Here is a 218,972-nt window from a genome sequence, read left to right as displayed (position 1 = left end):
TATAGTGTGGGGACCAGAGAGTGAGAGACGAGGATGTGTTGTTGTCTATGGCCGCAATGCCCAATGCACCTATATAAGGGCGCGTAACACGTCACCAGCCCTTCTCTGCCTTCACCAGTATTCAAATTCACTTTAAAGTATTCTTTGTTTAATCTCTGTATTTTCGTGTGTAATAAACCAAAAATTGTAAGTAACTTAAATTATTATATTTATTTATTCCTTCTATAATTAAGGTATTTACCAATTGAAATGCAATTCTTGGCCTTCAGTTTACGTTGGCAGAACATCAAGACTTTTTTATATTCGTGTTAAAGAACATATGAGGTGTCTTCACAATAATAATTTCTCTGAATTCGCAAATCACTTTAAATCACGACTAATAAAAATACAGGGGTTAAAATCTTACATACAAATAATAAAGGGTTAAAAGTGAATAGTTTTGAAATATTTCACATTCGGAAAGCTTTAAAAATAATGTTAATTTGATCAATAATCAAACAACCTTTCAATATAGTCCGTTAAACGATGTTTCACTGTAATGTTCACCCTAAACCTATTAAGCTCCCCCCTGCTTCCATCCCCTCTACCTTTTTTCAACTATTTCTCAAACAACATAGAATATTTTTATTTAATTTAATCAGTGCATGTTTGTCCTAATCAGGGCATGTGATTATTAAAATGCATGTCGTGTTGGTTTTATATTTTTGTGCAACAACTATGGAGAAGGTGTACAGTGGGTTTTGCATGTTGGTTTAATTGGTGTCCTGACAAAGAGACGGGTATGTCTCGAAACCGGTGGACATGTAAAAGTCGGTAAGTGGTTATATACAAATATTTTATAACATTAAGTAAAATATTTGACCACAAAGTAAATGCTTTAAATATTAATAATATTTTTTATATCTTTGAAAACTCGGTAAACTTACTGACCCGCTCATTGGTGGAAAATTAAGAAAATCGTATATGTGTAAGCAAAGGCGAAATGATAAATCTTACACATTGTAGAAAGTAGGCAATGAATCCGTCAATGTTATGTAATAAGCCCTGTAAAATCAAAAATGTTTGAGTCTGTTCAAATGCTTGCAGACTGGCTGGATTTCCTCCCTAGAGAGTCATTCACATTTAAATTTATTTCAACAGAGAGGGAAAAACATTTCTGAGAAGGAAATATGGAAGTCTAGGCATTTACAGGGCTTATGACCTGTCATTGGCTGGTTTAAGTGGCCACTTTACACACTGTGTAACATTCACCATTCTGCCCATGTTTGAACATCCACATTTCCTCAACTCTTCCACCTGTCGACTTTTGTGAAGTAAAAGAGCTGAAACCTTTATCACGTGGGTGAGATTCATCCGGCTGAACCAAATCACCTACTAGGCAACGCCTAAAAACAATTTTCCAATTTAGATACTTCTTCTTTTACCAAGTAGTTAATTCAACAATATTTGAGTATGTCCAAATGCTTGCAGACTGGCTGGATTTCCTCCCTAAGGAGTCATTTAGATTTAAATTTATTTCAACAGAGAGGGAAAAACATTTCTGAGAAGGGAATATAAAAGTCTAGGCATATACAGTCAAGTAGGTGATTTGGTTCAGCCGGATGAATCTCACCCACGTAATAAAGGTTTCAGCTCTTTTACTTCACAAAAGTCAACAGATGGAAAAGTGGAGGGAATATGGATGTTCAAACATGGGCAGAATGGTGAATGTAAAGTGGCCACTTAAACCAGCCAATGACAGGTCATAAGCCCTGTAAATGCCTAGACATCCATATTCCCTTCTCAGAAATGTTTTTCCCTCTCTGTTGAAATAAATTTAAAGCCATGTAAATGCCTAGAAATCCATATCCTTGCCTCTGCCTAGAATTGTAAATAATTATAACACGTTTTTTGCAGAAATAGATATATATTTCCTCACTTTAAACAAATTTAAAGAAAATGCTAAAACCCTAATTGAAAATCAAAATTATAATTTAATCTAACTGTACCTACCGAATATTTTATTTTTTTGTACACTTTAATATTATAATTATTTTCTCTCCGGCGAAAGGATTTTTAAATCCGAGTATACAAAAAAACTTTTTCCTTTATTTTTTTTATTATTTCATTATAATCGTCATATTTAATTTATTTCCTACGTGTGGGATGATGCGGAGTGCCTATTTCAATGTACGCGTTTTTTTTCTTCTTTTTTTGACATTGTATTTAGTTATGTATAGAAAACTATAAATGACCAATAATTTTGGTTTATTTGTAAATATTTTTTTTTGTTGTAATGGCTGTTGTTTTCTTTTAATTTTTTTTTTTAATATCCCCTTGTCTTGAACGTTCTCCATCTCTGTTGTAATGCACTAATTTTGCTGGTGCGTCACGCATCTGCAATTTACCACTCTGTAACAGCTTTAATCAAATTTGCGTCCGCAATAAATTTTCAAACTTTAAGTATGCGTGCCGAGGGGTCGTGGTTTGGGGATATAATAGGTTAAACGAAACAGTTCTTAATTAATTTATTATTTATGATTGAATGAAACTTATTTATTAATACGTAGCTACCCACTTGGAAAGAAAGATCTATTATGGGTGGCGTCCATCTACTCCCAACTGAAACTCTTTTCAAAATAGATGGTACAGAAATTCCATTCATGACTTCAGTCAAAAACTTAGGTATTATCATTCATAAGCATTTAGAGTGGCACGATCAGGTTAACGAAGTTAGTCGTAAACTTTATAGCAGTTTGCACTCACTCAAAAGATTACAGAATTTCTTGCCAATTAATGTTAAGCAAACATTAGTCCAGAGCTTACTTCTTCCACTCCTTGACTACGCGGATGTATGTTATCCAGATACTAACTCTGAATTGCTTGATAAGTTAGAACGATTGCAGAATATTTGTATTCGTTATATCTTTAATCTTCGCAAATTTGACCACATAACCGAGTATCGCACGCAACTACACTGGCTCAGTATCAGGCATAGAAGAAACATTCACATTCTATCACTTCTTCACAATATTTTAAATAATCCCACTTCGCCTGTTTATCTGAGAGAGCTCATCCAACCTCTTTCACAACACGGACTATCTCTTCGTTCTAGTAACGAGAGAACCCTTTTAATACCCTGTCATCGCTCTAATTTTCTTGCCTCCTCTTTCACAGTAGTAGCCGCTCGATTGTGGAATAATCTACCCACTAATGTTAGAGACGCCCCTCCATCATTTACATTTAAGTGAAGATTGAAATGTCACTATCTAAATATTTAAATTGTTCCTTTATCCTTCTTCTTTCCTTCCCATCCCCTTTCCTCTCTTCATAGTATAGTGTTTTTTTTGTTATATATATTTATTTTTGTTAATCTTTGTTTTTAATTTTTGTATAAAATTGTAAGATTCAATATGTCCATGTATTTATAATTTTCTCAAACTGAACGGTTTGGGTAGGTAGGAAGAAATTGCCTTAAGGCAATATGCTCGCCTTTATATGTATATATATTGTATATGTATATAAAGTGTCAAATAAATAAATAAACTGAAGGAATGTCTCAATCAGATATACAAAAAATATCTTTAAATGCTCTTCTTGATGCTTGGCAATTGCGATGGAAATCATCCCCTTAAGTTATCACAAATAACTATCGACGTGCTAATAAGCGACGTGATAACAATTTCTCACCATGGTTCTTTATCGTATTCGCAATCAAAATGCAACATCCGTGAACACCTAATATTAAATATCAAAATATTTACGTTTCGCGACGTATAATCCTGCTGCGCAATCAAATATTTGAATTTCACCGGTGTAAAAATATTCCAAAACTGCTATTTTTATTTATTAATTGAATATTTTTTGTGTTATTTTTTGCATTTAGCTGGCGGTTGGCAAGCCAAATGTCAAGACAAGCAGTCGCGATAGTAATTATAATTGAAATTTCACTCTTTTTCAAAAAACTATTTTGGAAATACAATATATTGTATATTTTTTTATAGTAAACGCCGAATTTTCGCCAGTGCACTGTATTTATTTACGAGGAAAACAAAAAACAAACCGACGCGAGCGTTGACTTAGAGATTACACACGCGTTTACTTTGCGATACCTGAACATGTTTATTATTCAACAATGTTTGATTATGTCCAAATGCTTGCAGACTGGCTGGATTTCCTCCCTAGGGAGTTGTTCATGCTCTTTCACTTCACAAAAGTCAACAGATGGAAGAGTTGAGGAAATGTGGATGTTCAAACATGGGCAGAATGGTGAATGTTACACAGTGTGTAAAGTGGCCACTTAAACCAGCCAATGACAGGTCATAAGCCCTGTAAATGCCTAGACTTCCAAATTTCTTCTCGAAAACTTTTTCCCTCTCTGTTGAAATTAATTTAAATATGAACAACTCCCTAGGGAGGAAATCCAGCCAGTCTGCAAGCATTTGGACATAATCAAACATTGTTGAATTACTACCTGGTAAAAGAAGAATTATAAAAATTGGAAAAACTGTTTCCAGGCGTTGCCTAGTAGGTGATTTGGTTCAGCCGGATGAATCTCACCCACGTGATAAAGGTTTCAGCTCTTTCACTTCACAAAAGTCAACAGATAGAAGAGTTGAGGAAATGTGGATGTTCAAACATGGGCAGAATGGTGAATGTTACACAGTGTGTAAAGTGGCCACTTAAACCAGCCAATGACAGGTCATAAGCCCTGTAAATGCCTAGATTTCCAAATTTCTTCTCGAAAACTTTTTCCCTCTCTGTTGAAATAAATTTAAAAATGTTTTTTATTGTTCATTGTGATCGCTTAAATGCTTAGCATGTTTTTAAGCATGTCAGTTTTTTTAGTATTTTACTCGTCACTAATTCATAGATCGTTATATATATATAATTGTAAAAAAAATGTCAATTCGCTATTGTTAAAAATTAAAATGTAAATACGTTAATAAGTAGATATTTTTGTATGATTGCCTTGAATGAGTTTATCCCAAAACTCATTTAAAATATTACATAAAATCATATATGTATAGCTATTATTTTTATTTGCGGAGATATTTTTTTGCACCAAAACAGGCCTCGTTGCCCAATTGCAGTGGTAAAATACAGCACAGTACACCCAGGCTTGAGAAAAATCACATTTGAGTTTTGTTTTCTCACCGGGAATCGCACCCGGAACCTTCCGTGTGTGAGTCAAGTGTTTTAACCACCACACCACGAAGGCCGCCAATATGTTTCGTAAACAAAAAATGAACACAATTATAAAATCACCCTTATTTAATACAACCTCAACAAAGACTTTCGCGAAAAGTTTGAGAATTACACTTTAAATCTTCGCAGATTGCACAATAAGTGTCCCACGGCATGCGAATTATGAACAAAAACACAGCGTAAATTTTAAAAAAGCGACTGGCGTACTTTTTTGCTCAAATCTGTATTCTAAAAAAAACATTATTTTCAAGCTCTGAATGGGCTCGCGAAGGAGAGAAGAGATGGTCCGCGCGGTTAAGTACAAATTTTCAGGTTTTTATGCTTTCAGTAATTCTGAAATTCAGTATTCAGGTTTTACTTTGCGGTTTGTAAAAGTACGAGGAAGAAAGAAATATTTGTTAATAGACTGTACGATGAGGTTGCTGAGAGTTGTCGGAGCTCCTACCACAGCTAGAGATTGACAAAAGACACGAGAATGCTGTTTAATAGCGTATATACTCCCTCGCATAGTAAAGAGACTCCCGGACGAAATAAAGAATAGTGATATAAATAAAAATAAAGTAAAATTGGTTTTATTTTTTTTTTCTTAAATTCTCAGCTTAGTGTGTAAAAAAAAATGGGGGAACCAAACAATTTAAAACAGTGTCAAAAAAGGTATTTGTTTATTATTTTTTTATATATTTCGGTATTAAAAAGACTTGATTTACTTGTATTTAATTTTAATTTTAGTATTAAATTTTTTAACTTTTTATTTTATTTATATATTTAAGATTTTTTATATTTTTATGTAAACATTATTATATTGTGTTACCAAAATGTTTAAAGAGAGAAATCCCTGCAAAAAAACAGCTTTTGCAGTTTGGCGGGAATTAAAAAAAAATGTTTAGAAGAATGTGAAAAAAAATTCAATAAAAAAAAAATGCGTATTTATTACTACTAATACTACTCATACTACCATCACGCCATTTCCCCAGAAGAAGGCAGAGAGAATGGACAGCCACACACGTCTGTCCTGGCATACATTTCAAGCTTCTTTCACATTCATACATGGCCTTCGGTTCTGCCTGCTTTTGACATGAATAATAAATAAATCAAACAATTATTTTTTAAGTTCCATAATGTTCCCGTCAACGTAAATTCATCTAAAAAAATTAACCAACATGTTTTGGCGACCCTATTCTAGATTAATCCAAGCAGCCTGAGTGTTGAATTAATCAAAAGTCTTCTATTTACGATAAGCGAAGTTAGAAAACTAAAACAATTATGTAGAACTAATGTTGTAGACTTCAAAGTGGAAAGCGAAAAGTGCCATCCTTTAGCTCTCTTTAGTTGCGAAGGAATCCTTAAGCATACATAATATATATTGAGGATCCTGCGAGAATGTTGCCAGTACTAATAACATAACGAAAGACTTAGAAACAATACGATTTTCGAAAATTCCTTGCACATAATTAAAGACAAGCGTAGGGCAGTGCAAATGGTGATTTTATTTACAGGTAAGCTACAAAAAAATATCATATATTTGTACCAACACAGAAGGTACATAATATAATGAAAGTAATATATACTATAAATTGATATTTTTCTGTGGTTCTGTGCGATACAACAACTCTTATCCATGAAATCAACTCAAACGACGTAACTCCGTGATTATTTTTTTAAATTTTATTTTATTAGGGAAATCAACAGTTCTACATACATATTTTTAATAAACAAACAGATATAGTGTATAAACTCAAAACTAATAACAGATTTCCACATAGTATACAAAGTTAGTAAAGAAAATATATTACATATCAAATAAATACATACAATTTATACATATAAAAATGTTATTTTCATGTACTCAATAATCAAAGATTTTTAAAATATTAATTTTAAGAACATTAAGCTACTGTAAATTGGGTGGGATAAGGACAAAGATGCTTGAAGAGAGGATAAGGAGGGGAGAGGAGATGTACATATTTATTATTATAATGTCTACTAAGTTACATAATACATTTTTAGTGTAAATTTTAAATCTGACAGAGTGATGTTTGTGTAATCTATATTTTAAAATTTTGTATTGTACATTGAAAAAGTCCTACGAAAAAAAGCATTTTTAGCATACGGTGTTTAATGATATTATATAGATATATTATCAATTTTTATGGTACATAACTCATTAAAAAATAGCACTACGAATTCAGTCGATATTAGGTATTCAATTAAAATGTCAACTGGCCAAATTGTTCTAGAAATTAATAGTGCCAAAAACGGCAACATGTCCTGCAATATGACGCATGAAAGTAATTATGGTCTTATGTCAAAAGTACCATCTCAAAGAAAAATAGCCCTAAAGAAAAGATGATTGAAATACTGTTTCCCAAATCGAGAATCTTCAAATGATTTGTGTAATCTGCAAGTTTAATCTAGGAGAAAAAACCCGCACTGGGGTTGAGACATTCAAAATATAGTATACTTATTTGTATGAAAAAATAAGCTGGAATAATCAGCTAGTTTCTTGGCTCACCGGAGGCGCTGGGCGCACTTTATTTATTTATTTATTTTTGCATCACAACAGGCCAGGAGGCCCAATTATAGTGGTGAATTACATCACAGAACACCCAGGCTTGAGAAAAATCACATTTATTTTTTGTGTTCTCACCGGGAATCGAACCCGGAACCTTCCGTGTGTGAGTCAAGCGTCATGACCACTACACCAAGAAGGCCGCCAATTATATTCATATTTATATTAGGATAGAAATAAAAACGGTGGAATTGATTTAAAATAAATAGTAATTATTTATTTGTTTTTCTGCAAATAAAGTTACAGTAAAACATTATTATGGTTAGTCAAATATAATGGTAAGCTGCGCATAATCGCTTCTATAGACGGTTCGCCCCTGGCGTAGGGTCATATAGGAAACGTCGAACGAAACATCATCATTTCCTTTCCGCACTATAGTCCTTAAAATGTAATATGATTAGAATGGCAGTTGTCAGAAAAAGTGACGACATAACTTTGTAGTAACGACAAAGGAGTTTTTTATATTGACACACGAAAAATCATTTGTATCTGGCGTATTAATTATTTTTTTTATTACAATGCTTCAAACATAAATCAACAATTATTAAAACTAAAAAAAACTAAAATAAACCTTAAAATTAACGACGTTCTTACAAGATTACATCATTTTGCAAAAACGTTAGAGATGGGACAAATTGATCGTAGTTATGCAAAAAGCAGCCAGTTCACAATTTCGAAAAAATGAGATATTGGTGTTATCGGGTGCAGTAAGATCAATTCTATGTTCTGCTAAAAACAGCCAGACCGTTTTCTTACAAAAAACTGTAAAAATCACCTTCTGAAAATAGTGCTGATCACAAAAACGGAATTTCTCAATTTGCAGAAAACACCCACAGGACTAAAAAAATCTTACGGTAATTAAAATCCATTTACACTGTTCAAATACATAATAAGATTCTTGTTTGTAATACCAAAAAAACTAATGTTTTCATTGTTAATCATTTGTCAAAGTCAAAAACATTTTAACTGTTTTGTAGATTTGATAATTCTCTTCTCACAAAGGTGCTATTATTTCAGTTTCACTTTTCTATGGCTGGCTGCTTTCTGCATAACTACGTTCAATTGATCAATAAAAATCGAATAAAAAATAAATATTCGTTTAATGTTGTTCATGAAAAAAGTATAAATGCCTCATTTTTTGGTGAACAATTATGTTAAACACACTAAAAGGTTTGTTTTATCGTTTTTTGTACAAATTTTCAGAAACAGAGTTTCATGATTGCATGAAATAACTGATAAAATCGATTTGATCAATGATCAGTAATCTCCCATCACTAATGAAATTAGTTTGACAGCTGTCATTCTATCAAGCTATATTTTAAGGACTATAATTTATTTATTTTTACAGGGTGTTCATTATACCCTGTCACATTCGAAACCACGATGATCAGTATGAGCAAGAAGACATATTGACACATTAAAATATTTTTTTGGAACTAATAAAATTAAAAAAAATTAAATATCAAAAAAAGCAAATGGTTGCTTACTTCTGCAGAGAAGAAACGAGGGGGGGGGGAGCCAGATACCCCGTCAACCGCGCTCCCCTCACTTCTCCCCTGCAGAACTAAGCAACCGTTTGTTTTTTTAATATTTAAAAAAAGAAATTCTTTCATCTAAATATTTTTTTAATATGCCAATGTGTCTTTTTGTCCATACTGATCATCGTGGTTTCGGATGTGACAGGGTTTAAAGAACACCCTACATACGGCATTTCTGCCATTTACATTCACAGTTTGGAGTGCTTGAAAATAAAAATATAAAAAAATCGAGTGTGAAATATTATTATACTCGTAGTATACCTCAAAGTAAAAACGCGTAACCTAGAGAGGAGCCCAAACGTAGGAAAACTATTCTATGACTATTGGGTATTAAGTTAGCTACAATTCGCAGCAAAGCAATGGGCCGTACTCAGGTCGAGAATTGCCAAATGGATGAAAATTTGCATAGTAAATACTTTTAAATATGTATCTGTGTATTTATTATTGCAGAGTTATTCCAATTTATTTTTATATAATTCGCCTATATTTATTTACTAAAAATACATGGGTGTATTTTTTTTCATTTTATTCACAAAATGCTTATGTTACATTTATTGAAACAAAAATCTCAACTCCATGGAACCAAAATCCTGTGTTGAATTTTTAAAAAAAAATTATTTACAATTTTAAAAAACCCGTTGGGGTTACATTAATGTTGTCTAGTCATTTTATGTCTCGTCTAGTCTAGTTAGTTCAGTCATCATGTGCTTTTTCAGATGGATTTTAAATTTGTCTCCAGTAAAAGTTTTCAAGTAGTAAGGTAGGTCGTTGTAGTGTTTAAGTCCATTATGTAGTATTTTTGACTGTCCTGTGTTTGTCTTTGCTTTTTCAATATGATAGTGTTGTTGTTGTCTGGTGTTATATTTATGTATGTCAGCATTTTTTACTAATATTATGTCGTCGTCTTGTATGTTTCCCAGTGTTATTTTGTGCAAAATTTTTAAGGTCTCATTTTTAGTCAAGTAGTTTATGTCAAACTGGTGTGTTTGTTTGTTTGTCCGTCACATCTCCGAAACGGCAAGTCGTAGCGGCCTGAAATTTGGACACGTCATTTTTGATGCAATTTCAAGGTTAAGGTTACTATTTTCTAATCAGAATTAACCCATAAATGGGGCAATTCGCTTGCTGAATACGGCTTCTGAGGATAATATGGATCTATTTTTCTGTACATGTCGGCAGTTTCGCAGCTATCTGCTTTCTATTCACTAATATCTTACTTATATTTACAGTCTTCATTACGTGATGAGTAAAAAATTCCGTATAGTAATGCTGACTACAATTGTCAAATGAAAAAATTAATGTCTTATCCCTTTTCGCGTTTTACTATCCGCTACTATCCGTGGCCTTGTTATAGATTTTGTCAGATATACAGATCTGATGGCTTCCAAAAATAATTTCAAACCATTTAAAACGTTTAGTAATAATTTCAGTTCAGGGAATCGTCTCAGGTCTTGACATGGTTGAAATAAAATATTTATTTAAAAATGTGTTTTTACGCTAGAATATTTCATAGTGCCTAGACTAGCACCTGAAACGAAAGACTGATCATCTAACCTTCATGTAACAAAAATGATAAAGATACGCTGCGATTGGTGTACTAATGCAGTGCCCTTTGCAGCAATAGATGCGGAAAGGGAATCGTGATGATGATTTAATATTATGTATCTCTTTTTTACCGTCTTTCAGCATAAAGATGCCAAGGCTAACAGATTAACAGACAGAAAAGCTATTCTTGTTCAGCAACAAGCCATTTCCCTTGGATGTGAGCACCGCCATGGAGACTTATGTCCTCAGATGCGGTGTGCGGTATGTGGTGAGCAAGCCGCTATGGGGTGTTATGTAAAGATGTTCTTGTTTTGTATAATGTTAATGTCATATATTGTTCGTCTTAACTCAATACAGGACTGAGTCTAATGAAGTTGGGACTCATCGCAATAAACGTAAATTAAATTAAATTGTGAGAAAATAAAAAATAAAATAAAAATTTGTATATCAATTTTTACTATTTTTATTTTGTACTTTCTTTGTCAATAAACGTAATTTAATTTCGGCACTACTGAAACGCATAAACAAGACTCAAAGTCCTTCATAGAACGAAACGATCTCTCATTTTTCAATTAAGGACCCTTATTTTTCGCTCGAGAAGTTCGCGAAGACCCCAGCGTACAATACACTGAGTAATTTGGTACCCGCGAGACCCTTGCGACGAAATCTTGCTGTTTCCACGACTCGGAGTTTAAACTTAAGCGGTTTTGTGTAAGGACAGAGTTATAACCGTAATTCAGTTTAAATGCGAGTGTAATGTGGTTCCATTAGTGCGGTTTTGTCTTAAGCGAATTTTAATTTGGTCGAAAACAGTAGGGGCCCAAAGCTCGAGCCCTGAGGCACATTTTTGAGTTATAAACATAAAATTTAAATTCATTATTTACTTACATCGTTGAGAACGTGTCACTGCCTGTTTCAAGTGAACGCTTTATACGTTGAGTAACATTTACAACTATTTTACCGGTGGGCAAAAATTAACTAACGTTTAAACCTCCATAAACTTTTTTGCTACTGAAAATTCTTGGTAGGGAAGTTCATTTGAATTTATTATGGAAACAAAAGATGAGTGATACTTGACTGGACAAATTCGGAATAACCAATGATCGGTTTTGTTACTTTTGCAACATCTTCGAGACTGTTATCTTTATTTTTGCGTACTGCCAGAGTTTTTGGTAGTACACAAGTACGGAGAATTCTTTATAACTCGTCGGTGCGAAGTAGACTCGAGAGTGGCTCGATGATTTGGGGACCGTGTCAGTTGAAGTACTCTCTTATGGTGGAGAGGGTTCAGAAGAAATTTCTTCGGTTTCTCTACACGAGGGAGTGCGGATGAGTTCCTCCAGGGTATGCTTCGTTACAGCAGTTTGACAACCAGAAGGAATGTGTATTTAACTACGCACTTCTTTCGATTGTTGCGCGGTATTATTGACAACCCTGAAATTATGCGGAGCATTAGCTTTTATGTCATAGACAGCGTCAGCATAGACTGTTTCACATTCCAATATACAAGACCAACCTGACAATGGTTATGCCTGTTGGAAGGGCTATCTCTATGTCGAACAATATTACTTTGGACATTGAAATTTTTCACGTCTCTGAAGGAGTTTTTCGTTACGAGATTCTCTTCCTTTTTTAACATATTTTTCTCTGGATATTAAGTATACTTATGTGTTATTTTTATATATACCTAATTTTTAAAATTATTTCTAAATGTATAAATAAAGATATTCCATAGAGATAGAGAATTCAAAATTATACAATAGTAATCAAATATATTTACCAACAATATTTTGAGTTTGTCCAAATTTTTGTAGACAAGAACTGGATTCAACTCCCAGGGGAGCTGTTTATATTAACACACTATAATAGATATGAAGAACATTTAAGAGAAGGTAATATAGAAGTCTAGGCATCTACAGGGCTTATGACCTGTCAATGGCTGGTTTAAGTGGCCACTTTACACACTGTGTAACATTCACCATTTTGCCTATATTTGAACATCTTTATTCCTTCAATTCTTTCATCTGTTGATGTTTGTGAAGTTGAAGTGACATCGTTCAAAGTAGTTAATTTTTAGATACATTTTTTTTACTCATTTTCAAGAAACCTTACTGCACAATTTAATAATCTAATTTTCCATAGCATTGAACTTCATCGTTGTTTTGAGAACACTGAATATTTCCTATATATGTTTTGACAGTATCTCTGTTTAAACGTCTGAAGAAACATCTCCTTTCTCTTTCTTAATATATCATCGTTTCTTTTTATTCGTTTTCGTCCATTGAGTAAATAGTATAAATTTGAGGTAATTTATATACAAATACAGTTATTTCTATTTTCGTATATCTTTAGCTTTTTTAAAAAAAAATCTATTGAATACGTCTCGTAACTTAATTTAGAAAAGTAAAACTTTTTTTATTGGTTGTTTGAAAGAAATTGCCGTTTGGCATCAAGCCCGCTAATTTGTATGTATAATTTACGTTATGTTCAAAAAGTTGAAGAAAAAAGACAAAAAATGAAATATTTTACGTCATCATCAAAATCACTCAAAAACAAAATACATAACATTTAAAATTAATAATAAACTATTCCTTAACTACTCACAGCTGTTATTACAATAACCAAATTCCAAATATTAAATGTAATTGTAAATTGTTGGACAGAGTAGATTCATTACAATATTTGAGTTTGTCCAAATGTTCATAGACAAAAGACTGGATTTCACCCCCTCGGGGGTCATTAAGATTAACAAATTACAACAGGAAAAATTGTTTTCAGGCGTTGCCCAGTATGTGAAATAATTCAGTCAGATGAATCTCTTCACAACAATAAAGGTTTCAGCTCTCTAACTTCACTAAAATCAACAGATGGAAGAATTTAAGAAATATGGATGTTCAAACATAGGCAAAATGGTGAATGTTACACAGTGTGTAAAGTGGCCACTTTAAACAGACAATGACAGGTAATAAGCCCTGTAAATGACTTGACTTCCATATTCTCTTACTTAAGGTATTCTCCATCCCTGTTGTAATTTGTTAGAGTAGATTCAATTAAATATTCAGGTGTTTAAATAGATGGAATAATGAAATCGAAAATGTTAAAAATAAATTGAAAAAACAAATTAAGTTTTGTAAAACTATAAAAAATATAATCAGACTTGTAAAAATATATTACGCAATAAGTGAGTCAGTTTTGGAATTTGGAATAATTGGATGGGGATGTGCAAATGACACATTGATTGAACAAATAATCATTCCACAAAAAACATTAATAAAAAAAACTTACTTCTACTCGGTTAATGTGTACAATCTGCTTATTTATTTATTTAACACTTTATAAATATATACAATATATATACATTTAAGGGCGGGCATATTGCCTTAAGGCAATTTCTTCCTACCTACCCAAACCGTTCAGTTTGAGAAAATTACAAATACAGTTATTCTACAGTTAGTTAGTTAGTTCTACAGTGAGTCCAGAGTTCAGGTGTGTGTAAGTGTGAAGTGTGAGAATCATTAAGTAGCAAGTGGGATCGTATCGCAGCCAGAAAGAATGAGTTTTAATTTATTTTTAAATAAATTAAGGGGCGTGTTAAATATATCAATTGATGAGAAAAAAAGCATTATAGTTAGAGCAAGAACGCGTGTTGTGCATAGTAAGCGCTACAGACTGGCAGATGGAACAAATACTTATTTCTTGTCACGCGAAAGGGGACGTTAAGATTAATTTTGTAAAGTAGATAAAAAGAGTCTACTTTATTATTTAATAATTTATATTAATAGCATAATTCAGATATAGTAGGGGAAAGGTGTACAAAATGACAAAGATTTTTTTGTAAAATGATAAAAAAATAATTGGTTACATATTTAGTAAAAAATCTCTTTGGTTCAAAATATATACTATTTTTTAACATCTTAGCACTGTTGTTGTAGGAAAAATACAAATCTATCAAATAAAAATACAAAAATAAAAACATACTGCAAAAAACCGTTTTGCCCTACCGGGTGTACAAAATGACATACGATATATGCTTTGGATAGGATGATTATTCAACACTTTTTAAAAACAGAATTGATAAGTTTTTTTTATGAATATTAAAGAATTAAAATATTAAATGCACATTTCACAAACAAAAATCTTGTTTTTTTTATTTAGACCAGCACATTCTGCATGAACCCAGTTTCCACACTTTATGCATTTTAACCATGATTCACCTGGCTTTGATCTCGTATGTTACACATTACAATAAATGCATGAGCAGTCATCTTCATCGTCTGTAAGAAGAAGGTCTTCAGTGTCTAAATCAATAATCAATTTTTTTACATATACCTTGTTTACACTTTTCCAGTTTTTGGAACCTTTGACTTTAGCCTCTGATATATTTGGAGTTGTATTCAAATGTCATGTTTTACGCACATAATTGCGAAGCATTATTATTCTTCTAAAGAAAAAAAGTATTAAGTGGGAAAAAATACATAGTATGTCATTTTTCTCCACCGGTACATATGTCGTTTTGCCCCACTACGTGAGTTTTTAAAAGAATTAAAAAATATCACATTGAACTTAGAAAATTTTAACAAAATTATAGTTTTTCATGAAGATTAACAATGACACAACATATCCTTTCAGTTTGTGTTGTAGAATAATACAAATAAAATAATAATAATACCTTCGGTGTCTGCGCAGCAAAAATATTGTTTTATTTCACAAAGTAAAATGCAACACGTCCTCCGCGGGCGGTCACCATAAGCGTCCTAAATATTGATGAGTATTTATGTGTCGTACCTTACTCATTCTTGTGTAGGTTCAAACATGACCAAGAGTTTGGTTTCTGAGATATTTTATTTTATTTTATTTGGGAAATCAACAGTTCTACATACATATTTTTAGTAAACAAACAGATATAGTGTATAAACTCAGAACTAATAACAGATTTCCACATAGTATACAAAGTTAGTAAAGAAAATATATTACATATCAAATAAATACATACAATTTATACATATAAAAATGTTATTTTCATGTACTCAATAATCAAAGATTTTTTCAATATTAATTTTAAGAACATTAAGTTACTGTCAATTGGGCGGGATAAGGACAAAAATGCTTGAAGAGAGGATAAGGAGGGGAGGGGAGATGTACATATTTATTATTATAATTTCTACTAAGTTACATAATACATTTTATATGATTACTATGCCATTTTACCCGCCTATGTCATTTTGTACACCCTTCCCCTACGTCTATTTTTAAGGGTATAAATCCATTTTGTTTAGCAGATTGGCTGTAAGCGCAAAGTGTTTTTTTGTTTTTGTAATCTAGGTATTTAAAAAAAATTCTTTGAACATTTTCAATCCATTTTATTCATTTTGTATGCTTTCTTATACTTATATTTCTCCTAATAACTGTTGTGATCGGCTGAGGCCGTATATATTATAAATAAATAATATTGAATCTACAACAGCGTCACAGTCGAATATAAATATTTTATATCCGATGGAGACCGGCAAATTCCCTACCAGAAATAGATCAACTCATTGTTGATTTCAGTGATTAATTTGGCTTCCTTCTAATTAATTATTAAATTTATTTCCTCATTAATATTTGATCAAGATGTCCAAAAGTGTATAAAATATTCAATCGGTTTACGAAAATCCAAAAGCATTATGTCTCGAGAAGTACCGAGAGATTTAAACCGTTTTTCCCGAGAAGGCCAATTAAATTTAATACAATAATATCAAAATAACAACATGAAGTAATGTTAAAATTAAATTGAATCAAGTTCGTTTTTAATCACCTAATTTTTTAAATAAAATAATGTATTTAAGTCTCAGAGTAATAACGCGCCAAGCTATAGAGGAGTCCAAACGTAGAAAAACCATTCTATGACTATTGGGTATTAAGTAAACTACAGTTCGCAGCAAAACGGCCGTACTCAGTTTGAGAATTCATTTTGTCCGTCACATCTCCGAAACGGCGAGTCCTAGCGGCCTGAAATTTGGACACGTCATTTTAGATGCAATTTCAAGGTTAACATTGCTATTTTCGAGTAAAATTTGAATCGACCTCTACTCGATAAAAACTCAAACTTTATATGGATGCCTTGTGCGGCCCGACATATTGCCTGTAATCAACTGTCATTATCAACAGTAAACATACTTTAATTCGTAAATGTATCCCCTTAATTGAGAAAAAAATAGTATCTGAAGTAAATGCGTTGATATCTGAAATGTTTTTAAGCAACATAATACATGTGACGGGACAATAAATGCCAAAAATCAATGTAAATCATGGGAAAATATTTTAAATCAATTACCTGTGAAAGCTGACTCCTTTAACAACAAACATACTGACTCCTGCAAACAAACATACTGCAATTCACCATAGTCGATTTTTATTTGTTATAACGTAAATATCCAAGTTATTTACAAACAAAGCCAAGCACAGCGACAAAAGCATCCGATAGAACCGTTATGTGTATGTTGTCAAACAAAACAAAATGGCCGCCAATTTGTTGCTAACCAACATCACTTGCGTTCTATGAAACAGTGATGGGGCTTCTTTATAGGTTGACGCATTATTACTCTGAGATTGAAATAGATATTTATGCAGTGAAATACAATATTAATGAATGGTATTTGAACATTATTTTTATGTCACTCTCTCGTAAATGTCTCAAAACTGAACCTGTTTTGTTGTTTTTTTTTTTGAAAAACCATCAGAATAAAAAAAAATATTAGGTATTTTTGCGTTTTTTAAAAATATCATATTTTTGTACCGGACTTTCGAAGACGGCAGATAAAACGGGACACTATATTGGGTTTTTGGATGGTCCTAGCTCCAACAAGAAACAATTTATCAAAAAAGCAAAACAATAGAGACAAGCCAATGGTAAATATCTATAGTGTGTTAAAAAAATACTGCTCTAGCACTGTAATCTAGAGAGAAAATACGTAAATACGTTTGTATGAAGAAAAATGAGATCGCGTTTCCTCTTAACAAATAATTAAAAACGAAAAACGTATCTAACCGAATACCGCACGCAACTACACTGGCTCAGTATCAAGCATAGAATCTCACTTCGCCTGTTAATCTGAGAGAGCTCTTCCAACTTCTCTCACAACATGGACTATATCTTCGCTCTAGTAACGAGAGAACCCGTTTAATACCACTTCACTGCTCAATTTTTTTTGCCTCCTCTTTCACAGTAGTAGTTGCTCGATTGTGGAATAATAAACCCAGTAATGTTAGAGACGCTTCTTTATAAACATTTAAATCAAGTTTGAAATATCACAATCTCAATGTTTGAATTGTTCCTTTCTCCTTCTTCTTTCCTTCCCATCACCTCTTCTCTCCCCTCTTCATAGAATAGTGAAAATATTTTTGTAAATTTTTGTTTTAAATTTTTGTATAAAATGATTCTGCATAACTTAAAATATGTCTTTGTACTTGTAATTTTCTCAAACTGAACGGTTTGGGTATATTGGAAGAAATTGGCAAAATGAATAAATAATATCTCTAAGCATCAGAGATTTTAGTCTAAGCACAAAATTGAGAGCAAATAAAGCCTACGTAATGCCAGAATTCCTGGATGGTGGAGAGTTGGAACCTTAAAATCCCAACGATAAAGAAAATTCAGGCTTTCAAATGATGATTATTCAAGCTCCAATGAAACGGTTTTAAGCGTCATAAATCATGAATAAAAATAGGGAGTTACTGACCACTGTCAAAAAAAGAAAAGCATCATACTTTGTTTATATATTTCGCAATGATAAGTATGCCCATCTACATGTTTTTTTGTGGAAGATAGGATCGTTAGGCGGGGTATGTGACATAAAAGAGCATAATGGCTCAGAAATCTTAGATGGTGGTTTGGTGTGCCAGATGCGGCAGCGCTGATTAAACTGGCTTAGGATTCAAACGAGTTTATGATGATGGTCGCGTTAGGAGCGGCAGTGGAAAAAGAAGATGAAAAACGTTTCAAACAAGTAAGTGTTTCAGCGAAACCGATGGCAGTTTTCCAAATAATTTCCGTGATTACAAACATGTGATATTTCGAAAAATTCGCTGAATATTTAGGCAGAAAACGAGAGTATGTCCTTCTCTCCTTAACCTTTTTAATAATTTATTACAAGCATACTAAATTTAATCCGCACGGATAAAGAATCCAAGAGAGAAATTCAACCAAATCCCTGGACGACTTCTTTTGAATTCATGGCTATTTTTGGGTAAAAATCCTGAAAAAAGAAATTTAGTATCGAACCAAAATAACATAACAAAAAATATATTTTAAAGACGTTTTATTGAGACAACATATCAGGCCAGGAACCCTTGGAGCAATGGCTTGATATTACGAAGGAACAATACTTTCCAATAGTAAGAGTATTCGTCTCTTAGACATAGGAAGTTTCACTGATGTGAAGAATGTCTATTTTAAAAGTGATACCTGATTGCCCTTACTATGAGTATAGCTGTTGTTTGTCCTCACAGACATCCCATCTAATTACCTAATGTAGGAGACCCTCGCACTATGCGTTGAATCCATCTATCACGTCTTTCGGAGATGGCCTAAAGCAGGCGTCTTCCTCTTTTGATTCTACGAAAAACGTCATCAATAGTGATACGGCCTCTGAATAGAAAATTTCCAGAATTCTTTTTTATGACGACGTCTCGAAAGCCCATAGTCTCTTCGGATAGGCAACATATCTCGCAACCGTACATTAAAACACTCCATACAAAAAGGCTTGACAAGGAGCTAGCGTAGATTTAGGTATAAATATTTGAAAATTTCAAAATTGGTATAAAAGAAACAAAAGGTACAAAGCCAACAATATCTGGTTGTAGTTCAATAGTTGTATAACGGACACCGAATTCAAACGCGGTTCAAAATTTAAACCCAGTTCTACATCAACTTGATCTCTATTTTTAACGCAGTTTTCAAAGTTAATTCTAGAAATTTGAAAAATTCTTACCTGTAAGTCATTTGAATTTGATCATCATTCTTGTACCAAACCAATTGAGCTGGCGGATTTCCACCTCTGCTGCTACAGACGAGTTCCACAGTTTGTCCCCTTCGTACCATTTCTCCACTTGTATATCCTTCGATATACGGTGCTCCGGGAGGATCTATAACAATAAATCAAACATCAACATATGGAAAGTGGTAAAATTTTACGTTTTTAAAGGCATACCGCAGGGGCATCAATTAGAACCTCCTCAATTAACAGTGAAACAAATATATACATTTATTGTACGTCAGTGGCAATCATATTAATAAAATAAATAGCTTAGGCGGGACTTTTTTTATTACACCCGTTATTTTCATTGGAAACCATTAAATCAATAGAAAAAGTATTACAAAGAAAAAAAAACACTGAATATTAAAAGATCTGCAATTATCCACCTTTTTACCATCTTTTCACAAGCATTATTATTAATAGACGTCTTTATGTCAGGGTCTAACACATTTGGGACACAATACCGTGAAATGCTTTTAAAAAAAGGCAGTTCTTCATCAAGGTACCCTTATTTTTATTCTTATTCTTTTAGGCGGGCGTCAGTGCTACAAAAGCTGCTGACGTCACTGCAACTGTGAAAATCTATTGTGACTAGTCTCCGGTTACTGCAAAGAATTGAGTGGCGTTAAATTATTATGTTTTGTAAAAACAAATATTAGTTTTAAAAAAAATATGCATGATTGATACATATATACTCGTATAATCCAAATATACCTACTGAAAAATATCAGTTTGTATGTTTTAATGATCGAGAACTAGAGCGAGATCTCATGCAGTGTTTTAAACACCCAGAAACCGTATAAATGCAAGTCAGAATTCACCCATAAATAGGGCAATTCGCTTGGAGAAACACGGCTTCTGCGAATAATATGGATCTATTTTTCTGTACATATCGGCAGTTTAGCAGCTATCAGCTTTCTGTTTGTTAACTGCTAGCTTATATTTACAGTCTGCATTATGTGATGGGTTAAACAGCCCGTATGGTAATGCAGACTACAATTGAACGTAGTTATGCAGAAATGAACCGTTTGGAGAAGATTTGGCGAGATCGAGGTAAATCAATAAACACAAAAAAGCGGTTGATGAAAGCCCTGGTATTCTTCGTTTTCCTATATGGGACTAAAACATGGACAATGCGTCCCTACGAGAGAAAGAGGATCGATGCATTCAAGATGTGGTGTTGGAAAAGGCTGCTGCGAGTGCCTTGGACAGCCAGAAGGACGAATGCATCGATACTGGAAGAGCTACATATTACAACTCGTCTATCAGTGGTGTGTTTGAGAAGGAAACTGTCTTTCTTTGGACATATTGCTAGACGTGAGTAAGACAATCTAGAAAAGGCAATAATATCTGGCCGAGTTTGGAGGTTGGAGAAGTTGGGGTAGAATACCATATAGATGGACTGACCAAATAAAGGTGCTACGGGGCTAAAATTTGATGAGTCAGTTCATCGGGCTGAGGACAGACTGGAGTGAAACAGACTTATCAGAAGTGTTCATGGTGATCACGATCCTCAGCATTGAGGGACCGACTTGGAAGAAGAAGATGCAGAAAGCAGCCAGCTATAGAAAAGCGAAACTGAGATAAAAGCACCTTTATGAAACGAGTGAATAATCAAATCTACACGACGGTTGGAATGTTTTTGATTTTGACAAATGATGAACAATGAATTCATTAGTTTGTTTACATTACAAACAAGAATCTAAGTATGAATCTAAGTAGGTTTTTTTGCAAATTGAGAAATGCCGTTTTTGTTGACACTTTTTTCAGAAGGTGATTATTACAGTTTTTTTTGTATGAAAGCGGTCTGGCTGTTTTTAGCAGAACATAGTATTGACCTTACTGCACCCGAAACACCAATATCTCTTTTTTTTCTTCGAAATAGTGGACTGGCTGCTTTCTGCATAACTACGTTCAGTTGTCAAAATACGTTCAGTTGTCAAAATAAATTGAGATCTAAAGACACAAGTCTTTATATTCAATTCAATTTCAATTCAATTTATTTATTTTAAATATAACATATACATTACAAAAATATATTCAATACGTACATATTATAAAAATAAAAAAAAATACACGAAAGAGACTCATGCCAAAGTAGTCGAAGAATCCTCCTCCGAAAAACCCCTTCGGATACATGGAACAGATCCATATCCAGAGCGATGTTGTTCAGCATAGCGGTAGCCCTTCCAACAGGCATAACCATAGGCAGATTGGTCCTGAATATCGGAATATGAAACAATCTATGCTGACGCTGTCTTAGGTAATTATCAGGAACATACAAACCAATGCTCATCATAATTTCAGAATTATCGATCATACCGCGCATATAAGCAGTGTCAGGAAAGCGGCGGGCGCTCTCATTGTAAAAATACTGCATGTGATTTCGTACTAACTAGCGATGTGTTTTCCACGAGTTTCTTCGCATTGGCAACTTTGAATTTAAGATAAATTTTACAGTGTTTACTCGCGTCGGCAACTTTTTGCGTGCTAATAAAAACCACCTTTGACAAAATGATGAGTCGCCCGCTTCCAACAAACAAAGAGATATTTATTTTGTTCGCAGGCGCTGTTTATCGCAAAATTCCAACCGGGTTTACAATACTCGAGTGTACTTTAGAAAATGGCCGTTTCGGGTATCGAGGCAAAAACCCGCTTTGAATATTTAACAATTAATCAATTTGTATTCAAAATTCAAACACTATTTCATCAACAATATTTTAAGTTAGTCCAAATTTTTGTAGACAAGGACTGGATTCAACTCCCTGGGGAGCTGATAACATTAACATATTACAACGGAGATGAAGAACATTTCAGAGAAGGTAATTTTATTTTATTAACATCAACGGCAAATCTGCCTTTTACAAAAATTTATAATACTAACATATTTGAGTTAATATATATATTTATTTATTTAAATCTTAAAGTAGGGCACACATATCATACATATTGTTATGTGTGTTCTAATAATAACATTGCAAATATATTTAATTTATAAATTGTTTATCACATATGTCTTAACCATTATTTTAAATTTTGATATCTTTTTTTCTTCATAAATATTTTTTTCCATTTCGTAATACTTTTTAATTGCTTTAAATAAAGTTGAGTTTTGTGACTTTGCCTTTTTCCTAAATGGAAGTCTAATTTTGTTCTTTTCTCTAGTATTGTGATCGTGTTCATGCTGGTTCTTTTATTAGAGTTTATAATTTTATGAACAAATATCATTGTATTGTAAAATATTCTTTGTTTATATGTTAATAATTTCATTTCATTTACCATCGACTTTACCCTCGTATATCTGTTTTTTTTCAAAATGATTCTAAAGGCTTTATTTTGTAATACAGTTAGTTTATCTATGTTTTCTTTGTTTGATAAAAATAAAATGCTACTACAGTAGTTAACGTGTGGTTCAATAATTACTTTGTGAATAGTTTTGCAGGAGTCCTTATCAATAAATCTTCTGATCCTTCCCAAAATTGATATTTTTTTGCAATCTTATTTATTACCATCTTAGCGTTTTGGTGAAATGTAAGTTTTGAATATATTTATATATTTTTTTAACATAAATTTCCTTATGACCAAGACTAATGTAGAAGTCTAGGCATCTACAGGGCTTATGGCTATTGGTGGCTATTGGTTTAAGTGGCTATATTGTTGATAAGTTCACCTGGTCCACGAAGAAGTATAGAAATTGAAAAAATAAAATTTTTAGGCGTTGCCTAGTATGTGGGTGAAATAATTCAATTACACGATTCTCACCCGCATAAATAAAGGTTTCAGCTCTTTAACTTCACAAAAATCAACAGATGAAAGAATCGAAGGAATATAGATGTTCAAATATGGGCAGAATGGTGGATGTTACACGGTGTGTAAAGTGGCCACTTAAACCAGCCAATGACAGGTCTTAAGCCTAGACTTATATAATATTACCTTCTCTAAAATGTTTTTCATCTCTGTTGCAAACAGTATTTTATCAACAGTGTTTTGGGTGTGTCCAAAAGCTTGCAGACTGGCTGGATTTTCTCCCTAGGGAGACGTCATATTTTAATTTGTTGCAACAGAGAGGAAAAACATTTTTGAGAAGGGATAATTAATATCTCGGAAATTTTTACGAATATTACCGCATTTTTTCTTTAATCTTCAAACATACCGTAAGAAAAAAAATGTGTCACATATTAGATAATTTTAAATGAAATATTTTGCCCATCAGGATCTTTGAAAATGACGAAATATCGAGTACCCGGGGACAAATTACATCAGAGATATAGAACATTTTAGAGGAGGAAATATGGAAGTCTAGGCATTTACAGGGCTTATGACATGTCATTGGCTGGTCTAAGTAGCCACTTTATACAAAAACATAGGCAGAATGGTGAATGTTACCAGTGTATAAAGTATCAAGGAAAAACGACTTCTTATTTAGAGCATGTCGTTATTATAATACTGTTTTCTCCGGTCGCGCAGACATTTTTCATCTCTCCTATATGAAATATAGAAGATTCCTTATAGACAGTACACCTGTTTAGTTATACGATGTCAGTAATTATGTATGTATTTGTATGTTCATTATTATATTTTGTACCTTTTCCTTTTTTTTTATATAACTTTTTTCTTTTCTTTAAATTTATATTTACATTTTTTAAAAATTATTATTATTATTTATAAATCATACAACTTAAAGTATTTTACAGGAATAATACGTTGAATTACATTCCCAGGAGTTACAACAACTCAATTCGGGACATAAATAATATTAGCATTTAGAAAATAACACATATTGAGAACAACAAAGAAACAAAGCAAGTTTAGCACCTTTATAACTAAATATACAACAACAATATATACGCCTAAAACCTTTTCTTACACAAGCAGAATAAATATATATAAAAAAACGCTTTTAAGAATAAAAAAAGGAGTGAATCTACTAAGGGAGATAAGGTCATTAACATCAGATGCCATGCAGATGATGCTGCCATAGTGATGATGAGAACATATCCATCTCAGTTAGTAAATGTCATAATGTCGTATAGTACAATATAACTGTATATAAATATATGTATTTTAATTTATTTGCAACTTCTAAGTGCCTAACATTTCTAAATTGTTAAATTGTTTTTATTTTGATACCGATAATGTACTTAATCAATAGCTTAGACCACTGTGGAAAATTAATATTGACTGTTTTCACAATTGTCGTTTATATATATTCTTATTTTCTGTATACAATATATGTAAAAACTGTTGATTTTTTCCAAATAAAAATAAATAAAATGAAAATTAATAAATAAAGTAGCCACTTAATACACTTTGTTAAAAAAAATATAAAGTAAATAAACAAAAAAAAATAGCGTAAAAAGTTGTACATATTACACACTGTTTTCATACAATAATCACCCGTACATATTGTTTAAAAAATAAATCATAAAATACAACAATTAAAAAGTTAGAAAACTGTTTTTTGATTTTTTTTATTTTATAAAAAAAAGACGAATATCTGAAATCATAGGTATTGATAAAAAAATACAAATTTTATTTAGACCGAGTTAATGAGAAAAAATGTTATTTTTTAAATTAAAAATAACCGTCCAAAAAAACATCTAATACATATTCACAAAAATATACAAAAAGAAAAAAAAAGTAAATAGATAGAAAAATAAAATGAAACACATATTTTTTATTTTATTTTTTTTAAAAAGGAAATATTTGCGGTCTTATCATTTATCCAAATATTTTAATTTGAGGCCATTTTTAACGATTTTAAATAACTCACTATCAGAAAATGGGAATCAAGTTGGGCTAGAGTGGGGTTCGAACTAAGGACTTCTGATCCGTGAGGCCGCAACACTAGCCACGGGACCACAACCCTATTCGAGTATCGGGGGTTGGTCCCGTGATTTTACTCGAATATAATATTTTGATATATTTTATAAATAGTCGGCCTCGTGGTGTAATCATCAGCGCGATTGCCTACTATGCAAAAGGTTTCGGGTTCGATTCCCGACATGGTTGATATTAAATATTTATTTAAAGGATGATTTCACACTAGAATATTTTAAAGTCGCTGGACTGGTACCTGAAGCGTAAGACTGATCAGCTTACCTTCATGTAAAAAAAAAATAATCAAGATACGCTGCGATTGGTGTAACAATGCAGTGCCCTATGCACCATTCGGTGCGGAAAGGGAATGATGATGATGTAAGTACATAACTATAGGACGTGTCTACGATATGCCAATGTCACTTTTTTCATTTTACGTATTTCACTCCGGGGTAAAAAATAAGTATCCTATTTTACTACTCTTTTATTCGGCTATTCCTATGCAAAAAGTTGCGTCAATCGATCGCTCTGTTGAGACGTGAATGAAATACAAACAAACACACTTTCGCATTAAAAATATTAGCATGAATTATTTTTCCATCAGTTTTTTCCTGTTGAAAGGGGTGCGCATACGTACAAACCTACGAACGTCACGTTTTTTGCCTCTCCGCCTTCCCCTATCTCGAAACCCGAGAAGTAAAGGGTAGATTTTATCGCAGCCTTTTCCGCCTTCCCTAAATATGTCCGCACTATTAACAAAGTTATCAGAAAATTAGTTTTGTATGATAAGGTAAACCGCAGTCCACAAATTGACATCGACTTTGCTAATCTTAAGGCTTCGTTACGTGCGCCTGCCGTTTTCTTACCAAAAAAAATATTCCTGGAAAACTTCAGCGGTAGTTTGTGAAAAAGACAAATTTACTGCAAATATAATATCTTCTGACACACAATCCAGAAGTGTGAAGCGACTTTTGGGTATGTCATCATAGCACTAGCTACATCCGATTGTGCGTAAGGCACTAGAACAAACCATCTTCAAATATAATAAGAATAATAATCTTCTCTCAACTTAAATGAACTAATCATCTTGAAGTAATTATTTATAAACTGAGATATTTAATTTATTGATTAAGTATTTACGCCCAGCTAAATACTATTAAAATAGTATATTATGCACTTGTACAGTCATCGCTTTCCTAATAAGGGAATAATTGGATGGGGGAGCTTACAACAACCATATTAAACCTTTAGAAACTGTTAAATATATTGTTTTCAATGTTTAAAATGTATATTTAAGAACAATACAAATATTCTGCAATCGTTCTAACTTATCAAGCAATTCAGAGTTAGCATCTGGATAACATACATCCGCGTAGTCAAGGAGTGTGGAAGAAGTAAGCTCTGGACTAATGTTTGCTTAACATTTTATTTGTATGAATAAATAAATAAAAAAATATTAAGCGATATTTTTTGCGATGTAAATTATTTTGTCATATTATAAATGTAAACAATTTCTTTCCTTTTAAATCCCGAAATGTCACACACAGAATTGTATTCTTCATCTGCCGACACATATAGTAATTTATTTTTAGGTGTCGATAAAAAAGATGAAATAAGAGCCAATAGTCGAGCAATTAAAAGATTTCTCAAGATTGGGGCTTCGGATGTCTGTCGCTGACAGTTGGCCTAATTTGACAGGGTAAGTTTTTACCGCGTTCAAAGCCTCCCCCGATCCTAGAATTTTCTTTGGCGTTTCGAAGCCAGTCGATTTCTCCCTAAAATTTAAGCAGAATTATAAGCGGGGTCAAAATCGAAGATTAGAAAAATTAGGGCGGCCATATTTATTTGTTTATTTATTCATATTTTTCTCTTACAAACTATAATTAATAAAACAAATATTGTGACCTCACTGGGGTTACCCTTGCCGAGGACACTTAACATATTACATTTTTGAATTTTTTTTACATTTGAGAATAAACAAAGAAGACTAACTTAATAAACAGAGATAATTGGTCTTGGATATTTGCAGCGAACTGTAAATGATTTTAATTCCATCACTACCCTCAAAGTGCTATTTACTGCCTTGGTTAGAAGTAATTTAGAATTCAATTCAACAATTTGGTCACATTATTACAATGTTCATATTTTAAAGTTAGAAAGAGTGCAACGTAAATTCCTTAGATTCATCAATTACAAACTTAATATACCCACTGAAAATATTGATTACGATAATTTATTATGTACACTAAATATGTCAATTCTTTGTAAAAGAAGAATCATAAATGATTTATTAAATTTATATGAAATAGCAAACGGCGTATTGGACGTCCTGGAATTAACTAGTGTTATCAGCTTAAAAGTACCAGTTCGAAATACTCGGCAGCTTTATTTTTTTAATCTCCTGGCAGTCACAATTATTGTTACAATTCACCAATACCTAGACTACACCGGCCAGCGGACAGCGGCTAGGTAACGAGTATGGTTAAGTATTCAAAAGGTTATAAATTAATTTGTATAAATTTTTTTAATTTTGTTCTTTATTTACTATTTTGTTTTCTCATGTATCTCTATAATAATGTATAAACTTATATGTATGTGTGTATGTTTTCATATGTAAATTTATTAAATATTTTTCTATGTACCCTATACCTATGTTGGTACATTTCCTGATTTTTACTTATTATTGTATCTTTTAGCTTTTCTTATGTTATCTTTAATTTTAACTAAATGTACATACTTATGTTTCACTGCTGCACTTGAATGTAATTTCTAATATAGGTAAAAGCCCGTAGGGCGTGTAAATTAATAAATAAAAAATAAATAAATAATAATTAACAAAATATTCAGACAGTTTTAAACACTACGTATTTATGTACATCTATATTATTTATATTACAAAACGCACAATCAAAATAACAAAAACCTAACATAAGCTATACACTTGTGGAGCAGTTGATTCAATATTAGTTTGGGCCACGTTTGGGCGAATAAAACAATCCATTCTACTTCTACCTAGCTCTACTATCCATTTTTATAGCCTTTTTAAACATTTTCTCGTTACTAATTGTTTTAATAAATAGTGGAAGTAAATTATAGATTTTATTGAATAATACTCAAAATCCCTTTGTCCGAAAGTGGTATAAGTTTGTATTTGTTTAAGTTTTCTTAGTGTTGAGAATCTAGTGATTATATTATTTGTATGTTATGTATTGTAGAGGTTATGTCTTTCATTTGAGTAAGAGTAGTTTTTGAATCTATAAGTGAGTTTGTTTAAGTAATCTATTGTTTTAGCGTATAGTTGTTTTGATGTAAGTCCATCAGAGATTTAGGAGTTGTTTTGGACTATAAACTGACATACAATGAGCATATAGATAATACACTAAATAAATCACTGAAATTACTTGGCTTCATTAACAGAATATCCTCTGATTTTACTAATGTCCGTACAATCAAAACTCTTTATTAGAATACTAGTCTGGTCTCCATTCTATGTGAATCGCATAAATCACATTGAATCAGTCCAACATCGCTCATTTCGAAAAGTAGCGTGGATGCTTGGACTAGAGAGAGGTTATTATTCTTATGCTGATATGGAGACAATGTTTAATATTTCTAGTCTACGAAAACGTAGAATTAATATTAATTCCATATATAAGTTCAGCATACTTAATGGTATAATCGATGTTCCACCATTACTAGGACAAGTGAAATTCCATATTCCGACTCCTAGGTTGAGAAACAATGAACTACTGTTCATCGATTAGCATAGAACAAACTATGGCTTTAATTCTCCAATGACCAGTCTTTGTCGTATTGTTAACTCGAGACAAGATCTGGACTTTTTGGTATAAGTTTACAGCGATTTAAACGAGCACTAAATAAACAGTCCAGATCTTGTCTCGATGTCCGTTATCTTTGTCAATGCTTCTTTTAATTTTTTAAATGTTTTTGACTATTCTTTAATTGTAATATTTACACCCTATAAACTGTATACATGGACAATTTTCGTTAATAAATAAATATATAATAAACACTTGTGAAGAGAGTGAATAATAAAATCTACACAACAGTTCGAATGTTTTTTACTTTGACAAATAATAAATAACGGATAGATTCGTTTTTTATAAAACAAAAAAAACAATTGTGTATTTTACCAGTTTTTATGATGTTTGAAATTTGGCCCCAGTAAAACTCTAATGTGTCATTACATATTTATTTATTTATGTAACAATCACAGTCTAAATTACTTTACGGGCTGTTTAACCAATCACGTAATTCAGACTGTAAATATGAGTTAATTAATAGAAAGCGATAGCTGCTAAACTGCCGATTGGTCCAGAAAAATATATCCATATTATCTGCAGAAGCCGTATTAAGCAAGCGAATTGCCCTATTAATGGGTCAATTCTGCCTTGCATTTATTTTATTTTTTTATTTATTTTGTTTATTCAGAAAAACAACAGCAATACAAAAAAATATACACAACATTATAAAAAAAACATAAAATAAAGCCAAATTAGTTTTTCACATAAATACAATTATGAAAATCCAGTTCAGTTAGGTATTAATTCATAAAAGTGCATGTGTGCGAGTTTTTTTTGTGTGAGGGTGCGTGTGTAAAAAAGTGGAGTGTGGTTTTGGTAGGTATGTGAATATGTGTGTGAGGGTAAGTTTATGGACAGGGTGAGTATGTGTTTGATTTGAGTAAATAGAAACAACTTAAATTTATAATGTAAATTTTATTTTTTTATATAGAAACATAATTTTTTTAATAAATTAGTTTTTTGATTTTGGTTTTAAAAGTAAGTTTACTCCAGTTAAATATGTCTATGTTATTGAAAAATACATTATAATTACGCTCAAGCGAATAAGAGGAGAGTTCTGTGCATAGTTGGTGCGAACTGTAGGTACATGGAAAAGAGATAGATTCGTGTGACGGGTGCGGTAGCCAGGTAACATGCGCGGTCCGTTCATAGAACGCATGGAACCATTGGTTCCCCTACATTTTGGCAAATAATGTTTATAAAATAGCATATTTAATAAATTAATTATCAGTCATAATACCTTACATTTGAATTACTATTAACAATTAAAAAGCAACGTAACCTCCCGTACATCCATTTACCAGCGCTGTCATGCGCGTACTGATTCGCGAGTACTTGCTACCTGCTGGCTGGGTATCGATTTAAAGAACGATCGCGCTGGAAGCAAATTCGAAATTCCGTTCCAGCGCCGTGCTGAACGCGCAGTCTGGGCGCAGGCGCAGTCTTCATTTCTCACTAGGCAATGGAAGCAGTCGAAACAAACCAGTAAATTATTTTCCATGTAGTTTACATATGACGCGAACACAACGCCGCGCCGCGCCGCGCAGCACAGAGTTGCGATTTTGGTATTTTGGCGCTGGACAAGATAGTTTAATTATTATTTTGTGGTAGAGTAGAAATACAAGGTAAAATATAGAATTTAATTCAAACATAACATTAATATAATGTTGATTTGTTATAAGAAAAAAGTGTATAATCTACTACATGTTGATTTTTCGGGTTCAAATAATGACCAATTCTTTTTCGTTGAAAATTCATGTTTTTTAATAAGATAATGTTTGTTTTGGTTTCACTGCATTTTAGTCAAATAAAATATAACGCCACAAAATACTTCGCAGTTTTTTATCATAGTACATGGTATATAAAGTGAAGTTGGTTCATTTGTTATTACAATTTATTACTAGATATGTAAAATTATTGTTTTTATTTCTAATCATATGTATAATGTATTGAGTTTGTCTTCAATTTCTGAAGGGCAGTGTATATTATAATGTACTAATTACTTATATATTTATTTATTTGTTTATTTTACATAAACGGCATAAATTGCCTTTAACATCATATATTGAACATAAATATGAAAAAAAAAAATACATATATAAAAACATAACAAAAAAATATAAAATTACATAACTATAACAATAGTAACAAGTAGGTAAATACACATAAGCAACCAAAAATATTAACGAAATAAATACATAAATATGAAAAAACAAAAAAAAGAAAAACATTTTTAAATATAAAGAAAAGTTTAAGAATAATATTGCGAGAGAAAAAAAGAAATCAGACTCGTTTTATAACTATCAAGTCCAGAACCAAATATATCAGCCTTGTCCTCATACTGATTGCCATATCTATGGAGCCTAGGAATAGGCGAGTGCATGTGATAGTTGGTTCTAGAACTTGCAGAACAAAAAGGAGATCTGTGGCGGGTATGTCGACCAGGTACACGGAAACACACCAACTCCAGCAAATCTGGACAGTCAATTAATGAATTGATCACCTTAAAAAGTAATATTAGGTCAGTTAGGATTCTTCTATCAGAAAGTCACATTAATTGCTTCCCTAATTAAAAACCCCACCGCACGCCCCTGCCAGGTACATTAAGGGCCAACTCAGAAACCAGAACAGGACTATCAAGACGTCCATTGAGAATATCATGTAAAATCCCCATATCTAATACCAAGCGACGATCCTCATTTATACGGCTTCTAGGTGTGTAAAACAGTGCATGAGATCTCGCTCTAGTATAATTATTGGGAACATATAAACTGATCTCTTTCAGTATTTTTGGATTATATATACTTCCGGCGATCAGCTTATAGAAATGTTTCCTAAGAAAAAATTGACGACGAGATTCGATTGCACTAAACATAACATGTAATTTAATATTAAATATTTATATTAGGGACTTGATTTTTGCGGAACGATATCAACGCGGATAAATATTAGCAATTTACGTGAAACCTACTAGGCAGTCGACATAACCCGACGTTTAGTAGGCAACAAACACCAACCATAATTGCAAAGAATCACTCAATCAATTTGTTGTAATAACTTTTAAAATAATTTCATTATGTGCTAAAGGAATTTTGGTGATTTTTCAAAGTCTGGCCGGCAACATAATAAAAATAAAAAAAACAACACGTTCTTCAAATAATCGAATAAATCGACTATTGTAGCGGGTTGTAATCATTACTATTTTCATTTCCTTCAGACTCATTGCCGCGGGGGGTATTTGAAAGAGATGGATATATACGCTATTGAAAATAATAGACCAATATTCCACTTGAACGAACTCGCGAGACATCTCTTTGCAGGAAATGTTCTAGAATCAAAGTCATTTAAATTGTTTCACAAGTTTTTTTTTCAAAGATCTGCCTTGATACTAGGTTTTAAATTAAAAAACAGAACAATATTTTGAGTTTGTCCAAATTTTTGTAGACAAGGACTGGATTCAACTCCCTGGGGAGCTGTTTATATTAACATATTACAACAGAGATGAAGAACATTTAAGAAAAGGTAATATAGAAGTCTAGGCATCTACAGGGCTTATGACCTGTCAATGGCTGGTTTAAGTGGCCACTTTACACACTGTGTAACATTCACCATTCTGCTTATATTTGAACATCTATATTCCTTCAATTCTTTCATCTGTTGATGTTTGTGAAGTTAAAGAGCTGAAACCTTTATTTATGCGGGTGAGATTCATCTAATTGAATTATTTCACCTTCATACTAGGCAACGCCTGAAAATGTTATTTTTTCAATTTCTATACTTCTTCATGGACCAGGTAATTTATCAACAATATTTTGAGTTTGTCCAAATTTTTGTAGACAAGGACTGGATTCAACTCCCTGGGAAGCTGTTTATATTAACATTCTACAACAGAGATGAAGAACATTTAAGAAAAGGTAATATAGAAGTCTAGGCACCTACAGGGCTTATGACCTGTCAATGGCTGGTTTAAGTGGCCACTTTACACACTTTTACACAAAATATAAATAATATGTTTACCAATTATATAAAGTACTACGTTGATTGATTATAATAATATTTATTTATTTATTTATTCACACTTTTTATCAAAATACAATTCCATATTCACTTTGCCCAGCTAACAAGGGTACACACCCCGTTCCAAGCTAGGCAATTACATTTTTTTATATTATAATAGTTAACAAATTAATATAAAGCACAGACAGACAAAATATAAACTTATTCGGATACACATTTTGATTCATATACATACAGACATACACATATATACACACATGTATATATAAATATACACATATATACACATGTACATACACAATAATCTGAATGTTCTTCAATTTCTGGCACTGGATCACAAAATGAACTATAAAATGAGACAATGTTTTCCACGACGCGCGACGATTCCAACCACTATTTATCCGATTTTATGTCAAGTCCAAAATGTTGTTTTGTTTTTGTTCTAAAGCTGAATCTTCTAATTTTGAATATCTTTTATCTTGATGTTAGGTAGGTACCATAAGGATGGGTCAAAGGAAGGATGGGAACGAAAGGTAATCGGCCAGGAATAGTATCGATAAATGCTGTTATTTACTTAACACCTGCTCTACAAAATTTTTATTAATAAATTTGACTCCCCAGAACTAATTCATCTGCTTGCTTATCGTGTCTCCTCCAGACCAACGAGACTGTCTAATATTTTCCATTTTCGTAATATTAAAACTAACCATCGGAAACAATCTACCATCCCTCGTATATGTGGAGCATTTAACAAGAATTTTAATACTCTTGATATATTTAACACTCCATATAATAGATACAAAAGAGAACTAATAGGTTTGATTCAGAATAACAGAGAATATACGTTTGTCTCTTTTCTTGCTCGACATCATTAAATCAAATGCAATTTTCCACTCCTACTTTCCTTCAATCATCCTTCACCACTCCTTATCAATTTCCTTATTTTCCTTCCCACTATCTCCTTGTTTTGTCCATATTTCTTTTATTTTAATAAATAGCATATTTATTCTTTATATAGTTTAAACTTTAAGCCATCATCGCTTTATTACAGTATAATTTAGTCAATACATATGATTGGATGGCAGGCCCTACTATGTTTACATTTTTTTATAAATAAAATAAAAATTAGTGATCTTCGTTAGTAAAAAAAAAAACAATACAAATAATAATAAACATGCTGATGAAATTCCAACCATACCGCTCCGAAATCAATTGCCCTTATCAGGGATTCTCAAGATTTATGGTTATGCATTTACCGGAGGTCCTTTTAAGGTATCCGATATCCCCGTTCGCAGCCAGGTATACGTAATAAACAAGATACATTTATCATTCATTGAAAAATACCACAGAAATTTTGTGAATTAAAATGCTTGAATATCTTTTTAAAAACCAAAATTTATGTTATTTTTTCTTGAATAACTTCCCGTTTAATTCATCATCTTGAATCATTAGAAAGAAATTTAACTGAACATCTTGGTAGAATAAAACTTATTTTTTTAAAACATTGGATGGTTGAAAAGGCTTCTGAATTCCAAATAAAAGTTTTGTTTTATTCAAAGTTTATTGTGGATTGTGCTTATGCAGTTATAAGAATGGAAAAAAATGACTTAGCAGTTTTAAATGCTGTTTTACTTGTGTTTTAGTTTATAGGAAAAAAATAGATACTTTTTCTAAGAAACACAAAATTGTTTTTATCTAATAGGAATTATGGAATTATAGAATGGGGAGAAGCTTACAAGACAAATTTACGTCAACTTTTGACTGCCCGAAAAACAATCGCTAAAATTATATTAAAAAAGCCTAGAACTTACCCGTCAAATCAAATGTTAAAGAACTAAACAAAAAAACAAAACCCGTCAAAGAACTAGACAAACTTTCAATTGATAACATATTTAAAAAAGCATCAATCATACAATCTTTCCTCCACTTATTTACGAAAATCTCGAAAGCCTAGATTTCCAAATATTTTACCTTTACACAGATGCAACACAAGTGCGGCTTTTAATCATTATTCATATGTTGAGAAAAAAAACTTTAATAATCTTCCGGAAATCTTAAAATCAATAGCAAACTTTTAAACATTTGAATATAAATTAAAAAACATGAGACCCGCCTTATTCTGAACTCCATACAGTGGAAAATTGTATATATTTTAGAATATAATCGCTAGCTTTAAGGAATCTGTTCAATATAGTAAAAATTAAATAAAGCATAAATATGTATCAATATAAATAAAAAAAATAATGTAAAACGAACTCCCTCTCTAAACACGAGTTTTTCACTTTATTAGAGGGGTAGAAACGTTTTAATTAAATATTTATGTACAAAGCATTTAAAACTTTAAAATTAATTTGTCAAAAAATCTTTTTCAATAAAAAAATTTAAGCTGAAAAATCGTATGATTATCTTATTTTTTATCAAACTATAGCCTTAACTTATCTAAAATTGGGATAATCTTTTTTTTATTTAACTTTTGTACATAATGTTATTTGTACATTGGCGGGCTTATTGCCAAATGGCAATTTCTTCCAACCAACCAATAAAATAAACGTTTTATTTTTATAATTCAAGTCACAGAACATATTCAATAGAGAAAAAAAGATTAAAAAGTAAAAAATATATAAAAATAGAAATAAACGTATTTGTTTATAAATTACCTTAAATGGGAAAAAGGAAAAAAGAGGAAAGAAGAAAAAGGAAAGGAGGAGAGATTAAGGAAGAGAAAGGAGTTGTTTTTTCAGACGCGATTTAAACAGAGATAATGTAGTAACATCTTTGATGTTGGGTGGGAGATGATTCCACAGTCGAGCCGCATGGACACTATATGAGTTAGAGAAGAAATAGGAATTGTGGATGGGTATTAAGAGAGTGCCTTAAGAATTAGAACGAAGAGGTAAACCATGAACTGATAAGCGTTGAAATTTTTCACGCAGGTATATAGGAGCGTTAGGACTATGAAGTACATTGAACAGAAGTGAGAGGGATTGAACAGAAGTAATCTTACAACGGATTTTATCATATTTTGGTTTTTTGTATCCCAACAGTCTAATCAAACTTGGTAAAAATAACAGGACAGCAGAGTTGTCAAGAAGAATCGGGCTTTGGCCAGTTTTTGGCAAACTTAAGTACGTTTTAAATGATAAACATGTCCCAAAATGCTTTAAAAAAGTCTTTTTAAGTCTACGAATCGTATATATTGCCAGTGACAATATACGGACTAGAACCCATATCTGTAACACAAAAAGTAACCAGAAACTGATTTGCACGTAATGATCCATGGAAACACAGATCCTCGGTGTATGCCTGTGGGACGGAATGAGATATGAAGAAATTAGACGCCGAACCGGAGTCGTAGGTATTATAGAACGTACAGCAAAATAGAAATGGCTGATACTGATTTTAAAATTGAGGGTAGGTATGATAAACGAAAGATGTGAGATTTCAGTTGAGATCTGAACTGACTGGGGCTGTCGATGATTCGCAAGTGTGAAGGCAATTGGTTCCAGGCAGAGGGTCCGGCATCCGTCCGGATCTTATCGGTTGACATCCACGCACCCTTGTCCTTTAGACGCTTCTCAGGAGGATAGTTTTCTCCAAACTATCGGATTTTCCCCTAGAAATATGTCCAAAGAACTGCAGGATTCTTTTCTTGCACATGAATGTAAGATTTTCTCTTATTTCTAGTTCCTTGAGTAGAGATATATGTGTACGTCTGGCTGTCCATGGAATCCGCAGCATTCGCTTCAAACACCACATATCGAAAGCTTCAATTTTTTTTTCAGATTCTCTGTGTCCAACACTCCACACCGTACATGAACACTGAGAAAACCAAGGCCTTCATCAGTCTGTTTTTGGTGTTAATGGTTATACTGCGATTCTTCAACATCTTCACCAGCCGACTCATAGCACTTTTGGCAATACCAACACGTTGCCGTATTTTGCCTTCACACCTACCACCGTTTACGTAAGTTAGAATAAAAGTTTACTATTTAAATTGTAAAGCGCCTTTGAGGTGATTTTTCCAGCTAAATATTATTATTATTTAAGGAAACACCTCACCTCGATTTTTGAACAAAATAAAATAAAGAAATCTCAATTTTGGTATCCGCAAGACAATGCAATAAGCTTTTAACTGATTTTTGTTTTGTTAGTCTATGAGATATAATATTGTACCGCACAGCTTTTCGCTGGCCAAAAGGTTCATATTGGCTTAGTAGAGCACGCTTGAAGTAAAACTCTAACATAGCCTTAAGTTACTTATATGTTGCAGCATGTGCTTACTGGAAGATACGGCCTAACTATAAGGATACGTTATAATGCTAAGATTCCATGAGTGCCAAACTGTGGTACGCGAAATGATCCTAACGCTCCAATATACCTTCGTGAAAAATTTAATCAACGCTTTTCAGCTCACGGTTTCCCTCTTTGTTCTAATTCTCAAAGCACCCTCTCAGTAGTGATCTAAAATTCCTCTTTCTTCCCATGCGGCTTGACTGTGGAATCGTCACCTATCCACCATCAAAGATGTTACTACAATCTCTCTGTTTAAATCACGCCTGAAGAAACATCTCCTTTCTCTTCCTTAATCACTCCCCATTTTCCCATTATTCCTTTTTCCCATTGCGTGATTGTATTGATTTAAGGCAATTTATACACCAACGCAGCTATTTATATTTTTGTATATCTTCAATTTTTAAAATTTTTATTTTTTATTGCGTTTGTTTTGTAACTCGAATTACATAAATAAAACTTTAATCATTACATTATGTATAAAAAATTTTGTTGAAACAATAAAAATAAAAAAATAATGTGAGAACAAAAAAATGTAACAGCTACATAATTTACATATTGTCCAGGGAGCCCAATGTCTCTGAGTTTGAACTGAACTAATATTTTGTGGCGTCTTTTCCCATCAGAGGAAAAAAGTGTTGCTAACCTTTGGTGTTGAAATTGTCAAACGTAGTACTTATCTAATAACAATCCTTTCACTGTGTTTTGATTGAATTGATGTAGTTAATAACTTTCAAACAAGCGGAGCTACATGCATGATTATGGAAGGGGAAATTTTTAAATAATGGTATTCTAGCGTTTTTAAATTTATAAAATTCCTGTAATGGACATACGAGTGGGCTATTGTGATACAGGTTAGTAGAGTTTTTGCTACCATTCATGTTTGCAATATGGTCATGAAGATGAATGACAATATCCAACAAAAGTCTTCCATATAATTTGCCAAACTTACAGAGAAAGGGGCAAAAAATTTAAGGTTTTAAAAGAGTAAGAAAATGAAAAAAATCGAATCTTTCGAAATGTGGTGTTGGAGGCGAATGGTGCGGATTCCGTGGACGGCCAGACGTACGAATGCATCTATACTCCAGGAACTGGACATAGGAGAAATACTAACATCCATGTGCGAGGAAAAAATTCTGCAGTTCCAGAGGGAACTCTGATAGTTTGGAGAAAACTATTCTTCTGGGAAATGTCGAAGGGACAAGGTTGCGTGGACGTCAACCGACAAGATGGAGCGGCACAGTCACTGAGTTATCAGAATCATCACTGACGAATGCCTATAGAAGAGCACAAGACCGTTCCAGATGGAGGGAGACTGTCCACAGACGAGCCATGCCTGGAGTCAGGCGTAATCACCATCCTCAGATATGAAGCACGGATTGAAAGAGAGAAATTTAATTTATAAATTATTTAACACATGTTTCTTAATAATTCATTTGAGTTGGCGATAACGTTTGAGAACCTTCGCATTTTTAAAATACTGGGGCAAGTAATCTAGAATCGATTGTAGCTTTAGTCCCAAAGTCACGAACTGTTTGCCTACGTGATTCTGGTTGGAGCAATTTCGAGTAAACATGACAGAGTTACCCCACTGCACATTTTTACCGCCGGTATGGCAAACAGCGCCGTCTTACCCTATTTTGGCGGACTGTTCATGTTACCCAGTATCGAATATCTTTTTTTATCGATTTTTTTGCACACCGTTTCATGAGCCCGATCTATTATCACATCAGCAATCTCCCTTTCGCACGCAGTGGTCCATAGCACACTAAATTTGACACAAAATTGATCCAGTTACGCTACGAGTATATTACAGGGGCGAATCGTCAAAGTAAGCGATTATGCACAGCTTACCATTATATTTGACTACAAATTATAATAATTTATAGTAACCATGTTTATGGGAAAATATATTTTATTTTATTTTATTTTATTTTGGGAAGCCAACAGATTACAATATTTATTAATTACAGTGTAGGTTAAATTATATATTAAGATCCAATTACAGGCCTTCTCGTAAGCTAAAAGATAAATATTACTAATAAGAAGTTAAGAATAGATATTAAATTTAGATATGTATGTACATTTTACAGTGCGGATAACATAATAATAAGTATACATACATATGCAGCGAGTATAACATTTGCGATAATTATTGAGCCTTATAAGAAGAACAACTTAATTGAAGAAAATAATAATTATAAAAATAAAATAAAAAACTCAAAAACTAAAATAAAATAAAGTGTTTATAATAATTAACCAAATATCAAACTCACATACACATGTACATGTACATATCCATACACAATGTAACTGCACAGGTAGGTATTTCGGTTAAATAAGATATTATATAAGAGAATATTAAAAAACATATTTTAAAAAAAATAAAAAATATAAAAAATTAGTGAAACATAAATTGATTTTCAATTACTTTTCTAAAATTGTTGCATGTTATATTATTAATATCAATATGGTAATTGTAATTGTTATTTATTATAAATCACCGTTTATATCTTTCTACAAAAAATATATGTATACATATCTATGAAGTGCGCCCAGTCCATTCTCACTGAACGATAAAACTAGCCGATTACCTCAGCTTATTCTTCCATACAAAAAAGTACACTGTATTTTTCGTCTTTAACCCAAGTCGGCTTTTTTAGTGCTAAAACAAACTCGCAGATTACAAATATTTTTAGAAGAATTTCTATTTGGAAACTAGTATTTCGATCATTTTTTCCGAAGGACTATTTTTCTTTGATGGGATACCGTTGACATATTATGTATCACATAGGACGGGTGGCGTTCGCAGTGGCCGTTTTAGGCATTATTCATTTTAAAAGAAATCGGCCAGTGCTCGAGTCTTGATAGTACTGTCAATGACAGATCATAATGAAAATATCTGTTGAATGTCATTGTGGTATGTGTTAATAAATTTTTTGTACAAGTTAAGTATTGTATTAAAATAGTGTAGATTAAAGCTAAGTATATCGCGTGGTTAGTAATAATTGTTGTTTGAGTTGATTTTCACAGAACCACAGAAAAAGTAGTACATTACTTACATGTTATGTTGGTACTTATATGTAGTACAAATTAATGAACATTTTTAATAGATTACCTATAAAATAAATCACGGCTCGCCACTGGTATATTATGTTTATTTTTTGTAAATTAAGAAAATTAAACTCACATAGAACGCTTAGTTGAACTGTAGTTCGCATTGGAAGGTCTCTTGGAAGGGCTTCGTGTTTAGCTTCACATGTAAAATCTGCATAGTCGTCTTCCGAAGATGGTTTCATTTGAATTCTGAAACAAACAAAAAAAGTGTTTTTTTAAAAATCACCAAATTATGAATAACAACAACACTTTCTGAAATAAGAACTATTAATGATTTCACTGTACTGTATAAAATTGTAAATTCTCTTTTTGACGTACCAAAAATACTTGAATTGATTACTTTTAGAGTACCTGCTGTCAACACTGGGAGTACTTTATTGTTTCATTGCTCCAGTACTTCTTCCAACCAACAAAACAATTCATTGCTACCGAGACTGCATATTGCGTAGGTTAGGTAACACTTATGGAACGGCTGCAGACATTCTGTCCAATTCTTTACCATCTTATAAGTCCACAATATCAAGTTTATTTGTCGCTGCTCGTCAAACTATTATTGACAATTCAATTCCATAAATTTAAAAAATACTTACTTGTTTATTTTTATTACCTTATACTTGTTTTTTATTTTTTACTATTATATCAAATTGCATTGTAGTATTGGCAAATAAGCATTTCATAGATACATATTTTTATTTCTTCCCTTTTCGCGATAATATATGCTTACTTGTTTATTAATTTAACTTAAATTTGTCTTTCTTGCTTACCGTAACACTTTATTTACTGTGTTTGCTTTACAGAATTTATTTCATAAGGTTATATCTTTGCATATTTTGTTTATATGCTTACTGTTTTTTCTTGCATACCTTTGTTATTATTGTTTTTTTTTACTTTGTAAAACTTTTTATAATTTCCTTTCTAACTAATTTCACGTACTTTTTCTGTACATTCTGTTTATTATTTAGTATGTTAGCATGTATTTTATTTTTATTTTTTGTAAATACCTTTTGGGCGTGAATGAACAAAATAAATAAATATTTCCATACATTTTTTATTTTTTAAATGAACAAATACTCGTAACCTTCATCGAAGTCATTATTAATTCTTCTAGTTGACACTTTTTTTCTTAAAAGCCTATTAAAAATATGAGAGAGAAATAAGTAAGTTTTGAAGTCGAATTGAATTCTATCATAACTGTCACTTTAATAAAACGAACGCCTAGATGTGGAAATAATGTCGCTAGGTTCTCTCCTATTAACAAATAAGAGTATCTAGGCGTCAGACACAGATTATATGCTTCAGAAAGTTATTGCTCTAAAAAAATAATTTAGTTATTATATTTTTTCCATCTTTCCGAGTGTATGTATCGAGACGTTATAGGAGCCGGCTTTGTAGTCGATCGTTACAGATCGGTAGATACATACAGACGATCGTTAAGTGTACCGTCTAGGTGATTTCCAAAAGTCATGCAAAATTCATGTTCAAGCGAGCATTTTTTGCTTAAATTGGGATTTATTGGAGTTTATAATCGCTTTGAAGTGAGCGTTTTTTATAACAGAAGCCTATTTAAAATAAAAATGAGAACTATTTTAAATGTTAATGATGTAAGGAACGCGGACTAATTGTTTGCGGTCTTTCCATTGGCTTGTTTCGATCATATGATGTCGATATGACAAGTAGGTAGAACATACCGAGGTAAGATACAGATAGTACAGAAGCTAAGTATACCGTCTCGATAAATACAGATGAAGATAGCGTTCATAATCAAGGCACTGATCTAACAGGCGTCAAATCCTGGAGCAGTAATAAGCCACGGCCTCACCAAATAAAATCTAATGCTGGAAGAAATTATGTAAAAAATGGACCTATCGAAAATGTGTCACCATTTATTGTGAACAACAGAGTTTGCGTTGAAAATAATAATTAAAATGTATATTATTCATATTAAAAAACTTAGAAGTTTGTCGAGCAATTTATTTATTTAATTATTTATGTATTTTTAAACGGCATTTCTGCCATTTACGTGTATGTGGTATAAATAGTGTTAAAAAATAAAAAAAAAAAATAATCGAGTATGAAATATTAATATACTCGTGCTGTACACATTATAAACTACTTGAAATACATGTATATTTTAAAGAAATTATACAATAACAAAATACATTAATTAATCAAATTATAACTATTCCAACCCAATCTCCTGAAGATGATTTGCTCTTTTTGATAAAAATATGTTGGTCACTTTATTTTTTAAGTTCGGCAGAGATAAACTAAATATATCAAAATATGATGCATATTCATTCATTCCCGGTATTCTGTAATCTAACAATAGGTGAGTTATATTGAGCTACCGTTCGAGAATTTTGACAGTAAAATATTGTAGATGTTCTGCTTAATCTAGGTGGTACATAGAATGAAATCAACTTCAGTAGATCAGGGGTATCAAGTATTGGTTTTATTATTTTATATAAAGTTGTAAGATAGGTCGATGTTCTTCGTTCTTGCAATTTGTTATAATTTAATTGATTACTAGAAAAACCCAACTTAAAATTAATACTTCTAAGAAACATATTCTGAATTCTCTCAATAGAATCTGAGAAAGTGATTTGATAAGGTGGCCATATTGGAGAATTATAATCAAGTTGGCTTCTAACTAGAGATGTGTAAAGATATTGTAAATTCTACATATCATCGAATTATTCAATATCCCTGATTATACGTTTATTCAATTTACAACTTTACCCTATTTTTCTCTTTTTTCCAGACCATTTCATACCGCGGTGTTTTTATGTGACAATACATTTTTCTGAGAATAAAGGCGTGGAAAAAGTGATGTAATGTATCGAAGAAGGGACAGAGTAAAAGAAATGGAATATTTTCCTCGCGCCCGAAAAAACAGAGCAGGATTTAAAGTAAAATATTTATTTATTTTATTTTCTACGCTAACATAATACATTCTATTGAGACAGAATAAAATATATTTCATTTATAAATTGTTTAACTCGTATATTTTGTACATAATGTTATTTGTACAATGGCGGGCTTATTGCCAAATGGCAATTTCTTCCAACCAACAAATAAAATAAAAGTTTTATTTTTATAATTCAAGTAACAGAACATATTCAATAGAAAAAAAACAGATTAAAAAGCTAAAAGTATATAAAAATATAAATAAACGTATTTGTTTATAAGTTACCTTAAATCAAAACTATTACTCAACGGGAAAAAGGAAAAAAGAGGAAAGAGGAAAAAGGAAAGATTAAGGAAGAGAAAGGAGATGTTTTTTCCGACGTGATTTAAACAGAGATAATGTAGTAACATCTTTGATGGTGGGTGGGAGATGATTCCACAGTCGAGCCGCATGGACACTTTATGAGTTAGAGAATAAAGAGGAATTTTGGATGGGTATTAAGAGAGTGAATTGAGAATTAGAACGAAGAGGTAAACCATGAACTGATAAGCGTTGAAAATTTTCACACTGGTATATTGGAGCGTTAGGACTATGAAGTACATTGAACAGAAGTGAGAGGGAGTGGTAGTCTCTCCGCTGTCTAATTTTGAGCCATTTCAGTTGCCTACGATAATCAGAAATGTGGTCATATTTCCTAAGACCATATACGATCATATACATACGTAAGTGTTTTTTATTTATTTAAAATTGACTTTACATCATTTGCGTATCAATTTTTTTTAAACATTTGTTTATTCATAACATCTTAAGAACTAATATAAACTTTTATTAACATTGCTATTTTTTATAAAAATTTCTTAACCTATTTTTTCAACATTATTTTGAGTTTGTCCAAACTTTTGTAGACAAGGACTGGATTAAACTCATCTTATGGTCATCAGCATATCAGCTCTTTAACTTCGCAATCATTGCAATTGAAGGAATATAGATGTCCAAATATAGGCAGAATGGTGAATGTTACACAGTGTGTAAAGTGGCCACTTAAACCAGCCATTGACAGGTCATAAGGTCGTAGATGCCTAGACTTCTATATTACCTTCTCTTGAATGTTCTTCATCTCTGTTGTAAAATGTTAATATAAACAGCAAATATTTCTTTAAAAAAAATAAATAATAATAATAAATTATTTTATCTAATCCCAAAAGGAATACTCCCACACTTCCAGAAGTCGAACTAGAGGATGGGTCATGGGGTCTACCACAAACTCTGAATTCGGGCAAAGAAATTTCAGGTTTCTGGGCCCCAAAATATTCAATATGTTGCCCAAACATTACAAAACCATGACCCGGATTAAAATAAATAAATTTGTAAAAAATTGGTTACTGAGTTTATGTCGAGAAAAATCAGAAAATTTACTCAAAAACAGTCTTACATAATAAATGGTATAAATTAATATTGTATATGTTTTTTTATTATTTTTTTTATTTCATTTTTTGAGATTTTTACAATATACGTAAGAGGTAAAACAGAGTATTCAAAACATAAAGCAAAATAACATAGTAATGAAATACATATTAGTAGTAAAGATAATAAACAAAAAAATCCCACAAAGGCGTGGCCTGTTCGTGGGTATACAAGAAAATGTTAAAAATGTTGTTTAAGTGGCCACTTTACACACTGTGTAACATTCACTATTCTGCCCCTGTTTCAACATCCACATTTCCTCAACTCATCCATCTGTTGACTTTTGTGAAGTAAAGGAGCTGAAACCTTTATTATGTGGGTGAGATTCATCCGGCTGAACCAAATCACCTACTAGGCAACGCCTGAAAACAATTTTCCAATTTTTTACTTCTTCTTTTACCAGGTAGTTAATTCAACAATATTTGAGTATGTCCAAATGCTTGCAGACTGGCCGGACTTTCTCCCTAGGGAGTTCTTCATATTTGAATTTGTTGCAACAGAGAGGGAAAACATTTTTAAGTTCATTTATTTATTTATACATCAACGGTTCAAAGAACCTACTATAAAAAATAATAATTTACAGAAATAATCACAGCAGTGCACAATAAACATGTAGTTCATAGTATGAAATAATAGAAAAATTAAAACTAAAAAATTAAGTGAAGATATAATACAAAAAACAAAAAGTAAAAAAGAAACATTACTACTACTACTACTACTACCATCACGCCATTTCCCCGTAGGGGTAGGCAGAGAGAATGGACCGCCACACACGTCTATCCTGGCATACACTCCTAGCCTCTTCCACATTCATACATCTTGTCATACATGCCCTTCGGTTCTGTGTGCTTTTGACATGACCAGACTTAAGATTTTGGTTTATCTGATCATGCCACGTCTTCCTTGGTCGTCCTCGTCTAACGTTGCCGTTCATTTTTGCCATATATACTTGTTTTACCATTCTCTTGTCGTCCATTCGTTCTACGTGACCAAACCATCTCAGAGACCCTTTCTTAATCTTATCAATTATACTTGTCTCAGATTTACACTCTCGCCTGATTCCATCATTCGTAACCCTGTCATACATTGATTTCCCACACATTCGTCTAAGAGATCGCATTTCAACCGCGTTCACTCGGCTTTCATCCTTCCTCTGCCAGTTCCATGTTTCACTTCCATACATAAGTGTTGGGACTAAAACTCCGTTGTGCACTGCCAGTTTAGCTTCGATTGTTTATTATTTTTATATTTTTATTAGAAATTACTGTGCTTAGTGCTCCGTTCATTTTGTTGCCCGCATTCACTCTTCTTTCAACATCTTTTTCTACTCTTCCATCTCTTGAAAACATGCTTCCCAGATACACAAATTCTTCTACTTGCTCGAGACAAAAAAGAAACATAACATCTCTAAATAAAATATAACAATAACCATGAGAAAATCTTATGTTCTAAATATAAATAAAACACAGTAAAGTTAAGAATAAGTAGATAATAATAATTAAAAAAATAATACAACATTAGTATTAAAAAAATAAAAGTTTTTTGAACAATAAAATTTAAAAAAAAACTTAAATAAAATTAATTAAAAAATACCTTTATTTAGTGAAATCATTATCATCAGTTGGTTGGAAGAAGTTGCCATTTGGCAATAAATCCACCAATGTACAATATAAATTATGTCTAACATGTTAAATAAAGAAATAAAAATCACGTATTCCCGGAAACAAAGTTAAATTAATATTATATTTAAAAATAAATCCATTATTTTTCTAATAAATAACGAGTGAGAATTTGTTTTAATTCACGAACAGAATTTGTATTGAAAATATCGAATATTTGGGTATAGGTGAGTGCATTTTAAAGTTGGTCCGTGAATTGTTGCAAAAAAGCAAAGAGTTGGGAATATAAGACAACAAATGGTGAATGCTACACAGTGTGTAAAGTAGCCACTTAAACCAGCCAATGATAGGTCATAAGCCCTGTAAATGCCTAGATTCCCATATTCCTAACTCAAAAATGTTTTCCCTCTGTTGCAACAGATTTAAATGTTATTTTTCAATTCCTTTTAATTCCTCAAATTGATCACTCAAACGAACCAATGACAAATCGCAAATTTCGAAAACGCCAAGACTACCATATTCCCCTCCCAAGGAGCTTTTCCATCTTTTTTGAAACATAATATAGAAATTTATTATCTATCTACAATATTTCGCATATGCGGATAATAGGGGATTTGAAAGGGGAAAAAGGGGCCTGATTTACTGAGGGTTGCGACGCAATTCAAATATTCACGCTTGTATTTTTTTGCGCGCACCCCGTTTATTGCATTAGTGAAATATGCATTTCGTCGTGGCCGGACGGGCGGAGAATACAGTTTCGTGTGTGAAATCAAACCAGTACCCTGATCGAGGGTTTTCGACCCGATGGCTGCACTCAGGTAAAAACCCTGGAAAATGTAATCGGGTGGAAAAAGTCAGCGTTGGTGCTTTTGCCTACCATGCTAGAGGTCCTAAGTTCCATTCCTAGGAGAAAACGGGCGTGAAAGATTCTTAATCGAATCATTAAGGGCAAGAAATCGTGTGGAATTTAGGGATTTTTATATAATTTTGGTATCTGAGTGACTTAATTATCTCAAATATATTGTCTACTGAATGAACTTTAAAATATTTATTTAGACTTTCCGTATTGAATGTTGAGGGTTTCTTTAAAATTACTTTAATAATTAATCTTTGTACTATTTTAATAGGGTTTAATATATTGGCATATGCACCACCCCATTCAAGAATACCATATTGTAACAAATATTGTACAATCGAGTAATACGCTATTTTTTAATTATTGATCTTTAAAACCTTCCTTAATCTAATAAATATGATAATACATTTTCTAACTCGTTTAACTAGTTCACTAATATGGTCTTTCCATTTGAAGTTTTGGTCTATGTATACACCAAGATATTTAATTTTATCTGTTGTATCAAGTACTGAACATAGATCGCAGTCAGTTTTGTTGTAATTACTTGTGTGAATAATTATTTTTACTATTAAATCTAAATTTGTTTTGTTAATAAAAAATGTAATGATATTTTTTTCAAATATCTTACCGTGGTTTCCATATAAAAACCTAAAATTAGCTTATTTGTGAATTGCAATGTTCAAAAATATTTTAATTTATTTTTATTTTTATATTAATGGTTCAAGGAACCTTTTACAATAAAAAGTTTTACAGAAATAATCACAGCAGTGAACAATTCATTATGTGATATAAAATATGATGTATAACTATATGATTCAACTGAATAATCAAAACTAAACAAATTAATTAAAGTAAAATATTTGAATCGGGTTGTGGTCCTGTGGCTAGTGTCTTGGACTCATGGACCAAAGGTCCGTGGTTCGAATCCTACTCTACCCCAACTTGATTCCCATATTCTAATAGTGAATTATTTAAAACTCGTTGAAAATGGCCCTCAAAATTAAATATTTGGGTAAATCATAAGAACGCAAATATTTCTTTTTTTAAAAAATTTTTTTTTTTTTAAAAACCTTCAAAAAGGTAAAAAAGAAACATAAAATATCCAAGGTAACAAATAAAATATAACAATTAAAGTGAGAAAATCTAATGCCCTAAATATAAATATAACAAAGTAATTTTTTAGATAAATATATAAAAAGCTCAAAAAATCTTTAATTTATTAAGTACAAAAAAAGTTAGGAGCGTAAATGTTTTTTTTATCCATCACTAGGGTTGCGTTCGCCGAGAATGCGTATACAAAAAAAACGGATGGATGTAATTTTTTTGTTTCTAAAAAAAAGTTTGTTTTTGAATGTTTACAGACAGCATTCGTTTTTTTATGGATCCCAATCAGATTATTTCATTGAATTGCTTATTATTTCTACCCATTTACTGGATTTTTGGTTATACTAAAATAATATCAACTGATATTCTATACATTTTTGCAAATTGCATTCCTGACTCAAGTGCATCCCTGAGCAGAGTTTGACATTTGCTAAAAGAATTCTTTAAATAAAGAAATTTTCAAATGAAAATAATTTATTATTTTATGTTTTGTAATTCAAACATAAACAATTACTTAGGTAGGTACCTACTTAAATTCAATATTTGAATATTTGCATATTACTTTTAGATTTGGAATTCAATCATAAACAAGTACCTACTTACAAATGAAGAGTTACATCTTTTTTACATTTATCCGAACGGTTTTTACAAAAGATTTTCCAGTTAATTTTCGTAAGTATACGAAATTATGTTTAATCTTAAGAGGAAACGCGGTCTGACTTTTCTTCATACAAACGTATTCACGTATTTTCTCTCTGAATTATGGCACTAGAGAAATGTTTTTTTTGCAATAACAACAACTACAACAAACTATCACGCCGCTTACCCGTAAGGGTAGGCAGAGAGGATAGAACGCCCCATCACTCTATCTTTGCATTTAGATCTCGCTTCCTCTACATTCATAGATCTTCTCATGCACGCGCGCCGATTATTTACTACTTTTACCATGTCCTTTTTCAAGTATTTGTTGGATTTGGTCATGTCATATCTATCACGGTCTTCCTCTATTTCTGCATCCACGAACATTCGCATTGTATATATTTTTAGCCGTTCTTTCGTTGTCCATTCGCTCCACATGTCCAAACCAGCGCAGAACTCTTTTTTATACATTATAGAAATTTACAATTGGCGTGTCCCTATATTGTTTCGTTTTTAAAAAAATGCGCACACCTATTTATCAAAATTCTCTGTCCTCACAATTTATCTCAACCGAAACACAAAAATTATATTCTATACGTACATATGTAATGAGGACTAAATACAATTAGTGATATCAAACTTTCGATTGCGTTCATTTAATCTATTTAGCAAGAACTCAAATCTAGCAATAGCAAAGCATTGCTGGGTTTAGCTCGTACTTTATAAATAATACGTTTTTTGGATCAATATGAAAGCTTAAACAATCTTAATAACACCTTTATTTTATTAGTTGGAATTAGGCAATAAATCCACAAATGTATAATTTATATATAAAGAAATAAACAAAAATACGTATCCAAGAAAACGAAGTTAAATTTAATATTATATTTTTAAATAAATTAATTCTTTTTCTAAAAAATAACGAGTGAGATTACATTTGAATGTATTCACAAAGTTAGTATTGAAAATATCAAATATTTTTTCGAACTTATTTCCATACCTATGTATTCTGGATATAGGTGAATGCATTTCGAAGTTGGTACGAGAATTGTTACAATAAAATAGTTAGATATATATATATAACTGTAGCTGTTGGAATCAAAATAAATACTACTTTTTACGATTTTGTTTATAATAAAAGTAGAGAAAAAGTTTGCTTTTAGAGAATTGGGGTGTTTTTTACTCGGGGCTTATCGAGTAAAATGACGACGCTGCTTTGTTGCTAGGAATTTAGTAAGATAGGTGTATCAAAGTAAAATTTATTGATACGGTGTATAAGTGATGGCGAAATTCGATAAGAAATGCGAGGAAGATATGAGAATTTGATTTAAGAGCGTTCTCTTCCTGCTTATTTTCTCAAGGAAGATACGGATGTATGTTTACAGGAATATGTTCAACCCAATATTAACCGAGGTCGAAATGCCGAGCTTTCAAAACAGGGGTGCAGACTGCTCAGGCAGGTAGCTCCTGACCAAAAACACTGGCAGTTAAGATATGTTCGAGTATTTTTTCATAAATATATATGTAGAGTTCATAGTCCATAATCGAAGACACACACGTACTAAAACGTTTAACCTAAAATAGTGTAATGGCCGAAGAAAGCAATTTCATAATTTTCTATAGAATCCAATACAGCAACTCTAACAGTATTGCACATGTAATCAAGAGGCACCGTTTATTTATTTGATTTATTTAACACTTTATATACATATGAGGGCGGGCATATTGCCTTAAGGCAATTTCTCCCTACCTACCCAAACCGTTCAGTTTGAGAAAATTACAAGATTAACAAAAAAATATACATAAAAATTAACACTATACTATGAAGATAGGCGAAGAGATAAGAAAGAAAAGAAAAAGGATAAAGGAACAACTTAAATATTTATATAGTGACATTTCAATCTTGACATAAATGTATATGAAGAAAGGGCGTCTCTAACATTAGTGGGTAGATCATTCCACAATCGAGCAGCTACTTCTGTGAAAGAGGAGGCAAGAAAATTAGAGCGATTAAAAGGGTTCTCTTGTTACTAGAACGAAGAGATAGTCTGTGGTGTGATAAAGAGTGGAAGAGCTCTCTGAGATAAAAAGGCGAAGTGGGATTATTTAAAATATTGTGAAGAAGTGATAGAATGTGAATGTTTCTTCTATGCCTGATACTGAGCCAGTGTGTTGCGTGCGATATTCGGTTATGTGGTCGAATTTGCGAGAGTCAAAGATAAAACGTATACAAACATACTGCAATCGTTCTTACTTATCAATTTATTCAGAGTTGGCATCTGGATAACATACATCCGCATAGTCAAGGAGTGGAAAAAGTAAGCTCTGGACTTATGTTTGCTTTACATTAATTGGCAAAAATTCTGTAATCTTTTAAGTGAGTGCAAACTGCTATAAAGTTTACGACTAACTTCGTTAACCTGATCGTGCCATCGTTTTGCAGTACATTCACATCTTTTGGCAAAACTGAGCGGAAAATCGGCAAAATCGGGGGCTGTTTTCTTAAGCGTAGCCTCCCGAGCCTTTTCGTCAGCCTTTTCGTTGCCAAGGATTCCGCAGTGTCCTTGTATCCAGCCGATGTACACGTCCTGGTGTCTGCATCGTAGATTCTGGATATCCGTTCTTATTTCCATTACAATAGGGTTGACCGAATTTCGGTCAGTTATTGCATGGACTCCAGATTTGCAATCTGTCAGGATCGTTATTTTCTTCCATCTGTTTGGTGGCTTCTTCAAAACATAGACCAGGGCTTCTCTGATCGCAAAAAGTTCCGCCTGAAACACGGAGCAAAAATTGCCGAGTTTCAACTTTCTCGACGGCAGCTCTCTGATGCCATCGTAAGGTACAAAAGCTGCACCCACTTTGCCGTCCAAGAGACTGCCGTCCGTGTAGATCCTCAGCTCTTCCCGCACCGTCCCAGGCAGAACCTGATCATCGTAGCCGTGATCTATCGGATAGCGCTCCGCCGGATGAGGAAGTGAGAAATAGTCTCCCACTCCCTGGTAAAATCTGTCCAGCGGCAAGTCTTGCAAGGTGAGGCTCCTCTTCACCTCATATGCTTCTGCAAGCTCCCTGATCCTCAGATCGAGTGGCATGAATCCACTCAAAACCTGTGCTGATACCAAGGAGATTGTTCTGTATCCCTTGCATGACCTGATGGCTATTTGTCGTTGGATGGAGTTCAATTTCTTCCGGTTGACTTTCCTGTTGACCGCGTCCACCCACACGCTTGAAGCGTACGTAATCAGAGGCTCTACAGCACCTACGTATATTTGCTGCATAACCTCCGGCGACGCACCCCATGTGGGTTTGGCGGCTCTCACGAGTTTGTTTGTAATACCTGCGGCTTTTTTACAAACACCGTCAACGTGTTTGGACCAATTCAGGTTGCGATCTATGGTAAGACCCAAAACCTTGAAGTGGTCCACATAGTCCAACTGAACTCCGTTCATATGAATGGCTGGCTGGCGGCGGTCCTTTCTTCTTTCAAAGACAACAGCTGGAGGCGCGATGCAGAGGCCTGGGTGAAGATCTATGCGACATCCCATCGGTGATAGGTAATAAAGAACTCACACGAGAGGTAGTATCATACATGATAAATATAGCGCAGGAAATTGGTAAAATAAACCAAAGTAGGGAACAAAATGCCGAACACTCCTCTAGTGGAACGGAAGGCCCGTTGACTACTGCCAACAGGCCGGCTTCTCCTGAAGAGTTTTAAGTGGTTTCTTCTCCACGTGAGCAAATGCTGAGAAGTTCCTGATTAGCCCACATTAATATATCCCTCCTGATCCCAATAGTTTAGATAAATATTAAGATATTTAATTGCAGAAAAATCCACTTTTTGAAATATAAACCTTGTATATTACAAGCAAGGTAAATAATAAAGCAACTCCCATATAAAAAAAATAAATAAAAAAAAGTACACTCACATCGTCTCTACTATGAAAAAATGAACTACAAAGGAATGTGGTATATAAAAAGACGACCTGACGCAACGCCAGTCAGTCAGCCCAACAAGTTCAGTTCAGTCATTCAGCCCAGCTCAACGACGTCACACAGTTCCAGTATATAGTTCAAGTGCAGTCTCTTCAACCCATCATCGCCGCTACGCTCGCGCTGCGTAACCAACTGCTGAATTTTTATTCGACATGTAATAAATACGCATTAAACAGCAGGAAACTGTGGTAGGAACTCCTACCTTCAACAATATCTTTCCTTCTTATATTACAAAAAAAAAACGTATCCCTAACTCTATGAGGCTAGAGCCCTGTGTTGAGTTGGGATACAACAAATTTGAAAGTGGAAGCATGTATATTATTAAATAATAGCAAATTAAAAAAAAAATATATTACATAAACATTTATGACAGTAAGCTGAGGAATTTGTTTTGTATATCAGAATATAATTTTAATTTCATGAAAGTCCTTTCTCATTCTGTTCATGTAGGTATCTTTTAAGGTCTTTTTTTATATATTAAAAAAAAATGCATATATAATATTTTGTTGTGACTTGACAATGGATGTGAAATAATGTACTATTGTGTTTAAAATAAATAATACACTGACACTCCGGAACAAACCTGTGGGCAAGTGGAGTGGCCACATCCATAAATAAAAAGGAAATGTTATTGTATAAACATTTTTTGTAAACTATAAATGGATTAAATAAATAAAGAAATATATTTCAATAAACATATGGACAACAAGCTAAAAAGTAAATAAATCTATACAATTTCTCCCAGCAGTCTCTTGCAATGGTCTCCCTTAGACAAAATCTAAACTTGTACACTCTTTCGGAAAATGCCTTTCGTTTTAGAGAACTTTATATGTTCATCAAGAACATTGAACACTCTCACCAGTGAACTTAACCTGAGCTCCCTTAAGCGGTCCTCGTATGATTTATTTCTTAGAGAAACTACCGTTTTAGTGGCTCTTCTCTGGACTTTCTCCAACAACTCTATGTTTTTTTTAAATAGGGACTTCGAGTAGACGAACATATGTTTTATAAATTTTGAGGAACAAATCTTGGGTGATGTGAGCGAATGTTTTCCTCATTAAGTATAAGAGGAAATTGGTGCGTTTGACAATTTCGATACTATGCCATTTAAGATGACAAGTAATCACAATCTTTTTGTGCCGTTACTGCTTGCACTTGATTTCCATCCACGGTATATATTATTTTTTGATTTTTAGGGCCAATTTGTAGGACGGTGTATTTCTCAGGGTTAAGCGTTAAGAGTAATTCTTTTGTTCATTGAAAAATCTGATTAAGGTCATCTTGGATTTGCTGGTAGCTTATTAAAATGAGGATGTTCAGCGGTTTTTTAAAATTATTTTTGTTTGTAACAGTCTATTTGTAAGTGTAACAGTGTGACATTGATTTGGGTACCTGGACACTCCAACATCGACGGTAACGAGGCAGCTGATGAACTGGCAAGGCTGAGAGCTGAGACAGCCCCAATAGGCCCTGAACCCTACTGTGGGTTGCCTAACTGTGCTCATCATAAAGAGAGGTCATGGGTCAGGAAGCAGAGCGTAATATTCTGGCAAATAGTACCTGGATGTGAAGTAACTGATAAAAGGGTCCACGTAAAGTTTTGTTTTTGACCTAATCAAGCTCAGCCGAAATCAAGTTAGGATTATCACTAGAGCCCGCCCAGGGCACTGCAGATTGAACAAACACCTTTCTAGAATGAACATCTCCGAAACTTCTAGATGTAGATTCTGTAATGCAGATAAGAAAACACCTATACACATTACACGTGAACGTGATGCTGTACATCATTAAAGTAGCTTCATCCTCGGGGGACCACTAGTTAAACCTGAGGATGTTAAAAAGCTCGCCCTTAACCTAATAGCCCGATACTTTGCGGATCTGGATTTTGAGGGGGAGATTTAGCAAAATGTAAACTCTCGCCTTCCACACAGTAGCCAGGCTCTTTATAAACCCGGGCTTGGAGGGAGGAAACTATTCACGGAGACTCGTCACAATAGATATTCAAAGGTCGCAGTGACGTCACGAGCTTGCAAAACACTAACCCCCACCATAAAGAATAAGAATATCAGTCTATTACAGTCTAGGTACTGGACATCAGACATATTTTTTTTAAAGTGTGTTTGACGCATTTTTGGTCATGCGGTTACAAAATATATAACAAAATGTAAAAAGAAAAATTAAAAGTTAGAAAGTGCTTTCCTAAGGGAAGGCCCACTGACGTGAAATATGTCGACATCCGAGGCGATGCGATTGTAAGTGGCAAGATTGCTCTTCCAACCGGCATAACCATTGGCAGGTTGGTTCTGCATAGTGGTAGGTAAAACAATCGATGCTGTCTTTGTCGAAGATAGTTATCAGGTACGAACAGACCTACATCCATCAGAATTTCTGAGTTATGTATGCGACCACCAATCACCTGGAAAAAGTGAACACCTAAATGAACGTCCCTCCTCCTCCATAATGACTGATAGCCTAGCATCCCCAGTAAAAAGTCGGTTGGGAAGAGCCAATGATAATCTAGATTACGCTGATGTTTCCACGACTGATTTGAGATGTGAGCAACTCGATAAAATTGAACGACTTCATGCATAAGGTACATTTTTGGTCTTAGGAAATATGACCACATTTCTGATTATCGTAGGCAACTGAAATGGCTAAAAATTAGACAGCGGAGAGACTATCATTCCCTCTCACTTCTGTTCAATGTACTTCATAGTCCTAACGCCTCAACTCAAGGCACTCTCATAATACCCATCCACATTTCCTCTTTCTTCTCTAACTCATATAGTGTCCATGCGGCTCGACTGTGGAATCATCTCCCATCCAACATCAAAGATGTTACTACATTATTTCTGTTTAAATCACGTCTGAAGAAACATCTCCTTTCTCTTCCTTAATCTCTCCTTCTTTCCTTTTTCCTCCTTTTTTCCCTTTTCCCATTGAGTAATAGTTTTGATTTAAGGTAATTTATAAACAGTTATGTTTATTTCTATTTTTATATATTTTAAACTTTTTAATCTTTTTTTTCTATTGAATATGTTCTGTAACTTGAATTATAAAAATAAAACTTTCATTTTATTGGTTGATTGGAAGAAATTGCCATTTGGCAATAAGCCCACCAATGTACAAATAACATTATGTACAAAAAGTTAAATAAAAAAATAATATCCACACTCTTTTAGGTACTGATAGCGCAGAAATTTTTTCTGCACTCTCTCCACTATCAAAAATTATCGAGTCTAATGTGGCGACCAAATAATGTGCGATTTCGACTTGTATATTTTTGACCAGGCGTTTACGGGGTTAGAAGAGGTAATACACGACGCGCGTGGAAATGGAAAATATTTTATTTATAAGGTATTCGAAAGAGCAAGATATCCCACTCGTCGAGGGAGACTGTATTTGGTGTGAGTCGGGAAAATGCAGAGAGCGACTGAAAATATTCAAATTGTTCGACGATCGTACGCCGTGCTTTACTTTTCTGGCAGACGAAGATACTATATATACAATATACACATATTGTTTGTAAACTTATTGCTTTTTCAAATTTTAAAGATTACTTGAAAAACCGCCATTCTTTACTTTTTCTCTGCTGCACTCTGCACGTTTTTATATTAATTTTTCCTCAGTGGTTTCTGGTTTTTAAATGCGTTTCGTCTTGTTAGGACTTTATCAAACTTTGATAATGTTAATTTGAATTTATTTAGTTTTTTATAATTATTTTAGTTTATTTTTCTTATTATATTTACGACGATAATTAGGTCAATGAGATTTATTACATTTTATTTTCTTATTATATTAATAATATGTTTAATAACTAATTTAAGACATGTTTCATTATACTTTTTGTAAAATGTTTCCCTCGGCACGGGACACCCCAGTGAGGGAACATTAAAAAAATTAACACAAAATTTTAAAAGTATAATAAAATAAAAAAATATAAAGTTTTGTCACAAAAATGTTTTCTTTTTATGTACCGTTCCAAATAAGTTTTTAAAAATAATTCTCGAGAGTATTTTATCTTGATCATGTATTAAAAGTTTTATTAATAATAATATTATATATATATATTTAAAATGTTGTAGAAGATACAAAACATAATAATGAGCATTAAATGAATAGATACAGGGTTCTTATTTTAAATATCAGAAAAACTCATCGACTTGAACTCATGACGTCACGAGCAACTTAAAATTTAGGTATTTTTTTAATTAAATCAATTTATTTTGTCATTAAAAAATATTCATTAATTTATTTTGTCTTATCGCTACGGATTTATTCAACCGGCAAATATAATTAAGTAATGAAAAGATTCGCCACTGGCCAAATCACCCTAAAATTTTTGGCAGAATATTTTAAAAATCCTACAATTTATCGGCCTTTTTCATGTGCCTGTTGCCATTTTTTGTGCTAGGGAAGTTATAAACATTTCAAACAAAACACTGCAGATATCTGATTTAGTGTGGAAAATTGTAAAGCGTATCAAATGGAGATGTCAAAACTAGAGCTAGTTGAAATAAAATTTACTGTATTTTAAAAATATAATTCGAGCGGTATTGCCATACTTTTGTAGAAAAAAACTGTAAAATTTTAGCAAAAGTGTAACATGAAATTGAATTGCTGTTTTGAATAATAAAAAGTCATTTTTCGAAAAGGAAAAACTACAAAAAATCAATAAAAACATTTTTAAAATAAAAAGGCTTCTCCAAATCATCTTCCTTTTTTAAAGGTAAGAAAACTTTAATTTTTAACTCGTCGTGGAATTGAAATAATTCAATCAGATAAAAAATTTACACTGCAATAAAAGATTCAGCTTTGTAACTTTACTAAAATCAACAGATGAAAGAATTTAAGAAATATTATAATTGAAGGTATCTTTTTGGTCTAAGGAAATATGACCACATTTCTGATTATCGTAGATTCAATATGAACTAGCTGACAGGCGTCTCACGCTTAGATCAGCTACGTCTACGGCGAGAGGAAAAGTTATTATACCTATACGCAAACAGCGCACTAAATTTAATGAACACGCATTTGCGGTCGCAGGCCCTATGGCATGGAATGCTCTCCCAGCAAAGGTGCGAGGCTGTGAAAGTGAAGTGATGTTTCGGAAAAAAAATAAAACCCACTTGTTCTCTTAATCATTTGAATAAATCCGTAGCATGTGACAGCAAAATAAATTGTTTTAATTAAATTACAAGTTTAAAAGCTTCAATTAAATTCATTTAACAATAGAATTACTATGTAAAGCGCCCTTGAGGTATTTTACTACAAAAATGGCGCTATATAAGTTATCCATAATGATAATAATATAGTAGGCAACTGAATTGGTTCAAAATTAGACAGAGGAGAGACTATCACTCCTTCTCGCTTCTGTTTACTATGCTTCATAGTCCTAACGCTCCTAAACTATGTGAAGAATTTCAACGCTTATAAGTTCATGGTTTACCTCTTCGTTCTAATTCTCTTAATACCCATCCACAATTCCTCTTTCTTCTCTAACTCATATAGTGTCCATGCGGCTCGACTGTAGAATCATCTCCCATCCACTATCAAAGATGTTACTACATTATCTCTGTTTAAATTACGTCTAAAGAAACATCTCCTTTCTCTTTCTTAATGTCTCCTCCTTTTATCTTTCATCTTTATTCCTTTATACTCATAGAGTACTGATATTGTAATTTACATACAAATACAATTATTTATATTTTCGTCCATCTTCAGGTATTTTATTAAGTTTTCTATTAAATATGTTTTGCAAACTTGAATTATAAAAAGGAAAATTTTATTTTATTGGTTGGTTGGAAGAGACTGCTATTTGGCAATAAGCTTGCCAATATTCAAACAACATTATGTACAAAAAATTAAAAAAGAAATATGGATGTTCGGACAAGGCTTGTTGCAATGTAACACGGTATTTAAAATGGCTACTTAAACCAGCCAATGACAGGTATAATTTGCTGATCTCGCAGAGAAAGAGTCAATGAAAGCAGTAGAGTTTAAATTCGATAAAAAACCTGGTTTGCAAAACTTGTTTAGTGACAAAAAATATATATTTATTTTATCAGTGAAACTGATAGGAAGATTCGGGGTCTTTAAAACGGTTTTTTGATATGTGGATGGTGTGCTTTGACTGAACAATATTGTATCTCACCCACATCGATAAAGGTTTCTGCTCTTTAACCTAAAAAAAATAAATATTTGCGTGCTTTTGATTTACCCAAATATTTCAATTTTCTTTGTAAATATCATTTGAGTCGTAAAAAACTAACAACTAGAAATTTGGAATCAAGTTGTGGTAGAGTAGGGTGCAAACCTTGGACCTCTGATCCTTCAGTCCGCGACACTAGCCACACGACCACAGCTCGGTCAAATGTTTTCCATCTCCGTTGTAAAATGTGAATTTTTCTGTTGTTTTAAATATAAATAATACCAAAATAAACTTACTTGGATTTTACCGTGTACCGCTTCCCTTTGACATTCCCATCTGGAGATTCGATTTCGATAACTTCGTCCTGTCTTCGATCTGGAAAAAAGAGAAAATAACATTAATGAAATAAACAATAATCAATCTAAATCCATAATATTATAAATGCGGAAGTGTGTTTGTTTTTTTTTATTTTTATTATTTTTAAAAGGTAAGTAAATAGTTGAATAAAAAATGAAGAATAAAAATATATGAACGCTTAAGTTTGATTTGCTGTTTTTAATAAGTTGTTGACTATTTTATTTTTTTTATATAAATCAAAAATAAAGTATTTTACAAGTATAATACGTTGAATTACATTCCCAGGAGTTACGACAACTCAATTCGGGACATAAATAATATTAGCATTTAGAAAATAACACATATTGAGAACAACAAAGAAACAAAGCAAGTTTAGCACCTTTATAACTAAATATACAACAACAATATATACGCCTAAAACCTGTTCTTACACAAGCAGAATAAATATATATATTAATTTATTTATTTATTATTTATTAATTTATACGCCTAACGGGCGTTTACATATATTAGAAATTACATTTAAGTGCAGCAGTGAAACATAAGTATGTAAAATTAAAGATAACATAAGAAAAACTAAAAGATACAATAATAAGTAAAAATAAGGAAATGTACCGACAGAGGTATATGGTATATATATATAAAAAAACGCTTTTAAGAATAAAAAAAGTAGTGAATATACTAAAGGAGATAAGGTCATTAACATCACGTGCCATGCAGATGATGCTGCCATAGTGATGATGAGAACATATCCATCTCTATTTTTAAAAATGTATTTAGGTTTTTTTCCTCACGTTTTTTAACAGGTATTAAATTAAACAGTTTTGGTACTACACTCCCCATTGTTCTATCTCCATAGTAGTTCTTCTGTCGTGGCATCGTCAGTTTTTGTGCCGATACTTGTCGGGTCACGATCTGGTGGGTTACTTTGCATTTAAAACTGCAATCGAGGAAATGATCCGTCATTATTTTATATTGAGACTGTTTGTTAATCGGCAAAACGTTAACATAGTCAAATAATATTTTATAGTTGTCTTTTGCCGCAATCTTTATTTTTGCAAGTACGATAGTTTTTAAAATGTGTACTCTGTCGGTATAAGATTTGAAACTTAGTCCCCATATTAAATTATTGGGTCGACTAGCCCCATATAAACTAGTCTCAGCACTGGGTATGGTACGAGTATGTATGGTTTTAAGTGGTACATGTTAAACAGGCAAACTCTTAGCTTATTGAAAATTTTTTTTACCCGTTATTCCTAAATAAACCTAATTATTAATGACTTTTTTACAAGGTTACGTCATTTTGCCAAAATGTCAGATATGGGACAAATTGATAGAATAAAAAATAATTCTTTTGATGTTATTCATGAAAATGTATAAAAGTCTTATCTTTTGGTGAATAGTTGTCTTAAACACACTATAATAGACTTGTTCTTGCGTTTTCATATCAATTTTCGGAAACATAGTTTCACGATTGCATGAAAAAACTGATAAAATTGATTTGATCGGTACATGATCAGTGATCAGTATTTTCCCATCACTATTGACATTAGATTTACAGCTGTCATTTTAATCAAGCTACAGTTTAAGGACTATAAATACTATTATTTTGATACAGGATCTATTTTTATGCATTTACAATCTTGTGGATTTTTATGCAAGGTAATAAAGAAGTCTATGCATCTACAGGGCTTATGACCTGTCATCGACAGGTTCAAGGGGCCACTTTATACACAGTGTAACATTCACCAATCCACCCATATTTTAACATGTATATTCCTTCAATTTCTTCATCTGTTGATGTTTGTGAAGTTAAAGAGCTGAAACCTTTATTTATGCGGGTGAGATTCATCTAATTCAATTATTTTACCTGCATACCAGGCAACGCCTGAAAATATTATTTTTTCAATTTCTATACTTCATCATAGACCAGGTGGATTTATCAACAATATTTTGCACAATCAACTATTCCTGTCATAATTTTGTGAAGCAGTAGATGGTCCGCACACACTCTGCGGTATTGTAGAGAAGTGATTCCATGGTAGGTGGAGGCAGCGAGAGTTGATACATAAGAAAGACCGGTTTTGTATTTTAGGTACTTTATAAATTTGTTCTGAATGTTTTTTATTCTTGTTATATATATGGCATACTAGTGATTTCATATCTGAGATGCGTATTCCAAATGACTTCTAACAAATGTATAATGTAATGAAATTAGGGCCTTTGGATTATCAAAGTATTTACTAATTCAAACTTTGATAAATAACTAATTTAAGGTAATATTTTTTATTGAATCGGCATTCACTTCGTAACACTTCATTATAAATTATTATGAAAATAAAACATTGTTATCAGTGTCACACAATTTTATTCTTTTACAAGAACACAACTATAGTTTCGGGAGAGCACTCCTCCCATCGACGGGTGATATAAAACTAATATAATATATTCGGCGGCCTCCGTGGTGTAGTGGTCAAGACGCTCGACTCACGCACGGAAGGTTCCGGGTTCGATTCCCGGTGAGAACACAAAAATTAAAAATGTGATTTTTCTCAAGCCTGTGTGCTCTGTGATGTGATGTAATTCACCACTGTAATTAGAAAAAAAAATGTTAAAAAAATGTTTAAAAAATGTTATAATAAACACAGAATATTGTTCACAGTATGATAGAATCTAAACAAAAAATAAACAGATTAATCAGTGAAATTTAGAGCAGGGGGGTTTTTTAAGGCTTAGACTTACTTATTGCAACTTCCACTTATGTGCTAAATTTTAAGAAATAAATTCGACTTAATGTTCTGTCCATGTTTTCATATCTGTACTTAAGATAACCATCCATTCATATGCCAACACCTTAGATAAAGAAAAAAAAAACCCCTGCTCTAAGTTTCACCGATTAATCTGTTTATTTTTTGTTTAGATTCTATGACATTGTGAACAATATTCTGTGTTTATTGTATTAATTTTATATCACCCGTCGATGGGAGGAGTGCTCTCCCGAAACTAAAGTTGTGTTCTTGTAAAATAATAAAATTGTGTAACACCGATAACAAAGTTTTATTTTCATAATAATTTAATTTAAGGTATGTTTTATTATACTCACCCCAGTAAGAGAACATTAATCTGTTTAAAAAAAATATACAAAATTTTATAAGTATATATAAATAAATTAAAAAATATGTAATGTCTGTTCTATTTTAAGACCAAATAGCAAAATAATTACAAATGAGAATAAATAATTGAAAAACAACAAATTTTATGAAATTTAAAAGTAGTTTTAATTTCATTTTCATCCACAAAGAAATGCAATTACAAACAATTCTAAAATTATGCAAATTATAAGGAGGGTGTTTCCCAACTGAAGTAATTTATCCGTTACTAGTTCTGACTCCCACGGGATAGTTTTTGGACTGGTTGTCCCCTCAATAAATATGTCAAATCTTTCGCCTTTGCTTGTAAACATACTTCCGTTGGATGCGTACGTTTCTTTTCTTCTTTTTAAACTTCGTATTTTTTGTTCATTTTGAACGTAGATGCCGATATAGTCGATTCTCAATCTAGAAAATGACGAAGAGAGGCTAAAATCGATTTTAATCTGAAAAAAAAAAATTCTTCAAGCATCCGAATTTGTTTGTTTAAAATACTTGTAGCATATCAATGTACCTAGGTAATCTATCATAATTGATCAAATTAATTTATTATCGTTAAAAAAATAATATCATGCGTGTACATAAAGGGACATAGTGTAAAATTGGATCACAGTCTATGTAAATATGTTTTATAGTGGTGAAGATTTAGATTGGTTTGTTCATTTATTATTTAAAATTAGGGTTGTATAAATATTTATTAATTTCCAATTGTTCGAGTATATTAAATTTACGCGCCTTGTTTTCAACATGTAATGGAATTGGCATGGAATTAAGAATAGTCCAGAAGGCGTTTAGAATTATATTTTAATACAGCGGACTGTGTCCAATAATTCCCCCACTTAGACACACTTTCGCCGCGCGCATACTTGAAGTCACCAAGTAATATTGCCAGATCGCGAAGAATATAACCATAACACAAATGTAAGGAAAAAAAAAACAATTTGTTAATTTTTCTATAATTTTATTGTGCACTCGGAAACATTGATTGACACAACAGAGTAAATAAGTAAAGGGTCATTTAATGAGAGTAATTGAATTAATGAACTTTGAACTTAAAATATAAAACAAATTTTATTTTACATAAAACGGATATTTTTATATCATGTTAAATAATATTTTATGTTTTAAAGATAATGTCAGCTAAATGTCCACCACGGCGTTGTTTAATCCGAGGTTAAATGTTCATTATTTCTCTTATTATATGAGGAAAGTGGGGTAAACATTTTTACTACTCTGGCAACACCAACGAAATTTCCATTTTGTTTTTTCGACAATCTGACCGATGGAAGAATAATTCAATTTTTAAGTAATGCATTTGTGACAAACACATTCATTTGATAATTACACATGAAATGTGATTGCATCATGTTTCTTCAAGATACTAGCAGTATTTTTACACTTAAAAAGGACACAACACGGCATGGTTAATTTCGAATCAGGAGTTGCGTACTTAGCGACGTCTACAAAGAAACTAATGTGTCAAAACGTAAACCTACTCATTTATGAGTGGTTGAGTCGCCTTCTGTTTGATGTGCGTATGCGGTTTCTGGACTATTCTTAATTCTATGGGTAATATATTTATTAATTTGACAATTAAGGGTATATGAAACAAATTTAGAAAACGGAAAATTAGTTATTGATGCCAAAACAAACTTTACATAAAAAAGTACCTACCTAAATAAAAGCGTAATTCAAAACCGTCTCTAAATCTTGCAAAAACAGATTTCAATTATACTACTTGACACCGCAAACTTAGCATTCTCCATTGAGTTGGTGAAGCATAATTACAAATCTCACAATGAGGAATTCCACTGTTTTTTAATATTTTTTTTCTATTAGCGTACTATTTAACTAAGCAAAAATATATACATTTTTGTGCGTTATTTACTAAGATATGATTTTTTAAAGTTACATTTATCAAATACCGCGCCAAATGACTGTAATCAGTGTGTCACTTTTCAGTAGTGACGTCATGAAACGGTTGGCGTTCTTACTTTTACTGACCGCGGTAAGTTGTATTTCTCCAGCCAATAACAAAACTGACGAGAATCTATGGAATATTGCCTATGCCTATGTACATATTGCCTATATCTATAAAAAATCGGTAGATCTGGCAACGCTGTTGAAATGTCAAAACTTTTCAATCACAAATTATGCTTTTAAGGAATTTTACAATAACAAAATACATTAATCAATCAAATTATAACTATTCCAACCCAATCTCTTGAAGTTGATTTGCTCTTTTTGATAAAAATATGTTGGATACTTTATTTTTTAAGTTAGGCAGAGATAAACTAAATATATCAAAATATGATGCATATTCATTCCCGGCATTCTGCAATCTAACAATAGGTGAGTTATATTGAGCTACCGTTCGAGAATTTTGACAGTAAAATATTGTAGATGTTCTGCTTAATCTAGGTGGTACATAGAATGAAATCAATTTCAGTAGATCAGGGGTATCAAACATTGGTTTTATTATTTTATATAAAGTCGTAAGATCGGTCGATGTCCTTCGTTCTTGCAATAAATTTAGTTGATTTAAGAGAGTCTATAATTTTGTTATAATTTAATTGATTAGTAGAAAAACCCATCTTAAAATTAATACATCTAAGAAACTTATTCTGAATTCTCTCAATAGAATCTGAGAAAGTGATTTGATAAGGTGAACATTTTGGAGAATTATAATCTATTGGATATACATACTTCCAAAAATCAGCTTGTAAATTTTTTTCCCAAGAATAATTTGAATGTATTTCTCGAAGTAAGAGCACAATTTATTGCTGTTTTTTCGGATTTATAGGCTTCTGATAAGAATATTTAAGAAAAAAATTAAAAATTATGCACTTTCAAATAACTTTGGGAATTCAATGTTTTTTGGTCTAACGACCCAGCCCGCGTTCTAATTATTCCTCCTCGGACTATACTATTGAAAGTAATAAATCTATACAGGGTGTTCTTTAAACCCAGTCACATCCGAAACCACGATGATCAGTATGGGCAAGAAGACATATTAGCATATTTTAAAAAATATTTAGAACGAATAAAATTTATAAAAATAACATATTTAAAAAAACAAATGGTTGCTTACTTCTGCAGGGGAGAAGTGAGGGGAGCGCGGCGCAGTGTCAGACTCCCCCCTCCCCCCTCCTCGTTTCACCTCTGCAGAAATAAGCAACCATTTGCTTTTTTTTATGTTTTATTTTTAAAAAATTTATTCGTTCTAAAAAAATATTTTAATGTGCCAATATGTCTTCTTGCTCATACTGATCAACGTGGTTTCTGACGTGACAGGGTTTAAAGAACACCCTGTATATAGTCAATATTAGTTCTACGTTTTTGTAGACTAGAAATATTATCTTCTTTAAACCTGCAGGATCACGCCGTCCTGGAAGGCCGTCAATGACGATCTTTAGACTTTATTCGGCGGAATTAAGAGGCGCTGGACTGACATGGGAAGAAACGAGAGTGCTGGCTGGCGATAGGGTCTTCTGGAGGCAACTGGTGATGTCCACATGCTCCACTTAGGAGCGGATGTGCAAAAAGGAAGAAAAAAAAAAAGACATTGACTCTATATCAGCACCTATCTCCAGTCCAGGCATCCACGTTACTTTTCGAAGCGAGCGATGTTGGACTGATTCCAAGTGATTAATTAACATTATTCAAAATGTTTGACTACAAAATTGATGCTTTAAACACAAAGAATATTTACCAATTTATCTGGCCAAACGTCAGACTTGCTAAAATTTAAATTTATCTCATTCCAGCAGTTCGAAAAGTTGTAACTGATTTCATCCAAAACTACTTTCTCATCATTCGTTGACACTACAAGTTTCACCTTGGGATAATAGACTTTTATATAAATAGCGAGAAAATTATTCTTCTCTAATTTTCTCATTCGCGTGTCCAGATCGATGCAGAGTACGCCTGATTTATTAACTTTAAGATAGAAGCCGTTCGTCTGATCGGGAATCCACAAGTCATCTTTGGCGTACTGTTTCACGACGAAATTTGAGTTCTCGCACACGTGGGTGCGCGTCCGGTCTAAGATACCGAAAGAGTTATTGCAAAATCCGGTGTAAAATATGTAATGTCGTAAGCCGATCCAGTTATACTCGGGATCGTGAAAAGTATTTGTAAACTTAATATCAGTCATGGACGAATGAAATACTAAACTTAAAATAAACATGAATGCTAACACTTTGCGAGAATTCATAGTATCTACATTGTTGGAGAAATACAAAAACGCAATTGAATGCAATGACAAATTTATTTGATAGCTGTCAACTTTGAAGCGCTGCAGCGTGCTATTTTGTTTTTGATTAAATTAAAATTACAACGAATTTTGTTTTAGTTCTTACGCAACGCACCTCCTATTGAACGTGTTTTTTTTAATATTTTTTTTTATGTTAGTTGCATTTTTCTTTTACCTTGCTTTTAATGTATAAGGTTAATATATACTCCAAAGCGATAGTTATTTATTTGTTTACTTAAAAAATTGTGTATTTTTTTTATATTTTTATTTATATTAAATTTACTTTAATGAAAAACTTTATTTCGTTATTTTATGTAAGGGTCGGTAAGATGTTTCGGCTGTGACCTGTTTCAAGAGGAAACCACAGAAAACTCGTCAGAAGAAGGCGGACCGTTGTAATTCGTCAACAGATCTTCCGATCCACTTGAATAGTGTTCGGCATTTGGTGTCCTTATTGAACGTGGTTATGCAGAAAGCAGCTAGTCCACAATTTTGAAAAATGAGATATTGGTCAACAATATTTTGAGTTTGTCCAATTTTTTGTAGGCAAGGATTTAACTCCCTGGAGAGCTGTTAATATTTACATATTATTTACAGTAGAGAACTTATGAAGCTAGGCATTTTCATGGCATTATAAATACTATTTATCTGAACATATTACAACAGAGATGAAGAAAATTCAAGAGAAGGTAATATAGAAGTCCAGGCATCTACAGGGCTTATGACCTGTCATTGGCTGGTTTAAGTGGCCACTTTACACACTGTGTAACATTCACCATTCTGCCTATATTTGAACATCTATATTCCTTCAATTCCTTCAACTGTTGATGTTTGTGAGGTTAAAGAGCTGAAACCTTTATTTATGCGGGTGAGATTCATCAAATTGAATTATTTCACCTACATACTAGGCAACGCCTGAAAAAGCCTTGTGTAAAAAAATTTGGACAAACTCAAAATATTGTTGATAAATTACCTGGTCCATGAAGAAGTATAAAAATTGAAAAAAAAAATATTTTCAGGCGTTGCCTAGTATGTAGGTGAAATAATTCAATTTGATGAATCTCACCCGCATAAATAAAGGTTTCAGCTCTTTAACCTCACAAACATCAACAGATGAAGGAATATAGATGTTCAAATATAGGCAGAATGGTAAATGTTACACAGTGTGTAAAGTGGCCACTTAAACCAGCCATTGACAGGTCATAAGCCCTGTAGATGCCTGGACTTCTATATTACCTTCTCTTAAATGTTCTTCATCTCTGTTGTAATATGTTAATATAAACAGCTCCCCAGGGAGTTTAGTCCAGTCCTTGTCTACAAAAATTTGGACAAACTCAAAATATTGTTGATAAATTACCTGGTCCATGAAGAAGTATAGAAATTGAAAAAATAACATTTTCAGGCGTTGCCTAGTATGTAGGTGGAAAAATTCAATTTGATGAATCTCACCCGCATAAATAAAGGTTTCAGCTCTTTAACCTCACAAACATCAACAGATGAAGGAATTGAAGGAATAAAGATGTTCAAATATAGGCAGAATGGTAAATGTTACACAGTGTGTAAAGTGGCCACTTAAACCAGCCATTGACAGGTCATAAGCCCTGTAGATGCCTGGACTTCTATATTACCTTCTCTGAAATGTTCTTCATCTCTGTTGTAATATGTGAATATAAACAGCTCCCCAAGGAGTTTAATCCAGTCCTTGTCTACAAAAATTCGGACAAACTCAAAATATTGTTGACTATTTATCTGATTTACATAGCGCTATTTTCGATCCCCTGAAGATGCGTCTTTTTTGTGAAATGTGTTTCGTCATCTACATTGCAGAACGTCCCTCAAAATCCACATTCCCTACTGAAAAACGTTCATCAATTCTGCTGTGATATCTGTTTATATATATTTTTTAAAAATGAACTAAGCAGCGCGCACGCAATTTTTGTTTTTTGTACAAAAAATACAGAAGACAAATTCGATAAAATTATCAATTAAATTTATGCTTGCCACAAAAATAACACCAGTAAAAAAATGCACTTTGGTGATATATTTTTCTATTTCTTGTCATTTTTGTTCTTCTTCTTTTTACCAGGTAATTCAACAATGTTTGAGTATGTCCAAATGCTTGCAGACTGGCCTGGTAAAAAGAAGAAGTATACAAACTGGAAAATTGTTTTCGGGCGTTGCCTAGTAGGTGATTTGGTTCACCAGGATGAATCTCACCCGCGTGATAAAGGTTTTAGCTCTTTTACTTCACAAAAGTCAACAGATGGAAGAGTTAAGGAAATGCGGATGTTGAAACATGGGCAGAATTGTGAATGTTACACAATACGTATATTGTTTAGAAATGTAAATAATTGGGATATGTTTTAATAATAATTAGGTATAAGTTTATATCAGGACATTCATTGTTCGCACTATTTTAAGACTAAATATTTTTTTTTGAACAAACTAAGCAATTAAATATAACTGAACTCTTTCAACTAGAATCATTAAAATTTATCCATAAATTAGCCACTAATGTAATTGTAGACGAAGAACTAAAACTTGTAAAAAAATATAGTCAACATGGACATAATACGAGAATATCAGACAAATACCACATACAACTTTCTAAAACAAGACAAGGACAATCAAGACTAATGAACCAGGGACTGAAATTATACAATAAACTACCAGACAAAACTAAACAAAAGACTCAGACCAATTTTTTAAAATATGTAAAAAATATTATTTTGAACAACAGATTTTAAATGAAAAATGTATATATTATTTTATGTAAAATGAATGTAATAATCCGTAAGGGATTATAAATAAATTTTCAAATAAAAAAAAAATAAAAAAAATAATGTAAATGTTTCTTTTATGCCCGATGTATTAAAAATAAATACAACATTCATATTATTACCATTTTATTATAATGTTACTGTGTTCGGTCTCAAAATGAGTTAGTATATAACTCCTAGGAGAGCAAATTCTTCTGAATGAATAACTTTATTAATAATAATCAAAACAGAAAAGCTATAATGATCAACTCAATTAAGACACAAGCAATCAAGAGGGCCACTCCTAACAGCATCAAACTATCAACAGCATCATCGGAGTGCCAGGAAATAGATCTAGGAGTTGTTGGTCCAAGCGTTGTTGACATGGTGACAGTTTTTTTGTCAGTTTTACTCCAGTTTTCTATAGCTCGTACACCAATACGTCCACCTTCGTGGAAATGCATCTCATCAATATAAGCCAGAAAATTATCAGATCCTGAAAATTCTATCCAAATCTGAAAAAAATACAAATAATTTAATAAAAATCAAAGTTTAAGCTTAGGAAAAATTCAATTTATTCCACGTCGAAGCCGACGAAGAATGCGGTTCTGATTTTGACGGAGAGACTATCACACCTTCTCCCTTCTGTTCACTGTACGAATTATGCAAGTAGATCAATTGGAGCTCCTACGCAATTAGAGGATGACAGAAGAAAATGATATTGCGCGTCGAATACATTTATTTTATATTTATCATGATATTTATTGCATTTAGCTGGCGGTTGGCAAGCTAAATGTCAAGAAAAGCAGTCGCCATAGTAATTGAAATTAAATTTTCACTTTTTTTATGTTAGATACTCTCTACAATTTTGCAAATGCAATAAATTATATAATTTTTTATAGTAAACGACTATTTTTCGCCAATGAACTGTATTTTTTACGAGGAAAACAAAAAACGAACCGACTCGACAGTCGACTTAGAAATTGCACACGCGTTGACTTATAACCGATAAATTTATAAAGCACCTAAAATACAAAACCGGTATTTCTTATGTATCAACTCTCGCTGTCTCCACCTACCTTGGAATCACTTCTCTGCAATACCGCAGAGTGTGTGCGGACCAACTACTGCTTCACAAAATTATAACAGGAATAGTTGACTGTGCAGAACTACTTAGTTTAATAATAATACATGTTCCAGCCAGGATTTGTAGACGGTACCACCTGTTTCATGTACCAATAAGTAAAACGTCGTATATTAAAAATATTTTTTTTGTAGGGCTTTTTCAGTGTACAATACAAAATTTAAACACAGACTACACAAACACCACTCTTGTCAGATTTAAAATTTACATTAAAAATGCATTATGTAACTTAGTAGACATCTGGAAATCTGTTATTAGTTCTGAGTTGATACACTGTATCTGTTTGTTTACTATTCCAAAAAAAAAAAAACAATATTTTAAAAAAATTAGAAAATAAAAAGAAATAAAAAAAAATATAATAAAATAAAATGAAAAATTTAACAAAAAAAAGTTAACTAAAGTAAAATAAAATAAAATAACTAAAGCATGTTCATTTTTGTTCATTGTGATCGCTCAAGTACTGGCATGTTTTAAGCACGTCGATGGTTATTTTTGATTGAGCTACTGGGCGGGCTCCAGTGATAACCTTACTCGATTTCGGCTGATCATCATTAGGCCGAAGGCGAAACTTTGCGAGTACCCATTGATCAGTTCCTTCGCGTGGCGTTGACCAGGTGCTGGCATAATACGTTGAATAAATAAATAATTACTATTTACCCATAGAATTAAGAATAGTCCAGAAAGAGCGTAGAATCATATTTGAATACATCGGACTGTGTCCAATTATTCCCCCACTAAGCCTCACTTTCACCGCGCGCATTCGTGATGCCGCCGCGTAATGTTGCACGATGGGAAAAAATATAATTATAACACAAATGTAAGGTTAAAAAAAAGGAATCTTTTAATATCATTAAAATTGTATTGTGCACGCGGAAATATTGATTGATACAACAGAGTAGATAAGTAAAGGGTCATTTAATAAGAGTAATTGAATCAATGAACTTTGAACTTAAAATATGAAACAAATTTTATTTTACATAAAACGGATATTTTTAAATCATGCGAAATAATATTTGAGGTTTTAAAAATAATGTCAGTCAAATGTCCACGATAGCGTTGTTTAATCCGAGATCCAATTTTCACTAGTTCTCTCATTAGATGAGCAAAGTAGGGTAAAAAAATTTACTACCCTGGCAACACCAACGAAATGTTTATTTTGTTTCTTCGACAATCTGACAGACGGAAAAACAATTCAATTTTTCAGTAATGCATTTGTTACACACACGTGCATTTGCTAATTACACATGAAATGTGATTGCATCCTGTCAGTATTTCTACACTTTAAAAGGACACAACACGGCATAGTTGAATACTATCAGGAGTTGCGTACTGAGCGACGTCTACAAAGAATTTAGGTCAAAACGTAAACCTACTAATTTATGAATAGTTGAGTCGCCTTCTGTTTGATGTGCGTATGCGGTTTCTTGACTATTCTTAATTCTAGGTATTTACCCTTTTATTTATTTGGTAACCAGTAAACGTTAGATCGTATTCCATCCAGCAAGTCACACGGGTAAACGTTTGTTCCACGATAATTTGTCGTTCACTTCCAAGGACTTTTATCTGCATCGAAGGATGCACTACTTTCATTCGAATCGTGAAATAGTTTTGGACATAGTTCACTCTATTATTGAGGTCGAAGCAAATGGATCCGTTCTTATTGACCTTCATGAAGAAGCGATTACTGTCATCGGGTATCGTTACGGTACTGGACTCTTCGATTTTGACGACTTCATAATCGACTCCACAGCCGCGAGACGCGAAAAAACCCAAATTGCCATTGCAAAATTCCTCATAAAATTTGTCAAGTACTAGCGAATGAGAAGCAGCGAACTGGATGAAATATATGAAAATGAAATTTATAAACAAAGCGGACCCCATTTTCACGTCACAATGAAATTAAAAACAAACAGCGTCGCCACGGAAACCTGTTTTTTAAATATTTTTTATGGGAGTTGAGTATTAATTAATTAATTTATTTACATATACGCCCAATGGGCATTCTTAAGGACATATTTATTTATTTATTTATTCACACTCTTTATCAAAATAAAATTCCATATTCACTTTGCCCAGCTAACAAGGGTACATACCCCGTTCCAAGCTAGGCAATTATATATAATAATAGTTAACAAATTAATATAGAGCACAGACAAACAAAATATAAACTTATTCGGATACACATTTTGATTCATATACATACAGACATACACATATATACACACATGTAAATATAAATATACACATATATACACATGTACATACACACACACGTACATACACCCATGCGCATACACATACATACATTTATAAAAACATAGACAATTTATTTATGCGAAACTTCATGGTTGTCATCTATAAATATATATTTTTTTAATTATTCCTTATTTTTTATATTTTATTTTTGACATCCAGTACGGTTCTCCAATCCGTGGCATGCATCCAATTTTCTGACTCCCTACGACCAATGTCATGAAAGAGCGAGGTCAACACCTTCCATAACTTGACAACACTCCCGTCTTTCCACGATTCTGGCAAAAGGTTATGGACCTTTTTGCCGACGTTATAGTGTTGTCTCGATGCCAGAACAGTGTTGACCCCTTCACTTAGTATCAGATCCCTTTTAGAGTATCTTGTATTATGGTTGTGGTTGACGCTTGGGTAAATGTCTCTTTATGTGTGTAACCACTACCGTTCTCAATATATACTGTTGAATAATATTCAGTACTCTGAATTCTTTGAAGAGCATATTTATACATAGAAAATGATTATTAAAAAAAGTAGAAAGACTCAATGGTATATAGTAGACTTTGTGGGAGTGGAAGCGGGAGAGAGGTGTTTCTAATCCAATTTGATTCAGTGATCGTTTGAAAGAAGACAACTTGTTATCAAAGAAATCAAGACTGGTATGTTTGTTGGCAGACCTGAGAATTCTGGGCATAGGGGAATGAAAACCATAGTTAGTTCTATGGTTATAGGTATGAAAAAGTAAGTTTTGTCTGAGGTTTCTAGTTCGGATATTTTAAGGTGTTTATAATTGAATTTGATTCAGTGATCGTTTGAAAGAAGACAACTTGTTATCAAAGAAATCAACACTGGTATGTTTGTTGGCAGGCCTAAGAATTCTGGGTATAATCTGGCAATAAAAACCATAGTTAGTTCTATGGTTACAGGTACGAAAAATTAAGTTTTATCTGAGGTTTCTAGATCGGATATTTTAAGGTGTTTATAATTGAATTTGATTCAGTGATCGTTTGAAAGAAGATAACTTGTTATCAAAGAAATCAACACTGGTATGTTTGTTGGCAGGCCTAAGAATTCTGGGTATAATCTGGCAATAAAAACCATAGTTAGTTCTATGGTTATCGGTATGAAAGAGTAAGTTTTGTCTGAGGTTTCTAGTTCGGATATTTTAAGGTGTTTATAATTGAATTTGATTCAGTGATCGTTTGAAAGAAGACAACTTGTTATCAAAGAAATCAACACTGGTATGTTTGTTGGCAGGCCTAAGAATTCTGGGTATAATCTGGCAATAAAAACCATAGTTAGTTCTATGGTTATCGGTATGAAAGAGTAAGTTTTGTCTGAGGTTTCTAGTTGGGACAACACAGCGTGGTTAAATTCGAATCAGAAGTTGCGTCCTGGGCGACGTCTACAAAGAATTAAATGGGTCAAAACGTAAACCTACTCATTCATGAGTATTTGAGTCGCCTTCTGTTTGATGTGCGTATGCGGTTTCTGGACTATTCTTAGTTCTATGGGAATTGGTTTATTTGAGATATGAATTTTATGATTATTTTCAATTGTGTGATTTACAAATAGAGAATCTTGTTTTTTGTTTTTAAAGGGTCTTATGAGTTCTGAATATCTGGTTAAGAAAGAGCGTGCAGTTTGTAAATTTCATTGTTAATTTAAATATTTAGCTTATCTTTTAAGTTTTTTTTAAAATAGCTTGGTTAATATTATTTATTTTGAAGGCTACGATTATTCCATATTGTTTGAAAACACTGGAAATCTTTGAGGAAATTGGACCTGAAAATTCAATGCAAGCAAACTTGTCTATTAATTGATTTTTGATATGAGGATATATTAAGTTAATACTCTTTTTGTATGTTTTTTCGTTTATTATTTTATTAATGGACTTTTATACAAACCCATTATTTTTAGCTATTATTTTTAGTGTATTTAATTCTCTAAAATAAAACTAAAGCGAAAATGCCCTAACAAGGCGAAACAATCGTCACGAATTTTTAGTTTTTATATTTGTAAAAATAAAATGAAGTGTTCAGTAGACTCAAATCAGGGATTGATTACTTGTATTATAAGTTTAAATGAACAATTAGAATGTATTGCAACAGAGAGGGAAAACATTATTGAAAAGGGAATATGGAATTCTAGGCATTTATCCATGTTTAAACATCCACATTTCCTCAATGGACTGTTCGTTTGAATCTCACCCGCATTAAAAAGGTTTCAGCTCTTTTACTTCACAAAAGTCAACAGATGGAAGAGTTGAGGAAAATTGGATGTTATAACATGGGCAGAATGGTGAATGTTACACGGTGTGTAAAGTGGCCACTTAAACCAGCCAATGACAGATCATAAGCCCTGAAAATGCCTAGACTTCCATATTCCCTTCTCAATAATGTTTTTACTCTCTGTTGCATTAAATTTAATTATGAATAACTCCCTAGGAAGGAAATCCAGCCGGTCTGCAAGCACTTGGACATACTCAAACATTGTCGAAACAATTAAAAATTCAAAAAATATAGCACATTAAAAAAATAAATCATTAATACACAGGCATGCAGGCAAATATACCTATTAATACAATACATATATACTTAAATACCATCAATATAATATCGATAGTCCATATCTCTCAGAGCGTATTTCAACCAATTGTCCCGTAAAGTCAACACGACAAGTTAATTTTTTTTATAATTCATTGCCCAAAAAAATTATGTTCAAAACTCGTTTATTTATCGTAGCTGCTCCAAATTTAATTTACTTTGTCCCCATTTGGGTATTTTTAATACAAAATTTTGTGACTTCAAAAAAAAAACTTTTTGAAACACTGTTAAATAAAACATTTGTCAGTGTGTAATAAGTTTATGTTCCTTTAATTATGTTTATTTTATTATAATATCAAAATTTAGAATTGGTCAACTATATTACAAAAATCCCTTTCCTCCACTTCTCCAATCTATTTCCTCATCCCTTAACCTTCTTAAAAGCTCTTTTTTTATTTCTCTCTTTTTTTTTCTCATGTCTTATATAATACATTATTTTTCTCTTTACTGTGTAACATGTTCTCTCATTATATTTGTGAAAAACTTTAACTGGATGTATGTACTATTTTTTATATTTTGTATTCTTATATAACAACTGTTGTTTTTCCTTAATAAATAAAAATAAAATAAAATAAATATTTTATTATAAAAATACGCAACCCGGTCACTGGTAAAAAATTTATAAATAAAAGTGGAATAAAACAATATACGTATTTTTATTATTATAATTATAAAAATACAGTTAATGTTATCTATGGAAGGAAGCTTTTCTTTAATTCATTCATAATTTTTTTGTTATTTATTTCGTATTTTCGTTATTTACTATGATATATTATTTATACGAGCAACTTCTAACTCTTTTTCATTTTAATTCTCTGATAAAACGCCGCGTTGTTTTCTATATAAAATTTCTGTATAAAATATTAAACTACAAAGTAGATACTAACCTTCTAAATAAAATACAAATAAATGCAGGATTGAGAACACTCAGACATCGGGAAATATTTAAACTGCCTTTGTTTTCAAATAATGCTACATACCACACACCTATGGCCCGCATGTGTTGGGAATATAATATATACTTTGTCAGATTACAAATTTATTTTGCTATCTAGAACAGTCATAATGTAAGAGTTTCATTGAAATTGTAAAATAGAACATTGTTATGGAAAAATAGCATTTATGTTGTGAGAAAGAAGACGAAAAAATGTTTAAATTTAATGTAATTTATCATTGTGTATTATTAATCTAATAATATAGAATTTCATAAAAATATCATTTTTACATATGGCTTATATATACATATACAATTATGGATACTGCGCGTATGTATCTATGTGAAAAATAAATAAAAATAAATAAATAAATACTGCCGAAACAATAAAATTGACATTTTTCATGATTCTCTCTCAGCTTTTGCGAATAATCTCTTAGGAATAAATCTTATTCAATAAGTACACACGTATAACTTATTTTTTATTGCATTGTATCCTGTATAAACAAAAATATTTAAAAATATGTATTACAACTTAACGTATAAATCTATTTTGTGTAATTCTATAATTGAAGATATATATGCATGTTAGATTATTTCGACGAATGCTTTTAAATTGTATGTTTTCTAGTATGTATCTTTGTTGAATTACCTAATAAAATAAAATAAAATACAAGGTTTATAAATAGATACAATGTTGACATCAACATAGGAACGCGATCAAGATCAGCTCAAAAATGACACAAAAAATTAGAAGACACACCGCAATCAGCATCATTTTATCCAGTAAGAGGTCTGTGTGCCAGGGAATAGTGACAGGCGATGTTAAAGGCGATTCTATTTCTTTTGGCGTCTTTCGTGTTTTTCCTTTTTTCTTGGAGATTTTTGTATAGACTCCTATATAGTCTAAGTGCATCATTGCGTTCTCGGAAGCGGCGAATGATATCTCTATCTAAAATAAAAATTGAGTAAAGCAAATGACATAATGGAGTACAGTAGTCAAACGTATTAGAAAATGTAAATACATATTTATTAACACTTATACTGGCGGCCTCCGTGGTGTAGTGGTCAAGACGCTCGACTCACTCACGGAAGGTTCCGGGTTCGATTCCCGGTGAGAACACAAAAATTCAATGTGATTTTTCTCAAGCCTGGGTGTTTTGTGATGTAATTCACCACTGTAATTGGGCCTCCTGACCGGTTGTGGTGCAAAAATAAAATAAATCAATAATTAAAATATGTTTATAAATTATTTGTATGAACCACTTTAATTTAAAGTTATACTTCGACCGGTTTCGAGGTTTTTACTTCTTCGTCAGGAATTAAAATAACTTTTAATTTAAATATAAAGTTTATATTTGAAGCACAAACTTTGTGGCTATTCATTATAATAAAATAAATAAAACAATTTTGTTTTTAACCACTAATTTTTATTTTCCACCGACCGGTCGCAAAGAAAACAAGCTTCTTCGTCAAGTTTTACGTAACTAATGAATTGATTCCTTTTTTATTTTTATCATGTTCACTAAATACTACACGTGGACCCAATAAATCAAGTGTTTTTTTTCTTACACGGGTGGTAATTTGATATCATTATTTTCGAAGCAAGACATTAGAGGACTAAAAGAAATATTGTTCATTTGGTTATTAAATATTGTTTTCTTATTATGAATCGCTTTTTTAATTTCTAATTCTGTTTACCAATTTATTTTTCGAAATATCCTTCTTATTGATTCTCATAGTGACTCCAAACCAGCAAGTTGGCATCCTAAATATCCTGGATCCAATGATGGTCTGATTTCTGTTAGTTGTTGCTTGCATGGATATCGTAGGAGAAATAACTTTAACGTGCAAGATCAGATGATTGGAATTTTTGTCCTCGAGTTTTCCAAAGTGATCCTCCAAATCAATGCAGAACTTTCCAGACTCGTTGATCTCCACAAAGAACCCATTGGAATTGTCAGGAACCGCTGGATCACTCGAGTTTTCAAACATTGAAACGTTGTAGGTAACTGTACACCTTTTGCTATGTTTGAACGTCCGGTTGCAAAATGAATCATACCACATATAATTCAACTCATCTGCCATGCTTACAGTAAGCTTAAAACTAAGAGTAAATAAAAATGATATTATTCTGACGCAATTCATTTTTTGGTCTGAATTGACAGAAGAAATTACATTTTGACAAGTCGATTGGTAGCTGTCAATAATGGCTGGCTTTTTGTGTCAAATTAAAATTTTGAAAATCGAATCATTTGTGCAAATGTTTGCAGTTTGATCAAATAGGTACTTACTTAAATGTTTGAACGATTTAATATCATCTTCTTCTTTATATATATAATTCCTCTGTACGTGTGATGTCACCGTACACCTCCTAAACGGCTTAACCGATTTACGTGCGGTTTTCAGAGAAATATAGATCTTTGCGCTGTGCGTGTTCGTAGATATTAAAATCTTCAATCGAATATGTGAAAAAAAAGTTAGGAGCATAAATGTTTTATTCATCGATATACCAGGGTTGCATTCGAGGAGAATGGATTGCAAAAATATAGAAAGATGTTGTTTATAAAAATTTGAATGTTTACAAACAGCATTTGTTTTTTGTGGATCTCAGTCAGATTTTCCTTAAACTCCTTATAATTTCTACCCATTTCATTATTTTAATTGGATTTTAAATAACATTTTTGAGAATATCATTTTCTTTGTTCCTAATGGAAATCTCCGACAGCATTAGCACAGACTGTTTTACCTTCAGAATTAACCTGCATCTGGTTATGCCGATTGGAAGAGCAGTCAGGCAGCTGAACATGATCAGTTTGGAGATCGACATTTTTGCACCAGTGAAACTATTTTTAAGAGACCAATACTCTTGCTATTGGAGAGTATTATGCCTTCATGATATCGAGTCATTGCTCAAGCGTTCCTAATCTGATATATTGTTCGAATTTACGCCTTTAATATATAGTTTTAATAATAATGTTATTTTGGTCTACCAAAGACAAATTTGAATTTTGAAGTTGACAAGAATTTTGATTATAAAAATGGCCACTAACCAAAGAAAGGTGGCACAGCTTTTTCCCGTTAATTTGATTGTCCTTGAAATGCATAAAATAAAATAATTACATACCTAATTTGAGTTCTTCTTTTCCCCTATACCAGACTAGCTTGGCAGCTGGTTTGGCGCTTTGTGCCTTGCACTCCAGGGTCAGCTCTTGATTTTCTTGGATTTCGATCTTGGAGTTGGAGGAGTATCCAACGATGTCCACAGACGTGGGAGCAGCTGAAAAGACAGAAAAAAATCGTTAGTAAAAAGTTGACATTCATTGAGGTTATTTCTCTAAAGACCGTGCTAAAAAAATCCATCTGGAGACGTGCTTTAGCGTCGTGTTACATTAAGCAAAAGATGACATGTTTTTTTAAAAACAAGTATTTTAAAACACAAATTTAACACAAAGATACACAAAAAAAAACAAAAAACAAACAAACAAAACAAACAAATAATCCATCACGCCGTTTCTACTTAGGGGTAGCCAGAGAGGATAGAACGTCATATGACTCTATCTTTGCATACATACCTCACTTCCTCTGCATTCATTTATGTTTTTCATTAATGTTTTTCTTGTTCCTTCTCTTTTTTATACTTTCATAATTAACCTTACATATAATTGCTTTATAATATGGGAACTTCACTGGTCCATTAGAATTAAATCTAATTGTGTAAAATATTATACTTTGTAACTGTACTGTATGTTTCCTGAATAAAAGAAAATAAAAAAAATAAAAAATAAAATAAATAAATATATGTTCTCATGCACGCACGCCGATTATTCTTACTCTTGACATGTTCATCTTCAAGTATTAAATGGATTTGACTATGCCATGTCTTTCTCGGTCTTCCTCGTTATCTGCATCCATCAACATTAGCATCGTAGATCCTTTTAGCCGTTCTTTTGCTGTCCATTCGCTCTACATGTCCAAACCAACGCAGCACCCCTTTCTTGATTCTGTCAATAATGCATGTCTCAGCCTTACACAGTTCGCGGATCGCGACATTTGTGCATATTTCATAGATCGTTTTACCACGTATTCGTCTGAGGGATTGCATTTCGACAGCATCTAACCTACTTTCATCATAATTTTTCCGATTCCATACTTCGCTTCCATACATTAGAGTTGGCACTAGAGCTCCATCGTGAACTGCTTGTTTAGCCTACTGCGATAAACATTTGTTTGCCAAAGTAGATTTCAGTGCATCGTACAAAGATACAGTATAATATATAGTCTTTTTTTTATTTACTTGAAAACATATAATACATAATTTCATGTTATATTTCCAAAGAGTTAATGTTAAAACTCATTTAGGGACATGCAGATAATAAGTTTAATTAAAAGACGTATTTATATAATTATTTCCAAAAGCAGAGTTAACATTATGATCCATTACAAATCAACAACTTTTTGGAAAATCAATAATTATTACAAACAAATCTTCTATATTCTTAGCTATTAAGAGTATGAAAGTATGTATTATATATAACAAAGGGTAAAAAAGTTGAGGTTTTAAGAATGACAGAATACTCCAACGTTATTTATTTATTTTTATTTATTTTATTTTGTTTGGGATTTTTACAGCTATTACATAAACAAAATAATTAGAAAAATCTTAACAATACTAAAGCCAATTAAATAAATCCACTGTAAATATAATGCCACATAATATATAAGAAAAGAAGTTTAGTAATTGTCGTTGTGTGACGTTTGTATTCATATGTATGTGAATGTGTGTATGCGTGAATGAATGAGGGAGAGGATACGTGTGGGAATGAATGAGGGAGAGGGTGCGTGTGTGTGGGTGCGTAAGTATAAAAAAAATATTTGCTTAAAACTTGTAAATTGTATTATAAATGGTACAATAAAGAGCTTAGTAAAAAGTTAGAAACCTTTTTGTTAAAATTCAAATGACGAAATGATATAAATTGTTTTTTTTTTTTTTAAGTATGTTAAATTTCAAAACCGTGTTCTGAAAAAAAAAGCATTTTATTTTTTAAATTTAACTGATACACATCGAATGAATAATGTGCGACGAGTCCTATACAATACAGTAGGTAACCACAAAATGCAGTAAATACGAAATAATGACAACAATCAAATAAGGTTTGACAATACGCGAACGTTGATTCAAAACGAACACACAAATGCATATTATATGCACCTACATAATATATAAATAAGAATAACATATAATTTTAATAGAAATGATTCAGATTATAAAAATCAGGTGTCACAAACAGTTGGCCCGCAGTACGGGGATACATAATTATATTAAAAGATCTTCTCACTATAAAACTTATATTTGTTCAGGGATAGAGAGCAACGGAGAGGAGGATGCGGACAAAGACAGTTTATTACCGCCTTAAGGAAATTTAAGTATAAAACATTGTATACAATTGCACATCAAATTAAAAGAGTACAGAAAGTAAACGTCGATTTTATAGCCTAAAAATATTTTACATTTAGCTAAAACCAGCTCAGTGATGAAAGACAGAGACAGCGCTCCACAAAACAATTAAGAACCATGATGTGTATTCCCTTTACAAAATGACGTAGGTGTTCTACTATCACTAGCATGTTTTATTTTTTTTTTTATTGAAAAAAAGAAATATTCGCGTTCTTAAGATTTACCCAAATATTTAATTTTGAGGGCCATTTTCAACGAGTTGTAAATAACTCACTATTAAAAAATGGAATCAAGTTGGGGTAGAGTGGGATTCGAACCACGGACCTTTGGTCCGTGAGTCCGCGACACTAGCCACGGGACCACAACCCGATTATATTAACGTTTCCCATTACGTAAAAGGAAAAAAACAATTATTGTGTGCATAATGGAGAGTGGCGTCTTACAATAGTTTGTTTATTTAATTATTAATATTTTTAGCACAACACATAAATTGCAAAAAAAAAATAATGGTGTTTTAAGTCAGTGCCGCACAAAAAATAATTAAAAATATAACTTTTCACTTATTTGCAATGTGTTGATTTTATCATCTTACCTAGCTATCAAATATGATTAATCATCTTAGATTCACAGTAAAAAAAAAACATTTTTCGTAATATGTAAGATACATTTTTTTTAAAAATCATATAATATTTCATTGTTTTCTACAATAAAAATCTCCATGGTACACAGTGGTTTGTTCAGTGGAAACTTAAATATTTTCAATTGAAAATACATATTTCTACAGCTATAAGTTAGAAAAGAAGTATATTATCGGCTATTTTTGCTGTGAAAATTTCATTAAAAAAAGTATCAAATGATGTTTTTAATGACCTTTTTTGTAAGCTAATCTGCTTCTTAGTTTGGTCAAGCTAACTGCATTATTTCACATAATATGTATGTGGCAATCTTATCGATAATGACATTATAGCTAGCCAACAATACGACAGGGAAAAAAATCATTAGAAATACATTAATTCAAAAATACATGAATGATGAATGTTTATACACATACAAATACTCCTTACTAATAAAAGTACTATCTAAAAGTCACCTTTCAAAGTCAAACTTCATTGATAGAAGCCAAACTGTTGATTTTGTAAAGTCTTATATAAAGTTGACTGGAAAAACTACAAAATGTTGACTTTATTAGAAATTTGAGCCAGAAAATATCCAGCCAGAACATATCTGAGCCAGAATATATAATTTCTTAAATATGTTGTATTCCTGACTGTACTTTTTATTTTCTTGGTTAATTTCATTGGAGAAAAATATTCCTTTGTAAATATAATGATGTTGTGCTGTAGTTGTTTTTAATTTTGGAATTAAGATGTTACCACTTGTTCTAGGTCGCGTGCTTACGTTTTGTGACGTAGAAATATTTTATTTTGTCTTTATGGATTTGAAGCAAACAATTCTTTTCAAATAACGATTTTGAAATAACGAAAAATAACGAAATTCGAATAACGAAAAAAGTGAATAGTGGAGCTAGGTAGAAGTAAAATGGATTGTCTCATTCGCCCAAAAAGTATTGAATCAACTGCTCCACAAGTGTATGGCTTATGTTAGGTTTTTGTACTTTCATTGTGTGTTTTATAATATAACTAACTCCAAGTGGGTTCACATTATTTTATTATTAATTATAGTTTATAAGAGAATTATAGTTTAAAATATGAATAAATAAATCAAAATTAAATAAAATATCTATAGCACTAAAATTTTAAAATAATTGAACGGTGGGAAAAGTAGACGGTTTTTTTTAAAACACTTTAATTTTTTTTTTTTAATTATTTGTCGACCAGTAAAATATTTGTATTAAAAGCACCCCCCCATCCGATTATTCCATACTGTAATATAGATTGGGCTAATGCAAAGTAAATTGATTCTTGAGGCCCTGTGTTTAATTCTTTGTGGGATGGACATGACACACTGATTTCAAAGGTGGTAAATTTTTTTATTTATGCATATTTTTTCTCTAAAAAACTATAATTAATAATAAAAATAGTGTGACCTCACTGGGGTTACCCGTGCCGAAGACAATTAACAATATACTTTTTTTTTTTAATATTTTTACATTTGAGAATAAACAAGGAAGACTAACTTAATAAACAGAGATAATTAACAAAATGTTCAGACAGTTTTAAACACTACGTATTTATGTTTATAATTAATTTATGGACTTCTATATTATTTATGTTACAAAACGCACAATAAAAGATCAAAAACCTAACATAAGCTATACACTTGTGGAGCAGTTGATTCAATATTGGTTTGGGCGAATGCGACAATCCATTTTAATTCTACCTAGCTCCACTATCAATTTTTTTATAGCCTTTTTGAATATTTTCTCGTTACTAATTGTTTTAATGGATAGTGGAAGTAGGTTAAAGATTTTAATTGAATAATACTTCAAATCCCTTTGTTCGAAAGTGGTATAAGTTTGTATTTGTTTAAGTTGTCTTTGTGTTGAGAATCTAGTGATTGTATTATTTGTATGTGATGTATTGTAAGGATCATGTATTTCATTTGAGTAAGAGTAGTTTTTGAATCTGTAAGTGAGTATTGTTTTAACGTATAATTGTTTTGGTGTCGTAAGTTATGATTTGTGGAATATTTCTTCAGTAGATGCTGTATCGGGACTTTGAGTATTGTTTTAATAATGGATTTTTGGGCAACAAATACACTATTTAAAACATTGTCACTCGCACAGCCCCTTCCGATTTTACCGTTTGATCTGCAGTGTTTCATTGTTCCTGCACTGGCACTAAAGCGTGAGATTGATCGCCTTTCGTCCATGTAACAGATGATCGTAATACTCTCTTCTGGTTCACAAATGCAGTGCCCTATGCGGAAAGAGGAATGATGATGGCGTGATAAATTGCCTACCCCAATATTAGCTCCCCTAGATATATTAGTCTCTCAGTTTACTGAAATGCAAATATTAATATCGGAATATTTCAACCACGGGTGAACAAAATCCCCTAATCTTTAGCATACGATTTCCTTTCGGATTATATGAACTCAATCGGTGCGGCGTCCTGGCAAAATGGGATGAAGAGGATTATAAAGGATTTCACCTAAGCCGTATTCTAACTTACGCCCAATATAGCGGTGGTTGGTAAATTAAACGAGCGAATCAGTTAATAGATACTTGATAGATGTTTTAACAAAGATTCAGAACAGAATACGGAGATAGATCATATATAGGTGTTGGGACATGGCAGAATGGTGAATATTCCAGCTGCTTTATTTAATTATAATCAATTGTCTTCGGCAAATATTTTAAGACTTTCTGATAGAAGAATCCTAACTGACCTAATATTACTTTTTAAAGTGATCAATTCATTAATTGACTGTCCTGATTTGCTGGAGTTGGTGTCTTTCCGTGTTCCTGGTCGACATACCCGCCACAGATCTCTTTTTTATTCTGCAAGTTCTAGGACCAACTATCACATGCACTCGCCTATTCCTAGGCGCCATATATATGGCAATCAGTATGAGGACAAGGCTGATATATTTGGTTCTGGACTTGATAGTTATAAAACGAGTCTAATTTCTTTTTTCCTCTCGCAATATTATTCTTAAACTTTTCTTTATATTTAAAAATGTTTTTCCTATTTTTGTTTTTTCATATTTATGTATTTATTTCGTTAATATTTTTGGTTGCTTATGTGTATTTACCTACTTGTTACTATTGTTATAGTTATGCAATTTTATAGTTTTTTGTTATGTTTTTATATTTGTTTTTTTATTTTCATATTTATGTTCAATATATGTTAAAGGCAATTTATGCCGTTTATGATAAATAAATAAATACGAGAGCTGCATTTATTATTTTTTTATTGTGGAGAACGTCACCATCAAGCCGTAAAGTTGACAGGGGCGAACACGGTTTTGGCCCGCAACGCGTAATCTGATGCAACGTCAGCTCGGACAAGTAATTAAACGTCGTGCAGCGAAAGAATATGTACATTTCATCTTGGAATTTCGTGTCACCCGTCCACCAGCTCCTCGCCAGTATTCGCTATTGTAAATTCCTTCAGTACAAAATTGTAAGGATGTTACTCGTGTGTAAATGCCTAGACTTCCATATTTCCTTATTTAAGGTATTCTCTATCCCTGTTGTAATTTGTTAATCTTAATGACTCCCGAGGGGGTAAAATCCAGTCTTTTGTCTACAAATATTTGGACAAACTCAAATATTCTAATGAAACCAACTGGTCCAAGAAGAAGTTTAAAAATTGGAAAATTGTTTTTAGGCGTTGCCTAGTATGAAAAATAATTCAGTCAGATGAATTTCTTCATAACAATAAAGGTTTCAGTTCTTTAATTTCACTAAAATCAACAAATGGAAGAATTGAAGAAATATTGATGTTTAAACATAGGCAAAATGGTGAATGTAACACAGTGTATAAAGTGGCCACTTAAACCAGCCAATGACAGTTCATAAGCCCTGTAAATGCCTAGACTTCCATATTCCCTTATTTAAGGTATTCTCCATCCCTGTTGTAATTTGTTAAAATCTCTTTTGTTTAGTTTCTTTATTATTTGAATCGGGCTGTGGTCCCGTGGCTAGTGTTGCCAACTCGCGGATCAGACATCCCAGGTTCGAACCCCACTATACCCTTACTTGATTTCCATTTTCTAATAGTGAGTTTTTTACAACTCGTTGAAAATGGTCACCAATATTGAAATATTTGGGTAAATTATGAGAACGCTAGTATTTATCTTTTTTTAAATAATTAATCAACCAAGAATTTTTAATTGATACTTTTATTAGTCATTCACCAAGACGCTTTATAAAGAAAAACGAAAAATATAAATATTTTCAAATTAACATAGGTACTAACGAATTCAATAAATTTCAATCCACTTTAATTGGACAAACTCAAAACATTGTTAGTATAATGAGAATAGGATTATTCCATCCTTATTCTACCACTGTGCCTAGGCGTAACTTTATACCAGGTTTGTAAGTAGGGCCCGCGGTTTTCAAGACTACATACGACTAACAGTAAAATTCAATTTTGTCGAAATGTATTTTTTTTAATAGAAAATTACTATGAATTATGACAATTTGGCTTACAATTTTTCCTAAATTACGCAAGTATAACTTCTCTCGATTCCACGCTATCGTGGAACTCGGAAGGAATAAGTTCTGATTTTAATAATAGTCCTTAATAAGCGCGGCTAAAAGTATTCCTCGATTCCACAAAAACTCGGCTGCATAGCGTAATTTTAATTTCCACAAAGTTCTACTTCTTATGAATATCATTACGGCCGCTCCCCGGTTCCGGCTACACCCCATCTTCGGCATATACACCCTATATAAAAATATATACAGGATGATAAAAATTTAAACCATATAATGTGTAAACAGTGAGCTTTACTTTGCAAATGTAATTGTAAAATCGGTATCGATGTATATTTATTTTTTTGATAAATTGTTTTTAATAGGAGCTAGGACTATCCAAACACCAAAAAACTGCCCAGTTTTATCTGCCGTCTTCGGACGTACAGTAAACAAATATTCATTTATTCATTTAATTCATTTTATTCATTTATTTTATTTCATTCATTTCATTCATTCCATTCATTCCGTTCATTCCGTTCATTCCGTTCATTCCGTTCATTCCGTTCATTCCGTTCATTCCGTTAATTCCGTTCATTCCGTTCATTCCGTTCATTCCGTTCATTCCGTTCATTCCGTTCATTCCGTTAATTCCGTTAATTCCGTTCATTCCGTTTATTCCGTTAAGTCCGTTCATTCCGTTAATTCCGTTCATTCCGTTCATTCCGTTCATTCCGTTCATTCCGTTCATTCCGTTCATTCCGTTCATTCCGTTCATTCCGTTCATTCCGTTCATTCCGTTCATTCCGTTCATTCCGTTCATTCCGTTCATTCCGTTCATTCCGTTCATTCCGTTCATTTCGTTCATTCCGTTCATTCCGTTCATTCCGTTCATTCCGTTCATTCCGTTCATTCCGTTCATTTCGTTCATTTTGTTAATTTTGTTTATTTTATTTATTAACGGACTTAGTCCATTTAAAAAATGGCAAACACAAATCTTTTTAATACATACAGGAACAAATTAAATAAAATACAAATAAAGAAAATTAAAGCAAGAACAAAAAAATATATATTAAATCGGGTTGTGGTCCCGTGGCTAGTGTCTCGGACTCACGGACCAAAGGTCCGTCGTTCGAATCCCACTTTACCCCAACTTGATTCCATTTTCTAATAGTGAGTTGTTTACAACTCGTTGAGAATGGCCCCCAAAATTAAATATTTAGGTAAATCAGAACGCAAATATTTCTTTCGAAAAAAAAAAAAAAAATTATTATCTCAAGACAAGATTTGGTCAATCTAAGTGATTGTTAAAATCTAGAAAGACGTACACCAAAAAAGTCCAGATCTTGTCTCGAGTTTACAATGCGACACTATCGAGACATTGGTGCATGCCAGACATAGTTTGTGCTGTGCTGATCGAACAGCACATTATTATTTCGCGACCGGCGGATCGGAACATTGAATACCACTTGGTCTAGTAACGATGGTACATCAATTAAGCCATTTAGTAAATTAAAAACAAATAACGAGTCAATGTTATTTCCAGGTTGTTGTAGGCTTGAGATTTTTAACATTGACTCCATTTCTCCGTAAGTGTATAATATGATAAAGAATCTTGAAAAAACTAAAAAGGTACTGACGCGACAAGAGTCTCATAATTCTATTATGATACTCTTGTCCGAGCTGACGTTGCAGCGGATTACGCGTTGCGGATCAAAGCGGGGTTCAGCTCTGCCAACCACGCGGCTTTTGGTGTTGCTCTTCACAATACCAATGCAGTGCCCTATGCACCATTAGGTACGGAGAAGGAATGATAAAAATGATAAACAATCCGATGTGCAGTTGAGGGACTATGAAATATTCTAATGTAAAAACACCCTTTTAAAATCAATTTTTCAAACGAACCATGGCTGGAATCGAACCCGAGACCTCTTGCATGGTAAGAAAACGTGCCGACATTACACTCAAGGCCGACTATAATATACCAGCGTATCATATTCATTAGTAATAATACCAAGGGATATGATTAATAAGTAAATAAATCTAATTAAATTAATGAAGAAGCTTGTTGGTACCAAAAATAAGTGGTTAATGTACGCAAGAAGAGCGATTTGCTTATGAATGTGGATAAATCGAAAGTGATGGTTTTTGAAAGGGATGAAAATATAACTAAATGTGAGATCAGTGTGAACGGAGATATTCTGAATCAGGTAGAAGAATTTGTGTACCTGGGAAGTATGTTTACTAGGAACGGAAAGACCGAGAAAGATATTCAAAGGAGGGTGAGTGCCGGTAACAGGGTGAACGGTGCACTGAAATCTACTTTGGCAAACAAATGTTTATCGCAGGAGGTTAAACTAGCAGTTCACAACGGAGTTCTAGTGCCAACTCTAATGTATGGGAGCGAAGTATGGAATTGGAAAAATGATGATGAAAATAGGTCGAATGCTGTCGAAATGCGATCCCTCAGGCGAATGTGTGGTAAAACGATGTATGATATGTACACAAATGTCAAGATCCGTGATGTGTGTAAGGCCGAGGCATGCATTATCGACAGAATCAAGGGGTGCTGCGTTGGTTTGGACATGTAGAGCGAATGGACAGCGAAAGAACGGCTGAAAGGATCTACGACGCGAATGTTGATGGATGCAGAAAACGAGGAAGATCGAGAAAGACATGACACGATCAAGTCCATCAAATACTTGAAGATGGACATGTCAAAAATAGGAATAATCAGCGTGCGTGCATGAGAAGATGTAAGAATGTTGAGGAAGCGAGGTCTGTATGCCAAGATAGAGTGATATGGCGTTCTATCCTCTCTGCCTACCCCTACGGAGAAACGGCGTGGTGGTTTGTTTGTTTAAAATCAAAGTTGTTTTATATTTTGTGAACTTCTGGAAACCTGTAGATAAAGTCAGGACACAGCAATATATATCGACGCGATCAGCGGGAGTGATAGATTACATTGGTCCGACCACTCACTCAAAGCTAGCTCAAAGAAGCTTTACCTTCCTGGGTCTTCAATTTTTTAATCAACTTCCGGCGGCCATAAAGAACTCCACAAATGCCAAAGTATTCAAGAAAAATGTTTGCAATTGGTTGTTGCACATCGGGGCGAGGTTGTCAATGTTTTTTAAGTTCGAGATTAGCGAAAATTGACTAATCTGCTTTCCTCTCATACTTTTATTTGCTTATTATATACTTTGATATTTATATGTTTTTTTATTCAATTTTGTATTATTTTGTATTATTAAATTAAGTAACCACTGTCATTTGGAACATTATTTATTATTTTAATTTCACAATATAGTTTAGAGTGAGTTTATAAAAACCATATCTCAATTATCATTTCAATGATGTTTTTGTATTATTTTCTATTGATTTCAATGATGCTATTGTTTCGTATATTTGATTTTGTATAATTTATTTAAAATATTTATATCTGATTATTTGTTTACGTTTTCTATGGAAATTTATTATTTATACTTTGTTTTTCTGGATTGTTATTCTACTTTAAAAAATAAAAGGACAATAATATTTGGACCCCTGTATTTAGTAGCCTTACGTGTTTTTTACAAGGCTTAGGTACTCTGAAAAAATCGTAATTGTTTATCTTGGAAATGGGATGTTCGATCACTGATTTTGGTTTATTAACCTTTATGCGTCCAATCACCATTGTTGCAAAGTCCAAGAACAATGGCGCGTTATAACTACTTTTAACGACAGTGTGGATATCTGTTAAGGATATTCCATCTTTCCTGCATTCCGCTTCAAGATTATGGCGTTGTAAACTTAAAAATAGGCACTGAAATATCAGATGATCGTCGCATGGACAATAGCCAGCATCCCTTAATTTAAACCTATTTAGGTAACTTCTCATAGCTCCGTGTCCGGTAAAGGTTTGGGTCGTTTCGAAAGTACTTGGTGATGACGACGGAAGTTTGCTGCATCAGCCAGCGTTAGGCTTAGTAATTTTACCTGTAGAAGAAGCGCGGTAATGATCCTCCCAACGCTGCTGCGTATTTTGTTTGATACAGCGTTTAGCAAAGCTAAGGTGAAATTTCGAGAAAAAAGTTGCCGTTCTACAAGTTGCGGCTCTTGCTCGTTCATCTGCTCTCTCATTTCCAACAATACCAGCATGTTCTCTCATCCAGGATATTTGAATAATCATCCCTTTAATTATTAGATACATGATTTTGCTATGAATATCTACAATTAATGGATTTACCGACCGAGTATCAGTTATAACTGGAACGCCCGAACGACAACCTGATAATATTTTTGCAATAACCCACCTCTCTGAGTCTCTGGTGGTTTTTTTCATAACTATTCAAGAGTTTCTCGTATTGCGTGTAGTTCAACCTGAAAAACTGAGCAGATTTTTATTATATTGCATCACTCGCATAATTGCGTTATAATTTAATTAATTTAATTACGTATTTTAATTGTTTATTTTTATGGCTTAACACGGGCACTGCCTAAAGCCTCAATAAATTAATAAATATGTAAACAAGTGTAATTATAAATGAGCAAATAAAATAAAATTTATTTTATTATTTTTTTGTATTTATAAAATACAAAATACAGGTAAACGTCTGCGCCGGTTCGATTTACGCCGATTTACAATTACGCCGGTTGGTGCCTGCGTGGGATTCCTCGGTTTGGCCGACACCAGGCGACAGTAGGCGCCGCGATTCTATTAGCACACACACGTTAACACGTTGTTTTATTCTATTGCCGTGTACCCGCGCAGCCTATTGTGTGTGTAAAATTGTTTCCGAGTTAGCCTTAAGAAAAATAAAAAGGTATGAATATGTATTTTTTATTACTATTAAAATAAAAATAAAACTAAAATATTTGTGGTTTTCGCTATGATTCTGCAAGAAAAGAAGCAACAATCAAAGTAAATTAAATTAGATGCTTTTTAAAAAAAAAGTGTGATAATTTAATTTAGTAACAACGAACTGGTGAGATAGTATTTATAAAAAAAAATATTCATTATTAATATCCAAAGATTTCTATTTATTTTGTAAATGAATTTAAACTATATTTATTAAATACAATCATAATTTATTTTGAATTTACGAGTATATAGGATATGCATTTCATAAACATGTTAGATTGTAACTTATAATATTAGAAATCAAACACTGATTTGAGTCTACTGAATACTTTATTTTATTTTACAAATATAAAAAATTTAAAAACATAAAATTTCGTGACAATTGTTTCGCCTTGTTAGGGCATTTGACATTCGTTTGAAAATGCCCGTACAAGGCGAAACAATTGTCACGAAATTTTTTGTTTATATATTTTTTATTTATAATTTAAGTAGACTCAAATCAGTGTTTGATTTCTAATATAATAAGTTTAAATATGAAGTTCTACAAAATAAACACTAAATCAATCAATATATGTTAGATTTTTCTTAAAAATTTTATACGGGACCTAACTTTATATCTTCTATTACATCTGTGTTCATTTTACGCTATTTTTATTTTACGCCGGTGTCTCTCGGAACTAAACCCTGGCGTAAAACGACGTTTACCTGTATTTTTATTTACTTTTTAAACAGAGGTTTGATACCAGTTAAGAAGAGATCTCACTTTTCGGAAATTCGTAGTTACCAACTTGTTCCAGAAGCCCGTCGAACTACAACGATAGCATGTTTGCTCTCGTATTTTAACAAACAATAATAAAAAAAACACGCTTACATTGTTGGAAATATAAACTCCCCTTTCGACGATAAAAATTACCTGTTTCCGCCCATATTTAAAAATAAAATTTATCCAGAACAAAACACCTTGTATGTTTTTCAGCGCTGTGAATACAATAAGCAGTCAGTACCAACCAAAGAAAAAGTGTTCAGCAATTAGTTCAAACTCTACGAGAAAATAAACAGTTCCTTTTTACATAAACGTAGTACATTATTAGTCAAATAACTCCGACTGTGGTGCTGCAGGGTATAATATAATTTATAAATTCAAAGGGTAATAAGCATTTTTCATTTCGCAAAAAAATATTTTTACGAAATGGAGGTCGTAGAAAAATAAGAGATCGTATTTTATATTTTAAATTCAGAGCTCGATTTTTGTGAACTTCGCGATCTTGAAGCCGTATTGTACGGTCAAATAGCTGATTTTGCCTACCTACGTAAACAGGGGCGAATCGTCCAAATAAGCGATTATGCACAGTTAAACCATTGCAGGAAAATGCATACAATTTGAGTTTAAATCCGATTCGAAAAAATCTGAAAGCTTGAGAGTAAAAAATATCACTTATTCAAAAAGGACGCGAAATAGATGATATAATTTAGAATTTCATCATTTTTTGCTCTTTATTTCTCGTCGTCAAATCAAATGCAATTTTCCACTCCGACTTTCCTTCATTCATCCTTTAATTATTTTATTTTATCTATTTATAAACGGACATTGTCCATGTATACAATTTATAGGGTTTAAATAATACAATAAAAGAATAGTTCAAAATATTTTTCAAAAAAAAGAAAAGAAGCATTGACAAACATAAGGGACATCGAGACAAGATCTGGACTATTTATTTAGTGCTCGTTTAAATCGTTGTAAACTTAAACCAAAAAAGTCGAGATCTTGTCTTGAGTTAACAATACGACAAAGGCGGGTCATTGGAGAATTTAGGCCATAGTTTGTTCTATGCTGATCGATGAACAGTACTTCATTGTTTCTCAACCTACGAGTCGGAATATTGAATTTTACTTGTCCCAGAAATGATGGAACATCGATTATACCATTTAGTATGCCGAACATATATATGGAGTCAATATTAGTTCTACGTTTTTGTAGACTAGAAATATTGAACATTGACTCTATATCAGCATAAGAATAATTACCTCTCTTTAGTCCAAGCATCCACGATACTTTTCGAAGCAAGCAATTCCTCACCACTTCTCATCAATTTCATTATTTTCCTTGGTACTATCTCCTTGTTTTGTCAATTTTTCTTTTATTTTAATACATACGAGTATTTAGGGTTCATAGTCCATAATCGAAGACACACACGTGCTCAAAAGTTTCACCTGAAATAGTATGATGACCGAAGAAGGCAATGTCATCATTTTCTATAGAATCTAATATAACATTATAATGCAACTCGAACAGTTTGCACATGAAATCGGGGACATCGTTCTGCAGTACATTCACATCGTCCCTACCATGAAGAAATGAACTACAAAGGAACGTCGCCTATAAAGAGAGATTGGAGATCGTCGCCTATTAAGGAGGACGCAACGCCAGTCAGTCAGCCCAAAAAGTTCAGTTCCCTTCAGTCCAGCTCGACGAAGTCACCCAGTTCCAACATGTAGTTCCAGTGCAGTCTCTTCAACCCATCATCGCCGCTACGCTCGCGCTACGCAACCAAGTGCTGTATCTTATTCGCCATTTATTTTTATTTTTTTAATTTTCTTTTATTCAGGAAACATACAGTACAGTTACAATGTTTAATATTTTACACAATTAGACTTAATTCTAATGGACCAGTGAAGTTTCCATATAAAAAAGCAATTATATGTAAGGTTAATTATGAAAGTATAAAAAAGAGAAGGAAAAAGAAAACATAAATGAAAGTGGTTTAAAAATTAAAATTTTAGTGAAAAAAAGATATTTTAAGGTTTGTAGTTTGTAGTGAGTATTTACAAATGGAAATAATATTAAAAATGAAGAAAATTTGTAAGAGTAATTAAAAATTAAGAATGGAAAAAAAGAATGAAAAACATGCTCAGATGTAAAAATAAAATTAAAATGTAATAACATTTTTTTTTAAAAAGAAAAAACATAAATATACACATATTTATTTTAAGGGATTCAAAGAAACGATGAGAAGAATCTTTAAGTGAAATATAAGACAGTAAATTTAGGTCAATTTAAAAAACATCTTCAAAATTAATGACACATTATAGTAAGAGCAGCAATATATTGATTTTATTAACATATATAATATAAGTAATTAAAAGTAGTTTAAAAACATGCCAATGCAGCAGAGAAAAAAAAAAGGAAGGAATAACAAGTATAGCAAGTAATCTTTAAAATTTGAAAAAGCAATATAAGGAGAAGATTTTAAACCAAGAGAAGTCGATAAAATTTCATTAAAGCGATTTTAGTAGAAATACAAAATTTCAAAAGAGAAATTTGATTTATAATAATAATATTAATGTATGTAATTTCAGTGATATAAGAGAAAAAGGGACCAACGGGAGTTTTATTCAAAAGTTTTCAATACACTATTTTTAAATAATTGTAATCCTGTATGATAAACATCTATATGGTTAAAAAAGCTGTTAAAAGTGGAACACGATCTGTGTAATAAATACGCATATTACAGCAACATCGTGTCTCCTTTGTCAATATCTAAAGCTAGGGTTTCCTAGGACAGCGGTGCCCGTATTTTAACGGCCGTAGTGAACAGTGATGCGGTGGATAACCGTCGTAACGGTGACTAGAGTGTGGTTTCCTAGGAAAACGGTGTTATTAACACCATTTAACACCGTTTCCCTAGGAAACCACTCTCTAGTCGACGTTACGACGGCTGTCTACCGCATCACCGTTCACTACGGCCGTTAAAATACGGGCACCGCTGTCCTAGGAAACCCTAGCTTAACTGGGGTAGGAACTCAAACTCTCAACTACCTAAATCCTGCACATAATATATTTATTCTTTACATAGTTTAAACCGTCGTCACTTTAATTTAGTATAATTAAGTGAGTACATGTTATTAGATGGTAGGCCCCTACTATTTTTATAGTTTTTATTAATAATCATGTAATCTGCACATCTGTTTGTATTCTTAATAAATAAAATAAAATAAAAATAATTTATGAATTGAACATTATTGCCTATGGTTCAATTGACTGTCCTGAATTACTATTTAAACTCTCTATTATTGATCCTCCTAAAGTTCTTAGAAATAATTTTTTCTTCATATTCTTCTCTTTTCAACTAATTATAGGCAAAATTCATATTTATGGCGAACTTTCAACAATTTTAATGTAATAACAAAATCATTAAACATAGATTTATTTGAGAATTATCATAATAACGCGTGGCGTTTGCTTTCGAAATAATTTATAGTGTTTTTTTATTCTATGGAATTAAGGTTTAGATAACTGTTTATTTTCATATTTGAGAAGATATTTTAACTTGCTGTGGCTCTTCTCGTGAAAACTTGTAATTTACTTATTTGTTTTTTTATACCTGATAAATGTAGCTGTCAGTGGGTTTGCGAAGAAAGCATTAAATAAAATATTGTACTAATAATAATTGATTCAACAATGTGTACAGTATGTCCAAATGCTTGCAGGCTGGCTGGATTTTCTGCCATTGGCTGGTTTAAGTGGCCACTTTACACACAGCGTAACATACACTGTGGTACATACCCAAAACATTGTTGAATTAACTACCTGGTAAAAGAAGAAGTATAAAAAAATTGGAATTTTTTTTCAGGCGTTGCTTAGTAGGTTAATTGGTTCAGCCGGATGAATCTCACCAATATCTCTCAAATATATATATATATATATAAATACGAATATCAGAAAAATATCATATTCAACTTTCTAAAACAAGACAAGGTAGTCGAGACTAATAAACCAGTTACTGAAATTATATAATAAACTACCAGACAAAACTAAACAAAAGACTCACACAAACTTTTCAAAAGATGTAAAAAATATTATTTTGAACAACAGAGTATGAATAAAAAATTAATATATTATTTTTGTAAAATTATTGTCATAGTCCGTAACGGTTAAAAATAAATTTTTACATAAAAAAAAACAAGTTAGGGAAGAGTGGGGTTTGAACCTCGGACCTCTGATCCGTGAGTCCGCAACACTAGCCACGGGACCACAACCCGATTCAAATACCGTTATGCCGTCAACATATTATGTATCACATAGGGCATGTGGCGTTTGAAGTGGCCATTTTTTACATTATTATTTTTAAAGGAATCGACTTTATTATTTTTTTATTTCACTTTATTTTCCTAGCGTTAAGGCGGTGAAAAAACTTTTGTTAGTAACTCGAGAATACGCCCCCTTAAGTCGTGACAAAACGGACTTAATCCAAAAGATTTGGAGATTTAAATAATTTAAATGCTAATAGAATTGTTTTAGTATTAATGCTTTAAAGGCGCAAACTCGTTATGGATGTATAATTACAAATCTTGAACATTTCAAGAAAGAAGAAATATTTTTATTTTCACTGTTCCTCTATCTATATCGAGCAACTATCACACCACTTTACTTCAGGTAAGCGTCCACATATCGTCCGACGCTCTATCTTCGATTTTGGAAGTAGCTACATCGGTATGTACAGAGACGTCTAGTACCCCACGGTACACGTATCTACTCATTAAGTGTCAAAAATTTGGTTCCACCGAACAAATTTTTCTTTAATTACAATTCGTTTAATTATTAATCGTTATGAAGTGGCCATTTTTTTTAAAGCTTGTTTAAAATACGAAACAGAAATAAGTCAATTTTGTTTATTTGTTATTGTTTATATTTTTCAACTTTTTGACTATATACATATTTATTTATTTAACACTTTATCTTTATATATATATATAAATATAATTCCTCTGTACGTGTGATGTCACCGTACTCCTAAACGGCTTAACCGATTTACGTGCGGTTTTCAGAGAAATATAGATATTTGCGCTGTGCGTGTTCGTAGAAATTAAAATCTTCAATCGAATTTGTAAAAAAGGAGTTAGGAACAATGTTTTATTCATCGATATACCAGAGTTGCATTCGAGGAAAATGCATTTGCAAAAAAATGAAAAGATGTTGTTTTTTTGTGATCAAAAAAGTTTGTTTTTGAATATTTACAAACAACATTTGATTTTTGTGGATCTCAATCAGATTATTTCCTTAAATTCCTTATAATTTCTACTTATTTATTTATTTTTATTGGATTTTTGGTAATACTAAAATAATATTAAATTCAATACATTTTTAAATATCATTTTCCTACATAAGTACACCCTTATGATGGTGAGAAGACCGGAGTTTGACGTTTGCAAAAAGAATGCCATATTTGAAAAAAATATTTATTTTATTTTTTGGAATTCAACCATAAACAAGTACCTCGGTACCTACTTAAATTCAATATTATTTGAATATTAACAATTTTTAGTTTTGAAATTTAATCACAAACAAGTACCTAGGTACCTACTTATCAATGAAATGTATTTTTCCAAGGTAATAAATAGCAGGAAAGCCAACGTTCGGACAGGACAACGTCTGTCGGGTCCGCTAGTATATATAATATATATAAAATTTATATACATATAAGGGCGGGCGGGCATATTGCCTTAAGGCAATTTCTTCCTACCTACCCAAACCGTTCAGTCTGAGAAAATTACAAGTACATGGACAAATTGAATCTTATGATTTTATGCAAAAAAAATTAAGAGAGGAGAGGGGATTGGAAGGAAAGAAGAAGGATAAAGAAACAACTTAAATATTTAGATAGTGACATTTCAATTTTGACTTAAATGTAAAATAAGAAGGTCCCTAACATTAGTGGGTAGATTTTTCCACAATCAAGAAGCTACTACTGTAAAAGAGGAGGCAAGAAAATTAGAGCGAAAAAAGGGTATTTATTTATTTATTTATTCACACTCTTTATCAAAATACAATTCCATATTCACTTTGCCCAGCTAACAAGGGTACATACCCCGTTCCAAGCTAGGCAATTACATTTTTATATATTATAATAGTTAACAAATTAATATAGAGCACAGACAAACAAAATATAAACTTATTCGGATACACATTTTGATTCATATACATACAGACATACACACATATACACACATGTATATATAAATATACACATATATACACATGTACATACACACACACGTACATACACCCATGCGCATACACATACATACATTCATAAAAACATAGACAATTTATTTATGCGAAACTTCATGGTTGTCATCTATAAATATATTTTTTTTAAATTATTCCTTAATTTTTATATTTTATTTTTGACATCCAGTAAGGTTCTCCAATCCGTGGCATGCATCAACTTTTCTGACTCCCTACGACCAATGTCATGAAAGATCGAGGTCAACACCTTCCGTAACTTGACAACACTCCCGTCTTTCCACGATTCTGGCAAAAGGTTATGGACCTTTTTGCCTACGTTATAGTGTTGTCTCGATGCCAGAACAGTGTTGACCCCTTCACTTAGTATCAGATCCCTATTAGAGTATCTTGTATTATGGTTGTGGTTGACGCTCGGGTAAATGTCTCTCTTTATGTGTGTAACCACTACCGTTCTCAATATATACTGTTGAATAATATTCAGTACTCTGAATTCTTTGAAGAGCAAGTCACTTGGATAGCGAAATGTTTTTTTTAAGATGAAAATATTAAAAGGGTTCTCTCGTTACAAGAACGAAGAGATAGTCCGTGTTGTGGTAGAATACGTTTTTATTAAAAAAGTCAGACCGCATATCCTTTTAAACATTCAAACGGTCGGACTATTGGTACTTTCCTTTCGACAGAAAACATTGAAGAGGGTTTTTGAGGAAAAAAATCATGATCCGCTTATTTACTGGGCGCAATGAAACGTTTCCGAGACAACGAAGATTGCTTCCTCCGTTTACGTCTGGTGGCTTGGTGGTAGTGTCGAGTGTCACTTCCTACGATTGTATTCAGGTCGAGTCCCGTCATGGGTGAAAAACGTCACTATGACTCAGGGCTGCCACAATATTTCAACGTATAATTTATTTTTTTTAATCTGAAAATACTATACAAGTAAACGGATGTATTTTATCATCATCATTCCCTTTCTGCACCTAATGGCGTATCACTGCATTTGTACGCCGTGCGTTTTAACCGAGCATAGAGGAAAAACGGCCGCAATACGAGAAGAGACGCGAAAAAGTCATTTTGCAGCATGACAACGTTCGGCTACATGTTGCGAGGCCAGTCAAAACATACTTGGAAACGCTCAAAGGGGAAGTTCTACTCCACCCGACATATTCACCGGACATTGCTCCTTCCGATTTCCACTTGTTCCGATCGACGACTTATTATCTGGCTAAGCAACAATTTTATTCTTTCAATAGATATGGCTTTTGATACATTTGCTCGGATTGCGAAAGGATTTTTATTCCTTTTTTGAAAAAGAGCAATCTGTTAACCTGTTTTCATCAGACAAACGTAGAACGAAGATGGACCTTACATGCATTTTCAAAATGAATTTTCTGAATGGTATAAGTGATGTCCGATCTCTTTTGCAGTAAATTTCTTTTCATGTTCCCAACCGTGTCACCAGAAGTCAAAATCTAATATTTATCAAATCTCCAAAGAGCAATATTTGTTTTTATGCCCCAATGTCTAGAATGTGTAGATTAGTCAATTCGTCATATAATTTAGAATTCTTTGAGATAGATCTGCCGGCTTTTCGTTGATCTCTTTACAACTAAAACAAAATGCCCACAAATACTTCAGCGTCCGAGCGTGGGTCATTCCTTTTTTTAATAATTTATAAGTTTATAGTAGCATATAAATATGGTATGACATATGACCATGAAAAGAAAAATAAGATTAACATTTAATGCTATTACAAAAACAGAATTTACATGCAGCATATGTTTTTTTATTTTTTAATTCCTTGATTATTGAAAAATATTTACGAGTACATGAAAATAACATTTTTATACGTATTAACTTATATGTATTTATTTAATATGTAATATATTTTCTTTACTAACTTTGTATACTTTCACAACACGGACTATCTCTTCGTTCTAGTAACGAGAGAACCCTTTCAATACCCTGTCATTGCTCTAATTTTATTGCCTTTTCTTTCACAGTAGAAGTCGCTCGATTGTGGAACAATCTACCCACTTATGTGAGAGACCCCTTCTTTATTTACATTTTAGTCAAGATTGAAATGTCACTATCTAAATATTTAAATTGTTCCTTTATACTTCTTCTTTCCTTTCCAACCCCTCTCCTCTCGTCATATTATAGTGTTATTTTTTTTAAAATATATTTTAATTTTGTTAATCTTTGTTATTTTTTTTTTTGTGTTGCGGCAACCCTGATTACGTTTTTCAAAATGGCGGTGACCTGTCATATATTAGTCATCAAATTATTTCAACCTGAGGCTTATAACAATAGCCAACTTGAATCCATTTTACCTGCCTTAAAAAAATAATAAAAATACGCTCGTCCGTCCGTAATAAATCACAAGACAATTGGGCTCATTGCAGGCGAAGTGAACCAAACGAAAAAGTGGGCAAACTTTCGTATACAAAGTTTTAACCATTATATAAATAAAGAACTAGAAAAAAGAGGTTTTCAGATTTTATTATTTATTTATTTATTAATATACACGGCACGCAGTGCCTTTTACCGTATAATGATTACTACACTGGTTACGTTTTCCACAAAGGGTCGAATACAAACTCTGTTGGCTATGTATAAGTCACTGCACAACTCTGCTCCTGAATATCTAAGGGAACTCTGCATTCCAGATGAACTAGCTGACAGGCGTCTCACGCTTAGATCAGCTACGTCTACGGCGAGAGGAAAAGTTATTATACCTCTACGCAAACAGCGCACCGAATTTAGTGAACGCGCATTTGCGGTCGCAGGCCCTATGGCATGGAATGCTCTCCCAGCAGAGGTGCGAGGCTGTGAAAGTGAAGTGATGTTTCGGAAAAAACTTAAAACCTACTTGTTCACTAAATCATTTGAATAAATCCGTAGCATGTGACAACAAAATAAATTGTTTTAATTAAATTACAAATTTAAAGGCTTCAATTAAATTAATTTTACAATAGAATCACTATGTAAAGCGCTCTTGAGGTATTTTATTATGAAAATGGCGCTATATAAATTATCCATAATAATAATAATAATAAAGATACATATTAAAAATAATATAAACATTTTAATATAATGTGAAAAACTTAAAGTTAAATATAAAAGTATTATTTTACATAAATAAAGCAGTTTTGTATAAAGAACATATTTAGATATAAAAAAACAATTGAAAAATGTGTGCAGATAAAATTTTAAAAGGAAAAGAATTTATATTTATTTTTCTTTAAAAGGTACAAAATATAAGTATATTAAATACAATAAAATTCTTTGGTGTCAAAAAAAAAAAAAAATAATAATGACGGTAAAAGTAATTTAAATAATACGTTTACACGTAAATATGGTACACAAAAGTACCCATACTAAAGTAAACATAGAAAGCACTATAATCTAAAAAATGTATATTACCGTTTATCATCTTTGAAATTATTAAATAGAGTTGATGTATATAAGCTATACTTTAAGTGAAAAATATCAGCAACGTCGGAATAGTTATTGCCGAGAACATGGGAGTCGATTCAGAATAGCATTATACGAGTATACGGTTCGCGAATTGTTGCAACTAAACTGAGGTACTTGACGAGTCATTCGTCCAGGTACCTTGAAGTCAATGAGTGCTAATAGATTTGGGGAGTCCCATGTAAAGTTGACAATCTTAAATAAATTCAGAAAATCTATAATTTTTCTTCTCTCAGTAAGTTTCAACAAGTTCAAAGTATTTAATAAAAAATCATAGTAAATTCATATCTGATTCCAAGTTTAAAGTTAATGTATCTAAAAAACTTATTTTGAACTCTTTCTAGAGTATATTAATGATAACTATGATACGGAGTCCATATAGTTGAGTTGTATTCCAACTGGCTCCTAACCAAAGCTGTGTACATCAATTTCAAAATTATTTAAGACCTGCAATTCTTGGTAACAAAAGTCTACGATGTATGCAAGAAAAGCGATTTGCTTATGAATGTTGATAAATCGAAAGTGATGATTTTTGAAAGGGATGAAAATATAACTGAATGTGAGATCAGTGTGAACGGAGATATTCTGAATCGGGTAAGAGAATTTGTGTACCTGGGGCTCAATCACAAATGACTATCGACGTGCTAAAAAACGTGCTAAGTATTTGAGCGATCACAACGAACAATTATGAACACGCTGAAGTTATCGCAGTCGCGTTGCAAAACGCCAAACGCCTTCAACAATTGTTTAGTTTAATAGCTTTCTCAATTTGATTCAAAACAAATAAATAGCATGATAAATTGTGAACAAAAAAATAAAACAAAATTACTTTACTTTCAGTTGAGGAATATTCTCCATATTTACACCGGTAAAATTCAAATATGTGATTGCTTATGCGTTGCGAAACGTAAATATTTTGAATTTTGACATTTAATATTAGGTGTTGCCAAGCATCAAGTTGAAGTATGACAATATTAAAAAAATATAATAATTCCGATCGATAACTTTCACGGATGTTTCATTGTGACCGCGCATACGATAAACAACCACGGTGAAAAATTATTATCACGCCGCTAATTAGCACGTCGATAGTCATTTGTGATCGTGCTGCTGGTAAGTATGTTTACTAGGGATGGAAAGGAGGGGCGAGTGCCGGGAACAGGGTGAACGGTGCACTGAAATCTACTTTGGCAAACAAATGTTTATCGCAGGAGGCAAAACTAGCAGTTCACAGTGGAGTTCTAGTGCCAACTCTAATGTATGGGAGTGAAGTATTGAATTGGAAAAATAATTATAAAAGTAGGTAAAATGCTGTCGAAATGCGATTCCTCAGGCGAATGTGTGGTAAAACGATGTACGATAGGTGCACAAATGTCGAGATCCGTAAACTGCGTATGGGAACTGGACCCGGATGTACTATTTTAAAAAAATATATATTTAGACCCCTGTATTTAGTAGCCTTACGTGTCATGTACAAGGCTAAGGTACTCAGAAAAAAAAAAAGTTTTTGTTTGTCTTGGAAATGGGATGTTCGATCACTGATTTTGGTTTATTACCTTTATGAGTCCAATCACCATTGTTGCAAAGTTCAAGAACAATGGCGCGTGATAACTACTTTTTACTACAGTGTGGATATCTGTTAAGGATATTCCATCTTTCCTGCATTCTGCTTCTAGATTATGGCGTTGCAAACTGAAAAATGGGCACTGAAATAACAGATGTTCTATACTCTGTGAAGAAATATCATCGCATGGACATTAGTCATCATTCCTTAATTTAAAGAATGTACTTATCTATCTTTAACAATCCCTGCCAAACCATAAGGGCTTTTTTGTTAGCCTGTCAATTGTCTTGAAAAAACTTTTTAAAATAAATCATGATCTTAATAGTGTATCACTGTGGCTAAAAATTAATAAATTAAAATTAAATGTTAACAAAACTAAATATATGAATATAGGAAACAAAAGAATAGAAATTACACCATCAATTGTAATAGAAAATGAAAAACTTAATGAAGTCACTGAAATTAAATATTTAGGTGTAATGTTGGATTCAAAACTTACATTTCACCAAAACGCTAAGATGGTAATAAATAAGATTGCAAAAAAAATATCAATTTTGGGAAGGATCAGAAGATTTATTGATAAGGACTCCTGCAAAACTATTTACAAAGCAATTATTGAACCACACGTTAACTACTGTAGTAGCATTTTATTTTTATCAAACAAAAAAAACATAGATAAACTAACTGTATTACAAAATAAAGCCTTTAGAATCATTTTGAAAAAAAACAGATATACGAGGGTAAAGTCGATGGTAAATGAAATGAAATTATTAACATATAAACAAAGAATATTTTACAATACAATGATATTTGTTCATAAAATTATAAACTCTAATAAAAAAACAGAATTTTGGAAAAAAAATGATCGGAACCAGCATGAACACAATCACAATACTAGAGAAAAGAACAAAATTAGACTTCCATTTAGGAAAAAGGCAAAGTCACAAAATTCAATTTTATTGAAAGCAATTAAAAAGTATTACGAAATGGAAAAAAATATTTATGAAGAAAAAAACATATCAAAATTTAAAATAATGGTCAAGACATATGTGATAAACAATTTATAAATTAAATATATTTACAATGTTATTATTAGAACACACATAACAATATGTATGATATGTGTGCCCTATTTTAAGATTTAAATAAAAAATAAAAAGCTGAGGTCGAGCGCGATTCGAGCCACGGGTTTTTCATGGACCTACCACGGTAGCACCCGGGTTATTCCTTCGTCTCTATTGCGATCTGCCCATTAGTTAATAAACTATGAACCGCGTGGCGGAAATAAGGTCACGCGCCTTATGAAGTCGATGGCAAAAAATGTGTGTCAATATTTCAAAATTTTCTTCCCTCCTCAGCAGTAATTTCGTTCGATAATCTGCTTTGTATTCCAGAAGCCTGTCGAATCTCGGAGGTCCATAAAAGGGCCGATTTAATACGAGCGGTTCGGGCGCGGAGACCCTTCCGGGGCCGCTCCGAGTTTACTAAGGGTTAATAATTGGAACACTCGATGAAAATTGTATTAAAAGAAATTCAAGAATATTCCTTTCTTGGGTTCTAGTTGTATTCGACGTTTGTGTGAGCCCAAAAGGACTATTAAAAATAATGAAACCATATTTTTTATTGACGGTATTTTTAGATAATTATATGAATTTCCTCTTTATTTAAACATATTTAATATAAAAAATAAGGAATAATTTAAAAACTATATATTTATAGATGACAACCATGAAGTTTGGCGTAAATAAATTGTTTATGTTTTTATGAATGTATGTATGTGTATGCGCATGGGTGTATGTACGTGTGTGTGTATGAACATGTGTATGCTGTGTGTATATGTATCAAAATGTGTATCCGATTTTTTATTTTTTTTTAAAAAAGAAATATTTGCGTTCTTATGATTTACCCAAATATTTAATTTTCAGGCCCATTTTTAACGAGTTGTAAATAACTTACTATTAGAAAATGGGAATCAAGTTGGGGTAGAGTGGGATTCGAACCACAGACCTTTGGTCCGTGAGTCCGAGACACTAGCCACAGGACCACAACCCAAATAAGTTTATATTTTGTTTGTCTGTGCTCTATATTAATTTGTTAACTATTTTAATATTTCAAAATGTAATTGCCTAGCTTGGAAAGGGGTATGTACCCTTGTTAGCTGGGCAAAGTGAACATGGAATTGTATTTTGATAAAGAGTGTAAATAAATAAATAAATATTTACATTACTCATCATCATAAATTATCGATCGCACCCAGTGGATGCATTTGGAATAAATTGAAGATTTAAAAATATTTTTTGTAACATTTACAGCATTTATAGTTATACAACTATGGATAGCTTCAGCCAGACGACAGAATTTGATTCTGGATACGGCACTACCCGATGTAAGGAGTACCGCTTTACCCACCGTTAAACTACTGGGAGTCATCCTTAATTCTGACCTTTCTCTAGACTCTTAACGCTCAAATTAGTAAAACGATAAGTTCATGCTTCTACCAGCTCAGACAAATTAAAAGCATACGCAAAAATTTGCCAGTTGATGCCGCCCGACAATTAATGTAATGGTATCGAATGGAGTCGATTATTGTAATGGTATCTACGCAGGTCTACCAATGAATAAAATGACTCGCCTATAGTCTATATTGACTGCCGCAACGAGACTAATTTTTGGAATCTCTAAGTTCAGTCGTATCACTTCACTACTTCGGGAATTACCCAGGCTACGTTTTCCACAGAGGGTGGAATACAAACTCTGTTGGCTTACGTATAAGCACTGCACAACTCTGCATTCCAGATAAACAAGCTGACAGACGTCTCACGCTTAGATCAGATACATCTACGTCGAAAGGAAACGTTATTATACATCTACGCAAACGGCGCACTAAATTCGGCAAACGCGCATTTGCGGTCGCAGGCCCTACGTCGTGGAAAGCTCTCCCAGCAGAGGTCCGAAACTGTGAGAGTGAAGTGATGTTTCGGAAGAAACTGAAAACCCACTTGTTCTCTAAATCATTTGAATGAATCCTTAGCATGTGGTGACAAAGTAAATTATTTTTCTTAAATGAAAAACATATTACAACGTAGATGAAGAACATTAAAGAGAAGGTAATATAGAAGTCTAGGCATCTACAGGGCTTACGATCTGTCAATGGCTGGTTTAAGTGGCCACTTTACACACTGCGTAACATTCACCATTCTGCCCATATTTAAACATCTATATTCCTTCAATTATTTCATCTGTCGATGTTTATGAAGTTAAAGAGCTGAAACCTTTATTTATGCGGGAGAGATTCATCTAATTGAATTATTTTACCTACATCCTAGGCAACGCCTGAAAATTGTATAAATCCACCTGGTCCATGAAGAAGTATAGAAATTGAAAAAATACAATTTGCCATAGTACCAAAATGACAGTCAGCAGTAACTGTCAATACTGAGCACTGGCCGATTCCAAACAAACACAACAAACAAACCATCACGCCGTTTCCCCGTAAGGGTAGGCAGAGAGGATAGAACGCCACAACACTCTATCTTTGCATACAGATCTCGCTTCCTCTACATTCATACATCTTCTCATGCACGCGCGCCGATTATTCCGACATTGGACATGCCCATCTTTAAGTATTTGTTGGATTTGGTCATGCCATGTCTTTCTCGGTCTTCCTCTATTTCTGCATCCATCGACATTCGCATTGTAAATATTCTTAGCCGCTCTCTCGCTGTCCATTCGTTCTACGTGTCCAAACCAGCGCAGAGCTCCTTTCTTGATTTTGTCGATGATGCTTGTCTCAGCCTTACATAATGTACGGATCTCAACATTTGTGCATCTATCGTACATAGTTTTACCACACATTCGCCTGAGAGATCGCATTTCGACAGCATTCAGCCTACTTTCATCCCTGTTTTTCCAAGTCCATACTTCGCTCCCATACATCAGGGATGGGATTTTATGTAAAATGAATAATGCTAAAAACGTTTACATCAAACGCCACATGTCGTATGTGGTACATAATATGTCAACGGTATCCTATCAAAGAAAAAAAGGCTTTCGGAAATAATATTCGAATAGTTTCCAAATAGAGAATCATAAAATAATATTTTTAATCAGTAGGTTGTTTTAGTACGGAAAAACGCCACTAGATTTAAAGACGTAAAATAAAGTGTAATTTTTGTATGGAGAAATAAGCTGAGGTAATCAGCTTGTTTCATCGTTCACTGAGAACGAGCTGGCCGCTGGACGCACTTCAAAGATATTTTTTTTGTAGGAAGATAAAAACGGTGGTGGTGATTTATCATAAATGACAGTTATTTTATTTATTGTCGCATAAACATATTTAATTTCGAAAGTCAAATATAATGGTAAGCTGTGCATAATCACTTATTTTGACGATTCGCCTCTGGTGTAGGCATATATGTTTATGTGTGTATGTATAAATGTATGTGTATGTATTTTTTTTATTATTGTATTATTAATATCAAATAAAAATACAATATTACAAATTAATACAATTTTTTTACATTAATCACATACATATATTTACATTAACGTTTCCTATTACGTAAAAGAAATAAACAATTCTTGTGTACATAATGGAGAGTGACGTCTTACAATAGTTTATTTCATTTAAATGAATAATATTTTTAGTATAACAAAAATAAATTACAAAAAAAATATAAACGATGTTTTTAATCAGTGTTACATAAATAAGAATTATAGGTGTAACTTTTCACTTCTTTCTTTAATATATTGTATTCCTGACTGTACTTTTTATTATCTTTGTTCATTTCATTAAAGAAAAATATTCCTCTGTAAGTATAATGATGTTGTGCAGTAGTTGTTTTTAATTTAGGAATTAATAATTAATTAGGAATTAGGAATTAATTTAATTATTTGAATGTATATATGTACGTTGTATGTGTATATGTACGTTGTATGTGTATTTCTATTTTCATTTTTGTTTCTTTTTGCATTATTTTATATTTACTTATTCTTTCTTCTCGCTTCTTCTTTTCTTTTTCTATTTTCCCATTCAACTTCCTTTGACTTCTAGCGAAATGATGGTTTTATTTTTTGTATTTTTGTTCCTATGTAAAACCCATAATTTTATATTTTTTAATATTTTTTTTTTACTTATTTTTATTTAAGAAGGTAAACATGCACAGAAAAATATAAAAGGAAAAATAATGGAACCCACTAAACCGCGAAACCGGCTTGTCAGCAGGTTTCATATTTTTCCTTTACAAAGAAAAACGTTGGAGAACTTACATAAATTAAAAACGTAATATAAACATTATGAAGAACTAAAAGCATACGTATTTTTTACACAAAATTTATTTGCAAAAATTTAAATAGATGCCTGGTAATATAAAATAATAATCAATATAAAGCCTTGTTAAACATTAGAAATTTAAATATTTTTTTCTTAAAATATTATTTATTTATTGTTTATTAATTGTGTTGCTGTATTGGTTAAAAAAAAAACTTCTTAATAAATAAAACGGCATGATGAATTGGCGATATATCCTCATACGGTAGCGTCGTGTAATATATAAAATCTCGTATCTATTTTTGACTTAGAAATAAGGAAATGTGTGACCTCGCACCGCCTATCTGAAGCACTTGGGGCAACAATGCCTGGCAACAAATATTATCCGTTGTTAGATAATCGGTTTCATTGTGTGGCGTGGGAGATCTATTGTCGGGTGCTCCACGCAAGCTTTACACCGCGTCGCGCCAGAACGAAGATACCACAACTCAAAAAAAAAAAAAAAACGAATTCTTATTCGAATATTAATTCTTAGAGCATTATCTTTGTGGTCAAATGTTTGTAGACTAGAAGACTGGATCAGCCCCTTAGCAAACAGTCAACAATGATATAATAACATTAAAAAGATACGGTTTAAAGACAGACAAGCGAACTGTCTAAATAAAAATAATCCATTTTAAATTGTGGTATAACAAAAGGGTGTGTTTGTGTGTATTTGTATGAGAGTAAATGTAAAGGTGGGTTTGCGTGTATTTGTGTAGCAGTAGTGAGCATCATAAAATAGCAAGTTTGAGCGTATCGCAGCCAGAAAAAATGAGTCTTCATTTATTTTTAAATAAATTAAGGGGCATGTTAAATATATAAATAGATGAAAAAAAGCATCATAATTTGAGCAAGAACGATAGACGAAAGAGTGTTGTGCATTAGGGTGGGCCGATAATTTTTTTTCAAAATTTTTAAATGAAAGGGTTCTAAAAAGTTGACTTTTAGATTACTCGGAATGAAAAAAATATCAAAAAAAATATTCGATACTACTTTTGACCGTCAACCAGAGCTAGAAAATTTCGAAAAAGTCAATTTTTTGCGCTAAGCCGGCTGTCGTTTTGTATTTAATTAAGAAAATCAGTTCAATTAAATTTTTTAATGTGCATTCAACTTTATTTGAAAAGCTTCTAAAGGCGTGAGTTGCACTTTGTTTTGTAATAAATGGTTGGCATTGTTTAAATGAGCCATTGTTTTCGTCAGTATTAGCCAGGCGCTCAACGGAATCAGTTCCGCGGAGTGTAAACTTTTTTAATTTCGGTAGTTTTAAAACACGTTCGAATATATAATGATATTAAGTTATATCTTTACTAACAAAAAAATATTTTTTTACCGGACACGGGGCTATGAGAAGTTACCTGTATAAGTTAAAATTAAGGAAAGATGACTATTGTCCATGCGATGATATTTCTTCACAGAGTATCAAACATCTGTTATTTCAGTGCCCATTTTTCAGTTAACAACGCCATTATCTTGAAACAGAATGCAGAAAAGATGGGATATTTTTAACAGATATCCACACTATCGTTAAAAGTAGTTATTTATTTATTTATTTGACGGATTTATGCAGTCCATTCTAACAATAGTAAATACAATGACTTTTAATAAATACAGACACTAATAATATATCGGGTTGTCGTCCTGTGGCTAGTGTCTCGTACTGATGGACCAAAGGTTGGTGGTTCGAATCCCATTCTACCCCAACTCGAGTCCATTTTCTAATAGTGCGTTATTTACAACTCGTTGAAAATGGCCCTCAAAATTAAAATATTTGGATAAATCATGAGAACGCAAATATTTCTCTTTGAAAAAAAAAAGTACAATTAAATAAAATTAAAGCTAGGACAAAAAAATAAAATTACTACCTGAGGACAAGATCCAGTCTATCTAAGTAATTTTTTAAATCAATAAAGACTTACACCAAAAAGGTCCAGATCCTGTCTCGAGTTTTAAATACGACACAATCGGGACACAATTGGTGCAAGCAAGCCATAGTTTGCGCTGTGTTGATCGAGAAACAGCACATTATTATTTCGCAACCGGCGGATCGGAACATTGAATGCCACTTGTTCCAGTAACGATGGTACATGGATGGTACGTGGATGGATTTTTAACATTGACGTAAGCGTAGTCTCCCCTCTCGAGGCCAATCATCCATGCTACTTTTCTTAGCAAACGATGTTGCACCGATTCGATTTGAGTCATCACGCGCTATTGTTCTTGGACTTTGCAACAATGGTGATTGGATTCATAAAGGTAATAAACCAAAATCAGTGATCGAACATCCCATTTCCAAGATACACCAAAACGATTTTTTTCCGAGTATCTCAGCCACGTAAGGCTACTAAATACAGGGGTCAAAAAATTTAAAATTTAAAAAAAAAACCCAGCCTTTCTGCATAGAGTTGGATTTGCTTAAAACATAGTAGAATAAAAGTATTTTATTTTGGATACTTAAAGAAATTTTAATATGCACTTCTACAAATTTACTGCAAACACAATAAATAACTTATATTATTTGGATTTAGTACAAGACTTTTCTAGTCTCCTTAACAAGCAGTTCTATTCCCAGGAGATAGCGTATTCCCGAAGAGTCTCTCTTTGTAGTCGTCGTTATTCTATCAATTTTCGACAAAAAAGACCTTCAGATGCCTCCCCACGTCCCACCCTTAAATCCCCCACACCGTGTATACAACAAATAATAAAACAAGGTTACTTATTTAATGTTATAGTTTATTTGAACGCGTAACGATTTTCTATTTCGATAGCCTATAAAATTACAAAAAAACGGAAATAATTTTTAATCTTCACCTTCTCTTTAGAGGAATAATGCGTAACCTATAGAGAAACCCTATCACTATGTTTCATAAAACGCAAGCGATGTTGGTTAGCAACAAATTGGTGGTTATTTTGTTTTCTTTGACAACATACACATAACGGTTCTGTCGGATGCTTTTGTCGCTGTGCTTGGCATTGTTTGTAAATAACTTGATATTTACGTTATAACAAATAACTCGACTATGGTGAATTACAGTATGTTTGGTTGCAGCAGTAGGAGCGTCAAAGGTGTTAAAGGAGTCCACAGAAAATTAGTTTCAAATATTTTCATTTTATTTAAATTAATTGGAATAACTATGCAATAATAAATACACAGGTACATATTTAAAAGTATTGACAATGCAAATTAATATCCATTTGGCAATTCTCGACCTTAGTACGGCCCATTATTTTTCTGCGAAGTGTAGCTAACTTAATACACAATAGACACAGAATGGTTTTTCTTCGTTTGGGCTCCTCTATAGCTTGGCGCATTATTACTCTGAAATCTTCTCCCTGTGCCTTGTCGGGTCATACATACTTAAAATATACACAATTCAATTTATACATATACGAAACTTCACGATTGCTATTTGGTTTTATAAAATTATTCTTTATTATTATATTTTATTTTTAACATCCATCTCCAATCCGCGGCATGCATCAACCTCTCAATGACCAATGTCATGAAGATCGAGGTCAACAGGTTGAATCGGGTTGTAATCCCGTGGCTAGTGTCTCGGACTCACGGCTCAAAGGTCCGTGGTTCGAATCCCACTTTGCCCCAACTTAATTCCCATTTTCTAAAAGCGAATTATTTACAACTCGTTGAAAATGACCTTCAAAATAAAATATTTGGGTAAAACATAAGAACGCAAATAATTATTTTCTAAAAAAAAACACCTTCCTCAACTACACAACACTTCTGCTCTTCCGCAATTCTGGCAAAAATTATGGACCTTCTTGCCAACGCAATAGTTTTGGCTCGATGCCAGAACAGTGTTGACCCCTTCACTTAGTATCGGATCCCTATTGGAGTATCTTGTATTATGGTTGTTGTAAAAGTTGTTTAGAAAGTTGTAAAAAAAACTTTAAAAACTAGTTATAACTTACTTAATTAATTTAATTTAATATACCTAGGTACTTATTTATGGTTGATTTCCAAAACATAAAATAATACATTTTCAAATATAGAATTCTTTTAACAACTGTCAAACTTGGCTCTTCTCATCAACAAGGGTGCACTTTCTTTTCTTTTCGATTTTCAAAAATGTATAGAATGTCCGTTAATATTATTTAAGTTTTACCAAAAATCCAATAAAAAATAAATAAATGGGAAGAAATTATAAAAAATGTAAGACAACAATCTCATTGGGATACATAAAAATCTAATGATGATTGTAAACATTAAAAAACAAACCTTTGAAACACAAAAAAACAACATCGTTCCATTATTTTTTTAATGCTTTTTGGTCGAATGCAACCTGGGTAGGTCGCTGAAAAAAATATACGTGCTTCTAACTTTTTTTTCACAGATTCGATTAAAAATTTTCATTTTGCGAACACGCACAGCGCAAATATCTACATTTCGCTGAAAACCGCACGTTAATCTGTTAGGCCGCTCAGAAGTTCGGTGACATCACACGTACATGACAATTATGTATGTAAAGACAAACATAAGTTGCGTTCGTTTTTTTCCACGAATTCGTATCCAGTCTTACCGTTTCTAGGTTATCGAATTCTGGGTATCGTAAATTCGTTTTCCAATATATACGTACAAAAAGCTTTCGATAATTTTCAATAGGGGTGTAATGATCGAGAAAAGCGCGGGAATCGTTTAATTATTCCGAAGAATTCGATTTTTAAATTCTTCTCCCTGTTCGATTAATTACAGCACATAAATTGTACTTACAATTAGAGCGTTTGCGAACACGCCCGCCATCTTATATTGAATTCTTTTATTTTACTTATCCAATTTAAATTCAAGGAAGAGCCAATATTTGCGCTTTAAATATGTATTTCTTGATATTAAAAATGTGGGAGGCGCTCACGGTGCTTTCTCCCATTCATACAGAAATCCTTTTTAAGCAATATAAAAGTACGAACAGAGATTTGTAATCAATTCCTGGAAGGATTTAATAAAATAAGAAAGGATATATGAGAATATCCGATGAAAGGTGAATGGGAAAGTATAATGCTTCAGGATATTGGATATAAAAAAATGGTGTCTTACAAGCGGTTTTAAATATAAGCTCGGGGATTTTTCAAAATAATTTATTTGTTCAAAGGCTATAAACCTAAGCAGGTCCTTTATACCCATGTTTAAATATTGTTTTTAAATTTTTGTATATCTAAGTATTTATTTTGTATATTTTATATTGTAAAAGGTACTTGTGCAGTATAATAAATAAATAAATAAACAATACATATGATAATCACAAATTGTTATTTTTGATATTGTTCATCAATTTTATGTCAAAACAGCTTTCACAAAAAAAGAAAAAAAATAATTTATAATATATATTTTTTCAATTGGCTAGCTTAATTGAATTCTATTGTGTTATAAAAGTTATAACAAAAAATATTACTAACAGGTTATTACAAATTATTTTACTTAACTAAAATAATAAAAATAAAAATAGTATTTGATTTTATAAATTGCGTTACAGTTTTTCTAAAATTATTTAATGTATCGTTAAATTTATTTATTTATTATTTACATAAAATATTACATTTTTATTATTTTTTAAAGTCATGTATAATTTTTTTTTTGTTTACAGGACTCAACAATCCAATTATAATGGCTTTTCGATATTTTTAACGAGGATATTAGGATTAAGGATTTTTCCTTTACGTGAAAACATATGATAACACTACATAGTTGTATAATAATAATTACTACTAACTAAAATATAAGGAGCGAAAAAAAAATACATGTAATTTATGTTTTCAAATAATATTTAGAAAAATGCAAAAAAAAGCAAAAATAAGTATATGACATCGCAATTATAATATATAAAAAAATACAAAACCGGAATACCAAAATTTAAAACAGAAGTGTGTACATAATAAATATGCACAAAGCCTTTTATAAAAAAAAACGTTATTTCTTTACATATCTATATGTATATCTATATCTTTATCCATATCCATATCTATTCCCGTACATGCACACGTACAAAACCATACATACATATATACATATACACGTACACATACATATACCTAAAGATATCAATCTCAGCATTACTTTCTACATTATTATACAATCTTAACATACGTGATAATGCATTAAAGTGCGCCATATTATTATTGAAGGTTGGAAGAAAAAATGTTGTGTACGCTCTCAATCGCCGACTGGGGACATTCAGGAGTACATTCTCTAAACGAAATGTAGAATCAATATTACAATTAATCATTTTATGAGGATATATCAAGTCTAAAATCTGTTTCCTAAATTCCAACATTCTCATTATCATTTGAAATAACTAGCATATGATTCATCTCACTGAAAAGTTTCATTCGAATCAATTTTCAGCGGAGTTTTCACGAGGACCTCTCCCGAAATCTGAAAAATGCGAACAATCGCCGTACTCGGGTTTTCAGTTTTCCAATCTGAAAGTTTCAGTCTTGGATTCGGGGATCCTTTGATACGAGGCGGCCAATTCTGAATCGAGGACAAATGGCGATGGAGGGAAGGAAGGGAGGCTGCGAGGGGGCAACAAGGGAGGCTAAAGTTCCAAGTAATTGTTGGATTCTATTCTGTCTAGAACTTAAATAAACTGCAGTTCGGAGCGGTTGAATACGAGTTTTGCTATGAGCTTTGTAGATCATATTAAACGTTCGTGTATACTTATTGTTTTTAAATTATCTTTACACATATAATTCCTCTGTACGTGTGATGTCACCGTAGTCCTCCTAAACGGCTTAACCGATTTACGTGAAGTTTTCAGCGAAATATAGATCTTTGCGCTGTGCGTGTTCGTAGATATTAAAATCTTCAATCTATTATGTAAACAATAAGTTAAGAGCATAAATGTTTAATTCATCGATCTACCAGGGTTACGTTCGAGGAGAATGCATTTGCAAAAAAATGGAAAAATTTTGTTTTATTGGGTATGAAAAATTTATTTTTTTGTTTACAAACAGCATTTGTTTTTTGTGGATTTCAATCGAATTATTTCCTTAAATTCCTTATGATTTCTACCCATTTATTTATTTTTTCTGGATTTTTGGTAATACTTTTTGGTAATATTTTTGATAATCCTCTCAAACATAACCATAATACACGCTTCACGTCTAATGATGGCTTGGTAGTACCAAAAGTATGTAATAAATATGGAAATAGAACTCTCAAATATTTAGTACCTAGATTTTTTAATTTATTACCAAAAGAACTTAAATTTAACTCACATTGTAACAAGAGCAAAATAAGAGAGTGGCTAAGAGATCAAGAGTTTATATATGAATAGTAGCTTAGGTGTAAATATTTTATTTTTTCATATATTTTCTTGTATTTGAAAAATAAATTTAAATATTATTATTTGTTTAAACATGTTTATTCTGATCTTTCCGGCTGTTAATTTTTATATGTTATTCATTATTTTTATAAATGTAAATAATATTATTAAGTCAGTATAAATATAATTTTCACCAACAAGCTACAAAAAGTGGCTTGGTGGGATTTTAGTTTTAGTAAAAATATAACAAGTGAAATTTTTTTAAATTGTAAAAATGTATAATTATGCTATTAAATAAAAAAATAAAAAAAACTTCAATAATATTAACTGACATTTAATACATTTTTGAAAGTTGCATTCATAAATAAAGTGCTCCCTTATTGGCGAGAAGAGCCGAGTTTGACATTGGCCAAAATAATTATATATTTGAAAATGAATTATTTTTTGTTTTGGATTTCAACCATAAACAAGTACCTAGGTACCTACTTAAATTCAATATTTGTATATTGACAATTTTAAGTTTTGAAATTTAATCGCAAACAAGTACCTACTTATCAATACAAAGTATTTTTCCAAGCTAATAGCAGGTAAGCCAACGTTCGGGCAGGACAACGTCTCTCGGGTCCGCTAGTATATAAATGTGAAAGGCAATGTTTGTATGTGTGTTCTCGATGTACTAAATAACTATCGGACTCATTTACGTGCGGTTTTTTCCAAAATGATGAACTTTGCGCTGGACATGTTTATGGCTCTTAAAATCTTCAATTCAATGTGTAGAAAAAAGTTAGGAGCGAAAATGTTATATTCATTGACCTACAAAGGTTGCATTCAACGAGAATGTATTAAAAAAAAAAGATGTTATTTTTTCATATAAAGAAAAATTTTGTATTATACAAACAACATTTATTTTTTATGGATCCTAATCCGTTTCTTTCCTTGAATTCCTTCCAATAATTTCTACCCATCAACTTGTTTTTACTGCTTCTACTACTACTACTGCCATTAAGGCGGCCATTCGGCGGCCTCCGTGGTGTAGTGGTCAAGACGCTTGAATCACGCACGGAAGGTTCCGGGTTCGATTCCCGGTGAGAACACAAAAATTATAATGTGATTTTTCTCAAGCCTGGGTGCTCTGTGATGTAATTCACCACTGTAATTAGGCCTCCTGGCATGTTGTGGTGCAAAAAAAATAAAATGTAAAAAGGCATTTCTCCGTAGGGGTAAGCAGAGAAAATGGACCGCCACACACGTCTATCCTGGCATATATTCCTAGCTTCTTCCACATTCATACATCTTTCTGCTTTTGACATGACCAGACTTAAAATTTCGGTTTATCTGATCATGCAACGTCTTCCTTGGTTGTTCTCGTCTCACGTTACCGCTGATTTCCGCCATACATACTTGTTTTACCATTCTTTTGTCGTCCATTGGTTCTACGTGACCAAACCATCTCAGATAGTCTTTCTTAATCTGATCTATTATACTTTACTCAAATTTACACTCTCGCCTGATTTCATCATTCCTAACCCTGTCATACTGAATTTTTGGTAATGCTAAAATAATATTACTACTACTGCTACCATCACGCCATTTCCCCGTAGGGGTAGGCAGAGAGAATGGACCGCCACACACGTCTATCCTGGGATACATTCCTAGCCTCTTTCACATTCGTACATCTTGTCATACATACCCTTCGGTTCTGTCTGCTTTCGACATGACAGATTTAAGATGTTGGTTTACCTGATCATGCCACGCCTTCCTTGGTCGTCCTCGTCTCACGTTGTCGTTCATTTTCGCCATATATACTTGTTTTACCATTCTTTCGTCGTCCATTCGTTCTACGTGACCAAACCATCTTAAAGACCCTTAATTAATCTTATCAATTATATTTGACTCAGGTTTACACTCTTGCCTGATTTCATCATTCGTAACCCTGTCATACATCAATTTTCCACACACTCGTTTAAAAGATCGCATTTCAACCGCGTTCACTCGGCTTTCATCCTTCCTCTGCCAGTTCCATGTTTCACTTCCATACACAAGTGTAAGGACTAAAACTCCGTTGTGCACTGCCAGTTTAGCTTCGAATGACATATTTTTATTAGAAATTACTGTACTTAGTGCTCCGTTTATTTTGTTGCCCGTATTCACTCTTCTTTCAACATCTTTTTCTACTCTTCCATCTCTTTGAAACATGCTTCTCAGTTACACAAATTCTTCTACTTGCTGCTAAAATAATATTAACTGACATTTAACACATTTACTTTAATACACAGTTGGAGTACAAATTATCATCATCATAAATAAGCTCGACATAATACATGCTAAATTCATCAAATTCGTAAATGCAATATATTAAAAGACATCGAAATGATAATTCTCAACATAATATGCATCTTATTATATATCTAATGTTTAGTTTCGTTCTAGTAGACAAACTAGACATGAAGGATTTATTGTGGTCAGATAACCGTTTCTCTTTGCTACGAATCCATAATATATCGCATAACCATCCCTAGGTCTGCGTAGGCTATGTTTCTAAATATACAGCGCTTCCGTTATGATTTATAAAGCCTCGAAATTCGCGAACGAAGCTCTATTAAATTGAACCGTCAGACAGACGAATTCTATTCCACATGCAGAACTATACTGTACAAGAATCATACAGAACTGTACTATACACCCTCTCAATTTTGTTCACTCTAATTCAAAGTACATCTTCTGTGGCGTTCCTATCGGAGGTTATCGACTGTATGGATGGGTGCGCGTGAATTGATTTGAGGTTAAATGAGAAAGATGGATTACAAATGAAGCTATTTACTGAGTAGATACACACGAGTTACATCCTTACAATTTTCAGTAGCGAACACTTGGCGAGGAGCTGGTGGACGGGCGACACGAAACGCCAAGATGAAATGTGAAAGTTCTTCCGGTGCACGACGTTCAACAATTGTCCGAGCTAAAGATGCATCGGATTACGCGTTGCGGGCCAAAGCGGTGTTCGGCTCTGCCAACCTCACGGCTGTTGGTGATACCCTCCACACGACCATCATTTGAAACTCCCTTTGATCCTGGGCCATTCTGATAAGTATTTCTGCATCTTGTATTCCTGAGCCATGATGCTCTTTTGCGTCCCACGGCCGTCTACCCTCTGTCTTTCCTTCCACTACGAGGTGTAGTCTAGTTAAGTTTAGTAAATCCTTTCATAGGATTCATTGAATTATTTATAAACGTCAACAAATTACTACTATTAGAGGTAGAGGTAGGCCAACATTTTTTAAAGATGACAACTTTGGACGATTTTCGTCTTCTCCAAGCGGATATATCAAATATATGTGGATGGGAAAGACGAAACAATCTTAGGTTTGATGTTTCCAAGTGTTCGGTTACGTCTTTCACTAGAGCCCTAAAAACTCCCTACATTTCATGATCACATAGAGACAATTAGTGGTAAATCATTAAAAATGTTAGGATTCGGTCTGCATACTGCCAGGGTTTTCGAAAATACTGAGAACTTTTTACAACTCCTTGGTGCGAAGTAGACTCGAGAGTGGCTCGATGATTTGGGGGCCACATGAACTGAAGTATGATAGAGAAAATTCAAATTAAGTTTCTGAGATATCTCTTTTTTGGCGATATTCAAAGTTTTCTACCTTTTTCCATTATATTCAGAACCTCTTCATTAGACTCTCGATCAGCTCATACAATACGCAGCATTCTCCTTTACAATCACATTTCGTACGCCTCAGTTTTTCTTTTAGATGCATTCATAGTCCTAACGATACACTTTATCATCGTGACAAATTTCTTGGCTGATCAGATCACGGTTAACCTAATTCTTTCTCTTAATGCACTCTCAATCCCATCCACAATACGCCCTAACTTACAAACTTATAAACTGACAATGCGATTCCCGGTAAGATTAAAAAAATTAATGATTTAACTCAAGCCTGGGAATTTTGTGCAGCAATTTACCACTGAAATTTAACCTCCTTGTTTGTTGTGCTAAAAAATGTTCAATGACCATAAAAAGAATAACAATCTTACCTTTAATTTTCTGAATTACTAAACAGGAAAATAATAGATCCCTTGAAACTTACCTGAAACAAAAAAAAAAAACAAAATTAGGATACAAAAGACAAAAAACGTAAAAGAGCATAACAAAATAAAACATTTACATGCATATAATGTACTTTATTTTAATTGATTGACTAAAAGAACTGATTAATTGCAGTACTAGCTTTTTTCCGAGGATTTGCTCACGTGGTATAAGGGAGAAATTATTTTATTAAGACACAAACCGATCATGACCCCAGACAGCCCCCTTTACGACCATCAGATGGCTCCTACGGAACTGGCAACGAAAAGGAGTTTCCTCAAAGTCACAACTGACTTTGAGACCTCTGTAGGAAAACGCAGAGAGGATCTGTGGAGAGAGGAACTCGGTGATAGGCTCTGGATAAAGCCATCCGAAAGCACAAACACCGCCCACAGTTTGGACTTACGTGGAAAGTTTTCAATGGACTAAGGGCAGGGGTGTCTTGGCGCAAATACAATCAACAGACGTGGGGTTTTCTGGAGGGAGATTGTGGAGACGTGTAAGATGATCCTCATCTGCAGCAGTATCCACAAAGGCAGTTAACTTGTGATGATAATGATTTGAGGATGGCCACTGACAAGACGATATTTGTCGTTGCACACTGGAGTGGCAAGGTGTGAAGTCCGGACCCGATAAGTAAGTAAGTTTATTATTATTAATATTTAAAGCATTAAATTTGTGGTCAAATATTTTACTAAATGTTATTAAATATTTGTATATAACCACTTACTGACTTTTCTATGTCTACCGGTTTCGAGACGTACCCGTCTCTTCGTCAGGACGCCAATTAAACCGACATGCAAATCAACAAAGCGCACATTATGATAAAACTGTAATTACTTTTTAATATTATTATAAAATACATAATTTACTGCCTCAGAACGGGGAAGCTATCCCTAGTTAGAAAGTTTAGATGAACCAACAGCAAAAATAAAAAAAAAATATATGTTTACTTTTACTACTTAATTAATTTGCTGTGTAAATAATTATTTGTAAATTGCTGTAATAAATATGTAAAAAATAAATAAATAAATAAATAAAAATAAATAAATAAACATGCAAAACCCACTATACACCTACACCATAGTTGTTGCACAAAAATATACAACAAACTTTTGATTTTTTGGGATAGATCTTTCGGCTTTTCGTAGATCTCTTCGCGACTAAACAGTGTGGGATGAAGTTGGATTGGCATGGTTTAGCTCAAAGTTTTTGGTACTTCGTTTTTTTAAATATATTGTATACTATTATTGTTTTGCCCTTGTTTGTCTTTGCTAAATAGTTTTATGTTCTTTTTGTTCAGTTTCTTGCATTTATGTTTCTTCATGTAACTGTTATAATTGGCTTAGACCGTATATATAATAAATAATAAAAAAATATCCGACCCTCGAGTATCACATAGAAAATATCTCTGTTGAGAGATGTGTTGATTTTAATATGCAATACATGGCACTGGAGTTGTTTTATGAATTTCATATTTATAATCTAGTATAGCTCTGTACGTATTGTTTTGCCCGTGCCAAGCTATCCTCCCGTAAAGCCTATCCATTGAACCGGTGCCAACAACGAAAAAGAACGCCATGGAAATGCGCGCTCCAGCGGTAGAATTTGCAAGTTCTAATGTGATTAATACATGGTACTGAATACTAAAACCCCGTGGGTACAGAAGCCCATTTCAATTTCATTTATGGCAATACTTCAATTTTGATAATTTTGAAAAAAGTTTCAACAGAAATGAAGAACTATTTTGTTTGATTCATAAGTAGTAAAAATTATTAATTTATTTATACGAATACATATATTATATAAAATAATAACGCACGTCCTTTTATTTATTTATTTTATTTGGGAAATCAACAGTTCTACATACATATTTATAGTAAACAAACAGATATAGTGTATAAACTCAGAACTAATAACAGATTTCCACGAAGTATACAAAGTTAGTTAAGAAAATATATTACATATCAAATAAATACATATAAGTTTATGCAGAAATAAATGTTATTTTCATGTAGGTACTCGTAAATATTTTTCAATAATCAAAGAAATGTTTTAATATTTATTTTAAGAACATTAAGTTACTGTAAATTGGGCGGGATTAGGACAGGAATGCTTGAAGAGGGGATAAGGAGGGGAAGGAAGTTGTACATATTTATTATTATAATGTCTACTTAGTTACATAATGCATTTTTAGTGTAAATTTTAAATCTGACAGAGTGATGTTTGTGTAATCTTTATTTTTAAATTTTGTTTTGTACACTGAAAAAGTCCTATGAAAAAAAAACACTTTTAACATAACTTTAATTATTTAATAATTATGTTAGTCTGCCTTAGCACGGATTTTCTCCTCCTAGGCATAATTTTATTATATTAATAAAATAAAAACATCAAATATCAGGAAAACCTCTACTAATTTATTTGACCAATTAGTACTTTTAACAACTTACAGGTCTGAAGATGTCCGAAAGCGCCAAATGGTCAAAAAAAAATGTAAAAATGTACCGGGATATTTTCAATAAAATGTAAATAACGCAGTATTTGACAATGGGCACAAAAAAACCCACAAAGGCATGGCCCGTGTGTAGGTTTTTTTTACATTTTTTTACATACGATAAATATCCAAAAAAAAGTGCTTTTATCAGAGACTATTTTTTTGTCAATTAAAATTACAGTTAAAGTATATTCTTACTGGATCTTGAAAATAAAATATAAAAATAAAAAATAATGAAAAAATGCAAAAGGCAATTATGAAGTTTCGCATACATTAATTAAATATGTATCTGTATGCGCATGGGTATGTGTGTATGTGTATGTATGTATGTGTGTATGTGTGTATATATATATATATATATACATATATGTATGTATGTGTGTATGTATCAATATGTGCACACTTTTAATTTGTAAATAATTGTGTTGTATTAAAATGTAATTACCTAGCTTGGAATGGGGAATGTACCCTTGTTAGCTGGGCAAAGTGTACAAAAAATGTATGTTATATTATAGTATGTACAAATAAATAAATATGCTATTCATTAAAAAAAGAAGCTATTTAAATCTGCTTTTTTGGTCGAAAATTTCAACAAAAATTTTAATCGAAACAAACAGTCACATCCACCCTGTCAGGAATCAAACCCAGGACCCCAAGTATGGTAGGCGAACACACAAACCACTACACAACACGCACGAGGATTTTTACCTGAGACCAGCCATCAACTGTATTCTTCTAAAATTCTTGTCAGACACCTATTCTCCAAACTTCACACTTAGCAAACAATGTTTGTCCAAATATTTGCAGTCAAGGGCGGGATTTAATCCCCTAGGGCACGTCTCTACGCCCCCCGAGTGGGGCGCGCCCCACTCGGGGGGCGTAGAGTGACTCGCAGGGGGCGCGACGGCTCCAAAAAGGACGTATTAAAAATTATGCCATTTATCCTCTCGTCAGCAACGAAACACTGCGTGTTCTTTTGCCATTTTCAACTACTTATCTTTGTGAACGTGGATTTTCAACTCTGTTGGGAATAAAGACAAAGCGTAGAAAAAGACTATACGTTGAAAATGATCTACAATATCTGATTACAAAAAACCGTTTTTTTTTGTGATTTTTTTGTATTTTACCGAATTCTGTGAAACACAAGACAATAGTTATTTTAGATATTTAACAAAAAGAAAGCATTCCCTTCCATTTACCGAGGTATATTATGCATAGTAAATAACGAAAACTTTCAAACTACAGTGCGCCTGTTACTTTAAAATCATGAAAAAAGTATATGAATCCATTAAAATCGTTTCAGAATGTATTAATTTGTGACGCGAATGTACCAAGATTCAATTATCTGGAATCATAGAATTAAGAATAGTCCAGAAGGAGCGTAGAATCATATTTGAATACATCGGACTATGTCCAATAATTACCCCACCATGCCTCACTTTTGCCACGCGCATTCGTGATGCCGACGCGTAATATTGCACGACGGGAAAAAATATTATTATTACACAAATGTAAGGTAAAAAAAGCAATCTGTTAATTTCTATAAAATTTTATTGTGCACGCGGAAATATTGATTTACACAACAGAGAAGATAAGTAAAGGGTCATTTATTTAAAAAAAATAATTATTTAAACGCCTTTTAGGCTTTTACATGTTTTGCATATATATATACAAATAAATACAGACATGTTTTTTACAAAGAAGAAGCAAAAAATATATAAATGATTTTTAGAAGAAAAAGAAAAATATCAAAAATATCATCTTTACATATTAGTATAAAAGTGGAAAAAACAGAAGTGCATTTTTAAATATGAAGACAGAAATGGATTTTACACAAAGAAAGGAGCAAAAATAAAAATGAATTAAGAAGAGAAAGAAAAATTGAAATTAAATAAAAAAATAAAAAGAAATCATTACATATTAGTAGAAAATATATGAGGATACATAATAATACATAATAATTTAATAAGAGTAATTGAATTAATGAAATTTAAACTTAAGAGAAGAGAATGGACCGCCACACACGTCTATCCTGGCATACATTCCTAGCTTCTTCCACATTCATACATCTTGTCATTCATGCCCTTCGGTTCTGTCTGCTTTTGACATGACCAGACTAAAGATTTTGGTTTATCTGATCACGCCTCGTCTTCCTTGGTGGTTACCGTTTATTTTCGCTATATATACTTGTTTTAAGATTCTTTCGTCGTCCATTCGTTCTACGTGTAATTGGTATATGCCAGAATTATTATATTTATGGGCTTTGCCTTAGAAATTTTATTTATTTTATTATAATGAATAACAACAAAGTTAGTGCTTCAAATATAAAATTAATTTATACATGGGTTAAAAAGATTAAATAAATAAATGCGCAAATCTTCAGTTTCCATTTAAAATCCATGATCTTTATGGCTAGAATATTTTTTACCTCGGACGTTTTGCAAAACAAACATGTCTTTTGCAAAGGGTAGTTTTTCTCATTTTTGTGGAAACCACTCGACGCTTGGAGCGTTGCAAATTTCACAGGTGGAATATAAAAAAGGATCATGAAAAAAGAAAGACGAAAACAGAACTGCACTCATTTTGGATATTAACTACGAAAAGATGTACTGGATACAGGGCCAGCCATAACAACGAGAAACGTAAAAATAAAATCCTTTTTACGCCAGTATTATATTACGCGAGAACGCTGGGAAAGTAATTTAATTCATGCATGTCTTTTAACGTATGTTTTAACAATTACAAACTGCTATCAACACACATACAGACAAATACATATATTTCGTTCTTAAATAAGCTTAAATTACATTTACTTTACAAACTAATATTTACACTTACTTTAATTATGTCAATATATTTATTTATTTTACAATGAGGAATTCCACTGTTTTCTAATTTTTTTTTTTCTATTAGCGTACTATTTAACTAAACAAAATATATACATATTTTTTTGTGCGTTATTTACAAAGATATGATTTTTTAAAGTTACATTTATCAAATACCGCACCAAATGACTGTAATCAGTGTGTCACTTTTCAGTAGTGACGTCTTGAAACGATTGGCGTTCTTACTTTTACAGACCGCGGTAAGTTGTATTTCTCCAGCCAATAACAAAACTGACAAGAATCTATGGAATATTGCTTTGATTACTTCATTTATTTGTTCGTGATTTGCTCATTTCTATGTTATGGTTGTTTTTACGAACGTTTCGATTTAGAAAAACCTAGAAACTTGACATAATCTCTGGTTGAAATGTCAACAAAGTATTATTTGCCGGATTTCAGGTCGTAGATCGTAATCGAATTATTCGCCGCCGGCAACGCTGTTGAAATGTCAAAACTTTTCAATCACAAATTATACTATTTTTTTTCTATGGTCAAAACGTTTTTTACAAGGTGCGGGGGTTTTAAAGAGGAAACCGGAAATGATACACGTAGATATAAGGAGTGACGTCATTATTTACGATTTTAAAATGAGTACTATTTTTAACATTTTTTATTTATTTTTGCGTGCGATTTTGAGATATTTCACCCTACTTCAAAATTTTTAAATATTCACGTGTACACAAAAACATTTTTAAATTCTAATTCCTGGTTGGGCTGGAATTCCTTATTATCATCGATCTATCAATCTTAAACTCCGCAAGCAACTTGCCAAGACATATATATGGAGCATATTGATGTACGGATGTGAGACATGGTGCCTTACCAAAAGAGATAAAAAAAGACTAGAGGCCTTCGAGATGTGGTGCTACAGAAAAATATTAGGAATTTGCTGGAGAGACCACATCACTAATGACGAGGTTCTCAACAGAATCGAAGAAGGTAGGCACCTAATCAAAACCATCTCAGAGAGGCGAGCCCGATGGATCGGCAACATTATGTGCCATGGGGGTCTCCTGCACGACATCATAGAGGGAATAGCTGAGGGGACAAATTATAGAGGGCGCCCCCGACGGGAATATTTGGAGCAAGTGTGCGAAGATTTAAACTGCGCCTCATGTGTCGAGCTGAAGAGGGCTGCAGAAAATAGAGACCAATGGAGGACGAGATGCAGAACTTTGCTGCAACTAATCCTAAGGATTGAGACTGCAAAGAAAACAATTGTAGTCTGCATTTACGGGCTGATTAACCCATCACGAAATGCAGACTGAAAACATAAGTTAGAATAATTAAAAATTAGAATAAATTTACTTTGCATTCGCCCAATCCATATTACAGAACGGAATAATCGGATGGGGTGGTGCTTTTAAAACGAATATTTTACCGGTTGAAAAAATACAAAATTAACCATAAAAGTTATTTTGAAAAAAACGTCTACTTTTCCCACTGTTTAATAATTTAAAAAATGTAAGGTTTTAGATATAAATTGCTATGTAAAAAGAATTGTTTGCTTTAAATAAATAAAGATAAAATAAATAGTAGTATTTCTAGGTCACAAAACGTAAGTACGCGACCTAGAACAGGTGGTAATATTTTAATTCCTAAATTAAAAACAACTACTGCACAACATCATTATACTTACAGAAGAATATTTTTTTTTAATGTAATGAACAAAGATAATAAAAAGTACAGTCAGGAATACAATATATTTAAGAAAGAAGTGAGAAGTTACATCTATAATTATTATTTATGTAACACTGATTAAAAACATCGTTTATATCTTTTTTGTAATTTATATATGTTATCCTAAAAATATTATTAATTAAAATAAAATAAACTATTGTAAGACGTCACTCCCCATTATGTACACAAGAATTGTTTATTTCTTTTACGTAATGGGAAACGTTAATTTAAATATATGTATATGATTAATGTAAAAAATTGTTATTAAATATTTGTATATAACCATTTCTGAGCTTTCTATGTCTACCGGTTTCGAGACGCACCCGTCTCTTCGTCAGGACACCAATTAAACCAACATGCAAAACTCACTATACACCTTCACCATAGTTGTTGCACAAAAATATAAAACCAACACGACATGCATTTTAATAAGCACATGCACTGATTTAGGACAAATATGCACTGATTAAATTGTGAAAGCTTTCTGTTGTTTGATAAATAAATGAAAAAGGTAGAGGGGATGGAGGAAGGGGGTGATCTAAATATGTTTAATAGGGTGACCATTATAGTGGAACGTCGTATAAAGGACTGTATTGGAAGTTTGTTTGATTATTGATCAAAGGAACATTATTTTTTAAAGCTTTCCTAATGTGAAGTATTTCCATATTATTTACTTTTAACCCTTTATTATTTGTATGTAAGATTTTAACAGCTGTATTTTTATTGAAGTCGTGATTAAAATTGATTAGGTGATTTGCGAATTCAGAGAAATTATTATTGTGAAGACACCTCATATGTTTTTTAACACGACCCTTCACCTGTATTTCATGAGTAGGAGAAGCTAGTACCTAATAGTTCTAGACCAATTAGTATTCTTCAAAATTGATTAAATTTCTTAATTAATATTTTTTTTTCTTTTTTTTTTTATTATATTTAAAAGTACACAATATTTTTCTTATATTTTTTTTTTTAACAGTATGTATTTATGTGTATATTTATACTAGTTACCTAAGTAGTAGATTTAAATAATAATAAATGTAATTTAAAAAAGAAAAATCTTCGTTTAGTGTTATTCAAAATTGTTTATATTTTTTATTAATATGTGTTGCTTTCTTACTTTTTTTTCTCTCTTTTTTTTACGGGTTCAAAATATTTCTATCACCAAATATTTAATTTTTCAAGTATTTTAAAAACTAGTAATATTATTTTTAAACCGTGTATCTTTTTTTTTGACTCCTTAATTTGTAAATAACTGTTTAGTAATAATTACTTTTCAATACTATATTTTACTTATTTCACTTACATGTATGTATTTTATTATATGCAACTTATATGTAAAAGGCACTACGTGCCGTTTATTTCAATAAAATAAAATGTCAAAACTTCTTTATGTTCTTTCAACGTAAACTGAAGGACAAGAATTGCATTTTAAAATAATATTAATAAATTATTGCATTTATGATTGGTTTTATTTCAATGGCAGCTTTATTCCAAGTTTTAAATGTCATAAGCACTTAATTGCCTGGACCTCCACGTTCCTTTTTCAAATACGTTCTTCATCCGCGTTTACATTCCTTAGCCAACAAATTTACTTGTGAAATAGACATTTTTAATATGACAATTATCCATTTTAAAACGTTCTTAAATGCACTGTTTGAAATTAATTATTAATGTCGTAATAAAACTTTCTTTTTCATACAATTTTTTCTCTGTTTTTGATGTGTATTATTATTTATTATTATCTTTTTCTGAAATTGATGTATCAAATATTTTTGTGTACCAGATATTATGTTATTATCTTATATATACTTACTGTTAACTAATTTTTATTATTTGTTTTTAACAATAATTTGTTAATACCATTTTTTATGCGTTTAAGTAAATGTAAATGTATATATTTTTTTGTTTAAATTCTTTACAAGTTATTTACAATTTGCTTTTTTAATTCAATTACTTTTCTTATATCCATATATATATTTTTCTTTTTTACTATGTAAAGTTTCACTTTTTATTTTGCATGGCAGTATACTTTTTATTGTTTCTACGTGTATACAAAAAAGCGTTGTTTATCTTTTACATTTTTACTTACAATGTTTGTATATACCTGTATATTGTTGTAAATGCCCCTTGGGCGTATTGTAAAATTAAATAAATAAAAAATAAATAAAAACCTTTGTTGTTATAAATTTTAAATAAATAGATATTGAAAACATCTATGAGAATGAAAGCATCGTTTTTTATATCTAAGTTTTTTTGGCTCGCCCGGTTTAATACGCTCGGATAATCCTAAAGCTGCACTATGAAGCTCTTTGTTTGATTAATTGAAAAAATATCGCCAGACTAAAATTTTGGCTAAAAAGACGTAGAAAATATTTTTAAAACATGGATCAATATCAACATATCTGTATCCGCACCAGGTGGTTCAAAGGACAATGCATTCGTTCATCAAATGCAACGTATCGTCGCTCAACTAATAACACAGCGAAAGGCAGTTTTGTTATTTTTAGGGTACGACAAAAAAAATGCTGATTTTTTTACAACTGAAAATTTATTTATAAATCCTTACAAATTACATTCATTTAAAAAAATATTTTATTTTATTAATTCATATTCTTTTGTAAATTATAGCATTTTTTTATCATTATTTTTTTTTGTATTTTTACAAATACGTAAGAGGTAAAAGAGATTGAAATGTCACTATCTAAATATTAAAATTATTCCTTTATCCTTCTTCTTTCTTTCCCACCCCCTCTCCTCTCTTCATAGTATAGTGTTAATTTTTTAAATATATTTTTATTTTGTTAATCTTTGTTTTTAATTTTTGTATAAGATTCAATAAGTCCATGTATTTATAATTTTCTGAAACTGAACGGTTTGGGTAGGTAGGAAGAAATTGCCTTAAGGCAATTTGCCCGCCCTAATATGTATCTATATATATATTTTTTATATGTATATATAGTGTCAAATAAAATAAATAAAACAGAGTATTCAAAAAACAAAGCATAATTACATAAAAATGAAATACATATTAATAGTAAAAATAGTCAACAAAAAATCCCACAAAGGCTTGGCCTGTTTGTGGGTATACAAGAAAATGCTAATGAATTTTTGTTCCTATAATAAATAATAGACAGTTACAATATTTTTGTGTAACATAAAAAAAAGAAAATAAAATGTTCTGTAAAAGACTAAATGGATTGTTTTATAGTAATTAAAAAAAGAAATAAAAAGATTAAAAAAAGTATTAATATATTCCTTGTTATTAAAGAGCAACAAAATATACCAAAGAAAAAAAGAGTTTATATCTTTAGTTTGAATCCAGGATAGTGCGTGTTTTTTAAAAGAAGGAAAATTTTGGAATCATTTAAATATTATCAGTAAAAAAACAATTAAAAATTTTTGGGCCTATAAAATATGCATGTCTCTGTGCGAGCCTCGTTTTACAATGTGCTATTTCTATCACACGATTCCTTCTTTGACTTGATCTATTTGAATTACTTGCAAATCAGTTTTGGTTCTTAAATATATATTTTAAACATTTAAACATTGTCTTTTGTTTAGTTTTGTCTGGTAGTTTGTTGTATAATTTAAGTCTCTGGTTTATTAGTCTCGACTGTCCTTGTCTCGTTTTAGAAGGTTGCATATTATATTGTTTTGATATTTCGTATTGTGTCCATGTTTACTACAATTACATTCAAGTTTTAGTTCTTCGTCTACAATTACGTCAGTGGCTAATTAATGAATAAATTTTAAGGATTCTGGTTGAAAGAGTTCAGTTACATTTAATTGTTTAGTTTGTTGTTTGTTCAAAGAGTTTTTTAGTTGCTGTTAGATGAGGGAGATCATATTATATATACATACATATTATCAAAAACGATTAGGGCTGGTCTGAAGGTCATAAAAAAGTAAATTAATTAAACAGAATTAACAAACAAAAAAAAATTACAAACAAAAAAAAGTAAACAAAATTAGCTTTTTTTAAAAAAAAAAAGAATATAATTCTATAAAAAAAGGTTTCAAATGAAGTATTTCAAATTTTTTTTTAAGGCATAATTTTAGGTAGAAATAAAGGAAAATGTCACAAAAATGTACGTGATTTAAAATGCTTGTATTTCTTTTCAAAATCAAAAAAATAAAATTTGGTTTCAGCCACTTTCATGTTCAATTTATTATCTTTAAATTTTTACAGGAAATTTTAGTTCAATAATTAGTCCTTATTGAGATCCCAGATACCTAAGTTTAGTTTTAGTTTGAAATGGCGTAATCTGCAGGTCTAAAAGTAATTATATTTTAGTTACATTTAACTTTTAAGTGTGTTTTTTAACAGAAATACCTTTAAACAAATTAACGATGTATTTTATTCTCCCTGGACATGCGACTAAAGCGTAAGATTAATGGCCTTATCTTCCTGCATAACATCAAATAAAAAATCACAGAAGATCGAGATATTTTTGAAATTTTTTACTGGACTAAAATATAAAATAACCTTGCAAATAAAAAAAAATAAGGATTTAAATTGGGACAACATATCAGGACAGGAACCCTTGATCGATGGCTAGATATAATGAATCTGTATTTGGTTAATGATACAGTGCCCTATGCACCAGTTGAAATATTTTACCTGTTGATTCTTGTTTTTGTTTTAATTTTTTATTTTATTTATTAAAAGAAAACAACAGCCATTGTAACAAAAAAAATACAATATTTACAAATAAACCAAAATTATAGGCCAATAGGGAAGATTATATCACATACTACCATTACAGATGCAAACATAAAAAATGGATTTAGAATAATTAATTGTATTTTCAAAATCAATATGGATGTTGTAGAGAAATGTTTTCATACATAAATTGAGAAAGAAATTTTAAAAAAGATAAGTCACTATAAAAACGCGACATGTTTGGCTTGATAGTTGTGACGTCAAGATTCATGCCAATTTTCTAAACAAATTTGAATGGTCAGGAACAAATAAACATAAATCGTGACGTATAAGGGGCGTGAACACTGGAATGGTCGCTTTTGCGGGAATTCAAAATTACAAATTTTAAATGATTTTTCATGCTACTAATAATTATCAAAAATATTTTTTTTACTGGACAGTATTTTATAGATCTTTATTACTTTAAGAATGTGATATTTTCCTATTATACTTTTCTATATTATATAAGTAAATGCAAAAAAAAGCGTACCGGTGAAAAGCCACTCCGTATAATTCCACTTATAAAAAAATTAAAAATAACATAACGATATGAAAATATTTTTTTTAGATGTGTAGACTTTGATGTTTTTTATATGTAATGATATTGAATAAGGATTTCACATTATCTTCAACCTTTCCACATACTTCAAACCTTATGGCACATTTTTCAAAGACGTTTTCCATATCTGGTGAAGAATATGCCAATAACAATTTTGACTGGTAAACGTTATGGAGCTTGTCTTTTCTAGCTTCTAACCTATGACGATCCATCTCATCCCTCTTTCCTCGATGGTTTCGTGTTATAGTGCCTTTATGGTGGTGTTATGTTGTAAATTATGACAAGGGTGCTTGCACTGAGTGTAGGGGATACGCGTGTACCGTGACTTGTTAAGGGATGTACAGTTTCGTATGTTTCGTATGTAACCATACGCTATAGGAGAGACCGGGGCTAGTTGACCCATTTTTAACTTAGTAATTGAAAAAAGGAAGACAAAAAGCCTCTTACCGATGGAATATTAATCGAATATTGTAATATATACATTTGACTATGTGATCATACAGTAAAAAACTTATACCTTTGCGAATAAGGAAGCAATGATGAATTCCGCTGTTTTCCATTTTTTTTTCTATTAGCGTACTATTTAACTAAGCAAAAATATTTGTATATTTTTTTTTGTGCGTTATTTACAAAGATATGATTTTTTTAAGTTACATTTATCAAATACCGCGCCAAACGACTGTAATCAGTGAATCACTTTTCAGTAGTGACGTCATGAAACGGTTGGCGTTCTTACTTTCACTGACCGCGGTAAGTTGTATTTCTTTAGCCAATAACAAAACTGACAAGAATCTTTGGAATATTGCTTTGATTACTTCATTTAGTTGATCGTAATTTGCTCATTTCTATGTTATGGTTGTTTTTACGAACGTTTCGATTTAGAAAAACCTAGAAAGTTGACATAATCTCTGGTTGAAATGTCAACAAAGTACGAGTATTATATGCCGGATTTCAGGACGTAGATCGTAATCGAATTATTCGCCGCCAAATCACCAATCACAAATTATACTCTTTTTTTTTCTATGGTCGAAACGTTCCTTACAATGTGCGGAGGCTTTAAAGCGGAAACCGGAAATACTACACGTAGATGTAAGGAGTGACGTCATTATTTACGATTTTAAAATGAACACAATTGTTAACATTTTTTATTTATTTCTGCGTGCGTTTTTGAGATATTTCATCCTACTCCAAAGTTTTTAAATATTCACGTGTACATGAAAACATTTTTAAATTTAAATTCCGGGTTGGGCTGGAATTCCACATTATATTTACAGAAAACCCCATTATAGTATTGGGTTAGTTGACTCATTCTAAAATAGAAGGATTGGTTACGTCACATTTACTTTGTTGGATTTATTTGCTGCATACTGGGCCCTGGTTGGGATATTGCGTTTTTTACTGCGGATTGCTACCACATTTTTGTCTCCGGCCCAAAATGTTCAATATTATTCAAATGCATTTAACAAAAGAACATTTGTTAATAGAACCAAGCTGTCAGTATTCATGTGTTTAGATAAATTTTCTCTTCTCACCGCGATCGTGAACTTGTAACTTAATCCACTGTGTCGTGTAATAATTATCATCAAGAAACCATCTCAAGTGCCCCTCTTTCATGACCCCACGATCTGATATGATCCTGACTGCTGCGAGACAAGTTCCAAACAATAAGGTACCAGAACCCCAGTGCAAGGTAGGAATTGCATTCATTGTAGTTAGGGTTTAGTGGCAAAGCATAAAGTCAACACATTCCGCAAACCAAACAATTACGAGCGTTTATCTGCCAACGGGCAAGTGGTGCGATCAAGGATTATGTTAGATAAATTAAGTAAAACATATTAAAAGGCACGATTTACATTTCGATTATTTATTCAATAACAATTATGAACTTACAGAGTGACAGTATAATAAAACAAAAAATATTTCAACAGCGATGAAGAAGATTAAGCGAAGGTATTATAGAAGTCAAGGCATCTACAGGGTTTATGACCTGTCATTGGCTGGTTTAACGGGGCCACATTTCACACTGTGTAACATTCACCATTCTGCCCATATTTGAACATCTATATCCTTTCAATTCTTTCATCCGTTGATGTTTGTGAAGTTAAAGAGCTCAAACCTTTATTTAAGCTGGTGAGATTCGTGTAATTGAATTATTTCACCAACATAATAGGGAATGCCTAAAAAAAAAATTTTATCAATTTCTATACTTCTTGATGGACCAGGTGGATTTATCAACAAAGTGTTGATAAAAAAAAACAATAATTGTAAACAAAAAGAATTGAAAATTCCTTTTTGGATTGACAGATGGTTACTTAGTGTGTAAAAGGGCCACTTAAACCAGCCACTGACAAGTCATAAGCCTTGTAGATGCCTAGACTTCTATATTACCTTCTCTTAAATGTTCTTCATTTTTGTTGTAATATGTTAAATATTTTTTGATTAAATTTACAATGACCTGATAAAAACTGCGTAGTCCAGTGATCGGGGATAACCCAAGAAGATTTTTAGCGCTGACGGATAAAAAAAAAAGAAAGGTTGTTATATACATCGATATGACTTTAATTCCGATTATTTACCAGCTATAAAGTTTTGAACAAAGCTGACAATAGTTAGAGAATTCTAACTTCGATCCGAACAACGGTTGAATTTTAATCAAATTTTAACCCACTACGCTACGTGATTCATTATCACTGTTTTAATTATGGCAATCCGAAAGGAATTTGAAACAAAGAGTCGCAAATATAAAATAATAATTGAGTAGTGGATTTGATTTCGGAGAAAAGCCAGTGGAAAATCGGGGAGAGCTTATTTGAGAGAGTTATTTGAAGTGAAAATCGCATGGCTTACAATTTTGCTGTAGGCCAGGGGTCTTAAACGTGGTCTCTAAGTACACGTTATCAAAATTGCTCTAACGAATCAGAATAAAGAAGGGTATAAGAAGCAAACTTTAAAATTTCAATCGAAAGAGTTACTGAGATATTGTAACGCACGGTGGCCTCCTTACGCGTGAAGATGCTCATAAGATCACCTACATGGTACGGATGGCCACTGAATAAAAATCAACTATACACATTAGGAGCAAAAGCTCACTTCCAAACAGGTCACGATAGAATACAAGTTCGTCCTAGACAATCTTAGGGTTGTCTAACCAAAGGAATATAAAATAAATATATAGATAATTATAACGGTGAATCCTGGACGACGTTCAAATCGCCCTCAAGCTTATTGTGCCCAAAGGTCTCCATTCAATAAATCCCAGAAGAAGGGGACATCATGAAATAGATTGGTAAAAAAAGTAGAGGAAATAAGACACAAGTAAAAGACGGCTTTTGCTTAAGGAGAAAAACAGTTTTTAATATGTAATAGAAGTCGTTGGTTTACCAGGTTGATTTAGCAAATTTAAACGACATTTTCGTATGTTTGGAGTCATTCGACGGTCCAAACTTTGGACCGTTAAAGGGTGTCCAGAGTGGAGTAAAAATTCACTCCAGCCAAACGGATCCAGCAACGACACTTTAGATTCTGATTCTGGTCAGTTCTATGCGAGCTCCTGACGTCACTGCGATTTGTGAAAAATTATTGTGACGGGTCTCCGTGAAGAGTTCTCACCCTCCAGGCTCAGGTTTATAAAGAACCTTGTCTACCGTGTGGAAGGCGAGAGTTTACATTTTGCTAAATCCCCTCCTCCAAGCCCAGATTCGTAAAATATTGCGCTATTAGGTAGGGGGCGAGCCTTTTAACTTCCTCAGGTTAAATAAGTGATTCCCCGAGAATGAGGCTTCTTTTATGAATCACATTCACATTGAATTTGTAAAGGTGTTTCCTCATCTGAACTGCAGAACCTACATCTAGAAGTTTTGGGAAGGTTTATTCTGGCAAGGTGTCTGTTCACTCTGCAATGCCTTAAGCGGGCTCTAGTGATACCCTCACTTGATGAGGCTGGGCTTTATTAGTTCAAAGGGTTCAAAGTAGTAGCTGCGACTTTGTACATTAGACTAACGATTAATTTTCTGTATGAATTGTGATATATACTTTTTTCTTTCATTATCTTACTTTCAAAAGAAAAAAAAAGGAATTGACCGTTCATTAATTCCAGCCACTTCTACCACTACTAATTTCACCAAGCCATTTCAGTGGGCAGACAGGATGGACCGCCACACACGTCCTTCCTGGCAAACACGACCTTTATTTATTTATTTGACACTTTATATATTTTTATTTTATTTTATTTATTGGGGATATCAACAGTAATACGTTTAACAAAAATACAACAAATAAAATATACAGAGAATAAAACCAATGACAGATATCCACAGAAATACATTAAATACACGTACAATACATACTAGTGTGTTTGTGTGAGTGTAAGTAAGTGAGAGGGTGGGTGTTATATTGGAATGAGGGTGGACATATGTGTAAATATTGCACAAGTGTCAAGTGTCGAAAATATAAATATATTAAAAATATTAAGAATTAGAGATAAATAAAATAAAATAAGGTAAAATAAGACTTTATTATTGAAACTAAGTATAAGACAAAAAAGTATGTTTTAAGACGCGCATTTTAAATGTTATTTTTTTACAATCAAATGGATCAATAAGGGGAAAGTTCAAATTATATTCACTAACAAAACGTATAAGTGGAGAGTTCTGGGCATAGTTCGTACAAACTGCTGGCAGATGAAATAGAGAGCTCGACGTGTGACGGGTGCGGTAGCTGGGGACATTTAATGATAACTCCGACAAAAGAGCCGGACTATCAAGGCGTCCACAATATAATAATATAAGGGCGGGCATATTGTTTTGACTGCTTTTGACATGACCAGACTTAAGATTTTGGTTCATCTGATCATACCACGTCTTCCTTGGTCGCGTCCTACGTCACTGTTCATTCTAGCCATATGTATCTGTTTAACCATTCCTCTGTCGTGACCAAATGTGCCTGTCCCAAATTTGCACTATTGCCTGATTTCATCATTTGTAACCCTGTCATACATTGATTTCCCACAAATTCGGAAAAGAGATCGCATTTCGACCGCGTTCATTTTGCTTTCATCCTTCCTCTGCCAGTTCCATGTTTAACTTCTATACATAAGTGTTGGGACTCAAACTCCGCTGTGCCCTGCCAGTTAAGCTAAGATTGACATTTTTTAATTATCAATTACTGTGCTTAATGCGCCGTTCACTTTAAAACTAAAAAAAAAATTGAAGATAAAAAAATATTTGTTATACCCTGATCTGAAAAGACGCCACAAGACATCTTAAATGGATAAGGGTGAGTGGGTGGGGGCTTTTAATGTAACATTTTAAATTTTCGTAAATATACTTGTTTGCGAAGGAGATTTAAAAACGTATATTTTCATATGAAGAATAAAGCTTTGTGTAGGATGTAGTTGAAAAGGTTTATAAGAAAGAAATAATGGAAAAAGGTTTATTTCCAAACCCCTAATTAGTTCTCAATAATTGTAAAATATTGTGTGGTTATGGCTATGGCAAAATATAGTAACAAGAAAAGGCGGGATATATTTCATCTATATTACAAGAAATAATTTTTAAAAACATTACTGGCTGAGCCGATAATTTGTTTCAATGTATTTTAGCCAGAAGAATCGCATGTAAGTAGATACTGGCTAATTTTGAGGTTGCCACGCCTGACGGGACATTTTGTTGGTTGGCAACACTGCTCGTCTTCCGCGCCATTCCTCGCTTTTTCAACGAGTTATGTTCGCACGCTTTTCCAATTGTTGAAAAGTATTTCTTGCTTTTTTCGCCGTAAAGGTTAATATAACGCCGCGAACATTTTATCATCCACCGCCATTAATCATCATCCGCCGCGCCGCCTCCAGACTCCAGACAATGGTGTGCATGCAGTTTTCCCGATCACCAGTTTCCCCGTTAGCGCGTGAGCTGATCGCCGACAAGGAAGAAGACTCAACACCAGGTTAGTCAGTGTTTTTACATATTGATTTTCTCTGGTTCGAGTTCCTTTTTATAGATTGTTGGCTGCGTAATCCAATAGCTCACATTGGCAGTTTTGGAGAAAATAATTTAATTGTCCGCTAGAAAAAATATATTTAAATCGCAAAAGAAGAATTTTATTTACACGGCTTCTCCAATTACTGTTCATTAGTTCGTTCACAGAATGCACATGCTTCTGAAATTTGGTCTTCATTCTACAGGAGTCGTTTTGACTATATCGAGTTTTTCCAGAATCGTTTTCTAAGAAAAATGGCATGGTTGCTTGGATTGCGAAGAGCTAATTATTACAGGTGAATCGGATATCCGGTTACTATCCGGTATCAGGCCTAGTTTTACTATCCGGCCGGATACCGGATAGTAACTCAATATCCGGCGGATACCTAATATTCATTTAACTGGTAAAATTCCACGAAATCGACGCCTATAAATTGATTTATTGATATCGAACCATGTTTGAGAAAAGGGAAATAACCCTCATTACTTGAGAAACCATTTTTTTTTAACTTTTGCAAGTGTTCAGTATACGACCATAGAAAAAGAATTTAACCAGCTAATAAAAAATGTTTTTTTAATTAATTTTTTTTATCAGAAATATATATTATTTGAATATAGGTGAAATTACTTAAGGCCATTATAATCATTTAATTAATAAACTCATAAACGATTCAACGGAAGATCTATTCGCTGAGTTAAAGATATTGGATGTAAGACAATTGTTTGTGAGGTGCCTACTACTTAAATTTTATGATAAATGAGGTGAGGTCAAAAGAACCCAACAGAATATAAACACTCGTTCAGCAACACAAATTAACTGTACTGTCCCATTTGTATCAACCGCCTTTGGTAAAAAGCAATACAATGTAATTGCTCCAAAAATATTTAATGATTTATTGCCAAATATAAAAGACTCAAATTGTAAAACAAATTTTAAAATAAAAATAACTGCACATATAAATAGTGTAGCGAGAGATTTTTTTGAAAAATATACGTAAATCAATAAACGTAGGACTTTATATAATTGGTACACATATTATTTACATTTTTATGTTTTTCATTGCTTTATATTTGTTTTATTATATATTATACTATATTATTTATGTTTAAGTAACATGTATTCTTGGCACATATATATACTTTAAATTTGCATAATAATGATTTTTAATTTCTTACATTTGATTAGGTAGGCATTAATAATTAAATAGTTTTAGTTTTTCTTTTTTATGTTATTGTTTTATTAGTATAGGACTACTTACGCTCTAAAGATAAAAAATCTCCATCTTAAAACAGGCTGTGCCATGTTAGATGGAGACTATCATAAACAGAGAACACTCCGTTTACATTTTACATTAATTGGTTTTATATAGATTCCCTGTTATTAAGTATGTATATTATTTTTTAATTTTTTTTGCAATAAATTTATAAATAAAAATAAAAAAAATAATATTGATATGTATCTCATTAATTGATAAGTGATTATTAAAAATATCATCAAAATATTTCAACCGCTTTTTGATTTAGGGACATATTTTTTTATTGTTTTTAACTGTGAGAGAAATGCGAGTACCAGGGTATTTTTATTGTTTTATAAGACAAAGAACCGCATATCTGGCTATCTGGTTAAGAGGCTATCCGGATATACAGTATCCGGCCAACTACTATCATTTTCACCACTAGTAATTATTCCTATATTGAAATAGCCCATCAAGATAGAAATGACAAACAAAGACAAACATTTGATTTAAAGAAAACATCCAACTAGAATATGGGGAAATATCACAATTTTTTTGTACAATTTTAAATTAATAAGGCTCTATGAAATACTTTAGAGAAAAAAAATATATTTTTTTTATAGGTACCTAGAAGCATAAAAAAAAATCAAAATGTATGATTTTAAATTCCCGCAAAAACGGCTCATTGCATTGCCCAAAATACGATACGATTTAGTAAAATTTTGAACTTTGTGACCGTTTCAATTGAAATACAACGTCGTAACAATTGATACTGCCAAACGTGTCGCGTTTTTGTTGATACTTTTTTGTAATAATTTCATTTTCAAAATTATGGCTGGAAACATTCGTCCTCAAAATCTATATTAATTTTGAGTTTAAACATGGGCAGAATGGTGAATGTTACACAGTGTGTAAAGTGGCCACTTAAACTAGCCAATGACAGGTCATAAGCCCTGTAAATGCCTAGACATCCATATTCCCTTCTCAAAAATATTCTTCATCTCTGTAGTAATACATTTAAATGTGAATAACTCTTTGGGGAGGAAATCCAGCCAGTCTGCAAGCATTTGGACATACTCAAACATTGTTGAATCAACTACCGGGTAAAAAAAGAAGTATAAAAATTGGAAAATTGTTTTCAAGCGTTGCCTAGTAGGTGATTTGGTTCAGTCGGATGAATCTCACCCACGTGATAAAGGTTTCAGTTCTTTTACTTCACAAAAGTCAACAGATGGAAGAGTTGAGGAAATGTGGATGTTCAAACATGGGCAGAATGGTGAATGTTACACGGTGTGTAAAGTGGCCACTTAAACCGGCCAACGACAGGTCATAAGCCCTACAAATGTCAAGACTTCCATATTCCCTTCTCAAAAATGTTTTTCTCTCCGTTGAAATAAATTTAAGTAAAATTAATTTTAACATATCACAACAAAGATGAAGAACATTTAAGATAAGGTAATATAGAAGTCCAGGCATCTACAGGGCTTATGACCTGTCAATGGCTGGTTTGAGTGGCCACTTTACACACTGTGTAACATTCACCATTCTGCCTATATTTGAACATCTATATTCCTTCAATTCTTTCATCTGTTGATGTTTGTGAAGTTAAAGAGCCTTCTCTTAAATGTTCCTTATCTCTGTTGTAATATGTTAATATAAACAGCTCCCCAGGGAGTTGAATCCAGTCCTTGTCTACAAAAATTTGGACAAACTCAAAATATTGTTTAAAATTAATTTGTCTAAATCCATTTATCATATTATTGAAAACTATTTGTTGTGTGGGATATTTTCCTATACTAAAACGAATTCTGGGGATTGCTGAGAATACTTTTTTTTAATTTTTTTAATTTAACCAGATTTTTTTACCCTTTTTAGGATTTATCTAAGGAGCGACCTTAGAGGGAGATATTTTAAATTATCTAAAGGGAAAATTATTCCAAAACAAAGTAAATATAAATAATAAAAACATAGTTAACTGACAGCGGCTGGATTAATATTGTTTTAATTAAGATTTCTTTTAGGAAAATGTAAAACAAGAGCAATTATGAATAATAATGGCGGAAAACGGGATATTCAGTGGAGCAATTTACGTGTTCTGTCAAAATAAGCGAAGAGATAAAATCTGCATTTAAAAAAGCGGGAGAAATTAAGAAACACAAGTTCTTTTTGCAAACATTTTTTCTACAACGCAGATAGAGAACGTGTTAGTATTTTTAAAAATTAAGTATTGAAGAAGGGAATCTTTATACATATAATTCCTCTGTAAGTGTGATGTCACCGAGCTCCTAAACGGCTAAACCGATTTACGTGCGGTTTTTAAAGAAATATAGATCTTTGCGCTGTTCGTGTTCTCAGATATTAAAATCTTCATTCTAATATGTAAAAAAGAAGTAAGGAGCAAAACGTTTTATTCATCGATCTACCAGGGTTGCATTCGAGGAGAATGCATTTACGAAATAATCGAAAGATGTTGTTTTTTTGTGTAAAAAAAGTTTGTTTTTGAATTTTTACAAACAGCATTTGTCTCGATGAGATTCTTTCCTTATTTTTTTTATAATTTCTACTCATTATTTATTTGTACTGGATTTTTGGTAATAATATTAAATTCAATACATTTTAAGAAATCGTTAATATATATATATATATATATATATATATATATATATATATATAGTTGGATAATTAATATAGCGCCATTTTTGTGAAAATCACCTCAAGGGCGCTGTACAATTAATAAATATCCCAGTACGTCTTGCAGCTACAGAGTGCATGGACGGTTGGGATTCAAGTTTCTCGTTTTCAATTAAGATCAATAAAAAAATATAACAGATAGAAGCTAGATTACAGGACGTCTTGCAGCTACAGAGCGCATAGACAGTAAGAAATTTAGCCCCCAATTGTACATTTTAAAATTTGACAAATAAATTTAGTGTATTAATAATACTAAAAAAAATAAAATAATATGAATCATAAAAAGGAGTAAGATTACAACACTATTTTATTTTATTTTTACATCTGAGCATGTTTTTCATTTTTTATTTCAATTCTTAATTTTTAATTACTATTACAAATTTTCTTCATCTTTAATATTATTTCCATTTGTAAATACTCACTACTAACTACAAACTTTAAAATATCTTTTTTTCACTTAAATTTCAATTTTTAAACAACTTTCATTTATGTTTTCTTTTTCCTTCGTTTTTTTTTACTTTCAAAATTAACCTTACATATAATTGCTTTATAATATGGAAACTTCACTGGTCCATTAGAATTAAGTCTAATTGTGTAAAATATTAAACTTTGTAACTGTACTGTATGTTTCCTGAATAAAAGAAAATAAAAAAAAATAGACGATTGGAATTTTAGACCCCATTTACAATATTTAGGTATTTTAAAGTTGATATATAAAAGCTTGATAACCAATCATCGTGCAGCTACAAAGCGCATGGACGAGTTGAATTCTAGCAAAGTTAGAATGATATCAATAAATTGACAAAAAATAGAGCATAGTAGTAAGTTTGTCAAGTCAAGTTTTCCTACATGAGTACACCCTTCTGATGGTGAGAAGACCGGAGTTAGATGTTTGCAAGAAGAATGCATTATTTTAAAAATATTTATTTTATGTTTTGGAATTCAACCATAAACAAGTACCTAGGTACCTACTTTTCAATGAAAAGTATATTTCCAAGTTTATAGCAGGCAAGCCAACATTCGGACAGGACAACGTCTGTCGGGTCCAACTATATATATGTCGTCACCCTAAACTGCTAACCTCGTAACTTCGTTAATATAAACATTTCAGGAGAGACCTCAAATGTAATTTCTTCATTGTATTGATAAATACAGACATTTCAAAAATGTTTTGTTTAAATTTATTGCAACAGAGAGGGAAAACATTGTCAAATCATTGTCACAAATCATTGGCTGGTTTCAGTGGCCATTTTACACACTATGTAATTTAAATACTTATTTCATACTTTTTTAATATGTATAGGGTACATTTATTTTGTTAATTTTAAAAACTTTTTCATTCTTGTAGTTTTTTAACATTTGCTCTCTCCTACTCGTTCATCTTGTATATATATACATAAATGTAATTTTTAAACTTTCGATTTTTTTATTCTTTTTTTCTGTTTTTTTTATTATGTTTATTTTGTAATTTTTTGAAACTTTTTTTATGTTATAATTTAAAATATAAAAACGACTGTGAATAAATATTGTAATCTGCATGTCTCTAAATGAGTTTTTTACAAAAACTCATTGGGAATAGTTAATAAAATTATGCATAATATTTTTTCAATTGAAATAAAAATAAAAAAAGAAAATGATTAACATATTATATTAAGAACATTTTAGAGAAGGTGATATAGAAGTTAAGGCATCTACAAGGCTTATGACCTGTCAATGGCTGGTTTGAGTGGCCACTTTACACACTATGTAACATTCACCATTCTGCCTATATTTGAACATCTTTATTCCTTCAATTCTTTTATCTGTTGATATTTATGAAGTTAAATATTGTTGATAGATCCACCTGGTTCATGAAGATGAATTATTTATTGTTTGAAATATATATTGTTATCATTTTATTTGTGCTATTATGTATGTAAAAAATATACATAGGAGGTAAATACCTAAATGTGTATATTTACATAGGTACTTAGATATGTCTACTGACATATCATTTTATAAAAAATCAGTTTAAAATTATTTCACGCAAAAGTAAACTTATTTAACCAACATAAATCAATTTTCCATATATTCCTATCACAAAAATATGTAGATATTTATATTTTGTGAAAATTCGTAAATTTAGATTTTTTTTTTAAATTATTCTACTCGTTCTACATGGTTGATTTTTAGTATATGTGTAAGGATTTTATACATCTATGCAATATAATTTTTATTTTATTTAAAATCTAAATAGGGTCAAAGCACCAACGAATGACCGTTTAAGGTTCAACTTGCAGTGAAATCCACATTAAAGGTATAAATTTCTTTATTTAAGCGTACAAAATAAAAGAAAATACTAAAAAAACACGTTAATTTTTGTAAGTACTTTTACTTTTTCATTGAAATACGAGTATAACAATTATAATTAATATTACTATAAAAAAAATAGCAGATTCACCAGTGAATGGCCACTACTACCCAAGTAAAAATAAAACACATATAATATGGATATATTCAAAGAATTGCATAAGAAATAGCATCAAATAAAGCACTTACCACACCTTTCCTAATAAAAAAACACTATCAATCTCAGAACAATAACGGGAAGACGCACTATTACCTTTTGACAACTCACAGTTCAAAACTGATAGATTTTTTTCTTACCAAAAGATGTGTCCGCCTAACGCTTTTGTCATAGTTTCTAGTGTCAAAAGTTTTTTGACTGGACACATGTAGCAATTCTTATTATATTGTGTTTTATTAACCAATGGTTATTTACTGGGGGGTGGTCACTTACTGGTGCTTTGACCCTAGTTTTATTTTTAACGTGAAAAAACATTCTCCTGAAAATTTTAAATTTTGTGGATATTTCGCTTTGTTAAAAGCGGTCCTCAATAAGCATTTTTTTTTTACAGGATAGTATTTCATAGACCATTATTGCTTCAAAAATGTTTTTAAAAAAACGTGATATTTCCCTGTTGCTAAAAAAACATGAGATCTAAAATATTTTTTTTACTCATAAGTATTTTCCGAAGGTTATTTTTAAAAGAAATATGTTGTTATTGGTAGGTTTGGTTATTTTCGTTATACCTCGTCATCCAATCTATTCCTTTCTGTATTTCGCTTATTTCGTTTTTCTTTCCTTCCCAACTTGGAGAAAATTCTGCTGATCATGCAAGCCATTGCTCACGGTCTATTTTTTATAAACGCACCCCTTCCCCAGAACCGAATTAGATATAAAAATACGATTCTGAATTTTATTCGAAAAATAAAAAAATGTAAATAGGGGCTAGATTTCTTACTGCCCATGCGCTCTGAAATTGCAAGACGCGCTGTAATCTTGCTCCTAAGCTTGTTATTAAAAAAATCACCAGAAAGGTTGGTTTATTGTAAAAATATTATCAGATTGTCGTTCGGGCGTTCAAGGTATAACTGATACTCGGTCGGTAAATCCATTAATTGTAGATATTCGAGTAAAATCAAGCATCTAAAAATCAGAGGGATGATTATTCAAATATGCTGGATAAGAGGACATGCTGGTATCGTAGGAAATGAGAGAGCAGATGAACTAGCAAAAGCGCCGCAATTTGTAAAAAAACGGCACATTTTTTCTCAGAATTTCCTCTTAGCTTTGCTAAACGCTGGACAAAACAAAACACGAAGCAGCGTTGGGAGGATCATTACCGCGCTTCTTCTACAGGTTAAATCACTAAAATGATTTTCCCAACGCTGGCTGATGCAGCAAACTTCCGTCATCATCACCACCGTACTTTTGAAACGACCTAAATTTTTACCGGACACGGAGCTATGAGAAGTTACCTGCATAGGTTTGAGTTAAGGAATGATGACTATGGTCCATGCGATGATATTTCTTCACAGAGTATCGAACATCTGTTATTTCAGTGCCCATTTTTCAGTTTACAACGCCATAATCTTGAAACAGAATGCAAGAAAGATGGAATATCCTTAACAGATATCTACAATGTAGTTAAAAGTAGTTATCACGCGCCATTGTTCTTGAATTTTGCAACAATGGTGATTAGACTCATAAAGGTAATAAACCAAAATCGGTGATCGAACATCCCATTTTCAAGATAAACAAAAACGATTATTTTCTGAGCACTTTAGCCTTGTACATGAAACATAAGGCTACTAAATACAGGGGTCCAAATGTATACAATTTAAAAAAATCTAGCTCCTCTTCATCAAAATTGTAATATATCATAACTGGAGACGTGGAACTAGAATCCCAACCACCCATGCGCTCTGTAGCTGCTAGGATATTTATTTATTGTATAACGCACGTAAGGGACATTTATTTTGAAACAAAAATCATGCCTTTTAGCATGCTTTCCTATTTCGAGATAACTGACACTATCATTAATACTACTCTCGACTCAATGCACAGTAACATAAAGCCAGCTTTCATTGGAGACATCCATCGGTACAGTACTCGATCAAAAAACAATATTTATATTGGATCTGTGAAGTCTACGAAGTTTGGTACTGGATCTTTACAATACATAGGTTTCAAGGAATTTAATAAATTGCCACAAAAATTTAAAGTACCTATTTCAAAATATAGAAACAGGACGTGCGAATTGAAGAATAATTTTTTCCAGAAGTACTTTGAATAAATAATGTTAGTTTATCCAGAGAATGCGCATCTTGAACATATATCTTTTAATATTTTCCCGTTTTTGCTTGTATATGTAATTTTTAATACTATTTAAATGTTATTTGTGTTTTTTTTATACTTTTTTTGGCTTGTATACATGATTTCAATACGTTTTTGATAAAAAAAATTAACCTGTTTTGGGTGTGCGCATATTTTGTTAATTAAAAAAAATGATTTTATTTTGTACTAGTTCAGTATGTATATATACATACATGTAATTTTTTAACTTTTTCAATTTTCTTTCCCAGATTGCATAATGTAAACATTATTTTGAATTTATTTCCATGCCTAGTATTCTGTTTATTTTGTTATTTTCAAGTATTTTTCATACCCTTTTAATTTGTAGTATATCATAATTTTAATTTTTCTGCTTTTGTAAATCATATTATAGTTTAAAATATAAAAACGTCTTTAAATAAATTTGTTATCTGTATGTCCCTAAATGAGTTTTTTTAAAAAAACTCCTTGGGAATATTGTATATAATTATGTATAATATGTTTTCAATTTAATAAAAAAAAAAAAAAAAACCTTCTTGGGGTAATTTTCACTAAAATGAAAATTGTCTGCCCATCAAGAAGTAATGTTTGCTTTTACGTTAAAAGTATTATTTTATTTGATTTCAACCCTTAAAATAAAATGTCAAGTAGAAGAAAGTGAGCATTTTTGACACGCTTCCTGTTAATAAAGGTTTATATTGTTTTATTGAATCTGTTCATAAGCTCACTTTGTAATCTCCCTGCGCATTTTACATCGTTTGTTTTTGATTTGTTTTTAATTTGAATTAAAATATTTGAGTGGCATCATTGTTTGTCGGTTTACTGTTTTTTCGGGTAGCTACCAAATATTTAGAATATACACCTGTCATATTTTCTGTTCTGTACATTTTATTTGCTTGTGATATAACAATAATTACTGGCGTGGAAATAAGGGTGTTTCTAGGTATCTTCGTTTCTAAGTCAACATCAAAGTTATGATCCTTTCTTTCCAAATTTAAAAATGAGCACCAAAAATGAAAACAAAATGGTAAAGATAATGTGTCATTCGAAAGAGAAAAAATCTGTTCTGACTTAATTCTATGAGTCTCATAGAATTAAGAATAGTCCAGAAACCGCATACGCACATCAAACAGAAGGCGACTCAACTACTCATAAATTAGTAGGTTAACGTTTTGACCAATTAGTTTCATTGTAGACGTCGCTCAGTACGCAACTTCTGATTTGAATTCAACGATGCCGTGTTGTGTCTTTTTTAAGTGTAGAAATACTGCTAGAATCTTAAAGAAACAGGATGCAATCAAATTTCATGTGTAATTTGCAAATGAATGTGTATATAACAAATGCATTACTTAAAAATTGAATTATTTTTCCATCTGTCAGATTGTCGAAGAAACAAAATGGAAATTTCGTTAGTGTTGCCAAGGTAGAATTTTTTTTTACCCTACTTTGCTCATCTTATAAAAGAACTAATGAAAATCAGACCTCTGATTAAACAACGCCGTGAGGGACATTTGAACGACATTATCTTTAAAACATCAAATATTATTCAACATGATATAAAAATATCCGTTTTATGTCAAATAAAATTTGTTTTATATTTTAAGTTCAAAGTTCATTAATTCTATTACTCTTATTTAATGACCCTTTACTCATCTACTATGTTGTGTCAATCAATGTTTCCGAGTGCACAATAAAATTTTAAAGAAATTAAAAGCTTGCTTTTTTTACCTTACATTTGAGTTATGATTATTTTTTATCCCATCAAGCAACATTGCGCTGGGACCTCACGAATGCGCGCGGCGAAAGTAGGGCATAGTGGGGGAATTATTGGACACAGTCCGATGTATTCAAATATGATTCTACGCTCCTTTTGGGCTATTCTTAATTCTATGAGTGAGTCTACTGAACACTTTATTTTATTTTTACAAATATATAAACAACAATTTCATGACAATTGTTTCGCCTTGTAAGGGCATTTTCAAACGAATGTGAAGATTACATAGATTGAATGTCCCTAAACAGTAAAATTCAAGATACTTAAATAAAAAATAAATATAATAATCTTATGAACTCTAGCATGTATGTACATAAATCATAATTGAACTTAGTTATGCAGAAAGCAGCCAGCTATAGAAAAATGAAACTGAGATAATAGCACTTTTGTGAAAAGAGTAAAGTAGAAAAGATCTTTGCGCTGTGCGTGTTCGTAGATATTAAAATCTTCAATCTAATGTGTAAAAAAGAAGTAAGGAGCATACATGTTTTATTCATTGATCTACCCGGGTTGCATTCGAGGAGAATGCATTTACAAAAAAATGGAAAGATGTTGTTTTTTTGTGTAGGTGCCTACTTGAATTCAATATTGGAATATTATCAATTTTCAGTTTTTTAATTTAATCACAAACCTACTTTTCAATGAAAAGTCTTTTTCCAAGCTTATAGCAGGCAAGCTAACGTTTGGGCAGGACAACGTCTGTCGGGTCCGCTAGTATATTATTAATATCAATAAATCTATTCTACAAGATTTTATTTTAGTAGTTTACGAACAATTAAAAATAATGCGTAATATACAGAAATATTTAAATAAAAGACAACTTCATATTTTTCAATTACACGTCGCACCTTTAGGACGAAAACGACTCAACTAAAAAAATCTCTTTTTTGGGAAATTGCAAAAGAAGAATGTAAATTGTGACACCTTCGTATTCTTTCGTCGATTGTTTCGTATTTTTTTAAGTAAGCACCAAATTTTGAAATAAAAATTATACCGAAGACATTCATCTATGAATCTATGAAAAAAAATAATATAAATAACATATTATAAGTTTAAACAAGACATTTACTTTAACAGTCATTAATAGATTGAAAAAAAAACAAACAAACAAATGGGCTTTGATAAATAAAAAAAATAATTATTTTTTTAGGTCAGATCAGGTCACTTAACACGTGTTTTTATTTATTCACGAAATGACATAAACTTAAATAAGTCACTAAAATGATCGGTAAGTCTACTGTTTTTAAATTTAAATTTAAATCTAAATAACTCTCAAGGGAGGAAATCAAGGTTAACTACAAACATTTGGACATATTCAAAACATTGTTGAAAGAAATAACAATTAAACCGACCATGAGTTATTGTCGAATTTGCTAATTTATGTTATTTTTTCTTAATAAAAATAATTTTAATCATCATCATTCTCTTTCCGCACCCAATGGTGAATAACGCACTGCATTGGTACACCAATCCCAGCATATCTTGATAATTTTTGTACATGAAGGTAAGATGCTCAGTCTTAAGTTTCAGTAGCCAGTCCAGGGACTATGACATATTCTAGTCGTAAAAACACATTTTTAAATAAAAAAAATATGTCAACCATGTTAGGAATGAACCCGGGATCTCTTCCATGGCAGGCAAACGCGCTGGCCACTACACTATAGGTCGACTTTTTTTTTAGTAAAAAAAAAGCATTTCTGAATCCGCCTCTGTCACTTAACACACACATGTAAATTCTTCACGCACAAAATTCCACACACACATACGGAGTGCGCGTTGATTGTATACGTACACAACAAATGTAGTACAGGGGCGCACCGCGAGACAGAGAAAACGAATTTGGGAAAAGGTCTATTATAACTCTATTTTGATTAATCATCATTGGATGGACGACTTCTGGGGCGGCGAACCATAGTTAGTTAATAATTAATGACCGGCCATTTTCCCCGGGAAGAAAGATTCAGCGAAAGAATAGCTAGTTCTGTTTTTACACAATAGACAGAAGAATTCATATATTTTTCTATTGTGAGCATTGTACAGTATCTGATAAAACATTATTTGGCAATCATCATCACCATCTCCCTATCCGCACCGAGTGATGCATAGGGCACAGCATCGAAGCAGACTTGAGTGTGGATCTCCGATCTGGGCGCTGCACGAGTTGAAGTACTCAGTTATGCTGAAGATGGTTCAGAATAAATTTCTGAGGAATCTCTACTTAAGGGAGCTCGGACACTATCTGTGGTCGTACCAGTGCCTCGATTATGAACGCTACCTTCATCTGTATATATCGAGACGGTATACTTAACTTCTGTGCTATCTGTATCTTACCTCGGTATGTTCTACCTACTTGTCATGTCCACATCATATGATCGAAACAAGCCAATGGAATGACCGCAAACAATTAGTCCGCGTCTCTTACGTAATTAATATTAAAAATAGTTCTCATTTTTGTTTTAAATGGACTTCTGTAATAAAAAGTTCCCACTTCAAAGTCATTGTAAACTCCAATATATCCCAATTCAAGCAAAAAATGCTCGCTTGAACATGAATTTTGCATGACTTTTGGAAATCACCTAGACGGTACAGTTAACGATCGTCTGTATGTATCTACCGATCTGTACCGATCGACTACAAAACCGGCTCCTATAACGTCTCGATACATACACTCGGAAAGATAGTAAAACAGATGGAAAAAATGTAACGTAATAGTTTGGAGAAAAGGAGAAATGCATACTTGCTTGTGTATTTTTTCCAATTAATCCGTGGTATTACGATCAACACGGGTGTAATAGAGAGTATTTTTCTTTATGTTATTAATGACTACCTTAGACATAGGCAGCTTAAGTTGCTTTATCTTCCTGCTTGCAGAACCAACCTGCCGGTGGTAATGCCAGTAGGAAGAGCAATTACTTTAATCAGCCATGTTTCTTTAAATATCGACATCTACCATATTAGTGAAAAAAAGTTCAGAGAGGACAGCATCATCCTTCGTATATTGAAATTAAAGTATGCATTATTTTGTGTTAAGCATGCCTTAATTTTTTTGTAATGTACATAAAGGTTTATAAAATAAAAAATAAATAAATAGAAATTGAAAAAAAACACAGAAATTCACATTAAAAGCTTTGAAATAATCTATAAAGCAATTTTATGCCATAATTTTATCATAAAAGAGTTATATAACATAGTTTAATTTTAAAATGCCATCTGTCAACCGATTTAAGTGCTAAATTTGTTATAAAACCCTCACAATACATAGAAAATGAACCTGGATGTGTTTGTAAGGATTAGTTCCAGAGATATTAAAGATCTCTATTTGCGCAAGCGCTAAAGCGCCCTAAAGGAAGCTGTTATTTTATTTTGAAAAAAGAAAATAGATACTGATTATTTAGAGGTCAATTTTTTAGGTAAGCATTAGATCCATCCAATGGCGAACCACGCACGGGTTGTACCCGCCGGACGGTGGTTTTCTAGGAAAACGGAAAACTCTCTAGTCACCGTTACGACGGCTGTCCACCGCATCACCGTTCATTACGGCCGTTAAGATACGGGCACCGCTGTCCAAGGAAACCCTAGCTTTACTGAAAGAAAGTTCAGAGAGAGTGTGTAAAGTGGCCGCTCAAACCAGCCAATGACAGGTCATAAGCCCTATACTAGACTTCAGAATTGCTTTTTATAAAATATTCTCAATCCCTGTTGAAATTTTTGATATTATTTCAATAATTATACCGGTTAAATTTTTCATTTTTATTTATTAAGGAAAAACAACAGTTGTTATAAAAGAATACAAAATATAAAAAATAGTACATATATCCAGTTAAAGTTTTTCAAAAATATAATGAGAGAACATGTTACACAGTAAACAGAAAAATAATATATTATATAAGACATGAGAAAATAAAAAAAAGGTCTTAAGAAGGTTAAGGGATGAGGAAATAAAGTGGAGGAGTGGAGGAGAGGGATTTTCATAATAAAGTTGACCAATTCAAAATTTTGATATTATAATAAAATAAACATAATTAAAGGAACATAAACTTATTACACACTGACAAATGTTTTATTTTACAGTGTTTCAAAAAGTTTTTTTTGAAGTCACAAAATTTTGTAATAAAAATATCTAAATGGGGACAAAGTAAATTAAATTTGGAGTAGCTACGATAAATAAACGAGTTTTTAACAAAATTTTTTTTGGGCAATGAATTATAAAAAAAACGAACTTGTCGTGTTGACTTTACGGGACAATTGATTGAAATACGTTCCAAGAGATATGGACCATCGATAAAATTGTTTAAAATTTTGAAGAGGAAAGACAGATCATCAAAATGTCTATGAAAGTTATTTTCTTAGTCTTTGTTGATCTCTCCGTATTGATCAAAACCACGAAGCGAAAACATAATTCCGATTGTGAAAAAAAGGTTCTGTATCCTTTCATTTCAAATTATCCCGGAACTGATAAAAAACACGCCTATGCTTGTGTCGCGTCACATGTAGTTACAATATTAGAAGGATAAACGATAGCGCGTCACACATAATAATTAAGTTGAAGTCAGCTTGTAGGTGTCAGGTTCCCGGGCGGATGGTTGCCCTCTCCTGGGGGGCGATTACAAACGCTATCTTCATCGGTATGTATCGAGACGATATTTATTTGATTTTATTAGGTAATTCAACTCAACTTCAATTTACAATTTACGTTTACTGCTTTCAATTATCACTGTCAATACACCTCAGTATATTTAGTCGATTTGTCTGCCACCCTAAATCTAATTTAACTAACAAAAATTAACGGATGGAAGAGTTGAGGAAATGTAGATCATTAAGCATGGGGAAAATGGTGAATGTTACACAGTGTGAAAAATTGCCACTTTAACCAGCCGATGACAGGTCATAAACCCTGTAAATGCCTAGACTTCCACAACTCTTGATTTATACTTATTCATAAGTACATCTACTACCTGCATCTAATAAATTATTCAACATTATTTTTGGTACGTGTATTTTTGTACATACACAAATCTGGATTTCTCCCAAGGGGGAGTAGGTATATATTTTTATTTTTTTCACAATGGCGGCGATTACTAGTACTTAATTTAACTCGGAAGAGTCTTAAATACATAAAATAAAGTAATATGCTAATTAAAAATACTTAACTTCAATATCAATACATAGATGGCGCTCCAACACGCTTGTGAATGGTTTCTCATTTTAATAACATATTTACAAAAATCAAAAATGTTACCTGTGTCGATATTCGATAATAAGCGGAATGGGGAATGTTGTAGTACGTAAAGTGGCCACTTAACCCAGCCAATGACAGGTCATAAGCCCTGTAAAGCTCAAATATCCATAATCCTGAATTTGAAAAAATTCTACCTCATCTCTGTAGGGATATTAATAAAAAATAATAAATTATTGTTGGTTGTGATTTTTTACAAAGAAATATAAATGTTCATGGAAGCAGAGAGAGGGGGAGGAAAGTAGAGTTGGAGCTATACAATGTCTTCTCCCTTTTATGTACTTTTTAGTTCAAGTTTATATATTTACTTTTTTAGAATTCAATTATTTTCCCTTCGAATCCTGCATTCATAATAAATTAGCGTAAAATCTGTAATTGGTCTTAATTTTATTAATTGTTCTTTTGTACCTTGTATTTATATAAAGACTATCATCGCTCTAATTCTCTTTCACAGTAGTAGCCGCTCGATTGTGGAATAATCTACCCACTAGTGGCAGAGACGCCCCTTCTTTATTTACATTGAAGTCAAAATTGAAATGTCACTATCTAAACATTAAAATTGTTCATTTATCCTTCTTCTTTCCATTCCATGTCCTACCCTCTCTTCAAAGTAAAGTGGTAATTGTTTATATTCGTAGTAAAGTGTTAATTTTTAATGTAGTTTTTATTTTGTTAATCTTTGTTTTTAATTTTTGTATAAAATTGTAAGATTCAATATGTCCATGTATTTGTAATTTTCTCAAACTGAACGGTTTGGGTAGGTAGGAAGAAATTGCCCTAAGGCAATATGCCCGCCCTTATATGAATATATATTGTATATTAAAATTAAAATTAATTTAATTAATTATGGATAACTTATATAGCGCCATTTTCGTAATAAAATACCTCAAGGGCGCTTTACATGGTGATTCTATTGTTAAGTTAATTTAATTGAAGCTTTTAAATTTGTAATTTAATTCAAATAATTTATTTTGTTGTCACGTGCTACGGATTTATTCAAATGATTTAGAGAACAAGTGGGTTTTAAGTTTTTTCCGAAACATCACTTCACTTTCACGTATATAATATTTCACGTATAGTATATATATTTCATGTATATAAAGTGTTAAATAAATAAAGACTGCATGATTTCCTTAATAAATAAATATTACCTTCTAAAAATGTCTTTCCTCTCTGTTGCAAAAATTAAAAGTTATTCCTTTTGTTTAAAGTTAAACGTACGCCGATGGTCAGCGCGTTTGCCTACTATTCAAGAGGTTTTGGGTTCAATTCTAGTCATAGTTGATAAGAAATACTTATTTAAAAGGGTGTTTTTTCACTAGATTATTTCATAGTACCTGGACTGGTACCTGAAGCGTATGACTGATCATCTAATCTTCATGTTATAAAAAATAATTAAGATTTTAAATACTTAGATTGGTGAACCAATGCAGTGCCCTATGCACTATTAGGTGCGAAAAGGGAATGATGATGTATTTAAATAAAATTGTTAATGGTAAATTGGAAAGTTCAAGCTGTTTGAGTATTTGTCTTCCTAATGGTCATATCTTGAGGAACCCAAAAATATTCTACGTAGGTTCAATTAAGAAAAATGTGTCCTTCAATATAATATCAAAAACATGCAGATCATACAACGGCGTTTAAAACGTAGAAATTGTCATTTTTAACACATCAAGCATAATATCTTAACTTCAACAATAATTTAATTTTGAAAACTTACATTGTAAGTTTTATTTCGATGTTTTTTTTATTCTTTTGTTTTAATTAGTTTTATAAGAATATTTTTTTTTTCAACGTTTTCATTTTAATAATTTGTATTGTTTATTTTATTTTATTAATGTTTAAATGTATGTTTAAAACGTATTTTATGCTACTGAATTAATTTGTACAATAATTTGATTTCAATTTTAATAATTTATAATGTTAATTTTATTTAAATATGTATTTTATTAGTGTTTACATCTTATCTTTAGAACGAAAACGACATAACTCAAAAAACCTAAAAATGAGTTAAGATCATAAAACAACTTCAATGAACATTATCCATCTTTCTGTTTCACGTTCCCTCCTAAAAAAAAATCCTGTTGCAAAAAAAAAACAAAACATGCTCGCTTAAACATGATTATCGTCACTTCCAGGGTATAGATGAGTACCGTGGGGTACGGAAGCTTTTGATACCTATTATTGTATTTTCCTCAACACTCGAAGATGCAGGATATCTTCGTAATCGCCTGGGAAAATTTATCTTCAATTATACCGTCACGGTTCCCATATCGTGCGATTGCAATCGCCCCCCTGGTACAACAGTTCACTGTTTTTCTTCCATTGTCAACACCAATTCCGCGCTTTGTATTTTCCAGGACGAAAAAAGGAAGGAAGGCTCTGGATACTTTCTAGATCAAAATTTCTCCATTTGAATTTCCTTAAGAAAAGTATCGTTAATCGTAAAAACACCTACAGATAAATGTCGAAAGGTATAGTCGCGGAGTGCGGAAACTGAAGGGCAATCAGTCTTATGAATTTTGTCGGCAAACTGAATGCGAAAATTATAATTGAGAGAGAAAAAAAAAGTGACGAAAGATAAAATGTGTGACGTGTAATAGCCTTTATGAGTGGATGTGGATGTGTTGATCAATTTTTTTGGCTACGAAATTTAACAGAAAGGTTTTGTCAAAAACTAAAAAACTGCGTGCACTTGAGTTTTTATTTATTTTATTTTATTTAACTTTTTGTGCATAATGTTATTTGTACATAGGCAGGCGTATTGCCAAATGGCAATTTCTTACAACCAACCAATTAAATAATAGTTCTATTTTTATAATTCAAGTTACAGAACATATTCAATAGAAAATAAAGATTAAAAAGCCAAGGATATATAAAGATATATAAAAATAGAAATAAACTTATTTATTATTAATTTATATTTGAAGCACTAACTAAACTAAAAAAACTAATAAAATATTAAAATTAGACAACTTAGAAATCTTAGAAATTAAAAAAGCGAATAAGAAAACAATAATTAATAACCAAATAAACAATATTTCTTTTAGTCCTCTCCTGGTTTACTTCGAAAATAATAATATCAGATTACCACCCGTGTAGGAAAAAAAAACACTTAATTTATTGGGTCCACGTGTAGTATTTAGTGAACATGATAGAAATAAAATAAAAAGGAATCAATTCATTAGTTACGTAAACCTTGACAAAGAGGCTTGTTTGCTTTGAAACCGGTCGGTGAAAAATAAAAATTAGTGGTTAAAAACAAAGTTGTTTTATTTATTTTATTGTAAACTTATTTGTTTGTAAATTACCTTAAATCAAAACTATTACTCAATGGGAAAAGGGAAAAAAAGAGGGAAGAGAAAAGGAGAAGAGATTAAGGAAGATAAAAGAGATGTTTCTTCAGACGTGATTTAAACAGAAATACTATAGTAACATCTTTGATGGTGGATAAGAGATGATTCCACAGTCGAGCTGCATGGACACTATATGAGTTAGAGAAGAAAGACGTATTGTGGATGGGTATTAAGAGAGTGCCTTGAGAAATAGAACGAAGAGGTAAACCATGAATTGATAAGCGTTGAATTTTTTTACGCATGTGTATAGGAGCATTAGGACTATGAAGTACATTGGACCCGGTGGTGACTTAAACATTAAATAATAATTAAATTATGGTAGAAAGTCATGTTTCCGCGTCTTTCTCGGTGTTTTTTTTAAATTCTTTAACTTGTCATGGTGACGGGCAGAACATTGAATTAATTAATACTATTAATCTTCTGAAGGACTTTTATTTCGTCATATTGTTTTCTTTGACGAATATTTGATCTTCCGAATTATTTATCGAAGCGTGCTTTAATTAGTTTCTTGAAAAACTTTTTAGTGCGAGTTTTCAGTATTCTGAAAGTACTTTCAGGAATACTATTTTTTATTTGTTTCAATTTATTTTCCTCGAAAAATTTGATCGTTTATAATTATGAAGCGCGTATTTATCCAGCATAAATCTCCGAAACAAAAAAGCAAATTAAAAAAATGTAATAGATATAAAAAGCAGCGTTTAATTATATTTTTGTGTCACGGAGGGGAAATTAAAAGCTCACTGATTCTTCAAAACAAGAAGACGAGGATTTTACTCAAAAGATATATATGTATTACTTATAAGTTAATAAAATATACTCGTTAGATAAAAATTAAGTTTATAAATCTTACACTGTATAAGCTGTCTACGGGAAAAATATAATATCGACGCTGTCTTCATTATTATTCATATTCGTATATATGTATACCATCTTTGAATTAACTTAGTAGTGATTCTTGATAATTTGTAAATATATGTTTTAACTATTGCTAATCGAAGCATAAAATTATTTTTTATTACGTTTATTAAATTACATATTTTACCATATAGATGCGTTCTATTATATTACTTTATCGTATTATTTGTTTTTATTTTTACTATCAATTGATTATTGAATTGAATTTAAAAATAACTATAAATTATTAATTACATATATCCATGTAAATTGAGTTTTTCTACTGACATTTCTTGGTGGAACTGCATTTTCATTGTAATAATAAAAATACTGTATAGATTTATTCCACTTTTATTTATAATTATTTTATAATTTTTTTACCAGTGACCGGGTTTCGTCGTGACCGACATCGTCAGACTGGTGGGAGACTAAACAAATTTCTATGTTATATACAAGTGCAAGCGGGGGTTGTAAATCATGATTTTATATAATTATTTTTAGTTTATTTATAAAATTAGATAAACTTGAAATTTTAGGAATAAACCGCTTAAAAAATTGCATCATATTAAACGATCAAGTTACACACGTGCATTCTCCATTATTGTATCCATTAAAATACAAACAATGAAACTAATCGATACGAATTAACTGCCGGGAATTTTTACTTTCAGAGAATCACTTAATTACCCCCCGGACCCGGAGACATAGCTGTCGATAGAACTACCAACCAGCGGCCCCTGTTATAGTTTTAATTAAATTTAAATACATGTAATTCAAATACATTTTCATTATAAAACTTCATAAAATTATATATTTTACACCAGTGTTTATTATATACATTCAAACAAAACTTATATTCTTAAAATTGTTATTACATTATACTTAAATGATTTTAATTTAAATTCTTTTATTTACATAATTATATAAAATCATGATTTACAACCCCTGCTTGCACTTGTATATAACATAGAAATTTGTTTAGTCTCCCACCAGTCTGACGATGTCGGTCACGACGAAACCCGGTCACTGGTAAAAAAAAATTAAAATAATTATAAATAAAAGTGGAATAAAACTATAAAGTATTTTTATTATTATAATTATCCATGTATTATTAAATAAACTTTCTGCTTTCCATTTCTTGACATGTACTCGTATATATTATTATTATTTATATTTTTTAAATATTATTTTGTATGATGATTGGATTATTTTTAATATTGTTTAATATAATAAAATAAATAAAACAACTTTGTTTTTAACCACTAATTTTTATTTTCCACTGACTGGTTTCAAAGCAAACAAGCTTCTTCGTCAAGGTTTACGTAACTAATGAACTGATTCTTTTTTTATTTTTATCATGTTCACTAAATACTACACGTGGACCCAATAAATCAAGTCGTTTTTTCCTTACACGGGTGGTAATTTGATATCATTATTTTAGAAGTAAGACAGGAGAGGACTAAAAGAAATATTGTTTATTTAGTTATAAATTATTGTTTTCTTATTATGAATCGCTTTTTTAATTTATAATTTTTTTAAGAAGAGGGACTTTTCTATATTTAAATCAAAAACATTTATAAACATATTAAACAATATAAAGTTAATATTTGAAGTACTAACTTTGTGGTTATTCATTATAATATAATAAATAAATAAAAATTGTTTTTGACCACTAGTTTTTATTTTCCACCGACCGGTTTCAAAGCAAACAAAAGATGCTTAAATAATAATAATTTTTCTGAATTCGCAAAGCATCTGATAGAAAATAATCCTAACTTCACACTGGATTAAAAGTACTTCATGTTGAAAATAAAATATTAAAATTATACAACTTAGAAATCTTAAAAATTAAAAAAGCGATTCATAATAAGAAAACAATAATTAATAACTGAATAAACAACCAGAATATTTTAACAAGACAAGACATAAGAAAATATGATTGTGCTATGATAAAATTGTGTATTTTGTGCATTAAATGAATAAATAAATATTATGATATACACATACATAACTACATTAAACATGTTGTGTACGTTAGAATAAATCAATTTTAAAAGTTTGACAATCAGATGTTTTTATCAATTTACTCAAATATTTCAACTTTGGTGGCCATTTTCAACGAGTTGTAAATAACTCACTATTAAAAAATGGAAATCAAGTTAGTGAGTCCACAACACTAGTCGCGGGACCAAAAACGGATTAGAATTTCAACTAAATAAACAATGAATTTGATAAACTCATTGTTAATTTCAATAATAAATTACAATGAACTTCCACATAGCATTTTCACCAACAAGCCTGAATGTTTTTGAAAAATAAAAGTGTTAATTAGGTGCCGGTAAGGAATTAATTAAATATGATAATAGATAATTATATACATTTTTCGTGTCCATTATCCATTTTATAATATTGTGAAAGGTACCGAAAACGATTCCAATAATGACTTTCACTAAAGCAACCTGTTATATTCAAAATAATAATCCCCAAACAAATGAGATTCAAAAGCAATATTCCCGAGTCGATTGAAAATAAGTTCCCAGCGAATCAATTAAAAACTTATATCAAAGTACCTGCTATTTTATAATTTGGCTTGTTACTAAGTATTGTAAATTAAATTGTACATATATTTTAATCAATATAATATTTATGATAGTTAAAAACCAGGTATAAACATGGATTCTATTTCGAAGCGAAATTTTTCAATAAATGTTAGCAAATATTTATTTATTTTATTTATATTTTTTCTCTGACTAACTAAAATTAATAATAAAAATAATGTGACCTCACTAGGGCCACCCGTGCCGAGGACACTTAACAATATTCTTTTTTTTTAAATATTTTTACATTTGAGAATAAACAAAGTAGACTTATTATAATAATAAAAATAATTTATATATATATTTTTTATATTAATTTTTTTACCAGTGACCGGGTTTTGTCGTGACCGACATCGTCAGACTAGTATTTTTATTATTTTAATTAAAATGCAGTTCCACCAAGAAATGTCAGAAGAAAAACTCAATATATAAAGAAGACTAACTTAATAAACGGAGATAATTAACAAAATGTTGTGACAATTTTAAACACTATGTATTAGTGTTTATAATTAAGTTATGTACATCTATATTATTTTTATTACAAAACGAACAATGAAAGAACAAAGACCTAACATAAGCTATAAGGAGCAGTTGATTCAATATTGGTTTGGGCGAATTAGACAATCAATTTTACTTCTACCAAGCTTCACTATCCATATTTTAAAGCCTTTTTGAACATTTTATTGTTACTACTTGTTTTAATAGATACTGGAAGTAGGTTATAGATTTTAATCGAATAAAACTCTTTTTTTATATTTATTTGACACTTTATATACCTATACAATAAATATACATATAAGGGCGGGCCTATTGCCTTAAAGCAAATTTCTTCCTACCTACCCAAACCGTTCAGTTTGAGAAAATTATAAATACATGGACATATTGAATCTTACAATTTTATACAAAAATTAAAAGCAAAGGTTAACAAAACTAAATATATATATAAATAATACTATACTATGAAGAGAGGAGAGGGGATGGGAAGGAAAAGGAAGGATAAAGGAACAATTTAAATATTTAGATAGTAAATTTCTTTGTCAAAAAAATATATTGGTATATAAACACATGATTTTTCTATGTGTACCGGTTTCAATGACATATATAACATTAAAAAACGTTTTCCCACTCTTTTGCAACAAATTAAGTTTTAAATAAAGCCCTACGGAGGGAATCCAGTCTATCTACAAACATTTGAACATACTCAGTTGATAAAACTGACCGGTTTAAGAAGAAGTATAAAAAGTGGAAAATTGTTTTCAGGCGTTGCCTAGTAGGTGAATTGGTTCAACCCGATAAATCTCACCCACATGATAAAGGTTTCAGCTTTCACTTCAAAAAACTCAACAGATGGAAAAGTTGAGGAAATGTGGATGTTTAAACATAGGCAGAATGGTGAACTTCCACAGTGTGTAAAGCGCCCACTTAAATCAGCCAACGACAGGTCATCATCCGTGTAAATGTCCAGACTACCACATTCCCTTCTCAAAAATTATTTCCCTCTCTGTTGCAACAAATTTAGATCTAAATAACTCCTTCGGGAGGAAATGCCAGTCTGTCTGCAAACATTTGGAACTCTCGTCCCTTTCCCCCTCTCTAAGATTACCCAATGGAGCTTATCGCTACTATGCGTGGCCTTTTAATAGGTCCTGTCGGGTTTGAAGATCTGGTGGCTTCCAAAAAGAATTTCAAGATGTTTAAAAAAAATTGTAATCATTTTGGCGAATTGATTATGTCTAATCAATTTAATCCCAGTTAGCGAAGATTTCTCTTCCTGCTTTTGTCAATCCATTGAAGTCCATATTATGTACTTTTGGACTACCTTCTTTCAGCTCAAAGATGTGGTGGACAAGCTTTCTCTTTAAGGCCGCGTCCTGGCTGCGGGTCTGACGCGGTGGCGACGGCGGTAATGATCCACCTTTTTATTATATATTTACTTTTATTTTATTTACGCGCCACAACTCTCTCCTTTATTTTGTATTATAATTTAAAAATATTATTATTTATTTATTTTTATTTGAAAATTTATTTATAAACCCTTACGGATTATAGCATTAATTTTACATAGAATAATATATACATTTTTCATTCATACTCTGTTGTTCAAAATAATATTCTTTTGAGTCTTTTGTTCAGTTTTGTCTGGTAGTTTATTGTATAATTTTAGTCCCTGGTTCATTAGTCTTGATTGTCCTTGTCTTGTTTTAGAAAGTTGTTTATGGTATTTGTCTGATATTCTCGTATTATGTCCATGTTGACTACATTTTTTTACAAGTTTTAGTTCTTCGTTTACAATTACACTAGTGGCTAATTTACTGATAAATTTTTATGATTCTAGTTGACAGAGTTTAGCTATATTTAATTACCTAGTTTGTTTAAAAAGTTCTCAAGTTGCTGTTAGTTAGAGAAGGTCGTGTACTAACTTTAATATTTTATTTTGCTGTCTTTGTAGTCCGTTTATGTCATTTTGGTTTTCTGTTTCCATAGTAGTTGCATATAACATATTTGAGTTTTTACATAGGTTGAGCCGATAATTTTTTTCGATGTATTTTATCTAAAAAAATTGCATGTAAGTAGATACTGGCTGATTTTGGTTTTGTGAGGTTGCCACGCCTGAGGGGACATTTTGTTGGTTGGCAACACTGCTTGTCCCCTGCGCTTTTTTTGCTTTTTCAACGTGTTAAAAACGTCCGCCGCACCGCCTCCAGACTCCAGACAGTGTGTGCCTGCAGTTTTCCTAACCACCAGTTTCCCTGATAGCGCGAGCTGATCGCCGACAAGGAAGAAGACTCAACACCAGGTTAGTTAGTGTTATTAGATGTTGATTTTCTCTGGTTCGAGTACATCTTAATAGATTGTTGGCTGTATAATCCGCAATTTAATTGCTTAGTTTGTTTAAAAAGTTTTTATATTATATACATATTTTGATTTTAATAAAAAAAAAAAATCGCTCGCTTTTAGGCCTCGGACATTTATTTGTCGCGCCCGCCACAGGCCTCGTACTATGGCCATGTGTGGCGTTTTTCATACGTTTCCGTATGTTTGAAACCAACGCCCCCGCCGTCGCCACCGCGTAAGGCCCGCACTATGGACGAGCCCTAAGATTACCACTAGTACTGTCATATTTTTTGTTCCTATTCTGCATGGAAAAAAATCTACAAACCCATCCAGAAAATTCACTGCGTAGTAACCGTTTGTTTGCAGTTAATGTTTAAAGTCGAGTATATTACAGTGTTGTGGATGTTTCGCGCAGTGGCGGCTCGCGAAAAAACTTGTGGCGCAGGATCCGTAAAAGTTTAGCGTTCGTTACGGTTTCCGGAGCATTTACATCTTATTTGTGTTTTTAATTTCTCTTGGGATTCGGGAGCGGTGGATTCCGAGTTCGGAAAGGAGAAACGGGGAGCGAATCTGGAAGACAAAGGAAATGAAAATTTTCTACAAATGAATTTTGGCAATGTGTGCGCCGCGCGAGCTGTAAGTATCGCTTTATGAAAAGGCGCTGTCAACTTGGAGCGCCGATAAACGTCTACCTAAAATAACTCTTAAAATTTGTGTCAAAACGATGCTGGTTTTTTAATTTTAAAATTCCATTGATAAACCCTTACGGGTTGCATACATTTAACAAAATATTTTTACTTTTGAAATTCACATTCTACTGTTAATGATAATATTTTTAACGTCTTTTGTAAAGGTGGTCTGAGTATTTTGCTTAGTTTTGTCTGGTAGTTTATTTTATAATTTCAGCCAATGGTTTATTAGTCTCGACCTTGTCTCGTTTTAGAAAGTTGTGTATGATAGTTTTCTGATATTCTCGCATTATGTCCATGTTTACTCCTATTTTTTACAAATTTTAGTTTTTCGTCTACAATTACATTAGTGGCTAATTTATGGATAAATTTTAATAATTCTATATGAAAGAGCTCAGTTATATTTAATTACCTAGTTTGTTTAAAAAGTTCTCAAGTTGCTGTTAGATAGGGAAGGTCGTGTACTAACTTTAATATTTTATTTTGCTGTCTTTGTAGTCTGTTTATGTCATTTTAATTTTCTGTTTCCATAGTAGTTGCATATAACATATTTGAGTTTTTACATAGGTTGAGCCGATAATTTTTTTCGATGTATTTTATCTTAAAAAAATGCATTTAAGTAGATACTGGCTGATTTTGGTTTTGTGAGGTTGCCACGCCTGACGGGACATTTTGTTGGTTGGCAACACTGCTTGTCCCCTGCGCTTTTTTCGCTTTTTCAACGTGTTATGTTCGCACGCTTTTCGATTTGTTATAAAGTATTTTTCGCTATTTCACCGTAAAGGTTAATATAACTTAACGCTTAAACTCGCACAACACCGCAAACATTTTATCATCCATTGCCATTCATCATTGTCCGCCGCACCGTCTCCAGACTCCAGACAGTGTGTGCCTGCAGTTTTCCTGACCACCTGTTTCCCTGATAGCGCGAGCTGATCGCCGACAAGGAAGATGACTCAACACCAGGTTAGTAAGTGTTATTAGATGTTGATTTTCTCTGGTTTGAGTACATATTAATAGATTGTTGGCTGTATAATCCGCTAGCTCACATTGTCAGTTTTGGAGAAACTAATTTAATTGTCCGCTATTATAAATTTATTTAAATCGCAAAAGGTGAATTCTATTTACACGGATTCACCAGTTATGATTCCAGGTCCAGGCAGGTGAAGATGTCCCCCACATTTTTTTCAATTTTTGAAGGAACTAGACATCAGCCAATTAAAAAAATAATCATTGACACATTTCTGGTCATGCGGTTACAAGAGGAGATCCCAGCAAAACGCTAGTGCGAGGTTTGCCTGTAATTTGTATTATTTAATACCAAAAACACGTACGACTTTTGTTCAGAGATTTCTTTTTCGTGCCGCAAGAGTGTTCAATGTTCTGAAAGAATATATAACATATAAAATTCCCAAAACGAAAGTCATTTTAAGTAAAAATTTAAAGTTCGGATTTTGTCTAAGGGAAGATATCATTGCAGGAGACTGCTGCGAGATATTAATTTATTTTGACGGCTTACGCCTTTGACAAAGTAAAAAAAAATATTGAAAAACAATTATAATGAAACAAAACACCTGAACCTATGGAAAATATTGATACATGAAATAAAATCAGCAGAAAATAAGGAAATAAAAAAGGAAAATTAAATAAGAAATTATAGCATAGGTATGCAGCAAACTAACAATAAATAAAGCGTTTAAATATAAAAAGTATTGACGTGACAGAGGCGATGTATCGTAGCATAAACAGTAAAACAAGTATAACACTTAGTACATTTTAATAATTGAGAAAAGAAGTGATTAAAAAGTAATGATTTTAATTGGTATAAAGATGAATGAAATAAATCTAAGTTTCTATGTTTGTTTGCTAACATGTGGAGCCGTGGAATAGGTGAGTATTTAGCATAGTTTGAACTATGCAAATCAACAGCAAAAGAAGTATTTTGTCTCGTCCCTCGCTGTCTCACATAAAAATTCACACAATTTAAAAGTTCGGGACTGTCAAGAACATTATTTAATAGCTTGAAAAGCAGCACTAAATCTGAAATTTCCCTACTATCACTAATACACGTGAATTTGAACTGCTTCATTAAACATTTTTAGTTAAACTCTTTAATTTGAAGGTTTATTTGAAATTCATAAATCTTACAAACTTGTGTTGGACCTTCTCCGCCCTGTTTATATGGGTAACATAATGAGGAGACCAAACTGAGGACCCATATTCTAACTGGCTTCGTACTGGGGTCATGTATAATATTGCATTGTACCATTAAGCGAGTTGTCCAGATGTTTATAATACATGTTAATGCAATAATTTTTAATTTTGGTAATATTTATTAATATGCATGCTTCTAATTTCCATTATATTGTATCCCAACTCAACCCAGGGCTCTTAGCCTCAAATAGTTGGGGATAATAAACGACAAGGCTATATCTGTCGCCGCATATTGGAGTGGCAGGATATAATCCAACCGGACACGCTAAGTAAGTATTGCTTGCTGAACAATTCGATCAAAGTAAACTGTTTGACTGTCATCATCCCCGTTTTTGGGCAGCCAAGTCGTTATTTTGCGAATCGCAGTACGTTTCCGTCTTAATTTAATTGTCTGAAATTCTGAAAGCGATTCGGATAGATGGAGTTTGGATAATAATTGGAGTTCCAGCGTATTTTTTTGCTAACGGAGTCAAAATAGTATTTTCAATTAAATTATACATGCTTCAATTAGCTAAGCTCTTGACGTCACGGCGGCCTATACAGATCTACTGTAACGGGTCCCCTTTAGTTAAATTTCACCCTCCAACCAAAGGTCGTTAGAGAGCCATACTACTGAGTGGAGATCAGCTCTCATATCCATCGGTTAAACCCCTTTCTTTAAGCCTAGGAACACGATTATAATGAAAAGATAACAGATTTGTATTAGATATTAGATCGTCTATAAAATAAAATAAAATTATATGAAGGAAAAAACTTGTGTACATTTTAATAAAAAAATTGCAGTATCTCTGTCGGAAACCTGTTAGGACAAGTAAAAATAGTACAAAGATTAATAATTAAAGTGATTAAAAAAAAACATCAACATTCCCAACAAAAGAATTATTAACAAATTTTAATGTTCCATCAATTGACAGAATATATTTAAAAAATCAATTATACAAATTTATAAAGAGAATAAACAAAACAATACATTAAATTATTTACGTAGACGCCAATATTATATTAATATGCCAAAATTTGATACTAAACATTTTGAAAAAAGTTATGTATATCAGGGAAAAAATTTCTATAACAATTTGCCTGATGAAATAAAAATTATCGACGTCTTTACAAAATTCAAACTAAAGATAAAAATATTTATTTATCAACCTCCTTAATTAAATGTAGCTTTTAAACATTTAAATCATATGTAATTTTTTTATTTTAAAATTGAGGAAATATGTTTTTTTTTGTTTTTTTTTTCTATGTATTTTTTTACCGTGAGTACTTGAAGTTCTTTTGTTAAGTAAATTGAAAACCTTATTTTATAATTTTCTTTACCATGTTATAGTATGTATGTGGGTGAATGTGTATGTCCGTGTGAGTGAGTTTGCGTGTGCGCGTATATGTGTGGATATTTATACATGCGTGCGCACGCATGCGCATTTGCATGCATATGTATATGCACTTATTTATAAAAAAAGTTTTTCATACCTTCTTGCGAGGGAAATATGGAAATCTAGACATTTAGAGGGCTTATGACTTCATTCATCATTCTGCCTATCATCCTAAACATCAACATTTCTTTAAATCTTCCATCTGTTGATTTTTGTGAAGTAGAACAGCTGAAACCTTTATCATGTGGGTGAGATTCATCTTGCTGAACCAATTCACCTACTAGGCAACGCTTGAAAATAATTTTCTATTTTTTATACTTCTTCTTTAACCAGTTAGTTAAATCAAATGAGAATGTCCAAAAGTTTGTAGATAGGCTGGATTTCCTACGTAGGGAGTTATTTAGATTTAAGTACGGATATTTTATCATCAGCACTGCACATTTGAAAATGTCTAAAATAAAGTTTTTTTTATTTTTTAAAAAGCCTTTATATTTATTTTTTAAATACCCGCATTGAATACCTCTGCTGAGAGTTTAAGGTATATTATTTGACTGCAAGATTATTAGGGGTTGAATTTCTCAAAAGAAGGGATGGGTAGAAATGGCGCTTACGTGATTCTAGCTTCAGGAACCAGAAATTCTTCATTAAACTTCTCTTTCTACCCCCTAAGGATAATAATTCATCCCCGTACTGAGGCTGTGATTTTTAACCCTCGCTGCGACGTCAGAATTGTAATTAATTCAGAGAGAACTCGCGCACTAATGTTTAACGAAACATATTTATTTGTGTACCGCATAAAACAATGATATGAAAAAAAACACAATTAATATCATAGTCAACGAGTTATTTTCTAATTAAAATAATTCACGTAGATCCAAATGTCGGCTTCGTGGTGCAATGGTTAGCGCGTCGTCCTTCCATTCAAGAGGTCTCGGGTTCGATTCCCGATATTATAGAAATGAAATATTTATTATCGAATCGGGTTGTGATCCCGTGCCTTGTGTCACGCACTCACGGCTCAAAGGTCCCTGGTTCGAATACCACTCTACCTCAACTTCATTCCCATTTTATAATGGTGAGTTATTTACAACTCGTTTAAATTGCCCTCAAAATGAAATATTTGGGTAAATACCGCAGACTGTGTGCGGACCAACTACTGCTTCACAAAACTGTGACAGGAATAGTTATTTGTCCAGAATTGCTTAGTTTAATAACAATACATTTTTCAGCCAGGATTGGTCGACGGTACCACCTGTTTCACGTACCAATAAGTAAAACATCGGATGTTAAAAATGCTTCATTTCGTAGGCCTTTTTCAGTGAACAATACAAAATTAAAAGACAGACTACACAAACATCATTCTGTCAGATTAAAAATTTACACTAAAATGCATTATGTTATGTAAAATGATAATAATAATACATGTAAATGTATGTAATAAATGTATGTAGACACTATAATAATAAATATGTATATTTTCCTTCCATCCTTATTCTTTCTTCTTTTATATGTATCATATATTCTTGTCTAACTTTGTATATTTTGTGGAAATCTGTTATTGGTTCTGAGTTTATACAATGTATATGTTGTTTACTATAAACATGTATGTAGAAATGTAGGATTCCCAACAAAAAAAAAACATAAAAACGCAAACATTTATTATTCATTACAATATTTTAGTTTGCCCAAATGTTCGTAGACAAAAGACTGGATTTCACCCCCTCGGGAGTCATTAAGATGAACAAATTACAACAGGGTTAGAGAATACCTTAAATAAGGGAATTTAAACGTCTGGGCATTTACAGGGCTTATGACCTGTCAATGGCTGGTTTAAGTGGCCACTTTAAACTCTGTGTAACATTCACCATTTTGCCTATGTTTGAACATCCATATTTCGTCAATTCTTCTATCTGTTGATTTTAGTGAAGTTAAAGAGCTGAAACCTTTATTGTTGCGAAAAGATTCATCTGACTGAATTATTTCACATACTAGACAACGCCTGAAAACAATTTTCCAATTTTTAAACTTCTTCTTGGACCGGTTGGTTTCATTATAATATTTAAATTTGTTCAAATGTTTATAGACAAAAGACTGGATTTCACCCCCTCGGGAGTCATTAAGATTAACAAATTAAAACAGGGATGGAGAATATCTTAAATAAGGGAATATGGAAGTCTAGGCATTTACAGGGCTTATGACCTGTCATTGGCTGCTTTAAGTGGCCAATTTACACACTGTGTAACATTCACCATTTTGCCTATGTTTGAACATCCAGTTTTCTTTAATTCTTCCATTTGATGATTTTAGTGAAGTTAAGAGCTGAAACATGGGCAAAATGGTGAATGTTACACAGTGTGTAAAGTGGCCACTTAAACCAACCAATGACTGGTCATTAGCCCTGTAAATGCCTAGACTTCCATATTCCCTTATTTAAGGTTTCTTCATCCCTGTTGTAATTTGTTAATTTATTATTCACTTAAAAAAAAAAAGACTGATCATTTTATCTACATGTAATAATGTACATGAGAGCGGTTTAATTATTTTTTAAACATTTTATGTCATACCTTAATAAGTATAAAAATATATAATTTTCTGCATGGGTTATTTATATACCCAAATAAATTATTTTTTTACACCTGGAATAAAAAGCCTTTATAAATCCCTTTGAAGATCAAATCTAAAAGAAAGTCAACGTCGAATTTTTTCAATAATCTATGCGTGCATTTTAGTTTCTGGACACTTTTCTGTGTTACAGACATAGTTTCTAGTTTGCCAATATAAACAATTCGTCGACTTGTCTTTTTAAGCAAACGGAGACTTGTTTATTTTTCAAACATATATTTGCGTATGTATGTAGTGTTAAATACAAGTATTAGTTATAAAAAGTTATTTTAAAAAACCGTCTACTTTTCCCACTGTTCAGTTATTAAAAAAAATTAGGTTTAAGATATAAAATTCTTATATAAAAAGAATTGTTTGCTTCAAAAATATAAAGACAAAATAAATAGTAGTGTTTCTACGTCACAAAACGTTAGTACGCGACCTAGAACAGGTGGTAATATCTTAATTCCCAAATTAAAAACAACTACAGCACAACATCGTTATACTTACAGAGGAATATTTTTCTTTTGAAATGAAAAAAATAAATAAAAAGTACAGTCAGGAATAAAACATATTTAAGAAAGAAGTAAAACGTTATATTAATAATTCTTTTTTGAATAGCACTGATTAAAAACACATTTTTTTGCAATTTACATGTTATCTTAAAAATATTAATAGTAAAAAATAAAATGAACGAACTTTTGTACGACGCAACGCTCCATTATGTACACAAGAATTGTTTTTTCTTTTACGTAATGGGAAACGTTAATTTAAAAGGGTCCAACACAAGTTTTTAATAGTTAAAAGTTTAAAATTAATCATCCCAATTGAATAGTTAAACTATAAATGTTTAATGAAGCAGTTAAAATTAATATGTATTAGTGATAGAAGGTAAATTTCAGATTTAGCTCTGATTTTCAAGTTATTAAATAATGTTCTTGACAGTCCCGAACTTTTAAATTGTGTGAATTTTTATGTGAGACAGCGTGGGACGAGACAAAATACTTCTTTTGTTGTTGATTTGCATAGTTCAAACTATGCCAAATACTCACCTATTCCACAGCTCCACATGTTAGCAAACAAACATGAAAACTAAGATTGATTTAATTTATCTTTATACAAATGAAAATCATTACTTTTTAATCACTTATTTTCTAAATTATAAAAATGTACTAAGTGTACTTGTTTTACTTTTTATACTAAGGATTCATCGCCTCTGTTTGTTACTTCATTACTTTTTTTATTTAAACTTTTTTTTTGTATTTATTTTTATTTAAGAAGGTAAACATGAACAGAAAATATAAAATGAAAAATAATAAAACCCACTCAACAGCGAAACCAGCTTGTCAGCAGGTTTCTTATTTTTTATTTACAAAGAAAAGCGTTAGAGAAATCATATAAATATATAAAGTAATATACACATTATTAAGAACTAAAAGCATACGTATTTTTTACGCAAAATTTATTTACAAAAATTATTAAAATTATTTACAAAGTGTAATACTTGTTTTACTGTTCAAACTATGATACATCACCTCTGTTACTTCAATATTTTTTTATATTTAAACTCTTTATTTATTGTTTATTTGCTGCATACCTATGTTATCATTTTTTTTCTTTTTTCTTTATTGTATCTTTATTTTCTGCTGATTTTATTTTAAGTATCTATATTTTCTATACTTGTGTACAGGTGTTTTGTCTAATTATAATTGTTTTTCAATATTATTTTATACTTTGTCAAAGGCGTAGGCGTAGGCTGTCGAAATAAATAAATTGTATTTAGTAGAAATATTGTTTACTTATTTTTGTTATCTGAATAAAAACAATAAAAAAAAGTTTTGTTCATTAAATAAAAGAATGAGAAAATAATAACTATGTTAATTAAATTATTATTTGTAAAAAATCCAAATAAAAAAATTGGCAAAGCATCTTATACTTACAATTACTCACTCGGAAGGGATGGATGAGTTCCTAACTAAGCAAAGCTGGCTTCTTCCACACTCATGCACTTCTAACGTGATCAGAGTCTTGGGAATCTGCTTATTATGATAACACATACAAACATACTAAAAGTAAATATGCTCATGTACAAGGTGTTTCATAAATAGATCATAAAACTTCAGAAATATAAATTAAAATTTTTTTTTTGAGCACTTCCTAATCTGAAATTCAACCAAGAAAGGATTTGAAGATATTTCAACTGAGCTGAAGGAATTTCAAAGAATAGCGTATTTTCATAAATCGAGGGAATAACGTTAAAAATAAATTAAATAGCGGATTTTTACGATTCTAATGATATGCACAAAAAATAAAAAAAACGCACCTAAATGGTCAAAAATAACAACAACAAACCATCACGCCGTTTCTCCGAAGGGGTAGACAGTGATAAAAGAACGCCATATCACTTAATCTTTGCATACAGACCTTGCTTCCTCTACATTCATACATCTTTTCATGCACGCACGCCGCTTATTCCTACTATTGACATGTCCATCTTCAAGTATTCGATGGACTTGATCGTGCTATGTCTTTCTCGATCTTCCTCGTTTTTTGCATCTATCGACGTTCGCATCGTAGATCTTTTGAGCCGTTCTCTTCCTGTTTATTCGTTCTACATGTCCAAACCAACGCAGCACCCCTTTCTTCGTTCTGTCGACAATGCATGTCTCAGCCTTACACAGTTCACGGATCTTGACATTTGTGCACCTATCATACATCGTTTTACCACACAATTGCCCGAGGGCTCGCAAAGGTTAGGTCAAACATTATTCCAAGAATTTCAATCATGAAGTTTGCTATAGTTTACAGCAAAACCATTCAATTTACAAAAAAAGTTAAAAAAAAAAAAAAACTGCAATGTCCTACCGGAAACAACTTTGTGACTACAAATTGATTGTAGATCACATTGTTAATCCGGAATATAAAAAAAGAGTTTCCCACACTCAAAACACTAGATTAAAATCTAAGGTCCCTAATCTAATCTAAATCCCTGATCGTTCCCCGAATTACAAATTACTTCGGAGAGCGAACATTAAATTGCGTTATTCCAAGGTTGTCCAACGATCTCCCACAAACCATCATTAACATGAAAGATCTTCAAATGAAAAAACAAACTGAAGAAATATCTTCTTAATACTTTATAGTGTCTTTTATTAAATAAATTTATTTAATATAAATAAAATAATGTAAAATAAACCTGTCATAAAAAAAATATGTCCCGCCGAAAAGTCATTAGAATTAGTAGGTAAAAATATGTTATATGTATTTTAAATTATTGAATAAACGCTGCTCTGCAGCACTGAAACTGGATCCGAGATATTTTGCGTTTTTGTACTTAAACACCCTGTATAATGTATCTCATCTAACGATGTGCTCATATTGCGTCTAATGTGCGAATTACTGATCACTTGAGTTGGCAAGTAGGTTATAGTCGAAGAACTGATACGATGAGGCCTAAAGTTTAAAAAAGCGTAGAAATGCATATGAATAAATTGAAAAAGAAAATTTCATACCGATAGAAGGCGATCAATACTCTAAAAAATATTGAGTCTTTGTCTGAGCGGATGAAAAATACGGTTCTGTCTATGAAATAGAACCAGGAACCAGAAAGAGCGTCTTGGGTAAAAATCTTGAAAATTGAAATCGAGCGGAGAGACGTTTGTAGTGATAACAAATTAACTCTAAAAATACTTTACTGCTCATTGGTTCGTCTCATTCTTGAGTACGCCTCCGTAATATAGGCTCCTTCATTTGTTACTCATTTAAATTGCATCGAATCAGTTCAGCATAAATTTATAAGAAAAATTGCGTACAAACTATGAATCACAAGAGATCACTATAACCATACCGACATGGTACTTTTCCTGAATATATCCAGTCTCTCACAACGTCGATTTAATGCAGATTTCATTTGCATGTTTAAAATACTTCATAGTTTATTTGATGTCCCGACTATTCTCCAACAAATATCTCTTAATGTTCCTTCCCGTAGACTCTGAAATAAAAAAAATCTGTTCCTCGGTCATCATAAGACTAATTATGTTTTCCACGCGCCTCTACCCAGAATGATGATAGTTTATTTGATGTCCCGACTATTCTCCAACAAATATCTCTTAATGTTCCTTCCCGTAGACTCTGAAATAAAAAAAATCTGTTCCTCGGTCATCATAAGACTAATTATGTTTTCCACGCGCCTCTACCCAGAATGATGATAGTTTATTTGATGTCCCGACTATTCTCCAACAAATATCTCTTAATGTTCCTTCACGTAGACTCTAAAATAAAAAAAATCTGTTCCTCGGTCATCATAAGACTAATTATGGTTTCCACGCGCCTCTACCCAGAATGATGATAGTTTATTTGATGTCCCGACTATTCTCCAACAAATATCTCGTAATGTTCCTTCCCGTAGACTCTGAAATAAAAAAAATCTGTTCCTCGGTCATCATAAGACTAATTATGTTTTCCACGCGCCTCTACCCAGAATGATGATAGTTTATTTGATGTCCCGACTATTCTCCAACAAATATCTCTAAATGTTCCTTCACGTAGACTCTAAAATAAAAAAATCTGTCCCTCGGTCATCATAAGACTAATTATGGTTTCCACGCGCCTCTACTCAGAATGATTAGATTTGTAAATGAAAATCGGGATCTAAATTATTTTGATTGTAAATTAAGGTTTTTTACAGATAGCCTGAAGAAATATTCCCAATAAATTGACTGTATTTATTTTATTTTATTTTATTTTATTTTATTAACATAAACGGCAAATCTGCCTTTTACAAATATTTATAATATTAACATATTTGGCTTAATATACTTTTTCTTTTTTTCAAAAACATGAATATTAAAAACAAGATTTATAATTTATTTTTTTTAAATCATACCAAAAATTATACAAGATTTATATTTAAAAAAATAACCTAAAAATTATACAGCATATTCAGTAGAAAGTTTAAATAATAAAACATTCTACAGTAAAACAACAAGAAAATCATAAGTACTGTTTCACACAGCTAGGCAATTTAGCAAAAAAAATTATATGAAATGCATGAATAAATATATATAATTACCATTCACCCTCTTTGAAAAAGTTCAAAAGGTTTGTTCTATAGGAACAATACCCTACACTAAATATATCAGATACGTGGGAATAACTATTGCCGAGTTCACGAAGTCTATTTAATACTGCATTACAAGTATACACTGTCGTGAATTGTCGTGAATTGTTGCTACAAAACGGCGGCACCTGTCTAGTCATTCTTCCAGGCACCCTGAAGTTGATGAGAGATAGCAGTTCAGGGCAATCCCATATTGAATTTACAATTTTGAATAAATTGTATGTTTATAGAATGAACCTGGATTCCATAATGCCTGTCTAATGTATTAACTTGTCTTTGCTTTTTTGTTGTTGTATTTCTTTTCTTATTTTTAACTGTATTAAAATTGTTTTTAGTTATTTGATTTGACATATTACAACAGAGATGACGAACATTTTAAAGAAGGCAATAAAGAAGTCTAGGCATCTACAGGGCTTATGACCTGTCATTTGCTGGTTTGAGTGGCCACTTTACACACTGTGTAACATTCACCATTCTGCCTATATTTGAACATCTATATTACTTCAATTCTTTCATCTGTTGACATACTCAAACATCGTTGAATTAACTACCTAGTAAAAGAAGCATAAACATTGGAAAATTGTTTTCAGGCGTTGCCTAGAGGTGATTTGGTTCAGCCGGATGAATCTCACCCACGTGATAAAGGTTTCAGCTCTTTTACTTTACAAAAGTCAACAGATGGAAGAGTTGAGGAAATATGGATGTTCAAACATGGGCAGAATGGTGAATGTTACACAGTGTGTAAAGTGGCCACTTAAACCATCCAATGACAGGTCATAAGCCCTGTAAATGCCTAGACTTCCATATTCCTTTCTCAAAAATGTTTTCCCCCTCTGTTGAAATAAATTGAAACTGACCATGAACATGACCATTTCATTACCACAAAAAAACCACTACAGGTGTTACGCAGGCGTTATGTAGGCGGTATTTGGTTTTTACTGAGTAAATACCAATCCCCTTTCCATCTTGTAACATATTTCAAAAATTCTTACCCATTAGTACTAAATGCGCCCTTGTACAAGCATTACTACTACCCATTCTAGATTAAGCTGATGTTTCCATGACTGATTTAAGCTGTGAGCAACTCGATAAACTTCAACGACTTCAGAATACATGCATAAGGTACATTTTTGGTCTTAGGAAATATGACCACATTTCTGACTATCGTAGGCAACTGAAATGGCTCAAATCAGACAGCGGAGAGACTATCACTCCCTCTCACTTCTGTTCAATGTACTTCATAGTCCTAACGCTCCTATATACCTGCGTGAAAAATTTCAACGCTTATCAGTTCATGGTTTACCTCCTCGTTCTAATTCTCAAGGCACTCTCTTAATACCCATCCACAATTCCTCATTCTTCTCTAACTCATACAGTGTCCATGCGGCTCGACTGTGGAATCATCTCCCACCCACCATCAAAGATGTTACTACATTATCTCTGTTTAAATCACGTCTGAAGAAACATCTCCTTTCTCTTCCTTAATCTCTCCTCCTTTTCTTTTTCTTCTTTCCTCTTTTTTCCTTTTTCCCATTGAGTAATAGTTTTGATTTAAAGTAATTTATAAACAAATACGTTTATTTCTATTTTTATATACTTTTAGCTTTTGAATATTTTTTTTTCTATTGAATATGTTCTGTAACTTGAATTATGAAAATAAAACTTTTATTTTATTGGTTGGTTGGAAGAAATTGCCATTTGGCAATAAGCCCGCCAATGTACAAATAACATTATGTACAAAAGTTAAATAAAAAATAACATATGGTCGAGATACACTGCATGTACTTTATAAGGTACCCCTGATCTACTGAAATTGATTTCATTCTATGTACCACCTAGATTAAGCAGAACATCTACAATATTTTATTGTCAAAATTCTCGAACGGTAGCTCAATATAACTCACCTATTGTTAGATTACAGAATACCGGGAATGAATATGCATCACATTTTGATATATTTAGTTTATCTCTGCCTAACTTAAAAAATAAAGTGACCAACATATTTTTATCAAAAAGAGCAAATCATCTTCAGAAGATTGGGTTGGAATAGTTATAATTTGATTGATTAATGTATTTTGTTATTGTATAATTTCTTTAAAATATGTATGTATTTCAAGTAATTAATAATGTGTATAGTACGAGTATATTAATATTTCATACTCGATTTTTTTTATTTTTAATCTTTTTATTTCTAAGCACTCTTTATACCACATATATGTAAATGGCAGAAATGCCGTACATAAATAAATAAATAAGTAATTAAAATGGGATTTTTCTCAAGCCTGGGTGTTCTGTGATGAATTCACCATTGTAATTGGGCCTCCTGGCCTGTTGTGGTGCAAAATAAAAAAATAAGTGGAATGTCCTATTCACCATGAAGTGCTAATTGGGGTTTGTTGAGGAAGACGATAATTAGTACTAAAGTTGACGGAGTTCGGAAAGAATGTACATGCATAAAAAAATCGTTCTGATTAAACGAGTTTTTTAAGTCCGTTTTTCTTTGATATCCATTAAGGAAAAAACTTTTCCGTATCAAAGATTCGTTTACGGGTTTAGGACGGGGCTGTCATTGAAACAAGTGTCGATTTGTCAAATCGATATTAGGATGGTTTCCGATATCTTTCCGACCAAACCGTAAGCAGCTTAGCAAAATCACTTCTGCCCTAACAGGGTGGGATCGGAAACAAAAACTGATAAAAAAACTTTGAAGGAAATTGAATTCAACACTTTTTTGGTAAAATATATTTTTAACATGTCTAAAATGGGGGAAATATTATGTATTTTTTGGTTTGAGAAGACATCTCTCACCTACAAACACAATTCATCAGCTAATGGTGCATAGGGCACTGCATTGGTACAATAATATTGATTATATTATATTTAACATTTTATTTTATGAACACTTAAATATTGTAATTATTTCTCTTTTTTTAAAGAAGAAAAAAGGGAGGACTGATAGCTTCGTATTGCTCCGTATGGATCCGCCGGCGAAAGGATTTTTAAGTCCGAGTGAACAAAAAACTTTTTCTTTTATTTTTTTTATTACTTCATTATTTATTTTATTTATATATTATTGTAATATTTTATTTAATTTTTACGTGTGAAATAATGCGGAGTGGCTATTTCAATGTACGCCTTTTTACTTCTTTTTTTGACATTGTATTTAGTGATGAATAGAAAACTATAATTTGCCTTTAAATTTGGTTTATTTGAAAATATTTTTTTTTATCTAGTACAATTTATTTTATTATTTTCATTGGAGCATATGATGTATACAAAGTTATTTCAAGCATTATCGTCAGCTGCCAGCTCCTGTACATCCTCCTAAGTCAGGTTCGCATCCCGTAGTTGACACGAACTGCCGACGAACAGTCAAGACGTCGAGAACCTGATGCCTTGGAAAGTAGGCAAGCGTGGTTAAGGCTCTCAGAAGGCATCCGAAATACATGGCCAAGCCAAACTAATCGCCTCCGCTTGATGACAGTTGTCACTGGAGTTGACTGCGTCCGTTCTCTTATTCTTTATTCCTCACAAAGTCAAACAACTTACAAAATACAACATATTATGTAACTCAGACAGTATTGCACACAAAGACGAAAGCGTCGGTCTGCAGTACATTTACATCGTCTCTAACATGGAGATATAAAGAACAAAAAACGTGGCCTATAATGAGACCATAGTGCGTGGTATTGCCCAGCTAGTCAGCCAGCCAGTCAGTGAGTTCTAGTGCAGTCAGTTCAACATCTCATCGACGTAACTCTCGCGCGACATAATTCATTATTTATTCGCCATGTAATATCGCCTTCTGTTAATCTCTAACTGGGGTAGGAGCTCCAATCCTCAACAACTTAATCCTACAGATTCAAGCCTTATCTCACCTTATAACCAAAACATGAATATTTTAAATCCATTAAAAATTAAAATTTTATAATTTAAAAAATTATCCCATGATCTACCTACGAATTGAAACGCCGTGTAACGTGTATATTTCATTATACGTCATGGGCCTTTCAGCGTTTTACAACAAACACATTTCTGAAAACACAACATATTCTCGAGTCCAGCCCTGTTTTCATCTGTCATTTTCCCCGCCATCTGTCAATCGTGACAGTTGGACTTCACAATATTTCACGTCTATTGGGACTGGAAAGCAGGGGGAGACCTTGTCAACCGCAGGCAGTGTGGCCGGCTAGGGCACTTGGTTGGTCAGTTGGCATATTGCTTGTCGGCAAACTAAGATATGATCAGGGCTGGCTAAAGTAATTTTACCATGAACCTGACAAATTAATTTTAAAAAAAAACTTTAATATATTTTTTAAAGTCCTATTGAATTGTATGATTGCAGTTCGTCAATAGCTGCTTTTAACTAATTTCTTTTATCAACAAATTACAACAGGGTTGGAGAATACCTTAAATAAGGGAATATGGACGTCTGGGCATTTACAGGCCTTATGACCTGTCAATGGCTGGTTTAAGTGGCCACTTTAAACTCTGTGTAACATTCACCATTTTGCCTATGTTTGAACATCCATATTTCTTAAATTCTTCCATCTGTTAATTTTAGTGAAGTTAAAGAGCTGAAAACTTTATTGTTGTGAAGAGATTAATCTGACTGAATTATTTCACATACAAGACAACGCCTGAAAATAATTTTCCAATTTTTAAGCTTCTTCTTGGACCAGTTGGTTTCATTGCAATATTTAAATTTGTTCAAATGTTTATAGACAAAAGACTGGATTTCACCCCCTCGGGAGTCATTAAGATTAACAAATTACTACAGGGATGCAGAATACCTTAAATATGGTGAATGTTACACCGTGTGTAAATTAACCACTTAAACCAGCCAATGACGGGTCATACGCCCTGTAAATGCCTAGACATCCATATTTAAGGTATTCTCCATCCCTGTTGTAATTTGTTAATCATAATGGCTCCCGAAGGAGTGAAAACCAGTATTTTGTCTACAAACATTTGGACAAACTCAAATATTGTAATCATTTTTGATATTTATTTATTCGACGGCTTACCCCTTAAACAAAGTATTAAATAATAATAAAAAACAATTAGTGATGAAAATATAGATACATAAAATCAGCAGAAAATAAAGAAATAACAAAGGAAAAAACAACATGAAATTATAGCATAGGTATGCAGAAAATTAACAATAAATTTTATAAATTAATATTTCCTTTTTGATTTCCGTAAATGCTATTCTATGGCTCGAATTTGTTACTAGATGTCGATTTAATAGTAACTATCAGAAAAGGTATAAACGCATACATAATACAAGGCTAGCACAACGTTAAGGCTTGTCAGTACCGGGGTTTGTAAACAAGTATGGCCAAAGAACACTTCATTATACAATTTCTAAAATTTTCAATTAGATTCCTAAGCAGATCTTAAAAGAAAAAGTTAACAAAACTTTTGAGAAAAAAAAAATTAATGGCTAATATGGAACAAGGCTTTATATTGATTATTTTTTTATGTTAAGAGTCATCTTTTTAATTTTTTGTAAATAAATTTTGTGTAAAAAATACGTATGCTTTTAGTTCTTAATAATGTGTATATTACTTTATAAATTTATACAATTTCTCTAACGTTTTTCTTTGTAAAGAAAAAATAAGAAAGCTGCTGACAAGCCGGTAAAGCGGTTAAGTGGGTTTCATTATTTTTCATTTTATATTTACTGTTCATGTTTACCTTCTTAAATAAAAATAACTGCAAAAAAAAAGTTTAAATATAAAAAATATTGAAGTAATTAAAGAAGCAGAGACGATGAATTATAATATAAACAGTTAAACGAATAAACTTAGTACATTTTTATAATTTAGAAAAGAAGTGATTAAAAAGTAATGATTTTGATAAATTAAATCAATCTGAACTTTTATGTTTGTTAGCCAACATGTGGAGCCGTAAAATAGGTGAGTATTAAGCATAGTTTCAACTTTGCTAATCAACAGAAAAAGTGGTATTTTGTCTCGTCCTACGCTGTCTCACATAAAAATTTACACAATTCCAAATTTCGGGACTGTCAAGAACATTATTTAATAACTTGAAAAGCAGCACTAAATCTGAAATTTCCTCAAATTTCTGAAAAAATATAAATGAATACATAATTTTATCTCTTGATACTTAAACATGTAAAAAATATTATTACCAAAAAAAACAATTAAGAACGAAATAGAAAATTAAAAACAAAAATGATTTAAGGAAAAAAAAACTGAATACAGAAAATTACGTCTCAAAAGCTTCGGTCAGTAACTATTTGGTTTGCTAATGCAGTGCCCTATGAAGCTTTAGGTGCGGAAAGGGAAATGATTTTTGTTACAAAGAACTTGCATTTTTAGGCAAAATTTGAAAGTCCCTGTTTTTACTAGTTTCTTTTTAATATTCTAACGAATCGGATACTCGAACGGATGTAACGACGCTCTAACGATGAATCATTGCCGCTTCGGCCATTCGTTAAACGGCGCTAAACGGCGTCGATACCATTCGTCACTATTCGTTATAAAGGGCAGTTATTATTGTGTTCAACGAGTTAACGAGTGTTTGTGGTGATATCGCGCTAAACGATTGCCTCAAAGGATAGCAATCGTAACTTAAAAAATGTCGATAGTTTTTTAAGTTTATTGAATTTATTTTAACATATAGAGAAGGTGATATAGATGTCTAGGCATAATTTTAATTTAAGCTTTTAATTTTAATTTTAACTTTTACTTTTTGATTTTAATTTTAAAATTTGATTTAAACTCTGAATTTATACTTATTCATATGTTCATCTACTACCTGCATCTAATCAATTATTGTTGGTTGTGAATTTTAACAAAGAAATGTAAATCAACAATATTTTGAGTTTGTCCAAATGTTTGTAGACAAGGACTGGATTCAACTCCCCGGGGAAAGTATAGAAATTGAAAAAATAATATTTTCAGGCGTTGCCTAGTATGTAGGTGAAATAATTCAATTAGATGAATCTCACCCGCATAAATAAAGGTTTCAGCTCTTTAACTTCACAGACATCAACAGATGAAAGAATTGAAGGAATATAGATGTCCAAATATGGGCAGAATGGTGAATGTTACACAGTGTGTAAAGTGGCCACTTAAACCAGCCATTGACAGGTCATAAGCCATGTAGATGCCTAGACTTCTTTATTACATTCTCTTGAATGTTCTTCATCTCTGTTGTAAAATGTTAAGAAATATAAATGTTCATGAAAGCAGAGAGAGAGGGAGGAAAGTAGAGTTGGAGCTATACAATGTCTTCTCCCTTTTATGTATTTTTTATTTAATATTTACATTTTTACTTTATTAGAATTAAATTTTTTCCCCTCTCCTCCTGCATTCATAATAAATTAGCGGGAAATCGGTAATTAATCTTACTTTTTTTATTGTTCTTTTGTACCTTGTATTTATATAAATACTGTATGATTTCATTAATAAATAAATAAATATGTAGGCAAATGTAGATGCCTAGACTTCTACATTACCTTCTCTAAAATGCTCTTCTTCTCTGTTGTGATATGTTAATATTAACAGCTTCTTAGAGAGTTGAATCCAGTCTTTGTCTACAAAATAACTCAAAATATTGATAATTTATTTATTTTATTTTATTTGGGAAACCAAAAGTTCTACACACATATTAATAGTAAACAACAGATATATTGTTTAAACTCAGAACCAACAACCGGTTTCCACAAATCTTACAAAATTATTAATGAAAATATCATATTAACATATTTAGTTTTTGTAAATTATATTTATTTTATAATTAAAGAAATATAAGGTTTTTTTTAAATAAATAATTATTGTAAATGAGGTATGATTAAGAGATGCATGGAGAAAGGATAAGAAGGGGAAAGAAGATGTAAGTATTTATTATTATAGTGTCTATCAAATTACATAATGCATTTTAAGTGTCAACATTAAATCTGACAAGAATGATCTTTGTGTGGTCTATGTATGTCGTTGAATTTATTATGTACGCAAATACGAGGTACATCCAGAAAGCAAGTTCCGTTTGACAAGAAACCCCTGTGTGTTACGCGAGTTTACATAGAACACAAGATTTAATATATCTCTTTTTTTTCTATTTACTGAAGACATATTTTGTAAAAATAGGTCAAAATATGATTATTTTTCTAAAATTATTTAAATGTGAATAAAGGAAGGGCGAATCTGACAAGAAGTAAGGTTTGAACATCTCTGATAAGAGTTGACATGTGGCAAATTAAAGTTTTTTTTAAATTATTGATGAATCTCCTATCTTAAATTTTTATTTAAATTTTGTATGAATCACACCAAAATAATATTTATGAAAAAAAAAACTTTAATTGGCTCTTCTGCAAAGTTGCTACATGTCATATGGTATTTTTTCTTTTCCAGCGTCGATATGTTGATTCCATTTTTAACAACAAAGGACATTCCAACCGATTTTGAAGTATTTATTATAAAAAAATATTTTTATTTTATTTTAAGTCAGACAGCCAAAATTCATTAATTGACTGTCCTGATTTGCTGGAGTTGGTGTGTTTCCGTGTACCTGGTCGACATACCCGCCACAGATCTTTTTGCTCTGCAAGTTCTAGGACCAACTATCACATGCACTCGCCTGTCCCTAGGCTCCATAAATATGGCAATCAGTATAAGGAGAAGGCTGATATATTTGGTTCTGGACTCGACAGTTATAAAACAAGTCTGATTTCTTTTGTTCTCTCGCAAGATTATTCTTAAACTTTTCTTTATATTTAAAAATGTTTTTCCTTTTTTTGTTTTTTCAAATTTATGTATTTCTTTCGTAATATTTTTGGTTGAGTATGTGTATTTATCTACTAGTTACTATTGTTACTATTGTTATAGTTATGCAATTTTATAATTTTTAATTATGTATTTCTACGTGTTTTTTTTTTCTTCATATTTATATTCAATAATGTTAAAGATAATTTATCCCGTTTATGTAAAAAAAAATAAAAAAAATACTATCGATATGGCTGAAATATCACCATATTTTCTTATTTTGTATAATCTTCTAGAAATATGATTCAAGTCATGAACCAAGTAAATTTTGTTTATGTTCTTGATTTTATATTTTGAATGAGTTTTTTTGTAAATTTCAAGTGTTTCACCTATTTTTAAGAGTTTATTTTTTTCGACGATTTGTGAGTAACGTCCGCTTTCTACCTAACCGAAAAAATAACAAGTAATTAGGGTAAGCGCCATATAGCACGCTCAGTTACTTTACAAAAAGGGGAGATTAAATCAGTTATATTATGTTAAGTTGATTAAGTTAATTATACGATTCCTTCACTGATTCGTTAAGTGCTTAATCATACTAAATGTAGGTTACCAAAACGTCAGAGGTTTAGTAACCAAACAAAACATTTTTGAAATGGGAAAGTTCTACTAACAACACTTTGGGTATGTTTATTAATTTACTTATTGTTTTATTGGGGAATAACACAGCTTAGTACTGAAAAGTTAAAATAAAATGTCTACTACACAAAATGCTTATTTTATCAAAAATATTTTGAGTTTGTCCAAATGTTATTAGGCAAGAGACTGATTTTACCCCTAGAAAATATTGAGTTTAACATATATTGTTGATTAAAGCAACTGGTTCAAGAAAAAGTACAAAGATTGGGACTAAAAACACCACCATTCCCTTTCCGCACCTAATGGTGCATAGGGCACTGCATTGGTACACCAATCGCAGCGTATCTTGATCATTTTTGTTACATGAAGAAAAAATGATCAGTCTTACGCTTCAGGTACCAGTCCAGCGCCTATGAATTTTTTTTGTGTGAAAACACCCTTTTAAATAAATATTTAATATCAACCATGTCGGGAATCGAACCCGAGACCTCTTTAATGCCTGAATGTTAGGCAAACGCGCTTACTATTACACCACGAGGCCGGGAGTGAAAACAGTTAACTAATTCAATTGGTTAAATCTCAAGGTTTCTGTTCGACTTCACTAAAATCAACAGATGAAAGAATTGAAGAAATATGGATGTTCAAACGTTGTTAAATGGTCACTTAAACCAACCAGTGACAGGTCATAAGTCCTGCAAATTCCTAGAATTCCTATTCCCTCCTCTAAAATGAGCCTTTTTTACAAAATTTTGAATTTGTCCAAATGTTGGAAGTTAATGAATTGAAACTCAGATGAATCTGTTCACAACATTAAAGATTTCAGCTCTTTAACTTTACTAGCAACAGGTGAAAAAATTAAAGAAATTTAAAAATTTAATTAAATTTTTTAAATAAATTCAATTATTAATTTAAAAAAATTAAAACATGGATGTGAATGTTAAACAGTGTGTAATGTGGCCACTTTAACAAGTCAATGACAAGTCAAAAGCCCTGCAAATGTCTAGACTTTCATATTTCCTTGTTTGAAGTGTTTTCCATCGCTGTTGTATTTGTTACACTTTTTTAATTCGTTATTTTTACGATACGAATCACTTTCTTATTGCCATGATGATTATGTAAAAATAATATATTGATCAATTAGGGCACTTGCTTAACACGCTTGAGGTTCTGACTTCAAATCCCGGTAGGGTCGGTGTACTAGATCGCAAAACCATGAGTTTGTGTGTTTGCGAAATCCCCAATCTTGATTTGCCGACAGTTGGTAGTGTGCTCACGAAATGAAAAGTGCCCTTTATACTTTTTGACAGCCCTGTATCTACTTGACCATAGACATAAGACGGTTTTACAGCGCTGTAGAAACGTTCGAAATTCAAATTTCAGGTCTGTCGCCGGATCCAATAAGCAATCGAGAACGATTGGATGGTGCCTAGTGCTTACCTATACCTATTCCATTTAACACCTCAAGACACACAATATCTATGGAATAAATTTGAATTCAAATTTGGAGTGGAACGTTTTTGACAGATAGGTGCTGGGAATTCGAAATTAGAACGAATTTTGAACGGACTTAATACGAAATTCTATTTTAATTTAAAGATTAAATAACAGAAAAGAATTTTTGGCCGCATAAGAATCTAAATTATTTTTATTGGTCGAGAATGTTTTGAACAGGTACGCAAATTTTTTGTAGACAATAGGAGCTGAATCGAACAATTTATCAATTTAATTTATTTTTTTATTTTTTTGTACCACAACAGACCAGGAGGCCCAAATACAGTGGTGAATTACAACACAGAACATCAGTAGCGAATCGTGTATAGAAGCGATTATGCGCAGCTTACCCTTATATATGACTAACCATAATAATGTTTTACTGTAATTTTATGTACAGAAAAATAAATAAATACTATTTATTTTAAATCATTTCCACCGTTTGTATTTTTATCCTAATGTAAATATAAATATTGATAAAGCGCGCCCAGCGCCTGCGGTGAGCCAAGAAACTAGCCGATTATTCCAGCTTATTTTTTCAAACAAATAAGTATACTATATTTTGAATGTCTTAACCCCAGTGCGGGTTTTTCTCCTATATTAAACTTGCAGATTACACAATTGTTGATTTGGAAAACAGTATTTCAAACATTGTATCTTAAGGGCTATTTTTCTTTGAGATAGTACTTTTGACATAAGACCCTTTACTTTCATGCGTCATATTGCAGGACATATGGCGCTCGATGCGGCCGTTTTTAACATTTTAAATTTCTACAACAATTCGGCCAGTTGACATTTCAATTGAATATTTAATATCGACTGAATTCGAAGTTGCTATTTAATTATTTATTTTTTAATGAGTTATGTATTAAAGTAATGGATAATATATCTAAATAATATAATATATCACGAAGTTACGTCGTTTGAGTTGACTTCACTGATGAGAGTTGTTATATCACACAGAACCACAGACAAATATCAATTTATAGTATTTATTTATTACTTACATTATATTATGTACCTCCTATTTAGGTACAAATATATGATTTATTTATAGCTTGCCTGTAAATAAAATCACCATTCGCCACTGCAGTGTGAGAAAAAACACATTTAATGTTTGTGTTCTCACCGGGAATCGAACCCGGAACCTTCCGTGTGTGAGTCAAGCATCTTGACCACTACACCATGGAGGCCGCCAATGCTTTATCATGATTTGATAAACAGGTCAGTGGTGCATATGGCACTGCATTAATATTCCAATTGATGCGTAACTGCATTATGTTTGTTACAAGATAATCTAATTAGTCTTACGTTTTGGGTTAAGGAAAAAATAACTGTTGTAGTGTAGAACCAAATTTAAAAACAAAATTCTATCCAGCCAGGAATCAAACCCATGACTTCAAGCAAAGTCGTCGAACGCTCCAACCAATACACTACGAAGTATTCCATAAATTTACTTGAGTTTTTTTTATCTGAGAGAAGCCACCGGGTCGAAAACACTAATTTATTTATTTATATGTTTATTTATTTACGGACGTATTAAGTCCATTACCAAATGGTAAACACATTTCTTCAAAAGCAAGGCTTAGCTTTAAAAAATAACTAGGAGTGCGGCCAGGAATAGCAAAGGCCACATTTAACAGTATGAAGGCTGTCTAGAGACCGGATATTTACTCAGTGAAAACCAAATGCTGCCTATGTAACACTTGCATAACATCTTTTCTTCTCATTCATTTCTGCTCACATATCAATCAATCTTGAGAGTTGTTAAATCCAGTATTTGTCTAGAAAAATTTAGACAAGCATGTAGGATTTTGATTGTTGAGGGTTGGAGCTCTAACCTCAGTAAGGGATTGACAGAAGACACGAAATTACAGTTGAAAGCGTTTTTATTACATGGCGAATAAGATACAGAAGTTGGTTGTGTAGCGCGAGCGTGGCGGCGATGATGGGTTGAAGAGATTGCAATTGAACTACAAGCTGGAACTGAGTGACTGAACTTTACTGGACTTGCTCGGCTGACTGGGCGTTGACTGCACCCTGTGGTCTCATTATAGGCCACGTTCCTTTGTTGTTCATATCTCCATGGTAGGAACGATGTTAATGTACCGCAGAACATTGATCTCGTGATTTGCAGAATATAATGAATTGAATTCAATAGAAAACGCTGACTTGTTTCTTGGAGTCATGACTATATTTCGGGTAAAATTATTTAGCACTTGCGGGTGTATCATAGATCATGGACTATGAACCCTACAAATCTTCTCAAATTATTATTGGCATTTGTAAATGAAAAAATATCTCGTGATCCTTGGCGCTTGCTTTCCTTTTCTTCTGAAGACGCAAAATGTAAAGCAGACTTCGAGAGAGACGCGGGGAAGCAAAAAGAAAGAGACAGGGAAGTTTGATGGAAGGGGGAAGGTGTATTTGAATATAAAAGCAATTTTATTATCCAGTTGGGTGATTCTAGAAGAATACACAATAGTAGCGGGAATTGGTTAGTGCCTAGAATATTCGATTATTGAGTTGATTATGTTCATGTTCATTTTAAAAAATCTATGTACGAGTATATCGTTTCATTACTAAAAAATATTTATTTAAAAAAACATTTAAATATTATTTATTATGTATGCAGATATTTGTAAAATTCCATTTTGAGATAAGATATCCAAAATAAAATACTTTTTTTGGATTTCATTCTGCATTATTTTTTTAAATAAAGAAAAGTGTATAACCTAAATTTGTTGCAACAGAGAGTGAAAACATTTTTCAGAAGAGAATATGGAAGTCTAGGCACCTTTAGGGCTAATGACCTGTCGTTAGCTGGTTTAATTTCTCATGATTTTCACTGTATCCATCAGAATATTATACAACCCTGCAATTGTGATATATTAGAAAATATTAGTGAGTATGTATATTTAGGATTAACTATCGATTGCCATTTTAAATAAGAAGCTCATGCACAAAAATTGTGTTATAGACTTAGATCAATAGTTGGTAAAATGTATATTTAAAAATATTATGTCCCTGATAGTACTTTAAGAATAATTTATTTGTCACTTTCAGAATCAATTATAAGATACGCTTTAACCTCATGGGCTTTTCCCAGTAATACAAACATAAACTTTGTTGAGAACTTACAAAATTCAATGACCAAATTATTAATTGAAAAAAAATTGTACTGTCAGCGACACGATATTCCAATATTCTTATTGTATAAATCCATAAATATTTTATCCGTTATGGCTCTATTATGGTCCAAGCTGGTTTCTCAGCATGCGTCTCTATCTGAATACAGAAATAAATTGGAGCATGTATATAATACTCGGTTCACTAGTGTAGATGGACTAGCTCTCCCTAAATTCAATAATAAATACGGGAAAAGAACACTAGAGTACAATATACCAAAAATTTATAATATGTTCCCACTAAATATTAAAAATAAAAAAACTTATCTGGCTCAAGAGAAAGCCGTCTGCTGAGAATCTGGCTTTTAGAACGTGGTTTTTTATTTTTAGATTTTTTTGTGTTTATCTTTTTTATTTGGATTTTTTTTATTTTCGATGTACATATTTTTTTTTTCCATAGTAATAAGAGTTTTTGTTTGTTTTTAGAATTTAAGAGATAAGATTATGTATATACAGGGTGTTCTTTAAACCCTGTCACATCTGAAACCACGATGATCAGTATGGGCAAGAAGACATATTAGAATATTTAAATAAATATTTAGAACAAAGAAATTTTTTGAAAATAAAATATTTAAAAAAACAAATGGTTGCTTACTTCTTCAGGGGAGAAGTGACGGGAGCGCGGCGCAGTATCAGATTCCCCCCTTTCCTTCTTCGTTTCACCCCTGCAGAAGTAAGCAACCATGTGCTTTTTTTGATATTTTATTTTTTTTTAAAATATTCGTTCTAAAAAAATATTTTGATGTGCCAATATGTCTTCTTGCTCATACTGATCATCGTGGTTTCGGATGTGACAGGGTTTAAAGAACACCCTGTATATTAGAACTTAACTATAAGCACCTGCTGACGAACTGCATTTTATGCAGTTCAGTAGGACTTGATAATTTATATATTAATTTTTGTATGCTTTGATAAATAAATAAAATAAAAAAAAGTTAGAAAGATTCAGGCGTTCACAACAATCAAGCTCCGAATTAAAAATTAAACATAAAAAAGAAGGTCATCTATTTTTCTACGATCTTCTAATAAAATTTAATTAAAAGTGTCTAATAGGTACCTGTAGTTTATGCTATCTAAGGGAATATTTCATTTAAAATTTACGAAGCTCAAATACTTTCTTTGAATTCTTTCTATGTTCCTAGTGTGTAATTTATACTGTTATGTTTTAATTTTTTATTTCCAACACTGCAGCCGATAGATGTTCTAATATTTTTTGCAGTTGGTAGAATTCGGTTACGCTAATCGAATATCCGATTACGTAAATCGAAATCACATAACATCGCGAGATAGGTACAGCTAGGTAGCGGACAGATTATGCGACAGACTCCAAAATATGGCAAGCGTTATAAAGGATTTTGTTGAATGTATAGATGGATTGCCATCGACGACGATCGTAAAAAGGTATTATTCTGATAGAAACTCTGTTTTGAAACTGCGATTTGTCAGTAAATGCCGTTCCCACGTTATTCTACGATGCAAGAGCTCTTTGATTCGATTTTTAAATATTGAAAAAATGTGTTATTAAAAATGTATAATTACATCAATAACTGTCCGTCCAGTTTATAAGGGGTGCTTTTTTTAATCATCTCTACCTCCTAGATGCCTCCTACCTCATATAGTGTCCATGCAGCTCGACTGTGGAATCATCTCCTATCCACCATCAAAGATGTTACTACATTATCTCTGTTTAAATCACGTCTGAAAAAACATCTTCTTTCTCTTCCTTAATCTCTCCTCCTTTCCTTTTTCCTCCTTCCTCTTTTTTCCTTTTTCCCATTGAGTAATAGTTTTGATTTAGGTTAATTTATAAACAAATACGTTTATTTCTATTTTTATATATCTTTAGCTTTTTAATCCTTTTTTTCTATTAAATATGTTCTGTAACTTGAATTATAAAAATAAAACTTTTATTTTATTGGTTGGTTGGAAGAAATTGCCATTTGGCAATATAAGCCCGCAATGTACAAATAACATTAAGTACAAAAAGTTAAATAAATAAATAGTGTCGATTTGAAAAAAAAAAATACATGCTATTACACTTTGTTTCACATTATTTATTTATTTACAGACTTATTAACTCAGTTTTTAAAATTTTAAATTAATCAGGTCAGCCTCGTGGTGTGACGGCTCACGCGTTTGCCTACCATGCAAGAGATCTCGGGTTCGATGCGAGAGTTTCAAATAAATGGCAGCTTTAAAAAAGATCTGGGGTGCGGTTAGGAGTAGCAAGCGCCACATTCAACAGTATGAAAGCTGTCTTGAGATCGGATATTTACTCAGTGAAAACCAAATGCCACCTATATAACGCCGGCATAACACCTATTCTCCTCTACGGATGCAAATCGTGGCACCTCACTAGGGCCCAAAACAGCAAAATACTGAGTTTTGAGAATAGGTGTCTCAGAAGAACCTTGGGAGAGCGGCGGTTTGACTTTGTGCGGAATGAAGTAATAAGAGAACGGACGCAGCAAACTCCGGTGCAACTATCATCAAGCAGAGGCGATACGGTTGGCTTGGCCATGTACTGCGGATGCCTCCTGAGAACCTTCACAACGCTTGCATATTTTACAAGGCATCAGGTTCTCGACGTCCACTGCTGACTGTTCGTCGGCAGGTTATGTCAAAACTTCGGAACGAGAAGATTACTTGGGAGGACGCAAAGGAGTTGGCAGCCGATAGAGATGCATGGAGGCTCTTTGTGGATACCATATGCTCCAACTAGGGAGTGAACATGGAATGAAATAAATAAAAGGCAAATATTATAAATCAAAAATCCTGAATCATAAACCCTGTAAATATTTTGTTATTCAATTTTCTTTTTAATATCAATCAATACAATTTTATTTGAAATAAGTTTTCGGCAAAGCCGAGATAAAACTTGTAATGTGGTGCAAAAAACAGGAGAATTTATTCGATATGTAAAAATTTTCTCATGAAAATCAGCGAGTTTTATGTTTTACGTTTTTAAAAAAAATATATTTACATTAAAGTTTACTGCTTTTTGATACGAACTACAAAGTTTATAACTAAATTCTTTGCCAGAACTAATTTTCAAAGTTTTCAATTTGATGTCTGCGGTGTTTCTTAAGAAATATTCCTAAATGAATAGAATAATTCGAGTAACTAACAAAAATTAAATTTTTCAACACAAAACTCTTAGGAATTCGATTTAAATACCTTCCAAAAATGTTTGATAACTTCGGTAAAATAATTTTTGAGTAAGGATTGAAAATTTATTTATTTATTTATATATTTTATCATCAAAAATACATTTTGGTACACTTTGCTCAGATGACAAGGGTACATACCCCGTTACAAGCTAGTCAATAACATTTTAATTCATAATAATAATTTACAAAATAATAGAAAGAACAGACGAGTAAAATAAAAACTTACTTGTTTGTACATATTGATACATACATATCGCTCCTTTAGGACAAAAATGGAATCAACTTTTTGGGAAACTGCAAATGAAGAATGTAAATGTGACACCTTCGTATTCTTTCGTCGATTCTTTCGTATTTTTCGAAGTAAGCACCAAAGTTTGAGTTAAAAATTATACCGAAGGCATTCAGCTATAAATCTATGATATTTTATTTAATGAGTCATTATTAGATTGAAAAAAAAACAAACAAACAAACAAATGCACTTTGATAAATAAGATAATGACCTAATTATTTAAAATATATATTTGGACCCCTGTATTTAGTAGCCTTTCATGTCATGTACAAGGCTAAGGTACTCGGAAAAAAAATCGTTTTTGTTTGTCTTGGAAATGGGATGTTCGATCACTGATTTTGGTTTATTACCTTTATGAATCCAATCACCATTGTTGCCAAGTTCAAGAACAATGGCGCGTAATAACTACTTTTAACTACAGTGTGGATATCTGTTAAGGATATTCCATGTTTCCTGCATTCTGCTTCAAGATATGGCGTTGTAAACTGAAAAATGGGCACTGAAATTACAGATGTTCGATACTCTGTGAAGAAATATCATCGCATGGACAATAGTCATCATTCCTTAATTTAAAACTATATAGATAACTTCTCATAGCTCCGTGTCCGGTAAAAATTTGGGTCGTTTCGAAAGTACTTTGGTGATGATGACGGAAGTTTGCTGCATCAGCCAGCGTTGGGTGTAGTGATTTTACCTGTAGAAGAAGCGCGGTAATGATCCTCCCAACGCTGCTGCGTATTTTATTTTATAAAGCGTTTAGCAAAAGCAAGGGGAAATTCTGAGATGAAAGGTGCCTTTCTTTCACAAGTTGCGGCTCTTGCTCGTTCATCCGCTCTCTCATTTCCTACGATACCAGCATGTCATCTTATCCAGCATATTTGAATGATCATCCCTTTTATTTTTAGATGCTTAATTTTACTCTGAATATCTACTTACAATTAATGGATTTACTGACCGAGTATCAGTTATAGCTTGAACGCCGGAACGGCAATCTCATAATATTTTTGCAATAACCCATCTCTCTGGTGGTTTTTTTAATAACCATTCGAGAACTTCTCGTATTGCGAGTAGTTCAGCCTGAAAAACTGAGCAGAAATGATCTAATTTAAATGTTCTGCCTGCTAATTCTTTATCACTCTTAAAAGGAACGAATGCCGCTCCCACTTTGCCGTCGAGCAGGCTACCATCCGTAAAGATTCTTATTTCTGGGAGCATAAGGAGGTATATCTTTGTCAAATAAAATAATACTTTCGGGAATTCTTTCGCACGGGTGAGGTAAATCGAAATAGTTTGCAGTTCCTTGATACTTGCGATCATCTGGAATGGAATACAGCTTACCCAATTTCTTGACATTATAAATGTCCTTCCTTTCTTGAAATTTAAGGTCTAACTTAAATGTTCTTCATCTCTGTTGTAATATGTTAATATAAATAGCTCCCCAGGGAGTTGTCTCCAGTCCTTGTCTACAAAAATTTAGGCAAACTCAAAATATTGTTGATGTCTAGATATTATAGAATACGGTAAAATTGTATGTTCCTCAAATAAAATAAAATCTTTTATCCAAACATCGCGTCCTTTTTATAAATTTCCAGAATCCGCTGAAGCGGTATTTCCATGGAAACTTTGAGTAGATCAAAAGTAACTTTGTCTATAGAGTTGTCGTAATCCATAATGGTGACGTCACAATGGCTGGCTCGGAGCACGGTGTGACACAATCCAAATTGTGTTTGCGCGCCTTTGAACTGCCCGACCCGCAAACGAAGATGAAAAAACAGACCCCAGTAGGGCCCTAAGTCAATATTGATATGGTCCGCTACGACCGCTACTGATATGGCCGAGTTTGTCAGCACGAGTAGCATAAACAAAAAAAAGTCATTAAAAAATAATACGTTGTTCGGTCAGCCACAGTGAGTTGCAATATATAGTTCAGTTCAGTGCTTACTAACGTAAAATGTTGACAAACATTCTCTCTATTTATACGACATAAACTCGCATTAAATCAAATCATTTTTTCTCTGTCAACCCCCAACAGGGTAGGAGCTCCCATGCATCAAATCCTATAAATGTATCAAAAACATTTAAATATTTATTAAAAAAATTCTTTCAAAATGTGTCATTGTACGTTCCCCGTAGGCGTCTGAGATCACCTGATACATTTTACCTTTTAATTTTTACAAACAATATGGCACATTTTAACCCTCTTGCAAGTATGTTAAGACTCTATAACAAAATATTAAAAAAAGTTAACATTGACATTTATCAATGATTATAAAAAAAATATTACTATGTATCTTAAATCAAATGCCTAATCCTTATTTTTGTGTATGTTAATTAATTTTAGTCTATTTTATTACATCTTATATGTTTTTAATTTCTCTTTTCTTTTCTTAAAAAAAATGTAGTTTCCTATGTTTAACTCAATTTAATTTCTTTAACTCAATCTTTATTCTTATCTTTTACTAAACTTATTCTTTATTATTACTTAAATTGATTTAACACACTTATTTTATATAATTTATGAAAGATGGTGGAGTTCTATATTTGAGAATATATATAAAGAACGTTAGTAATGTTTACTTAAAAAATGTATGTATTTTATGTATTCTTGTTGAACTTCCAAATAAATAAAAAATATAAAAATAAAAAAAAAATACTAATTTACATTTGTCTTTGCTTTTCCCCTATGCAAACAACAAACATAATAATTAATCGCTCACAGCTTAATATTCTTTGATATGTAAGGTCAGTTTGCACGTGTGCTTTTTGCTGTTAAGTCGCTTATTTCTAGCTGTAACCACAAACATCCGGATGACGCGACATCAGATCAACGCTGTTCAACGTGTCACACCGAGAGTTGAGCAATGTCATAAAGCATCCTCTCGCAACAGTGTTTTTATTTATTTTTTTATTATTAATTAAACATATAATACGAAAATTACATATTATACTCCCAGGAGTTATAAAAAACTCATTTGGGACTGTACATAAAAAAAAAAACATTTTTTTGACAATACATTATATCATACAAATTAATACATACAAAATAAACAAATTTATAAAGTACCGTAAATACAAACCGGTATTTCTTATGTATCTACTCTCACTGCCTCCACCTTCCATGGAATCATTTCTCAACAATACCGTAGAGTGTGTGCGGACCAACTACTGCTTTACAAAATTATGACAGAAATGGTTGACTGTACAGAGCTGCTTGGTTTAATAACAATACATGTGCCAGCCAGGATTTGTAGACAGTACCACCTGTTTCATGTACCAATAAGTAAAACATCGTATGTTAAAAATGCTTTTTTTCGTAGGATTTTTTCAATGTACAATATAAAATTTAAAAATATAGATTACACAAACATCACTCTGTCAGATTTAAAATTTACACTAAAAATGTATTATGTAACTTAGTAGACATTATAATAATAAATATGTACATCTACCCTCCCCTCCTTATCCTCTCTTCAAGCATTTTTGTCCTTATCCCGCCCAATTTACAGTAACTTAATGTTCTTAACATAAATATTTTAAAAATCTTTGATTATTGAGTACATAAAAATAACATTTTTATATGTATAAATTGTATGTATTTATTTGATATGTAATATATTTTCTTTACTAACTTTGTATACTATGTGGAAATCTGTTATTAGTTCTGAGTTTATACACTAAATCTGTTTGTTTACTAAAAATATGTATGTAGAACTGTTGATTTCCCAAATAAAATAAAATAAAATAAATAAATTTAAAAAAAACATCATTATATAAGAAACATAAAACAACATCTTATATGTATAAACTACATTAATAATTATCAATTTCAAAAAGATTTAAGAAATATTTTTTATTTCCGAAACTTCCGGATTTTTTATTCAGTTTTTCGTGTCTTAGCTCATCAGGCAGTGTATTATATTCGAAATGGCCAATATTTTCCAAGGACCTACTGCCTTTTAAATTTGAAAAATTTGCAGAAAACTAGATATTATTAAACAGTTTATAAACACTGCCACGACAATTATAGTGCTTTTTTTTAAATCGTATTTTTAGCATTTTAGCTGGGATATCCCTCAGGAATTCTTGAATTTTTTTCACGTCCAGACTCGAGAAGGAAAGGTATGTAGTGATGATAATTGTTTACCTATGTTTGCCACTGAAATTTTTCGCTTTGGATATCTTTCTTGCCGATTCTAATGGTCCGGTTAATTAGTTTAGCAGCCAAATTTTGTCCTAGGGTAATATTTTTAATAGTAGTATTACTGGAAAATCTCCACTGGTAACAAAATATATATCTATTGATTTATTGCTCTAAAGTTTTTCATATCGAGTCCCTGTCCGTAGAACTCGTCAATCTGTACTCTTCGACATTCCTAACTCAATGACTAATTATTTAAAAAATAGCACTCTACGAAGAATACAGATTACCTATAATGACAGTTTTAGTGACATCGACATACTACATTGTAAATACAATATTTTTATCAGATCAGTTAAAGACATTTTAAATTTATCTCCTGCTTGACTTTTAACTTTTAATTTGATTCTTAATTTTGTCTTTCAATTTTAACTTTTTAATTTTAATTCTTAATTTTAACTTTTAATTTAAACTTTCAACTTAATTTTAATTTAAACTTTTCATTTTTATTTTAACTTTTACTTTTAATTTTAATCATTTGATTTCAACTCTTAATTTATACTTACCTACATCTACTACGTGCATCGAATAATTTATTGTTAGTTGTGATATTTTTTTACAATTAAATTGAAATGTTCATGGAAGCAGAGAGAGAGGGAGGAAAGTAGAGTAGCTTTACAATGTCTTCTCCTTTTTATGAACTTTTTATGTAATATTTTTATTTTTACTTTTTTAGAATTAAAATATTTTTTCCCTCTCCTCCTGCATTCATTAGTGTGAAATCTTTAATTGGTCTTATTTTTTAAAATTGTTCTTTTGTACCTTGTTTTATATAAAGACTGTATGATTTCATTAATAAATATACAAATAAATAAATAAAATAAAAGATTGGGTAAATATTTCTTTATGTTTTTTAAAACAAAATACCAGTGAATGTTAGATTAAACGCAAATTGAAAATATGGGACAAGTTATTCGACCACAAGAACTATCAAAGGAAGGAATGATAGATTCTTCTGAGGGTCTGAATTCAAATAAACACGTAAAATAAATAACAATATGGTTTATATAAACTTGATTCGTACGTTTTATTTGATCAGAAGGAGATTCAAATCAAGATTGACAGATGTTTCAAAAGAGACGAGGAAGTCCCTTGAAAAAGAAAAAAGCGTCTTGGCATTTACACAATTATTGACCTATCTTTACGTATGAGGAAAACACGTCGATTTTTTTAAGCAGTTTATATTTTGATGCTTTATATTTTCAATTGATTTGTAATCAACAAAAATAAAAGAAAAACAAAAGCATAGAAAAACGAATGGATATTGTTTCTTGTGTGTAAAAAGAGTTTGTTTTTTAATGTTTACAAACAACATTCGCTTTTAATGAATCCCAATCTGATTCTTTCCTTACATTTCTATCTTCTCATTTATTTATTTTTACTGGATTTTTAGTAATACAAAAATAATATTAACTGACATCAAATACATTTTTTAAAGTCGCATTCATTAATAAAGTGCTCCCTTATTGGTGAGAAGAGCCGAGTTTGACATAACAATTGTACCTCGAATTCATTCATTAGACGTACCTGTAGAAATTATAACGGACTTGATGTAGATATTTTTAACTGCACGTTGCATTTGTACAGAAAATTTCTTCATGGGGTCGATTATTTGGGATAGTTGCTGAATGTGCATCTTGCTATGTATATGTGCCGCATGTAATGTATATGTTTGTGTATGTTTTATATGTGCGTTCGTGTGTGTGCGTGGATGGCTCGGAGTGTACATTCGGTATTTTTATTTATTTTAATTTATTACCTCCATGGAAAATGCAAATGTCAACAATTATTCTTTTTTGACTTAAAATTCTTATTTATTTAAATTTTTTTGTCACATTTAATGTTTGTATCTTTTTAATTTATGAAAACTTAATTGGTCTTTTTATGTTAATTTTTTTATATTTTTAATACTTATTTTGTATGACTGTATGTTTTCTGAATAAAATAAAATAAATAATAAATAAAATATGCAAAAAGAATTCTATATTTGAAAATGAATTATTTGATGTTTTGGAATTCAACCATAAACAAGTATCTAGGTACCCACTTATCAATGAAAAGTCTTTTTCCAAGGTAATAGCAGGCAAGTCAATGTTCGGGCAGGACAGCGTCTGTCGCGTCCGCTAGTTTTTGTATTGTGGAGGTCATCACCATCAAGCCGTAAAGTTGACAGGGCCAAACACCGTTTTGGCCCGCAACGCGTAACCCAACGCAACGTCAGCTCGGACAATTAATTAAATGTCGTGCAGCGAAAGAATATGCACATTTCATCTTGGCATTTCGTGTCACCCGTCCACCAGCTCCTCGCCAGTGTTCGCTATTGTAAATTCCTTCTGTACAAAATTTTAAAAGTGTAACTTGTATGTATCTACTCAATGTATCTACTCAACTTTATTCATTCATACCCTCAAATCAATTAACGCGCACCCATCCATACAATATAATTCAATTTTAAACTAACGGAGAAATCAATCAATGTTAAATCTCAAGTCTACAAAAACGTAGAAATAACATTGACTCCATATTTATGTTTAATTTGCTGAATGGCTTAATTGATGTACCATCGTTACTGGAACAGGTGGCATTCAATGTTTCAATCCGCCGGTTGCGAAATAATAATGTGCTGTTCCTCGATCTGTTATAAGTAAATACATAGTTTAATAATAATTGAAGAATAAAATATACTTATACACTTAAGTTTCACTTGCTGTTTAACTACTATTACTACTGACTATTTTTAAAAATGAAATAAGGTTTTTTTCTTCACGATTTTTAGCTGGTATTAAATTGTACAGTTTTGGTACTGCACTACCCATTGCTCTGTCACCATAATAGTTTTTCTGTCGTGGTACCATCAGCTGCTGTGCCGATACTTGTCGGGTCATGATCTGGTGGTTTATTTTGGATTTAAAATTGCAATCGAGTTAAAAGTAGTTATCACGCGCCATTGTTCTTGAACTTTGCAACAATGGTGATTGGACTCATAAAGGTAATAAACCAAAATCAGTGATCGAACATACCATTTCTAAGACAAACAAAACGTTTTTTTTCCGAGTCCCTTAGCCTTGTACATGACACGTAAGGCTACTAAATACAGGGGTCCAAATATGTAAAAAAAAATATTTTTTTTTTAATTTCTTTAGAAATCTTTAGTAAAAATATGCTGTATTTAATATTAAAATAAAAAAGAAATGCTGTCTACCTCTCAACAGGTATTCACTTTACTCAGTGAGAAAATACAGTGCTTACTATGTTTGCTTATATTTTATTTTTACTTTTTTGTACATTATTTTACCCGCTGCACTGTTTTGCAAACAGAATATAATAATGATGAACGCTGATTTCTGGCACTGAACTGAACTGATGAAATTTATAGTATCACTTAAAACAATGAACTACCACTAAGAATTTCACTATCAAACTTAAAAGTTTTAGTTATATTTCTTACTTATTTAGCACTGGTTCGTAGGTTTTCACGGCCTTCAGAATACAGATAGTGTTTTTCTGGGTTATTATGCCGTGTTTGTGGGCTTTGCATTGCCGACGTTTCGGAGCACATTGCAGTGTCCATCTTCAGGGCTGAATGTATGAGTGTAAGTGTGTTGCTGCAACAAGCTGTGAAACAGTCTACATAGGGCAGACTGCCAGAAACATAATGACAAGAATAAAAGAGCACAAGAGTGCATGCAAGTTGGGCTACCCGGATAAATCAGCTCTTGCAGAGCACTACATAGAAACAGGGCATAATTTCTCATTTGAGCCAAATGTCCTTGGAAAGCCCAAAAATCATCAAGCCCGTTTAATAAAGGAAGCCATAGAAATATACAAGCATCCTAATAACATAAACAGGGATGATGGGTTACGACTACGAACCTCATGGTACCCGGTGCTTCCAAAGCCCACGGTACAAACTCCACACACTTAACCACATACATTGCCCGACTGCGACACGGTACAAATTCCTCACAATTAAACACACTAAAAACTACACTCATACATTCAGCCCTGAAGATGGACACTGCAATGTGCTCCGAAACGTCGGCAATACAAAGCCCACAAACACGGCATAATAACCCAGAAAAACACTATCCGTTATTTAGCCCTTTTATTGTTGAAGATGCTCGCTTGGTGAAGCGCTTGTGGGTATATAAAATAGTAAAACTAAATCAAGATTCATATTTCGTACCAAAATTATTTTGGGTGGAGTTTATAAATAAATAAATAAATTATATCGCGTGCATTGACAAGATAAAATATTGAGATATGTTTCCAAGATGATTTAAAAGTAAAGGCGTAGGTGGCCCGAAGGTCGAGATTCGCTAGACTGTGAAATCACACGTCTCCCAACCGAAAACAATTACCTCGAATGTGTGTGCTCGGGTGTTTGATTAGGGAAAATAGCCCCTATCGACCGGCGCACCCCTTCCATTAAGTATACGGCCAAACGATGCTGGTTTCATGAGGGTGTTATCTACCCCATAACGCGAAAATAGACTGCTTTAAAAGTGCAGTTCAATGACATATGGATTTCATCAAGTATACAAAATAATCATGGGTAGTATGTTTACTAGAGATGGAAATATGGACAAGGATATTGAAAGGAGGGTTAGTGCCGGTAACAGAGTTAATGGTGCCTTAAAGTCTGTCGTAGCAAATAAGTGTCTATCGCAAGAGGCTAAATTAGCAGTTCATAATGGAGTTCTGGTGCCAACCCTTATGTATGGAAGCGAAGCATGGAGTTGGAAAAAAAGGGACGAAAGTAGACTGAATGCTGTTGAAATGCGATCCCTCGGGCGAATGTGCGGAAAAACAATGTATGATAGGTGCCCTAATGTCGAAATTAGAGCAGAATGCAAGGCGGAGTTAAGCATTATCGACAAAATTAAGAAAGGTCTTTTGCGATGGTTCGGTCATGTGGAGCGAATGAATGATGAAAGAACGGCTAAAAAGATTTATGATGCGAATGTGTCTGGTTGTAGAAGTCGAGGAAGGCCGAGAAAGACATGGCATGATCAAGTACAACAAATTCTTGAAAGTGGTCATGTGAAAAGTCGGAATAATCGACGTGCGTGCATGAGAAGATGTATGAATGTGAAGGAAGCAAAGGAAGTGTGCCAGGACAGAGTGGTGTGGCGTTCTATCCTCTCTGCCTACCCCTCTGGGGAAATGGCGTGATGGTTAGTTAGTTCGTTAGTTACAAAATAATCAGATTGACAGATAAGTAATCTATTTCTTATGCAAAAAAATTACTTTGTGTTAAGACAGGTTACTTGCATTTTTTTACCTTGCTTATAATATTCAAGATTTATATTTCAAAAACAGGATTCTTCTGCTATTATATTACTTTATTTTAGCTAAACTATTGAAATCAGGAAGGATATTCTAATGTGGACCAATCAGGTGCTTCTCAGCATTTGCTCATGTGGAGAGAAAAACACTTAAAACTCTTCAGGAGAAGCCGGCCTGTTGGCAGCAGTCAATAGGCCTGCCGTTCCACTAGAAGAGTGTTCGGCATTTTGTTTCCTACTTTGGTTTATTTTACCAATTGCCTGCACTATATTGACCATGCTTGATACGTACATAGTTACATCTACGATACCACCGGGCCGAGGAATAATCATCATCTTCTCCTAAAGTTTTTGGGACCGAGGGTATGTTGATGACGCGGTCATTTTCAATGACTCAGTCAGGCGTCTTCGAGTAATTGTTGATAGCCTTAAGAGGTACTCTTTGAAAATAAATTTCGTGCCTAGACGTCCAACAACCCCTGACTTTGTAAGATCATATAAAGGGTCGAGAGTTTTAAATACCCGGGAGTGTAGGCAAGGGAAAATGGCAGCTTTCAAAAATACCTGTGAGTGCGGTAGAAGCCTGTCGCAAAGCTGTCTGAAGGTCAGAAGTTTACCCAGTAAATATTTTTATTTTATTTATTTATTTAGCACTTTATATTCATATACGCGGCGAGTGCTGCGGATTCCGTGGACGGCCAGAAGTACGAATGCATATATTCCCCAGGAACTGGACATAGGAAAAATACTGATATCCATGTGCGAGAAAATAATCCTGCAGTTTTTTGGGCATATTCCAGGGGAGACTCTGATGGTTTGGAGAAAGCAATATTCTCCTGGGAAGTGTCGAAGAGACAAGGTCGCGGGGACGACAGCCGACAAGATGGAGCGGCACAGTCACTGAGAGCACAAGACCGTTCCAAATGGAGGGAGACTGTCCACAGACGAGCCATGCCTGGAGTCAAGCGTGATAACCATCCTCAGACATGAGGCACGGATTGAAGAGAGATACATATACAATATATATATTTACATATAAGGGCGGGCATATTGCCTTAAGGCAATTTCTTCCTACCTACCCAAACTTATTTATTTATTTAACTTTTTGTACATAATGTTATTTGTACATTAGCGGGCTTATTGCCAAATGGCAATTTCTTCCAACCAACCAACCGATAAAATAAAAGTTTAATTTTTATAATTCAAGTTACAGAACATATTCAATAGAAAAAAAAAATTAAAAAGTTTAAAATATATAAAAATAGAAATAAACGTATTTGTTTATAAATTACTTTAAATCAAAACTATAACTAAATGGGAAAAAGGAAAAAAGAGGAAAGAGGAAAAAGGAAAGGGGAGAGATTAAGAAAAAGAAAGGAGATGTTTCTTCAGACGTGATTTAAACAGAGATAATGTAGTAACATCTTTGATGGTGGATGGGAGATGATTCCACAGTCGAGCCGCATGGACACTATATGAGTTAGAGAAGAAAGAGTAATTGTGGATGGGTATTAAGAGAGTGCCTTGAGAATTAGAACGAAGAGGTAAACCATGAACTGATAAGCGTTGAAATTTTTCACGCAGGTATATAGGAGCGTTAGGACTATGAAGTATATCGAACAGAAGTGAGAGAGAGTGATAGTCTCTCCGCTGTCTAATTTTGAGCCATTTCAGTTGCCTTCAAAAATCAGAAATGTGGTCATATTTATGTTGCCTGTACAACGATTGCAAAGCATCTTATCTTCTATACGGATGAATACTTCACTAGGATCTAAAGCAGTAAACTTAAAGAGTTTTAAGAATAGGTCCCTCAGAAAAATATGAGGTGTTGGTGGGTGGTATGACTTCGCAAGGAATGCGAAAATAAGAAAACGGACGTCCTTAGATCTCTCAATGTTGATTGCGATTCTCAGTGATGAGGAACCGACGGAAGCAGAAGGAATATAAAGAGTGACTTACATATAACATGAAGCTCAGCATTGGCCCTTATTTCCTTGTTGTTTTTGGCTCGTCCCACTTGGCATTGGTACTCGGCATCATCATCCAAAGATGCGTTAGATATCCTCAGGTTGTGGATCCCATGGCGACGGTCGATAATGACGTTGTACCGAGGGAGGCCCTGGATTTCCGAAGAGTATCCTGAAAAATCAGAAGAAAAGGTTAATTAAGTAATCCATTTACTAATAAACATTTAAGCATCTCAAGAACCACGAAAGACAATAAGACCAGATTTGAAGACAAATACTGGAATTGGAGTCTTAGGATTTCATATACATAAACAATAAACAAACAAAACATCAGCCTATTTTGTGTGCCTTTGCATATATACATTGCTTTTTCTACATTCAGACAGCTTCTCATGCATGCACGACGTCTATTTTCTATTATTTGATTAATTCATGTCTAACTCAGTCTCTTCTTTTTTGCATCCATCAAAATTTTTTGTTTTTTATGTTTGAAATTTATTTCCTAACCTTTATAATAAATCCTTTTTTTCATATTCTGTTGTTGAAAATAATATTGTTTACACCTTTTGAAAAGTTTGTCTGAGTCTTTTGTTAAGTTTTGTCTTATAATATTTAAGTTTGTCCAAATGTTTGAAGACAAAAGACTGGATTTCACCCTCTTGGGAGTCATTAAGATTAACAAATTACAACAGGGATTGAGAATACCGTAAATAAGGGAATATGAAAGTCTAGACGGGGCTTATGAGCTATCATTGGCTGGTTAAAGTGGCCACTTTACACACTGTGTAACATTCACCATTTTGCCTAGGTTTGAACATTCATATTTCTTAAATTCTTCCATTTGTTGATTTTTGTGAAGTTAAAGAGCTGAAGCCTTAATTGTTGTGAAGAGGTTCATCTGACTGACGCCCACGGCTGAAAGTTCGTCAGCAGTTGACGTTTGAACTACTTGACGCAGACCAGACTTCGAAGAACACACAAGAGTTGGCCACAGACAGAGAGGCCTGGAGAGATTTCGTGGACACCATATGATTTAATTTTTCATTTACAGCCTCCATTTTAAATTGTGCTTCATCGCGCTGGTGGTCTATTCATCCTAACTTGACACGGGACTTAACTCAGTTGAAGTTCAAACATGTGTCTTCTTTACATGAATAACTCGTGAGTTTGAAAATAAATTAATACAATAGGCAATACAAAAAGGTTTGACTTACCAAGAGCAAAGCCATCCTTAGCCCATTGCACCTGCCCAGCGAGGTTAGATATCTCGCATTCAAGGATTGCCTCTCCTCCTTCAAGGACTTTGGCATTCTTGGGCTTGACCCTGAAGGATTGTTGCACACCTGATGCTGCAAGGATCCCTGAAAGAAAAACAAGAAAACAATTAGTCACTGTAGCAAACTAAAAACATTAATATTTGTCAGTGAAAATTCTTGGAACTTTCTTAAATGTGTGCGTGCGTATATACATATATATATATATTAATTAATTAATTTTATTATTTTTTTATTAATTTATTAATTTACACGCCCTACGGGTTTTTACATATTTTAGAAATTACATTCAAGTGCAGCAGTGAAACAAAAGTATGTAAATTTAGTTAAATTAAAGATAACATAAGCAAAGCTAAAAGATACAATAATAAGTAAAAATCAGGAAATGTACCAACATAGGTATAGAAAAATATTTAATAAATTTACATATGAAAACTTACACGCATACATATACATACATATAAGTTTATTCATTATTATAGAGATACATGAGAAAAAAAAATAGTAAATAACGAACAATATTAAGAAATTTTACACAAATTAATTTATAACCTTTTGAATACTTAACCTATATTTATATAAAGACGGACGAAATATATCAACTTCACCATACTCGTTACCTAGCCGCTGGCCGGTGTAGTCTGGGTATTGGTGAATTGCAATAATAATTGTGACTGCCAGGAGATTAAAAAAATAACGTTAGCTGCCGAGTATTTCGAACTGGTACTTATAAACTGAAAACACTAGTTAATTCCGGGACGTCCAATACGCCATTTGCTATTTTATATAAATTTAATAAATCATTTATAATTCTTCTTTTACAAAGAGTTGACATATTTAGTGTACATAATTAATTATCGTAATCAATATTTTCAGTGGGTATATTAAGTTTGTAATTGATGAATCTAAGGAATTTACGTTGTACTCTTTCTAATTTAAAAATATGAACATTGTAATAAGGTGACCAAATTGTTGAATTGAATTCTAAATTACTTCTTACCAAGGCAGTAAATAGCACATTGAGGGTAGTGATGGAATTAAAATCCTTTACAGTTCGCTGCAAATATCCAAGACATTTCATTGCCTTATTAGTGATGGTATCAATGTGAGAAATAAATGTCTATTTTTCGTCAAAAATATATATATAATATGTAAGAGGGTATGACAATGAGTGTTAAGGTGTTTGTAATCGGAGCATCATTAAAAAGCAAGTGCAAATATATCAAAACATGGAAAAAAAATGGAACGATAGCGATCACAACTTATGACACCAAAACAATTATACGCTAAAACAGTACTCACTTATAGATTCAAACACTACTCTTACTCAAATGAAAGACATAACCCCCACAATACATCACATACAAATAATATAATCACTAGATCCTCAACTCATAAACAACTTAAACAAATACAAACTAATACCACTTTCAGACAAAGGGATTTTGAGTATTATTTAATTAAAATCTATAACCTACTTCCACTATCTATAAAAGCAATTAGTAATGAGAAAATGTTTAAAAAGGCTATAAAAAAATGGATAGTGGAGCTAGGTAGAAGTAAAATGGATTGTCTCATTCGCCCATACCAATGCTGAATCAACTGCTCCACAACTGTATGGCTTATGTTAGGTTTTTGTTGTTTTCATTGTGTGTTTTGTAATATAAATAATATAGATGTATATAAATACCTTAATTTTGGAGAGAAGGTTTAAAGAGTCGACTTTATTATTTTATAATATATATAAATAGCATATTTTAGATATATATGTGTGTATAATTATCTATGGTAAAGGATAAAGCCCCAGGGGTTTAAAAAACAATTTAAAATTATGACATAACAAAGAACTAGGAATATTTATGTATTTACTAATGAGAAGTTTACTTCACATTTTTTGAGGCATAAGTCCCAACTTCATGGACCTAGAAGTCTTGTGTTGAGTTGGGACGAGTAATTAGTTTACACAGACATACGAGTATATCATCACAAATACTATACTAGAGAATTGTTTTTGTTTTTGAGAGCCTTATACGCTCTTTAAATATATTAAATACTCTCGGTGCGATAAAAGAGAGATGTCTCGGAGCAGTCGTAAGAGTTTGAGGTATGACATAATTCATGCTCTAGGAAAACCTCGTACAAAAATTTGCTGAGATCCCTCCTTATTGTTCGACCAGAAGTGTGTAAGTTCTTCTTTAAGGTACAGTTGTCTCACATCCAGCCCCTTCACGTATTGGAACAACTGTTCTGACTGGTATAAACAATAAACAAGTAAATATTTTTTTTTCATTTATGAAATTGAATTGTCAATAATAGTTTGACGAGCAGCTACAAATAAACTTGATATTGTGGACTTATAAGATGGTGAAGAATTGGACAGAATGTCTGCAGCCGTTCCATAAGTGTTACCTAACCTACGCACTATGCAGTCTTGGTATCAATGAATTGTTTAGTTGGTTGGAAGAAGTACTGGAGCAATGAAACAATAAAGTACTCCTAGTGTTGACAGCAGGTACTCTAAAATTAATCAATTCAAGTATTTTTGGTGCGTCAAAAAGAAAGTTTACAATTTTATACAGTACAATTAGATCATTAATAGTTCTTCTTTCAGAAAGTGTTGTTAGGTTAAGCAGTGTAAATTAATAGTCATAATTCACATTTTGTATTGCAATGTTTAGTTTGTAGTTTATATATCGTAGAAATTTATATTGAATGTTTTCTATATTACAAACATGAACATTGGAGCAGGGTGACCATATTGATGAATTAAAATCTAAATTACTTCTTACAAGAGAACAGTATAATATTTTCAATGATCGGATGGACTTGAAATTTTTTGTATTTCTCAAAATAAAGCCCAACATTTTTAATGCCTTGTTTGAAATTTCATTGACATGATATACAAAAGACAATTTTAATCAAAAAATATCCCAAGATCCTTTATCACTGATACTGTAGAAAGATTGATATATCGAAGAGTCCTGACTTAACGCGGAATTTTCTAACAAGTCGGGACATAAAAAACTTATAATTTTGTTTATGTAAAATTGTGTATTTTGTGCATTATATAAATAAATAAATCAATAAATAAATATATTAAATAAATAAATAAATAAAATATTCAAAGGGTTATTCTATCGATCGCTTCTAAAAATAAATTCGTCAAAGAAGCGTCTCTCATCTCGTACTAAAATAGGCATAAAAGTGTTTGCTTAGCAATTCCGCGATCTAGCGAATTCGCATAATGAAGAATTGTCAAAGAATTTTGCTAAGTTTGCGAAAGCCACCCCGAACTCGATACGTCAGCTTTTCGGCACTCGTACCACCCTTCACCACTTGTTTTATTTGACTTCATTAATTAATGGAAGGGCGTTCAATGGCCAACTGTAAAACTGGCGTTGCAGGTTCGATTCTTGCCAATTGCAACAAAAAAATTCAAGGATTTTTTCTTGAGGAAGTTCAATGGTATTTTTTTTTTTGTTAAAAGACTTTTAAACTCATCCAAAATTTACGTTTTTTAAAATAAATTTATGTATCGTATTGTCAACGCTATTTTTTTATTCATATTTTTTCCAATATCAAATATAATCAATAATTAAAATAATGTGACCTCACTGGGGTTACACGTGTCGAGAACACTTAAGAATTTTATACAAATAAAAATACTTTTAAGTTTAATTCCACTTTTAGTTATAATTTTTTTGTTGTATATATTTTTTAAATAATTTTTTTACCAGTGACCGGGTTTCGTCGTGACCGACATCGTTAGACTGGTGGGAGACTAAACAAATTTCTATGTTATATACAAGTGCAAGCAGGGGTTGTAAATCATGATTTTATATAATTATGTAAATAAAAGAATTTAAATTAAAATCATTTATATTAACATTTTACAACAGAGATGAAGAACATTTAAGAGAAGGTAATATAGAAGTCTAGGCATCTACAGGGCTTATGACCTGTCAATGGCTGGTTTAAGTGGCCACTTTACACACTGTGTAACATTCACCATTCTGCCTATATTTGAACATCTATATTCCTTCAATTCTTTCATCTGTTGATGTTTGTGAAGTTAAAGAGCTGAAACCTTTATTTATGCGGGTGAGATTCATTTAATTGAATTATTTCATTAGATGAATCTTACCCGCATAAATAAAGGTTTCAGCTCTTTAACTTCACAAACATCAACAGATGAAAAAGTATAAGGTGATACAAATTATAAGAATATAAGTTTTGTTTGAATGTATATAATAAAAACTGGTGTAAAACTTATAATTTTATGAAACTTTATAATCAAAATGTATTTGAATTAAAACTATAAAGTATTTTTATTATTATAATTAAAATGCAGATCCACCAAGAAATGTAAGTAGAAAAACTCAATATACTTAAGAATATATTTTGTTAAAAATATTTTTACATTTGAGAATAAACAAGGAAGACTAAATTAATAAACAGAGATAATTAACAAAATGTTCAGACAGTTTTAAACACTAGGTATTTATGTTTATAATTTATTTATGGACATCTATATTATTTATATTACAAAACTAAGATTTTATTAAACGATAAGATTTCGTAATTTTGTGTTTTGTAAATAAATTAGGGGTTTAAAATGGAGTCCTGGTCCCGACCCTGATGCATGGGAGCAAAGTATGGATTTGGAAAAACAGGGATGACAGCAGGGTAAATGCTATCGAAATGCGATCTTTCAGGTAAATGTGTGGTAAAACTATTCAATATAGCCCTTAACTATTATCTCTCATCAACTTCAGGGTGCCTGGAAGAATGACTAGACAGGTGCCACCGTTTTGTAGCAACAATTCACGGACAGTGTATACTTGTAATGCCGTATTAAACAGACTTTATGAACTCGGCAATAGTTATTCCCACGTATCTGATATATTTAGTGTAGGGTATTGTTCCTATAGAACAAACCTTTTGAACTTTTTCAAAGATGGTGTATGGTAATTATATTTATTTATTCATGCATTTCATAAAACATACCGTTTTTTGTTCACTTTGCCCGGCTGTATGAAACAGTACTTATGATTTTCTTGTTGTATTACTGTAGAATGTTTTATTATTTAATTTTGTTTTTTAAATTTATTTTTTTATTTATCCTTGCACCACAACAGGCCAGGAGGCCGAATTACAGTGGCGAATTACATCACAGAACACCCAGGCTTGAGAAAAATCACATTTTAATTTTTGTGTTCTCACCGGGAATCGCACCTGGAACCTTTCGTGTGTGAGTCAAGCGTATTGACCACTACACCACGGAGGCCTTCAACGTTTTTTACATTCATTCTTAAGTTATTTAAACTTTCTACTGAATATGCTGTATATTTTTAAAGTTAACTTTTTAAATATAAATCTTGTATAATTTTTAGGTTTAATTTTTTTTTTTTAATTTTGGGTATAAGGAAATCAATTTTTTTTAAATATATATATATATATTAAGCCGAGTATGTTAGTATTATAAATTTTGTAAAAGGCAGATTTGCCGTTTAAGTTAAAAACATAAAATAAAATAAAGATGCACAAAGCTGAGATCCGTACATTATGTAAGGCTGAGATCAGCCTTATTGACGAAATCAAAAGGAGCTCTACGTCGGTTTGAACATGTAGAGCGAATGGACAACGAAAAACCTATAGCGAAAATTTACTTATTTTTCTTTAGTATTTTCGTATCAGAAAGATAAAAAATTAAATAAATTATTTATAAAAATAATAAAAACATTTAAACTTCTTACTTAAAAGCGTGCTTTTACTCAAACAAATAACAATTCGCTAAAGTTAACGTGTAACAAAGTATTCGAATCTCCCGGAACTCGAAATACGTTTTCTACAAACGAATTGAAAACGCATTTCCCTCAATGCAGCATTTCCGGTAGCAATAGCGGAAGTATGGCGGGTATTTCCGGTTATTTCCCCAATGCAAAGCCTCACAATCTCAGACAAAATATTTTGTAGACGGAGCAAATATAAACCAGTAAGTGGAAGAGAGAAAACATCTTAAACTGTAGTAAGAAGTTTATATAAGTTAAAGAGAGATAGATGACGCTGGCATATTTAAATGGAGATGGAAAACGAACATGGAAGTAAAGGCATTTGAACGTAACCATGCAGAAAGCAGCCAGTCCATAATTTTGAAAAAAAATGATATATTAATGTTATCGAGTTAAAGAAGGTAAATTCTTTGTTTATTATAAATATTATGTAGAGCCGTTGGTTTCCCAAATAAAATACAATAACATGTTATACGGTATGAGGACCCAAATTTACCCAAACGTCAACCACAACTATAATACAAGATACTCTAATAGAGATCTGATACTAAGTGAAGGGGTCAATACTGTTCTGGCATCGAGACAACACTATTACGTAGGCAAAAAGGTCCATAACGAACATCGAATGTAAGGGATCTGGGCGTTAGATTTGTGAGCACTCTGACATTTCATGAACACATAGAGACAATCAGTGTTAATGCATTGAAGATGTTAGGATTTGTTCTGCGTACTGCCAGGGTTTTCGAAAATACCCGCGTACTGAGAACTCTTTACAACTCCTCGGTGCGACGTAGACTCGAGAGCGGCTCGATGATTTGGGGGCCACATGAACTGAAGTACTCTCTTATGATAGAGAAAATCCAAAAGAAGTTTCTGAGATATCTCTACATGAGAGAGTGCGGGTATTATCCTTGGCTCTACCCGACCGAGTTTCTCCAAGGTATGCTTGGCTACAACAGTTTAGAGACTAGAAGGAATGTGTATTTGACTACACATTTTTATCAATTGTTGCGCGGTATAAAAATTGACATATCTCCCAAACTATAAAACTTTAGCTAAGGAATTAAGGTCCAATAATTAGCAAATGACCTCCTTTATATGCGAATTTCCTATGGCGTGTTCAGTTTCAGTCACCCAGTATAATAAATAAATAAATTAAAACGTTCCAGTAACCTATGCACCGACTGGATAATGATGAAAATGATAAATAATTGTAAGCGTTTAGAAGAAGTTAATACGTTATATCCTTAACTTGCTATAATTATTGAAAAAGGATACAGAATAATTACAGGAAAACCACCTGACTTTTCCCACGACTCGAGTGGTTTAGTCAAGGTGAAATTATGGTCCTAATTTGAATACAAGGACTATAAAAATGCACAGTAATCCTTTAAGTTATTGCATGTAATCACGGCAAAATCATTTATAAGGCGAGCTTAATGTTATGAGAAATATGGTACCAACCTACTATCTACAAAAGCTGCTCTTCGGACATCTTTTTTTATTTTTTAACCATAATGTTGAAACAGTGCTTTATTTATTTAGTTTTTTATGGCTTACTTCTTGGCATGGACACTAGACAAATTGACTTCTCTGCTCTATGATTTTTTTGTATTTATTTTTATTCAAGAAGGTAAACATGAACAGAAAATATAAAAGGAAAAATAATAATATCCACTTAACCGCGAAACCGGCTTGTCAGCAGGTTTCTTATTTTTCCTTTACAGAGAAAAACGTTGAAGAAATAACATAAATTTAAAAATTAATATAAACATTATTAACTACTAAAAACATACGAATTTTTTACAGAAAATTTATTTACAAAAATTCAAATAGATGACTGTTTACATAAAGTAATAATCAATATGGGGTAATTATTCTTATTTTGAAATCGAGCAATATCTTAATATGTCTTCATTGGAGAGAAGTAGAACTGAGATGGACCTTATATGCATTTTCAAAATACTTAATGCTTTAAGTGATGTCCCATCTCTGTTGCAATCAATTTCTTTTCATGTTCCCAACCGTGTCACCAGAATTCAAAATCTGCTATTTATAAAATCTTCTAAGAGCAACTTTGGTTTTTATGCCCCAATGTCCAGAATGTGTAGATTAGTCAATTCATCACACGACTTGGATTTTTTTGGGATAGATCTTCCGGCTTTTCGTAGATCTCTTCGCGATTAAACAGTGTGGGATGAAGTTGGATTGGCATGGTTTAGCTCAAAGTTTTTGGTCTTTCGTTTTATTTAATATATTGTATACTATTATTGTTTTGCCCTTGTTTGTCTTTGCTAAATAGTTTTATGTTCTTTTTGTTCAGTTTCTTGCATTTATGTTTCTTCATGTAACTGTTGTAATTGGCTAAGGCCGTATATATATATATATATATATATATATAATAAATAAATATAAAGCGTTGTTACACATTAGCCATTTAATTATTACTTTTCGTTTTTGTAAATTTATTGATATCGTTTTAATTTGCTTGAGTTCCACTCATCCATGCGCTTTGTAGCTGCAGGACGAATGGTAATCCAGCTTCTATACGTAAAAGTTATCAACTATAAAATACCTAAATTTTGTAAATGGGGTCTAGAATTCCAACTGTCTATACGCTTAGTAGCTGCAAGACGAATTCCTCTTTCTTATCTAACTCATATACCATATAACGCAGCTTGACTGTCATTTCATCATAACCCACCCAATCAAAGATGTTACTATAGTATCTCTGTTTAAATCACGTCTGTAGAAACATCTCCCTACTCTTCCTAAATCCCTCCTACCTTCCTCATTCCTATTTTTTCCTTTTTCCCATTGTGTAATATTATTAATTTAAGGTTATTTATATACAAATACATTTATTTATATTTTTATACATCTTTAACATTGTTTAGCTTTATTTTCTATTGAATATGTTTTAACTTGAATAAAAAAAAAACTTCTATTTTATTGGTTAGTCAGAAGAAATTGCCATTTAGCAATAAGTCCGCCAACGTTTAATTAAAATTATGTCGTTAAATAAATAAATAACATAAAATAAATTAAAAAGACGTGTTGTAATTTTTATCCTTTTTATTATTTTTATTTTACACTAAATTTCTTTATCAATTAAAAAAATGTGTAAATTGGGGCTAGATTTCTTACCGTTCATGCGCTCTGTAGCTGCAAGACGTGCTGTAATCAAGCTCCCATTTGTTATAATTTAAATTAATCCTTATTGGAAACGAGGAACTGGAATCCCGACCGTCCATGCGCTCTGTAGCTGTATGATGGGCTGATATATTTATTTATTGTACAGCGCCCTTGAGTTAATTTTCACAAAACGGCGCTATATAAATTATCCAACTTATATATATATATATATACCTACCCATCAACAATATTTTGAGTTTGTCCAATTTTTTGTAGACAAGGACTATATTTAAAAAACAATGTTTTGAGTATGTAAAAATGTTTGTGACTGGATTTCCTCCCTAGGGAATTATTTAGATCTAAAATTGTTGCAACAGGGAAGGAAAATATTCTTGAAAAGGGAATATGGAAGTCTAGGCATTTACAAGGCGTATGACTTTTCATTGTCTGGTTTATGTGGCCACTTTACACACTGTGTAACATTCATTCACGTTGGATGAATGAATGTTACACAGTGTGGCAATGGGCAGTACATGTTGCGAGACAAGACCTCATAAGATGGACCCCGAAAATTTTAAGATGAAGACCTTGGGAGAATAAGCGAAGCGTCGGAAGACCTAAATAAAATATGTTCCGACGACATAGCTGCTGTAGGGGGTAAAATTGGGTGCAGGTAGCTACCGACTAAGAAAAATGGAAGGATATGGAAGAAGAGTATATCCACCAGCATTGGAGGACAAAAGGCTGAGGAAGAAGTAGATTTAAATTTAAATCGATTGTAGTTTTAAATCCAAAGTAACCCACCAGATCGTGACCCAACAAGTATCAGCACAGCAGCTGACGGTGCCACGACAGAAGAATTACTATGGAGATAGAACCATGGGGAGTGTAGTACCAAAACTGTTTTATTTAATAGCTGTTGAAAATTGTGAAGAAAAAACCTGAATACATTTTTAAAAAATAGTCAAAAACTTTTTAACAACAGCAAGTGTAACTTAAGTGTGCACATTAATATAAATATATTTTATTCTTCATTTATTATTAAACTATGAACTCACCTTTTATACATTGAAAAAAAGTCATGTAACCCGCAGACAAGCCTCGGCTTTGCGGGAACAAAAATACGATAATATATGGTATTTATTTGTTAAAATAAATAAAACATTTTTAAAAAAAGTAGAAGAAAAAGCAACATTCATCATTTTGCCAATGTTTAAACATTCACATTTTCTCGACTCTACCATCTGTCGACGGCTGCTCCTAGGTAAAAATAGTCAATAAATAAATCGAGTGTTTATAGGTCCGCATAGTTGCGTTGTGCTTGACGCGTTCGTTTTTGTGGTCTTGGGTTCGTTTTCTGGCAGGTTGAAAGTGAATTATTTCATTTAAGGGTTGTTTAAACTGCAATATTTTGTTGTTAAAGACTGGCACCCGAAGCGTAGGACTGATCACCTTATCATCAAATAATGGATGATTTAAATACACTGGAACTGGATAACGAATAAAGTGCCCTATGCACCACTGAGTGTGGAAAAGGGAATGATAATAATGACCTGTCATTGGATAGTTTCAGCGGCCACTTTACACAATGTATAAGATTCATTATACGGCCTACGTTTGAACACGTGTATTTCTTCAATTTTTCGTCCGATGAATCTCACCCGCATCGATAACAGGTTTCGCTTTTTAAATCATAAAAATCAACATTCGGAAGAATTGAAGAAATATAGATGTTTAAACATGGCAGAATGGTAAATATTGCATAGTGTGTAAAGTGTCAGCTTAAAATATCCGATAACAGGCATAAGCCCTGTAAACGCCTAAACTTCCATATTCCTCATCAAAAATGTTCTCAATTTATGTTGTAATATGTTGATCAAACAAAAATGTATTTTTTTGTAACCCAAGGATTGATCACGTCGCGTCAGAAGGAATAATATTTTTCTACAAAGGGTATCCATTATATTATATACACCTCAACATGGGACACCGTTCCGCCCCAGAGGCGCAACGTGCGGTCACCGTGAAGGATAGGTAGGGGAAATATGGCGGGGGTGTTCTGAACACTGCATGGTGTGGGAAACGCACCCGTCCGTGACCACCTTTGCTTCTTGGTGACCTCACATTATGTACTGGGTGGTGAAGGAATTACATGTAGCGTGGTATAGCTTCATACCGGGCACTTTGGTCCAATACGGGGCAAGTAGCGAAAATTTTGGTGATATGGACACTGCGGTCTAAAATGGGGCATATAGCGTAAATTTTGGTAAAATAGAAACTGGTCTAAAATGGGGCATGTAGCGTAAATTTTGGTAAAATGGATACTGCGATATATAGGCAACTAGCGTATTTTTTATTAATATAAACACTGCGGTATAATACTGGTCAAGGAGTGTAGATTTTGTTAATGTGATCATTGCAATTTAAAACGAAGCAAGTGGCGTAAATTTATTTAATATTATGTTTAATGGATACTGCGGTGTAAAAAAAAATAACTCGCATATTTTTTTGTTATTTATTTATTTATATATACGCCCGATGGGCATTTTTAAGGACATATTTATACAGAGAAAATTATTATTAAGGAAAGTAAAAAGATACAATGGTTTATAGTAAACTTGGTGGGAGTGGAAGCGGGAGAGAGGTGTTTATAATTGAATTTGACTATGTGATCGTTTGAAAGAAGACAACTTGTTATCAAAGAAATGAAGATATATGTATTGTGGTATAATTCGGAACAAATAAAGTAAAATTTGTTCAAATGGATACAACCACTGAACAAACAGCTTAGATATTGGTAATATGACCATTGTGGTATAAATATAAGGCATGACAGCCCGCGCATCGGAACCAGAAACGCTAAATGCGCCCAACATAATACGCACGTTAAAGTTAACTAAATTCGTACTAATTTCATGTCATTACGCATGTTCAAGAGACATTACAAACGAACTTCAAATCTGCGCAA

The 218,972-nt window shown here is 32.1% G+C and overlaps 1 protein-coding gene across 1 annotated transcript; it reads right to left on the bottom strand.

The window, feature by feature from the left end:
- Positions 1-40,557: 40,557 nt before the first annotated feature.
- Positions 40,558-207,164, bottom strand: LOC148274358 (kin of IRRE-like protein 1; the record flags this gene model as incomplete). The annotated part of the gene is made up of 5 exons (XM_088237230.1): positions 40,558-41,113; positions 59,961-60,039; positions 80,243-80,395; positions 205,796-205,975; positions 207,018-207,164. Coding segments are annotated over 5 exons (788 nt in total), but the record flags the coding sequence as incomplete, so codon positions are not given.
- Positions 207,165-218,972: the final 11,808 nt, after the last annotated feature.

The sequence above is a fragment of the Micrasema longulum genome, unplaced genomic scaffold (genome assembly GCF_059751315.1).
Source record: "Micrasema longulum isolate JH-2025_06_02 unplaced genomic scaffold, ASM5975131v1 h1tg001672l, whole genome shotgun sequence".
Taxonomy (NCBI): Eukaryota; Metazoa; Arthropoda; class Insecta; order Trichoptera; family Brachycentridae; genus Micrasema; species Micrasema longulum.
The sequence above is the reverse complement of the archived record's forward strand: the minus strand, read 5'-3'. Positions and strand labels throughout refer to the sequence as shown.